Source organism: Fringilla coelebs (assembly GCF_963513975.1).
Source record: "Fringilla coelebs genome assembly, chromosome: 5".
Taxonomy (NCBI): Eukaryota; Metazoa; Chordata; class Aves; order Passeriformes; family Fringillidae; genus Fringilla; species Fringilla coelebs.
Window position 1 is genome coordinate 46669199 of NC_140033.1, and position 261496 is coordinate 46930694.

The 261496-nt window shown below is 43.7% G+C and overlaps 9 protein-coding genes across 15 annotated transcripts; 6 read left to right on the forward strand and 3 right to left on the reverse strand.

Annotated features, from left to right (window-relative positions):
• Nucleotides 1–15003: 15003 nt before the first annotated feature.
• Nucleotides 15004–91611, forward strand: CNOT4 (CCR4-NOT transcription complex subunit 4). Of its 4 annotated transcripts, XM_084206294.1 has the most exons (13): nucleotides 15004–15321; nucleotides 48379–48622; nucleotides 55885–56082; nucleotides 58776–58862; nucleotides 59391–59492; nucleotides 60189–60314; nucleotides 64809–64933; nucleotides 68857–69012; nucleotides 71577–71634; nucleotides 72101–72350; nucleotides 74122–74619; nucleotides 89226–89438; nucleotides 90223–91611. In XM_084206294.1, the coding sequence occupies exons 2-13, from the start codon at nucleotides 48449–48451 to the stop codon at nucleotides 90522–90524; spliced, it is 2289 nt and encodes a 762-aa protein (XP_084062420.1). In that variant the 5' UTR covers nucleotides 15004–15321; nucleotides 48379–48448; the 3' UTR covers nucleotides 90525–91611. The 4 variants fall into 4 exon arrangements, with proteins under 4 accessions (XP_084062420.1, XP_084062422.1, XP_084062421.1 ...); XM_084206296.1 differs by lacking the exon at nucleotides 89226–89438; XM_084206295.1 differs by lacking the exon at nucleotides 68857–69012.
• A 9641-nt stretch (nucleotides 91612–101252) lies between these two features.
• LOC311154148 (solute carrier family 23 member 1-like) lies at nucleotides 101253–133656 on the forward strand. The gene is made up of 12 exons (XM_084206373.1): nucleotides 101253–101285; nucleotides 117141–117290; nucleotides 118570–118727; nucleotides 121699–121858; nucleotides 123121–123302; nucleotides 125063–125183; nucleotides 125518–125674; nucleotides 125866–126119; nucleotides 129001–129165; nucleotides 130029–130137; nucleotides 131105–131200; nucleotides 132313–133656. The coding sequence occupies exons 1-12, from the start codon at nucleotides 101283–101285 to the stop codon at nucleotides 132579–132581; spliced, it is 1824 nt and encodes a 607-aa protein (XP_084062499.1). The 5' UTR covers nucleotides 101253–101282; the 3' UTR covers nucleotides 132582–133656.
• A 790-nt stretch (nucleotides 133657–134446) lies between these two features.
• STRA8 (stimulated by retinoic acid 8) lies at nucleotides 134447–149699 on the reverse strand (the record flags this gene model as incomplete). The annotated part of the gene is made up of 10 exons (XM_084205446.1): nucleotides 134447–135097; nucleotides 138661–138772; nucleotides 139273–139317; nucleotides 140435–140511; nucleotides 141778–142060; nucleotides 144942–145094; nucleotides 145494–145578; nucleotides 147015–147090; nucleotides 149439–149508; nucleotides 149551–149699. 10 exons carry the CDS (start codon nucleotides 149697–149699, stop codon nucleotides 135023–135025), a joined length of 1125 nt encoding a protein of 374 aa, XP_084061572.1. The 3' UTR covers nucleotides 134447–135022.
• Nucleotides 149700–149970: 271 nt separating this feature from the next.
• WDR91 (WD repeat domain 91) lies at nucleotides 149971–168370 on the forward strand. 2 transcript variants are annotated; one of them, XM_084205746.1, is made up of 15 exons: nucleotides 149971–150121; nucleotides 151761–151940; nucleotides 152931–153137; nucleotides 153971–154054; nucleotides 156209–156333; nucleotides 158100–158277; nucleotides 158546–158704; nucleotides 160742–160941; nucleotides 161367–161517; nucleotides 162975–163069; nucleotides 163384–163552; nucleotides 164254–164362; nucleotides 165797–165909; nucleotides 166660–166857; nucleotides 167729–168370. In XM_084205746.1, the coding sequence occupies exons 1-15, from the start codon at nucleotides 149999–150001 to the stop codon at nucleotides 167891–167893; spliced, it is 2256 nt and encodes a 751-aa protein (XP_084061872.1). In that variant the 5' UTR covers nucleotides 149971–149998; the 3' UTR covers nucleotides 167894–168370. The 2 variants fall into 2 exon arrangements, with proteins under 2 accessions (XP_084061872.1, XP_084061873.1); XM_084205747.1 differs by lacking the exon at nucleotides 149971–150121 and adding an exon at nucleotides 151239–151346.
• A 1602-nt stretch (nucleotides 168371–169972) lies between these two features.
• On the forward strand, nucleotides 169973–171228 carry CYREN (cell cycle regulator of NHEJ). The gene is made up of 3 exons (XM_084205635.1): nucleotides 169973–170403; nucleotides 170497–170563; nucleotides 170841–171228. Exons 1-3 carry the CDS (start codon nucleotides 170285–170287, stop codon nucleotides 171084–171086), a joined length of 432 nt encoding a protein of 143 aa, XP_084061761.1. The 5' UTR covers nucleotides 169973–170284; the 3' UTR covers nucleotides 171087–171228.
• Nucleotides 171229–171418: 190 nt separating this feature from the next.
• TMEM140 (transmembrane protein 140) lies at nucleotides 171419–177160 on the reverse strand. 3 transcript variants are annotated; one of them, XM_084205632.1, is made up of 4 exons: nucleotides 177055–177160; nucleotides 174961–176041; nucleotides 174207–174313; nucleotides 171419–173430 (listed from the first exon to the last, which is right to left on the reverse strand). In XM_084205632.1, exons 3-4 carry the CDS (start codon nucleotides 174217–174219, stop codon nucleotides 172793–172795), a joined length of 651 nt encoding a protein of 216 aa, XP_084061758.1. In that variant the 5' UTR covers nucleotides 174220–174313; nucleotides 174961–176041; nucleotides 177055–177160; the 3' UTR covers nucleotides 171419–172792. The 3 variants fall into 3 exon arrangements, with proteins under 3 accessions (XP_084061758.1, XP_084061759.1, XP_084061760.1); XM_084205633.1 differs by having other exon boundaries at nucleotides 174961–175079; nucleotides 177055–177159; XM_084205634.1 differs by lacking the exon at nucleotides 174207–174313 and having other exon boundaries at nucleotides 174961–175079; nucleotides 177055–177159.
• A 31250-nt stretch (nucleotides 177161–208410) lies between these two features.
• PDE6H (phosphodiesterase 6H) lies at nucleotides 208411–209789 on the reverse strand (the record flags this gene model as incomplete). The annotated part of the gene is made up of 3 exons (XM_084206113.1): nucleotides 208411–208487; nucleotides 209357–209397; nucleotides 209650–209789. The coding sequence occupies 3 exons, from the start codon at nucleotides 209787–209789 to the stop codon at nucleotides 208411–208413; spliced, it is 258 nt and encodes an 85-aa protein (XP_084062239.1).
• Nucleotides 209790–225660: 15871 nt separating this feature from the next.
• Nucleotides 225661–234737, forward strand: ARHGDIB (Rho GDP dissociation inhibitor beta). Its single transcript, XM_084205710.1, has 6 exons — nucleotides 225661–226019; nucleotides 229438–229626; nucleotides 230199–230282; nucleotides 231130–231206; nucleotides 233055–233118; nucleotides 234075–234737. Exons 2-6 carry the CDS (start codon nucleotides 229449–229451, stop codon nucleotides 234272–234274), a joined length of 603 nt encoding a protein of 200 aa, XP_084061836.1. The 5' UTR covers nucleotides 225661–226019; nucleotides 229438–229448; the 3' UTR covers nucleotides 234275–234737.
• Nucleotides 234738–235435: 698 nt separating this feature from the next.
• ERP27 (endoplasmic reticulum protein 27) lies at nucleotides 235436–252845 on the forward strand (the record flags this gene model as incomplete). Its single annotated transcript, XM_084205447.1, has 7 exons — nucleotides 235436–235556; nucleotides 235767–235867; nucleotides 238429–238566; nucleotides 241912–242025; nucleotides 244958–245083; nucleotides 251780–251977; nucleotides 252646–252845. The coding sequence occupies 7 exons, from the start codon at nucleotides 235436–235438 to the stop codon at nucleotides 252688–252690; spliced, it is 843 nt and encodes a 280-aa protein (XP_084061573.1). The 3' UTR covers nucleotides 252691–252845.
• Between the last annotated feature and the right edge of the window lie 8651 nt (nucleotides 252846–261496).

The window sequence follows — 261496 nt, forward strand, 5'->3', positions numbered from 1 at the left end:
ACTGAAAAATCAGGATGATTCCAGCTTGTCTGGTTTCTGATTGAAGTCTTAAAAAAATAGAGACAATAATTTTTGCATGTGAACTAGGGTTTGCAATCTTGTATAGGGGAGGAGAAAAAAGCAACAAAAACCAAAAAACCACCAGCTCTGATAGGAGTTAGCCTGTGAAGAAAGCAGCATTTAAACTCAAAGTGTGTGCAAGACAGAAAAAGTACCAGGCACAAAGAAAAGAAAATAAGAAGCACATTTATACACTTATTTATCTGCAGCTGAGGAACAAATAACAAATATCAGTATCTTAGAAGTAAGTCTGTGTCTGAAGTGAATTTACCATTCTCTGTCCCAGTAGTAATCAACATTCTTACAGAAATTCCCTGCTGTATTACCTTTAGAATAAAAACTTCCACCATTTTTAGTTCCAATAGTTTCCCCTCTTGAACTTTATTGAACCAGTATTTCATGGTTGCAAAATCATGTCCAATGAACTAGACCCATGGGAAATTGGCAAAATAACTATCTTTGCTTCTGTAGATCTCCCCTATAATGGGATGGCAGAAGGGGTAATAGAGAGAGAGCAGTGCTCCTGGGGTGAGAGTGAATTGGCAAGGCAGCTGTAAGAAAAAGGAGACCGAGAACAGAGAAACTGTTTCACTTAGTCAGAAGAGGAGAGAGAAATGAATATTTTAGAAAAGAGGGGAATTCTCAGAGTTCAGTAGATGAATGTGTTCTCAATAATTCGGCCTAATTTGTTGATTTAGTCAAAGATCCCATATTTCTTTGAGATTGTCCTTATCCTGGTCTTAGCCATGAACAGACCAGACCAATAATTATAAGAATGACAGTGAATTGTCCATTTCATTCCAGGAAATGAAGAATGCCAGGCAAGAGGTAAAAGTAGGAAATAAGTGAAGTTATTCCCCAAGCAGCTGAACTAAAGCAGCCTTGGTACCTGGGTGGTGCATTCCTGTATCCTCTCCCGTGCATCCTTCCCTGTGAAGCCAGTCCTGCTCCTCTGTTGCCCATGTGCTGCCCCAAGGCCCGTGACTATGAAAGGCAGGTATCAGATAAACTTGGAGATGCATGTGCTGATCACCTGGCCGCAGCAAATGTAATGGATAGCTTGAGGTTTTGCTTCAGTCTTTCTTTCCACAGTGATTCTAATTTTGATCTTTTTTCTTTACACATTCCCTGATTTTCACTGAGTTTATGAGCCCTCTAGGCTTTGATCAGATTAGGTTGGAATTTGAGTCAGAAATTGCAACAGGTTCAAAAGTTACTGAAAAAGTTTGGCTTACAGTGTGATTTCCTAAGCTGTGTTTCCTTAAGAAACATGAAGTTTTAAAGTAGAGAGAAATAAATAATTGATTAAAAAAAAAAAAGCCTTTCCCAGGCATTAAGAGCTGTCATATTTCTTTTGGCATTCAGATACAGCCAGACTGCACCCACTTTTTTTGAACTCTGTTGAAGGAAAAAATCCTTTCTAACCACTGCAGATTTAGTCTTTTAAATTTCCAAATAATTCTTTCTTCTCCTTACCAATTGACCTAGGGTCACGTAGCAACAACAAAAAAAGACAGCCTGAAATACTGGATGGCAAGGGGTAGGTCACTGGGCAGCTGAACTGCAGAAGAAAATATACCCCATTTGGCTCCAGCTGCACAGCATTTATTATATTCTTTCTCTGTCAGCAATGTGATATTTTAATGCAAAATAGTTGTGACAGTTCAGCTCCTAGTATGGATGAAGTAAGAGAGGCATCTAGCTACACCATACCATACATTCTGCACATATTTTTATTGGCACAACTGCATCCATCCATCCATGCTTTAATGAGTAGGGAAGTCCATGAATAGTAATTCTTGCTTATTCTTGCTTTATTTGCTGTCCTTTAATTTAGGTTCCCATTGTTTACCCAGGATCACTGGCTGGTTTGGTAGTCTATTTTTGACAAGTCACTATAGGGAAAGAATACCTCATTCCTCTCCCTAACAATAGCTCTCAGCAAGTTCTGCAACACAGATGGGTTCAAGAAGGGACACCAAGGTCTTTCATCCTTAATTACTAGACAGAAATCTGTGAAGTATCAAAGGTAGGCGGACACTAAATATCTGGGATGGATATTAATTTGCCTGGATTCCAGGGAAAGGAGGATCCAAATTGCCTGTAGGGTAGTGAATTCTGCTTGTGTGGTGAGAGACCCACATTAATTTCTATAGGTGGAAATAACTTTAAGTAATAATTAAAATGAGCTGCACAGTGGGAACCTGCTCTTTGTAACTTGTAAGTGGTTTGTGATGTGCTACAGGTGTAACATTCTTAATTTTGATAGTACTGTATTTGGTGGTTCATAGTCAAATCATACATCAAGATACCAAGATAACAATGATGATATAATTTACTCTCTTTACATGTTTTTATTGCCAGGAAGAATAATTATTAGCCAAAAAAAGAGTATTGTTCAAATGCCTAAGAGGCCCTACTTAATTTCCTACCTTTAATCTTTAGTGTCATTATGATCACATCTTTCACATCTCCATCACACGATGGAGAGAAATGAAAAAAGGCTTTCCAGCATTGCAGCTGAAACTGAAAAAATTGCCTTGTAGAAGTGTACCTACATAAATAGACCGACCAGTCCTTGCATTGTGAAATATGCCTCTTTCCCAAAAAGCCAGAAACATTTCTGGCTACTGATTAGACCATAAGACTTCCTGGAGCTCTTGTTTTGACTGACACTAACTCTGTGCATCTCAGCTTACTGTTCTGTAAAAATGGGTATAGCATCTCACAGCAGGCCTGGAATGCTGATTGAGTAGATCTTCAGCCTGGCCCCATCATCTGAACAGAGGAAAAATAATGTATTTTTGTTTTAAGTTAGTTGGCAGAGTAAAGAATCCTGAATTGTCTTATGTGCTGGCAAAATTTCCTAGAAACTTCATAGCTGGCTGTAATCTTTTCTTTGCTGCAAAAGCATGCTTTGTACATGAAGATAGTTTCCTTGGCATCAAATCTTAGAAAAAGGTCTGAGATCTTTGCCTTTGGCATTTCTCAACAAAATAATTTTGTAATTTCTCTGTCTTCCATCCTAGATATTTCTAGTGTCACCATGGTATCTAAGCTGATCAAAGAAACTGGGTGAGGTTGTCGCTGGCTCATCTAAGTGGTTTATCTAGTCAAAAGCAACAGTGAGCTAAAAGTTCTCAAAGTTACATGAACACCTTCCTTGGGGTCAGGGAGCAGGGGGAGATGAACAACAGCAAGCACTGCCCTTCCTGTGTAGGTGAGGACAATTAGTGACTATAGGCATCTGACCAGAAATGCATGCCTTGATAAGCAATATCCTGCTTGTCAGTTGGGTCTGTATGAGCCTTGCTCAGGCTTCAGAGGTAAAGTGAAAGTACCTTGGCTCTGTGATGTATCGTGAGTTATTTTTTCCCCTAATTCCTGCTTTGGGGCCCTTAAAGCTATCTGTTTTGTTTCTCTTTCTTCTCTATTCTGGAATGAAGAATAGTCTTTCTTTTACTGTAATAATTTCTCCATTCAGCCACTGAGGACATTGAGGCAGCTATTAGCCCAGAAGGTGATCTGATTAATGTAACGATGTAACTGCCAGTAATTGACAACAAGAAGTGCAGAAACCTACAACCAAGGAAATGCTGGAAAAACAAAGCATAAGCAAAGTGAAGATATTTGATATAGTAAATAGAAGTCTTGGCACATGAACTGCCTTATTGATAGTCATTCTGTTCAGGGATTTACATGTCAGATTTAAGGACGGCTGATGTTTTTGCAGGTTGCCAGTTTTGCAGATTCAGGCTTCATCCTATAATTCACTTTGAGCACTTTCTAAAGCATGTTGTATATATTCTGCAGCTGACTTACATACTTCTTTCATTCTTTTGGGTTCCCATCCAAGAATGGGTGGGTTGGAATAAATGCAAAGCTACGAGAGTATAATGAGTTCACTTGGGCAACATGAAGATGTGTAAAATTGCACAAAAATCTCTGTGCTATGAATGTAAAGCAGAGGGTTTCTATAACTAGATATGATGCAAAAAATGGGAGAGGGAGTCAATTTAAACTAAATTGATATAAATCATTACTTTATACTTACAAACTGAGTGAAATTGATATAGGAATCAATGAGCCTCAGGAAAAGGCTACCTTGCAATGCATCTCTACTGCAATGTAAAATTGCTTCACAAACTATGCTACCATTTTGTTAATTATCTTCCCAGCACTGTCCACTTCTTTGGAGTTCTCTGAGCAGAAGACAAGCATCCTGTACCCAAAAGATGTATGCAAAATATAGTTTGTGCACTTCTGACAATTTGTTACTGAAATACTTTCCCTGTCATGGTGGTCTGAGATAACTTATTGAAAAAACTTATTTGAAAAAAAACCCTTTGTAAATAGGTAGCATAAGAAATTATTTGCTTTCTGCTCCAGTCCATTTTTTTGTTTCATGTAAGTTTGCTGAGAATCAGAAAGAATTATGTTCAGGAGCAAGAATTTAAAGGACACGGACTGAACAAATTCAGTTTCTGGAACAAGAAATTGTATTAATCGGCTCTGATGTCAAAATATTTCAGTGGATGTCACATGTCTGTTAAAGTCTTCTGCTGTATTTGCATTACTCAGCTGCATTCCTGGGCATCTGCCTAGTAACAGTATAATTTTGTTTTTCTTATGCATCACTCTGAGTCCTCTTTAATGAGCAGTTTGTCTGCAGAAACAAGTACTTATGGTGAGGTCCAGCCCAGGAGAAGCTTCAGGTACTGACTCATTCTGAAACACTGTGGGAAAAGTTTGCTTGCAGGTATATTTAGACTATAACTACACAAGGACACTAAGCTGTGAGAAACCCCTAAAAATTACGCGGCCATAGTTTTAATGAGGATTTGATTATGCCTTTTGGGTGTCTTAGTTTGACATTGTTTCATATTGGATGATGATAAATGTGCTTCAAAGTGTGTTTTCCCAGAACTCCTCAGAAAGTCTAGGGTCAGTTTTGAGGTGAGATCTGAAGAGCATTATAGAGGAGGCTGATGCCTCCCTTTCACTGGAGGAGTTCAGATTACTTGTTCAGGCTGTGAGAGGCTTGCTAAATTCTTCCCTCCCAGCTTAACATACAACTGCTACCTCTCATGAATGTTGGAAGGATCTTTGGCATTCTATGATCTCAATCTCTTGTTAGTGGCACTTAACTTTGTGAAAATAATTAAACTTCCACCAGATATGCAACTGGAACCTGCCAGGGAATGGGGCAGAGAAATTCCCACCATTCAAAAGGCTAATCTGACCACTAGGTGAAGAATATTTCTCTTGTGATTTGTCTCAGTGATCAAGTCTTTTTGACAAACACATCAGTATGTGTTTGACTCAAATATTAATTCACTTTCTTTTCACAAAAAAAAATAAAACTTCTGTGTTAACTACTTTGGAGAGTTCTTGAAAGCCTAAGCCTTATGTGAAAGTGGACTACCAGCTCTGTCAACCTGACCAGCTGTAATTTTTTTCCTTTACAGATTTTCCAAATCTAGGCAATCTGTACTCATAGAGTGGATTTTTTTTTTCTGATCTGAGCAAGAACAAAATCATGGTTTTATTTTAATTGATCACAGCTATTCTTTCAATACTTTCTGGTTTGTTTGCCTACTCAAATAAATCAGTGAGTCATATAGACCCAGTGCTCTCAATAAACTGATTTCTTGTTTGAAAGTTGTGTCTTTTCTCTCTATTCATGGCTCCATGAAATAATGATCCAACTCCAAGTCTTGCCTCACACAAACTTTCACACGTAACACGAGACAAGGGGCTAGCTTTTTGAGGAGCTAGTATCCCTCTAGAGTTAACAGCCTACTTCATTTCTAGGAATCCCAGTCTGTAAGCAACTTACCTCTTCTTTAAATACTGTGCAAGCACAAACTTGGACAGCATTAAGGGGATAGTTATTAACTGCTGGTATTTAAAATCAAGGGGAAGAATACAATGCAGTACAGTAAGTGCACACTCAGCTCTAGTATCACCCAGGGCAGTGTGTGTTGTTCTCACCATGCTTCTCTGCCCATATCCCACATTTTCTCATCCAAATCATGGCTTACATAGCTTAGTAAGAAGTTCTTCAATTTAAGCATGGCTGCCATTGCTAGAACCAATTGACACAAAGACTGCTGTGGTAGGACAGGAGTAATCACTTCTTTGGTAACATTTTGTCACATGCTGTGACATGACCAAACTGCTGAAGCTCAGCCTTTTCCCAATAGGGCACACCTTGCAAATAATTGTGCTGTCAGACTGCTCCATGGCAGTTCTCAGCCCTCTGCAGACTGAGACATGTAGACCTCCTGTAAGGAGGACATACCATGCTCTAAACTGTAAAACTCTATATAAGATAAAGATGAGCCATAAAAAACTAATTTGATTCTATTCATCATCTTAATTCCACATTTATATGAGAGGAAAGGTAGCAATTAAAGGTGAATGCTGTATCAGAGTTAAGTTTTCTTAAGGAAGTAGACTGCTCAGAATATTAGACAAGCACCTTTTACAGATTTTAGGGTTCAGTCATGTCAACAATTAGGGAGCAATGCCCAATAAAACTCGATTAGGCCACCTGGTCCTTCTTTTTGCAGGAGTACAACAGAACCATTATTCTTTCAGCAGTTTGCATGTTTTGAGACCTGAGTGCTTTTTCTGTGCATCAAAGTAGACCTACCTCAAAAAATAAATAACTTACTTTTTAAACTATTTTTAAAAAATATCCATAGTGGCATTTTCCCTTGAATTATTGAATTTAAATAATCTTGGATTTTAATGAGATTTTGAAGATGAAAAATTAACTCCCTTTACTAAGAGCTCAGCTGAGATAACTCACAGTTTACCTGTCCTGAGGTGAGAATGTATGAGTTCACTTTAGTAGGAAAGGTCTGAGAGTGCTCCCTCTGATTTCTGTGGCTTTGAAGTAGGCCTGAGATGAGTCAAAGTATATACCGCTCAGAAGAATGAGGAAAGGTATATATTACACAGAAGGAAGGAAGTCCAGTTCTAGGTTCCTATCTGCAAAGAGGAGGAGTGAAGAAGCAAGCAACCAGCAACTCCTCTCTTGTCCCTGACTTTGGCCAAGTCTTTTTACACAAATGGGAAGCAGCTGACTACCCACCTAATCTTAATGCTTGTAATATTGTACATAATGTTTTCCACAGTGTAGGTCTAATATTCAACACAGAAATCTTGTGTGGAAACTTGCAGAATGGAACTGTGTTTCAGAGAAGAGGAGTTTTTATTGACCTCAGGAGAAGTTGCAAATGCTCAGTTGTTTTGGAAATCAGGGTATTTTCATGGGATCCCACGCAAATATAAACACCTAAAAGTTTCAAATTCTGTGGCTTTTAGACATTACGTGATTTGTGTACTAGTCAGGAGAAATACTGCTAGGCATGGACTAAAACCACACAAAACACTGAGCATATCCTACCTTCTTCCCATGACAATCTGACAACTGCACAGTACATTTCAAAGCCTAGCATAAAGGTTTGCATAAAACTAATTATAACCACTTCAGGCATGCATGACACAATACACTATCAGTGGAAATGTTTGGGGCACATCTGTTCTGAAGCTTTCCATGCTTCAAAATTTTTCCATGCAAAAATTAATTTTCTCAAGTATGGTAGTAATATAAAGAAAGTAAACAGGAGAAAAAAAATGAAAATGTGAAAGTAGGTTAAAATAAAAATCAGCAACTGATTTATTTGCTTTAGAATACTATGGCACCTACCAGAGCTGACTGGCTTCAGTTTAATATAATCTATTTAAGAAGAGGCAATTTATCATTCCTTAAAACCCCACAAATGCTGGATTATTAAGAGTAAAACAAACTGGGTCTACCCAGGGCTTTAATTCCATGTCTGGCCTGTTAGCAGGTAATTCTCATATTCATACACTGATGTACCAATGATTTTTAAATGTTGCCAAGGAAAAACATAGTACAATTTTAAAATTCATATGGAAGAATAAAAACATGTATATTAAAATAGGAAAGTATCTTTCCATGCTTTAGGTGTCTTGGTTAATCTATAAAATATGGTCAGGATACCAGCTTGGTCCCTGCTCCCCCTGGATATGTTCCCAATCTCTAGTGGTTCTTAGCCTGGTCCTGTCATGGTGCAGAGTGCTAGGGGAAAGATGGAGCAGAGGGGAAAGAGGGCAGAGCAGCACAAGGCACACAGCACAACTTTCCCTCTATTGGCATGTCAAGCACAGGCTAAGAGGAAATATTCTCTATCAGAACATAAGAACCAAATTTCTCTGTACAACAAGCAAATCTCTGTCATAAAAAATCTCAGTTACAGTGCTACCTATTTGCAAAACTGATCTAATTATTCTTGGATTTCTTGTTTGTCCTCATTACAGCTGGTTTCCTGTAGGTCCTTAAGGAAAATATTCATATTTCTGATTAATAAATGTGTTGACTTTCCTACTTCATCTCTTACTTTGCCTATTTAACCTATCTAATATCAGGCTTGTCTCTCTATCGGCATTATTTATATAGCATAATATTACCTGCAGTAGGTCACATTCCTTTTGGCAAAAGGAAATATATCTGTCTGGAAAATTGCAAGGTTGCAGAAGGAGCTTGGCTGGTGCAATATATTTACAAGCGTCAAAGTTCATGCCAACCCTTTAATGCAACGTCATACCTTCTTGACAGGTGATCTCCTGTCACACCTGGCTTATGCAGAACACGAGCTCCAACACAAGAAAAAGTCAGAGAAAGTTCTTGTAATGGACAGTTCCTGTTTATACAGCAGCCATGGAATCAATATGCAGGAGAAAGTATTGCATTTTCTCAAGTCATGCACTTTTTATTTCATCTCAGCAAATCCCATATGGCTGAGGCATTTTTATAAGAATGCGAGCAATTTTGAGCTCTGTGGAAAATGCTGAGTGCTGTTGGATGAAGGCAGAGAAGGGCAGAAAAGGAAAATACATTCCTTTGAATGCACTAATATAGAAGGCAATTAAGGAATATGACAATAATGAGCAATCATTCTGTCTTGTAATGTATGTTTTGCTTTAAAGAGCAGGTGATGACTCCCTGAAAACAATAATAAGTAACATAATGAAGTCCTGTCTACACAGGCATGTTACTTCAAATATTTCAGATGAGTTGGCTTGAGCATATTTGTAACAATTGTTTTAAAGTGGCTGGACTTTCTTTTTTTGCATGAATGAAACCCAGGCTCACTAGCCCTCAGCTATGAGCTGCATCCAGTTTATGAGAGGATTCTGCCCATTTTTGAATAATTTTCCCTCATTGTATAATGTGATAAGGTTTCTTTGGTGTCTGACCCTTGAGTGCTCTCTTCTGTTACAAGATCACCTGGATCAAGTATGTTAATCACTCCTGCTGAATGCTGATGGCTTCCATTGCAATTCCAGTATATGTGTCTTCCTCCAGATGCACACCTTTTTTTTGAGTATCACCTCTTTCCTTCTCTGATATTGTCTCATGGGTTATGTGTATCCAGCACATCCAGCCCAAACTTTATGGCACTGCCTCAAATATTACTATTTGTGACTGTTGGTCAAACTGAATGCAAGAGAAGGACATTCCTGAGAAATGGACTAGTGCTGCCATAAAGCAAAATATGCTGACTTTTCTACAAGAACTGAAGCGATGTGAACAGGACCTCCAGGACTTCTAACGGGCCAGAATAGGATAAGCTGTGAAAGATTTATCCATGAAAAGTCAACTGCTGAACCTCTCTATTGTAAGAGACCCAGGTGACTTACCACAGCTGTCAAATGATGTCACTTCAAATATGGAGTTGTAGGGCTAATATTGTTTTCAAGCCACTGAACTGAAATGCAAAGACTGAGGTTACAAAAAAGCTGTTTGAAATCCAGAAAGGTGGTTAGCCTGAAAATGCTGCTGAGGGAAGTATTCTTATCATGTCCTGTATTATGTCACAGCTCGGCAACTCTAAGCCAGGTGGTATCCAGATGCCATCACTGGCAGAGGAAAATGAGCTGTATGAACCATGAGCCTGTTTCCATCTGCTAAGAGCCACCTTCTCTACTGTGGTCATCATGGTGCTCCACAAACAAGGTCCCAGTCTTGTGTTCCCACCTTGTGATGCCTGCTGCGCATCTGGGCTCACTGCTGCTCTTCCTGCCACTCAAATAACATGGCAGCATCCCATGAGTTAAAAGGAATACAGATTGCAGGGCAGGCATATTTATTGCAACATCAAATGCAGAAAAAAAAAAAAGCAATAGCAAATATACTTTGGCTTATAATTTGTTCAGCATTCTTTAGCTTCCTTTCACATTTTATGTAATGAATTACCAAAATTAAACATTTCAAAATGCTGAGATTATAAAACACTTGTAATCAAACCTTCAGCAATATCAAATTCTTGAATTCAGGCCAATTGCTTTACAGTCTGTTCCTTCTAGTACACATGATGCTGACCTGCATGTGTTACAGGAAATCTTAGGGCAAAGACTGTGTTCCATTTTTATGCACAGAGCAAAGCAGTGCAGCCTTCTTAGTTTCTCATCTGTATAGTCTCTCTCACTTCTGCAGTTGAATATACTTCAGTACCCTTCTATTTAATGTTGCACATCCTTCTGATTTATCCATTGCCTTGCTCCAATTGCTCTAAGACTTTCTCAGCTCTTGGAAACATGTTCAAGGTAACATTGCTACAGAGGTGCACATAAAACTGCAAACTCACGTCCTGTTACTATTCAGTAACAGGAAAGTATCTCTCTCATTAGCCCAGCATCTTCTTCCCTCCTTCCTATTTCAAGATCAGCACAGGATTTCTACAGAAAAGAGATGTAGAGAGAGAAAGGCTTCTTATTTTTTAAACACTATGGGGTTTGCTGAGAACAACCACTTCGTAGGGAAGTCCAAACTGGAAAAACAGATGGGAATGACATTCCAAAATTGATTAAAAAAATGAAGCCTATGATCATTGGCACTGAGTTCAGCGGAGAAATAACAAATAATTGCAATTTATCTTTGACAACAAAAGCCCCATTATGATGAGGAACTTTAGCCTAACAGGTTGCTTAATGAATAAAAAATACTTCAAAAAGGAAGAGGATAGGAAAGAGAAGTTCAAGGATTCTATGCATGCATTTCAGCACAGAAGCCAGAAAGCAAAAAAAGAGCTGGAAGGATGTTTATGAAAACTTGTGTTAACTTGGACACGAGTGTCTAGATTCAGAGGAGTTTGGGATAAGGGAAAAAACCACACAGGAAGATTTGCTGTAAATTGTAAAAAACCCCAGTCCTCTGAAGAATATTAGGATGTTATGCCACTACTTCAAGTGCACTCTGAGGTTAACAAATAGTAGGAGCTTCCTGAGATCCACACTACACCCTTTCTAGAAAACAGGAATGATTTCTGCTTTCTGCAAAGATAGGTGCACTTAGCAGATAAGGTGTGCTGTGCCAGAGTTATGCTGAATAAATAAGGTTGTAATGAAAAAAATTGGCTGTAGCATCCCATTGAGGTTCTCATTTTCCCCTAATAATTCAAAAACATAACAAAGATACATCTCTCTCCTTATCTTTATAATATATTAATTTTCACCACTCTATTTTCTCATTTAAGAAAGAGTAGGACAATCCACTCATCTTGTTTTCCTGAGGAGCATAGAGATCTCCTCCTCTCATGGACTTCCAACAAGACATAGTGAACATCTACCACTTGCAGCAAATATTGATCAGAGTGTTTGCAAGGCTCCTCCACCTACCCTTAACTTCCCAACAAAGCCCTTTATTATTATATTTTACAGTTAGTCAGAACAGTCATGCAGTTCCTTTCTTCAGTGCATTTGCCAAGTAAAAGGCATCATTAGTCAGAGAAGCAGAAAGATGTTTAGACCTTCAAGAGTGTGAAAAGGAGTGGACACATCAATAACATCCCTTGCAGTCTGCAGAGCAATTCTTATTTCTGTTTCAGTAAATAAGGCTGAATTTCTAAAAAACCTGTTATTAACCACTGTATATCATTCTATAATATCTGTGAACTTTCTGTAGCGATCCATGAGGCTTTGTAGAAGCTTGAGAAAAAGAATTTTTTTTTCTATCTATAAAACCCAATTTCAGCCTAAAATATAGGCACACACATTCAGCCACTGCTGCCAGCAGAGCTTGGGGTCATAAACTTCATAAAACAGGAAGTATTTTCTCAGTACCAACACAGTGAAATATATATGTGATAAGTATTTCTAGCACATACTGGTAGACCATTATCAATCCCAGGGAGCAGAAAGTCCACATGCAGAGGTGCTGCTGTATTGTTTCTTTGCTGCTAAATATGCAGACTGCAATCTGTACAGATGCTTTGCAACTTTACTATCCTAAAGTCCCAGCATAATCACTCTCTATCCCAGCCAGGCATGGAATGACTCGATCTCCACCTCCTCCTTTCCTGCCAGTATCAGCACCCCACCATCATGCCTTTCTCTAGTCCATTCTCTGGACTCTCCATTGTTTCCTCCAAACAGGTTGGCAGCCATTTGAAATGGTGGTGGCTTAACACTGGAGGAATCCTGAAAATAGCTTGGCTTCACACCAAACTGCAGAATCCTAGTAGGTTCCTATGTTTGTTCCTCAAGACACTGACTGTGGATCATTGCCCAGGAGAGCAATTTCCCAGTACAAGGTGTGAATCAATGCATGACAGTGTGTGTGCAACAAAAGTCAGGGAACTGGGGGTTGAACCACAATATATAAATCATATGAACAGACATTTTTGCTCTGGTTGGTTATTTCCACGAAAATGTGTTCCAAAAGCTTTTCTTTATGAACATGGAAATGATTTCTTAGAAACAGTCCTGCTGAGTTGTCAGACCCATTCAAAACAAATGAAACCCAAACATTTCCAAAAGTAAATAAGGCGTCAAAATATGGTTAAGTAACCTTATGAAAGCAATTACAATTATTTAAAAGTAATAAAATAATTAATTTAAGGACACCTTAAAACCTTAAAATGGCCACATGATGGCCTAGTGAATTATTCCTACCAGATTAAAGAAGAGTGGAAGCGGGGCTATGGATAACTTTTGGTGACATCAGCCAGAGTAGTCTTCAGCCATGTAGATTTTTTCCTACATTACTATTGGATGCTGCTGCTATCTGTTCGTGCAGGTCCCAGCAATGTGATTTGAACAGACTTTTACTAAGGGAAAGACTCCTTAATTCTGAATTAAAAGAAAGCACAGATTTCACTTAATATTAACAGCCTCAATTCTGATTCAAAATTGCAGCTTTTAGTTATATAATTTTTAACCTTTTTTTCCAAGTCAGACCACCTGCTTTTAATCAACAGGAAATGTTGCTGGGTATTAGGTGTGTCAACGATCACATTACTTATACAAGTTACTTACATAATGGGTACCTCTGGAACCTAATTGTTTATATACCAGCTGATACGAAAATATGAAAGTAATAAAGTTTTTGGTTATATACATACATTCACCTGAATTTGATTAATATATACTAACTAGTTACTTTTACATTGGTATATTAAGTATATGTTACACTCTAAGATATATGCAGAGAAACAGGATTTCTCACAAATATAGGTGTTTACATTCCATTTTACGTTTTGTTTTCTGAATAATATTGCATTTGAGTTCACATGTCAAGACCACTGCTGAGAACAGCATATCTTTTTATGCAGACCTGGGTCTTGCTGACAGCAAGTAGTAAAGTTAATTTGTAGAGCTTTCCTGTAGGGGACATACATATATATCAGTCTAAAATTCAATATGCACAAGGTAACTAACTTGCTTTAGGAAGGAGATAAGCTATGTCAACACAAGTTTCACTGTTACTTAACAGGCATATTGTACAAAGCTGTACGAGTATAATACGAGTAAAAGAGAAAAAAATCCATGTCATTAAACGCAATTGTTGTGCCAGTGCATTCGGGTGAACACCTCTTTGTCCTATCAACTGCTGAAATAAGTAAAATTCTCAGGTGAATATTGTCATAGCAAAAGTATTAATAGTTTGTGCACTGGAAGTAACTGATAATTAAACACCTAGGATGAGGCTGGCTGCCCGGAGAGGTAAGGATGCCAGGCAAGGAAAGTCACAAGAGAGCTGTAAAGGCGATGAGTAAAAGCACTCCGTCAGCTGAGGCGTCTTTCGCGCAGCATCGGGGATCACAGGAAAAAGAGAGGGATACGGGTGCGATTGGAACAGGTCCACGGCACAGGGTGTCTGTGGTAGAGAGAGGGGATAGAAGCAATACGCTTTCTCTGAGTTTCTACAAAATAAAAAGTGAGAATAAAGCGAGAGGAGGGAGGCGGCGGGGGTGGCCCGGCCGGCCGTGGCGGCGGCAGGGCGCAGTCCCGCTCCGCCGGCGGGCGAGGGGCCGGGCGCCGTGAGGCGGAGCTGCCGCGGCGGCTTCGCGGGAGCGGCGGCCAGCCCCGGCCGAGCCGCTGACAGCCGCGCCAGGCGCTCCGGGCACAGCACAGCACGGCACAGCCCCGACGCTGTAGCCAACAACCGGCAAAGTCCGACGAGGAGGTACACGGCATCATCGCCAGGGGGAAAAACCCCAAAGCAACACAAATGTCAGGAAAAAAAAAATAATTTTTAAAGAAATCAACCCACTGCTTGAAAACCGCGCGGTTCAATGTCCAACAACAGGTGGCTGAAGTTGCAGGGAGTTTGCGGACGGGGACTCCCCGGAGCAGGGCGGTGGGACAGCCCTGCCCGGTGGAGAGCTCTGGATGCCCGGCCTGGCAGAAGCGGACCGTGCTCCGGCTGGGGCCGCCACCGCCTCCGCCTCCTCCCGCGCTGCCCGGGCCACCGCCGCCGCCTACAAGTCCCGTCATGCCCCGCGCCGTCGCGAGCGCTGCCGTCGCGCCCCGTCCCCCCTCCCGCGCCGTTCCCCGCCCACTGCCGGCAGCGCACGCGCAGCGGGGGCGGCGTCCGGGGCAAGTCTCCCCAATGTAAGATGGTGGCCGGGCTGGCAGTGGAGCGCCCCGAGCTCGGAGATCGCCTGTCCCTCGCGTAAAGGTCGTCGGAGCAGCCGCCCGAGCGCCCGACCGGCTGCCGCCACACGTCTCGCCCTAGGAGCACCGCTGCGGCTTTCTCCCCTCCGCTTCTCTCCTTCCTCGCCGCCTCTCTCCTTCCCTCCCCACCCTTCTCCTCCTTTTCCCCTCGCCTCCTTTCCCGCACGCTCACTCACCCACCCGCCCGGCCGCCCCCGCCGCGCTGGGCAGCCTGAGAGGGAAAGCCGCGCACACGCACCGCGGGCCGGGCAGGCAGGAGGAAGGCGGGTGAGTGCGAGCTGAAGGCCGGGCCGGGGAGGGAAGGAGGAGGGAAGGAGAGACGAGGAGGAGGCGGGGGGGAGCCGGGCCGCTCTGACTACGAGAGCGCCGAGGCTTCGCTGGGACGGCGCAGGCCGCAGCCCACCCGCCGGTGCAGCCCCGGCGACGGGAGGACGCGCCCGGCCGCTGCCGGGCGCCGAGGGCACCGGGCCGTAAGGGGAAGGCGCGGGGCCGAGCGGGCGGCTCCTCCTCCCCGGGGGCACCGGGGAAGGGGCTCCCTCCGTGTCGCTGCCCGGAGGAGGCTGTATTTATTTCCTTCTCGCCCCCCCCTCCCCCCCTCCGGCGCGGGGAAGCCCTTGGGCCGGGCCCGGCCACCGGCCGGGGTGGCGGAGGGACGGTGGCCCCGGAACCGCTCGCATTTGCCGGGGCAGGCCGGTGCGGCCAGGCGCGGGCATCGCAGCGTGATTCACTTAGAATTTGCGTGGAAATTTCCTCTCTCTCCTTCTTCCTCTTCCATGGAGCCAGGCTCCATTTCTTCTTGTGATAGGCACTTTTTTCCTGAGGGAGAGGCAAACAGATGGTGAATGGCAGCCTCTTAATTTTGGTGTTATTTTGGACAGTCCGTGCAACCTCCTGAGATTTGTCTGTCAGTAAAATAACCGGTATGTAACTTTCTGTCTCTTGCTTGCAAAATCCTAGAAGTTCTTTCCATTTCGTGTATTAGCAGAAGCAAATGACAAGGGTATGTATGGGTGCTCATCCTGCTTCTAGCGACAGCTCTACCTGCCAGTTTAAAATTAAGCAGCCGGTGCCTTTGTATGTACAGTAAAGGGGAGGGAAAATACGCTAGATAATTATCTTAAAATGCTTTGTTACTATACCAGAAAGGATCTAATTGTCCATGGCTTGTATGCTTCTGTTAGTGTGGTAATACTAAGTATGCTGTTCATAGGAGAAGCAATTCTCTCCAGAGCGTATGTTAATGTGAGCAAAATCTACCAGCTGGTTAAAGCTGTGGAAATTCTAGACCTGCAGATGTTGGCTTACCCCTGTCCAAAAGTTTTAGGAGTTAATGTTGGCCAGTCACATGTTTACTGAGCCTGTACAGGTTTCTAACTTGCTGTGTTTTAACTGCCTGTGTTTTGTTTTAGTTTTGAAATGTCTTGACTTGAACATCCCTGTACTTTGACTTCATATTCATGTAAACATGGTGTCTGGCGCTAGCAGAAGAGCACACATACTGAAAGATGAATATGGAGAAGAATGAAACTTTTTCTAGCCCCTTTCGCTGCTTAAAAAGCAAAATGAAAAAAATACAGGCTTATGATGAGCAGGGAATAAAACAGCTGTTTGACTCAAGAGGGTGAATTAGTTTCAGATGGTCTACAAATAGCCAAATGTACTGCTAGTTTCGTAGCACCTCTGTAATAATGTAGTGATCTAACTTGTGGTCTAGGATTCAGCTGTGCAGCACCTTAGGCTTTTGGAATTCTGTGATAGAGTTTCCATTTCATAAACAAGATGAACACATGTTTAGAAATGCTTGGCAGTTGAACTTGGCTGAATTGCAAACTAAGTTCATTTTAGGGGAAAAGATTGTTTTGGAATGGGGGATTACAGTGATAAAATTATGTATTCTTTTAACGTGCATGTTTCTTCAGGTGCCTCTTCGTTAGCTTTTAAATTTAGGGGTGTTGGAGGATCCTAACAGTTTTTCTCTTTACAGAGAAAAGATGATGAGTGTCTGTCAGGAATAGTGCTCTACTAGTTTCTTGGTACCTCAGAAAGTTTAAGAACTTCCTTGGAGTGCCAACTAAATAAAAAACTTGGGTTAAAAAGGCTGGTGAGAGAGTATACACAAGTATGTGGCTTTTTTTATTTAATAAAAAAATCATCTTTGTGTAAAAGTACATGTTTTCCTTTGTGGCAGTTGTTCATAGAAGTTAGGATATTCTTTGTGAGTTTTTTGAAATAGCTCTGACCAAGATCCTGAGTATGGGCCCTGAAGGCTTAACTCTGGCAACTATTGCTCAAAATCTCACCTGCATCTTTGATATAAATGAGATTTTTTCAAATAGACCACTCTGTAAGCACAGGTAACTGTTAAGTGGCTGATCACAGATTGCATCTTGGGCCTTGGTTGCTCTGGTAAGATGAGGCTGATCTATAGGCCTTAACACATGCTGGAAGGAAATTACTTGCTCAGCAAGATTGCTGGGGTCAAGGGTTCTTAAACTTTCACACGGTGAATAGTGCCTTAGGTTGTACAAACCACCTCTTGTCCCACTTGCAGTTATGTTGTATTGCTGAGATAACCTGAGTAAGTGCATATGTGAAAGACTGCATAACTTACCTTGCTTCAATGTCCTGAATGCTTTCTCTCTTTAAAGATCTTCATGCTTTCTTTTTTTATTTTCTTTTTTTTCAGTGTGTATCTTTCTACCTGCTTAGCCCCCTTTTTATTGGATGGTAACAGTGTGAGGAGATAGACTATTCTCCAAGAAACAGAAGAGGGCGGGCCAGAGGGATGGGGACTCCATTTATTCACAAAGTTCTATGAATTTATTCCTTTCAGAAAGTTGGTTAACGTTTGTTAATATTTTAACAACTGTAAATACTTTCCAGACTTGGAAAATTAAGTTTAGCAGCAAATGGTTTGGCATGGCTTGAGCTGCTGCTCAGACCTTCTGGTTCTTCCTGTAAGTAACTTGGGAGGACAGTGCAAGTGTCTAGCCGGAAATATGAATATAGCATACCTAAGTAAAAGCATGTATGCATTTTTACATTAGACTGTTTGGATCAGCTAGGTGCATGTTTTTACCAAAGAGGTTTTTTTTCTGCCTCACCAGAAACTTTGACATGGTTGGTTTTGTCAGATGATGTTTTTCTTGTATGGGTTTGAAAAAGCAATCTTCATCGTCTCCTTATTTCAAAATTGTATTCAAGATTATACAAATTTACTGAGTATTCAGGATACATGGTTTTGGCTTCTGGTTAGCTGTTATTACGCTGGCTCCATCAGCTCAAAGGGAAGAATTAGTGTTTAAACTAGTGATTTCCACATAGTACTAAAATCAAGTAATTTTTGTGGTGATATATTTTATTTTCTTTCCTTCCACTTGGCTGTTCTGGGAAATTGACAACTTCAAGGTATTTCTTGTAGGAGTCTATCATCATTTAAATGGAGCTTGCAAGTGTTTTCTAACCATGGATGTGCAAAATAAGGTATTCATAAATCTCATGCATGTGCTTTAACAACTTGAGGAAGCCTGGATCTGGAGCTATCAAGACAAATACAGGCCAAGGGAATGACACTTCTCATCCTTTTCTCTATATCCTGAAAGCTATGTTTTTATTCTGGAGCAGAGTATGTTAGTGTTGATTTCATAGTGGTTAATCAGTTGTTAGTGTATTTTTATTAAGGTATTTCATCTGTTGCTGGTTTTCAAATTGGGGAAAAATAGGTTGGGATCAGCATAAGGGAGATTTTTTAATCCTTTAGTCACTGAGTTAAAAATAAAGGTGGATGTAGAGATCAAGCAAACATGCTACTGAACTTGGTGGAAAGGGAGCTTGGGTCTTTGCTAAGCTTGTTCTCTGATCAGTGCTATCTAATTTTGATCCAGTTCTGTTCTCTTGCAAGAGAAGAATGGAAAACTTCATCTGTGAGTAGCTTTCTAACATACTGTGGTCCCAGCATCTGTTTCTTCTATCTCACTGTTGTCTTGAGGGCAATAGATGCCTAATATGAAGTGGGTTTCAGTTGACTACAAAATCAGATGTAAAGTAATTGTACTTCTGCATATCTTGGTTGAGAGATGGAGGGTCCCTTGTTGTAGTGCAGGTTCTTGTACTGTCTGATCCCCTTCTGGGCTTTGAGTATTTTACTTTTCTCAGCTTAGCAGCCTTTCATTGCTGAAAGGTGATATTGCAGTATTTTGTATTTGATTGCAAGAATCAATTATTAGCACTAGAAATTTGGGGTGGTGTTTTTGTGTTGTTGGGGTTTGATTTTTTTGTTTTGTTTTGTTTTTTTTTTCAAAACAAATGAAGTGAAAGAAACTGCAAAAATGGCAGCACACTTCTGTCTTCTCTTCTAATGAGTTCTTCAAATTCAAAACAGAATCACATGAGCTTTGTAGGGATGGCCAAAAAATGTGATAGGCATGTGTACTGTGATTTTCAAGTAGTGCTTCATCCCAGGTTTTACTTTGGGCCAATTTTAGGCCTTTTTTGTGGTTGAGTGCTTATGTTTCACACTGCTGAGGCCTAATCTTTTCCTTGCTTAACAGAAGGGGCATTTATTTTTTCCTCGTGTGGATGTTCTTAAATGTTTTCTTCCAGATAAGATTTGATATGCAAAAGTAGTAACTAAAAGGGTAGCGAACTTACTCTTTGTAGAATAAAATACACTGCATGGGTTGACTTGCTAACAATTTTTCAGGGTTTTTTTTTTTCAGTAGCACTGAATTCAACAGATGATATTTATTTGAAAGCAGACTTCATGTTATATTTTGGTTTAGAGTCTCTTTCACCAGTAATATGGATCCTGCTTGAATAGTGTATATTAAAATTGCAAGATAGATGAGCCAAGACACCTTGAGTGTGAAATACTGTACTTGCAGGTGGAGTAGTTTTGTTATTTTTAAACCTGTCTCTTATTACAAGTTACAGTAAGTTGCCATCATAAAAAAAAACAAACAGAATTTGAGTGCAGGACTGGGAGGAAGTAATTATATTTGTATGTGCTTTGGAACTGCCTACCTGAAGAGTTTGTAATAGAAGTTTTGATGAAGGTTATGTCCCAGATAGGTAAGCATGTAGTGGCTGTTGTTCAGAGTTTGTTTTCTACTACAGCCTAGAATTACAGAAAAACAGGATAGGGAAGAAGTCTGTAGCAATAATCACTAGCTGTGGGAATAAAAGTATTCAGCTACTTTTTTGTCTTTTTCTGTCTTCTCTCCAGATATAATGAATGAAGATAGGTATGTGTAGCTATAGCTGTGCCTGTCAGTTAAAGACCTAAAGCTTCTCTGTGATCTGTAGATATTACCTTGGGCTGTTGGACATTCAAAAATAGAAACTATTCCCTGTCTTTGAATAGCTCCTGCTTCATGACATGTGACTTTTTTTTTTATTGAATGAAATCTAGAATTAGTCTCCAGTATCTCATTCATAAAATGTTTCTGTCCCCTGAGAGCTCTTAAACTAGCCTAAAATAAAAGGCCAAAACTTGCTAGGTCAAAATTAGTGTTTATAGGTCAGCATGCCCAGTAGTTAATTTGAATGCATTTCCTTCAATCAGTGTGAACTGTAGGGGCTCCTAAACTCCTGAAGTTCTCTTAAAAACACTGGTCTGAATTGAGAGGAGCCCAGTAGCATTAATCCAATTTGTCTAGTGACTTAATCTTACTGCCATTTATCATGTAACTGCTGCTCCTCTGAACGAGCCTTCTTGCATGTGTTTCTGTTGATCATTTAGCATGCTGAATCTCTTTTCCTAAGAAGGTAATCTTCCCTTTTATGAAACTTCATCCTAGGTTAAGGGTCAAATAATTTATAACTGAGAAACCACGTTGGAGAAGTTAGAGCTTCCTCCCATGTTTGAAAGCTCCTTTGCTAATCCTTTCATTTAGTAAAGCATATATTTAACATATTAATGGTTTCACAGTTAGTGGCAAACTGGTTCTAGAACATAGGTGGTAAGTCTGAAACCAGAAGATGATCACTGGTTTTCCTTTACATAATTGTTAATGTACGTTGAAAACATGGAAGAACAGCTGGGAAGTTTAAGGAAATAGCAGCTCTTATACCAGCCTGTCTTCTGCGCATGGGTAGTGTTATCTGACTGGATTACACTTTCGTTTGAGTCTTGAGTAGATTGAGTAGTAGTTATAATTGTAAGCATGCTTTAAGGTATGTCCGTTCTCATGTTTTCACCAGTGTAACGGCTTCCTCCTTTCACTGAGGCCTTTTAGAGGCATTATTTTCTTAAATTTTTGTGCTCATGCTCTCATTCTGATTTAACTTGATTCTCTGGGGGTGGGGCAGGGGCATACCTTGTATGAGAACTATTCCTCTAGTTACTAGGGTATACATACATAGAACAGTGAAACTTGGTGGGAGCCAAGTGTGTGTGACCACGTGACTCTGACAGTCAGAAGAAAACACTGGGTAGAAACTGCTTGGGTAGAAACTGCTTGGGTAGAAACTGCTTGGGTAGAAACTGCTTAGAATTCATTCTTTAGTATCTTTTTCCAGGAAACTAGCTATTTGCTTTTGACTTCAGTGTCCAAAAAGGGAGCACTCTACAGCCATCTTTATAAGGAAGCCTGCAGTGGCACATGGCTTTTATTCTTAGAGCATAGTTGTATAGAGTATAAGTAAAGTGAAGAGTCAGAAAACAGGCAGTTTTGGAGTAAAATGGTTATTGTGTCTTTTTGTAATACCAGTTACCCCGAGGGTATTTTGTTTTAAATTCATTGCACATATGCATTAAACCATTGACCAGAGGTGCAGCAAAGTTTGTTTTCAAACTTATGTGATTTGGTGTAATGAGGTGAGAGGGAGGGTCAGGTTCCTTTTGGCGTTTGCAGTGCTGTAGTCATCTGCTCTTAACAAATGAGCTACTTAGTACCAGCTGCTGTTTCTGTTGTATTCAGTGTGTGCACCCTCCGAATGCCTGGTGCAGGTAACTTCTACAGAGGTGCAGTGCAGAGCAGCATCTTTTGATTGTACTGTTTTTTCCTGAGACTTCTGACGGACTTAGAAAATACCATAGTATATGAAAGTATAAGGGAGGAGATGGACTCAGTGTCACTCTGTGTTTTATTTGGGTTTTTGTTTTACTTATTTACTAAAAAGAAAATCAGATATCCAAGAGCATATTCTCAAAGCTGACAACAGCATAAATGTTTCTGAGGCATCCTTAATGTCTTCATTTTGTATTTTTTCTTCTGGTTTTAAAGGAACTTAAATCTGTCAACCAGTTCTTTGTTCTCTTAAGGCAGTTGCTTGATTTTCTTATGGGTTTTGGTTAGTTTGTCTCATATGGGCTTAGGCTTCTCCAAAGGAATTGCATTCAGCTGCTCTTGGTTGGTAAAACCTCAGACCTGTCTCTTAATATTAAAACATCACAACATTTAAAGGATATGTTGGGCAAGTGTATTTTCAGTCAGCTGAACTTCTGTGCTTTTTATAACATATATTTGTTGCAGTCTGACAAATTGCTTGGGATTTCATTCAGCACTTCATATGTATCAAATGACTCCTTAAGTTCACCTGCCTGAGTTAACGCAGCTCTAGGTAGTGGAGGTAGCAGTAGAAGGAATTTATATAAATCCAATACTACACTTTCTGCTTAAATTTGTGGAAGCTGATGCTGTTATTTCTCATTGTTTCCCCCTTTTTTTTTCTAAGAAATTTCTTTATATGTGTCTGTCTAAAACTTGTTTACCGCAGCATATAGATTATGTTCAAACAGTTCTCTATGTTCTATTCCTCACTGGGATAAAGGTGCTTCCCTCAATGCAGGTCTTATCTTTCTCAACTTTGTTTTTTAGTAACAAATCTGTATTTCCCTGGAAAGCAGAAGTAGGCAATTGTAGCTCGGGTAGCAAATATGTGGGAATAGGTATTTATGATGTGCGTGAATATTGTACAGAGCAACTACCTTTTTGGATTTCTAGCAGGTATGTGGAGCATGTGTGATAAGAAGGTTCTTCAACTCCAAAGTTTTTCTGTGCTTCTCATTTAATTACTTGTTTGCTTTTTGAAATAAATCTCATTTTTTAAATTGCAGAATGGAAAGTAAAGTAAAATTCTAAGTATTCTGTATAGAAGCCAAAGCAGCTCCAAACTGGAATTGAGTGTGACTGTAACATGGTAGGTGTTTTTACCATTTTCTGCTGACTCCAATGTCAGTACATGTTATTGAAACAGCATCCCGCTCTTGTCTGAAGCAGATGATGTCTTAAGCATAGTATTCTTATTTTCCATACTGAACTCCAAGCTGATCTGTTTCTTCAGCTAATAGAACTGATAGCTCATTGGATTTATTTGCTCTTACCTTTTAATTATATATACCTTTTATGTTATGCAACTGTTTTGTAAATTACTAAAAGAGAAACTTTATTGCCTTGAATTATGTGCTAGAGAATTTCAGATTTTAGAGAAGCTTCGTCCTTTGTAATTTTCAGCATGAAACAAGAAATAGGCCTCATTTCCACCTACTTTCAGATAGTGCCACAAGTTTGAGCCCAGGACATGCTGTATTTGGAATTGACTTCACCTCTCAGATACACATCAAGAAAAAGCTGAAATGGTTCACTCATTTATTTTTTCCATTGGGCTTTGCAATTACTAGCTACAGGGGCTAATGCTTTATTTACTTTCTCACTCTTGAAAAATTCTAAGTGTAGGTATCTTGGTGTAACTGTAGTCTCTTTAAAGTGTAAGTGGGTTTGTATGTATTAAACTTCTGTTGTATCTTTACAGTTCCACTGTGCCTTGTGTATTTACATATTAAGACTGTTATATTGTGTAACAGCAATGCTCAGGGTAGGAAATTGTTATAATAAATTTTACATTTTTGAAGCTAATATTGCAAATGTAGGCAATGTTTCTCTGTTTCAAACATGTTCCCTAACCTCATTATCATCAATAGATCTATTCCATTGGGTAAAGTTTACTACTTAAATGTTTGTAGGATCACAGCCTTAATTTGTAGTATTTTGGTTTTCTGCCTTGAGCACTGCCTAAATGCAATTAGGTTTTAATGCATTCTATATTGACTTAGGTTTAAAGTGGAAAGTATAGGTAAGTTCATAGAATCACAGAATTGTTTGGTTTGGAAAGGACCTTAAAGATCATCTCACTCCATCACCCTTGCTATGGCATGGACACCTTGCATTTGCCCAGGTTGCTTAAAGCTCTGTCCAGCCTGGCCTTGAACACTTCCAGGGATGGGACATCCACAGCATCTCTAGACTGCCTGTTCCAGTGTCTCACCGCCCTCATAGTGATGAATATCTTCCTAACATCTAATTTAAATCTACCCTCTTTCAGTTTAAAACTTTCACCCCTATTCATATCACTTCCTTCTTGACAAGAGTCCCTTCTGTACTTCTTGTAGGCCCCCCATGGGATACTGGAAGGCTGCTATCCAGGTCTCCATGGAGCCTTCCCTTCTGCCAGCTGAAAAACGTCAACATCATAGGAAAGATACTGCTGCCCTCTGCTCATCTGTGGCCCTTCCCTGCACCTGCTGAAACAGTTTCCTCTCTTTATTACGCTGGGGACCCCACTTAGTTACTCAACTAATAATGTTCTGTCTCCCAGTTTTCCAGTGTTCATTTACCTGGGGCTTAAATTGACTTGCCTCTCCTGACTGTAGTGAGGGGCAAACACTGCCACGTTTTGCAGAAGTCAGGTTTGCTTTTTTTCCATTTGTGACTAAAGATACTGAGTGTGAATGGCTGAGAGTGAATCTGGGGGCGGTGGCTGCTGTCTCACAAGTTTTAGGATGAGCCTGAAGAGGCTGACCAAATCCTCCTTGTACCCTGTATTTCTTGGTAGTTTCTCAAGGATTCTGAAGAATGATTTTAAGCCTGTGCCAAGGTTTATTTTATTTGTATAGTTTTGGTTTTTTTAATAGGCTGGATGATGAGTACAGACCTTTTTCTGACATATTTGTTCCCCTTCAGCTGTGAATGAAATACAGAATACAGTTTTCCAGAGAAATATGGAGAAGATTCCTTTTTACTGCTTCTTCCAGTATCTGTAGCCCACCCCCCCCCCCCCCAGCCTTTTCTTTTGAGAAGTGCTGGAACACATCACACTTACTGATAGGAGCTATAAAATAAAGCTTTGGATACATTTCTCCTTCACTCCTTCCCCTGTCTCTGGGATTTCTTGACTGACTAGTCATGATGTGAATTTTCCAGTGATTACTAATTTCTGATGTTATTTGCTTTGTCAAAGAGTGTGGGACTTTTTCTGAAGGTTACTGTCCTGAAATACCTTATTGTTAGTCTGATAAGTAACTTTGGAGGATTGGGAAGACTGATACAGGAACTTCTGTGTGTAATTGTTGGTAGGGTACTCTACCTTACCAGGAATTTGCTCCAAGTGCTGGAGTACTTATGGTGTCCTTGGTAATGTTATTACTTTTTTTGGTGCATGGTTTTGTCTAAACCAACAATGGTTTAGACAGCAGCCCTAATAATGTACTCTTATTCTCCTCCCTGATATATTTCTGATCTTTGAGACTTGGTTGTTGGTTTGGTCTTTTATTTCTCCTTCAGTTCAGAGCATCTTTTTTTCTTCCTCTGTGTGTGTAAATATGAACTCGTAAAACTATAACTCTTCATTCAACTGTATGATGTTTTTCTAGAAGTTCATCCATAACTTTTAATTCTAATTTAGAAACAGAGCTGGAAGCTGAATAGGAGATGTTTTCTTTAGAGTTGATGTACATTATAGAGAGGGGCTATAGTGACCCCAGAAAGACAGTACATATAACTCATTTTAGCTTGTACTAGAGCAGATTTTAATATGAGGTCTTAGTTCCTGCAGTTGTATCTAGGGAAGTGCAAGGATAAAAATAACAGCTGCTTTGAATCAAAACTTTGTGTTGGAAGGATTTAAATCTAGCAGATGTGTATAAGAAGTATCAGTTTGCTGAAATTGTGTCTGCTGCTAGGGATGCATCCTCAGGCTGCAGAAGAGATTTTGGGAAGCAGGAGGGACTAATGGTTGGAGTACCTATGGGCATGCTATTGAAAATACTGAGCCGAGCTTGCTAGAGCGGTGTGTGGAAGGCAGGCAAGAGACAGCAGGCATGCATTAAAATAACTTCATTTAGGATGAACGTGTTTCTCTGTGGGGTGGGACAATTATTGTGACAGGTGAAAGAGGTTCTGCAGTGTTCAGCTTTGAATGTTTTGATGCCCAGCTGGATAAAGCGCAGTGTAATATAGACTTGTTTTACTGATTTTGATTTGAGAAGGAGGTTGAATGGAGAACCCTAGAGATTCTTTCCAACTGGAATTATTCTATGAATCTTTAGCAAAAACTGTAACCATCTTCAACTTCACGAATACAAAATTGTCCACATTAGAGCTTGAAACTAAAAATCAGTGATAAGCCTCTAAACTCACATGAGACTTAACAAGTCTGCACCTGGGTTGGAGCAACTCCAGGTATCAGTGCTGGCTGGGGGATGAACAGGTCAAGAGCAACCCTGCTGAGCAGGATTGGGGTACTGGTGGATGAGGGGCCAACCCTCATGCTGGGACATGACCCAGCAATGGCACTCACAGCCCAGAAAGCATCATGTAGTGACAATCAAACTGAGCGTAGGCTTAGCTTAGATATTAGGAAAAAAAATCATTACTGTGAGACATTGGCACAGGTTGCTCTGGGAAGCTGTGGATGCCCCATGCCTAGAAGTACTCAAGGACAGGAGGGATGGAGCTCTGAGCAACCTGGTCTATTGTAAAAGGTGTTGCTGCTCATGGCAGGGGTGTTGGAGCTAGATGTTTTACAAGGTTCCTTCCAATCCAGGCCATTCTGTGATTCTGTGTTAATAGGCTTAAAGCAGATGTGGCTTCAGTGGAAGTGCAGGAAGGTTTATTTAAACTTAAAGGTACTCCTTGATGTAAATACTGAAGCTTATGGATGTAATGCAGAATGTCTGAGTCTCTTGCACTGACACAGGATGTTCATCTTCCTCAAGTTCAAGGTGGTTGCTTAAAAACTCGGTGATAAAATGCTCAAAAGGGAATGGGAAAATACCAGGCTTGCCAGTGATGTGCAATGGGATGGTGTGCCTAAACTCGAGGAAATGAGCACTGATGGGATCCCTCAATGCCACTAAGTACCACACCTGAAATGTTCTTAGACCAATACAGGCAGCATGAGGAATAAGCAAGACTAGCTCCAAGCTTTGGCCCAGTCCTAGAAATTTGATGTTGGCATAAGCGAAACCTGGTGGGATGAGTCTTGTGATTAGCATGCCCTGTTGGATGGTTGCTCTTTAGGAGGGATAGGCAGGGCAGAAGAGGTGTGGGGAGGATGAGTGGGGTTGGGGGGGCTGAGGGTGGCATTTTTTTTTAATGGAAGGGATAGAATCTGTGGAGTGCATAGTTGTCAATGGCACATTCAGAAAGCATTTGGACAATGCTCTCAGGCACATGGTGTGACTCTTGAGGTGTCCTGCGCTGGGCCAGGAGCTGGACTCAATGATCCTGATGGTTCCCTTCCAACTCAGCTTATTCTATGATTCTATCAACTTTTCCATACACTGTCCATGGTACTGCAGTTGCAGACATTTCCCTGCCACAGCTGTAGTCAGGCTGAGAGTGTGTTGGAATAAAAGTGATTTAGTATTGAAGTTGGACTGGATTGTATGTGTGTGGGGTGGTTGTGGGTTTTTATTCCAGCCTCCCTTGTAAGGTTTTTGTTGTTTGTCCTTCAGGTTAAGTACTTCTGTCCAAAGCCCCAGGAATAGAACAAGGCTGTATTTGGTTAAATGGGTTTTTTTCTGTAGTGTGTCTGTGTAAAAAGCAGCAGAAACATACTTTACTTCTGTTGGCTAAAAAGCATAATTTTGATAATCCAGAGTCATTTCTCCAATTTGTAACTGCAAATGCACTATGATTTATCTTATGGCAGAATTTAGTCTAAGACCTTTAGGTAGCTTCAGTGTGATGATCAGGACTATGAATAGAGCCCCTAATGAAAGATAAAATTAGGTGTTGAACATTGTAATGGTGTTTCATATCTTCTGCAGAGTCTCTTGGGAGAATGAAGGAAAATCTGGTCCTAGCAATTAGCTCCATCTTTGCATTGTACCAATAGATTGTCATTTACACTAGTTATTCTAGATTTTGCAGGTATTCTTTCTCAGGCTTGGGAATTTTGAGTAATTAGAAAAGTGTTTTTAAACTAACTCATTATTTTAGTTTTGCTCTTGGATGAAATCTGAAGGACATGTAATTTTTCAGCGACTTGTATTTAATTTAAAAGAAAAGCACTGGACAGTAATTATCACTCATCACTCTTAAGACTTGTGAGGGTTTAGTGGCACTTGCAAATTACAACTAATTAGGAATTGATAAAGGAATACATGTGTTTATAAACCTTTATAGAATGTTGTAAAGGAAGTGTTTGAGTGAGCTTTTTGTGTATCTAGTACTAATCTTCATTTCTTTGTCAGTCAGGGAAGTTTAGCAGATGTAATCCAAATAATCATACGGTAATTCTGGCCTGGAGGACTGCAAAGGTACTTCATTCTTTATGCTGACCTTTTCTTGGTTTCTCTCCATGGGTGGTAACTAAATTGGTTAAGGGCAGTCTGTGGGTGACTGTGGGTGCTGGATACCTGGGCTGACAGGTATGTAGTGTGTAGTTTACATGGTGCTGTGCTGTAGAAGTGGTGTTCTGCAACTTACTGTTCCACTGAAGTACTCCAAACCATGAGCAGCTTGCTCACTCCTCCCTCCCCCTGCAGCAGGCTGGGGAGGAGAAATTGAGGCAGAAAGGTCAAGACCACGTGTTGAGGTAAGAATTTACTGGAAACAGCAGTGAGATAAGGCATTGAACAGTAATAGTAGCAATACAAATGACGGAGGGTGCAAGAAAGAGATGAATGATGCCCAAGTGATTGCTCATCCCAGGAAACCCCTGACAATACTTGACTTCCCTCTGCCATACTGTCTGACCCAGAAGGGATGGACTCTCCCATCCTGGAAAATGGCCTAGAATAATCTCTGTGTCATAGCAATGCCCCCGTCCTGACTACTGTAAAAACTAACCCTCTACTGACTGGGACCAACTTTGAGTTGGATCCAGGTGCCAGTTGGAAGGTCAAAATTCGGGAACATTCAATGGCTACTGGAGATGTAGTGCTCTGCAAACAAAATTTTGGTGTTCTATTCTAAGAGCAGAGGTGATGAAGGACAAGCTCTTCATCTAAGTATATGATTTTTTTTTAAATCCCTTTTTTTTTCTTGGAACTGTTGAACATAAAAAGGTATTTTCTGTTGTGGGTTGTTTCCCTCCTATATAATTTTAGTGAATTACATCTGTATTTTAACTGCTGCTAGATATATTGAAAATAAAATAATACTGTCTTTGTCTAAAATTGCAAGTGTAACATTTGTAACAAGTGTAAGCTTTTTTTGAAAGGTGGGGGAAGGCTACTTATATTTGTTCAATTCTACATCATAGTCCTTTTATAGATAAGTATAAGAAAACAATTCTGAAAGACAAAATGGCTTTTAAAGGTCCATGAAAGTTGAGAAGCAGATGATGTATGTTTTGTGGAGAACAGTAAACTTTTCAGTTTAAGCTGTTCTAAGTTAATTTTTTTTCTGTGCAGAGTGCATAGTCATAAGGAATTTTAACAATATGCCACTGCATATTGTTTAGTTCTGCCTAAAATACTGGGCATTATTTACATACCTATATGTAATGAATTTTGCCACCTATACCATGAATTTGTGTTGATCTGGGAGAAAAGAGCAAATGTGAGATTTAAATAGGAAGCAGATGCAGTTGAGATGTTCAGCAATGATAATGCTGCCTATTACAGACACTGTGGAATGACTGTTTAATAGATACTTCAGGGATTTTTTGATCCCTTTTAAACTGTTGCAAGATGCTTATTTTACTGCTCAGTTATATGCTGAGGGGTCTTTTATCTTGTCTGAAAAGACTTTGCTATAGTGGATGACTTATGTGTATGTTCCCAGAGTATCCTAAAGAGCTCTTTTACCCCTCCCACCCCCCTAAGTGTAGCTATTGGTTTTCTCTGCCATAATGTAGTTGATTTTGATCTATTTGCTTTCCAAATAGCAATGTTTTTCCTTTTTGTTGTTTACTGAGAATAACAAGGTAAATTACTATTAATTTTAATTCTTATGCACACTCTAAGATAAATTTATCTTTAGTGGTGATAAAAATTTGGGAAGTAGCATTCTATCAAGTGCTGAAAATAAGTTATAAATAGGACCTTTAATATGTCAGTAATTACTGAATTTTTAAAGTGTCAGACTTTGTCATCCTGTTCCCCTGTCCAAAATGAGGGCTGCAGAAGTAGCATCTTGTTGGGTGCAGAGATAGTACCTTGTGTTAGACCAATAAACTAGCTCATTATATGCATTGGTTTAATAAAAGATGCAATCTCAACGTACAAACTCTATGGCTTTTTTAGAGTAGGATGAATGTAGGAGTGTATGCAAGGCACAAGGGTGGCTTCTTCATCTTACGCAGTTTCAGGACTCCGCAGAAGTGTGCAGTGCTAGGAGGAGACAAGTTTTCTTCATGTTCGTGCTCATCTTCTCTTTTGGCTGTCCTTGGTCTCTGTCCTGCTGAAGGAAAACTGCTGTGGGCACATGCTTTGCCTTTGCTACCTCTGTGTTCAGGGTGTAGCAAAGTACTTGTGACTTCATGTCGAAAACCTTAATTCTCCATAGTGATGTTCTATTTTATATGCTGTCTGTGCATTTAATCTAGAGGGAATATTCTGTGTGCTCTAACATTCTTAGGCATGTGCATAGCTGTGTTTTTCAAGGATTTAACCTGTGTGACTATTAATGCCCTTTTAAAAGTGTTCAGAAAAATTTTTAGTCTTTCATAGAAACTGTTTTAGTATGAAAGTTGAAAAAACTAAACCGTGGAGTTTTCATCGAAAGATGGTTACTGGGAATGTAGTTCTTTACCTTGAGATTCCTTGTGGAGGAGAAATAATGTAAATTCTGTGTGTGGTTGGTTTGGAGCTCTTGCCTTACACAGAAGGCAGGTTAGCTGGCAGCTGTTGTAATCTGTTACCCTAAGGAATGGGGCAGTGGGAAGCATGTCCTTGCCACTGACTGATGTCAGCGTGCTTTCCTCTGCCTGGGAGAGGATGTTACTTTTCTATTACTCTATAACTGGATTTCTTCTCTGCACTCCCTACTCCACCCAAGGAGCGTTTCCTTCCACAAGGTCAGGGAATTGAGTTGCTCATGTTCCAACAGTAGCAAGAATATTTCATCCCTTTCCAAAGGCTTGCTGTTTGTATAAGAGGTGGGAATTTATCTGTCTGACGTTCTAGTATGAATTTGGGAACAGTGATGTAGTTGAAACCTGTATACATAACTAGATATTAATAAATGGAAACAAAATGGCTGGAGAGCACTACAAAACCAAAGATGCTTTTATTCACCCTGACTATTCCTTGTTGACTGTCTACAGGCACAGTAATGCTGTATAATAGGCCGTCTCAGCTACCAGCATTTTTCCATGTGTGTTATATTATCAGTCTAAACTCTTGACAGCATCTGATTTACCTATCTGTATGCACAGTACTGATCATGAGCCTTTTCTGTTACAGTAGGTAAGGATGAAACACTAACCTCTTCCAAAGACAAGTGTCCTATCTTAAAAAGTGGATAAAAATCTGTAATTTTATTAAGTCAGAGGAGCAGAAGATGCAGTATGTGATCTTACTGTTTGTACAGATTACTTTAGCCTCTCTTTATTACTGTATGGGTCTGGCCCATCATGCAGATGGGTATTCAAAGAACGAGGAATGTGTAAACTATTCCTTGTCAGGAAGCAGATACCCTGGGTCCCTGAATAATAATATATTCCCCTGCTGTCTCTCTTAAGTCCTCAGAAAAAACGTTGAGAAATATCTTTGTATAACTCAGGGAGTAAATCTAATACTAAGTAAATCTAATGCTTTCATTTTGAAAGTGGACATTGCTATTAGGGACAGTGGCAACCACTCCACTCTGATGTAGGAACAGTAATATGGGTTTTCAGGTTGCTCTTTAAAACACTTAATTACTATTCAGCACCTTGCAGAGGAAGACTAAACCGCACTGTAAAGTTTTTATTATAGGTCTAGAATCACACACACTAGCCACACAAAAGTAGCAGTGCAATATGACCCATTGTTTTATTTTCTTATTTCTGCACACATATTTCAGGTGGAATATCTGTGTCTTTAAGACTAATTTTGAAAGACTTTTTCTGATCAAATTGGGCTCTGTGCTTAACTGTGTTTTCCTAAAGTATATTGCATGTCAGATACAGCCAGTGCCGTCTGTCCTGTACTAAGTATCCCTAGTAAGCATAAAAGTAAAAAGCACACATTTGTATTTCATTCTGGTTCGCTATTCCTTGGCCTCCTGATGCCAAGATCCTAGAAATTCTGAACAGTAAACCAGAGTGTGTAATTTTTCTTGTAGAATGCAACTGCTGGGCTGATTTAGGTTTATTTGCATATTAATTTTTCAAATACCTAGATTAGCAGGGGTTTATGGCTGTTCATAACAGCTATGTAGGTTAGCCATTTTCTCTTTCAAAATGAGATTTGCAAATTATTTTCCTCCAAACTCAGAGTGTGAGTTGCTTTTTTAGAGAATCAGGTTTTAGAATATGTGTGAGTAATGCTGTAGTTATATTCAAGGCTCAAATATCATAAATCCTACTGAGTGTCTTAATGAAAAGAGAATGATATTGTCAGAAGAGTAGTCAGAAATTGTTGAGCTCTGAAAACCAAAGCACAAGAGTCAATAACAACACATCTCAAATGTGGTCATAGCAAGGGAAAAGAATGTTGTTTTGCTGCTCACTGGATTCTGTTCTCAGGGGTCTTGTACGACAGTCTGGATACACTGAACAGATCTGTCCTGACTAGCTGTTGTACTTGGCCTGGGTTGCTGGAAGAATAAGGAGAAGTAAGGGTGCAGACCCCTCTTGGTCCTGATTTGCCACAGTTCAGGAGTTATGGATCCTAAATTAATGTGTGTGATTGATTATATGGATGCTTTTGGTGTTAGGCTTGTTTGTAATCCACTGGTCTTTGGAATTGCTTTTTGGTAATTATGACTTTCTGAATAAAACACCATGTAGATTTTGTTTTTTAAAGAAGTCCCTGCAGCTTGTAACCTTATTTCTTTGTGGTCTCCTTTGATATGTTTTTGTACGGGTTCAACTTCTCTATAGAAAATGCTAGGAAAGCCTTCCTGAGCCTGTAGAGCCTCTTTCATGACCAGTGTCTTTAAAGAGAAAGGATTGTTTTGCTGAAAGACTTACGGTGGATTGCAATACTGATCAGGAAACAAAGATGTTCTTTCTGTATTTAATGTTCTAGACCTACTACCTTGAGACTTCTAGACTCTCTGTTCCTGCCATTTATCTGGAGAGGACTGTAAAGCTTTTGGGACTGTTCAGTCCTGAGAACTTTGGGTGATTATCATGGTGCTGGCCATGCAGAGTCTGGCACTGTAACAGACCACAATAAGCACAGTTTTTCAGTTGTCCCTGAGAGTAATGTGTAGCCAATATAGACGTACCATCCAAAAAACACTTTTTCTGACATCTCACATCTCTGGCCCCAAACAAAAAATGCTTGCACTGTTACTGATGCAAGACTTTCTACTTGTGTTTCTCCCCATAGTGGGAAAAAGGGCCATGATAATCAAGTCAAGGATTTTCAGAGAAAGCTACAGCTTTTCAGGAAGTCATGATGGCATACTAAGTTTTCTTTCCCTCCACTTGTTTTTTTTTTGGTGGTTCCAAGATCTTTTAACCATACTAAGTTGGACGGTGTGAAGTGTTAGTGGGGAAAACTACCTTTCACAAAGGCAAGGATCTCAGCTGCTGTGGGAAGCTGCAAAGCAAATTCATTCAGTTTGTTTTGTAGAAAGGTGAGAAATATTTTACTAGTGCTTTCAGATTTTACTGAGATCTAAAATTCAGCCTCCTAAGTCTATTTTCATTGATCTCTAATGCAATTAAGGAATGAGCTGTAGATTTTCCAGGAATGGAGCAAACTTGCTGATATATTCTGAAAGCTAATCCTGAATATAAGTGATCTGACACTTAACAGTGGTACCAGTTTTCTTGTGTAGTTTCAAATATTGATTGTTTCACTAGCAACCTAATCCATAGATAACACTGTGTTCTAACAGGTTCTCCTTAGCTCTTGAAATCTTGTGTAGTCCTATTTCAGTGAAAATCTGAGTGTTTTCTTGTGAGGTGGTGTTACTACAGCTTTGTTAGCACCAGCCCTCTGAATTCGTCTTCTGCAAGACAGGTTCTGTGCACATAATGTGTGATGTCTAGAGCAATGGTTGAGTATAATGGACCTTGTTTAGAAAGTGATCCTTCTGTAAAACAAACTGTGCAAAGAAGCTTTCAGCTTGGGGTAATATGCTGGACTTTCAAAGTAGAGGTGCCTGGGGGGGAGGGGGGGGGGGGGGGCAAGGAAAAGACCTCGTGTTGATTCAAGATGCCAATTACCTGGGGGGGCTAGCAGTAGCCTCTTAAAACAAAATTCTTCTATATTGCCCTCCTTTGTTAAAATTATTTGATACTGGTCAGTGGGATTATCTTGTAAATCAAAAGTTTTAGAACAAATTGAGTTAATTATTAAAACCATGCCTCTGGGCTGTGATTGGTTTGGAGTTTCTTCTTCCCCAGGAAGTGATTTAGGCTTTTCTCTGGTTCCTTTGATAGGGCCAGATTTATAAAGATGAGTAGATGGTTGTGTACTGGTTGTATGAATGCCTGTGTAGGACTTGTCTCTTGTTCCTGTTTGTTGGTGTTGTAGGTTTGATCATCACCAGAAAAAGTGAAGAGAAACTTGATTGTGATACTGATCTCTCTGGGGTGCTTGCCCTTGCTGAGGAGACTCGGGCTTTCTCTGAACCTGCCCAGGCTACATGTGATGATTTGTTTATGCTCCCTGATGCTGGTTGCAGGATGTTCTCTGTGCTCCTGCCATCCTTCTCATTCCAGAACAACTCTGGCTTTTTGGTCCACTACGGAGTCTCCCCCATGCCTTGGATCCTAAAGATTTAGATAGACTGTTTTAATCCATGACAGCCTGCTTCCTCTATTTTATCCCTATGAGTGCAGAATAAAATGAGAACAAGCTTACTTTGGCAGCTAACTGGAAGAACACTGGGATACAGGCTCATGTGACTTGACTTTGATTTACCTTATCAGAAATATGTCATTAATGTAAAGTTTAGCTCTAAATTATCAGCAGAAGTGGGCTCAAACTCTTAATCTGAACAAATACATGATTAACTAATTTTCTTCCCAGAAACTTTATCCAAGGCAAAGTAAAAATGCATGGATTCAAACTCCTGATTATATTGTCCAGCTAAGAGTATTCAAGCAGAAAAGGATTGAAGATGATCTTTCTCCACCTAGAGGGAATCTTGACATGATAAGCTTTGCTAGCAGGTGATGAATATGCACGCCCGCAAACATTCTCAAACTGGGCTTGTAAAGCCTCTCTGTTTTTTACTTTGTCCTTGCACATTTTATGTGTAGCAGTACCTTAGTTCTGCAGGACTCTGTGCTGTGTGTATTTTGATGCTGCTCTTTTCCAGAATTTACTTCTGTTGCTCTTTAGGTTAGAACTGCCCTCTTGGCCGTTGAATGCCATTTACTAATGAGAACTGACACTACCAGCATGAAAAACATTAGAGGAGAGTCCTCCTAATTAGGCAGTATGAGGCCATGTAATTTACTGACTGTGGATGTGTTGCTTCTTTTTTCTTCAAATGGTTTAGTTTTCAGTTGTGGCTGTCTGTACAGATTATGTATGAAGTTGCAGTATATTGGGAGGTGTTTGGATTTGTTTGAGATACTGTTCTGCCAAGAAGAAAGTTTGTTTATAATAACAAGCAAACCAACACAGAATAGTATGGTCACAAGCAGCTTGTTCCAAGTGATAGTTAGCAGTAGGCAAGTTAGTCTCTTTTGTCAATGCTAAAGCTTTGGAGCTGGGTTATAACTGGGGTTTTTTTGTTGTGATGATCTTCAAGTAATACTACAGAAGCATCTGTCCCTCCCAGTTTACTCTTAGATCAAACTAATCTCAATGTAACTAATGTCTTTATCAAATTTTTATCTGATGCTAGTGACTAGAAAAGCATGCTTCTGGACAGTATCTCAGTGCTATGGGTAAATGTTTCTCCTTAATATCTGGTATTGCTGGACACAGAAATGCTTTTTGCTGTAGATTTGCTCATGATGTCTTTTAAAGTCTTGTAAATGAAAGCACTGCAATACAACAGAATCCTGGGAATGTCAGGTAGCGTGAAAATAAAAGCGATGCAGGTGCAATTCTGTGCGTGTAGTGTGAGTGTGATCACCTGGCTGATTCAGCAGTTTGTAACATTATATTAGCTTCTTGTAGGTTTTGTCAATCAGAAACATAATTCATAATGTTCAACCTAATTTCCTTATGTATTTCTACAAAGAGCTGTGAAATAGCATGGAGTGTATATCTGTTGCCTGACTAACTCCTGGGAACTATCTTCAGGACTTCTAATGAAGTTGTGGTGGGAGAGCTTTTCTTGATTTTAGTTAAACGTGAGAATCTTTATACTTTCCCTATCTTTCTGTGTGAAGTACAGGCTCAGCAGGTAAAAACCAGGCTCCTCCCCAGTTGCCTTATTAACATGGGTCACTGACGAGACTTTGTGAAAGTAAACCTGGATATAAGTTATAAAGTTGCAGAGACAAACCCAGTCAAACTCTTAAGTAAAATGGCTTTTAAAATAAATATAAACTAGAATTTATAGCTCTTTTGCATAAAAAGTTTGTGAAGAGATTTATTCTTTAACCTCATTGAAGTTTGTTTCAAAACAGATCAGGCATTAATTTTGTTTGATTTTATAAATTTTCACTCCTTATTTGTAGCAAGTAGAACTTGTATTGAAAAAGTATTGGATAAAGAATGAATGTGGATGTATGGAGGGAGAAACTTCTGCCAACTTTTCAGGCCATTGGAGCTTCTATAATTATCAGTGGAGGCAAGAAACCCCAGTTCTAGACTATGGGTGGGTTAATATATTCAAGATCTTCATAATATTTAGTGATTGGGAATGTCAATTCACGTGTCAGCATTCTATAACTGCTGATTGTCTTTCTCTTTCCCAAACTGTGTATTTTTCTTGAAAATTCAAAATGCAACTTCATTAACTTTGGCTTGATGCTCCTAAAGAGAAAATTCTGGCATTGTTCTTCGTGTGCTGAATCAGGAACACAGTCAGGAGATCTGTTCTTTTTTTTTTTTCTCCTTTTCTTTCTTTCTTTTCTAAGTGAGCTGTAGACCACAGTATATTCAAAAAACGTGACTTACGTGAAATTACTGCTGAGTTACCTGATTAAAAAAGCCCCAAACTCTTCATCTTGGTTTGACCATATGTAATCAGTGTCACTAAAAGGCAAAATACTTGATTCAGAGTTGGAAATACTTTAAATAGGATAGTACAAAAAAGCTGGTAGTCTGTCAGAAGCTGTTACTGCTCCAGCAGTTTTCCTTGCATTCTGTCCTATGTAGAGGAATGACAGCAGCCAACTATTGCTTCTACACCATATCTCTAGGTCCAGAAATATGAAGTGTTTAATAGTTTTTAAGTAAGTGATTTTACTGTCTCTGCTTCCTCTTGACCTTTTCAAGAACGGCTTGTATGGTGATGACTGGGCAGAGGTTTGATCATTATCTTACTCTATTGTGACTACTTACTCTATTCTGGTCTTCTTCAGTTAAAGCCAGGAGCTCCAGTTAGTCTCCATCTGCTGATGCTGCTGATCCTAGTGCTGACCTAGGTGTGGAAACATTGCCTTGGGACAGAAAAGTGTGCTTCCTGTTAGCTTTCCAGGGGAGCAGTTGCAGCTTCAGAGAGGGATCTCTGGAGTTTTTTGACTCTGATTAAAGAATGTAGATTTCATTATATACATATTAGGCTGCTTTTCCTGTAATTTTTTTCCTTTTGAGGCCTTTTCAGAAACTTTCAGGAGTAAGACGGGCTTGTCATGTATCTGTACTATTCAAACTATTCTGATTATCATGCTTAAAAAGACCTGAGAAGGTTTAATTGCTTCATGGCATCCAGTAGGACACTGAGTTGTGAGGAATAAAGCTACAGTCTGCAGAATCAGATGTTCATTTGGATTCTTTGTAAGTATCCACATGATTTTGGAGTGAAATGAATTTTTTTTTTTACCTAAGTTAATGTTAGACATAAAGTACAAACTTGCGGGGAGGCATTGTCATAGGTGCTTCACAGTTTGTGACCAGGGAAGGGATGCAGTAATAGTTTGTGGTTTACTAGTCTAAGACAGCATTTCCAATCTGGTAGTGTATGGTTTTACTTTATGCCAGTCTTCTAATTTCTGGCATCGGCTGCCAGTGAGTTTCAAGATGGGATTGTGGGCACTGAGAATTGCATGGACTTTGACAAAGAGTTTTTATTCTTCTGAGCTCAATGCTTTGCATTATTACTTGATTAGCAGAAGCACTCAAGCTGGAATCACTACTCATCCAGAACCTATAGATGAGCTGTATAAGGCTTTCTTTCTCTGTCTTGTTTGGGTGCTTTTCTCCCCTTCCAACCCAACTAAAAGTCTTTTTGCTTTCATGGATTATGGAAAAACATGAGAGATTTAATACTGTTGTTGCTAAGAAATCAGTAATTAGGCTGATATTATGTTCATGTTTGCTGTTTAAAATTATTTGAAAGGGGCATAATAACTGCTGCTCTGTAAAGGTCAAGTTATTTGAAAATATTGGACAACTGCATGAGTTGAAGCCTAATAAAAACATTTTAATTGAGAAGGTGGAGAAGAAACAAACATTAAATACCCTATTACTTGTTTCTTGAAGGTTGTTTTAAATAATTTTTTAACACGTGCACAAAGAACTTTGAGAATTACTTAAAATTTCTTCTGTCTTACATTTCTCGGTGTCTTAGTTAGCATCCTTGAAATCAGGAAAGCAATGGAAGGGAGCTGAGGGGTAGTTACTAACCCTAGCTGGATCTCCCATATCCTCATTCTGACGTGTATTCAGCTGTGTTATGAAGCTTCAGAGCGAATAATTCTTAGTTTTATTCATGTCTTGGTAGCAAGGAAGAAAGGTTATCTTGTACATTCATTTGTTCTCTTTTTATTGAAGAGCATCTCAAACAGTCTGTGAAATCGCAATCAATGTTCAAGGGGGCTCTTGGCTAGAGACAAGGCATGTGGGGTGGTCAATCCCCCCACTTATACATAAACAGAAAATTTACTGCTTGCTGTGTGTCTTGTGTAAAGGGTTTTTTGATAATACTAGTATGTGGCTGCTACACTTCCCTGGTTTGTTATCATTTTGTTATCACTTAATATTGCTGTGACAACTTGGCACTTCATAAGGAGAGTTAAAGAATTTTGAAGGTTCCTGATACACTTAGCAGGTTGAGAAAAGAAGCCATAAGCTGTGATCATGCTGGTTTGGGTTTTATAGCTAATTTTCTATTATGGTAATTCTTATTTGCTAAAGGAATATATGTGTGTCTTTATAGTGCATGGTGCTACAAGTAAGAGTGCATATTCCTTCAGGGTGATCAGCTTCTATCCCCTTTTTTGTGCTCGTTCCCCCCCTGCCCCTAGCAGCTCTAACTTGCCAAGTGTTATTCCCAAGATAATTTCAGAATTGTGTGTGTTAGCTACTGGATACTATTCCCCCAAGAATAGTATCCAGTGCTGCCTGTTAACAATTAAAAATCTTAGCATTTTTGTAAAAAATCCAGAGAAAAAAATTGATGTGTGGTGTGCTTTTGCTCTGATGACAAGTTACGTTTCTTTGGTTATGCTTTGTGTGGTACTGTTTCTGTACCTGCTTCTTCAGGGGCAAATAAGAGAATTCTTTTGCTATAGAGAAAGGCAATTATCTAATAGATACTTAAATCTCTGGAGATCTTTTTGCAGGAGTTTTAACTGAATTTTCTTTTTCCTTCATTTGGATAACATAAGTATCCAGGAATGAATAGGAAAACTGCTTACAGGTTTTTTGCACTGCACAGTATAAGTGCTGTAGTTTTAAAGAGTACAGCTGGATAAGCAGGCTAGGACTTCTAAAGATGCTGCAGTGGTCTTGTTCATGCTGCACTGTGAAAATGCAAATCAGGAGTTTTTTATATTGTAAAAGCTGAGCTATCCTTGAATGCAAGTTTAAAAAAAAAATATATGCTTCATTCTGAGCATACTGTGTTGGTGTTCTGTGCCAGATTGTTCTTCAGTGATGGTATGACTTTCAGATCAGACCAGTTGGAATATTAAGTCTGTGTGAACTAATGCAGCTGGAGCAACAGGTCAAAAGTAAATCCTTCTGGAAAATTATCCAGAAGGTGATCGCTGCAGGCGAGTTATGCAAATGGGTTATATTCAAATACAGACTTACAGCCTCAAGTGGGCTGATTTTCCTGTGTGTGTAAGAGTTTCTGGGTCATTGCTCTTTAAAGGATGTGGAGTTCTTCAGACCTGAGCTGTTCTTTCTAATTGGATCTGAGAATATTTGCCATTATTATTAAGAATGCTATCTAGTACAAGCTAACACAAGAAACTTTTGTTATAGAATGGTATGTTCTCACCTGTTCTGTGAAGAAAGAAATGGACTGATAAAAACTCTGATAGCTGGAAGCCTGGAACAAATGCTGGGGTTTTTTTCATCTTTTGGGTGAAGGCATCCTACAGAAATGTGAATAACCTGAATGGTGCCAGGAGATCAAATGAAAATGGGAGATGGTGAGAAGACTACCTAGGAGACAGGCAGAGAGGGCTGAACTGTGTCATGGGAGATGGAAGAGTATCCTGAATGGCAGTGCAGAGGGGAAGGGTGTTGGTGGTGTGGTGACTGGAAGTGACATGTTGAATATTTGTGAATTTAGAGTTTAAGTTCTAAATTGATCTGTAGGTCATGTATGAGTGCATGAAGCACCTTAGTAGGGACTAGATAGAACACAGCATTTTGGAAAAATTGGACTATTGCACAGTGATGTAGACACCCCAAGTGCAAAGTGAGTGTTTCATGCTAGAGTGCTGTGTGAGCACTATAAAGGCACTCCATTCCCCAGACAGCCTGTTTAATAGCCACCTGTGGTTGCTGCATGTTTGGCAAGTTGGTATATCTAGATCATGTTTCTGACGGTGACTGGTAGCAGATGCTCTGAGGAGAAGGCACAAGGAATGGAGTAGTACCCTTTTTCCCAGTAATGAGAGATTTAGGGAATTCAGAATAGTTCAGATGGAACATATTTCATATTTAACAGGAGCAGACAGATTTGGGGATTTTTTTAATATTACATGTTATGGTCTCTGCAACATCCTTTGACAACAGTTTGTGATATATGATTTGCTGTATACAAATATGTAGAGGTATAGCTATTTTGCTTCATTTGTTGCTTGAGCATCTTCTTTGTCAGGAGGAAATAACCATGCTGGAATATGTATACCAATATTACATGGTCTCTGTGTGACAGAGACTTAAAATATATAAACTAATAATTGTATAGTCCATTTCTAATTCATTATCCAATTGCTTTAGAAATATAATATCTATGTATAGTGGTGCTGTAAGTACAGAAGATAAATGGGGGCTTGCAGAAAGTGGAAGAGAAGGAATCTAGAACTGAATGTGAGTGAATGCGGGAAATTAATTTTTGCAATAAGAGGGCAATATTATGTTTTTAATTTCATTGAACGAGATGACCTACATGCTGGGATAGTGTTGTCTTGTATAATTATGCCCAGACCTTTATGAGCTTGTCGATGGGTTTGTCAAAATCTTATTTGGCCTTTTTTTCTGAAAAAATTGTCTTGATTCTGTTCATTACTTGTAAGAAGGTAAGTTATCTGAGTAAATAGTATCTTACTTGGCATCTTGTGTCACTGATAGTATGTAGCCCTTTGTGCAGTCTTCTGCGTGCTCTAACAATAAGCCAGTAGTGACCAATTCTTGGTTCAGTTTAAATGAGAGAAAAGTATCTTTAGTGGTCCATAACTTTTTTCTTTGCCATATGACTGTCTTAAAATAGTTTGTGTTCACTTTGGGTTTATAAAGAATGATTAGTTCCCTTTTCATTTAGCAGGAGTCATCTGACTACTTTTGTTATTAGCTGCCTTGAGGGCATTAGGTGGAAACTTCTCAGGTGCTTTGTTTGGCTGTGTTGCACTGTTGCTGAACATGCTGCTTGAGCAGTTGCTACCTCTAGATGTTTGTTTCTGTGTTTTCACAATACTCGAGCCAGCTTCTGTATGGCTGTGTGATGGAGATGGAGGATTGATTTAGTTAAATATCACCATGCAAAGATAGTTATGTTTTGGTCTTTTGGTTCAAGTGATGGTACAGCTGCTTATGCTGGCAGAATTTGAAGTCTGAGACTATGAGGGTGAGCTCCCTAGGCACCTGTAGGGAGACACAAAGCAGAGGAGTGTCTAGAGGCTTCAGTTTTGATCTCTGAGCTAAATAACTTGGGGATAATCCTAGCCAGTGTAACAGTGTTTTTAGAAGTACTGAGATGACTGCGTGATTCCTGGTCATACTTTCCAAACATTTGAGACTTTGTCAATGTCTTGACTTTTCTTAGATGTTGTTTGTTCTGTGATCGAAATGTAGCTGTAGATTACAAACACAATAATAAACATCCCAGAAAGAGGCCGTGGGGGATAATGGACTTCGTAATTACAGGACATGATTTTACAATCAGTAGTGCATTTTGCTTTAAATATTCAGCACAGTCAGGAAATAGAAGTAGGAAGTGAACTTTTCATTGGTCTCAAATGAAAATTAACTTGGATGAATTCAGGAGCCTGCTTGCTTGCTACTGAAGTGGTCTTTGTTCCCAGTCAGTAACAAAGCCATCAAACTCAGAAAAGCATAGCCTCTTTTCAGTACTCCTGAAAATTTTGGCTGTCTCATATGTCAGTTTTGTTAACCAGGTGATTATAAAATATTACTGTATTTTGATGTGAGTGAAGGGCTGGTGGGAGAAAAGGACCCCTCTTCTTTGGTAGGGCTCAAAAAAAGACAGGCAAATACAGGGTAGCATGTCAAAGAGATGGAAAACTCTGTGGAAGTTTCACAGATTTCTTCTGAATTGTGTAGATGACTTCATGAAAGCAGCTAGTCTTGTGTCTGTTACAAGGATTTGGTATGTGCATATGTTAATGTTCTGCTATATGGATTATCTGATAACTCACCGAATCTCCCTCAGTTCTGTGTGCTTAAATCAGTAAAAAGGGACATTTCTTTGTAGTGTGCCTGTGAAAGGTTTTAATGTGATGCTTCAAGTGGTCACTGCAATGCAATGATGTGATAGCCTTTCTTACTTGCAGTCTGAAGAAGGTGGATGTTGTTTTCCTTCCAGCAGTCACTAGTGGAAGTAGGTTGTCTTAAATGTGCCTCAGCTGATTTAAACGAACCCCCCTAGCAAAGCTGGCCAGAAGGAGAGTGCTGTGCTGACAGAGCTGCTGATTCTCTCCTGATTCAAGGAAGGGATAACCCATTATTGCTGCTGTCGGCAGTCTGCTTGTCTTTCTCCCTCCAGCTTGTGTGTGGATCAACACAGAGGTGAAGCGTAGAAAGGGAAGTGATCCTTCAGCAGAGTGGGAGCAGGGGTTTTGCCAGGGAGAGCTGCCTTCCCAGTAGCATTATATGGGCAAGCATCTACATACACTGAGGTTTTGAGACTTCTCATGGCTGATGAGTTTCAAGAGATGATACAAGGCCATGAAAAAAGCATGGGTTTCTGTTTGCGTAAGTTTATTGAGCCCTTACTAAAGGTTCAGTGCATAGACTCCGACCTGTTTCACTTCAAGTCAGGTATGTTTGAACTTTAAGTGAAACATTAGCTAATGCATGTCTGGATTTTTTTTTTTTTCTTCAAGAGGCCCTAAGTCTCCAAATAGTTTCTGGGATGTGAGTCTACTGAGTTTTTTCATAATTAAGTTTTGAGAACTTTTGTCTGTGACACTTGTTTTCTTAAAGCAAGTAGCAAGGCTGGATTCAGTCCATTGTGTGAATAGAAGAATGTGTCTGTATTCCCTGGAGCTAGCTGCCCTCCTGGAGGAGAACTTAAACTTTAAGGGATGTGTTTACTAAAATTAACTGCTAGCACATGGAGATGTTCTTGTGTCTGCTTTGGAGAGATGAGGAGTGTGTGTCAAATCTTAAACTGTTGAGGAAAAAGAAGGCATAATAAGCTTAATTTTTTTTCCCCTCCTCCCCTCCTTTTTTATGACCCCTTTTGAAATTAAATAGGGAAGATAAACTGCTGGAAGTTAAACTTGCTCACCTCAAGTGCAAAAGAGAAAGGCAACAAGCATCTGCATCCTAAATGGGCTGAAATCACTAGGCATATTAGAAGTTGTGTTTAGGTGAGTACCCTCAAATAGTAGGATCACTTTTTCCTCAACTGCAAAGTCCAGAGGATTTTATCAGGAGTAACAATTGTTTGGTGAAGCTGATTAGACACAGCTGTCATCTGCTAAGTAAGCACTTAAAGTTAATAAAAAATGTCTCCATTTTTTCCATTCCATATGTGTTTGGAAAAGAACTTATTAGTTGGTACAGTACAAGGGATAAAGCACAAAACTTCATATTTCTCTAGTTGGCTATTATGTTTTACAAAATCACTACACCTAAAGCATGCTGCTGGACACTGTCCACTTCTGCTTCATGTCTGTGCGAATGTTTTGGCATAGTGTCCTGTAAACAGGATGGGGAACTGTTGGAGCCATGTTTGACTTCAGTCATTGGAGTTTTGGATATTTATGTACAAATTCTATCTGCTTGTAATGCGTGTGTCGGTGTGCACAATCTTCCTCCTTCTCCTGAGACACGATTAATTTAATCTCTTTGAACTTGATCCCAAAGGCAAAATACTCTGGATCAAGCACAACAAGTAGTACTGCCTTTCGGTTTTTGCTACCGCTGCATTACTTTTCCTGTGCTGTTTATCTGGAATTGTTTGGAATAGTCTTAGAGCTGACTAGTTACTCTGTGTTTCTTGGTAGTGCATGAACTATATGCAGAATACATTTTTGATGCCTTACTCTGCAGTTTGGAAAAGGAACAAGCACTGTTCCAATGCAGATTTCAGACACAAATCCTGGTATATAAACCCTTCTGAAATGGAGACACACTTCAGTGGAGAATCTTTAAATGGGATGCTTGAATGGTCTGTGGCCAAGTAAATAAATATTTCCTCATTTTCAAGGAACATGGCACGCAGCTGCTCCTTACTTCTTGTTGTAAAATAACGGGCCATTTGCTGACTGAAGCAAGCTATTGACATTATTGCTAGCAGCTGCTGAACTCTTGGTGTTAACTTAAACAGCTCATAAATGTTAATTATGTTGCAGTTTTGTTAGAGCTCATCTGCATATCCCAGAGGCACTAGCTAATATGTCATACTTTTTTTTTCCACGTGAACTGATGACATTTCTTAGTGGAGATTCCAAATAATAACTTCCTAGGTCAGTTCAGTGATTTTACTGTACTGGCCAAAGTTTCCTCAAAACTTCTTTTAACTACAGTTTCACTAGTACTAGTATAGCTTTACTTAAATGTGTTTCAATAGGCTCAGAGCTGCTGAGCATGTGGTGGAATGACTATGAAGTATAAGGGAATATACTGAGTGCTTACTGACCTGTTGTTGGGAGATCTGTGACAAAGTTAAATCTAAAGCCAAGCTGAACAAAATCCATTGAGTTTATCCCATGCTTTGTTTTAAAGCCACTTTGATATTGTTACGGTTTTGCTGCTATACAAGTGTGAAAAGCTTACACCAAGTGTTTACAGGCTACTGTAGAAGTGTGTGTTATCTGCCTAATAACCACTTAAATGATGTTTTGGAGCCTTTTAATGCTCCCTCCCATTTTTCAGCCAGTGGGGATGTGTTCTTTAGAACAAAGCTCCCAAACAAACTAATCCTTTTTTCCCTTCAGGTCAGATTCTTCTAGCGTTCTTTGTAGGAAACACTGATAAACTTCTAGAACCTGGTTTGGAGACTGTCAAAATGATTGTGAATATAGTATGAATGAAAGCACAGATAAATGATAATTCAGCAGCTTTCATTTCATTAAGTTTAACTTTTTCATTTCAGTCACTGTGACAGTCAGAAAGAGGACAGTGTTGTTGCTAGTGTGTACTATATAGAGAAGTTGTACTTACAGCATCTAATAGTTGTTCTCTCATCCTTACTTTTTTGTGGTCATCCAGTGGACCTTTTTCTCTTGAGGGCAGTGGTATATGTTTACCAGAAGTACACTTGGTGCTCGGAGGATATACTGCCTACCCAACTAGTTGGAATTGCAGGTAGTCTGGTCTTCTGGTATCAGTCTGTGCTTGCAGGTTTACCTGGTGACAATGCAGCCATTCCCATACAAAGCTATATGCTCCCTGCTGTGTATTTGGATGGTGCTTTGATTGCCTGCATGTGTGGTTTTTCCTCCTCGGGGTTCTTTCCTGGCTGCTTGTAGAGGAATTTCTGTCCCTGAAGTGGTATGCAGACAGGGATGAGTATTGCAGAGTGATGCTAGATGGATCCAATCCCATTTGTTGGGGGGTCCCAACTTGAGCTGGAACCTCTTGGTCTTTAAGATTGACTTCATGCAAGGAAGTCTATCTTCATGATATGGGGTGAGGAAGATCAAAGTACAACCAGTTGTTTGGTTTTCCTTTTTTTGGGGGTGGTCAAAGTATCAAATCAATGTACGGCTAACATCAGACCATACTGAAATCTGTGAGCAAGAGTTTGATCTCACAACAATTCAGTCATCTTATTTCCAGGGACAGAATTAAATGTCACTCTTCTTCAGACAGAGATGTGTGAGAATTGGTTTCTGGATTTGTTCATAAAAGCCTGGAGAAATATTGGATAGTACACAATCCAGTAGCTTTTGGTTAAAAATAAACAGAAAACTTTTTGGGGGAGTAGAGGGGGACTCCAGATTGTGTGTGTGTGGTTCAATTATAATTCAATTACTGATGTTTTGGAAAAAACATGATTGCAAAAAGAATTCTGGATTTTAAAAACTTTAGAGTTCACTTACTTCTTTAGAAGTGGTATAGCTCATTAAAGCTAGTATGACCATCTAGCTATCAATTCTGGTCACATCTTTTCAGTATTTATCAATGGGTTTTCAGGTTTTGTTCATTTTTTCCTTTTATTTTTCTTCCAAAGGTCCACCTAAAAATTCTGCTGTTGCCCTTGATTTCTGCCCCAACTACATGCATGTCTCATGCAGCAGATGTAGACATCTTGTTGAGATTGGATACAATTTCATATATCCAGAGTGTCACTTAAAAGAAATAAGAAGAAAATGCCCCCATTGATTTTTCTCAGTGTCTTGTTTTGAGTCTGAAAGTAAATTTCCTGTGCTGCATCCTTAAACTGAGAATAGAAGCTTACTCAAATGGCTGATTTCAGGAAATTAATTAAGAAATAGTGACTTGAATATTTGCCTTCTTCAAAATTATGGTTCAGAAATATCTTCTTGTGGCTGCACTCCAAATTACAACTTGAGATTTTTAAATTTTGGCTTTCGTGCGTATTGGGCGCTGATGAAAAAGATAGCTGACGTGGATGGAAGTTTGACACATGTAGAAAGATGTGTACCTGAAAAATCATGGCTAATGAAGTAGTCCTAATCTGATCTCAGATCAGCCTCTGTACCAAAACAATGACATAGAGAAAAGAAACAAATTATCCTGAGTAAGAAGCCTTCCTTGGTTTTGTTTGTTAATTCTGTAACCTCAAAAGTCTGAATGGATGACCTAAATGTTACTGCACATCTCCTTGTTCCAAGTCTCTGAGCAAAGGAATAAATTGATCGTAAACATTAAGTCCCGCATTCAAGGATATTTGACTTTGGGTTTGTAAAGGACTTCAAGAAAGTCATAGTTGAAGGAGGTTCATGTACATAGGAGACAACAATGTATGGTATACACTGATTTCTTTGCAATCTACATTTTTAAACCCAAACAGGCCAGTGAACTGCCAAAGTGTTTGTCTGTCCAGGTGGGGAGGGGGCATCACCAGTACCATTTATTATTTGTGAGGTTCGTAAGTAGGAAAAGACAAATTGATTTGGCAGAAACTTGTGTTTTAGTAGGTAACTTGTGTGGGCAGAAGAAAAGTGATAAAAACTGAAATGTTAAAAGGTACAAAAGAAAAGTTGTCAACAGTTTTAATAATATTTTTTCTTTTTATTTCCCTCCTGCAGACCTTCAAGTGCTGACCTTCTTGGTCTATTAAGTTATTATAAACTTTTGCTGCTCTGCGAACATATAAAGATGTCTCGCAGCCCTGACGCTAAGGAAGACCCTGTGGAATGCCCTCTTTGCATGGAGCCTCTGGAAATTGATGACATCAATTTCTTCCCTTGCACCTGTGGGTACCAAATCTGTCGTTTCTGTTGGCATCGTATTCGCACTGATGAGAATGGACTTTGTCCTGCTTGCAGAAAGGTAAATCCCTGCAACAGCGGCTTGTCTTGCATATTTCACAAGGCTTTTGTATTGTGCTGGTACCAAAGACATCCTTATCCTTGAGGGAAACAATCATCTAGTCATGGCCTAGATCAAGGGTGAGGTGTTGGATTCTTCAGTTTGTCTGCATATGTATTGAAGCTGTTAAGAAACAGCTGGTCTTGGTTTATTAAATTCAGAACCAGATTGATAGGGGATGCTTCGGATCAGAAGCAAGGCATGCTGATGCTGTGAGAGCTGCCAAAAAATGAAAATCCTTTAAGTTGAGGTGCTCATGCATTAGCAAAGTTTTTTCAGGAAGAATAGTGAGGATTCCAGCATCAGGTTTGCTGAGAGCTAAGGTTCAGCTAAACTGACAGAGCTGACTGAGAAGCAAGTTTATAGAGCACCTACTTGTTTTGTTTGTGGCACTGGAGCTTTTTAATCCATATTTTAGTGGATACTGTATGTATAAAAAAAACTTTGGAAGGATATCCAGAGGGGTTAAATTTTGAAGCATTTCAAAATATAGACTGTTTGTCTTGTATTCTGATCTTGTTGACAGATGCTTGAAGGTAGTACTTGATATCTCCCTGTGTTTTGATGTCTGGCTGATTTGGTTGGCCACAACTGTAAACGTCAGCTTCACTAAGTTGCCTGTTATTTCCTTTGAATTATTTTATTTCTCCTTCTAGTGTTTTGCTTAAACTTATTATTTCCTTATCTTCAGTGTTGAATAAAATTCCTTTTCAGTATCTTCTTGTCTTTAATGACTTCCCTTGACTGTAACTTTCTTGCCTGGCCTTTCTCTTCTTGTAGTTGCAGCTACTTATGTCTTCTTGTTCTCCTACTATTTAATCATGATCCTGTCCCTAGTTTATGCCTCTCTTGTCTTCCTGTCTCATATTACAGCTTCCTTTTCAGACCCCAAGTAATCTTACTTGGTCTCACTATCTTTATTCACTGCCACAGTATTTTATAAGCACTTCCAGTCATATTTTCTTGCTGCTCTTTTGAGCTTTGGCTACGCTAGAGCCACTACTGTTGATCTGTGTTTGGATGCCACTGCAAGCCTGAAGGCTTTCCCACGGCAACACGTTTGTTTAAAAATTCTGCAAATTTCCTGCAATATTTGAGCTCCATGTTCTGCAAGGAAGATCCACGTTATCAGCCAAATCCTTCTCCACTTGGAATACCTGCTGTAGATGACACGTGCTGTATAGTAATTTCCCACAGTGCAAGGTGATTTCTACTCTTCTGATACAACATGAGACTTTTGGGATTTCCTTGTTTAAGTTGCTTCGTTTTCCTGGATTTGTTCTGCTACTTTTCACCTGCTTGTTATTCAGAGTTTTGAAATGTATTTGAAGAATCACAGAAGCAGTATGCTAGTCGCTGGTTTTGGGTGTCTGAATTCTTTGAAATATGCTCAACTCTTAAATGTGGAATACTCTGCCCTGTGGTTGGATGTGCAAATGTTTTGCCTAATATTGGATACAGTTTGCTTAGAAAAACTGTTTCATGAGGAAACCTCGAGTAAGTGCCATGATTGGAGTGAAACATACTGGCCATTCATGGAGAGAAAGGAGACATCTTTCATTATGTTGATATTTCATCTATGGACTGCAAAATATTCTTGAGTGGATTTGGAGCTGTATCACTGGGATATAAGAGATTGGCCTGAAGAAGGCTGGCTGAGGAGGACATCTCTTCTGTGGCACAGACAAAGACGTGATGCAGAGACCACACCAGCATCTTGGGAATAAATAATCTTGAGCTACAGAGTTACAGCATTAAATAAGTGAAGAAGCCATCTTTTGAAGTATGCTGGACAGAAGGAACCAGGTATGTGTATTTGAGTTCAGTGTGTCTAAGTAATCTCTGTCTGTGCATAGTAAAGCTTCTGGGGAAAGATCTGAGCATTTTTCTATTTGTAGCTATTATGGTGTACATTGATTGTGGCCACTTAAAATGCTGGAGCACAGAACATGGCAAAGCAGCAAAGTTTTAGCAGGAAAGGTTATACTAGGTACAATGGTTTCAACAGGTATGCCATATTGTTATGACAAGTGTACCAGTGCAGGATACTTACTGTGAAATGGACCGTGGATAAACATCGATTAAAACAAGGATGAGTTTGTTATTTGCAATTGCATAATAGAAACCTGCTATTTGTGCCAATGTTATTGAATGCAGTGTGACTTACCCAGTAATTTGAGCACTCCTTCATGGAGAGGAGCAGTGAGCAACCCCCTGTCCATGGGTTTTGGTTGAAGTGTTTGGGGGAGATTTTGGTGAAGTCTGTAATAAAGTAGCTTGGCTAAATGCTGTGGTGGCACAAATGCAATTAGATGTCAACTTGCATTGCATATATACACCATTATCTTCCTGAGCTTCTTTAATTCACTTCTAACTTAAAAGATGTTAGCATGTGGTTTCTTCTGCCCAGGAGAGTGTACTTCTGTGTCTTTGAACTGTTATCTAACTTAATTTCTGCACCTGCAGAATATGTTCATGTGGTTGCAATCAATTGATTTAGTCTGCCTTAAGTTTCCTCCTGTGAATAATAGTAGGACACAAACATTTGCTTTAGTAAGGTGCTAGTGTGAATTAAACTTAAATGCTGGTTGGAAACTGGTACAACTTAGTATTAACATGTTTAAAACTTCCTAAACTTTATTTGAATCTTCTGAAATGGACTTGGAAAATAGTCTTATTTCTAGAGAAATAGAAATTGTTTCTATTTAATTCACTAACTCCAAAAGTACCTATTTCAAAAAAAAAAAAAAATTGAACTGTCTGGCTTTGGGTTCCTGATGCCCTTCAGAATTGTAGGTGTAGCCAGTTGTAAGATACCAAGCAAGGCTTCATGTTTTTTCCAGTTAATTGATTTCTGAACTGTGGGTGAAATAGCTGCTAACTAGACAAAATAGAATGAAAATACGCTGTCTTCAGAAAAGATTTCTGTAGCAGAAGCTGGTTTGCTTGTCAGCAGACTTGCTGGTTCTGATTGTAATGACGGTGATTTTTCTTTGCAGGGATATTTCCATTATCCTTTCTGTAAAATTCAGCAGTCTAGCTCCTGTTTGCCATGTGAATAATACATACTGTCTCAATTGCTTAATTAAACCATGCCACTCTTAGCCCTTTGTCAGTTCCTGCACTTTTTAAATCCAGCAACAAAAAAACCTAGCTTATTCATGTTTCTTAAGTGCTTTGCTCTTCCACCAAATAATATAACTTGATAGACAGTTGTTCCTGTGGTGTGGCTTTGGCTTTTTCTCCAGTTCCTTGACTGAGCGTCCTTTATCTCTCCAATGAGAGATCTAGCACCTTGTGTTATGGAGGGAAATAGCATACTGCTAGATGTATGATCAAGAAATTAACATGCTTTGTCCATGTTTCTCCTGCTACTTCTGTGTAAAAGGAACACTTAGTCTTAATGCACAGTCTCCAAATATCAGTATTTCTTCCTATGCTTTTGATCCCACAACTTAGTCATTTGGTGCAACAATTGATATTTTGAAATAGATAGGAAATTGCTTTTTGAAAAATGTAAGTATAGTGGTGTATATTGTGCATAAACCTTATTGACTTCCTTTGTATTTCTTGTTTCAGGAACCATTTGGTAGCAAGACAGCAAGTGGGAAATGTTGGTGCATCCATTCTGTGGAAGGAATGTGACCTACCTGGAATGACAAAAGCAAAGTGCTTGATAAATCACAGCTCAGCTTTCAACAACTGGGAAATGGGGGAAAAAATGTCTGACAGGAAACAAAACTGAAATAAGACAAAATTAGTCAGGAAGACTGAGAATTCATCAAGGGCCTTCTCGGATTAGAGAAACAAAGACTTCAAGAGACATTCACACTTTTGGTGACGTTCTTGCAGGGACTACCTTGCACTTAGTGTAAAGAAAATTTGGTTGTATTCCATGGTGGCACACTCGTTTGGGGAACCTCAGTGTTTTCTTCTGAAAAGCGTTGGTGTAACTTAAGTTAGAGGTGTCAGCTGAATTTAGTGAATTGGTGATGTTATCTCCTAATGTCTTGAATCTGAAAGTACATCAATGCTGATAATACTAGAGGTAGCTACTTTGTTTGGATCTCAAATCCTTTATCAGCTAAGGCATTAGAGACAGTATGTTAAGTAAGTAGATTGTTTTAAAAAAATAAGCTGTAGGCATGTCAGTAGCATTTCCACTTTAGTTGTTGCAGAACCTGAGAGCCTCTGATGTGTATAGTCCTCTCTCTGCTTCTGATTTGTAGGGTTAGACAGCAAAAACATACCAAATGGTGCTGTGAAGTACACCAGCTGTCACTCCACCTTGCTTGGCTTTCAGAGACTCGTTCCTGCAGTCTGCAGTGCACACACCTGTTTGTAGTTGAACCCTCATCCAAGTTCATTAACTTCATCACTGGGAAACAATGACTCTGAACATGAAATAATTTTGGTCCTTTATTTGAAAGGAAAATGGTTTCTGATACTATTTTTTTTTTTTAGAATTAGTTTCTGAAATGTTGATGCTGTGCTTATTTGCCTTCCACCCTCTTTAAATGTGCAATATCTCCTAATTTGTTATTATGCCACACATGATAGATAGCTAGGAAAATCATCTACCCCTCAGTTGTGTTTGGGTTACTCTTGGGATTCAAGAGATGTGTGCGGATTCATTTCTAGGTCCTGCAAGTCAGCATATCAAAATATTTCTATTCCTTGGGAGCATTAGGAGCCTGTCATATGGGTGATGCACATACAAAACATGTATTTAATACAGCCCTACAGTATCTGAACTTCAGTGAGAACTTCAGAAGATTCTGTTGCTCAGACAAGTGTGGTTATCCATGGTGGCACACCAATTGCTGCTGCTACTTAATGATTGAAGTTCCTATTCTGCTAGTGTCAAGCTTTCTGCTGAGATGGAGACATTTCTCTTTCCCTGATTCTGAAGCTGCTGCCTAGTTGTGTTCTCCTAGGAGTTTTTTATGCTTTCCTGTAGAAATCCGAACTACTGTTTGGACATAAAAATGTTCTGTTCAAGGTTATGCTTGAGCTACCCAGGATGTTTCCTGATTCATGTTCAGGACGTCCAGCAGCAAATAGCTGTACAGAGAAGAAATATCCTGTCTGATTTGCTACTCATCTGATAATATGCTCTGGGTGTGGCTGGACTTGGCAAGAAAGAACCTGATGAATTTTGACACTGTTTGCTGTAGTTTCCTTGGACCTTCAGGAGCCTTACTGAATCTATGGAAAACCATTAATGCATTTCTTGCACAGTATCAGAGAGCAGCACTCTTGCAAGTTTTGCCTTGCATAGTATGGGATGTGGAGTAGGAATTCATCTTTGAAAGATTGGATTGTGGATAGGACAATCACTTGATGTAGGGCAAGCAGTATATTTGGAACTATATCTGTTATACTGGTGCACTTTTCTTCCCATTCCTACCTGAGCTCAGTGATTACTGAGATGACTCACTCTTTGCCCTGAGTAGTCTTTTTTTCCTGTATAAACCCAACATTTTTCTTCTTTCATTTACATGATTGATTAATACAGATTTTGAGATGCTCATTAAGTGTAAAATTATTCTGCAGCTCAAAAGTCCTCATATGTAGATGTGTTAAAACACAAGATAATAATTGGCTATAGCAAATCTCAAGTGACCTTACTAGTTGGTCATTGGTGTCCATCAAGTACATGCTGAAATCTGTATAATGTATTCAGTGTTACCTCTGAGTTAACCGAGTAACTAATCAGAGTAATACTGAATATCTTTGAGAAATGTTCTTCAAGGGTAACTTGAGTCCTTATTGTGTTTTCATGTTAAGGACACCTTTGGCTACTGCTCAAGTATTATAGACTTTTAAATTCCTTTGTGATACTGAAACACGTTCCAGAGGACTTGATGTTTGACTGTGAGATGCCATCTGCTCAAGTCAACTGTAGCATATTTGCAGAAGATATCTCACGTGTAGCATAACAATGCTGAACTTTAAACTGAAGAATGGATTTTGATTTGTTTGGGGATGTACTCAGAAGACTATTAGGTCTGAGCACTTGGTGGCTCTTTGAGTAACATCATGCAACTATGAGGAAGATATGCTTTTAACCTAAACATTTTCATCTGTTGTAGATTTTTTATCAGGTTATTTAGTCTGACAACTAGTTCTGTACTCTTTTCATTAACACAAGACAGTCAGGAAAAAGTTAAATTCATTTTTGTTGGACTTGGACACTGAAAGCTTTGGTTATGGTAGTACAAGCAAAGACCTTAGCTCAACATATTGGTGAGCTTGAGCTTAGCTTCTTTGTCTTAAGTATTTGTCTTAATTCACATCTCCCGTACTCTTCTCTTTTTTACTTCTTGGTGTTTAGAAACTCTCTTTGTTTGAGACACGTTCTGTGCACTTGTTTTTGTGCTTAGCATTGCTTTCTGTGTACAATGTGGAATTGCACTTTTCAGTCTAAAAAAACTGTGGCAGGTAAGGAATGTGGGACTGCTTTGAGGAGTAATCTGGGGCAGAGGACAGTGCACTGTAGTCTGCAAGACCCAGCTAAAATAGTGCTTTTATAGCATGAATACAACAGTCTTTCTAGGTAACTGAGGATACTTGTACTTCTCTGTGTACTTCTGAGATTAAAATATATGGTGTTATATCTGTGAGGAGTTGCAGGGACAGAGAGACTGAGGTTCAAACTTGTACATAAGCATGACAAGAATACTGTCATTAATTGTGTTGAAATCGGTCTCTTCACTAGAAATTAACCATGTAAACTTTGAGTAGTATGATGACTTTACTTAGTGGACCACTGGAACTACATTTGTATTTTAATTTCTTATCTCAGAAATACTTAAAGATACTTAAATGTCTTGAGTACATTTAAGTACCAAGATCTGTATCAGAAATAAATATAAAGTGCATGCTTTCATCCTGCTTACACTAAGCTCTTGTTAGTGAAATTATAACAGGATGTGTTGGCTGTCATGTTGTAGCTGCTTGTAATGTTAACAAATTGACTAGGCAGCTGGGTTAGAATTTGGTTGCCCAAATCAATATTATGTCTATAAATAGAAGAATTCCATGTAAATATGGGGAAGTTTACCTTTCCCAAAGGACTGAGTATGCCTCTATAATGTGGGTGGCCATAATAATCAGATCAGTGTAATAAAGAAATTTTTGCATTAAAACACTATGATTAATGGTTTTCAAAGGTGTTCTTTCTTACATGGGTTGGTTTTAATGCTGTTTGTTATGTTTAGCCATATCCAGAAGATCCAGCAGTGTACAAACCACTCTCCCAGGAAGAGCTGCAGAGGATAAAAAACGAAAAGAAACAGAAACAAAATGAGAGGAAACAGAAGATATCAGAGAATCGCAAACATTTGGCCAGTGTACGGGTTGTACAGAAGAACCTTGTCTTCGTGGTAGGGCTCTCTCAGCGCCTAGCAGATCCAGAGGTGAGCAGTTCACCCTTGCAGATATTGCTCTTAACTTGATGCCATGAAACATTGGAATATTCTTATGTTTCTCTGAAGGATACAAAATTAAGCTGTGTTGAAAAGGTTTGCTGCTATGAGGCCCCCACTTCTTAAGGGAACTTAACTTCCTGCTCCATAATACCCTCTATAAGTGTTTGTCTCTGTTTTAGGGAGTACAGGTGCTCTGTGAATTTTTTATTTTTGTGGGGGAGAGGTTGTTTTTTGTTTAATAATGGGAGCTTGGTTTTAAGCTAAAAATAAGCATAAGGACTTTTCAGGTACTCATTTTCCTAGGTTGGATCTGCTGGCACTGTTCAGCTATGTCGTGAATCACCAATTCTAAAATGGGAGCTTGGTTGGATTACGAAGAACTAATTTACAGTATCACACAAACCTGTAGGGATAGAAGAAAAAAGCTAACACTTATACTAGGAAGAACCATAAGGATTATGTCCTTAAGAAGTTGGGGGGGAAAAGTTAGTAAGAGGAAGACCCCAGAAAAAGTTGGCCTACTACTCTGCATCATCAAAAACTAGGTTTTCATTTGAGAAAACTGATTATATTTAAAACCTTTATTTACTTCCATCATCAGTCATAGGTGCAGGTGGCCAATGGAATAAGTGCTAATGCATAAAATTATCTTGAATTGGAATATGGAGGAAATGTACTACAGGGTAACATAAATGTCTTCAAAATTACATTGCCAGATTAAATTCACTTTTCCAGAGTAAATTATCTGGAGAAGTCTCAAACAGAAGTGGCTGTTTTTGAGGTCTCAGAGTGTGGTCTGTATTTTGCTAGACTGTTAAAGAATAAGTGTAAAAAGCTGCTTTTAGTGAAGGAAGAAAAAAGCAAGGATAAGAAGGGAAGAGAAAAAATCAAGTTAAAACTGATCTGGTGTATAACACTTCAATAAGTACTGAAATATAGCAGCAAGTATTTGCAAGCAACTGTCAGCACTGGCTTGGGGCTATTTTACCATTGAAAAATCCAATATGAATTTATTATTGAAATTTAATTTCTTTGACCAGATGGAGGATTTGTAATTAAGAGAAATAGTAGTGAATACAGTGGGTTTCTTTTTTTTTTTTTTTTTACACCTCAGATAATTTTACACTGAATACTTTAAGTTAGGAATGGGTTTATTTGGGGAGGTGGGGATGTGCTGCACAAGGTGTATTGGTTGCAGTATTCTCAGTGACATACCAGAATGCTGCATATAGCACAAGGTGACTTGATCTTCAGAAACCTAGCCTGAGAGAGAAGCTATAAAAATATACGCTATATTCAAGTTTTCTACTTATGCAGGCAAAAAACTCCTTCATAAATTGAGATTATGTGTAATGGGAGCTTGGCTGCTATGTGCTGTTTCTGGAAGTAGGTCTGTGGGTCACAGTGAAGTACAGGTGGATCCTCTTCTGTTGTTGTGCTCTTAGGAGAATTGTGAAGGCTGTACTATCCTATTGTACCAGGAGTATAATCTGCAATATGCTTAGGTAAAAGGGAAGTTTCTTCAGGATTGTCATTCTCTTCTGGAGTGATGCCTTCAGAGTGGGTGTAGTATGTTTCAACAGGGTGTAGACCAAATGAAGAGCAGTTGGAAGAGACCAATGAATGCCTGGTTATTTATACAACATACCCTGTAGTTCCTTGGGATGTTCCCAGTGTGATGCTGTTAGTTCTTGAAGGCATTGATGCTTGCTTGGGAAGGGAGAGGGGTAGGTTAATTCTTGGATCAGTACAGTTCACCTGCACTATCCAGTGCCAATATGAAGATGGAGCAGAGGAAACAAATCTTCCTTTATAACCTCTCAGGTTATTTTCTAGAACTAGCAATGCCCTTATTTTGTCTAGCTTCAGTCTGAGCAGTCAGTACTTTGTACCTTCTTCCATCACAAAAATGGGAAAAAATGGCTTTTGGTATAAACGTCAAATACATTGGCACACAGATAATGGTTATGCAGCAGAGTTGCTTAATATGCTGGTGATGTTCTTGATTTGCACAGGATCCCTAAATGATGTATTAGTACTAACTGGTTCCTGGAAGGACAAGATGAGTACTTTTTTCCTTTATGGATGTGATAATCACTCATTCATTTCAACATGTTACTGATTCCAAAGTGTTTTGTCTTGTCTCTAGAAATTTTCCTTTGTCTTCCTTTACTTAGTCTGGTCTTTGGAAAGCCTGAGGTTATCTTGAGCTACTTGGTTTACTCCCTTTTTTTTTTTGGAGTGTGGGGCATGGCAGTCAGGATTCAGCATTTTATACCTAGGAATTAATATAGCTGAATGCATCTTTAAGGTGTATGGTTATTTGGAAATGAGAATGAATGTGATTTTTATTTTTTAAATCAAATTATAAAACAGGTGTATACAGGAACTTCTTATGCTGAATGGGATATATTTTGCCAGGGTGGGATTTGGGTAATCAGAGTACTGAAAGCATTTTTAAAAATACAACATGAAATGTGGATATTTGTCATTAAAGTTCTGCAGTGACAACATACTTTGTATGTTTTTATGTGGGAAAACAAATCTAAGTCTTTGTGCTCTTCTTTTAGAAGAGACCTGATTTTTATTAGTTAAGGGGTTTAGCTGCACAGTCTCTCAGAAGAATCAGTACACTTCTGTATGAATTATAAGTTTACCATTTGAACTTTCTTTTCTTGTAGGTTTTGAAACGACCAGAATATTTTGGGAAGTTTGGTAAAATACATAAAGTTGTCATTAATAACAGCACATCATATGCAGGCTCACAGGTAAGTCAGAGGTCTTTGTAATTTTTTTTATTTTAATTCCTTTAGAGAATGCATGTGTGCAGAGTGATTCTAGGGCTCGCTATTTCTGATTAAGCAATAGGTAAGAGTGTAAGAAAAAAAGGCCTTGCAAAAGTCAAACTATCATTAAGTTACTGAGGCATTTTCCAACCAGACTCTTAAAGCTGGATGCAAAATGCAATGTAGAAAGATTGAAAATAGGGAGACAGGATGAGAAACTTTAAAGAAGCAGCAATATAGCATTTAGTCACTAATCTGCATTTTGGGGATAAAAAGTTTTTTAAGAATTTTTAGAATGTTAATGCAATGTCCTCTGATGCAGTTCTTTTCTTCATTCTTTATGCATCGCAAATGAGTTTTTATGGCTTCTACCTTTTTTGTCAGTTTCTTGTTAAAAACATCAAGCCCTGAATATACCAGTTTATTAAGTGATGGGCTAAAAAGGTGACTTAATGATCAGATCTGTCTGGTGAAAGGAAAACAAGTAAATAGTGTGTGTTTTCTTCCTAGGGTCCAAGTGCCAGTGCATATGTAACCTACATCCGGTCAGAAGATGCCCTCAGAGCCATACAGTGCGTCAATAATGTGGTGGTAGACGGCAGAACACTTAAGGTAGTAATATTTATATGTTCTTGCATATATGTTCTAGAACGTTAATGTCGGGGATTGGCATACAATTTTGTTTGTATTGGCATTTGGCTTCTTTTCCTGGTATTAATTTCAAAATGGAAATTCAGTGAGCATCCAGCCAGCACTTTTTTGGTGGGTTAGCAGATAACTTCTTAAAACAAAGTTTGAGGCAAACATATGGACCTCCTCCCCATGCTTATAGTGGCTTTTTGTTGTATAGCATAACAGTACAGTGTGAAAGCCCACAGTTTGCTTTTACAGAACGTTTCTGTAGTCTGTACACCACACCTCTCAAAAGCTCCCTGGGAAATCAAAGGGGTTTTTTTCCTTTTGGTGTCTGTGTAAACAGGTCTTCAGGCTGATTTGACCAAATTGGTGGCTATAGAAAATCTAGTTACTACTCATTTCCTGACCCTGCTACATGTCACCTTATGATTATACAAATATTTACTGAGGCTCTTACTTAGGCATTTATTTAGATTAGGGTGCATTTTTATTTTCATCCAATTATCTCATCTTCAAGAATATATATATTTCTTACAAATGGACTTCTTATTCTGTCTGCATCAAAAATGCATTATGATGGAATTTCAAATCTTGAGGTAATTTTTTAGATATATCTTTATCTTATATGGTTAAAGGCATTCTTAACCTCCAGTACTTTTTTTTTTCCTTCAGGCATCATTAGGTACAACAAAATATTGCAGTTATTTTCTAAAAAATATGCAGTGTCCAAAACCAGACTGCATGTATCTACATGAGCTAGGGGATGAAGCAGCCAGTTTCACAAAAGAAGAAATGCAGGTAAGTGTAGTGAATGAAAAACACATGAAATGTGCCACATATGTCTTACTGTTGATGATTTAGTCTAGTATGTGTCATGTTTGCTGAATGTTATGGCAGTGATGAATTTTGAAATCCAAAAGGTGATTAACCAGTTGGATATTGCAAAGAACAGTTAGCTCAAGTTTTTTCATTACATGCTGCTTTTAAAGTTTGAGAAGTCCAGTGAGTGTTCATGAGGCAAAAAGATGGAGATAAACTCTTAGCCAGGAATTCCAACAACATGAGCTAACTGCTTTTCCTTTTTTCATACTAAAGTGAGGTAGTGTCATTTTAGATCTCTATGAATGAAGTTAGTTCAGATCTGGGTTTTAATTGTAAAATTCGTGTGCAGACAGTTTTCATGAATTGACTCTTGTGCCGTGACTGACCATGCTGTCTGAATCCAAATAACCCTCCTAGCCTAGCATTTAGAAACCATTGGCAAATAAAATGTTGAGGGTTACTATAATAGTAAAAAAAAAATCCCAGCATCGTTATGTGCTATCTCAACATCAAAATTCTTATTGTCTAGGGTAGGGAACCAAGTAGATGGATAGCTTTACTGTCTCAAATGTGGTGCATTCTAAGCAGACCATTTTTGGTCTGTCTCCATCCTTCTACATGAGGTGTGGTAAAGCTGTTAAACTCAAGTATGCCAACCTTGTGTCCATGCTGTCATTTTTGCATGTGGTCTGTCCGTGAAGCAGAGGGTCCCCACCCTTAGAACCAGCACAAATGTTGTTCTAGTAGATTTTTTTTTTTTTGTTAGGCTCATGTAAGCTGGAGAATAAGGAAGAATATCCATATCTATTAAATACTTTCCACAAATCATTTCTGAGGATTTCAGCAGATAATTGCAATAGGAGAAATTCAAGGACCAACCAAGCCCCCTTCCCTGTATGTTTTCCTGTATTTCTCCTATTACCTAGATCTGTTACATATGCATGTTTGAGGGTATGTTCCCATCTAGTCTTTTAGTTTTTTATAGACCTGTCAGCCATGAATTTATTTAATCCATTTGATGCTGTCACAAAAGACTTAAAGGGTTGGCAGTAAGCCCCAGAAATTCACTAGCTGTTTTGTTAAGTGCTTTCTTTTGCCTGTGTGAAACTGTGAACTAGTTAGTTACGTCAAGTGTCCCTTAATCTTAGCTTTGGAGTGCTTGCCTTTGTGATATGGCAAAACTTGATCTAGTCTCTCCCAGCTTTCTCTGCAAATCATAGTTTCTGGTCCTTTCAACTTCTTTTAAAAGCAGTTGCTCCATTTCTGCAGTGTCTGTTGGCCTTCTCTATATTTTCTAGCTGTGTCCTCCTTGAGATGGAGAGCTCAGATGCATGATGTGGAGGAAGCCAAGTTTAATTTGCCAGTTTTCAATGTGTTACATGTAGCATGATACATGCTTTTATTTTGTTTTAGTTTATTTGAAGTGGCCTTCTTGGTCATGCCTAGCACATCTTTTGTGGCTAGTGCATAATCAACTAACAGTTTCAGAGCTCTGTTGGCAGCAATCTCAGCATCTTTTTTCCTGAGCTGTAACAGCCAGTTCACAGATCAGGAGTGGGTTACTATGATCTAGACTGCTTTTCCCTTCTTGTGTCATCTGACATGTCCTTGGTGAAGCTTATTTGCCACCATTTGCTTATTTACCGATTTCTCTGGGATTCCTTTAGAGCTCCTCATTGTAACGTGGCGGTTTATTACCCAAAAGTTTGATATTGTCAGCAAAGAACTTGCTTTTAAGTCCTTTCTCATGCATGCTGATGGTGTTGCATAGAACTGATGCCAGTCATCAGTCCTCATTGCTTGCTTCTGCACTCTAAGAGCTATACTTTGAACCGCCTTCAATTCACACACTCTTCCATGGCAGATTAATAAATAACTGGTGTGAAACCTTATCAAAAATGTCTTCCTTTAAAGTTTTGTGGAGTCTCTCTATTTATGCTTACTGACTCTATGTAGAATTTGTTAGTGAAGCAGGGTTTCCCTTTACAAAAGATATTCAGATTCAATCCCAGTGGCTTGAGTTTTTCCATGAACTTCTATTTTTAAGAATTATTGTTATGGTTATTATTATTACCTTGTAATCTTTGGAAGGATGGAAGTTTACTTAGCAGCCTGTAGTTCACAGAATCTTTTCTACAGCCCTTTTTGTAGAAGCCAGTGGCAAACTGTCAATCATCTGGCCTGACTCTTAGTTAAAATTGATAGGCTGTGTACCTTGGTCAGGATTTAATTTTCATGTGTGAGTTTCTTCAGATGTTGAGTGGATTTTACATTATCTTGGTGACTTACATCAATCTTCCTTCCCTATTCCTTATTATATTGCTTCAACTTTTTTTGAATTTCATATTGCTTTCTTAAAAGTAATTAGAAATTACACACCTACTAAGTACATTGTTCTTTAGGTGTGCCAGCTTTTTTACATTTGTGTGTCAGTGATTTTCCAGATCTGTTTAATGAGATTGAATGTTCATTGCTTCAGACTTTGACTCTGTATTTTTAAAAAACGTTGTCAATGGATGGTTCAATTCTAGGTTAAATAATTAATAGATCTAAACATAGTGGCAAAATAAAAAGAATTGGTAGAACTCCAGGAAATCTAGGAAAGTGAAGATGGGAATTTTAGATGGGTTGGAAATGCCAAGTTTGGCCTCTGGGTTGTCTGCTATAAATTAAACACAATTACTGCAAGCCTCTTTATAGGATTTTAATCTTGTTTCTTTCTTGCGTTGGTGTGGCAAGTAAATGAACTTAAGACTGACCTCTGATGTACCTGACTGTGATAGTCAGTCTTTAGTCACTGAAGCAAGTTGAGAGATTCAGAGAGGTTTCTTCTTACTCAGCTGCTTAATGTTTGCAAATTGTTAATTGTGCAAATCTGTGCATCAGCCTAGTTGTTACAGTCATAGTGGATGGTGAAAGAAGCATTTCCAGGGTGCAGGGTATCTCAGGTTTGCATTTAGTTGAGCCATACTGTAGAATCACACTTTTTCCTACTATAGGTAGCAGCTTGGGTGTGCACACTGACCAAGTGTGTAAGATGATGCATACACCACATATTTAAATCCTCCTTGAGAGGTGTGTAAGTTGACTATATAAGGACACATTCAGGATCAATCAGTAATGGAGAACTGGAGAGTTAAGTAGCAAAAGAATGGACTCATTGATAGGGTTTGACCTGAAGTATTCCAGTGAGATATGCAGTTGGACTTCTACAGCCATCCATAAGGGAATGTAGTTTATCAACAGTACTGGTTTTTTCTATTTTGTCTATTCATGCTTAATTTATTTTTCAAAAAAACCAAGTTATATTTTTCCTTTAGGTTGTAAAATTTTTCTAGGGGTATGTCCACATTACCTGTGCATTAATTCCATTCTTGTTCCAATAAAATAGTAAGGAATTAATGTTACAAAGAGTTAAAATTTATATGTACAAATAGCGTGAGTGCTTCTAAATCAATACTGAAGATGTGATAGATCATAACTTTGGTGTTTCAGACTTAAGATTCAGAAGGCCTGACCATAAATCTTGGCACTTGTTTCCTTTGCTAGGGGACATCTAGTATCTGGAAATGGTAGAGAAAAGCTATTGACAACTTCAAGTTCACTGTTTTATTTTGTATCTTGATTCAACTCATAACAATACTTAACTTGCAAGTAGTAATTCTTAGGTTGGAATGTTGTAACAACCTACAAAACCATGAATGCTGATCTTGAATTTCAGATGTTGCTGTAAGTGTTGGGGGTAGGTGTAGATCTTGCTGGTTTTGTTTTTTTGCATTAAGCCACAGAATGTTATCGGCAAGCTAGACTGAAAAATACTCTCTTCCTCTCTTGCCATATTCTAGTACTCTGGAGTTGAATTGGACCTCCACAATTTCTGAAAGCAAGAAATTGTTCTCAGTTGATTCAATTAGCTGCAAGAATATTTCAGTATTTCAGTTACTGAAAAGAATGATTTATCAGTTATTGCTTAGAATATGCTGTTTGTCGTGTCATACACCTCTGCGATTTTATTAAGCCAATATAAAATTGCTTTCATTTTGGAAGAACTTGTTGTTTCAAAGGAACTCTTTGTTCCTTCCCATCTTCTGAAAAGCTTAGTATGGTTGAAATATGAAATGCAGACTGCATTGGAGATGTCACTGTTTGTGATTTCTATGGTATGTTTGTGAAGCTCTTGATTAGAACTGAGGAGCAAGTTCTAATAAGGTTGTAGGTGCTTTTCTGCTTTAGAAGTCTCAAAAAATTATAAATTGTATAAAGAGGTGATTTTTAGGCAGACTTTAGAGCTGTTGAGATTACATCTGTGCTGAGAATGAGAAGCACTGTTTTGAGTTTGACAGTGAGTGAGCTGGTAAGTTGTAAAGGTTAAACTACTAAGCTTTGGGACATATCTGTGGGCATATTATATATGTTTAAAAATTATAATTATATTTTTTATTCATTCATGGTGAGTTTCTCTTCCCTTAGGCGGGTAAGCACCAGGAATATGAACAGAAACTACTGCAAGAATTATACAAACTAAACCCCAACTTTCTCCAGTTATCTACGGGTACAGTTGACAAGAACAAGAACAAAGTGACAGCACTGCAGAGGTACGATGCGTAAGTACTGATGCTGGACTGCCTGGTTATTCTTTCTGGTTATTCCAAAGAAAACTTTTATTCCTATTTCATCCCCCAAATTGCCTACTGTTTTTAGTACCTACTATATAATAAAATCTGATAGGTTTTCTCTGTGGAGAGACATATTGTTTAGGAGTGATATTCTGCAATTTAGTATGTTCCCTCTGAAGCTGCTCCACATTCCTCCCCTTGCCCGCCCCTGTACCAGGCAGGAGAGGAGAATTGGAGGCACAGAAGGTAAAGATCAGAGCAATTTACTGGAAACAGCAGTGAGATAAGAAAACAGCAACAATACAAAGGACAGAGGGTACAACAAAGAGTCCAATGATTGACAAGTGATTGCTCACCCCACGAAGGCCCCCAGCAGTACTGACCACTTCCTCTGCTGGGCCATGCTGACCAATAAAAGAGCCCCTCCCCAGAAAATTACTTAAGGTGGTATGGAATTGTCCTAGCCATGCCCCTTCTTGGCTACTGCAAAAATTAACCCTGTCCTGGCCAGAACCAGGACACATGCACCACTTTGTTCTTGAACAGAGTGTGTATCTTCAGAAATAAATGTGTTTCTGCATTTGAATCAGTAGCTCAGAACAAGGTATTCTGAAAGATTTTGTATTTTATATTTGCAAAACCAAATGCATTTGTTAAAGACCAGATGTCTACTTTCTTGGCACGGTATCATTATGAATGCAGTCTGTATTTTTATAACTGAGATACCTTATAACCTTAATATGTTTTTTTTACATCATGATTTATAGTGCAGTCCATGTATTTTTTACTATGTTGTAACTGGAGATATAACTTATTATGGCTTGCTAAAATAATGTTCTGTTGATGTAGTTTGTTCAGTAAGTTGTGGAAAGATTTTTGTCTATATGAGTATATAGTCACACAAAGATAAATGAAAGTCTGAGGTTACCAGTCCTTAATTACTCATTCAAATGTCATATGTAAGATAAAGAAATAAAAATTGTTGACAATTTTTTCCACTGCTTTTTGTAGGAGTTTGATAAAGGAGATTGGCAGAGCAGAATATGAAAGGTAGATTGCACTTCAGATGAACCTTGGCCTTGTATGCAGGGTTTGTGTTGTGTGCCAGTTCATGCACTAGGGAATTTTTCAGACAGTAGTTTGCCAGTGGCAGCATCACTGCAGAGCTGTTTAAGCAAGACAGCGGGTACTGTATCTAAAATACTGTTGGTGAGTTTGAATGAGCAGAATGCAGATCTGAGAACTGGTATTCCAGCTGGTATACAGGGACTATTTTCTTTAATTTCTGGAGGCAGTTTTGTATGTACTTTGACTGCAAGTGGTCAGGGCTTCCAGAGGGATCTTTTTTCTTAAGGACAGAGCTGCTTCTTCTTTCTCAGGCACTGGTTCAATATTGACTTGAAAAGTAAAGTATAGCAAGCAAAACAAGTACACCACTTCTTGAACTTGGGTATTGATTATTTTAAGTTTGAAATCTGAACTAATTTCAATTTGAAACCTGATTAGATTCCAGCAAAATAAATTATACCAGTGTGGGAAGAATGCACTATCTGAAACTGCAGCAAACTTTATGCCTTTAGGAAGCAATTAGGAGTTGGAGCTTGGCCAGTCTGTGGTGCTGCTAACATTTAGCACTTACAGAAAAAATGGCATGTTACTCTAAAGGCAGCAAGTGGTAATTTCTGGAGGTAATTTCTCTTGTCAGTTGAACAGCATAATCACAGCTCGGACTCTGTTCTTTGCTAGTGCCTAGGTACCACCTTTAGGGTTGCAAAGTGAATTTCCTGCAGCTGGGATTTGAACATGTTTCATTGTAGCTTTTGCACTGGTGAATGCACATTGTTCTTTCACAATTTCTACCCACTGATGGGTTCTTGTAGGATTGTTTTTGTAGGATTCATTGATAGGATATTCATATTTCTAGCAGTTTGTCACTGCCTCTGACAACTCCAAAGTGGTTCTTGTGTTTCTGGGGTGCAGAATTTTTGTTTCATAACAGAATGGAACAGAAGTTGAGCTCTAAGTAGTAGATACTTAATTATAAATATCCAGTAGTAGAAAAGAGTTTGTTAAACTCTGGTAAATGTTTTTCTGCAATTGTTTTAATTTGAAAGGTCCTGCTTGGAGACCTTTTCTTCTGGCTGAATACAACTGCTAAAATCCCCTAGGGCCATTCTGTGTACTCATCTTCTGTTATGTTACTTGATAGTCATGTGTTCTCTTAAAATTGGAGATATATTCCACATTTAAAACAGATCTAGCTTTTTTTATTTTATTGATGACATTTTTCTGAAGAACTGAAATGAGTGTTTTGGTGTGCTACCAGAAGAACCAATTATTAAGCACATACTGATATTTTAGAGAGCAGCCCTTCAGAGACATGCAGCCTGAACTTAACTAAAACAGAAAAAACCACAAACACAAAACCCCCCACCTCAAAACACACACCAATTTGTTTCTTTTCCTTTTTCCTTGGATACAAAACTGACTTTTAATTGCCATTTTAAAGTTTGTTTTAGTATAGAGATGGCTTTGCACTGTAGTGAACATAAATTTGTATATTTAAAATAAATGGATTGACAATTCTGATAATCCAGATTTCGGTTCATTTTTGTACAATGACACTATTAAATGACAGATATTCTGCTGCTGCTGTCTCTTCATTCCCTGATGTTCTGTATCTGATCAACTCATTAGCTCTAACTTATTCCAAATGTGAGCAAAGCCAAGATGAGATCTGTAGATCAGGTCAAGCTACTCATCTATGTACATATTGTATATGTAGTTGAGAAGAGATGTATACAGAATAGCAAATCTTAAAATACTGAGATTTGAGGGGAGCTACTATTACTAATTTTATCTGAGTAGAAGTAGGAAGCATTTGTGTTGCTATAAAGAGTTACTGAAATTTCCAATTAGTAAATTGACCTAAAGATGTAGAGTAAATGTTGGACCATGTAATAGGAATATGCTAACATAGGGGAGCATCAGGAAGGACATATATGTTAATTTTTTTTTTGGTGAAAGCTGCTTTCTTACAAGAAGACAGGACTTGGACACTAAAACCAGCTTCTAATAGAAGCAAATGAAGAGCTACAGGTAATGTAGAAGAACTTGAGAACACAAAAGATCTTTTATAATAAGATTGCAGGGTTGACAGCACTGTATTTGAATCCATTTGGTTGTAGACTGTATTCCATTTTGCCTTAATTTGTACAGAATGTAACTATTTACAGCAAAAACTTGGGCTTTGAGTCCTCTCTTGAACTTTTTTCAGTTCTAAGGTGCACTCTAAAATGAAATTTATTATTACTTTATAAAAGGGAAGTAATTATGGCTTTAAACTAGAAATGAAGGAAGCAGTAACTTGAACAATGTGTTTGTCTGGCTGGTCTCATGGTCTGTTAATAAAGCTGTGGACTCCTCTGTAGGTGTAAAACACAAAACTTCATCTGCTGTGGCCAGGCTTGATAGGACCTGGAATATGAAACATATATTAAAAAAGTATGACTTATAGAACTTAAAAATAGTTAGGGGCTAAAGCAAGTAATTCTGAATGAGGTGTGCAGAGGTCTGGACACTTGAACTATTGATGGCATTTTAAATTTTTATTTACATTTTTTTTCTTCTTCCTCAAACGGGCAAGTTTGGACTTTAGGATTGGCAAAGCAGCTATCTATTCAGAAAAGAAAACAGAATTCCCTGTGGTTTTCTCTCTACCCTCTCCCACTAATTTTTTATTTCATCACCTTTTAAAATCTGAAAAATAATATCCAGATAAATCTATTCTTATGGATTGTCTGGCACAAAGATTTATTTCCCCAGTGTTTACAATTTTTAAAACACTTTCTTCATAACTTGAACTCTTCTATTTTTTTTATTTTACTCTTGCCTTTTTCCAGACCCAACAGTAATAACAAAGATGCCTGGCCATCATTACAGAGTTCAAGTAAATCGGCCAACGGTTTAACAATGGAACACAGGAAAACGCCTCCTATATTAGAAAATGGCACAGACCCAGAACACATGACTCCAGATGGTGCAGACTCAGATTTCGGGTAATTGTGCTGCCTTTTGTACTTCAGACAGCTTGCTTTCTCTCTCACTGATTGGTGTGGAGGGAATGATTCTTCAGTCTCTCTGGTTGGAGAGCTGGAGACAAATCCTGATTAGGTCACAAAAAGCTGGGCTTAGTGTAGCCCATGTTAAAAGGACTGATTGGCACACTGTGCAGGGGAACCCCTAACATGAAGTTAGTAAGTGACAGTACAGGTAATGCTGAGGGGAGCAGAATAACCAGGAGATCAACAGCTTCTACAGCTGCATGGTCCCAGTCAGGGCTGAGTCCTTCCTTTTTTTCCATACAGAAGCTTCCACAAAAGTAACATGCCATTTGCTGTACATCAGGAGGTTTGTCACTTGGAAAAGCTTCAGTAGAGGGAAGTTAAATGTTAGGGCTAAAATATCTAATTTCCTTCCAGTGATGTGTTCCAGAAACACAACACAGAGGAAAGGGCTCCCCAATTACCACTCAGAGGGACAGCAGAGCAGCAGGGTCAACTGAGGCTTCTTTGTGTAGAGGAAGTAATTCATCTGCTTACAATGATCTCTTACTGCCAGCCAATTTTTTTTTTTCCCTTCTTGAGTAGAACTGGTGTCCTCTTCCACCTTATGCATCACTAGCAGTTACAATCGTAGTCTGTAGTCATGCTGGTTTGTTTTTTGTGGACCCCTTTGGGTAATAAACATTAGGCTCATTCAGAGGTTGGATGGGAAAAAAACAAGGTAAACTGCTATTATTTCAAGCAGTGGTGCTGCTGATTAGGTAGCCAATCTTCATTTTAAATCAATATTGAACCAATGCATTAAAATGGAGGGTGTTGTTGGAAGTGGTACCTTCTTGCTAGGCTGAATAGCAGTCCCATTGAGGAGCAATCAGAGGGCCTGTAAATTGCATCTCAGTAGTGATGTGCAATTATTTTTTTCCTGAAAATAATGTATTTCATGTAAATAAAAATATTGTAGTCAATAGATAATGAGCCTTATTCATTCCTGAGGGCTGGAAGTCTGTCTTGCAAATAAAGGCTCCTTAGGCAGGTTCAAGTATCATAGGCGTTTTCATCTTTTAGATTGTCAGTAAAAGTTGTCTTCCTCATAGCTTTTTAAACTGCAGTATGATGAACGTTAGCTCTGTAGGAAAAGAATTTGACTGGAATATCAGCTCTTCAATCAGAATTGATTGTGTAATGAAGAGTCTACAGCAGGCTTCTGTGCTATAGGAATTTAGAAATTACTAACCAAAAGCACTGTGTTTCAAATGGAAGAGCTTTATTCATGCTGTTGGATCGCTAAGTAGAGTATTTGTTAATCTTCACTGGAATAACACAGTGATTTTTCTTTTTTAGTCATAAGTATTTCAGCTTAACTTACCTGTTTGAGATACTCAATCAGTGCTGTTTTTTTACAAAAAAAGGTACTGATGATTACGCTTACACAGCTTCTTTTAGAATGGAGAATTGTGCTGGGTTTCAATTACTTATTTTGTGATGAGGGGAAAAATTACAAGTGGAAGAAATCTTACAAATAGTTGACCTTACTATATGCCTGTATGCAATAATTAAAGTTTGCAGCACCAAGGGCTGTTTAAAAACAAGATGTATCTAGAATCTGAAGTCTGCACCCAGTTAAAAGAAATGGTTACATATATTTTTCAACATCATGACTGTAATTTGAGTTGTATCACATTGTGGCCTTTTAGTGGAACTAAAATTCGTGTTCTTACTTCTGATGCTTGTTTGTAGAATCTGTCTATTTGCCTGCGGAGCCTGATGCTTGTGCATCTTTTCTCATGGGTAGATGAAAATGAGTACCTTGAAGTTGCAAAGCAAAGATTTTAGTGTGAACTTCAATAATACCATTTCATTAGTATGGTATTTAGCATTATTGAGGCAACTCACAAATGCCCATAAGAATCTTGAGTCCTGAGATGTGCCATTTCAGCTAAGTCACAATAATTTGTGAATGGCTTTCTGAGGTGGTTTTTTGCTGTATCTTATATTACCTTATTTTTGGCAGGTTTTTAAGCTGTGTTTTTTCCCCTTCTGTCATCTCAAACCTCAATCTTAAAGGCTGGTGGAAAGCTTAACCTGCTGCCAAGACGAAAACATTAAATTAATGTTTTATCTCTCCCAGATTTATTTAGGGTTTGTATGGAAACTGAAAACTTGTGTGTTTGGAAAATGGATCTTTTCCAGTTTCTTTACAGTAGTATCGTAGATGGAACTGACTGTTACAAAATGCTATCATAGTATAGACTCCTAGGGTTTTGTATGGCATAGATCTGCTATGAACATGTTAAAAACTTTTACTTTTGTTCCTTAAGGCAGTCCACAAGCAGAATGGAGAGTGGTGGAAAGAAGTATTACAGTATATGACAAATTATTGGAATGCTTATGATTAAAAAAGCAGTCTCATAAAAATAAGTGGACTTTTTTCTTCCTAATCCCTGCTTTTTAATTTTTGTCATAATTTTAAGGCTTTTCTTCCACTACAAAAGCAAATGTTGATTTCTTATGTTAAATACTTGAGTCTCTTACTGTCTTTTTCCTTCCCACTTTTGCAGCCCTATCGATAAACCTTCAGATTCCCTCAGTATAGGAAATGGTGACAGCTCTCAGCAGGTAAGACACAAAGAGAAATGCTCTGAAAGTAACAAGTGGGCTTGAGGACTCAATGCAACTTGCAGTTGGAGAAGCATGTATTTTCTGAAGTGTGTCATAATTGGGCATTGGAATGGGCTGTCCCAGGAGGCAATGGAGTCTGTGTCTCTGGAGGTCTTTAAGAAAAGATGGATGTGGCACTCAGTGCCGTGGTCTAGTTGATGAGGTGGTGTTTAGTCATAGGTTGGACTCAATGAATTCAGAGGTCTTTTTCCGCTCTCATTTATTCAGTGATAATTTTAAACAAAATTTAAAAATGCTATTGCTGAGTTGATTTTTTTTTTTTTTGTTTGACCTTGTGCTGAGCTATATATTAACAAACCTAATTGTAGTCAGGAGTTTTGAGGAAACTTTTCATCTGAGTTAGTGAAGAATATTTTATATATAAACTCATGTCCTAATTTTTCTCTTTCTCTCTTGCTTGTAGATAACAAACAGTGACACACCTTCACCACCACCTGGTTTAACAAAACCCAATCCAGTTATACCCATCAGTTCATCTAATCACAGTGCACGGTCTCCTTTTGAAGGGGCTGTAACAGAATCACAGTCACTCTTCTCTGACAACTTCCGGCACCCTAACCCCATCCCTAGTGGGCTTCCTCCATTCCCCAGCTCTCCACAGACTTCGAGTGACTGGCCCACAGCACCAGAACCACAGAGCCTCTTCACATCAGGTACATCCATGGGTTACATGTCTGGGTGTTGCTTGCTTTAGCAGTTGTTTCAAACTTGTACCGAGTTGTACAGAGCTTAAAATTCTGTAGAACCTAAAACTCTAGGAATTGTCCCATCCTGTGTTTTCCCCCCTTACAAATGGTTAAAATTTGTCACTTAACTGCAGATGAATTGTGGTGACCTAAGGGTTCCTTCTTAAAGAAACTTTGCAGAGCTTTCAAGCTGCATGGCTAAATTAGCAGGGTGCTTATTTTAGTTTTTCTTAGCAACATGCATAGGATGTGACATGTATGCTTTAATATTTAGTGTTACAGGTTTTTATTGAGGGGGGGAAATACATGGTATCAATATATTTTGATGTGATAATCTGTAATTCTAATATTGGAACCTGTTGTGGAGAATTCAGAATTATCTTAGTATCCTGCATAGTTATCTGAAGGTGTCTCATCTTTCTCTTTGATTTGAGATTCTGTCAATTTATACAAGTTATGTTTCATTTCTTCAGCTGAAAGATACCTGTATTTTTCAGCTTCTCTCCTATGAAATACCTTGTCATATGCAGGAAGCATTGTTTTAGTTGTAATTACATTGTCTTGGGAATGGTTAACAGTACTGAAGAACTCACAGATAACTTTGAGGGAATTGTTAGAAAATTAAATGAAACAATATCAGTTAAAAATTGAATGTAAATAATATTATATAGTTGGTTTACTTAGTGATTAGTCATTTTATGAAGTTTATCTTGCTCCTGGATATCATAATTCTGGTGCACCAATTTTGTGAGGATTAAGTAGCAGTGAGAGATAATTTCCAGGTAGTAGAGATCATAGTTAATATAAAGTTCATGGCTGTGGTTTAAATAAGAATGCAAAGGACAAGTTCTTGTTGGTCTAGCAACTCTTTATCATGGATTTTAGAGTGAAAATAGAATTGTCGATTTCTTCTCTGAAGAAAGAGAGGAAACTGAACCTTCTTACAGTGGCACACCAGGTCCCTACCAGCAGAGGGAGTTCATGTTGCGAATGAGGCCACCCTGTACTTAGCAGGTTGCTTGACCGCAATTTTGAGGAAAAATAATATAAAGATAGACCAGAATTCACTGAACCTGAATAGCAAACTCAGCACAATTATAAAAAGAAGTAGTAACTGAAAATGAGGACAAATTCTGGTAACTTTTTTTGCAACACTGCCTCAAAATGTTTAACAATATCTTGTAATGCAGTTCCCTTTTTTTGTTTTATCATTGTGTCTCCTCAAGAATTTGACTTCTCTTCATAATGGTAGACAGTAGGGGATTTTTTGTGGGTTTGAACTACTTCTCTGAGGGTCTTCCTTTTGAGAGGGAACATCCTGCTTATCTTTTTAGCATTAATGGTGGAAGCAAAATGTTGAACTGAGTAAAAACCGTATTTATGCTCTGCTTGTTCACACTTCCATGAAGTAGTATAGGGTATAGAAGGTTCTAAGGAAGTGGTCAGGGGTCTCGTTCTGCTTGGGACTATTCCTGAAAATACTTTCTGGATAAGGTTTTTCCATAGTTCGAAAGAGTGCAGCTGTGCTACTTCTAGCACTTCACCTTTAGTAGAACTCTATGACAGTTTGATGTGAAAATGGCATTCTAAGCTGATGAATGGTGTCTCTTTGGGGACTGTATAAGGTAGAATTACATGGAAGATAAGAGACTGCAGTCAGATACACAGGCTGAAGTTTTTATATGGAAAAAGGATTTTTAGTCCCTGTTCTAAATCCTGTTCCTTTCTTCTCCAACAGAAACTATACCAGTATCCTCTTCCACAGACTGGCAAGCAGCTTTTGGGTTTGGTTCCTCCAAACAGCAAGAGGACGACTTAGGGTTTGATCCCTTTGACATCACCCGCAAAGCCTTAGCAGACCTGATTGAGAAGGAACTGTCAGTCCAAGACCAACCTTCCCTTTCGCCCACATCTCTTCAGAACCCTACCCCACACACTACAACTGCCAAAGGGCCAGGTTCTGGATTCCTGCATCCTGCTGCACCCACAAATGCCAACTCTCTCAGTAGCACCTTTCCAGTCATGCCACAGAGGTTTCCACAGTTTCAACAGCATCGAGCAGTTTACAACTCCTTCAGTTTTCCAGGCCAAGCAGCTCGCTATCCTTGGATGGCCTTCCCACGCAATAGCATCATGCACTTGAACCACACAGCAAATCCCACCTCAAATAGTAATTTCTTGGACTTGAATCTCCCACCACAACACAGCACAGGTCTGGGAGGGATCCCTATATCAGGTAGGTGAATAGGGACAGTGGTGAATATGACTTAATTCATGCTCTCAGCTTCTCTGAGTAAGAACTAGAAAAGGAAATAGCCAGCAATGAGCAGTACTGTTATCTCTTGACTGTTGTACTAGGTTATGAACGGAGGGAGGAATAATGTTTTAAATAGGTCCTTTGTATGAAAAAAAAAAAAAGTAACTGGATATTTAGCCTTGTAAATGTTGAGCTTTATAAGGAAGGTGGAGTATTATGTGCCCTCTTAATTTTGTGCCAAAGCAGATTGCTATTTTGGTTCTTCAGTCTTGCCAGACTGGCTTTACTTGAGAATAGGCCCTGGAGGTGCATTGTGACTTTCACGTTGGCATGCAGGTGTTGACCAGAGTTCTTAAAGCCGTGCAAAAAATTGTAATGATGGTAACTTGTGCCAGATGTCTTGGCTGGGTCGTTCCCTCTTGCGCATAACCGAATGGCTGCACAGTAAAACATTCAGTGCTGTTCATTTCTGTACTTCAGATGGCCTTAATATTATGCTAATCTTCACTGAATGGATGCTTGCAATGTGTGTAAGAGGATTCATCCTGATTCTGAGGGCTGTGATGTTGGAGAAAAATAAATGTGCAGTTAGGCCAGTTTAGGCTGCCCTGAGTGGATTAATGGGCTCTTGCATCAAGCATTGCAACCAAGGAGCTAATTGTAACAATAATTGTCTTGATTAAAAATTTACTTCTGGGGTTTGAAGTTCTTCCATAGTTCCAATTTAGTTTGTCCCAAACAAATTCTTTTCTTGTAACAGGGGAAAAAATTGTATTACATGAATAATGAACTGCAGGTAGAAAATGTCTGTTAGCTCTTTGTAGCCTTGAGGTGCAGAAAACCGCTCCTTGAGATGTTGCCAGCATTATTTTCTTTTCATGGGGTTTAGAAGTACTAGCTTTACTATAAGAAAGTGATCTAGAAAAAAGTTAGTGGGTTTTTTTGGTGCTCTAGCACAAGAACTAATTTTGGCTGTTACTTTGCTGTACTTTATCCTCTTTGAAGGCTTGTTGCAGCTAGTGTACTGTTGTAGGGTCTTTAGGCTGATTCAAGTATAAACATGGACCATACTGCTAGTGCAAGTAATTCAAAACTTTTTGCACTGGCAATAGCCAAGTCTTAAGCTGAAAATGACTGATACTGGTTGCACAAATGAAGTTGTTTCTGGTGTGCAGTAACAAAGTACAGCATCCACAGCTGCGCTGTTGCTCCCTTTCCCCTAAACTACATACAACTTTCAGACAAACAACAGGACATCACTTTTCAACTCTACCACTCAGTTGTAAAAACTTTACTTTGAGGGGTCAGTAACAAGACTATCTTATGACCTGGGGGACCAGAAAAATCCTTTAGGGTTGAAAAAGATCTGTTCAAGTTGATTTCAGGTTTGCAAAAGTATTGCATTATTTTCATCTTGGTTAGCAGTTTGAAAGTGGAACGTTTTCTGTTTGTAGGAGACTTGTAGATCTTTTTTTCCAACTTCTGAAGAGCAGGTTGTGTGGTTCTGGTTAATGCATAGCCCAGGCCATGTGCTTCCCCCATATGTTTTCAGGTAACAGAATTGATATTTAAGTATGTTCTTTCTTTGTATGCAACTGCTACAACCAATTAATCCAAAAATATTTTTGGCAAATATCATGCTAAAACCACAATAAACATCTGCTTTAGTAACCATGGGAAGTTCTTTGTGTTGGTTTTAATCTCTTGTTATAGAAAATATTGTTAGTTGACTGGCTCACAATTAGATAGCAGTTGCTGCAGTGCAAACACTTCTCAGCTGATATAGGTCAGCTTTTATATATCTTGAAAAAAGAATATTTTGCACAAGGATATATTACTCCTTTTTCTTTTTCCTGCTGCCAGAAATCAGCCAAAGTCTCAGTTCTGGTTTGGTTTGCTGGGTTATGAGCTTATATTATTTATATTTATTTTAGTGCTCTAACTGCTTCAGAAGTACAAATAATTTGAAAGCCAGGAGATGACCTCATAGCTCTTTTCTTGCTGACTTAATAGTTTCCAGTTTGGGTTTTTTTTTAAAATCTGCATCTAGAGTACAGGTCTCTCAGTGAATCCCTTTTATTTTCTGTTTGGAAAAAATAATTCCTCCTCTTAGTTTGTTTTTAGTCTATCAGTAGCAAGTATTTAATTACTGAATTTTCCTAGTTTCTTCATGTAATTTACAGATACATGTGTCTGGTGGGGTTGGGGAAAGAAAGTGGTGTCCAAGTACAGAGAACTCATGTGTATAAGACTTTATCATACCCTAGCTGACCTGCTGGAAAGGCAGTGCATATCATAACAGCTGTTTTGCAGTGTGGAACAGTTAGTTGTAGTAGACCTGAAGTTCCTTTCTCTTGGTTTTTTTGTTAGTCCATATTAGGATATTTTAGTCAATGTGAGCAACTTGGCTGGTTCAGATATAACAGGAAAAGAAACCAAATGCAGGTGAAACTTCACATTCTGTCTTGTAGCAGAGACTCTCTACTGCTGTAAAAGCCACATGTTTCTTAAGGTCTTTGATCACAGGTTTTTACAGGATTCTAAATTTCTAAAGTAGCTAATACTCGACTAGTTACTGGTAAAAAAAAAAAAGGGTGGGAACAGGCGCATGAGTCTGTCTGCTTGCTCTATTTAATCAACCCTTTTGAAGATTTTTATTTATGTCAAAACAAGCAGATCAAATAACTTCTATAAATTCATATGTTAGTATAGTGTTTTCTAGGCTTTCTAAATTTGAGTTGGTTTCACTAGGTGTATTTGTGGTATGGAAGCTTGCATTAAGAAAATGGTATCTTTTAAACTGCTGCTTTTTCTACTTTAGACATGATTCACATGAGTTTGAAATGCTCATGTGTGACACGTTAAATGTAATTTGATGAAACTGCCTTTTGTTTATTTGAGCTCTGCTGTATTCATAAACTCACAGCTTCAAGCAGGTCTGTTCTGTGATGTGTACCCAATTTAAATGGAGGAACACAGGCACTACCTACATTTTCTTTTTATTTTAATTAAGCTCTCACTTAAAAATAATTTATATGTGGAATTTGGTTGCTTATTTCTCAGAGGAAGTAGTTAATCATTAACTAATTCTGTGGTTTCCAGTGAAATGACACAATGACACATGGCTGACTTCCTAGATTTATTATGCTTGTACTTGAAATGTGTCATACTCATCAGGCATACATTTGTCCCCCACCCATATTTAAATGAACTTTTTGATTGATTGATTCCCAGAGTAGCTTTTTTTTCCTTCCCTCACTGTATCATCTTTTTTCAAACTGTAGCAGATGTTTCATGTTGTCATTTTCAGGGACAATTTAAGTTTATTGCTGCTCTCTGGAGTGTGATGGATTAGATGGTTTACTGTGAAATTATAAATGTGTAACTGTGCTTCAGGAGAAAAGTCCAGTGACTTCTTCATGGACAGTGTGGTTGTTGCTACAAGCAATCTTACACTAGATTGTATGCAAGCTATCCTGAGAGTATTGGCCAGCAGCTATGCTTTGTTCTGCAGATAATGCCAAGGGAAAGATTGATTTACTGTCAGCAGTATGGGTGGGTGTGTGCCTTTATTTTTATTTTACTATAGGATAACAGGAAGCTTTGTCATTTGATAGCTAGTACACTATCATCTTTGCTACCCTACTGCCTGGTGGTGTGTTCAAAAATAATAGGTATAGTATGGGATCCTAGAATAAGGTAGGATTCAGATTAACAGTGTCTTTTGAGACATGTGCTTATTATATATGCATATTAATTTGAGAATATAAATATATTGTTTTATTTCTTGAATTTACTGAGGGGTTGGTACTCATTGATTTTGTTACATAGAGTACAGTAACAAACTCACAGAGTTAAAAGTATTAGGAAAAAGTTGAAAATGGTTAGTCCACTCTTCCCATCCATTCTAGACAAGATGAAGTATTTAACATTATAAAACACTGGCTATTACTTCATTTAGTAATTTCATAATTACCCTGAATGTAAAACTTAATTGTAAGCTTTCTGTAGATCATAATAATGAGGTAGTTAGAACTCTTGCAAGAGTACTTCTATACAGTATGTATATATTCTTCCCAGAAAAATCATTGAAGCCCCTGAGTTGGAAGGGACCCGCAAGCATCATCAAGTCAAATTTCTGACTCTGCACAGGGCAGCATAAAAGTTCAATCATATGCTCAAAGCTTTCTCCAAATGCTTGTTGAACAGAGGCAATTTATGTATATCATGCATATATGAAAAATCTAAATAGAGGAAAGAGTCAAGTGGACACAGATATGAAGCATAAAGAATTTAACCTTATTTAGGATGGGGAAAAATATTTCATTCATTGTCTGAAGATAACAATTGTAAAGTTCATCAATATATTTTAACCATGCAGCTGACAGATACAGAAGCTGCTGTAGGTTTCTGTGAGCAGTTCCTGATATTTCAAAACATGGCGATTTAATGTAATATGTCTCTGTAATAGAATATAATTAAGAATCAAAATTTCATTCTCTCAAGACTTTTTAGTTTTGATGTTGTGGCTTATATCTGTTGAATATATATATATCCTTTTTGATTGATATTATATATATTTAAAGATGAGACAATAAATGGGTAGACAGCTCTAGTCATTTTGGGTGTCCCCAGCAGTGTCTGTGGTAGCGGTGTTGCATTCCTTATCCAGACACAGATTAGCATGCATGTCTTCATGTCATGGCTGCATTTTGGTTTTTGTGAAGCAGGAGCTGGTAGCAGAGTGAACAAAGCAATGGCAGTTTTATTAGGAAGGTCCAACATCTTCCCACTTAAAGTACTGAGCTCTTCTATTTCTGACCTATTTATGATGATGCATCTTCTGCTGCTTTAAATTTTCTGGCCTCTATGCTCCCCAGCCATTGAATTTGCCTTGAACATCAAATCCTTTCTTGCCTAATGCTGCCTTTAGACAAGATTTTAGTAAAACAAGGGAAGATCCCTATATGTTGGCTGTGGTCATATTGTTTCAAGACTATTTACAGCATGAAAAATAAACCCTTATTTACAGAATAAGGGTTAACATGTTTTCCCTTTAATACTAAGATTCCTTGTCTGACTTGCTATTTTCCTATAACATAACTGCATTTCCATTTGAGAGACGAATTTTTTATTTGGTCTTTGTCTTTTTGTCTCTTCTCCCTGGGTTGTTTCTATTTCCTGAAAACAAGCAAACAAACACGTACTCCAAGCCTTGTTTTATACAGTCTTGGAAGGAAACAGAATTTGTGGCATAGCAGCTGATAGTTTCCTGTGGTCTCAGGATAATAATTTCATACGGGGTTTTGGGTGTGTTCTGCTACTGTGCCTTTTCAAAAGAGGGTTTTGGCCATGTGGTATGGCTGTTGAGGTCAGCATGCTGTAAAAATTCTCCAAGTGCTGTGTAAAAAAGGCATTTGATCCCATACCCTAGCAACAAGAATGTGACTTAAACAGGGGTGCCTCACATCCCTTTATTTGGATGCCACGGTTAAACATTTTCTTATACTTGACCTGACAGTATATGAAAGCTTTAATGCCTGTTTAAAGTATTGGTTTCCTTACTCAGAGCAGTAAGAGAGGTATTAGTCAATTATTTTTCTGTCCTAATCTTTTAAAGAAGACTGCTTGCTCACTTGTTCTTCCTTGATATTTGGCTTTTCAACACCAGCTGGGCAGAAAGCATGGCAGCTGAATGTCATCTTTTCTGTGCCCCCTGGTTAGATCTATGCCTGCCTGAAGTCTTTCTGTGATTAGGAGTAAATATTGAAAATAGGAAATCTGGTGAACATTTTAGCTGATACAGCTAATAGCTGTAGGTCCCACGGATGGCATTTCCAAAGGCTTGTCTCTTTTCCAGAGTGCAGAGCAGCTGCTCTCAGAAGTAGATGTGTTGCTCTCAGAAGTAGATGTGTTGCCCCAATAACAGGTCACTCCTCATTTGAAACTGCTTTGAAATTGTAAAATGAAAAGTGCCTTCTGTAAACAGCCCTAATCTATTTACATTATTGCTTCTACTGATTCTTGCATGTCCTGGTTTCCTCAACAAAGATGACTGTTAGTACAGCCTTTGCTATTGAACATTTTGTTCTTCTCATCAGTCCTTTTGCTCACAGTGCCCTTTTTTTTTCCATGGAGGTTCTTATCCTCCATCCTTCCTCTTAAGGAGATGCTTTGTATCTGTGTGTATCCCCACCTTGAAATTCGTTCTCCTTTTATTTCCCATCATAACTAATTTTCTGTTTCACTGGTGAAGAAGTGTTCAGCGCAATATGGACTTAATCCATTTTGGAAATAAACTTTTGGCTTGCTCATTTCTGTTTATCTGGAGGAGTTTAGTGGGTTTTTTTTAACTTATGCATCCAGGTTTAAACTAAATAAAATGGAAGTGGGATTTCACATTAATTTCCAAAATATTAAATCAGTGTCAAGATGGAAATCTGCTGTGGATATTCCTTTTCTTAGCTCTGGTATCTTGTCCCTCAACTCCCATACACTTCCTTCATTTACTACAAAGGCCTGGCTTCCTTGGTGTAATCTTGTGATGATCTCTGAGAGAACTTCATCCACAGCACATGTCCTTTAAGTCCTGCTACTTCTCCATCTGTTTCAAAATCACATCTTGTACACCCACCCTTCCTTCCAGTGCTTTTTCAGTGCTAATACTGCAAGTGTTTTCTAAATACTCTTGAATTTTTTTTCCTGTGGTTATATAGGTGATACTGTTTCAAATAAGGCTTGATACATAAATATCTGTCTTCATATCTAGCTTGACTTTAAAGTCTTAGAAGTTTTTTAAAATCTTTGATTGCAAGATTTTAGGCATGATGGTGAAAGACGGGCATCCTGCTTTTTTTTGGGTAGCAAGATGCCTATTTTTAAATGTGTAATTTTATTTTGGAAGAGGAATATGTATGTGACAAAGAAAAATTGGGAAAAAAAATCCTCCAATTTGGCTGCAATGTATCAGAGGAGTGACTAATCACGTTAACTCTACTACATTTGAAATAAACATGGGCTTGGCTGAAATAGGTGGCCTGAGTAGCTGACTCAGTCTGCATTCTAGACTGTTAGTCCTGTCAGCTTTTTTGGTAACTGTCCAGAAACAGGGAGAAACAAGCAGACAGGAGGTTTTTCACATCAAATTTCATGACTGTTTTTGTCTGTAGTAGTGTCAGCAAAGGAGCTTCAGCTACACTAGATGTTGGCTTTTGCCTGGGTCTGCATTTATTGTTAATAGAACCTCTTTAGGACTGGTTCACCAAAACATAGTCTGTTTCACAGGTAACTGGTAGGATATTGGGATGGCCTTGCAATAGTGTAAGAAGCAGTTCTGTTGTCTTATGTGTCTCCTTCCTCCAGCAGGCAGATGCTTAGCCTTGGGGAGGCTGTGTTCTCTTAGATGCTTTTCTGAAGTCACTTCAAAATATGCATTAGGTCACTGGCATGAGTTAAAAGGTGCAACTGTCTTAGTGATGTTAAAAACATGGCATTTTCCTTTTAAAGACTGCAAAGTGAGTGCACTTGGCACTGCCACCTCAGTGTCTAATAAAAGGCTGTGCCTTGGCGTAGACCTGAAACTTTGGCTCTTTTCTAAGTCCTTTTAACAAAATACCAGTAATGACGGGTGCATTTCAGCAAAAAGTACGAATAATTCAAAGGCTTTCTGCATAAACTTTTTCTATGTGCTTCAGCTTGAAAAACATCTGAGAGCGCCAATATAATCTTTTTAAAAATTGTATTGGGGGAGGAGCATAAATGAATCCTGAAGGAATAGCAGCAACTGAAGGAGCAGCTTTGCAAATAGTATTTCTCCTCCCAGTACTGCCAAATCACATTTGAGGGCAAAAAAAAAAAAAATTTTCCCGTCCCTTGCCATCTCTTGGTTACTTCTACACAGCCTCATTTGAACTTCATCTTGTCCTCAGAGGAATTACTTTAAAAATCCTATTTAAAAAATAGGTCAGTTCTATTAGAAGATAGCAGCTAGTAATCAGAATGAATTTCATGTCATGGAAGGTGAAAACTTAGCTTTCTTGCAGTTTTTCTAATTTTCCCACAGGATTATTAAAATAATCTACAAATATATATCAGCCTTAATTGTTTGCAGATGTGGGAAGATTAAAAATGAGTTTATCATTTGCCCAGAGTATGCTTTCATTGTGCTAATGCTGGTCTCACAGTCTGAAGGCAGAGGGCTGGTCGATTGGTTGGGTGTTTCTGGAATCCAAACTCTCTGTTAACAGGATAGGCTCTTGATAATTGTTACTATAGCTTTGAAGATCTCATTTTTTTCTTTGCAGTTTCTAGTTACTGCATTGCCCATAGGGCCAATAGTTTAGTTTTATTTATGCATGTATCTATTTGTGTACCCACAAGTATATTTGTACACGTGGGCTTTTCTTTTGAAGGCAAAGTTTGTTCTATTGACAAACAGGTTAACCTGGTGAGATTGAACTCTGATGCATGATGTGAGAAGAAGCAGTTTAGGTTAAAATGAACTTTATTTCTCAGATGAATGGAATTACATGCTTTCTGAGCTTTTTAATCAAGCTGTTCTGTGTGTAGGATTCAAGTATCTATTTCATTTGTTTCACTATCTTAAGTCTTTGTGCGTTTAGTTTAGATTTATGGTAATATTAAAGATTATCAGCACCAAAACCTGCTTTCTTATGGAGTCAGTAATAAAAAATGTGGAATGCTCTGGAAACATTTTGTAGGAAGTCAATCATATTTTTCAAAGCAACCTGGAATCTCAATTTAAAATTTGCTTATAGATGAAAATTGGGTCGCTGGCTGCTATAATTATGGTTTGGTCTTGAGCTGTGGTAAGTGTAAGTCAATCACAAGAACTCTCCAGAATACTTGATGTAACACAGCTTTTCTCAAGCCTAATAAAATTCTGATACTGTACATGCAAGCAAATATGAGTCTTCTTACTGTCCCCTACTAATGTTGTAGAAGGAATTTCCTCTGAAAATAAACAACATTTTCTAACTCATAACATTTACATAGTCACAGAAAGCTTACAAGTTGTACTGTCAGATCATCAAAATCATTTAGAAAATCTTAATTTCCCCCTTTAAGTGTCTACTTTAGAATGAGCATATTCTACTAGATAGTTTGGCTAACTGGCAAGTTAAGTTGCAGTTGGATTTATTTGACACTGAAGAATAGTGTGCTTCTGTTTACGTGGCTGGCTTTTAAATTGAGTGGAATTACTATAACCGTGGAAATCGATATGGAATAGAGGTAAAATGTGCTTTATTTGCAGTATTTTAAAGCTGAGGGTAGACTGGTGTGTCTTGTCTACCAAAGTAAATTTTGTAGGGGTGTGTGTATGTACATAAATTGTACATGTGCATCTTTTGTTTCCCCAGCTCTTAGAACTCATGACTGCAAGACCTTCACTTGAAATTCACACAGTGAAATGACACTTACAAATCTGGGTTTTATGAATTGTTGATTTGTTTCCTGTGTGTAGACAATGTTTGTGAGGCTTTTAAATGTTCACTGCAAACAGCTTTACCTTCTAGTGCTCCTCTCTCGATGTCTCTGTAATATGATGAAGTGGCTACTTGTATTCCTGATGGGCAGCACTGCTATTTAAATGTGGACAGTTTCCATCTTCTCCAGTTTGCCAGTTACATTCTCAGATCTCCGTGAATGGATGAAACTTCATTGTTTGGTTTAAGCATTGTAGGATTTCTAGGACTCATGGATATAGAGAGTCAATGAAGCTGAGAGAGAAATCCTTCAGGTCATAGACGTTTAAATGGGATTTTATTCATGATTTTAAAAATTTCATGAGCAAACAAGCTAATTACTCATACTGAAGTGACACAGATATAGTTCTTATCATAACTGTTTTGTTGATGTTTAAGTATACAACCTTTGAATGAAAACCTTTTGGGTTTATGTAATGTGATGGTCGTAATTTCTTTTTTGGATGTGATAAATTGTCCTGTCTTTCTTGTTCCCCCTCAAAGGGAAGTACTGGATAACTTTTGCAAAACAGAAATACAGCGAAAAATTATTTTGAAATCAAAATAGAGAAGCCCCAGTCACTTCTCAGAATAGGGCAATAGGCTGTTTCAGGGAAAGCACTTACAATCTCTGAACATGGTAGCACAGGCAGAGACTGGGACCAGAGATGTCACTTGAAAAGATATGCTTCTCTGGTGGTCCCATTTATTTCTAATTGAGTTGAAAGACTCTTGGTGGACTCCTGGTAGTCCTTCCTGTTCTTTTTTTTCTTTCTCATTTTTCTTTGGCTTCGAAATTTATTGTACAGTGTCTTTGAAGATTTCCCAAGGCCCTTTTTACAGGCAGGTTGTTGAAATAGCTGTTCTATTACTGAATACACCTTGGTAGTCTCTTTGTTGCTATTCTTTGCAGTCACGTATGTGACATAGGCCAGAAGTTTATTTTTCTCTCATATGACGATTTCCTCTGATTTTATTTTGTTTATTTGACTCTTTTCTGTAGTTGACACACTGCATGTCTTGGTCACACATATGACGTACTGATGGGTTCTTTAAAAGTAAATAATTGCGACCAAGATTTGCAGAACTGTTTGCTTTTCAGTGGGACTAGAATATTTAGGACTTGGAGTGAAGGTATTTAATGTCTTTACTCAATTAGCATGAAAATAGGTTTTTGTTATGGCTTTGAATATAAATTAGGTAGACCAAAGAAATGCTCTTGCTTTACCTGCTATGTAACAGTCTTGTGATCTTTCCTATTGGTTGTATTTACTTAAGCATGTACTGGGTGAATTTGCCTTGGATTTTACCATAGGCTTGTATCAGAATTGGGGCAATGATTTGAAATGGTGTAGTCACTGTAGAATATTTATTTTAGTGGGCTTGTCTGACGCCAAGAAAAGTGGAAGTTCTTCTATCCCATCAATATAAAGATTGAGTGCATCAATGTCATCAAAGTGGCACAGCCAAATTTGAAACACCTTTGAGTCTTCGTTGTGGTGTCATTGTCAGAATTTTGGAAGTCACAGAACAGCCCGTATCAATGCAGCAGACACTTGTGCAAACACCTTCAAAAGTACTGATTATGTGCAACAGAGCAGTATTCTGGCTTGGCCATTAATCCTCTTCATGGCCTCTCCCCCAAATACACACTGCTTTGCCTGATTTGAAGAAAGAGTGTTAAAGCATTGCAGGTAGAGAATGAGGTAAAACTTGACTGTCTGGTAGGATGGGATAATGGGACAATGATTTTATTTAGAAATTCATTAAGTGACTAGTTTTATACAAATTAATGTTCAGGCTTCTTGGAATGTATTATTTTTCTTAAGTTAACTTCAAGTGGTTTTTTATTTAGATTGGATGGACAAGTTGCATTTGTGATGAAGCTTTTTTTTTCCTTTCCTTTTCTCATTCTAAGACAGTGGTTGACTTTGCAAATTTTACATACAAGTGCTTTTATTTCACATAAACATACCACCTCAGACACTCAGGAAAATTTCAGTGCTGGAACTGTGGATCTGTTCACCCCTGTAAACATAAGTTTCCAATAGACCAGACAGGATTATGAAATGTACATTGAGGGAAGATCAGAGTACAGGCTGTGTTTTTGAGAATGTTTTTTATGTAAATAGTTCTGCTTTCAGTGATGCTTCACGAGATTATTCTCTATGTTGGGAGACAAAGGGCATGAGGGAAGGAATCTCATATTTATCTTAGTATATAAAACACTTTCTTTGCAGTCATATGGGTTTTACCTTGTTTCTTCTGTGTTTTCCCACTATCAGTGGGCATGCTACTTTAAGCCTTTTAAGATTAGCCTATGGAAGGAGACAGCATTTTTACCCCTTGAGAGAGGGAAGCTGTTGTATTGGTTCTCACACCCCTAGGTTGTAATGTCCAACTGTAAAGTCTGCTACTAGTCAGAAAATTACTTCTTCCAACCAGTTAACTTTAGAAGTAGGGAAAGATAATATGCAAATGCCCTTTTAAATACATCTGTATTAACTGAGAGCTAGCTTTTTCTCATTTTTAACTATGGTCCTAGCTTCATCATGAAGCATAGACATATCTAACAGGAAGAACAAACCAGCTGATGGATGACTAATGATTTCTGAAGAAATGGTTTTCCTTCAGTTGGTAGAAGTAACTTCCCATCTCTGGGGTGGATTTGCATTTTCACTTAGCCTGTTTAAGACATGCCAGAATTCAGCAAAGAGGTGCTTGGGTTTTTTTGTGTCAGGGGCCAATGTTTTTGTCCTAGCTTGCCTCGCAGCCTCACAAACACACCTGTTTGGAAAAGACAACAAATTTTTTGTAATTCTCTATTTTGTCACTTTTATACCTAGGAGCACAAAATTTTATCAAACTGACTTTCTTATAGCTACACCATTTTGGTAGGTACTGATTCCTTTAGGCCTTTCGTCTCTTGACTTCTGTGAATCCAAGTAGGTTTTGTTCAGACAGTTGAGGTAAAGAACAGTCTTCCTCAGTTATTTCCTGTTGTTTTGTGTTAGAGAGGGTACCCAGCAGTGGTGCACTATGCCTGCCTCAGACAGCACTATTTCCTCACCACAAAGTGCCTGCCTTTTCCATTTCATGAGAGTCTTGTATCTAAACACTTGCTAGCTTTCTTGACCCCTATATGTACTGTTTTATGTCTTTTTTACATGAAGAATAACATGACAAAAACGTACATATTTTCTTAGCCCAAGGAGATCTAATGCCCTATGACATTCATTTTCTTGCACAAGAGCTTTGAGGACGTGTCGGGGGTTAGTAAAGTTGGTGACCGAGACCTTTGCAGATCCCCAACTCAGGAGTGTTGAGATGAGTATGTTTGCTCATGCACGGACCCAGTAAGCATTTTTGTGTGCTTTTTGCATTGCAGTAGAAGTAAATAATTAAACAGAATTGTGTTTCTTTGCGCAAGCTTTTTGAAGCAGCAGTGAGGAAAAAAGAGGGGAAACTAATGGTGTACAATGCAGAATTTGTTGCAGTTATTTCTGTGATCGTGAGCTGGCTACTTTTGTTCCAAAAAGTTAATTTAGAACTTGTCTCAAATGGACTTATTGATGTTCTAGAGGGTTGAGAACAATATCTCTTGAGGACATTTTTCTACTAATACTTTCTAAAGCTTTGATTTATTATTTTTAATCTCAGGATTGTAGGTTTTGATGAAAAGCAATGTGGCACTGAATTCTTTAAAAGCATTTATTTTGTATATTACTATTGCAAAGGAAAAAGGAGGAGCAGTGAAAGGACAGGATTTCAAGTAGTTTTCTTGTTTGGTTTTGGGGTTTTTTCTCCCCCTCTAGTTACAAAAAGGTAATTGCTCAAGACATGACATTTTTCTGAATATTCAGCTTTACAAAAACTGCCATGGCAGGTTTTGATAGCAATTGAGACTGCTTTCTTTACTCTCCAAAGTAAGGTTGTGAGTTAGTGATATCCTCTAATTTTCCAGGAAGACTTATATCTTAGGCAGTATGTTGATGAAGTAGCTGTATTATCCAAGTACTTCTTTATAACAATTCTAATTGAGATCAAGGTCCTTTCTTCAATCAGGACAGGCAGAGATGTTTGAAGAAAAAGGTTGTATTCTAGATATTTGTCAAAAAGACAAGCATGTGCCAACATACTGCCTAACACTTCCTTTCCAAATATAGCTGACCACAAGCTAATTAAGTATGACTTGCTGTATTGGATGATAAATATGGAGTGCTCATATCTGGTTTGTCCTGCTTTGAGATACTTACAGTGAGAGATGGATCACAGAACTAGATAGCCTGTTCTAGATAGCCTGATGTGATTTTTGTGTTGAGGGATCATTTGTTGTGGTGCTAATAGCCACATTATCCTCTTGTCCTTTATCGATACGTCTTGAAACATTCAGGCAAGTAGTTGGGACTTGACTGCTTTGGTGTCCGGCTGGTTTGCTTGTTACCAAAGTCTTGAGGATACTGCTGTGTCGGAAATTATTCTGAAAGGTCTTTAAAGAATTTTCACTACTGTTCTTCAACTGCAAGAGGAAATTTCACTCCCTCCAACTTCATTACCATTTCCTTCGGAAGAACATCTCTAGGGCTGTGAATGAGCAAGCTATAACAAAACAAAAGACATCTGTGATTTTCCTCAGCCTCCCTGGTTTCTCACGTTCCGTTCCTATTGCAAAGCCCTACCTAGCCTTTCTTCATTTTGCTACACATCAGCCTTTTGAGCCTGCTGCCCATCAATAAAGCAGCCAAATTGCAGCAGAGGTACTCTCATCAAGTACCTGATAGATTTTCCCCTGTTAATAATCGAGGGAGAGCCACTGTGTCCTTGATTATTCGAGTCTCTGAATCAAAATGGGGAAACACATTGGGGGAGGAGTTATATCTTTCTCCCATTCCCTTACACTTTGTTTAAAACCTGCCAACCCCTCTGAGTAATTCATCGATCATGGAAACACTGACCCTAGGCTTTGAACAGGGAAAATATTAAATGCTTAGCTTAAAAAGTAAAAGCAAAATCCCATACGCCACCAAAGAAGGACATCTGTTTCTAACTTCAGCTTTTTATTTTTTTATCTTTCATTTTTTTTGTTGGTAAATCTCCCAGACAACAGCAGTTCTGTAGAGAGTTTAAATATGAAGGAATGGCAGGACGGGCTAAGGGCACTTCTACCGAACATTAACATCAACTTTGGTGGACTGCCCAATGCTTCTTCCCCCTCCAACGCCAACCACAGTGTACCAACGTCCAACACTGCCACCACCGACAGCCTGAATTGGGACAGCCCTGGCAGCTGGATGGACCCCGCAATCATCACAGGTAACCGTTTCTCACTCCTTCAGCTCCACTGGCAAACCATCCAATGGGTATTTGGCACAAACTGATTTACATCTGGAAAAAAAAGAAAAAAGAAAAAAAAAGTCAGTATGCGGTGGTCTCTTCCAGCTTCCATCCACAAAACCTCAAGGGTCCAGGAATTTTTGTGGAACCTCTAGGTATAACAGAGCGTCACTTAGGCCTTTGCAATGCATGCCCAGGACCTTTGCAGGCAGTCAGGTGGATCAGTGCTTTCCGATAGGGTCAATCTATAAGGTGTCCCTTCTGCTGGATGGCATGTCCGGTATGTGCGTCGCTGGTCCTGAGGCACTGGAGGCAATCACTGGACTTGGTTATTTAAAAAGGGACATACTCCACTTGTTTATAAAGCTCTCTTTTATAAGGCTGTCTGGTTGTGTCTCCCTGTTAGAGAGGCTGAAGCATGAGTCAAGTAGGCAGAATAAAAGGTGAAGCATGAGTGTACTGGCAGCTTGGTGTGGTGAGGTCATGTTGACAAGGAGGCAGTTCTTGAGCAGAATGTGTGATAGAAAAATGTGTGTTTTATGAAGAAGTGCTCTGAGGGTGAACTTTCTCCTATCTCGATTTAACGTTATATGTTCTTGAGGGCAGGGTAATTATACATAATAATGTAAATTGCATTTTCTGTACAAACTAATCATGTTTTTTCATTGTTGCTTTTTGCTAGGTTAAACTGACCTCCTTCCTGGTCAATTTATTCCTTCTCCTCTGACTTGCCTGTATCCTTGTTTTTTTCTTCTTTTCTTAGGTATCCCAGCTTCCACAGGAAACAGTTTAGACACTCTTCAAGATGACAATCCTCCACATTGGCTAAAATCTCTTCAGGCCCTCACAGAGGTGGACGGCCCCAGTGCAGCACCATCACAGACGCACCACAGTAACCCCTTCGGCACACAGATCCCTCTGCACAGAGCCAGTTGGAATCCCTACTCTCCTCCTTCAAACCCCACCAGCTTCCATTCCCCACCTCCAGGCTTTCAGACAGCCTTCAGACCCCCCAGTAAAACCCCCACAGATCTACTACAGAGCTCAGCGCTGGATCGTCATTAGGAAAGGAAGAAAAAGAAAAAAAAGAAAAATAAGACCCAAAACGTTAGAAATGCAGGAAGTGTCCCACCCTGACTCCTCCCCACGCCCACCTACTGTTCCCTGTCATATCTTTCTTTCTGAAGAATCCAGTTCCTGATCAAACTTCCCCCCCAAATGCAATGCCATCACAGGGTCATGACCATTCTTTTTGTTAAGTTTCTGTAGAAACAGTGTTTGAAATACACTGTTTGAAATACTTTCTAACCATTCTAAGAAAAAAAAAAAAAGAGAGAAAAATCAAAATGCAGTCTCAATGCTTAAGGAGAATATTACTGTCTTACGTCTTTTGCACATGAGTATTTCTGCCTAGTGGAAAAGTGTCAATCTGCAGTAGGGGGAAAAGTGCAATGCAGAATCAAATGCAAGAACATAAAAAAGGTATTTAATTTAAATGAAGTTACTGAACATGTGGGGCAAGCAGTGGCCCAGCATTTATTTTGCATTCAGTGTGGCACTACACAGGGAAATTGCTATGTTGGGGTTGGTTGTTTTTTTGGTTGGTTTTTTTTGTTTTGTTTTTTGTTTTTGTTTTTTTTTTTTAGCGGGGGATTTTATTGCATCAGTCAGAGTTTGACATGAAGTGTGTTGAAAGACAAAACACTTATAGCTATGAGTAACTGGCATGTTGCTAGAGTGGTTTAAAGAGGGGAGAATAAGATTTTTCTTTAATTTTGGCTTTAGATTTCAAGTAAACTTTAATGTTTTTAAAGTATTCACAGATTTAATACCTAGTGTATACGTAATATAATTATAAGCAGCTGAAACACGAGTGATATTTACTTCAGTCTTTCTGTCTCCTCTGTCAGTCTCTCTTTTTTTTTTTTTTTTTTAAAGATTCACCTGATTAGGGCACTCTGGGATAGCACTGCATTGGGGCCACATGATCACCATCAGGAGCAACCTCTGACCTCCTCTGCCTGCAGCTTTTACTTAACCCTGTAGTTTCTGGACGTTTGTGCAGTATTGAAAAGACAGGAAAAAAGAAACAGATAAATAAACATGGTTATAACCTGACGCTAAAACTAAAACCAAGGAAATGTGTACCTCTTTCTTCAGAATTAAAACTAAAATCTTAAATAAAACAGAAAACTTGATGATGATTTCATGTTTGCTTTCTGTTTTTTTAACCTTGGATTTTTAATTACTGCATCTGGTAAAAAGTGTATGCCATTGCATGTTTGGGGTTTTCTTATTCATCTAAACCAGAACTACTTCATCACTGGAAATACTGCTTTGTACAGTAACTTCTGTATTGAAGGGTGGAAAAAGCATAACACTTTAAATCTTTTAAAGGGGTCCTGTTGTCTTTACTCATGGCAATAGCTCGAGGCAGTCAGTCTCTGTTATTGGTGGTATCCTTTTAAATCTGAAGCACAAAAATCTTGTTTATGTTTTCTGAATTAAATGCTGTGGCACTTGGGGTAGGTAGCATACCGTAATATGCCTGAAGATATGGCAGAGAATTTGTTACAACTCCCTGTGTTTGTTAACAGCCTTGCATAAAGGTGTAAAATACTGTTCACTGCACAACAGGGGATGAAGAGCTCTTAATGGACAGAAGGCCTCCAGTAAGCTTTTATACTTGCAAGCAGATGTACTTAAAACCTGCATCCTTGTGGTTGGGCTGCCAATTGATGTAGTTTACGAGGGTAGCAAAGAGCCTGAAATTCTAAAGATACCTGTGCAGAAGGATTTGTCACTTGGTGTGAGCGGTACAGTTCAGGCTGGCAGCCTTCTGAAAATGTTGGCTGCTGGCAGGGGCAAGGAAGGGCATTTCCACTGATGAACTGTGAATCCTAAATGGCATGGAGTGGGGTGAGGAACTGGCCTGTCAGGAAGTGGGAACAAATGCTGAATAAGCCACTGGACAGAGGAGCAAAGTCTTGAATCTGCACAATGGTTTTCTAAGTATCCTGTTACGCAAAGCAGCACTTGGTGATTACATGCTTTTGCTCTTCTGTCACTTGCATTGCCATTTTAGTGCTATATTTATTCGTCTGTATTATGGGCCTGTATGTGCTCCTTCTGAACTGTCAGCATTGCTGCCGATGAGTCATGTACCCTAGTTACTTCGGGGAAGGTGCACACCCTTTGATGCCAGTGCTCCCAAAAAAGTAAACTATGTTTTTGTCACCCAGCCATTTCCTGTAACTGCTGGTGGTGCAAAGAGAAATGCTGCAGGCTGGAATGGCCTCATCTATGGCAGTGCCTACTGGTGCCCCTGAACTGGGGGTGCAGCCCAGCAGGAGCTGTCTGCTGGAGGTATTGGTGAAGACATTAATGATCTTTGGTTTGGATTTTTTTGTGTCTCCTTCCACAGTTGGTAGGAATTTTTCCATCTTTAACATTTTGTTTTAGAAGGGTGCCCTTCCTGACCCTGAAAATTAGCAAGGCTTCCAGAGCAGCTCCAACTGCTTTCTATGTACCACAGCAATTCCTGAAGCTGCTGCCTTCTTCAGTTTTTTACTTGTCCCTTTGTTGCAGTTTAGGAGGTGCTGTGGCAGCCCTGTGCCCATGGTCTGCTGCCACTGGAAACCAGGCTTTAGCTGCTTGGGAGGTGCTTAGTCCCTGCTGCCATGCAGCAGCTGGTGTGGTTGGCCTACCAACAAACCCTTCAGGTAAAGCTTTGCAACTGCAATGACTTCTCCTTATGATGCTGCTTTCCCAAGTAAGACTTTTTGGTGGGTAACGTTGGCATTACAGTAAGGTTTATCAGTGATCACATATGACTGATATGTGCTGGTGGGTGCAGCTTTTGTCACATTTAACTTATTTTTATGTATTGTCTGATGTGGACTCTGCATCCCCTCAGTTGGGAACCAGCCTGGTGTTGCACTCTGTTCAACTCTGTGGAGCTGACCTGTTTTTTTTCTCCTGAAGTTTTGTGTTGACTGGAACGGGGGAGGAAGGTGGGTTTTTGTTTTGTTGGGGGTTTATTTTTGGTATGGTTTTGGTTTGTTTTTTTTTTTTTTTTTGAATAATTGATGGAGTTTTCCTATGACAAGAAATTCTGTACAGGAACATTTATTGAAAAGAGACCATCAGTATGATTGCATTGGTTCATGGCTGTTGTTTCTTATATTGTATGGATACTTGCAGCTCTTTCATGTGTTAAACGAAGAACAGTGTTTGACTGAAAGGCTGGTGATGCAGGACTGGCAGCACATTTGGTAGATAATATCTGGAGAAGGTAAAGGATGGGCCAGACTTCTTTTCCAAAACGCGTATGAGTGTGTGTTGAGGGAGGGAAGGGGATTGTTGTCCATGGATATGTTGGTATAAGAAGCATTTTTAACAAATTTACAATTCAGGTGTGGTAATTTGAGGGTGAGCAGTGCTGGATTGATAGTAAGGGTTCCTGGTTTCCCCCCCACATCTTTTTAATATTGAACAAGGGAATTATGTTTTTTTCTAGACACAGCAAGGAATAAAATGTCACCTAGCTGAGGTGAAGAGCCATTGCATGAATTCTTTTTCCTTTAAAAACTTTCATTGCCTAGTTGGAAATAAAGTGTCAGCAGGTATGCAGCGTTGTAAATGCAGTGTCTTGAAAGACCTGTTTTAATCACAATTAAAATAGAAAATAAAATTTAAAAGGAGAAAGAAAACAGCTAAAAAGGGAAAAAATGTTGAAAAAAGAAAAGTTAAAAAGTATTAAGGAGACTTGCAACTGGCACGTGCTCAGCATGTACTGTGGAGTTCAGTTTTCCTCCTGCTGGGCAAGCTGTTGGCAGTGCCCTGGGCTCCCTGTGCCTGGCACCAGGAGTCGGGTGTCAGCCGGTACCAGGTTTTGACCCAGCCTGGTGACTTGAGCAGCAGCTGCTGGGAATGAGGGAGGGTCTGGTTCTCTGGTGAGCTGATCTCAGGTGAATTCCCCCCCCCGGCATCCCCTGGCTGTTGCAGCTCCTGAAACGCTGTCAGCGGTGCTGGCCGCAACCGACTGGGTCAGGCCACACCTTCCCTGTCCCCGTTTGATGATTTCCTGAACTCAACTTTTGTTTTTCTTTTCCTCCATCACAGAATCTGTTGTCCAGTAAGTTTTTTTTTTCCCTTAGATGCTCCTATAATCATAAACATTGAAGATGTTGGATTTTAGGGAAAATGGGGGATGGTTTTGGCTTTGTGGTTTTGTTGGTCCTGTTTTAGTTTAGAGTTTTTAATAGTTTGGTAGAGTTGTCATGCTGCTGGAGAGATTTCTGGCTTTATTTCCTTCTGGTGGGAGGGAAGAGGTCATGCATCAGTTTCCATCCTTATGCTTGCAAAGGAGTTTAGAAAAATACACTTTAAAAGCTTGTGGTTCCTGGGTGCTTATTGTTCATCCCTCTCCTCAGAACGTGTGGAAGTTGCCTTAGTTGCAAAGGAGCTTGGCACCAGTGTTGGTCTCTAGCACACAGAAATCCAGTGCACAGCAGGTGTAGCATTGCCTGGAACTAATTCCCTCTGGGGAAAGCTCTTGTGCTGGGATAAAAACTCACTGCTCAGAACTGAGGTGTGTCAAGAAGCTGAGAGGTGGCAGGCAGAGTGCTTGAAGCGTTGGGGGACTGGGGTTGTCACCAGGCCACCTTGAAGGGCTTGTAGGTACTTGTAACATCTTGAGGGGGATGACCTCTCCTGCAGTCCAGCTGGAGTTCTCAGTGGGGCCAGAGCACGTAGTGTAAAGTGGTGTTTGGCATGAAGCTGTGCTTTGAGTGGTTGTTGCTTTACATCTCCAGTAGTGTGTGGCTGCATGGCCAGCTGTGGATGTGCTTTCCACTTCACTGGTGTATGGCCACCTGTTCGAGCTGAATGCAGGTGTAAGAGCTTGTTCTCCTTCCTCTTTGCCCAAATCTCAGCATTTTTTTTCCTTCTTTGGGATGTTCAACTGATAGCCATGCCTAAAGATTCTTAGCTTTTTCGTATATTTCTAGCTCTGTATATTTTTAAGATACAGTTGTATGGTTTCCAGTACTTTTCCTGCCCTCATGTTTTAGAACAATAAGCTAAACCTTTCTAACACATTCTTGAAATTCTGTTTAGTCTTGTTCTTAAAAAGAGAATTTCTGACAAGGATGTCTTGTCTTCCATCAGAATTTGAGACATAACAATAAATAGGGTAAAGAAGCCCCTGGACCAGCTCCAAGGGGGTGACCTGAGGGTAGGTTACTGTGGCAACTGATCTCCCATTTGATATACCTGCTAGATATACTGAGTAATTGCACTTATAAAAATGGTAGGAAGCCGTTATCTTGGGTGCATATATAGCCATATCTATGCACCCAAAAGCTTTCATTTAAGAATTTCTTTTTGTCTTACCACTCTTAATATTGTTTGGAGAGTTTTTGTCTTTTGATTCTGGGCAGCAATAGGAAGGAGCTCTTGCGTTCTCTTAATAGTTGAGACCATAAACAAAGCTTCTAAAGACTAAAAAGGTGAAGTGTCATCATAGCTTTGGGTTGTGGTGTAAGAAAAGGCATAGCCTCAGGATGCTGTGCACTTGATGGCATATGGCATGCCTTTGATGGCTTTGCCTTGGGGGAAGATTTTTTTCTTTTTCTTTTTTTTAAGTATCCATGCCATGTCCCTCACATCTTCCCCTCTAAGTTGTGTCTTCCTCCTTAATTTTTTACCTTGCTTTTGCAACATCTGTTAGGTTAGTTTTGGCCTCTTTTGGTCCTTTGCGCTGCAGCTCATTTCCTCACAAATCATTTTTTGAAGGCACTAAATCTCCTGATTTTCTGTTTTATTTTCATTTTTTTTCAATTGCATTTCATTTGATTCTATCTCATTTCCAGAGTGTTTGTAAGCCTTTCTTTTCTGTTTTGCAGGATCCCGTTTCCCTTCCCCAAAGGAAATGAAATTTCCTTTGGGGAAGGGAAGCAAAATCTTCTGATTTCAATGGGGGTCAACTGGGCAAGCTTTGGTGCATGTCCCTGCACTTGATGGCATCCTATGCCTTTTGATGGCTTTCACTATAACAAAGATTTTATTTTTTTTTTTTTTATAGTGCCAGTGCCATGTCCCTCATATCTTCCCCTCCAAGCTGTGACTTCCTCTTTGATTTTTTCCCCTGCTTTTGCAACATCTGTGAGGTTAGTTTTGGCTTCTTTTCGTCCTCTGCACTGCACCTGATGTAATCCTAGTCCATTTTCTTGTAGTCACTAAATTTCCCAATTTTCTTTTTTTTTTAACACTCTGGAAAGGAGATAGAATCAAATGAAATGCAATTGAAAAAAAAAAAAAAACCAAAAAAAAGAAAATCCAGAGGTTTAATGATTACGAGAAAGTGGTCTGGGAGGAGATGAGATGCAGTGCAAAGGACGAAAACATGCCAAAACTCACCTCAGAGATGTTGCAAAAGCAGGGGAAAAAATCAAAGAGGAAGACACAAATTGGAGGGGAAGATATGAGAGACATGGCATTGATACTTAATTAAAAAAAAAAAAAACCACCTTGGTTGTAGTGAAAGCGATAAAAGGCATGGCATGCCATCAAGTGCAGGAAATTTCATTTCCTTTTGGGAAGGAAAACAAAATCTTGTGATTTCAATGGTGATCAATTGGGCAAGCTTTGGTGCATGTCCCTGCACTTGATGGCATGCCATGCAACATCTGTGAGGTTACTTTTGGCCTGTTTTGGTCCTTTGCGCTGCACCTGATGTAATCCTAGTCCATTTTCTTGTAGTCACTAAATTTTCCAATTTTCTTTTTTTTTTTTTCCTTCAATTTTATTTTCTTTGATGTTATCTCCATTCCAGAATGTTTGTAAGTCCTTCTTTTCTGTTTTGGCCTTCAGCAGGGATCAATTTTGGCAAGCTTTGGTGCATGGATCTACATGCAAGAGTATTGTTAATGAGTGTGGTGTTCATCTTCCCTACTTTCTGGGCTACGCCTTTGCCCAGGACATACTGCTGTTCTATTTCTGTGGCAATTTGAGGGCTGTTCAGATGGAAATGGCCATACAAAGTGGTTGCCATACAAGTTCAGGGAGCTGGAGTGACTTGTGGCACTCTGAATTGCTGCTTTGTGAAGGTTTGAGGTGAGTTGGGTGACCTGGCAGCTGCAGATGTGTTACTGGCTTCGCTGATGAAAAATACTGGTCTAGGGTGGTCTGATGCAGTGACTTAGGTGTGGAAGTCATTTGAACAGAGATGATATCACTGCAGAGGAAAACAGTACAGAAAAGTCCTTTTTAATCTAAAATCTGTGGCAAAGTGATCTGCCTGCATCTGATGATCAGGAGGTTCCATCTCCTGCAACGCAGGTGAGTCTTTCAGTGGGATACAGACGTCACATAGTTACTGTTGTTGTCTCCTGTGAAATCTTGCTAGGTTGCTATTTCTTTTTCCCAGTCCCGAGACTTAAAAAATTATATGTGTGTTTGAGGTGCATGGAGAGAGAATGAGACTTGCTCAGCCCTTTCCTCTTCCTACCAGCACTTAAAATGTTACTCTAGAGAGCTTGTACTGCCAGAAGGTGGCCATTGTTTTCAAGCTCACAATGAGTGTGTTTTTAGAATTTCATACCTTTAGTATGTGGATGTTACAGGTCCCAGCATGAATCTTGGCCAGATCTCCAGAGAGTCTGAGGTCTCTTCTGCCAGTGCTAAACAGTCACAGGAGGCTGGTACACCAGCCTTCACTGAGGAATTTAAAGTTGTGACCAAACTTATTTAGCTCTTTTGAGATAAACATGCAGGCTGAGGTTTACAGTGTGGAGTCTGAAGCTTAAAATCCTGTTTAAAAAAAGAACCAGCTGGGAGTGCTTTGTTCAGACACTCAGCAGAAAGCTACTGCTTGTGAGGTTTGCCTGGGACAGAAAGGGCAATGAACTGGCCTTGCAGCTATCTCCATCCCACTTCTGATGGTTTCCTTCAGTTCCAAGGTCCAGTTCTCTGCAGGATATTGAATGCATATAATTTAAATTGGAAAGAAAAGGTGATATATGTGGTTCAGCGGATGCTGGCTCCAACAGAGAGATTGGCTTCTTCCAGTTTACAAATTACTTAAAGCTTCTATATGGTTGCCTTCCTCCTCCCTCCTCATTTGGTAAATAAATACAAACTGTGCTTCCTGTTGCCTCGCTGATGGTGCGAGCTGAAGCTGGGTGTGGCACTTCACACTTTGCCTCAGCTCTTGCTGCTCTGCTCCAGGGAGCTGAGGCAAAGACTAAAGGGAAACTCGTAGAGCTGACCTTCCTGCCCTTAACCCATATTTCTTCTCTTGGTTCTCCTGCTGCTTGAGATGACTTTTGAGGGAAACCTGGCTGTGTGCTCTTCCTTGCTGGAGAAATTTGGCTAAGACAATGATTTGGGATCAAAGAGTTTTGTTAGGAAACTGATCTTGCATACATGCATTAAAAAAAAAAAAGTCAGGAAAATGTTACTCCAAGGAAACTTTTCAATTTTGTCAAGTAAGTAATTTTTAAATACCAATTGTGTAAAATGCTTGATTCAAGTTGACAATTTTCTCTGTACGAAAAACTACTGTGTCAGTTTTTTATTGAAAATGCCAGCTTCTTGTCATGACACTTCATGTGAAGTTGCTGACAAATCAGCAACTTTCTGGACACGTTTGGCAAAAGATTTTTATATCTGCAATGTGCATCATTTCAGTTTATAGTGAAAGCAGGTGTCAATCTCTAATATTATGTAGCAAAAAAAAAAAAAAAAAATCACACTTTTGGTTTTAAAACCTCACTCAGATCCAAGGAAGAACAAACTGAGTCCCAAATGTATTTTTGAACAAAAATCTCTTTGGAGAGAGAGAAGATTGTAGTGGGGGTTTTTTTGATTCAGTAAAACATAATAAAGGAGAGGAACAGAGAAAGAAATAGATGAGGAAAGTCTCATTCCCATCCTATTTTTCTTTTGAACAGTTTACTTTGAAACAGGATTATTCTCCTCCCTTGTGCATTAGACTTGGCTGGAAGAAGAGGGAGGGTTAGGATGTGAGCTGAAGGGAAGCTCAGAGCAGGTCTTGTTTTCCCTGTCCTTTCTAAGACATCAGTTGTCTTAAGAGAAAAAAAAGTTTTTTTTTCTTCCTTCTTGTGCAATTGCTGGTAAGTGGCCACTGTCAGCATCATTTTCCAGTGATCTGTAAAAGTTTTACCACCTGCTTCCAGACTTCCCGTAGCTTGGTAATGTGAAAAAAAAAAAAAAAAAAAAGACATAAGAGGTGAAATTGGAATAGATTCCTTTATTATTGGAAATAGAAAAAACCAGTGTCCCTAGCCCTCATTCCAGGAAAAAGTGGCAGCGGTATCAACACCTACTATCAAACCTCGTCTTATCACAAGGAAGTGCTACCTTGCATCTTTTTAAGGCTTCTTTCCTTGAAATGTGATGCAGATGTTGACAGGAACGAAGTCAGCAGACTAAAACTCCCAGCCTTTGTAGCAGGATTGTATGAGTGTCACATGTTGGACCCTTGAGCCAGCAGGGCGTGCTGGGCTGCTCGTCCTTGTTGCCAGCCCACGCATGCAGCAGTTCTGGGGCTGCCAGCCCCTCTCTAGCACCACAGCGATCCCAGAGCGTCTCTGTGCGGAGCTGATGCCGCGGTACTCGCCGAGCCCCGGTGCCCAGAGCGCTCGGGCACGCTGCAGAGGCACAGCTGAGTCCTGGGTGCGAGCGGGGCTCAGGGGTCCTGAAGCTGCCTGGCCAGGCTCTGCGTGTGCTCCTGGAGCTTCCACCCAGGAGATACCGGACAGAAATACGGCGTCAGTGCTTTCTGAGTGCAACTGATGGTGCTTAGTGCTCTTTGAGTCCTGCTATGGGTCCTGATACATGTGATTAGAATTTCTAATGCTGGGGAGAAGGGATGAAAAACCCCAAAGAGATTTGATGGATTTTGAGTTGGGTTTTGTTTTTTCTTTTTTTTTTTTCTTTTGGAGGGGGTGTTGTTTTGTTTGTTTTCAGATGTGCTAGGTTCTTTATGTTAAACATAAATTCACGTTTTCCCCTTGACTGGCTAGCTTTGCACTCTTGTCAATACATCTTCCAAGTCAAAGAATGTCCGTATAGAAGTGGGAGCGTATGGTGACTTCTGAATGCCAACAAAAATAAAGTCTCTATTTAACCGCAATTAATTGTAAATGCTTCCAGATATCTAATCTCATTCTTTGTTCCTGGTTTACACTTTCAGCCTTTAAAAGAGCTCTAAACAGGAAATCGGACTCATGTTCAAGACCTAGAAGTCTGTACATAGACTTTAGGTTAAGCTGGGGCTGCTCAGACTTGACTTTGATCAATGATCCATTAAGAAGTTTATAACCCGGAAACTCCTCTGAAACGTGCACTGCTGGGCAGCGGAGGGAAATAAAAGAATTATATAAAAAGCTGTCTTTCAGCATGAAGTGTCAGGTTTTCTCCATTTAAAAACCCAGGTGCATTCTGAAATGCTTTCCTGACCTCAAGGAGTTAATAGCGTTAAAAGGGGCGGGGGGGGGGGGGGAGAAAGGAGGCGGGATGGCAGTTTAAACTCTCAAACCGGCTTTCCGAACTTGCTGGAGAGGCTGTGTTCCTGCAGGCCGGGGCAGCCGAGGGGCACCAGGGGCCCGTGCCGGGGCAGCAGGGGGCCGTGCCCGGGGCCGTGCCGGGGCACCGCGGGGCCGTGCCCGTGCCGGGGCAGGCCGCTGGCCGGGGCGGGGCCGGGCCGCAGCAGCGCCGGGGCCTCACAGCGCCATCTTCCCACGGGCGCCTTCAGCTGCTGGGCTGGGCTGCTGCGGAAGGCAAGCGGGACAGGCCATGGTAAGCAGCCTGCAGCTTACCCTGGTGATGCTGAGGCAGGGCAGAGGGAGCGCCGGGCCTCCGGCTTCCCTCCCGCTTGGAAAAGAGCGGGTGCGAGGGTTTCGCTGCTGTCGGGGCCAGCTGGGTGAAGTAGGAGATTGACTCCTTAAGGGACGAGAGCTTTTCTACAGCTTGGTGCTCCTGCCTCCGGGCCGGCTGGGGGCAGCTCGTCCCCGTGTGAGGAGCTTGGGAGGGCAGCGGCAGGGGCTGGTGCTGAACCGTACCTTTGGAAAGCCAGGTTATTGCAGCCTGCGAATGCCCCTGGGAACACGGAGCTGGAGACGGCCGAGAGGTGGTAATCGCGCCGGTGGTAGTGTTTGAGTCTTCCAAAAGCATTCCTGCCCCTCTCGCCGGTGGAGGGGTCACGCTTCCGTCCTCTGACTTTCCTTCTCTGCTGCTGCTGCCTGCCGGGTGGTGAGAGAGATGCTCATGCAGGTGCTTGCTTTGGGCTCTCTGGTCTGGCTTTTATTTGCTCACACCCCTGGAAAGATCTGGCATGTTTGTATCCTAAGGCAAAGCCCAATGATTTTTACCCCCTTTCTTTGTTCCCAGAGGAAATGACTGATGCTGTTTCAGCCCCACAGAAAAGGGTTGCACCAGCTAGGGAAGAGCAGGCCTGTGGGGACAGGTGTGCTTGGTGCCTGTTGAAAGACTGAGATGCCCTCTCTTGCTTGCCGGGTATTTTTTTTCCTTCTTGTGCACTTCTGATAATGAGTTAGGCTCTTGGTTAAGGTGTATTCCTGGGCTGCATGGTCCCTGTTACTGTCATCCTTTGGCCAGGATACAAAAGAGGCCCTGCTGGACTGTGGTGTGTGCCAGGCAAGCTGGGCGGTGCTGCTGCAGAGGTGATTCTCTGTGACTGTGGTCCTGCTACCTCTGTTTGCCCAGTTCTGCTTCCCACCATGACTTTTCTCCCAGCTCTTTCCACAGAAGAGTGCTCCTCCTTTCCCTCCCCAGCCCTGGGCTGTGTGCAGACAGTTGCACTGAACTTAGCCTCAGAAAAGCGATATTCCTATTAACCATCCTCCCCATACTGTCTGTTCCCTTCTTCCTCTGATAATGGGGAGCTTTTTGTAGATCACCAAGCTCACAGAATCATAGAACAATTTAGGTTGGAAGTGACCTCTAGAGTGACCTCACTGCAATGAGCAGGGACACCTTCCACTAGATCAGGTTGCTCAGTGCTCCATCCAATCTGACCTTGAATATTTTCAGGGATGGGGCATCTATAGCCTCTCTGGGCAACTGTTTTACCACCCTCATTATAAAACCCATTTTCCTTATATTCAACCTTAGCCAATCCTCTTTCACTTTAAAATAATTGCCCCTTATCCTATCATAACAGGTCCTGTTAAAAAGCTTTTACCCCTCTTTCTTGTAGGGTCCCATCGAGTACTGCAAGGCTGCTGTAAGATTTTCCTGGAGCTTTTGCTGCTGCCTGAATGCCAACTCTCACAGCCTTTCTCATAGAAGTGCTCCAGCCCTCTGATCATCTTTGTGGCCTCCTCTGGGCCTTACTCACAGGTCCATGTCTTTCTTACTTTAGGGACCCCAGAGCTGGATGCAGCACTGCAGGTGGGGTCCCACCAGAGCAGAGCAGAAGGGTAGAATCTCCTCCCTCAGCCTGCTTTGGATGCAGCCCAGGATGCAATTGGCTTTCTGGGATGTGAGTGCCATTTCTGGGTGATGTCCAGCCCCTCATCCACCTGCACCCCCAAGTCCTTCTCACAGGGCTGCTCTCCATCTGCTCGTCCCCCAGCCTGTGTTGATACCTGGGCTTGCCCTGACCCAGGTGCTGCACCTGGCACTTGGTCTTGTTAAACCTCTTGAGGTTTCCATGGTCTCACTTCTTGAGCTTGTCCAGGCCCCTCTGTAGGGCATCCCCTTCCTCAGGCATGTAACAGGAGCCCCCTCTGCAATTATCAGCAGCAGCAGCATCCCCACTGCTGGATACCCCTTCCACAGTCAAGCGTACCTTGACTTTGGAGCAGTGGTTTAACTTTTTTTATGCTTGATAGTTCCAGATGTGTGAGCAGGAGGGTGGTGAAAGGGCACAAGCAGGTCTCAAGCGTCCCGAGTGGGCGCAACCCGCGTGTCTCAGCAGATGGCAGCAGCGACACTCCTTCAGCTGCTCCTCGCTCCCGCCGAGCCCACCGCACCGCTCCCGCACCGCCTCCATACTCACCCGCCGCGGCTCTTCCTCGCCCTGTCCCGCCAGCAGCACACGGCGAAGGAGACGGACAGTGCCAGGATGACGGCTCCGCTCAGCAGCGAGGCGGCCACCGCCATGCGGGACCCGGTGCCCGAGGGCTGCGCGGCGGCGGCTGCGGGCGAGGGCCGGTGAGCGGGGCCGGGCACAGGGACCCACCCTTGCTCCCGGCCGCCGTCCCCCTTGCAGGTAGCCCCAAAGTGACGTTCCAGAGAATATTTATTAATAGCTATTATAAACCTCATGGTGAACGTGGGTGATGCCACGCCGGCTCAATACACCAGAAAGTTGATGGGAAAAAGATCCCATATTAACATATTTTCGTATTTTTTCAGATAATTAATATAAAATGATCACACGGGGCAGAAAATATAAAGCATTTGATGTGGCTTGCATAAAGCCTAAGGGTAGTAGACATTAAGCCCTAAAAATAGAAAGGAAAAAATTAAACAGGAAAACTAGAAAAAAATAAAGTTAAAAAGGGGGAGAGGTTTTAAAGGGAGCAAAATTAAAAAAGAAAAAAGGTTAAAAAATGTAAAAAATTAAAAGGGCAAAAGAAAACAGCCGAAAAGGGAAAAAATGTTGAAAAAAGAAAAGTTAAAAAGTGTCAAGGAGGGTTACTTGCAACTGGCACGTGCTCAGCATGTACTGTGGAGTTCAGTTTTCCTCCTGCTGGGCAAGCTTTTGGCCGTGCCCTGGGCTCCCTGTGCCTGGCACCAGGAGTCGGGTGTCAGCCGGTACCAGGTTTTGACCCAGCCTGGTGACTTGAGCAGCAGCTGCTGGGAACGAGGGAGGGTCTGGTTCTCTGCTGAGCTGATCTCAGGTGAATTCCCCCCCCGGCATCCCCTGGCTGTTGCAGCTCCTGAAACGCTGTCAGCGGTGCTGGCCGCAACCGACTGGGTCAGGCCACACCTTCCCTGTCCCCATTCAGGGCGGCCGGGTCACCCCACCTCCTGCTGCCCTCGCTGCCCTGATCAGAGCCAGGAAGGCCCCGTGTGCGGGCCGGGGGCTGCCCCTCCCCACCCGAGTTAGCGCCCCCCGAGCCCCCGGGAGCGGGCGCAGGGGCTGGGTGCCGCCCGAGGGCTCCTTACCCTGGCACTGGGGCGGGGGGTGGCTCCAGGATGAGGTGCTCTCCTGGCGGAGGCAGGCGAGCCTCTCGCTGCCCACCAGCTGGTATCCCTCCTGGCACCAGTACACCAGCACCGAGCCCAGGGAGACGCCTGAGCCTCTGTCCACGTAGTAGTACCCGTAGCGTGGCGGGGGGAGAGCTGTGCATGGCACTGGGGGAGAAGGGGACATGTTAAGCTCAGGTGGTGACAAACGTCCCCCGTAGTGATGCTGTCAAAAGGGCTGCCAGGCCCCCGTGTCACTCCTGCAGGACCTGCAAGCCTCTGGGACATTTTTGTTGTTTGTTTGTTTTTGTTTGGTTTTTGGGGTTTTTTTGTGTGTGGGGGTGGTTTTTTGCATAGCCCAAAGGAAATACATTAGAAAGTCTAGCAGCTTTATCTGGAAAAAAAGTTTTTCAGTTGCAGATCTCCAGTGTGAGCAGCTCCTGAACAGCAGAAGTGAGACTGGAAAGGTGCAGGCTGGGGAGAGTATGCAGAAAGGGGGAAGGAGGGAAAGGAAGAGAATGTTTTTTAATAACACAATATTCTGGGAGAATATTGTTGGCTGGAACTCAAAACAAAGAAATATTACTCTCTGATAGAGAGAGAGGGTTTTTTTTCATCCCAGCCTTTAATTTTTTAACTAGTTTGTAACTCACAGCTATTCAGAGCTACTTAATTGTCCTGCTTAGACCATCTCTTCTGCATTGCACCAATACCTAGGGAGAGCCAAAAGTTAGGTAAACTCTAAAAAGAATGGTAGTCTGACCACATGCTTGCCAACCCCCTCAGCTGGATATTCTACCACAAGGCCAAGAAGGTGTGGTAGCAGGTGTCATCGTGGTAGCAGGTGTCAATATCCTAAATTAAAGGAAAATACTCTGATCAACTCTAATTTAACCAAGCTTAAAACCTGCAGGCAAAAGTGTGTTTTATCTAGCTTAGGGGTAACTTCTATGGGGAATTCCAAGTGGAATAGTAAAGCTAATGTGAGAGAAAGGTCTGGTTTCCCTCTGCTTTTACTGAGATGGTTTCTATTCCAGTGGAGCTGATAAGAAACAAATCAGGCTGAGTAAGATCAGACTTTCTCTAATTTCAGCAGTGCTGTTAACAGATGTCTGTATGAGTTAATTCAGCAGTGCCAGGGAAACTGCTGAGTGCTTGGACTGGATCTCTTGTATGATTACGTTGTCCAGCACTGGTTGTTATGGCCTTTGCCAATAGTCACCATGGTTTGGAGCATGACATGGCTCTCTGAGCTTCTGCCAGCCCCAGGTGGGTGGTCACGCCACAGCAGTCCTGATGCCATATCTCACTCGTTGGGGAATGGTACGTGCTTTGCCCTGGTAAGTGGATTAAAGAAAAATAATCACTCTCAGCAGCTGGAGATTATTTGTGGTTTTTTTTAAAAAAAGTCTCCATTTCTTCCCAAGGGTCGCAGCTCAGCCTCTAGGGATAGAGATGTGTTCAGTGCACTCATACCTGAGCAGACAGCTGGTCCATCGTGATATGCATAGATGTTATTGTGGAGGAGGACTTTACTCTCAAAAAAAAAACCCATTAACTGTCAAGTTTCCTCCCTGTGCCTCCTAACTGCTTCAGGTGCGACACATCTCTCCCATATCACAGAAGCTGCTGTGTCCACCACACAAAGCCTTGTGGCCCCTGTGCATGCCCTGGGAGTGCCGCTGTGTCCGATGAGAGAAGCACCATCATGCCTTCATCACCGCGACCCCGCGCCCTTCCCCTGTGTGCCTGCACCGAGGGGCCCCAGGCAGCCCGCAGAGGGAGAGGTGGGAGATCGCTCAGTTCAGTACCTGAGATGTTGCTCTGCACATCGGTCCCGTTGGCAGCATCTCTGGGCAGCTCCTTTCTGATGTGTCCTGTACCGAGCGAGGCGGTCCCGGGCCCAGCAGCATCACTCCAGGCAGAGCTCAGGCAGCTCCAGGGCAGCAGGCAAAGGACGATGCATTTCCCGAGCCTTTGTCCCGTCATGGTTTGGGGAAACACGACACCATTGGGTGCCTGGCCGCCCCGAGCGCCTGCGGTTTCCCTTTGTGCCTGGGCAGGAATCAGCTGGGCTCTTAGTGCATTAAGCCCTGAGCAGCAAAGCTAGCAGCCGCTCTTTCCCCGGCGCTTGCCTCTCCTCCGCGTCGGCACAAGCCCTGCGTCCCTGCTCCTAGCACTGCCAGCCCTGCTCTGGCCACTCGCCTCCAGAGCCCCACGGGGAAGGAAAACAGGTGTGGGGAGTGAGAAAGAGCAAACCCTTAGGATCTATCCCTTACGCCCCCTGTTTGCAGACACTGGCTGTTAACATCTCTCCAGGTGCTGGAGTTGCACATCAGGAGCCCTCCTCCTTCTCCTCCTCCTCCACCTGCCGAAATCCACGGTCGAGCTCACTGCTGAGACTCTTATGCTGCAGACCCTGTGCTTGTCTTTTCTTGCCTGCCAGAACCTAGGGCTGATTTTCTGTCAGCAGCAGTGGAGTGTGATATGAGCCACGGGAATCAAAAGGGTTTCGTAGCAGCAATTCCGCTGGCTTTGCCACTATGGGAGCTGCAGAGAAATCTGTTTTTCCTTTTCTCTGCTTGGCATCTCTCTGCCTGTCATTTCAGGCTGTGATGTTTTATAGGTGGAGGGGCTGTAGTAGCAATCAGCTCTTGCCTCCTGGAATGTATGTTGCTCTTACCTACCCCACCTGCCAGGTAACTTGTGTACACCCATGAAGGGAAAAGATGCTCCATGTTGCCTGGGTGCTTGGGAGCCAGATGTTTTGGAGCAGGCAATGCCTTTGTGCCAGGGCTCTCCCCAGCAGCCAGTACAGCGGCTGTGAGACCAGCAGGACTTTGGGGTGACTTTTGGAGCATCCCCTGCTGTGGCTGTCTTCCCTCCTTGCACTCCCTGGAGCTCCCCTGGCTCTGTGGATCTCCTTTGCCCCTCCTGTACTGCATCCTTGCTTGTCCTGGGACTTACTGCAGGTATAAGGGTTAGAGGCTGTTATTCACTAATAGCATTGGCACAAATATAGCTTTACATGGAGATGGGTCAGTTTTTGTTAATTTTCTCTTTTTATATCTGTGGCCTTTAGCTGTAGCCAATGTGCTGGGCTGCCTGTGGCTGCCCCAGTGGCTTCTGAGGGGGGGAATGTTGCCTTAGACATGTGAGCAGCTTCTATTTCTAAAACCCAGCAGTGGCCTTACCATCTTAGTGTGATTTACTGTAGTGCATAAAGGAGAAATAAAAATATCAGACAGGATCAAGCTCTTGTCACATCCCATCCAACACAGGGATGTAGATGAGGGCGTCTGCTGAGTGGAAGGAAGTTGTGGGGCCAGGCAATGGCTTGCCTTCCTCCCCAGGTGGGACCTGCTCTTGCTCCCACCTGGAGTAGTTCAGCAGTACTCTGGCCCTCCTTGCACTTTTAGAGAGGTTTCTTGTCACCTCCATGAGATTTTGATGAGATTTTGGATGTGGAAACACCTTAATCCTGCTCTTTTTGCCCATCCATCTCTCAGTCCTTTTTTTTTTTTTTTTTTTTTTTGGCCGGCCTGGTATTTCTGGGTTTCTCTCCAAGGGATTTATTTGATTTCTTAGGAAAACCTGTTTCAACCTCCCATGACTCATAATGATCTTGCTTTAGAAACTACTTTCATTTCTTCACTTTTCTGGTTAATTCTTCTTAAACAGTAACCTTTCCTTGGCTCCCCCTGGAGAGTAGACCAAGGAGGTATGTTCCTCCCTGTCTCAGTAAATATTGCTGGTTTCTAGGGAGTTTTTTTAATTTTTTTTTTTTTCCACCTTTTCTCTATCTGACTGCAGGGACTTTGCTGTTTGCTCGTGCAGTAACGGTGAAAGTTTTGGGGCAGGCTGGACTGTGTGACAGTGTAACGCTGTCACAGAGGAGCCTGCCTTGGGGCATGCCCTGGGTCAAACCCCGTGGTCTCCTGGCCGCTGGAAGCTGGAGCGCAGGCAGCCCCCTGGGTTCTGGGAATACATCAGCCTGGCCAGGACCGACTCTGAAGCGCTCCCTCTATTGAGCCAGAGCCTGGAATCTGCGCACCTTCTCCCGCCGGGGCGTACGAGCCGGTCCCTCCGCTGCCGCTGGCTGGCGGACAGCGGGAAGAGCCCGAGGCAGGGCCCCTCCCAGCTGCTGGATGGTCCCGATGCGCTCCAGCTGCGGGCCGAGCACATGCCAAAAGCCTTCGGCCCGGGTGGGCAGCAGTACGGCTTGTCACGCGTGCCAGGGAATGACCAGGCTCAGCAAAACCCCCGTGACACGATAACCACGCTTGTGCTCAAAATGCTGAGTAGGTGACATGGATTAACCTTTTGCTAATGCTCTTAAGAGCTAGCCTGCGGCTGAGGGAGATAAAGGGCCTTATTATTACAAAATCAATATCCTGCTGGAGTGGGATTTCAGTGCTGTTCCCAGTTCCTGCTTTCCAGAGGCAGACATCTGCATCGAGCTGGGCACCAGAGCAGGGCAACAGGCTGTTCCTGCAGGCAGTGACCCTGGGCTCAGGAGAGGAGCGTGTCCATGCCCCAGGTCAGTCCTTGGCTCGTGAGGAAGGCTAAGAGAAAGGAGGAGCTAGTGGGGAAGCTGTCATGGCCACGAGGCTACAGCTCTCCTAGCTCCACAGTCTTGGCTGGGGTTGTCCACCTTTGCTGTATATTCCGCGTGGGTGATCTCCTTCCAGGGCTGCTTCTCCGTCACAGCAGCCTGCAAGGCAATGCTCAGCTGATGGTTTTCAATGCTGGCTCAAGTGTTTCTTGTGTTTGCACTCAGATCTCCCTGCTGGCTGGTGGGGATGCACTGAGGGGTAAAGCTTTCCTGAACCAGAGGCATTTCTCTCTACCTTCTCTTGTACCCCTTTGAACCTTTTAAATCTTCCCTCTGCAAAAGTGTCCCACTTCCACACTCCCACTACTGAATTCTGAACTACAGAGGAGTTGTGGATGCTCAGAGAAATTGTGAATACTCTGTCCCAGAAAGCATTCAAGGCATGGGGTTTGAAGCAGCCTGATCTAGTGAAAGGCATCCCTGTCCATGGCAGGGGGCTTGGAACTAGGTGAGACTTAAGGTCCCTTCCAACTCAGACTACTCTGTGATTCAATGAACACACAGGTACTAATTTCGAGTCAGTGACCATGAGTAATCCTCTTTGCTTGCAGAAGGTTTTGGAGACAGGACAGAGGTGTTTTGTAACTAAATTAGTAATTGTAAGTCACTTCCTTCATTCTCTTGCTAGTCCATCTTTCATGCAAACCAACCAGGGCTAGAGCTGTAGAAGAACAAACTGTTCTTTCTTCATAACGATGATTGCAGTATTTGGTGTTTTGTTGGTTTTTTTAGCACAAAGTCTCTATGACATGCCTCTTCTATACTGCACCACTTTTATTTCATAGCCCTGAGTTCCCTTTAGACACTCCTTTGTTCAACCCCAGGAGCTGGGATTCAGTGCCACAGGTTCATGAGAGCACTGTGGATGAACCTGCTCTCTCAGCAAGGGGCTTGGCACACCTCAGCAAGTCTGCACCTCCCTGGGTTAGATGTGCACAGCCCTACATGGAGGGATGCCTCTCATTCAGCTTTAGACGTCTTCACCTGTGCCAGTCACTCTTGGTTGGTTGGTTCATCATTTGGGAAAGAATATGGTGCTAATAACACCAAGGCTGTGGGCTCAATCCCTGTATGGGCCATTTACTTAAGAGTTGGACTCGATGATGCTTGTGGGTCCCTTCCCTTCTAATTCAGAATATTCTGTGAATCTGTCCCACTTGGCACCCCAATTTTAAGGTGCACTGGAAGTTTTGGAGGCACTCACTGAAAGCAAAGGGAGCTCCTGTATCAGTGCATGCATTGCAGAGGCATAACGTTTGAGTTATGCCCCCCTCAGGGCCATAAACTGAGCCAGCCTTTACTGTCATGAGCAGCTGGCCAGGTCAGCAAGAGATATCCTCACACACAAGTCTGAAGCAATATGTATTATATTTTTTTGTTCTCTTTCCTAAAACATTATTAATAACTTGAAAAGGTGTGTACCTGCCTGATTTATACTTAAAAGTCATTTGTATAATTGACTGTCATCAATAATCAGTAATTCACAACATTGCTGTTCAAACATGCATTTTTGCTAATTGAATAATACTTTGTTCTGAAAAAACCTCACAATTTAGTAATTTATTGATAATCTTGTTATATCTGTACCTAAATATGCACATAAATGTGCATGTATACATTGAGTATACAAATATTTGCATCTATGCAGAGAATTCCTACTTTTCTTGCTTATTTCCAAAAGCAGGATATTCCAGGCTGGGGCATTTCACATGGACCCCATAAATTTCTGCTTTGACATGTACATTGGGCTATTTCATAACCTTCATCTAGTTTCCAGATTATTAACCTTCTGTTGGCCAGAGGTTGGTATTGTTAAACTCTTCATTCCTAACAGGCTGAATGTGCAGGCTTTTGGACTTCCTTCTTGTGTTTTTTATTAAAATCTGCAGTCTCTTGGTACTCTAAAAAGGGCATTTTTTGCACTGCAGGATTTCTCAGGGGGGAAACTGGTTTTCTGCCCAGCTTTTTTTGAGGAAAAGGATTGATTTTGTTATTATAATTTTGTTCTTCTCATCCTGTTCACTTAATATTCTTTTGTGTGGGCAGTTTCACATGCTAGTCTAGGTGACACAGGTGTTATGCACCCATACCTTCTGGATGTTAAACAAGTTTAAATTGTTTAAGAAGCCGTGGTTACTGAATGCCTGGGTCTCATCTGAAAAGAAGGTAATGGCAGGACTGAGGAGTCATTGAACAGATGCTGGGCTAAAATTAGCAGGTATTTTTATAAAAATAAAAACTTACTGAGAAGATAGACTAGCCCCAGAGGAATATTGTGGCATTCTAGTCTAGAACTAGATGATCTTTAAGGTCTCTTCCAACCAATACCATTCTGAGTCTATGATTCTATGTTCTTCCAGGTCTTTTCTAACACAAACCATCCTATAATTCAGTGATTTGGATGTCTTAGAATTTATCTGTCCAGCAGGATGTAACTTCACTAATAGTGTTTAGGGCAATGTTGTCCTATCCTGTAATGCAGTCCTGGTCTCAAGAGAAGATCTGAGAATGCCAAAGCTCTACAGAAGGAATAGGGACTGGAGTTTAGTTCAGTTCCATGGCATCCTTCAAGGAAACCAGGAGATATTGCCAATGGCTGGTCACTAAGTGTAGGTGATAACATGCCCCTCTCTGAAGGAGTTCTTTGCAATTGAAGCTCACTGCCTTAGGAAGCCATTAAATTAATCTAGGAAGGGTGGGGTGGCTGGAATGGTTTGTTGGAGCATTAACACCATTAGCTACTTGGATAACTATGCTTTGGGCCATCTGATGGTTGTGAGCTAGCTCTATGGGGATAGTCAAATGACCTGAAGTCATCTTTTTTCAATCTCATGTTTTCTATACCTCTTTGGTGTCATGTTCTGATGACTTGTGTGAAAGGAGAAGCCGCTGCCTTGGTGTTCCAGGGGTCAGTCACACCCACACATCCCCCCCAGACTACCCCAGCAGAGACCAAAATCCCTCACAGTAAGCAGCTCCATCAGCCAGTGAGTGTCCTTTCCTCACTCTCACACACACACATGCTCTCAGGTGTACTTCCTCCTCATTTGGACTCAACCACAGGTTTCCTACAAAAGAGTCTCAGGCATCAGAATTTATAAAAATAAAGAATTTAATAGAGTGGTACAGCAGCACGTCAGCTTGAGCTGGATGCCTTCAGAGAGGGACCATGAACAAAGAAATCCCCAGGCAATTATATGCTTAAGCCTACACACCTGCCCTTCATGGGCTCTTAATGCAGTTTTTTAGTCCAATGGTGATTTTTGGTCTGGGTTCTCTAATATCTTATTGAGCTCTTTCTCTGTCTTCATGCAGGCAGGCCATTGCCTTATTTTATTGAGTCGATGGTTGTAGCATCCTTATCTTCTGTTTTGCACTTCTTGTGTACCTGTTCACTAGAACAGAACATGGGAAACTAAATAGGTGTTAGACTCAGGATAAATATTACAACTAAATAAGCAGTGTATTATCAATATTCTTCTCACCCTAAAGACAAAACACAGCTCTGTACCAGTTACTAGGAAAATTAACTGTGTTTCAGCCAAAAGCATATCTCTATGAAAGTCCACAGCTTGTGGCTCAAGGCTTCAGGAAATCCAGCTGCTCATGCTAAGCAATTAAAGCTAAGCAAACAGTATTCTAAATCACACAATATTACAACTATGACTCATTCTATTTCAAATTTATTTAAGCTAAACAACAAATATATGTCAACACTTGGTCCTTGGTTGCTGCCATAAATGAATCCACAGAAAAAGTTTCATTCTTTTCAGGCTGTAATAGGAGTATCCTACAAGATGACAATGTTTGTACAGTAGTTTTTATATGAAATAAATGAAACTGTCTAGTTATTGAATGTCCCAAAGATGATGACAAAGATCTTCAAACAGGCCTAACCCACACAAAACATGCAAGCTGCTGTTGAAACAGTAATGAAGCAACAATTTCCAGGGCTGTGTGGGATGCCTCTCTGATATCCTCCAGCATCCTTACCTTCTGTCAGGAGTTACTGATTCTCTCATTCCAGGGAAGGGCTGCTTTCCAGATTGATTTGAATGCCAGTCCTCTAATCAGCTGGAGGAAAGGAGTCACTTATATAAGCCAAAGAAAAGGAAATACTTCTGCAATACAGCTCACATGAATAGCAAGCCTGAGCGCTGTTTGGCTCCTGAAATCCAGCTTCTCCATCTTCTCACCCCATTTCTTTGGGGCTGTTTTGACTGAAAGGAGTGGGAATTCGGGAGGCTTTGCTCTTGTGACTGGTTCTTTTTCAAGGCAGTCAGTGAGGGCGAACGGAAGGCATGACACGCTCTTCAGACAAAGATATCAATGGGCTAGGTAACCCCAGCTGTGAGGTGAGTCTGCTCTCTGAAGGGTAATTCTTGCATAAAGGGGTGCAAACCCTGTGGATGGAGGAGAAGGGGAAAGCCAGGGGCTCAGGCTGCTGCAATGATTCTGGTGGGTGCTAAACTTCTGTCTCGGTTCTTATTGACAAGAATCTGAGGAATGATTTCTTCACTACAGCCCTTGCTGCTGTTGCAGCTCAGCATACTTTCTATTCTCTGGCACACTTTTAATTTCTTTTCCCTCCACTATTTCTAAAAGGATAATGTAGATGAATGGCAGTGCATGTGTATCTGTACTGAAAAACAGGTGAGCTTGTGGCTGTGTTCCTGGGTAAAGCATTTTATGTATGCATTAGAAAAATTACAACAGAATTTTAGCCCAGTAAAGACTGTGTTTCTTTGTCTTTTGAACCTATTTCCAGTGAGATGAATTGTTAGAAATGTGGGTGAAGAAGGGATTTGGGTGTCAGCTGAGGAGGGCATCCTGTAGAATTATAGACGTGCAGTAAAAGCTGTAAATGATGTGCTAGTGCAGGGGTGTGTGGTACACTGAGAATGCTGCTAGCTATAACAGCCATGGGCAAGGTCCTGGGATATGACAGCCCTCTTCCTATCCCAAAGCAGGGGTCACCTCCATTAGAAACTAAAAACTTTGCTTATTTGCTGTCAGCAGGTGTGAAGGAGTGGGGTCCTGCAAACTCTTACTACCTTGATACAGACCACCTGTCTGTGCTACCTTGGAGGAAGCATTTAACCTCCTACTGTACAAGTCCCGCATTTCTTGGGTAGCTCTGGGTGAGCTTGCTATGTGCAGTGGAGGTGCTGTGCCAGCTGTGGACAGAGTCTCAGGGAAGCACTCAGAGTCAGTCAGTTTTCTTTCACTATTTTTAAGAGGCTCTCCATTTTAACCTGTTCTGCCATAACACATATCAGACTTGTGAATTTTTATGGTTTGAATCACCCTAAAGAAGGGAGAAGACAAAGGTCTTTTACCTGTGGTTCAAGCAGTTCAGTTCCTGACTCCCTTCCCAATACATTTATTTAAGCATGACTGAGGACCCTCGTGCTGTGTCTGGACCCTGAGGCACATGGAAGGTGTACTGGTCCCCTGGATTCATGGGAGCTGCTGGGCTGAGAACCCTGCTCCAGACTGCTCCTGCATTGTCCTCCTACCAGCATCTCAGCCTCACAGGCTGGCTGAGGTTAGAATGCAACTCTGGAGATCACCATCTCCAAACCCGTGCTCAAGCAGGGCTGTCCAAAGCCAGCTGCCTAGGGCTGTGTCTAGACAGCTTTTTAATATCTCTAAGGATGGAGAATCCACAACTTCTCTAGGCAACCTGTGCAGTGCTTGCTCACTCTCACAGCAAAAAATATTTTCAGATATTACCATTCAGAGATGGTACCTCTTGCATTTCAGTTTGAGTCCAGTGCCTTTGCTCCTTTCTCATCCTGATAGCTCCACTCCATCCTTTTCCTGATGAGCCCTGCTCACTCTCCTCCAGCTCCTGGGGAGGGTCAGGCACTCATGTGATGATCATGCGGGGCTGTTACTGGCACAGGCTCTGCCTGCCTGGAATATGCCTCCTGGTTAATGCAGGGGAAATTGCAATGAAAAGAAAGGAGCTTACTGCTGTCTGCCTAGCTTAGCATTTGTCTACCCGTGGTGTTATTCAGGAGTAATTGTCTCCAAATAATTCCATGCATGGGCAGTCTTAAGTACCGTGCTGTACATTTGTTTATCCATGGCTCAGGCTCTCTTGTTCTGAAATGCAAATGTCTGCACAGGGAGTTATTAAGGGACACCTTTTGCTCTTGAAGTTCATGCCCGAGTCAGTTTGAATTGTCTGCCTTCACCTATCTATTTTGAAGTATCTGTAATGCTCCCAGTTTGCCCAGGCTGGATAAATACGCTCTGTTTAAAGAGGCTTCTCCAGCATAGGAATCCCAGAGCAGAGTCTCGGGCTTTAACTTGATTAAGGTCTTTTATTTGAGTGGTACTGCAGTAGGAACAGCTCAAGCTGCTGAGGAGGGCCCTTGAACAAAGAAATTAATAATTAATTCAATTATACCCTTATAACCTGAGTTCCCCACCTCTCACACAACAGTTCAGATCACTACCAATATTAGGGTCTGAGGTCTTAGGGATTACATGGCCTGTTTTCAACAGCGTGACCTAAAATGGAACTCTGGAGACTCAACCAAGAGAATACAAACCTGGAGGTTTCAGGCAAATGATTTTGGTAATAATCTGCCACACCTGCAAAATTTTCAACAGAATGTAACATTAATTTTATATCTATGTTCCTGACCACAGCACTACCTGTTTGCCTCCACATGTAGGCAGGCCAGGAGTGTTACTGCAAACACTTTGCTACTGTGATGGGTATTTTGGTGTCTTCAGGTTCCTGCAGGACTTAGAGGATAAAAAAAAAAAAACAAAACAAAAAGAAGTTTGGTGCAGACCAACTGATTAAGCCTCTCCAGACAGCAGGTTTCTGTCCCTGCCTGATAGAGCAAGGCATCTTAGCCCAGAAAAGCCCTCTGCTGCCAGGATGCTGAGGACTTGCTGGTTGGAGATGGGCCAATGAAACAAATGCTTTGGGATCTTAATTAACTTTTGCATCTGGCTCTAAGTGTTGTGGTTTCCCAGGCAGCCTCCTTCCACCCTATGTGTATGTGTGTGTGTGCACAGGGGTCAGAGTGGGCTGGAAGGAGGCATGGACAACCAGGAGAATTTGCTCAACTTAAAAGCTGTGGCAAGTGAAGCAAAGCACTACTTTGCTTTCCTTGGCAAAATGCATCTTTATATAAATAAACACTGTAAGGCATAGAGCTCCCTGGGAAACCCTGGGAGGAGATTCAAGCCTTCCTGGGTAGCAGTTTCAGCCAGCTCCTTGGCATGGATGCTGGGATTTCCCACCTACTGGTGTCCCTGTGTTTCACCCAGTTCCTCTGGAGGAGCAGGGTTTTCTAGTAGGACAAAAGGCAGGAGTCTTTATCAAGGCAGAACACTGGTAAAGGTAAGCAAAAGGAGATTGAAAGAGAACACCCAGGAAATGAAGTATAAAATGTGCTTCTACTCAGTAATTAGTGGCAGCCAGGGGTTTTAGCATGTTTTATAAAAAATGCTGTTTGGGTGGAATTGCCAGGAGATACAGAGACTAGAGGACAGTGCAGCTTTCCCTGCTAAGCCCACTGCACACTCTTCCTTGCTTCTAGTTGCAGTTTCTTCATCCTGAACTAGATTTTAATGATATTAACACACTTTGTCTGGATATCCCTTTGAGATGGAGACACCCTCCATCTCAACACCTGCAGTGTTTCTTCAGGCCAAGACACACCAGCACATACAAAGATTTTCCACATATGTTTTGTGCATCTGTTTTAATTTCTCCTCCTTTTAATAATGTGGCATTGTTGAAAGCTACACAGGAGGTATTCCTGCCAGATCTGGAGCATGGCTGCAAGAGGCAGCTGTGGGCGTCTGCAGGGCCAGGCTCTGGCTAACAAAGTGTCTCTCCTGTTGTCCAGGGTAAACGTGGGAGCCATGGCCATTTCTCACCAGTTCCTGCTGCCTGGGGCCCAGAGGAGGATGGAGGCACTAGCCACAGTGGGACCAAGATTGGCTACACTGTCACAGAGGTGCCCCCCTGGTATCTGTGCATCCTGCTGGGCATTCAGGTGAGATGGGAAAGCAGATGGAGGCTGGGAGTAGGTGAAAGCTACATGGCTGTTCAGCCAGTTAATTGGGGTGAAACCTGAATTTGGGAGTGCTTTACTTTCACAGGGCTTGAATGGAGCCCTGAGGCTGGATCATAGAGAGCTCAAGTCCTCTGGTCCACACCCTGAGCACTGATTATTATCATCATGCCCACAGCTACATTGCACCCTTTGAAGTGCAAATGGTCAGGCAGAGTCCTGGGGCTGGGGTCAAGCAGTTAATAAGAACATATGGGATACCTTGGCTGGAGGTAGCCAAATGTGTAAGGGCTTTCTGAACTTCTGCCTTCACATGGCAACAAAAACTGAGGCCACATGCTGTTTTGGCTGGTGTCTGTGCCCACGTGTGTTAAATGACCCAGTGCCACCAATGCCATGCTGGGTTGGGAGCCTGTGGGAAAAGAAACCTCAGAGTCATTAAGATCATGATGGACTGTGCTTGGAGGTTGGTGGAATTTTGTACTTTGTTTTCTTAAATGGAAATCTAGAGTGTATCAACCCAACCCATCTGCATCATAATTTTCATAAAACGTGCCTGTAGTGAATGAAGTGTGTTTCTGAGTGCCACCAGTTCCATCACTGCAGTGTGAGTGAGAGCGAACAACATAGGTTAATAATAAAAATAAAAAGAGGTTTTAAAAATTGTTTTCAGATTTAGTCATTAGCAACAGGTCATTGTAGAAATAAGTCTGTGACTCTTCTGACAAACACAATGCCTAATTCTTCCATTCTTTGGCACTCACTTTTTATGGTTATCCATAAATGTGCTCTGTGAGAAAAGCTACTGATGGCAAAAAACGTGTAGCTCCAATTTGCCAACATTTTATGTGATCCTTTGTGGTGCAAATAAGATGGACTGAAATATTGGCATTCACTTTGCCTGATTGCTCTCTCCCTGTACCTCCGGAGGTCCCCAGCTTCCTGGAAAAGTATGTCCAACAGCTTTGGCTGCAGATGCTGGGGATAAACTGGTTGTGTCTGACGGTGGTCTAGGAATTCCACAGTACTACAAAAGGTCTTTTTTGGACATGTAAAGGAGGACACATTTCAGTGGGTGCATTGCAATTCTTGTAGGTGCTTTGGAACAGCCCATTGCAGAGCATTAAAGCTGCCAAAAAAAAAAAGAGAGAGAATGGGTGATGTTAGTATCACCCAAGCACAAATCTATGAGTTCTCAACAACATGGTAATAACAGAGAGCCAGTTCTGTGTCCTTCACCCAGTCTTTCTCTGGCTCCTAGCACTTCTTGACAGCCATAGGAGGTCTTGTAGCCGTCCCGCTGATGCTCTCCAAAGGCCTTTGCCTCCAGCATGACCTACTGACCCAGAGCCACCTGATCAGCACCATCATCTTTGTCTCAGGAATTTGCACCCTGCTGCAAGTCCTCTTTGGAGTGAGGTAGGCCAAATGCAAGAACTGAGAACATGAGGAATTACTGTGTACTAGGCCACCACCCTGTTGGAGAGTTTATCCATGAGTCATTTGTTACCCTTGGGCAATCCCAAAGTTGGCAGGGTCCGTGCCAAAGCACCCTGAAGCTGCTGAGAGCTTTGCAGAGTTACCTTGCTGTTCCAAATTTTGCATCTTCTGATACTTCATATACCTTTTGTTTGGCTTATAAGGAATCTGTCCTCAAAATAATAGAGCATTGCAACATGCAGTAAAAAGTACCTGCTTTTTCCTTACTCCAGGGATCTTCCAGCTGAGGCAGGAGCCTTCTGATTTGGGCCCAGGGTCAAGAGAAAACAAATTCTACAGGAAACTCCAGGGGTGAAGTCCATCTGCCACCACTTAGGGACTCAGGGAAGAGTTCAGCAGCACATGTGGTGCCACTTCACGTGCTCAGGGATTTGTGGCATAAAACGTAAATCCTCTGCTGATGAGCAGCTAGCAGTGAGATGAGCACGGAGTTGCTAGTCAGTACCCAAAAAAAGAAGTATTTAATGACAGAGATGACTGCAAGTACTCCCCTTTTCCAGAAAGACCCTGTATCTTTGCTGACCTTGAAAAATTTCTTCTATTCCCGTTGTCATAACTCTGGGCTGTCTCTCTCTTTCCACAGTCTGTTTTTTCCTCCAGTATGGTGGGAACCTGTGTTTTTTGCTTCAAAGACAAAAGCTATACATTCTTTGCCTTCTGAATCTGAGGGACTGTGATTAATCACTGGTCAACTGCCAGCTCCGCAAAATGTTTTTCCTCCTCCTGCTTCATTCACTACTGAAACTCTTCTGTCTCTCTTAGTCTTAGGAAGTGTCTGTAGACAACTTCCTGAGGCATGCTCTCCTTCTCCTACATTGTTACAGGATTAGTGGAGGAAGGAGGAGCACCTTGACCACAAAAAACAGAGAAACTGGGTTTTCAGCTAAATTCAGGCTGGAGTCTGTGAACGTCACTGCTGGTGCAATTCAGGCATTCTGAGTTCTCCCAGGCACCCTCCAAACGCCTCGGTGCATTCCTGGGAGCTGTAATGTCCCTGCTCTCTGTTAACTGGGGATTAAAGAGTAGCAGAGAGCCTCTCTCTCCCATGGATGAATAGCTAATTGAGGTACAACAGATCAAATTAATTGGTAAGGAGCTGTTCCCATGAGATAAACTTGAATGGCTTTTGCTGTGCCTTGTTGCTGGCCCCAACTCTAAGGCATGAGGACATTCATGAAGCAATAACCAAGGGAAAAGCTGATCCACTGCAACCTGCAGCTCAGTCATGTTACACAGCATGAAAAAGCAGCAGTGGGTCCCAGACAGTTGCTGGAGACACTGTCAGAGCCTCCTGAGGGCAGACACAGGTCATTTGCTGTTATGGTGAGTCCTGCTTAGTAAATGTTTGGACATCATATACTGATTATCAAAACATGGCATTGCTTTCCCTATTTCTGCACTTTCCCTCTTGCAAACCCCACAGGAAAGAGTTCAGTGTACCCCATAAGCATCACCTTGGCACCCCATTTTCCTCTGAGCCTACCCATGGCAACACCCAGCCCACCCATGCCAACACTGGCTGTGAAATATCTTAGGGACCAACACAACAGGAACTGTAAATCTGTTGTTAGATTCCAAGTCATGGCCCTGGGCCTTCTCTGTTTCTTTTTGTTTGTTTTTTGTGTCTTGCCCAGCAAAATTGTTTCAAAGCTTTGACAGTGCTTCAGTTGTGCAGGACTAGTATAAATATTTGGTTTAGGTGACAGAGACATGGTCTGTCACAGCTACACCATCTCTTATTTCAAGAATGCTAGAAAATCCTCTGTTCCAGGGAAAGCTGTGCCCTGCAAAAGCAGTCACCTGAATTGCTGTCCCTTGGCTTTTCTGAACAGGTGCATGAGAGCTCCTGGCACAAGGAGAGGTTGCTTTGGGGGGTTCCTCCTAGGGGTGCTCCCTAAAGGAAGGAAAACAGAGGCACCTTGGAGATTTCCCTTGGCTGTTTCAGGGATGTTGTGCTACCTTCAGGCAGCTTAAGATTTTTCAAGCACACTAGAGAAACGCTTTAAAAAACTTGCACTGCAATGGGGGCTTATATGGGGCTTTGAGGAGTCAGTCAGGCCTTTTAGGTCTTTGTCTCCATTTCTTCATGCATGGAAAAAGAGGCTGGTGCAGCTCAAAGGAGCATTGCTCTGCTGTATAAATCTCTGCATGAAGCCAGTGCTGAACCCCTCTGGAGATGCAAGCTCCTTGCTACTCTGAGGGATTCCCAGAGGGAGAGATACTCTAAGCCAGGAGACGTGTGGTCTCCCCAGTCACCCAGTCAGTGCCCACAGACCCCTCCATGCAGGTTTCCTTTCTAGTTTCAGTGGAAATGCAGAAGAGGAATTGGCATTAAAACCCAGTGTACTAAAAGCCAAGTCACATTTTCTATCGTGCTCAGACTGAGGATTGTTGTGACATGGAGAGTAGTTAGTGCATGCCCTTGTGTGCATGAGCACATTGTGAAGAAAACCAAAGGAGCCAAAGGAGAGAGAGGAAGCAAATGGATATTGGCAAGATTGACGGAACTTTTCTTCAGCATTTCACCGTCTTTCTTCCTTGGTCTTCTTCCCTCCACCAGATTTTTCCCACTCTGTGCAGGTCTGTGGTCTCGGAAGCAGTACTTTTTCCTTAACAGGGTGTAGCAGGGTTGGACTGTAGCACTGATGTGCCCCTCCATTGCTGGTATTTGAACCTCAGCTCTTACCCCATGTCAGTGCTCTTGCATGCAATGGGCATCAATTCCTCCCCATGGTCAGTGACAGTGACCTGCCACAGCAACTCAAAGTATACTGTCAGAGGCCACGGGCAGACTGATTTTTAAATTTATTTTGCCTTCCTTTCTCTCACCCTTATAGATCAGAGTTTCTAGTACTCTCACTTGTCAGTTTTCCCTCTGCTTTCCTTCCAGGCTGCCTATTATTCAAGGAGGGACTTTAACATTCCTGACTCCCACCTTGGCAATGCTGTCTCTCCCCAACTGGAAGTGCCCTGCCTGGACAAACAACGCCACCCTGGTGAATGCCTCTTCACCAGAATTCATCCAAGTCTGGCAGACACGGATGCGAGAGGTATATCACATTTTCAGTGGCACCTGCCCTGTATCAGGGCTGTTTGCTTTCAGTAAAGTGCCTGACCATATCATGGCCATCGCAGCTGGAAAAACTTCTATTCCCAATGAACCTTGGTCCTCAAGCTGTTGCAGCTTTCTAAGCATCTATTCTCTATCAAAAAAGTAGGTGCTACACTGCTGCTGAACAGGGGACATGCAGACCTCCTCATGTGATTTATGGTCCCTGTAAAGCATGGTTAGCTTAGAAGAAGAAAGGGAGGGAAAATATTGTCAAGGAAACAACCCTGTCTAAGCACTAGTAAAAAATGCAAGGCAAAACTTACTGTAAATATTAAGGAGAAGGACATTCTTAGGTAATCAGAAGGGAGGAGGAAAAGTCAGGGGTCTCACTGCCTTATTCTACATCAATTGCCTTTATCAGAGCAAGTGACTTAATTTGCCTCTGTGGATCCATTGGTTGGTGTGTTTTCCAAACCTCTTGGGAAGTGTTGAAAGCTCACCAGGGGTTTGCTGTGCAGCACAGGTTACTCTCTGCTGATACACATAAATCTATCACAAGGGCATTGCTGATGTCTAGTTTCAGCCTGGGTCATTCACCCAGCCCCCGGAGCTGGGGGAGGGAAGGTGCTCAGCACCACAGAGGTTGTTACCAAATCTGAGAGGGAAGAGAGCAGCCTTGCCCCTGCATGAAGCTGACACTGAGGTGAGCAGCATTTCAGAATGTAATTGCTGGCTCCTTGGCAGTGATTGTCAAACACTGGGAAGTTCAGGGTGATAAATGGGCTCCAGGAGTGAAACTGATACGCAGGAAAAAAAGAGTGATGAGTCACTTACCTCAGCAGTGTGCTGAAGAGACCCAAGCCCTTCCCAAAAGGAAGATCAGTGGAGACCATGGCCCTGCTCCTGTTTTTGGGGCAACAGCTTTTCCCCTGTCTTGGGGGAGCAGGCAGGAGAACGCAGGGCAGGTGATGCATGCTTGGGTGGCCCAAGAGGACAGGGAGGAGCTGATCTCTGGAACAAAATTAGCCCTGGTGAGGACTAAATCCATCAGCCAAGGGGGGAGTTGCTGTGCTACTGCTTTGGTGGTCCTTCCCACATGTAATTCTCAGCCAGGTTTTACTGTTGTCAGCAGGAGGCCTCTATGCCAGTTTGTCGCTAGAGACTGAGCCTGGCTCTCATGCTGGATTTGCACTGACATGACGAAAAGGCTCAACAGCTGGAGTTCTTTCCAACCTCTGTTTTCATCCTCCATTTTTGCAGGTGCAAGGAACTATCATTGTAACTTCTTGCTTTCAAATCTTTGTTGGATTTTCTGGCCTGATTGGATTTCTGATGAGGTTCATCGGCCCCCTGACAATTGCCCCCACTATCACCTTGGTTGCACTACCTCTGTTTGAGGCGGCTGGAGATATGGCTGGGCAGCACTGGGGCATAGCATTCCTGTAAGTCTCACATTTCTGGGAAAGATGAGAGTGCACAAATCACCTGCCTCTAATATGAAACCAAGTGTCACAGTCCGCAGCAGAGTTCCCCTGGGTTCAAGGTTTATTTGTTGAGCACCAACATGTGACAGGCCTGTGCAAGGCAGCCATGTGACATAGTCATTCTCCTCCAACCCCCAGGAGGCTAAGCCCTCAGCAACAAAGCAAACCCAAAAATGAGTTAAAAAACCACTGACTTTTGTAAAAATACAAAGTCCATAGGTCAGCAGAGATACAAGCCTTCCCCATGTGTGTGCAGTCTCCGTCACAGTTGTCTACACACACAGTCTTACACACCCATTATTTAAGTTTAAAAGACATTCCTAAAATGACCAAGTTGAGCATTCAGGTATTCTCTGTTAAAATAGCTGGTGCTTTAGGTATTGTCTTCACATGTGTAGGAGGAATTGTTCTCTCCAGAGTTGTAAGGCTGATGAGCACCTTTGTTTATGCAAATGGATGAAGTGTGCACTCAGAGAGTCTGTCTGGACACTTAGAAACCACAAATGGAAAGCATTAGAAACCACAAATGGAAAGCAGTTCCTCCTCAGACTTTCTCCCTCCAGTCATCCAGTGCTTTGAATTGTGTATGTCACAGAGTGTCTTTGCAGAGGAACGAGGACAGAATTTTCTTTTTGCTGTTGGAATTCTGCCTGTCCCTGACTACTGCACCTACAGTTTGTCACCTTTTCACATGGGGAAAACTACCAGTTTTCCAGTGAAGTCAGTGCACTTCAGCTGGTGCAATTGATTTCTCACCAAATCCTCTCCAGATTAATTCACTCAATGTACAAAATTTAGATTTGTTGTAAAATAAAGATGAAGCCTTCAGAGGCCTGGCTAACCCAGGAAATGTCCATGGTCTTCTACCAGCTCAGCAGTCGAAGTGAGATGCCCAGTCCCTGCCCTCTCTCCACAGGTGGTAGCCTCCAGCTTCACCTGGTTGGCCTCTCTGGGCAAAAGGCACATGGGGGGCAGGCTGTGAGTGCACCCAGGTGTGCTGCTGTTCCCAGATGTGTCCTACACAAGGGGTGGGAGAGGAGCTGCAGCTGCAGTTAGTTCCATCAGCGTGAGCCCCGGGTGCTGCCAGGGACACACGGGAACACCCCGGCCATGGAGGGCCCCTCCATAGCTCAGCCCTCGCTGACAGAGAGCCATGCTCTCCCCTTCTTGGCTGGCTGGGAGGGCTCTGAGGGCACCATGTGCAGCCCCACAGTCCCACCATGGTTTTTTCTTTCAAAACAGGGATTTGCACGGCCAAACCAAATCCTCTTCTTTTACTCTGTGTTACAGGAGCTTTTTGCCCCTGAAGAGCAGCATAGGTAAATCTGAAATCAGGAAACAATAAATCCTGTATATCTGAATCACACAGGCAGAACCTGAACCTTGCATGTCTGTCAGGTCTTTCTTTTACTTATGAGGCATTTTTAACCTTTCTGCAACTGTGTCATACTCACAGATGCACTGCCTGGGGTGTCAGTCTTGAAACAATAAGGGTAAAAGAGTTATTTGCAAATATGCGGAGCTATCAGTAGATTATGATGGAAAGCTTGTTCCACGTCTGGCTTGGTGGAGTGGGAGCCACCCTCTGCTGCTGAGGGCCTGTTTTCATGGGTCCTCTGGACTCCTGGCTTCTTGGGAAGCAGGTCTTCACTTAATGTGGGGACAGGTGGGCAGCTGGGCACCCCCTTTGTTTATGGTCTCATTTCTCGCCCTTCTAGGACTACTTTTTTCATAGTTCTGTTCTCTCAGTACTTGAAACACATTGCTGTGCCACTTCCATCTCACCAGAGAGGCAAGAAGTCCCACTTCTCTCCAGTCTACCTCTTCCAGATCTTCCCGGTACGTTGGGGCTCCTGGATACCAGGGAATTGTGACAGGGACTGGCCTCACCCACCCGGGCTGCCTGGGCTCTTTCCACTCGTGTCCAGATGAGCGAGTGCTTCCCAGCTGAGCCTGTGTGGTAAGGGGCAGAGAGGAAAAAGCTCCCCATGGCCCTGATTATTGGGAGGGAGGGAGGGAGAGAAGAAGAGAGGGCCACCAGGAGCTCCTGCTGCCTCTTTGCCTCCCTTCGGTGGGCAGGAAAGAGGGTTGGGCGGGGACACATTGTCCACCCGAGCCGTGCTGAAGAGCAGCCGTACCCTAACCAGACCCCACTGCTGTTTGTGATGGGCAGGTGCTGCTGGGGCTCTCCCTGAGCTGGCTGCTCTGCTACGTGCTGACAGTGACCAGCGTCCTCCCTGCGGCCCCCACTGCCTACGGCCACCTGGCCCGGACAGACAGCCGTGGGGACGTTCTGTCACAGGCTCCCTGGTTTCGGCTGCCTTACCCAGGTACCACTGCCTCCCCTTCCCCACCCTGCCTACGACTGCTTGCACCTCCACTTACGGCTACCAGGAGGAGAGGAAATGTCAAAAATCAGGCGAACACCCACAGGCATTCCTGTTGTTCCTCCTCCCCCGGGGCAGATTTCCGGGCAAATGAAACCCTGAAATTCCACCTGACCCGAGCTCTTTACTTGCAGGCCAGTGGGGAACGCCAACGGTGAGCCTGGCCGGGATCTTTGGCATCCTAGCCGGGGTGATTTCCTCCATGCTGGAGTCCGTGGGGGATTACTACGCCTGTGCCCGCCTGTGCGGGGCGCCGCCGCCGCCCAAGCACGCCATCAGCCGCGGCATCGGCATGGAGGGCATCGGCTGCCTCCTGGCCGGGGCCTGGGGCACGGGCAGCGGCACCACGTCCTACAGCGAGAATGTGGGCGTCCTGGGCATCACCAAGGTGAGCCTCGCCGCGGCTGTGCCGCCTCCCGGAGGGCTCCCCGCGGGCGTGTGTGCGGGAGAGCGGTGCGCACGGCTGTGTGCGGGACCTGGGGAGGGATCTCGGGCCACCTCCCGAAAGGTTTATAACTTATATATAACTTAGAACGCGGGGAAATTGCGCCTTGGCGCATTGGTGACCGGCTCAGCAGCACTACAAATGACTTAACAGGTGGGGTGTGCTTCCCTGGCTCTGGTCTGCATAGGGAATTAGTGCACTCACTCAGACACCTGGCCTGGGTAAGGCTGGAGAGACAATGCTACATCTGAGCTAACCCATATGGGCATGGAGAGGGAGAGGAGAGAAAGGGAAAGGGTGAGTATTTAATAGGGCTTCAAATTCCATAACTTCTGTAACCCAAGGATGGCAATCATGTGAAAGGAAGACTATTTCTTCAGGGTTACAAAGTGTGATTGCAAAGGTTTGTGTGTGAGGCTGACAGACATCTAGCTGCTAACTGGACAACATTTACAAATCATTCCAAATAAGCAATGTCATGCCAGAAGAGCTGTGAGTCAGTAAATAAATGCAGCTTCCTTACAGCTTCCACTCTATGATATTGCTTATTTCCCTGGATTTTATAAACCTCACTCACAATAACCATTTTTCACACATTGCAGTGTTAGTGTTTGAGTGAGGTGGCTGCCTCGAGCACCAAGGGCTGGCTGGATGTCTGCATGGAGTTCAGTTTAGCCTATCACCCCGTGTGCATTGTCACTAGGAAGTCTGCATACTGACCATCAACTCAGCCAGCTTTTTCCTGATGTGCAGTTTGCTGCATGCCTTGTATGTATGGGATGCTGCCCAGATTCATAATTACCAAGTTATAGGACATGTATTCTCACAATGTTTGCTAAGTCCTCCAGGAGGACATGCCATCCTTGCTGATTCAGGAGAGATATTTCCCTTGGATCCCACCTCTGCTCACTCTGTCCACACTTGAAAGAGCTGAAAATAGGGCGTCATCTCAGTCAATTTAAATCAGTGTAAACACTCTGGCTGGGACAGATGGGGGTGCTGAGAGCACAAGGCAGATTTCATTTCTTTTTTTACGTGGGAAACACATTTTTCTATAACAAATGGGAACACAAGGGACTTGTTTCCTCTCTTAAGCACAGATGTCCAGCACCACTGGAGAAGTCTTTGGAGATCTCAGATACATGCAGGGCTGACAGATAAGGCAAGGAGAAGTTGCTAGAAGCTGCCAACATGCAACATCTTACATGGTATCAGATACCAATATTTAAACTGCTTGATCAGACCTGGTATGCCAGTACTGAGAACTCCTTTCCAAGAAAAGGAGGATTTTAAAGAGAGATAAAGGCCTCAGAGTCACCACATATTGTGGGGAACCCTGCAGTTTCTTCAGCCTTAAGAAAGAGAACTGATTTTATGTTTTTCCTGACATAATTGAAGCAAACTCCAAACTAATGGCTTTAGCAGAATATGGTCACAGTACTATCACTGGATTAGGTCTTTTGTCTTTAAGTTCAACTCCATATACATGGTAATTCAACATTTTAGCAAATTGAGACTTTGAATCTTTGTTCTAGTCCTGGAACAAATAGATCTGTTGACTTTTATTAATTAACATTTAGATGGTATTAGTGTCCTAAGGTTTTAAGCCAGAGTATAAAAAGCAATGAAGCACCTGAAGGCAATGCATGATTTTATTTTGAAACTCCACACAAAATCTTTTTTATTTTTCTTTCACAATCAAGAAAGACTTAAAATATTTTAAATTGACATGTTTAAGAAATACTTTAAAAGAGACACTATTAGTTACTGAGAATGTTTTTGTTGAAAGCATTCACAAAAAGCCTGTCTTGTAATTAGACATTCTTCAGATATTTGAAGGGAGGGATTAAAATATTTAATTCAATTATCAAATGTTTGCAGAGGATTACAGAACTGCCCTGACACAAATACTGTAAGTTTAGCATGATTCTTTGGCAGTCCAAGTTTTGGTGTGGGCAAGGCTTATCTTGACTTGGAAGTTTAACGAATATTGCTCCTTTCTTTTCCACTTTCTGTATAAGTGTCTCTTTCAACCCTTTGTTTGGCAGATACTCTTTTTCCTTCCTATTCATATGCTCTAACAGGTCTGAATAAAGGGCATGGCTTGGTCCTTCATCCCATCTTTTTTGTAGTGCTTAACCAAGAAAAGGCCTTGAGGGAAAAATGAGAAAAAAATGGTTTTACTGAAGATAGATGGGTGATGAGAGATAGGGACAGAGCAAAAGACTTCCTCATTTCTTATTTCTTGACCATGGAAAGGATATATCAGATCCCAGAGCTTAGGATGGAGCAGCCAGCCAGCTCTGGTCTCTGAAATCTTGGTCTCCACGGAATGGAGGGATCATTGTGGGATACCTCATTGAAAGCCACTTCTGGATGTGAATCCAAGCCCTGGTGGAAGGATTGTCCAGTGAACTGGCTGGGGTGTTGCAGTGCCAGGCATGTATCTATGCCAAGATATTTCTAGGCTAAAGCAAGAAAAAGTGGGTATTACTGTGCTCTTAATTATTTTATTTTTTTTTAAATTTCAGTTTAATAGCAAAGTGTTGAAGTTCTGTGAGTAGTAGGAGAGAGGATAACACTGAGTAGATAGGTGTAGTGCTTTCAGAGTGATAAATATCTATGGTGCACAAACACTGATGGTTCCCACTCAGTGTCAGCATCCCAGCTCACCAGCAGCTGTATCCAGACCTGTCCCTGAACGTGCCCATGCAGTGCTAGGGCCAGAGCTGCAGCACCTACCTGACAGGCTGCCCTGGAGCCCGCCCCCCTCGCCCTTCTCTGCAGGTCAGTGCGTGACTGCCTCCTCTTCCTCTTGGCGCAGGTGGGGAGCCGAGTGGTGATCATTGCTGCTGCCTGTGCCATGCTCCTGAGCGGCACCTTCGGGAAGGTTGGGGCCATGCTGGCCAGCATTCCCATCCCTGTGGTCGGAGGCATGTTCCTTGTCATGTTCGGAGTGATCGCGGCCGTGGGCATTTCCAGTCTGCAGGTAACGGCTGTGTGAGCACTGCTGCCTCCCCGGTGGAGGGGACTTCATTTCATTGAAACAGAGAATCATAGAATAAGCTGACTTGGAAGGGACCCATCAAGACCATTGAGTCCAACTGCTGGCCCTGAGCAGGACACCCCAAGAGTTGCACCATGTCCCTGAGAACACTGTTCAAACACTTGAGCTCTTTTGGGCTGGTGCTCTGGCCACTTCCCTGGGGAGCCCGTTCCAGAGCCCAGCCACCCTCTGGGTGAAAAGCTTTTTCCTGACATCCAACCTAAACCTCCCCTGACTCAGCTTCATGCCATTTGCTGTCATAGGTCATGAGATTTGAGAGATCAGTACTTGCCCCTCTTTTTCCCTTCATGTGGAAGTTGCAGACTGCAGTGCGGCCTCCCCTCAGTCTCCTTTTCCCCAGGCTGAACAGGCCAAGTGACCTCAGCTGCTCCTTATACAGCTTCCCCTCCAGACCCTTCACCATCCTTGTGGTCCTCCTTTGGACACTCACTAATAATAGTTTTATATCTTATATTGTGGTCCCCAAAACTGCACACAGCGCCCTCAGTTTCAAGTCAGTTTCTTACAGGCTGTGTCAGCTATAACCACACTGCAGCAAATGCAAACATTTGTGTTGGCAATTCCTCAGGTAAAGAGAAGGGGCTGTACCCAGAGGGGCTGAATCACAGAGGGCTCCCTGGTATGGGCAAGGCTGGCTGGCACTGGGGACTGCAGGATCACAAATGCCCCAGCAGCACCAGGGCTGGCTCCATTCCTGATCCCAGTGTTTGCATCCCACCATGTCTGAGGAACACAACAGTAATCCAGAGTTTTGTCCATGTAATGTATGAAATTTCTCTGTGCAGTATACAGATATGAACTCCTCAAGAAACATCTTTATCTTTGGATTTTCTCTATTTGCTGGCCTCACAATTCCCAACTGGGCAAGCAAAAATAGTGCTCTGCTGGAAACAGGTAAGAAGTGACATCAGAGGCATTTTCTGTAGCATGAAATGGAAGGAAAGGCTGACCAGAGAAATCTTTTAAAATAGTTTTTCCTGATAAAATGCTGAAACCTGTGCTTTGACTGTTGCCTGTTTCTTTCTGTGAGGGCTATTTTTGCCTTTTGCCCTGATGCATGGCTCTGGTGCAGAAATCTCTGCTTTTGGTCAGTGACTGGGTTCTCAATGAAGGAGGCTTTCTTATGTGCTCATAAACAATAAAATCCCGTGCTTTCAAAATGCAAGAGCATACTCCTCTACTAAATTCCATCAAGTTCACTTTATCGAAATTTCAGTTCTCCAGCAGCTGGCCTTTCACTGTGTCTTTTGTGACTGATGTCTTCATCACAAATGCCAGTGTCCTCTCTTACAGCATATATGGTGTACTGGGTGGGCTGATTCAAGAGCTGGGCCCACAAACCACATGCTCTATAGATGCCCTGTCAGATGCTCAGTGCCACTGGGCTTTGCTCATGGCCATCAGCCCTCAAGGGGAAACATCACACCTGATGAGCTTGTGCTGAAATCCCATGCTAAATATACTCACATTTCTTTGGGAACTGAGGCTCGTGCTCTGTAGGGAGCTGTTGGGTGTTATGCACATGCTGAATGTGTTTGGAGCAGAAGGTGGCTTTTTCTCAGATAGTGCTGGGGTCTGCACTGTTAATAAGCTCTTAATATATTTATGAGCCATTTCCTGCCCACTGTGAGTCTGTGAATAATCATGTAAAGTAAAACTGTAGGTCTGAAACTGGCTGTGAGATCATTCTCCCTTCCACTCCCAAATCTTACACTCTGCTTTGGATTTGCAAGTCTCATCCAAGCAAGCCTAGTCCAAGCAAGCATGCAGCTTGCAGCCTCTTGGCACCAGAAATGTTGCTGGTAAAACAGGTAAAATGCTCTTCCTACACCACGATCTAAAGCTTTTCTTTTTTTGCTAGGAATCATCCAGCTTGACCAAGTGATCCTGGTGCTTCTCACCACTGGCATGTTTGTGGGTGGACTTCTGGGATTTATCCTGGATAACACCATTCCAGGTAGGATTTGCTGAAATGAGCTGCTAGTTTGTGCCTGCCAAAGGGTTTGTTCCCTGGTACTTTTTGTTTTCACGACTCCTGTTCTATGGATAGGAGTTGTGCTGGCAACCATGAAACACCGTGTGACTGCACTCTTCCCAGAGAGGGATGAGGAACAGGAGACATCACTGAAATGTTCTCTGTCCAGAAAACAGCAGCTTATCAAAAATAAAATAATTTGTCAGGAACAGCTCAGGCTGAGGAAAAGGTTTATTTGGCAAATATGTCTTTCAGGGAAAATGCTGGCCATATTGCTAGTTAAAAGGAGAGAGGAAAGCCGCTGTAGGAAGTGGAAGGAGCCAACGTGTGCCAGTATGGGAGCTGCTAAAAGTGAAGCTGAACTAAAGCCACAGCAGTGGAAAGCAGTAGGAAAGGCTGGTGCTGGCCCTCACAGGCACCAAAGAGCCTTGGACTTTCATCTAGCATGGGGAGGGAGGGCGTAAGAGTAGGAGGGGAAGCCCTCTTTTCTGCTGCAGGAAAAGAACGAACGCTCTGTTAACCAGATTCTTTTACTGTCTGCGGCTCCTCAGAAAGCCAGTCTCCTTTTGGCTCATTAATTTTCCTGCAGCCTTCAATCATCAGCTCCTCTGGGCAGAATTTACAGGTAGGATCACTCCCTTTCCCAAGAGGTTCTTTGCTGCCACAGCAGTTACAGGCACTTAGGAATTCCTTTGGTTAGGGTAAATACCTGTGACTGACTACTAACAGCTAAATCTGCTCTGAAGTGTCTGGGCAGGTATCATCCAGCCTTGCTTTCCCAGCACTGCATGAACCTCCCCTTTGAACAATTCTTGGATCTCCTGTGGCTGGTGAAAACTTCTTGGTATATGTGATTCCCATGGAAAGCAGTGGAGAAGGCTGCTTATCTGGAAGCTGTTGTAGGAAAAGGGGTATTGTCTGGAAGCTCATTAGTGAATATTTGTAGGGCTCTTTGGAGCTGGAATGGTTTAAGAAGGGATTTGTATTTTGTGCTGGGTCTGCTGGGATTTGAGCAGTGGGTGTGAGGCACACAAAGCAGCCCTATGCTTGAACACTGCTGTTTTAAACACAACAACCTCACTTTGCTGTTGCAGGAACACAGGAGGAGCGGGGGCTCCTGGCATGGAAGCAAAGCCACAAGGGAGGGATGGAAAGCTCTCAGCTCGTCTCCAAGGTCTATGATCTTCCCTTTGGCATCGGCACCAGATACTGCAATGTCTCTTGGTTTCGCTATCTCCCTACTTGCCCCACAAAACTGTCTTGTGACAAGAGAGTGGATGAACTGAAGGCTGCTAGGCAGAAAACCAGTGTTGAAGCAAGCTTAGAAAGAAACTCAGAGATTGGTGCTGATACAAGGATATAAGCACCTCGCCTGCAAGTGAACTCATGTTAGAAACAGAGGTCTGAAAGTACCTCTGCAGCCCCTATCATCTGAGCATGAGCTGGCAGCTGGTAGAGGGGGGAAGCAGGAAAAGGATAATGTCTTCCTCTTCCCAGTTCTGCTGATTGCACCACTAATGGCCTTGAGAAAATAATTTTTTCCTTTTCTCTTCCTGCTGGCTCACTTCCTAGGAAGACCCTGATCCCTCCTTGGGGAACACCAAAGCCCAAGAAATGCCTAGGAAAGATTTTCTGTTTCCTTCTTGCACTGACCCTTGGGCACCTTAAGGGGCAGCTGTTCAGCTCAAGCAGAAGGGCTTCCTGTCCCCTGATCTGGCAGCTGAAGGAGCTTCCCTGACATGGGCCCTGTAGCACTCTCAGGCATCCCTTGGGTTAGGGTTAATCCCCAGCACCTTAAAGCAACACCCACCTCTCACCTTGTGTTGTATACCTCATCCTGGCCAAGGGGAAGGAGCAAGTGCCTCTAGGTCATGATTCATCTCATTCCAAATTCTCATCATTTAGCCAGTCAAATGAATGTTGTCGTAAGAGAGGCATCTAAAGTTAATGGGATGGATTGTCTTCTGAACCGTCTCTTCTGCCTCAGACCACAGAGGGACTCTAGAGGCCTTTGTTATGTTCTTGACCTAACAGAAAAAAACAGCCTTACTGAAATGCATCCCACCTTTGGAGTGTTGGGAGGAGTCTCAGGAGAACCACGATGGGTACTCAACCCTACAAAGATGAAGGAATTCTCATCAAATATAATGGAGAATACAATCTGCTGACAATCTTACACATCCCTATGCTGCTGCTGTGTCCTGTGTACCCTTGCTGTACCTGTTTGGTCTAGCGTGGTGATTGTGTGGTGATAAGCACTTCTCTGGAAAACAGGTGTGCAGGTTACTGCTCCTGTTCTCTATTAGCTTCAACCTGTAGGGCCACATGCACATGTGGTCCTGTGGTTCCTGGTGCTGTGTAATAAAATTATTGCTGTAGCATAAGTTTGTGTTTCATTCACTGAGATTTATACTTGTTTTTTGTAAGTATAATAAATAATAACATGTACACTGTAATGGTATTTCTCAGGGTGGTTGCTGGAGTCAGTGGCAGGTGGTATTCAGAGAATCATTTGGAGGCCTCCACTCCTGTGAACTATGATCATGCAAGAGGAGGGACAAAATTAACATGTTCTTCATCTTCCCCTTAATGTCATCACAATGCTTCTAGCCTCAAAGCAATGCCAGCATGTATAAATGAAGCACACTGGGAAGGCCAGGGAATAGCAAGGCTGCACCCTGGAGAACTCTGTTCTCCAAACAGGACCCCTGCAACCCCACTTTCAAACACAGCAGTGTGGCAAACATTCATCTGGGGGTGCTACCACAGCCTCAGCTGCAGGGACAGAAAGGGCTCTGTAGTGTTTATTCTTCCCTTGTACTTCAGTACTCAGCTCCACGTGTTTTTGCCTGAATGTATCATGCTTTTATGCACCAAGGCAATGCTGGGCCACAGTCCAGGCTGCTTGGACTCAGTCTAAAAGCTGGCTGCTGAAGTTGGATAGCTAGGCACACCAGCTTCAGTTTAGGTTTTAAAATAAAACTTCCATCCTTTCTGTTTGTGATGGCTGGTAGCATGACCCCAACATAACCATTATCAGAATACAGTTTGTTCAAGTTTGCAGAGAGCCTTTAATGATAACTCAGAGACTTGAAGGACTTTATTCAATTTCACAGCACTTTTAATTCCAAGACAGTATCTGAGCAGCACTACTCATCCAAGAATTAGATGTGGAAGAAGAGCACAGGGCTGATCACTCAGCTTTACACACTTCACAAAAGTAAATAATCCAAAGTGTATTACTGTGCCTGCACTTTTTTGGGTGACTCGGGAGTGGGTGCTTACTGCTGCTGTCTTCATAAAGAGACAGACGAGCCTCATTCCACTCTCCGTGAGGAAATCCCTCTTTCCTTGTGAGCCCAAGATGAAAAATTGCACCAGAAAAATAATCATTGCGAGGAGGTGACTTTTGCAGGTTGCAGTTTGAGACCTCCATCCTGTGGGAGTGTGCAGACTGCCACTGATCTGGCCTCCCTGCTGCTCTTCCCACACCTTATGCTAGGCAAGGTCACTTAACTGTACATGCCTCCCTTTCTTTGTGAAGCAAGGCTAAACATTAAATAGCAATGGGTAAAAACATTTATTAATAAATAGCTAAGACCTTTAAAACCTTTAAAAAGTATAAATTACTCAACTGATGTATCAAGAATTACTAATGAGGGAAGGAGAAGCCAATGGTAACAAACCACTTCAACACAGTGTCTCCACACTCTGCTTAGAGAGGCAGCTCACTGAGAGAGGTGAGGCTCCTCCCGTGCCCGGTGTACCTGGCAGTGCTGGGCAAAACATTGCTGGAGACACTGCTTAGAAATCTTCATCATCGAAGGTCTCCGTGCACCGCAGCATCACGGTCTCATGATCATAGTGAAGCTCTTCTTCCTGAAAGCCCCCCCAAAGTCAAGCAGGATTAAAAACCAGAGGAGTTCATTGAATTTCAAATCTACAGTGAGTTGGTCAAGAGCTGATGTACCAGAAAATGCAGCATGAGCCCTCCCTCCTCTCTGAATCAGCCACCAGCACTTGATGAGTTCCTGAGGTGTCTGATGAAGAAAGGCTCAAATTTTCTGTCAATTTCCTTCTAAAATCACAGGCCTCCACCCTGTGTCTATTTACATCATCTAGACAGCTGTTACTGTGGTAGTAAGTTTGTCACACAACAGGCTCTGAAGGTGTGAGAGCTTCCTTGAAGCCTTAACTTCTACCAACTTCAGGCTTTGCTCCACTTTTAGCAACAGAAGGAAAAGGTCTTCTCTTTCACCACAGTTTACAGAGAACAAGTGGCTCTTGAGAAATCAAAGTCTGAAAGATAAAAGTATTCATGCCTGCAGTCCATCTAGTCCACCTTCTGCATTGATGCAAGACTCTTCAGTGAAATACTGGTTTTAAAAATAGGTGCTGTTTGAAAATGTATAGCTTAAGAAGCACTAAATACCACTTGCTTGTCAAGTGACTCATCTAAAATCCATAATTTTAAAAGAAAGTGTGCCTTTGAAGACACAAAGGTGCTCAGTACTATTTAGAAAAAAAGCCCCACTGAGTTTCATTTAGGTAAAACTTTTGGCTCTCAGTTTAAATTAACTCTTTACTGTCTTTGCTGCTAAGCTTCTCTTATGATGTGACCTTGAGACAACAGCTCTTGAAAAATTACAAGATTGCTTAACTAATCTCATGCTCAGAAATATTTCTCTATCATATGCTTCTGTTCTCATTTTGGGGTCCCTGCCCTTTTAAGAGCTCTCCCTTTCCTTGTCCAAATTATTTCCCCTCTCCTCTTGTGTGAGTCTTTCTGCAGCTGTTTATTCCAGTGGGGTGCAAGCCCCTGGCAGCCTTGAGAGCCAGGGCAGCAGCTCAAGAGGAGCAGTGCTCAGTAGCTGTGACTCTGAAACAGTGAGCATCCACAGTCCAACAGCAGTAGTAGCAGTTTGTACCTGCACAGTTAACTAGAAATGACAGAGCATGGCAGTGGCATGAATGACCAGCAATAAAATCCATCACCTCATCAGCTCTGCAGATGAAAGGAAAGGAGCCATGGGCAGCCTTTTGTATTTCAGTGGGGTCACATCACATGCCTTACCTTGGTACTTACTGTACTTGCTACCCACCTCTGCATCTCCTACAAGGTGTGTGCACAGCGTACTGGGACACTGCTTTATCCTTGAGATAATTTGTGCCAGCACTGCCCAAACTCCTGTGCTAGCACGGCACCAGCACAGGTACCACAGCAAGGGAAGGGGGATGGTCTGCAGAGGTTCAGTCATACCCATAAGGTAAGCAGGACGGGTTCCTTTCCCTGTAAGTCCAGGAGTCTCTGATGCTCTGAGCAGCCCAATTTCTGGGGTAAGCTGAGTAGCCTATACTGATCTCTCTGCTGCTGCCTGAGTTGGTGTGTTTCAAGCTAGCTGGAACATCTTCTATCCCTGCTCTGCAACCACTTTCATAACTGTCTCAATCTGTTTGCTTTGAGATGGATCCGAATTTCTGCTCTCAAAACAAAAAATAGCTTGTCAGTCATATTTTCCTTTTTCTACTCTTTTGCCTCTTGGCAGCACTATCTAGATGTGATGTTCTGTGCTCTAAATCAAAACAGATTGTGACCTTCATATTATCTAGCCTGGGTGATTTCTGCTCAAATTCCCTTTTTATTGTCTCATCACAGATAAGTGATAAAAGTTCCCGTGTAAAAGAACCCTTTGCAGCTTTTTATTTCCTTTTGGATCTACATACTACAGTCAATTGCCAATTTGCAGTACTTTGGGCTCTTTTGCTGCTTATCTTCTCATCACTCCCAGTCTTATTTTAAATCTACCTCTTTAAACCTTGAAAGAGGCACTACCTCTTCCCATACCACCTCATCTGGGAGCTGTGAGATAGACTGGGGCTCACACATAACGAGGCAGCCCCGAGCAGAAGGACAAGATGAGACCATGCCAGGCATGACACTCACAAAAGAAATTTAAAACCACAAAATGCCATATCTTGCCTAAAGCTTTTCTTTCTTTTGTAGGCTTGCTGAGTTCATAGTCATTTACTTAAACACAAGAAGAGCTCTGCTCTTGCACAGAGCACAGCTAGTCACAGACCAAAGGGCTGTGGAGATCAGTGCCTGGTCTCTGACAACAGCCAGCAGGAGAAGTTTAGAAAAAAGTGCAAGAATTGGTCACACAGTGTGCTTTGTTTTACAATAAATGCTTGTACATTATAGCAAACAGTGCTGTGAGGCCCTCCTGCACTGGATATTGAACCTGGACCTTCAGATTTAGTAATTGCCCATGGATTGATGACCCTGGAGTCTAAATGTGGTAATTTGTATGTACAAATATTTTTAATATGTTGTTTGTTCATTTTATTTAGTTCTTTCTAGTTCTTCTAGTGTTAGACACAATCAGTAATCATTCTGTATACTGAATCCACACCATGTACAAATAAAATGGTCTGGCAATACCCCTCAGGTTTTTGTTTTTCTTTTTTTTGGTAGAAAAGTCCTACTCCTAACAGTATTCAATGCCTTTTCCTGTGCTTGCTGCCATTCTCTGCACCTTCTCTAGTGCTACTATCTCCAGGATGGGGAGACCAAATGGCACACAGCAGTCTCTCTGTGACAGATTCAGGTAGTGGTGCAACACCAGTTTCTGCTTTGTTTTCTGTCTCAACTACCCCTCATCACAAACATTCTATTTTCCTTCAAAGGAGCATCTGCTCAAGTACCAAAGGCCAGGTGGGAACTAGGCAATAGAAACAGCAAACCAATGCCTTCTGTGAGGCTATCACTGACACTGAACCAAAACAAGCACACTCTGCCTGAGGGGCATCTCCCTTTCAGTTCTTTACCCATGTGTAAGCTCTGAGCCACCTCCATGGCAGGGAGACAAGAAGGGAGGAAGAACAATGCAAACACAAAGACTTCTGGCTCAACAAACCTGCAGCAGTAGGCTGAAGTTAAGGAGAAGCTCAGGTGCTTTTCATCAGCTCTTTCAAGAACACGAATATCCTGCTTCTAGGGCCTGCCAGTGGAGGGCTCAGGGCAGGGAACCTGGCTCCCAGACAAGCAGAAGGTGGTTCTGCTGAGCTCAGAATGAAGCAGCTGGGGGTTGATGGAGAGCTAGAAAGTGAGCTTTACCTGCTCAGAGGAGATCACTCAAGCTTTTCCACAAGGAACTTTCATGCAAACAATAATAAAAAGAAAAAATTTACAATTCCCCATGTCATTTGCCAATGAAAAATACTCAAAGTGTTCACTCACACTTAACCTCTTACAAAGGCAATCCTACTGGCCTTTTGGAATGACACATCTAAAATTATGAACCCCAAGTTCTTATTTTTAATCATTCTGGACAATATGATCAGAAGCATTGAATAAAAAAACCCTTTCTGACATTGCTCCTGGAATACATTGCTCTGAAATGCACTGCTCCTTCTATAAGGAATCCTTTGGCAAGGCTTACCTGGCAAAACTGTGTATTAGTGAAGAAGAGGTGTTTTAGGAAGTCAGTGACCTGCAGATAGAGTCTCTGGTGATCCTCTGGATTTTCAGAAGTGCAGCTTGCAAATGCTGAACTGAAAATGAAATCAGATACTGTATTTAATTTTCTGTTCTCCTTACTTTCTCTCCTCCATATTTTACTTATAAAAAAAAAAACAAAAACAAAAAACAAGCTGTTTTCAAGATGGTTCTGATATTAAAGAAAATAGCCAAGCAAGACAGGGAGGAGTTGTGATGGATGCATTGATGAGATACTGTTTGCCCAGTGCAAGGCAGATATGTAAGAACAGAGAACAGAAATACAAGAAACGGGTGTCACAACAAAGAGATCTGCTGCCACATTACAGCATAGTGACACTGTTGGGGAAAGTAAATATCCATTTAAACCAGACAGCAACAATGGTTATTTGGGAGTGTATTTGGTAGGGTTGTTCAGAGGAACAGCTTTGACTTCTGTAAAGTTTTAGAGTGAATGCAGTAACCTGTGATCATGAAATGACGTGTTGGCTATAACTGGCAGGTGTGTTCTCAGGTAACTGTGGCACAAAGCTAAGCTTTTCATTCTAGACCTCACCTCTGTATTCTTCCTGGGATTTTACAAAGTTCTGCCATCACAGCTCTGTCCAGAATTACAAGGTGCAGAACAACAGGCAAGAAAGAGAAAACAATAAATGTTGACTATTGAAATACTAAAATGATTTGGGACCTAAAACAGACTTTATAGTAATACTTTGCAGTATTAAGGAATACTTAATCTTATTTTAAAAGCAAATGGAAATTGTGACCTAATAAATGCTATTTAATAAATAAATAAATATTTGTTAAGCTTTTTCATCCCTTCAAGTATATTTTGATAATCAGCCAAAACAACCTTATTTTAACTTATTCCCTTCTTGAAGTGCAGCCTGGAATGGTGGTGAAAGGAAGAGATTCACATTAAAGATCACTCTAAATGTTGAAAAATAAGTAGAAAATGGGATTAAACCCCCACAGATTAAAAACACTACTTGCAAAGAGAAACAATCTTAACAAAGACTAAGTAGCAAGAATACATAAAGGATGAATCATAATGTGATTTTCCTCTTGAGGAAAACAATGCTTTTCTTTCTTTGGTCTACTGGGAAAAATCAAGGGCAGTGCCAGCTTTGTATCTGACATGTTCTCTTCTAGGTCACTCATCTGAACTGAAGAAGAAAGAGATGTTATTATTTAAAAGGTCCTATGTTTCTTTGGTGTTACTGTTCAGGTCAACCATACTTTAACCTGATCACCTCCATATGACTGAATTAGGGTAAGACAAGGGAGAAAATGTTGAAAAGTTATCATTTTTGTTTCATTAAATAAGAATATGGCTTATGATTAGCTGATTTATTAGGGAATGCTTCTTGGTCCTCACAGGCCTGGTAAGTGAAAAAGAAAACATTATAAGTATTGTAAATTGAAAAGACAGAAAGCTGTGCAGAATGGCAAAGAAAATCAGAAGGACCCCAGTTATCCTGAAGTGATGGGGCTGTTAATAAGTAATTCTTACTGATTCTTCTGTAAATGACCATTAATTGTTTCACTTTTTCCCCTTAGAAGGAGGTATTATTGTGAGCACAGTTGCTGGAGGCTGCTATTCTGACCATTTATTCAAAAAGAGAGCTGTTGTCTTACTCCACAGAGCACTTGCTGTGGACTGCTGACAGTGGGCTATGAATGTAGTGTGTCTACCAAAAGGGGTGTTTGTAATTTACCTCTGGCTGGACAATCCCTGAGCCTTGCTTCTGTCAAGGAAACCAGCAGCAACATCAAATGCATCTTCAAACATCACCTAGCAGAGAAATCACTTCAGATGTCAGCATATCCAGCCACTTAAAAAGTTTTACCTAGGGCATAATTTTTAATGATGAAGTCTTTAAAAGCATGATATTCTTTCTTTACATTTAACAGGTATGGTTACAGCTAGAGTAAACCAAAAGATTTTGTGGAGGCAGGAATAATGTGGAATAACTGTATTTCATGGCTAGGAACACAAGGTCAGTCCACTCCCTTTAGTGTGCTTCAACCTCTAGGAATTAGACTTCACATTACATCTCCAAAAAAATCAGTAAAAATCATTAATTGTATCAGTGCTTTAGAGACTCGACTGTGGACTGCTGCTTATGGCTGGAGATCTCAGTTGTACCAGCCAGTCTCTCCAAAGCTGACTCCAGTTAGACAAAGGAGTTTGGATGCTCCTTGTGCCAGACCACTAAACTCATTAGTTCACTCTGCCATAATGCAGCTCACACACTTTCTGTGCCAGAAATACCTACAGGGAACATTGCCATGACATTTCCTAAGGCAACGAGCAGTATCAGTTGTGTCCTGTGACTCAAAAAGAACATGTCAATGCCATTTACTTACATGCTAAATGCAAACATCTGTCCCCTTCCTTGCAGCTAATGAAATTACACATACCTCTTCGAGCAGCTAGTTACTTCAGCAATCACTGCTCCAGGAACCATTGATAGAACTGGCTGTTATTTACTCAATCTCCTATTAATAAATGCTCTGGTCTACTCAGTCACTGACTTCTTGGCTCTGCAGAGGTGCATGGTACAGGCAGTCATTGGCCCTGTACCACTGGGACCGGTCTAAAAATACTTTCTCTTTGCTACCAAGTGCTTTGATGAAAAAAAACAACCCACCCCAAAATACAGCAGGCTTCAAACTAGGTATCCCTTCTGGATTTAGATCATCTGTGCTCTTTGGAGAGTGTGAAGAGCACAGTAACTGTGTAATTCTTGTTCTTGCTCCCTGTCCCTGGACCAAGGTAGGGGCAAATTGAACTGTTACTTAGCACAGAAACTCCACAAGTCAGTGGAGACTAGCAGGATTACTACCACTGCACTTCTGTAGCTCACTAGGCATCTTACCAAGAGAAAATCTGGTGCAGACATTTACTCAAAGACTGCTTATTGTCTCCATGTATTCAATGATCTTGAGAAAATGTAGTTACAACTACTGTATGTTTGCAATTAAAAGCTGCAGAGCCAATTAGCATCTGAAGACTTGGAGTTTCAGAGGCAGACTACGAATGTTGCTGAGCACTTACTTCCTCTGGTGTGGAGACTGAGGAACCACTGGCTTCCTCACTGTTACCTCCGCTGTCCCTCACACTACCTTCAGTGCAAGCAGGCTCTGGGCAAGCACCCTTGGGATCCATGAGGAAATCTCTCTGGCTACAGTACTGCAAGATGCTGTCCCTGCTCTCTTCAGAAAGCTCTTGCCAGAGATGGGAAATAGCTGTGGAGACCTCAGGAAGAGGCACCTCTCCAGTGCAAACAATTCCATGCTCTACCAGCAGGTCCACTGTGTGCTTATAAAAATACAGGTATCTGGAAGGAAAGGAAAGGGAGTATCTCTTAAGAGCAGGCTATAAGGCAGCCATCTACTGAAAATCAGCAGGACACTGGGGAGTAGCTGTGATCCATAACTACTTCACTGACTCTGCCTCCCAGACTTCATACAATTACTGAATGGTGCCCAACAGTGACAATTTCACCTGCAAAAAGCAGGCTCCAGCTTCAGCCTCAGCAGGATTGCCTCACAACAGAAGCTCCAGGCACTGCAGGTTGTACAGGTTGCATGGGCAAACCTCATTCTGGAATTTAATACATTTTCAGTTACTTGCCTTTGAATCCTGAACCTTTTGCACTGCAAGTGACTTTTTATACATTTACTGGCATTGCACTGCACTTCAAAGCCCTGGCTGAGGTCGTATCCTGATGCATTAGGTACTGTACATATGGACAGAATGACTGCCCCAGGTCTGGATGCTCTGACTTATGCATGGGAGCTCCATTTCCTCCATTTAACATCTAAGGAAACACATCCCTAACACTGACTTCTATGCAGTTTGTAGTGAAACTGGTGGTGGAACACAGGGGTCATAACTTCAACCCAGTGACTAAATCTCAGAACAAGCCTGCTTCTTCTGTTAGCACTGTGTGGCACAGGATAATAATATCTACTTCAGAAAGCATCACTGAAGGTTATTTTACATTAATTAAATGATTAGAGAGTCTCAGACAAAAATAAAAAGATCAAAAGAGTATAAACCAAGAGCTCTACAAACAGCAGTCATTGGTACTATGTTTGGGCTCAAAATGATTTCTTGGAAGATGTCCCACATGAACACATTTCCTGATTAACTGAACAGAATTGTATGAGAAAGTAACTCAAAAGAAATCATTCTTTTCTATGTGTAAATATTTGTTCCAGCAAACCAATATTGAAAATATAATTTTGTAGGCAAACATAAACCTGTTTAAACCCAAGTTTCCACACTTTGGAGTATTTTCCACCACTGCTGGAGACAAAATACCAGAAGGGGAATAAGTGTTCTCATGTAAGGTATTGCACTCACTAAGGTTTCCGGATGTCCAGCTCCAAACAAAGGACCTGGAATTTCTCAAGCAGAAGAACATGAACCATCATTAAACTGCTCTGCTAAAGAAATTAAGTTTGAAGCATGAGTCAACTATTTCCTTCCCAGCTGGAAGGAGACAACCACATTTTGTACTGGACAAAGTACTGTGAAGTCCTACTAATGTATCTCCTGCTGCTGAACGTGGGAAAAAACCCAGTCAGTTGAAGCTCAAAGCATTTCTGATGCTTCCCAAATAATCTGATTAAAGGATCACCAAAAGGTGTTACTTTCTTTGCTGAAAAGTCCTTGTCGTTTTATGCCTGTTATAAAAGATCATTTTTTTACAAGAATTAGCTACAAACCAAATGCAATCTGCCCTAGGACTACAGGGTAAGTGCCAGAGTTTACACAGTACAGACCCTGGTCTACCTGGTCTGTAAAGAACATGAAAGGCAGGTGTTCATGACTCTGTTGTGCAGAGTCTTTGATGAAGCAGATTTTTCTAATCCTGAAAATCTTGATTCAGCACATTTCAAGGTCCTCTGAACGATACCTTAATTACAGCCGCCTCAAATTCTAACAGGAGCAAAAGCAGGAGCAGGAGTGGGAAGCTGGTGCCATCTGCTGGTCCAGCTGCAGTCTCCTTTTGAGAAAAAACCCGGTGACCCAAGGGGTTTTTAGAAATACTCAGCAGTTCAAAGCAAAAGAGAAGAAGGAACTGCAGAAGTTTTTGGTTGTGGTGGTGATGCCATGGAAGAGGATGCCAGCTGCAGCTCTGGGTTCTCCTGCACTGCATGCTGTTAACTGTGGAATGGTTAGGGTGAAATTCACTGCTTGATGGTGTAGGATAGATTACACATGCATCTATTTCTCATATCTTGGCAACCAATAATCGTTTATCCTGTTGGAAATACAGGATAAAACCTCTAAGTACCTCCTAGTGTTGTCTGAAAGGAAGGGGAAGAACATGGAGTACAATATTTGGTTTTAAGATATCACTAACTTTGTAAAAAACCAGTAGTTTTACCATTATGACTTCCAAATAAAATACATGGACAACTGACATGAGAACAGTAGTCTTTGACTTTTAGGTCTTGCATCAGGCATTTAGGAGCTTGAAGGGTTTACAGACTCACATCCACTAGCTCTAAGTGTAACACAGGAGTGTTCAGGTTCCCCCCTTCCCCAGTGTTGCAGATAATTTTGCATTGTTGCAGAATGCATTCTGGAAACTTCCAGACAACCACTACTCTGCAGCCCAGAGGCTGAGGACTATAAGATCTTGGTTGAATCCAGCCTTACCCTACTCTGATCCCGCTAAAAAAAGTACTCCAAGCTGCCAGGAGCTAAGGGTCTGCTTCTGGAACAGTGTTCAAGCTCCTCATAACAATGCCATTAGAGGAAGGATGTGCATCACTATGAGGAAAAGAATGTGCTTATCTCTGGTTCCTGCACCTCCCTGGAACACATACAGCTAGACTCCTGCAAATTCATCTGGTGCAGCAATTCTTACCCTCCTAAAATCTAGCCCCATGCAGGGATGCAGTGGGAAAGCGTGGCAACACAGGGACTGACACACTTGAAAGAAATTTTCTTCTTTTTCTTAAAGGGTGAAAAATCCTCAGGTATTTACCAAAGCCTGAAAAGCTCTAAGAATCCATCCATGTGCAAGTTGCAGGGACTTCAGAAGTGATCAGCTTCATCACCAGCAGGACCAAAGTTGCTGGCACAAGGCTTCTCTGAGGCAGACACAGGCTCCAGCAGGGCTGCATGAATGGCAGTGCCTGGATGCACAGTGATAATTGCAAACAAATGAAAAACCTGAAGGCAATGTGGGGTGCACCTACCGTTCAAATTCCACTAGATCTGGGGATAAAGTGTCTGAAAACTGGATCAATTCTGGCTTCTCATATTCTTCCAGGGTTTGTTTTTCACATTCTTGAAGCAAATACCAGATAGCAGAGTCACTTTCACTCATATCTTCTGAGGCTGATGTAGTGCTGGAAAGAACACAAGGGAAAAAAAGCCACATTAATAACTTCTCAACTGGATTAATAATGCCCTTGTCATGGTGACTCCAGAGCCTAGGGGCATTCTTCCCAAGCCAGCTTTTTCCTCCTTCTTTTGCTTTTAAGGCAATGAGACATCTTTGCCAGAGATAGCTACATAGAAGGGAAAAAAAATACAAGCAGTGACTGGAAATGAGACCAACAATATGCTTAGAATGTTTGTGAACTCTATGGGATTACAGCAGTCCAGGTGAAACCTCCTTGTCCTTTCCTCATGAGGAAAAACCTCTGCTTGGAAATACAATAGCAACAACAAAGAGTTTCAGATATGCTGGGATGGAAGCAAGTGCAAAATATTATCATCTTTTCTTGACTGGTACAAGCCCTTACCTCTGACTGCCAAATTGCCTCCTGACATATTCCTCCCTGACTTCCTCCAAGCTGGACGGGCTCCCATCCTCCAGACTGCAGCTCGCTGTTGTCAGCAGAAAGGTCATTGTCACATCAATGGCACTTTTGGCTTCTCTCTCACCCTCAGTCCCAACCAAGCAGAACACTGTCAACAACTGGTTCTTCACAAGCCAGAGCTTTTCATTAGGCAAAACTGATGTGAAAGAAGAACCATCAGTCTCTCCTAGATCATAACTAGCACTACTAGGAGTTTACGAACACTGAGGAACTTAGAATCAATGCCTTCTTCCTAACATTGATTTTACAGAACTGATGGTGAAAACAACCTGCAAATCAAACTTGGGGCACACACTGGGCAATACAGTATTTTTTGATTACCTTATAATGAACAAATTGCATGTGAAAAACCCTGACATCCACCCTGTGATTCACATGCACTATGGATTTTACATATATGCAAGTACAAACAAGGGGAAGCTTGCCTCAAACTCCCCTCAACCAGCCTCCCTGCTTGTTATCCTTTCAATTTTGCTCTGTCAAATTATTCTTTCTACCTGTGACTCACTTTTATGGGTTATCCAAGGATGTGGGTTCAGATGAGGTTATTCATTTTAAGCACTGAGACTTCTAATTGGATCAAATTATTGGAGGTGTAAGTCACATGAATAGCAGGCTTTTTTCTAGCTGACAGGAATTTGGACACTTGAAAGGACAAAAAAACATGTCCAAAGCCTCGATGCTATCAGCCCCTAGTCCTGCTTGCTGCTAGCAGAGGCAGTGGCCAGCAGCATTAAACAGAAGGCACGTTGTTGGGGGCGTGAGGCCCCCGCCAGGAGCTGCCACAAGTGCAGACGGTACCTGCTGGCCAGTGTGACCAAGGCGTCACAGGCTGTAAGAGAGCAGGGCATGGGGATGGCCCGCCAAGCTGAAAGAAAAAACTTTAGCATCTCTCTTAACCATTTATATCAGAGTACACTCTTAACCAGGGGTTTCCATTTCCCACCCTAGGAAATCCTTTTACCTCACACCACAGTGTGCTGTTGTGCAGTCTAAGCTCTGGCAGGCCTGGGTGCTGGTGACAGCTGTGACTGGCACTGTGCCACACTGCTGTGACCAGGAGGAGCACACGGCTCCTGCAGGCTCCGGGTGGGAGCCTAAGGATCCAGCCTGGGGACCCATGCCAGCCCCACACCTGCTGGGGTAAAGCTGCCAAGGGTACTCAGGCTGAATGGCCTGCTGCCACAGATAGCAGGAATTGCTCGTTTCCTCTCTTCACCTAGGCTGGGGAGGGGTAGGAAAGGCTGAGTCAGAGGGGGATTTCTGAGACAGACACAGTGCATTGACAGAACTTCTCACTGTCCCTTACTTATTGCCACGACTAAAGCCACAGCTGGCTGCAACGCTTTAATGGGCCCAGCTGTGTACCTCTGTCTCTATTTAACAAATACATAAAAACCAAGTGCAGGCTCTTTGTCCAAGCAAATACTTGCATACAGTTACCTTTCATCTTCAGCAAAGAACACAAGGTTTGCTCCAGCTTCTGGATAGATGTCTTAGCCTTACGCAAAACCTGATACTAAACATAAGAAGAAAACAGAACTGATTGCTCTCTGCTCTAACTAGATTCATGTTTTAACATGCCTTTGTTGCTTTGCTTCTCCTTCATGTTTACCTTCAGTAATTTCCATGTCTCTGTGAAAATATATTGTGAAAATAGTGTTGTTTCACTAGCTACCCTTATACATATGAAAAGGGGAAAGAACTAATAAAAGAGTAAACTTCAATAGAGAATATAAATATTTGGATATCTATTATGCAATACATACACATAACACCCAGTCACACAAACATTTGCTACTTAACTCAGATCTTTTTTCATCAGCAAATGGTCTTGTTTGGATGGTTCTCTTCTTGGAGCATGTCCAGAAATACTATGCTGTGAAGTCTTGTTGGATGCCTACCAACTTAAGGCATAAGATTTTACTGATGATTTCCCATGAGACTTTTGCTAAGAGAAGTCTTTGCCATGTTCTACATTGCTGTAACCTGGATTACAGCAGTATAAAACATGGCAAGGGCTTCTCCAGCAAAAGTCTGGATTAACAGGACTAACATCATTCCTCCATCATCTATACCAAGTACAACTGAAAACATCTGGCCAGTGCATTTAAACATACACATCTCCAAAATATTTCAGGAATTTTGTGCATGGTGAGACCATCCATATCTACCTTGCAGAGCTTTCATGCTAGATATTGTAGCCAGGCACCAAGCACTAGGACTACAAGCAACCTTCTGTATTAAGACTTTTTAAGGTATTAAACTTCCTCAGCCCCCAAGAGTCACACAAGGGGCACAAGACACTGTGAAAAGGCAATTTCAAGAACTGGCATGTGAACACAGTCCCCTTAGACCAGGCAAAGGAAGCAGTTGTTTAGTCTTGACATCTGAGATCCTGCTGACTTCAGGTTAGCTTGTATCTTGCTGAGAACACAGCAAACTGAACTCTTGCCTCAACCTACAGGAGGGCTGAGGGACTCAGCAGGCACAAGCCACATATAGTGCTATTTAGTAGATTCAGGGGACAATTCTTCTCCTAAACAATCATTACTCCATCTACTTTACAAACTGGAAAGCTGAAGGTAACCAATGGAACGAAACAAATCAGTTGCAGAGTTGAGTTGATACTCCTGAGGTTTACTCCTCTGTCTCCAGCATGGTAATTTTAGCCTTTTCAGTAGTATTTTGAGTAAACTTCATCTTTATAAACAACTTTGCTAAAATAGTTTCTTCCTTTAGTTGAGACCAAGAAACAGTACTGGTGCTTGTTTTTATTCCTGAACTTATTTTTCCACTGTCTTGAAGACAAAGTGCACCTCATAAAGCTGAATGAATTATTCCTTTCCCCCTAACTCCTTCTGTCCCTAAACTCACTGTTCTGATTTCAGAACAAAATGCTGTGACATCAGCTTCATCATGGGATCCCTTGGCTTATTTCCCAAATACTATGAAAGAAAATGCAAAGCTATAAAAATGCTGCAAAAAGCCTGTAAGAAAAGTACAGATAAGGCACAGGATAAACTCATGACCCAGCAACTACAAACTGGACAACTCGCTTAGGCTGAGTTGGCAGCTTTAAAGAAATCCAGGAAAGGTGCATACGGTGAAATTACACACATACTGGCACCCATAAAGACACAGCGATCATCCTTATAGATTAAGCCTAAGCCTGGCTCAGTTTGAACATGCTCATGTATGACAATGATGCAGAGAGAAACAGTCACTGTTCGCACCTTTGAGGCACAGCTGTCTGACTGGGATAAAACTCTTCCCCGCAAGCTGCTGAAGAGTCTTGCCAGAGGAACCCAGTGGTGTGCCTGTGGCAAGTGCTGCTTTGCCATGCAGTGTTCTACCTCTTGCAGGTGTCTCAGGGGATTGAGACTCACTTTGGCATGTGTCTTCCTACAGTCTCCAGCTGTGCCTGTTGAAAGCTGCAATGCAACATTTATTTATACTGAATAAATATCTAAGTGAAGGGAAAGAAATCTTACAGCCTGCACAGTGGATAGACAAAAAGAAAAAAAAATCTGGCTGACTGACAAGAGCTATCTTTCTGTATAAAATCATGGAGTTTGAAATATTTTTTTTGCCTGAGAGATACCTGCCTGTTAAGTACTTTCTAAAACCTAATTCACCACTAGCAATTAACAGCAACCCAGCTGAAGCCAGCCTCCCATCTCCTGCACCCTTCCCTACAATGATTTATGTTTCATTTCCATGGAAAATCCAGGGCTTGGCTTCACAAAGCACTAAGACTCCTCTGCTCCCACCAATGTTGCTAAATGACAGACTTCTTTACAACATAGATTTTTTTTTTCCCAATAAACTGTGACACATTGGTGTGGGCAGTGCTACCAGACATACTCTTGCACGAGAGGGCCAGATCCAGGCCCAGCCGGGCCTGACACAGCCTGAGGCGCCCGCCTGGAAAGCCCTTCCCGGCTTTCCACTGGATTAATGCCCCCTGCCTCGCTACCGACCGCAAGCACAGCCCAGAGGTAAGAGTGCCCGCCCCTGCTGCTCCTTCTGAGGTCGGGAGGCACGGGCCGGCCGTGGGAAGCCCGTGAGGGGCCGCGCCGGGAGCCTGTGGAATGGCCCGCTCGCTCCGTCTGTCAATCCACCCATCCAGCCGTCAATCACCGCGCCCCGCCCCCGCCGCCGCCGCGCCTCCGCCGCCCGCGCCGAGCGACACCAGCCGCACGTGGCGGGCGGCCAATCGGCACGCAGCCGGCGCCCGGCGTCGACCAATCAGAAGGCGGGAAAAACGCGGGCTGGACGCTCCAGCGGGGTGGAGCGTGGGGCATGGCAGAGGCGCGCAAGGCACACTGGGAGTTGTAGTCGCGTTTGGGACCGGTCTGGGCCGGGTCATCCCTTCCCCGCCCCGCGCCGTGGGCGGGCGGTGCTGGCGGCGCCGCGGGGCCCCCATGGCGGCGGCAGCGGAACGCACGGACGAGCTGGTGCGGGAGTATCTGCTCTTCCGCGGCTTCACCGCCGCCCTGAAGCAGCTGGACGCTGAAATCAAGGCGGACCGGGAGAAGGGTTTCCGGGTAAGTGGCGACCGCATCCCCGCTGCCGGCGGGGCGCTGGGCGCGGGTGCACCCCTAGGAGGACGCGCTCCCCGGGCGGGCCGCGGGCGCCTCTTCGCACTCCAGGGGCTGGGTGAGGGGAGCGGGCCTGGCGGCGGAGGGAGCCCTCGGAGCCTCCGCCCTTCCCCGAGAGAGTGGCTGCCCCGGCCCCGCTGGCCTGGGCTGGGCGCCAGGGCCCGGCCGGCCCACAGGCGGGATCCCGCATCCCGGAGCCGCCCGGCCCGCCCTGCCGCCGCTCAGGGACGCGCAGCCTCCTGGCGGGGGCTGTAGCCGGCTGAAGGTTCCCCTCCCGCTCGGCTCCAGGGCCCGTCAGCTCAGGACGGGGGCTCCATCCCGGGGGCTGCAGCTCCCGGCAGCCGCCCCGCGCCGCTGGCCGGCCCGGCCGGCTGGGGACCCTGCGCCCGACCTGTGACCCTCCCGCTTCGAGAAGAACGGAGGAGACCCGCGGACCGAGAGGGCGGGAAGACATTCCTTTGCCTGCATCTTTTCTCGGCCATGAGATTTTTATCCAGCGGCTTTACGGCTCCGCTCGTTAGTTTGTATGTCTTGAGTCCCAGCTGCCTTGACTAACGCGTGGAAATTGGCACAGAATTTGCCAGTCTCAAAAATCCAGTGTCAGTCCATTATGTGAGCTTCATATTCCTGTAGCAACAGTTTTGGGCATCAAATGTAGTGCGTTGAACAGTCAGATTTTTCTTTGACCAGGAATATAAGCACTACTTTTATCTTTATTAAAGCATGTTGCTTTTATTTTTTAAAACACCCTCAACTTTGCTGGTGAATTGTTGCCCAAGAAGGGTTTGCTGGAGTCACAAGCTTCAGTTTTCTATATCTGTAGGATGCAACAGAGATAAAAGTTAGGTATGTCCTAAGATACTAAGTGGTGAGGGAAGAGCAAACCACATACTAAACAACCTTAGTTTAATTTTATACAGGATGCAGTTTTTTCTTTTTCTGATGCCTGTCTTGGCCATCAGAAACCACTGAATAAAAAATCTATTTCCACACTACCATTCTGTCTTATTCGTATTGCAGAAATGATTTTCAAAGAGACATAATGACAAAAAAAATCCTTCTGCAAAATTTTATGCTTGCCTTGTTAGTAGATGATGTTACTAAAGATAAAGGTACTTCAAAAATTGCAGTGGAGCAGAACTGACTTCCTCTTTCTGTGGGCTAAATGCAGGTAGTTTTCCTTTTATTCTTAAATTAATACTTTTCTTTCAGGTGCTGCACTTGAGTTTTAAACATTTAATCACAGTATTTTATTTGTATTATTATTATCAACAGGCTTTTAAAGGAGGTAGAAAGTTTTGCTTACTTGCAAAAAAATCCATCAGTCGAGTTCAACAAAATGTGATATTCCTGTCAAAATCTCTTTGGCTATGCTCTGTCATATTTCTTTTTCCTTGATTTTCAAAGTGCTGCGGAGTGGAAGAATGCTAATGCAAAATTCATAGTGTTTCCAGGATTAGAAAATGGCTAATGCATAAGGATTGTACAGTTAAAGCAGTTAAAGCTTCTCAGCACTAAGTTACAGAAAGTCTTGTGCCTCAGGAGCCCTCCCATGAGTGAAGTGCTCCTGTTTTGCCCTCTTTAGGTGGATAAGATAGTGGAGCAGCTGCAGCAGTTTGTGCAGAGCTACGACCTGGCTGCCCTGCGGGATTACTGGAGTTATCTGGACCGACGCCTTTTCAGCCGTCTGGAAGACGTGTACCGGCCAACGGTGAACAAGCTGAAAACCAGCTTGTTCCGATACTACCTGGTCCATGCTGTCCAGGTAGGGTTTCATTTTTAGGCTGCTTTATAAAGGTCCTGGTCTCTGAAACCAAAGCAATAAACTACCTCTGTGAGCCTCTGCCAGGCCTGCTGGATTAGGAGCAAACAGTTCATGTGTCATGATCAGGAGTGTAGTACGAGTTTGATGCAGACTCACATGACAAGCTTGTGTGCAGGATAGGGAAGCTCGGGCAACAGGGAAACGTGGTGTGCTGGGTGCAAGATATTCACACTCACATGAAGACAGGTTTCTCTGAGAAGGGATGACAGCTAGCTAGCTCAGCCCTGCTCAGTTAACTTGGATACTGGCAGAGAACACGAGATTCAAACTGGAACAAGGAAATGTGGGAGAGAAAATGAATGTCTTTTTGCTTGCTATGAATAGAACAAAAAATAATAAGCTTAAAATGAAACAGAGATTTTTTCTGTTCAAACCCTGGAAGGTCAATGGAATATATTCTCCCCTTGATTCTTCTTGGTTTCATTCCCTGACTGAAGATCCAGGTGTTAGTGGAGGAGTCAAAATCTAATACATCTTTCCAGAAGTGTGCTTTTTTTTTTTTTTTTTCTGCTGTGTGCTTACCCTGAAGTGTGACAGTCCTGTCTGCATAATGTGTCAGCTGGAAACCTTTTCAAGCTGCATGTGCTGTAGACTTTAGTAATTTGAATTATACTTTGGTCCTGTACATGAATGCTCATGTCAGTGCACTGTGCCCTGGTTTAACTGAAATCAGTGTGTTTGGTTCGATTGGTCTCAGCCTTTATACAGGATTGTCGTGGCTGGAAAGAAGGTTGGATTAAGTGCATTTCTGAGCTTCTCCTACCGTGTTTGGGATTCTTTTGTTTCCTGGTGAATCTGTAACTAACCACTTGTTGTGTCAGGGTGGTGAAAATAGTTGTTGTTGTGTTTGTAACAAAAAGCTAATGTTCCTCGACCTAATCTGGTGGCATTAACGGAAGTGTGAGCCCTATTCTTCTTGCTGTGTTTCAGAATGGCCGCAATGACAAGGCACAGGAGTTTTTCCTCAAGCAGGCCTCCGAGCTCCAGAACCAGGCAGAGTGGAAGGATTGGTTTGTCCTGCCCTTCCTGCCTGCTCCAGACTCCAACCCCACCTTTGCTACCTATTTCTCGCGCCAGTGGGCAGATACGTTCATCGTGTCTCTGCACAACTTCCTGAGCGTCTTATTTCAGTGCATGCATATCCTTCTTTGCAACTAATAGTTAAATCTCCCTTGCCCTGGTGGTATACTTTCAGCAGTTATGCCAAGGATATAGTACTATGGAACTTCCTGCTTTCAGGTGATTTTTTATAGCCAAGACTTTATAGAAAATTGGTGTTTACCAGAGGATGTTGGAGTAGTTACTCAGTTAATCTGATGGTATGTTGTATTCCCTGGGCAAGACAATTGTCTTTGCTGCTGATGCTGAATCATCCTCATGCTAGGGACTAGAAATCTTGTGCACATCTTGTTCTGAAATGGTTTTACTCTTTGCTTGACATAGTACAAAACAGTCATACAACTTTGGGTCATAATCCATAACTGAACTGGCATCTGCTGTTAGATCCTTCTTTGAGTACATTATGTTCACAACATTGCCTAGTGACAGCTCATTATAATAGAACAGTTGATTTTTGGCAAGAATAAGTTTTTAGCCCCACACTACAGAGTTCTGTCTTCTTTGGTGATGGCTAGGCTTATGCTGCAGCTGGAATACAGCTCATCTTGAACTGTTCAGTGTACAGTAAAGCAGTAATAGAACCTGTCTTGCCCTCCACTTCTGACTCTAAAAAGAAATAATCTAAAAATCCTTGCAAAGTCCACATGAAATAGTTTGTGCAACAGCAAAGTGAAAAGTTCACTTAATTACTTAAGCTGTTGCTAATCTTCTGGTCGTGCGCATACTTTTTGCAAATTGTATGGACTGGGCAGCTTTGTTTTTACAGAGAAATGGCAGGTATGGAGTGCTGGCTTTTAGAATTAAGCCAGGTGCACATGAGTTATCACCTCGATTTTCTTTAACATTGCTTACCAGTTCCAGTCATACTGAACTTTGAAGCTGAATGTCTCAGGACCAGTCTCATACAAGAAGAAAATGAATCGTTGCGGCATAAGGTCAGAACTGAGATCACTCTTTAGCTGCTGACTGTGTGATGTGAGTTGTGTAAAATTGATTCCATCCATTTGAGAACATTGTAACTGTTTTGTTTGGTGCAGTTATTCTAAGGCAGATTCTTTAAGTCTTTTGTTTTATTTTGATTTATCTTTCAATATTTCCAGCAAACTTAGGGTTGTGATCATATTGTGAAATGTGTGTTTAGGATATTCCTGTCTCTCTGCTGTCTCCCCTCCCTGTGCTGTCTGACAGGTGATTGATTACTAAACAAACTCATTTTCTGTTATACTGCAAAGTCAAAACAAGGTGAAACTGGTAGCAGGTTAGGGATGTGTGTCGTAGAGTTATAGAATGGCTTGGAAAGGAAGTATGGCTGATTTTGTGCATAGTGTTCAGTCATTTCCAAATTTTAGCTGATAGAGAAATAGAAGCAATAGAAATGGGTGGTAAATTCTGGCAAAGAGACAGAAACTGTTACTTCTGAAATGGCCCCTTCACCATATTTGATACGTACTTAAAGCAATTTAGACCAGCTAATGGAGATGTTGTGAGTGTCTGTTTCCCTACTCTAGATCTTACAGTATACCATAAGAAGGGCCCATTAGTTTAGACAAAATGCTCCATGTCTTGTGTTTGACAGTATCATCAGCAGATACTTAGGGAAGGGGTGTAACATGGGTCAGTCATTTCTGCATAGAACTTCTGTTAGAGAAATTTGTGAAATCTGCAGTTTAAGAACTTTCTAAACTATAGTTCACATGTGGATGTGATCATACAAGTAGGAAGGCTTATTCATGTAAGCAGAACTTTAATTTCGCTTCCTCAAACATACCAAGAAAAGCTCTTTCTGTATAAATACTTCAGTAAAGTTTGTGCTTTACCTCTGGTGTTACAAAACATTGTTGTATGTTATGTTTCCTGTTTGTACTGTTTTAATAGCTGTTCAACACTTTCCTAGAAATAGAAGTTAAATAGAATAAGATATAGAAGTTAAATAGAATAATTGATTTCAAGAAGGAGGCAGTTTTTGGGAAAAAACCAAGATTTGTGACTGTGTACTGTATGAAGTTAGAAGGTCAGTCAAACATTGACAAGAGGGTTCTGCAAAGATGGTCAGTGAGTAGGGACAGAGGATGAGGTATGTTTTGCAATAGAGCTCCTTTATTTCCTCAAAATTTGTGTTCTTTACTTTTAGTCAGAATAAACCTATGGTTTGTTTTTTGCATGTGGGCTGATATCATTTGCAGTCTGGATAAAAGTTTTCTGACAAATTGACAGAAGTAAAACTGGACTTTCCCTTTTAGTCAACTCAGGTCAGGGGGGCAACCAACTGCCTCTAGAATACAGGTTTTATAAAAGGATGTCAATAAATATTGAATTTTATGCTAGCTGAAATTAAGTAGTGATTCTCTTTTATGCTGCTGAAACAATGCAAATACAGAAATAGCAAGCCAGATTTCTAAAGCTCATTTTTCTTCCTGTCTTTTATTTCCTTAAATAGTGTGTTAAAAAGAAAAAGAAATATATGTGAAAAACAGACGTTCAGAAACAGAAAAGCCTGAGGAACTCTTTGTGTAAGAGTCACAGGCATAAACCACATCTGTTCCAGAAAGCTGCATCCTGAGGTTCCTCTCTACTAAAGGGAAAAAGAGATGTTTTTCTTTCTCTGTAATGTGGAGATAAATCTCACTATCATGCTTGGGAAGGAGTTGCACAGGGTATGGAGCTGGATTTCAGGGTGACCTGGTTTCACTGACCTAGGTGCACCCTGCCAGTTCAGCAAGCCCTTGTCTGTGAGAAGAAGATTACCTTCTAGGCTCCATGCCTGCATTGCCCTGGCCTCAAACTGCCTGCAGGGAGAGGGACTGGTGAGCTCTGCCCTGCCCAGCTCTTGTTTCCCAGCACCACTAATGTCCCCACAGCCAGCCCGAGGAGAGGCATGAAGGGTTTTAAGTAGGCTTCAGTTTCATGTGCCTAAAGTACTGATTGTTTTGACTAATTGGACTAATGTGGTGCTCAGCCAGTCAGAGCAACTTTTTCCTTCCCCGCCCTTCTAGAGCTGTTGAAATAAAAGGAGTAAACAACTTCAGTGAGTGGGAAGGAGGTGAATTTCAGTGACCCTGTGTTTACTTGGCTCTTTTCTCCTGTCCTAGCTGTTTGCTCTGCAGGCTGAATCCTCCCGCATGAAGAAAGAGGAACTGGAGGTGGAACAAACAGTTCTGCATCACAAGTTGCCTGCATATGTGGCCAACATGGATCGACTAGGGGACTCTGAGCTGTGAGTGCCTGCAGGAGAAGAGCTGGAGACAGGCTCTGCTGCTTTTGTTGGGTCAGGGAGGTTCCTGGAGGGTCATTTCCATGTCCCCTGCCTTAGGATTCAATGCAGAAAGACATCCAGTCAGATATTATGGTGACCTAAGTAGGTTTAGTGGAATTCATGACAGGTGTCTCTGCCATCTTTTGGGAGGTTCTTGCAAACCAGTGAGAGCCCAAGCGCACATGGAAGTGATTCTGCTCTGCTGTCAGCAGTGCACTGAGGTGTTCTGGGCATCTAGGGCACTGGCAGCAGTGCAGTACCTGCACTATTGCTCAAGTGAAGTGGGTTGGCTCGTGATTCCAATTTACTTGAGTGCCTGCAGTGCCATAGGTGAATGCCCTGTGTTGTTTTGTCAATATTGTTACTGTATGAGCCAAAGGGATTCTTGTTACACAGGGATGTTCTCTTGCTTTTTGCAAAGTCAAGGGAGAAAGAGCTTCCCTTCTGTGAGGCTCAGTTATGCACAGATTTCCCCATGAACTTGCTGCAGTTAAAAGTGTGTTTTATGGCTACATCTATTTTGTGCCTGTCTCTGGAAATTAGGCAACATACACAGTGATGCAGCTTCTTTAACTGTTATTTATTGCCCTAGTACAGGACAGAAATAGGATTGATTAAATTAACCTGTTGCTACTGGCAGATAGAAGTTGTAGCAGGTACTTCACACAAAATGTTTTAATCTAAAATTTGTCTTATTAAATAGACTTAAGTGTTTATTGACCTGTCTTGGTGACAGCTCTGCAGTCTTTGCACAGTACAAACTACAGAGTTTAGTTTGTGATATGTTTTTTTTAACTATGTGGAAAGCCCTGATGCTATCTGCATGTATGGAGGAATGTGACATGAGGGATGGCGTAATTTATTCCTGTATTTATTTTTGTCCATTTGAATTAGAAAAACTTGCCTAAGAAGTGGCATTTCTTGCATGTGCAGCTTATCTCTTAGTCTGGGGACCAGTTCAGTTGCTTATTGTCATGTCTTTGTTTAACCCAAAGCCCAGCTTTGGTAGAATAGTTCCACCCCTGCTGAGGGGATAGACAGTGAAGATTATTGTTTTCCCCTTGCTCTTGCTGCCACTCTGCTCTCAGAGGAAGCTGTAGCAGAGTGAGGTCAGACAGTTATGTTCTGGGAAGCAGCTGCTGCTCTTGGCATTGTGGACTGAGAAGGGAGGTGTCTATAATCCTACAAATGGTCTATAGCTCTCTTATTTTCTTTGGGTCTGCATTTTGAGATATTGAAGGCTTGTGCCATAAAATTGTTGAACATAACTTGCTGTTTATCAAAGGGTGTTCAGTGAAATACTGGATGCTGAAAGTCTCTCAGAGTAGGTCTGTTTTATGCTATGAATTGGGAATCCCATCTGAATAAGTCCTACAGAAATCTGAATTCCCCTGCCTTTCCCTTAGGGTCTTTCTAAACAAACCAGATGGAGTGGAAGGAGTTTTAGGTGGCTCTAAAGGTGATTCATCAACAGTTTGAGCTCACTGTCTCAGTGGCATCTCTGAGAAGTGAGCTTTTGGTTACAGTAACTGTAATGACCTGCTCCAGGCACTAACAGGATATTTTCAAATAGGGTTTTAGTGCATAGTGGTGCACTGGCTTGTAAATGAACCTGTGTCTTGCAGTGGTTCAAACAGCTGCCACTTCACTCAACTGGGTTGTCTTTGGGCAGGTTGCCTTGCTACACTTTCATACTCTGTTTGACGGTGTTTTGTGTTTTTCATTAGTGATATGACCTGCAATCAGAGAAGTACAGCACATTCTCTTCAGTCCCGGGGAGGCTTTCTGTCCTCCTTTCTCTCCCAAAGTAAAAAGGGCCCTTCTAGACCAATCCATTCAACTGGGGCTTCTCCAATGCAGACTAGCAGTATGCTGCTAGCGAAGAAAGAACCAACAAATCACCAGGTAATTCGGAATTGAAAGTTGCTCAGTCTCCAAGAAATTAACTTGCAGCGTGGCACTGCTCCAAGCTTCTGCTTCCACCTGAAAAATTAAATGTCCTTTCCTGCCTTGCAAATGTGTGCTGGGCCTGAATGCAGCACAAGAACAGCTATTGTTATCTAAGAGCTTGTGGAGCCCTTACAGGTGCTCGGTTGCTTTGCTGCTTCTTTTGCCCTTTGTTCTGCAGCCTACTAGAAGCATAACTTTGCCCAGTCACTTCTCTGCTTTCCAGAGTGCCAAAGGAAAAGAAGGAGCAGTGAGCTCTAAGGATGGGAAGAGCCACTTCAGTGGTTTAGTGGCAGGCGAGTCCAGTTCCCTGCAGCAGCGGCAGAAGCGCTTGCAAGAGCATGGGAAAGAAAGGAAGGAACTGTTGTCAAAAGGGACCTTCCAGGTACTGGTCAGCACTGCAGGGAGGCAGAAGGCTTGTATTTCTGTAAAACTAGGTGGTAAAACAAGTGCAAGTGTTTCCTTTAAGCTTTGGAATTGGTAGTCAAGAATAACTGTACCTAAGGTTAATGTCTGTAGTTAATCAACTCTTTCTGCACTTGGCTTATTTCTGTGTCAGTATTGGCATTTCAGGTGGAAGAAGAATTGTCTTTTGTCTCTATGTTTTTCAACAGCTTGGTCCTGAGGCTTCATTAAGGTTTGATTCACTTTCATTGGTTGTGTTCAAATACCTTGTTAAAATCCCCATTCCTCAGTGGTAATGAACTTGGCTCACTCATCCAGCCAAAGTGAGTTTTCTTCCTGTAGATTCTTATGCTGATTTATACAGGCTCTCTGTAAGACATTAAAAACTAATATAAAAATTTCCTGGATAGGAATGGAACTTGCTTTCCTAGCAATATTTGCTTTTTGGAGTTTTTTGTACTTTACTGGTGCAGTTTTACCTGGGGGGTGTGCCCTGCTTTAAAATCTAATGAAATGATAAAACCGTGTCCTGGATTTTAACTGCTGAAGCTCAGCACACTGCTTCTGTTCACCTGTGTGTTTTCTGGCTTTCAGCAGCCATCTTGCCAAAAAGTACAGAGCACAGGCAGCATCTCAGCCCTTGCTATTTTCTCTGTATGAGACATTCTGCCTTGTGGAGAGACAGTGCTGAGAGACTGTTCCCTGTTGGCCAGTGTGTGGCTGTTCTGTGTGTGGGAGTGCTGGTTAAAGAGATTTTACTCTATCACTCAGCATTCAAGGCCTTGAGAGAACTTTTTTGTCCGTGGTTCATCTAAAACACTTTGCAATTTTCCAACCAATGCTGAAAGCCTAATTTCCCGAGAAGTTTCCTTTCACCTTCCTTATTCTAGAATGTTCCATGTTGAGGCAGTGATTTTTTCTTTTTGGGCTGTGTAAAGATTGGTCTTTGTGCTCTTGGGGAAGCTTGATACTCTTTAACTTTCTCTTGTACTCAAAGCATGTGAGCAAAAAGGAAACTGAAAGGTGGGACTGTTTTCTTTCACATGAATGTCATTAACTGGTTGTTACCTCCCCACATTAACTAGCAGAATAATTCTTGGATTTATTTCCCAGTCTATTCCAGCTCTGTGATTTCAGATGATTTGATTATGTAGTGCTTGATCCATTGGTCCTGATGAGAGGCTACTGTAAATTAGGCAAGTATGTGTTACAGAACAGGAATTCATAGCCATCAATACCAATACCATTTTGGGAACACTTAACTTTCAGAGGATGGTTTATCAAAAGAATGCTAGCAAATGTTTACCACCTTATGTGCTGTATCTGCTTCTTGTTCAACTTCTGGTGGCAAGGGAAGACCAAGCTGCTTCCAAATATTTCTGCAGTGCAGATCTTGTCTCATTTAGATACTGTCACTTCCTAAAACTCCATTTGTTCTGTCTGTCCTGTCAAATTGGGTTTTAAGCTTTTGGACTCATGTGTCAGCTCTACTGTTGTCATCAGTCAGTTGGCTGCAGTGGTAACTCCAGTGTGCACAATCTAAATCTCTGGCAGATGAGGATAATCCATCCACTGGAGCTTGAGAGCCAAGTTTTTGTGCAGGTTTGCTGAACTGCATATTATATGGACTTTAACTTACATTGCTGAATGCAAGAATTCCTTGAAATATGTTGATTTTCTTGTGAATCTGTGCTCTAATGGCATGTAAATGGGCCTCTGATATTGGCTGAGGTATGCTAGAAATGCTGCAGTTCTTTTCATTCTTACAGGAAAGTATATAGTTGGGCATGTACGGGGATATAAGGGACTCAACAATTAAGCAGGTCTTATTAAATAGTGCAGTTGTGCAACACATGGTCCTTGTACTCAGCAAGGTCCCTGGCAGAAGGAGTGTTGGACTGACAATGCTTCTGTTTTGTTGCAGCTTCTTTTTTTTTTTCTCCCAGCAGGCTGGGGTAGCTGAGGAGCTTGATATGGAGCTGCTTCCTTGTATTTCACACAGGATTTCTTCCTTCAGGGCCAAAGTGCTGAGAAGAAAACTGATACTAACATAGCTGAGGCAGAACCATGCTCAGAGCTGCATGCTGAGCAAACAGAGACTTCAGCCAGAATGCCTGGCAGCAGTGCAGAGGCTGTGGGGGCTCGGCAGGAGCAGCCTTTCATCGTCCTGAGCCAGGAGGAGTATGGGGAGCACCATTCATCCATCATGTACTGCAGGTAATGCACTGGCCGGAGAGGGCTGTGTTGTAGAAGCCTCTGCAGAAGGATCAGCTGTGTCTGCCCTTTCTCCCAGCCCCTGTTCTGTCCAGCATGTCGGACATGTACTCTCAGTTTTTGGGCCTTCAAAGTGGTGTGACTGAAAGTAGCATGTAGCTTGTGCTACATGTGAGAAAGGACAGAGATATTTGTGATTGGGTAATGATAGTCTTGGAAAGCAGGTATTGTTTAAGGGCATTATGCTTTATGCCTGGAGCTTAGTGTGCTTTGTTGTGCCAGTTACTGTGAAGTGAGCAGGAAGTAGTGCAAAGAAGTTCTAATTCCTGCAAAAGGAACTGGTGCGTGGCCAGGAAAGGAAGGATTAGTGGGTTACATCTAAGAATTTGAGGGAGAAGAATATCCCATCAGTTTCGTTCTACACACAGGGTTGATTGTTCTGGACGGAGGGTGGCCAGCTTGGATGTGGATGGGGTCATCAAAGTCTGGTCTTTTAACCCCATAATGCAAACAAAAGCTTCATCCATTTCCAAATCTCCATTGCTGTCCCTGGAATGGGCCACCAAACGTGATCGGCTGGTGAGTAGTCTGTGTGTGGAAGTGTAGCAGATCTGGGGCCGTGTTGCATGTTCACTTCTAGACAGCTGCACTGTGGATAAGATTGGGGCAGCAGTTAATTTCCACTTTTAGGGGGACACAGGGAACCAAAGCCTCTAGGGTCTAAAAAGAACTAGAGTGGGGAGTGTATGCTTTGTATTGAGCAAGGAGTTCACCACTGCTTGCCCTGAAACAGAAATTCTGAAGTGGTACAGCTGCGGATAGAAGTAGTGCCCTTGAGAGAAATGCCTGTCTTCACACAGATCACACAGCAACTTGTAAAGACAGGCAGAGGCAACAGAGTACAACAGCTTGTGGGAGGCCTGCAGCAGAGAGCTGTGGACCTTTACTCATATCCTGAGCCAGCAGCAGAGAAGGGGAAACAGGGTTGTGGGGGTGGCATTTTACTTATGCGTAAAAGGGTGTGAAAAAAGCTCCATGGCCAGTTCTAGACTGGTGTCTTAAGAGCTGAGGGTTTGTGCATGCATGAGGAGCTTGGATCTTGTTTAAATAACATGGAAGTTTAAATGTTTCCTATATCCCTTTTTCTCTAGTTCTGTTACTAGAGAGGAGCCTTAAATGATATGCATTCCTTTGAGTCCTTGAACTGTTGCTAGTGTTTCATGCCCTCCCTTGGCAGATACAGGGCTGTATGTGAAGGCTGGCCTGCAAATGAGGCAGTATTTTTTTGCATTTTGGCACTGACAGTGTGTGGCTTGCTAACCCCACAATGCCACCAGTGAAGAGCTGGTGCTACAGCTTGTCTCTTCTTTGGCTTTTAGAAAGCAAGCTGTCAATGCAGTTGTTGCACTTTGTTTGTTGCGATGATGTTTCTTCTACTTTGTGGAATTAATTTCCTTGCTAACGGAAAGATTCTTCATTCTGAAATATGTGTAGGATTCACCAGCAAATTAGGGACTAAAGCAACAAAGATTTGGCTTGCTCAATTTTCTTTTATAATGCATCTCTTCGTGACTTAAATTTTAATTGAAATTGTAACACCACTGATAAAGCATATTTGAGCTCTTCTGGATGATTTTATCTTCCCATGGGTGAAAGGAGTTGGCTTCTGCTTGAATTTCTCTTTAGCACACAATTAACAATCTTAAGCTTCTTTTTACTTGGACCCCTAGATATTGAGACTCCATACATGTTTTGCATCCCATAGGGTTGAGCCATGATCTAGAAAGTGGTGTTTATGCCACCTTGGTGCCTATTAGATCTTTTCCTAACTGGGATGCAGGGTTTTTACTCTGACTTCTGTGGCTTTGGGGTAGTCCCACTCTGATTGCACAGGAAGACAGGATGTACCATAATGGACTAATATTTAGTCTGAATGCATAAATAGAAAAAAAATTACTAAGTCTTGGTGGTTGTTGGCCAGCATCATTGTGCTGTTCACTCACACTTTTTCCATCTACTTCTTTGCTGTTTTCAAGCTATTGCTTGGCAGTGGGGTCGGGACAGTTCGTCTTTATGACACAGAAGCAAAGAAGAATCTCTGTGAAATCAGCATTGATGAAGACATGCCCAGGTAACTCTGGAATACTGATTTTTGTATATAAATATAAATAAATGGTGTTGGTTTTAATAGCAAACATCTTAATGTTCCTGCTGCTTTTCTGCAACTGCAGGACTATCCAGCCTTCATCTAGAGGGCAGTCCCTGTCTGAGCAGTGTAAAACTGTTCAGGTAAATGGGAGATGCTCAAAAACTAAGCAGATGAATCTGCCCTCCTTTACAGTGCACCCTGCCTTGCAGACTCTTAATGGGAGAGCTCGTAGGTGAGTGTTTTGCTTGAGGCAGCTGTAGGAGAGAGGTGATTCAGACCATGTGCCTGTGTTTCAGGATCCTCTCGCTCGCCTGCAGCCCAAGTGGTGCCTCCTTCGTCTGCTCTGCAGCAGCCCAGAGCCCCATCTCCCATATTGACTTCTCAGTAATCAACTCTGGGGGCAAAAGCATGAACCAAGTTCCTGGGAAGCTGCTACTGTGGGACACTAAGACGATGAAACAGCAGGTACTTGCTGGGTTTCTTTACTTTCTCAGTCTGCTTGCTGAGAGTGAGTGTCTTCTGTTTCAATGTCTAGGAGCCCTCTTTCTAATTTATGCTGACTTTCTTTTCAACACCCTTCTTTTTCCTTCTTCCTCCTTTCCCCTCTGTCACATTCAGGATAAAAATAAATAATGTAAGTAGCTGCTGGATTGGGTGAAATGTTTTTGTTTTATTGGTGTGTTGGGATTTTTCTGAGGAATTCTTCAGAATAGTCCATGGCCTTGTTTCTATCCTGGCTGCACAGTTTGTGACTGGAAATATCCCAAGTGGATTGAATGATGCTTTGCTGAGGCTTTCTCCACTTGAGCTGTACTGAAAGGTTTTTGTTGCTGCTGTTTCCCTTGCCTTCCCTGTTTTTAAGTGAAGTGCTGTCCCTGACATGTAGGAGAAAGCAACATACTCAAGCTAATGCCTGCCAGAAGCTGGTTCTGCAACCTTGAGGCCATGGCCAAGAAAGCTGTGGCTTGGCTGAGGTGAATTGCTGGTTTAGTGTCACAGTAAAATGCCGCTGCCAGACCTTGAAGTCTGTAGTCATTAGAGGTGTAGGGCTCCAAACCAGAGTTCTTGTTACTAAATACCATCTTTCTTTCTTCCTTCCCCTGGAGTTCAGCTCTTCAGCACCCCCAGCTCAATTTCTCAGCATTAATGCAGATTTTCCCTTCCAGCTGCAGTTCTCCCTGGAGCCTGAGCCCATTGCTATTAACTGCACTGCCTTCAACCACAATGGCAACCTTCTGGTCACCGGGGCTGCAGATGGCATTGTTCGTCTCTTTGGTACAGTGGAAAGGGACCCGGGGCTGTTGGTTGGTAGCCAGCTCTGAGGCCAGGGGGCCAAGACTGGCATCTGGGCTTGTATCACAAATAGTGTGGCCAGCAGGATGAAGGAAGGGATTGTCCCCCGCTCCTGACACTGCTGAGGTTGCATCTCAAACAGCATGCTGGGTTTTGGGCCCCTCACTACATGAAAGACATTCTGGGGCTGGAGCATGTCCAAAGAACAAAACCAAAGCTGGTAAAGGGTGTGGAGCACATGAGGAGGGCTGCAGGAGCTGGGGTTCTTCGGCTTAGGGAAAAGGAGACTGAGGGGACACGCTACTGCTTTCTACAAGAACCTGAAAGGAGATTGTAGCCAGGTGTTGGTCAGTCTCTTCTCCCAGGTAGCAAGGGATCAGACAGGAGGAAACAGTGTCAAGCAGCATCAAGGGAGGTTTAGATTGCGTATTAGGGAAACTTCTGTCACCAAAGGGGTTGTCAAGCACTGGAGCAGGCTGCCCAGGAAAGTGCTGGAGTCACCATCCCTGGAAGTATTTAAAAGATGTTGCAGATGTGGCACTTAGTTTAGTGGTGCAGTTGGCAGTGTTAAAGTAACAGTTCGGCTTGATTATTTTGGAGGTCTTTTCTAACTTAAATGTTTCTGTGAAACTGAGTAGTGAGGTGGTCCCTAGTCCTCAGCTGGCTGCCCATAGCCCGCAGGCAGCTATAGGATATGCTTGGAGACCAAGGTGGAAGATATTGTCTCCATAGGAGCTCTCAGGAGTGAATTGACATAGACTTTTTTCTGGAGAACATTGGCTGGAGACCCTGGTAGTGCTGCTGGATTTGTTGTTTCTCTCCTGCTGAAGAGGAGAGTGAATTTGCTCTTAAGCCATGTGGTCTTGTGCTGTGCCAGATAGCAGTACCACTAGAGGCTGAGTTGTGAGGAAAGCAATTAATGTGAGACCTTCCATTTAAATGCAAGGGCTTCTCATCAATCCTCCTTTTGGGAGCAATATGTGTTTCTCAGGTTTTGGTTCTCTTCAGCCTGTCCTTGCAATAAAGGCAGCTCAGGCCTCCTACCTTTGAATGGGGAATCTGCTTCTGGCTCAGGTAGAGGCTGCAGTCCCAGGTCTTTGGGAGGACAGAGCTGTCAGCAGGTGGGAGGATGGGCAGGATAATGGAGAGGAGGAGGGCCAGTGATGCTTGGATGCAGAATGCCTGCAGTTGACAGTGAGTGTATGAGCAGCCCTGTAAAGTCCAGTAGTTATAGACAATAATTTTTGTGGCCAAAGTGAGAGCAGGAGTATAGGCACAGGGTGCTGGGACTGGATTGTGCTCCCCCAGGCTGGTTTGGAGGGCTGGCACAGAGACCTCAGGAACATAAAAGGCCTCCCTCTCTTCACCTCAGCTCTGTGTGTGTAGGAGGAGTGTTCAGTGCTGTTCTCCCCTCAGATATGCAGCAGCACGAATGCGCCATGAGCTGGAAGGCACACGATGGGGAAGTCTACTCCGTGGAGTTCAGCTATGATGAGAACACAGTCTACAGCATAGGAGAGGATGGCAAGGTAGGCTGGGAATGACCTCCTGCTGCTCAGCTGGCAGAGAGGTCACTTCTGGAGTCTTCTCCATATGGTGGGGACAATCATAAAAATATGCTCAGATTCTGGATGAAATGTGGGCTGCTAACTGCAATCTTAGGTGTGCAGTACCTCCCTGCAGAGAGAGTGGCCAAAAAATGTGTTCATAGTTGGAGCTGTCTTTGACCTTGTGTGCAAATACTACTGTTGGTGAAATCCTTTTCCTAGACAGTCCATGTGAGGATGACCTTTCTCTGCCCCTGAGATGACCACATTTGAGATCTGGGGTACACAGATCCTTGAACACTTTGCATAAATCTTGTCAGCAACTCCCTTTATAATTGTTATTGTAATTTTTATTATTGTTTATAATAAACACTTCAATTTCTGCAGTTCCTCAGTCTTCAGCAGTAGAGAGAGGTGTGGCTCAGGGAGGGACCTTGGCTGAGGAGTTAAGCAAGTTCTCACCAGAGTACTGCATGCAGTGTGGAAAGACACATAGGCAGTAGTGCTTGAGGAAGGCAGAGAATATCTTTATCTGGATAGAAGGCACTCTCACAGCCTTTGCAGTCTATGTTCTATTAATATAGTCACTTAGGTATAGATGTCAAAATGCCATCTTCTGTTTGTGAGGAATACCCTAAACACTATTTTGCTAAAAAGCAAAAAAAAGCCAACTGCACTTGCATCCCAGTTAATTTCATTATAGGCTTTTCTCATCTCTTTTTTTCATTCTAGTTTATTCAGTGGAACATCCATAAAACTGGTTCAAAGGTGTCTGAGTATGACCTTCCCAGGGAAGCTACAGGTCCTTTTATTCTGTCTGGGTACAGTGGCTACAAGCAAGTCCAGTTCCCACGAGGACGGCTTTTTGCTTTTGACTCTGAGGGCAATTACATGTTGACATGTTCTTCTACTGGGGGAGTAATTTTTAAGGTAAGTCTGAGAAGTGATGGAGAGTACTCTTAAGTATCCATACAAACTTCTGTTACTTACAAGGGTGCAACACCAGCCACTGGAAGTTCTTAAGCAGCACATACCCATCCTGGCTCTGTCAAAGCTGCTGCTCAGTTTCACACAGTGTGCATTTTAGCAGCATGTAGTGAGTGTACAGCAAGTGTTTGGGTCCTGCAACTGGAGTATTTGTGCTCTTTTTTAAAGCCTAGCTGTTAGTGTCCAAGTGACTAGGACAAAGTTTTAATTACTTTTTTAATGTATAGATACATGCCAGTTCAATGCAAAATGTATGATTGTTGACTGGTGCTCATGTTCAATCTGCCTTCTGTGCCTGCTGATTCTATGTTAGACTCAGCCTGATCCTTGTCCCTTTCCATGTACTAAAATTAAACAAAGGGTAAGGCTGAATGGTTCCCAGTGCCCACATCTCTGTGCTTCATTAACAAGCATTACTTATCACATGCCCATGCTCTTGCAGGGCAGATTAGATGGAATTTTTACTTTGCATCTGAGGCACTCAGAGCACCTGAACTAACATAAGCTATAGCTTAAGCTTATGTGCTTCTCATCAGTGTATGCTCTTGGCCTGCTTCATTCTATTACTTCAGTTTAGTTGATGTCAAAAGTTGAGCTGCTTGAGAGCACATGCTTCTGTAGCGAGACTGGAAGCTTCCTTTCCTGTGTGTGCTACACACATCTCAGTATCTCTCTGATTTTCTGCTTACTTAGCATGCTTTCTGCATGCTCTTAGAGATACAGAGTCTGTCAGGCTTTGGCTTGTCTTGTTGGGTGCATTGCCCCCACTGCAGAAACGTATCTCCTTAAAATCTTATGCTTTCCTTCTTTTTAGTTAAATGGTGAGGAAAAGGTTCTGGAGAGCTGCCTTTCCCTGGGAGGACACCGAGCTCCTGTTGTCACAGTGGATTGGAGCACAGCCATGGACTGCGGGACCTGCCTCACTGCTTCTATGGATGGGAAAATTAAATTAACAACCTTACTGGCTCAAAAGTCTTAACCTGGACAGTACTGAAGGGGGAAAGAGCAATAGAGCTGACAAACCCAGTGTTAACTCACAGGAACAAACTGCATGGGAGAGAAGGCAAAGCAAAGTCCCTCTTCTCATTGTAGCTTTTGCCTCTTGATAAATACATTTGCCAGACCACTGTGCAACAGAATGCCGGTATGGGACTGGATCAGTGGCAGCACTGAAAAATAAGTCTCCACTAATCCATTGTGGCAGCTGGACTTCCCTCTGTTAGGGAGTCTTGAGTAGCACGTGGCTAAAAGGCTGTGGTCACGTCAGGGTTCTGCAGAAGAAGGTGAGGCTGTGGAGGAAGCAAGCATGAGGCAGCATAGTGCATGACAATAAGATGACTCAAACTGGAAAGGCTGATGAGAGACCAGAGTATTCTTGGTATAACATTTGTTGTTATGATTTTGTTACTTTGTTTTTATTTGGTTTTTTTCTGTAAAAAGAAAATATTCCCTTGCATTTGAACTCTATGCTTTGTTTAGCAGTTGCTGCAAAACATGGAGGGTGGTGAGGACAGTGATGTGCCAAGTCTCCTGCATGCAAAAAAGCTCTTGTGTTTTCACCAGGTGCTTCCAGCACCACACCTGCACACCATGGTGAACCAGACATCCAGGAACAAAAACAACTGTGTTTCCTTGGATGTATTGTGTTACCTTGCCATAGGTATCTGCTGTGATACCAGAGCAGAAATTTGAGTCAGACTTTGAAATACTTGTGTTGGAGTTCAGAAGCTACATAATGCCCAGTAGGTACCTGATGGTGGATAGGGGGAGGGAGGCCAGGACCAGTCTGGCCCTGTATAGGGCTCTCTGTCACTGGAGCTGTCTCTCCCCCTAAGGCCCCAACATCAGGGCAAGTGCTGTGCTCAGGTATTGCATAGCTAGCCTTTGAATGGACTCAGCAGATACGTTTCATCTGCTTACACATTGCCATGGAGCTTTCTGCTGCTTATGTCCTTGGCCTGTATTGGGAGTTGGTGGTACTGTTGTTCCTTGGCAGAGCATACACCCTGCTGGAAAATGAACAGCCAGCCATTCATGAGCCATATGGGTAGCCATTCTCACAGACAGCTGTTCAAGGATAACACTGCTGGATACTGAAATCCTCACTACAGGCATATTCATGCTACAGGTACCTGTTGTCCATGGAGTAACTTGCTCCTGCTGACTACACTCATTTTATAACCCCACCTTCCGTTCTCCAAGACTAACATGTCCCCTGCCAGACTGACATCTAAGTACAGGGTTTCCACCTCAGTGGGATGTGATGTTAATGGTGCAACTGCTCTTCATGCCAGTCTGAGCTAATGTCTCCTCAAATCCAGTGGTGTATTCGAACTGGCTTCAGGAATTCCCAGAGTTAGTCTGAGAGTTTAGAGAGCTCTCAAATGGGAGCCTTAGCCTCTCAAAAGGCCAAGAAAGATTGTGGCTGTATTCCAAGCCCTGCAGTGCTGCCTACATTGCATAGGGGTTTTCGAATTTAGAATTACAAAATTATAAAATTTGGAAGGGACCTAAAGCTCTTCTAGTTCCAACTCTGCCATGAGCACAGGCACCTTCCACTAGACCACGTTGTCCAAAGCCCCATTTAATCTGGTCCTGAACGCTACCACAAATGTTACTTTCTTCCAGATGTTATCTTCCAGCCCTCGCAGAGAGTCAGTTGAGGTTTTGGGAGGGAGACTACTTTCAGATTTGCTTCATAAGTAGGACTATGAGCAAAACAAAACCCTCCAAACAGGGAAAAGACAGTATAAAAATCATGCCCCAGTCCAAGGCTGCTATGCAAAATGATTGTGCATTAGCACAACGTTGATACTGTGCCAGAAGCCTGGAGGGAAGGGATGAACATGTTTTGCTAGAACAATGCTCAGCACTCTGTATTCCCAGAGGAGCTTTTACCATCCTTGGCCCAGGCTCCCTGTCTCCTCGAGTCCCGGCACGAGTCCCCGCCGCTCCGGCGGAGCGCCGCCGCCGGGCCCCCGCGGCTGCCCTGCGCGCCCGGGCCTGCAGAGGGCGCTCCGGCAGCGGCGGGCGCGCTCGGAGCGGCACGGCGGCGCCGTAACCGAGCGCTCGGGAGCGGCGCCGGGCCCGGCCCGCCAGGCTGCCCCGGGGCTCCAAGGCTGACACGCGTCGTTCCCAACGCGCCGTCTGCTCCGCAGCTGGCCCGGAGCCATGTGTGCTCCTTGACGGAATATCGAGGGACGCGGGCCCTCACTGCCTGCCTGCCTGATCAAGGACGGGGCTCTGTCGTGACTTGGGTTTTAGGGCGGCCTGGGGCTGCTTTTCCAGCTCCCCTGCGCTCCCGGTCGGGCGAGGAAGCGTCCTCGGTGTGACGGGCGGAAGGCGCCCCGCCGGCACCGCCCCACTGGGCATGGCGGCGGGCGAGCGGCGGCGGCAGCTCCCGGCCTGGATGGGGGCGGAGGGGGACGGCCGGGCGGCGGCGGCCCCGTCCCCCAGCGCCGGGCGGCGGCGGGCGGCGGCGGGGCGCAGGTAGCGCCGCTGGGGCGGGGGAGCGGCCGGGGCGGCGGGCGGGAGGGTGAGCCCGGGTACTGACGCGCTGAGCGACCCCTGTGCTCTGCCCAGGCCGGCGGCGCTGTACTGCATGAACGAGGCGGAGCTGCTGGAGGTGGCCCTGGCGGTCCTGGCCGAGGTGAGCCGGGACCTCCGGGGGTGGGGGCGGCAGGGCTCCGGGGGACGGGCAGGAGGGCTGCTGCCCGCGGCTCCCCGGCGGCCCCTCTCTGGGCGGGTCGGCGGGCGCTGCCGGTGCCGCATGGCTTTCCCGGCCCCCTCCTCTCTGTCCCTGCGGCGCTGCGGGCCGCGGGCCTGGCGAGGCGCGGCTCACGGGCATGGTGGGCTGCCCTCCTGCTCCCTGGGGTGCCCCCGGCGTGAAGTCATGCACGGCCGGCACTTGTTTTCTATCTGGTCAGAATCTACAGTGCGAGGAAGGTGAAGAGCAGGCCTGGTCCAGCAGCGAAGAGCAGCGGGAGATGCCGCCAACACCAAAGGAGGTTCCTGGAAGCACGGCCAACACGGATGGAGGCGGTGACCACGGTCGGGCACGTCCATCCCCTCCTGGTGCTGGTGCTGGTGCTGGCGCTGACGCAGAGGGGACAGGCAGGGACAACTCTGAGGACGATGTTCTGAAATACGTCAGGGAGATCTTTTTCAGCTAACATCTCTGACTTCCCAGAAGAAGAGAGCACAATGGGGAGGGTGTCTCCTCCCGCGGCCCTAGGAACGGAGGGAGGAGGGCCTGGAGGGGGCTGTGCATCCATCTGCTGTGTAGGATGCCCAGGAAGGCCAGAGGGGGAAAGGAAGGAGGTACTCAATTCTCCCACTCAGTTCTCCCACTCTATACTCAGTGGGATTTGGCTCCAGATTAGGAGGTGTCTGTCTCTGTTTCGCATTTCAGAGCGTGGACAGATAAAAGAGGTCATTCGGGTTTCTGTGAGTATCCCTTTGCTGGGTTGGTGTTGGGCATGGAGGGGAGCAGGGAGCTGCTGACCTGGAAGACCTTTGCTGGCAGAGCTGCATGGTCATGGTTCAGCCTTGGGGGCTCCCCGTCCTCGTGGTCCCTCTGTCACAGCTGCAGCGGGGCCTGGCAGGCTGTTCCCATTGGGCCTGTTGCTGAGTTTGCCTCCAGACTCCAGCAGTCTTCCCAATGCTGAGGAACACGTGTGGGAGCAGACTGGCAGGGGGTACGACTGCCCTGAGGGGGCTGACCCCGTGGCAGCGTGCATGGGGGTCTAGGAAGGGATGAAGATGGCTCAGTATCCTCTTCCCAATCACAAAAAAGGACAAACAAACAACATGAGGCCAGCTGTGAGAGCATGTGTTGAAATGAAGAATCGGTCAAATCAGCATCACCAGCCTCATCCCCACCAAGGCTGAAGCAAGAGGAAACAGACCCTCATGTCCCTTGAAACAAATTCACTCAACTGCAAAGAATATCACTGTTAATCAGGCATTCTTTATTTACATAAGTTCTCCCAGCCACTAGGTAAATTTAATGCAGCACGTACTTACAAGGCTGTTACATATTCACTAGACAGAAAAATCAATAACATAAAACTCCGGTTTTGAAAAATTATTATATGAATGGGAGTTAACCGTTTCAGTCTTTTCTGCCACCTAGTGTCTTTTAGGGGTTGTTACTACCCTCTGTAGGGGTATTTCTGGTAGTTTAATCCTCCTTTTATTGCACTTTCTTAGTTGCTGCATGCTCAGTCTGTTATCTTGTTTTCAGACTACAAACCTGCTTCTTTCTGGTGTTACTTCTGTATCGTCCTAGATGGCTTTCTTCACAGTCTTGAAGGTTGTTGATTGGCTGTTTATTTATTTTAAATTCTATGTATCCTGTCTACTTATGAAGAAATTACCTATTTGGTTACATTTTCCTGAACATTTGTTAGTTCCTAGTTAAACATAACCTACCTATCCTGTTTTTAAACTCCCTTTATCTTTGTTATATGGTAGGGCAAAATGTATTAAAAGCATTTTGTTAGTTAATTACAAATTTAATCACATACTATGAGATACTAGCAACTTTTTTTACTTTGACTATGTATGAGCAGAAGGCTGTGCCCACTGTATGCTGGTTCTGCTACCTCTACTGCTCTTTGGGGTCACGAGTGCTGTGGCACTTTGATGTCGTGCCCCAAACTGAGGGATGTCACATGCTGTTGTACCTGGGAAGCTTCTGTGCTGTGGCTGCTGTCTGCTGCCAGCTTGATGCAGGAATGCTGCACACAGCAATATGGCAGAGCATGGCTGAACACGAGCCTTTGGACTGAGAATCAGATTTTTGCTAGGGAGTAAAGCTGTATTTGGGTTACAATTTTAAATCACGTTACTGATAGCTCTTGCATCTCCTTCACTGTCAAATCTTAGTGGGCAGGGCCTCCTCAGTTTGATGGTTTTGACGCATATGTGAGTGCTTGGCCCAGCTGAGGTACAGAGTGACAGTGAGAATCTGGAGCAGCAGCAGAGCCTGAGTCCCAAGCAGTGCCAGGAAGCCTCCAGTGAAATCAGAGGGATGAATCCACTGCGAGGTTTGTAAAAGAAACATACCCAGGCCTCCAGACAGGATAATCATCTTGATGAAGAGTACGATGCGAATCATCTTCCATCCCTCTCCCTGCTCCGTGCAATTCACATTTAAAACAAAAGGGAGGTGGAAGAGGACGAAGACCAGGCAGGTATACACACAAACCCTGGCCAGTCCCAGCTGTAGCGGACTGATGCCCATTGCCTGCAGCTGCTTGCTGTCCAGGCACTGCAGCTCCCCAGCTGCATCATCCCACAGGCAGAAGTTGTAAAAGCCAATGCGTTTGTCAGGGAGGTTCACCAGGTTTCCGGCTTCGTACAGCAGGGCGTAGGACATCAAGGCCAAGGTCCCAACAGTCTCCAGTAAAACCAGCAGGGGCAGCAGGTTCTTGGCACACCTCTGTGGCAGCAGACCCGTCCTGGTGCCTGCATGCTTTTTTGCTACCATGGTAAAAGCTGCTGTGGGGATGCCTGTTGCAAAACACGAAGGGGGGACCCCTCAGTTGTTGCCACTTATGGCCCCCTTCCCAGGATGGGCTCTGAGCCCTATGGCTGGGGTCTAGGGACTGCCCTTGCAAATAGGACAGGAGTGTCTCAGTCCTGCCTGGGACTGTGCTGCACATGTGTTACTCGGTTCAGGGGGGTGCATTTGGTGCACTTCTGGTCACAGCAAAGGTGGCTTAATGGTGTCCCATGCATGGACCAGTACTGGGAGGAGTGTATGACTCAGCTCCACACATGCCCTTTGCATCATGGTCTCACTGGAAAAGATGCATTTGTCAGCAAACTGCAGGGATGGGAGAAGAGAAAAACTGCTGTCTGGTAATAAGCATGATAAGAGCTGTTCTGGGATAATGCCTTTCAGCTTTTATCAGACAAGCACATCCCTTGTGATCTTTGGACTACTGAGTGAAGTGCAGATATGACAGGATCTGAACTGCAGGGCTCCCCTTGCCTCCCTGTCTTTGTCCTATAGCTCTGGAACACGCAGTGCCATTCATATGGGTGTGAAATGGGTAGCCATTTCCAGCATCTAAGCTTCACATGCAGTTCATTGCATGCCTGTAGATTTCTGAGCAGAGCAGGACTGAATACCTGGAGCTCTGCTACCCACTGAGTGGTAGACATGGTGCTCTGTCTTGGTTGCCTGGGGAGCAGTGCCCTGCACAGAGAGGCAGGTGCCAAGCTCAGAGAGGTACCCTGGATCCTCCTGCAGCCACTGGGACATAGGTGCTACTGAGACACACCTGTGATTGCCATCCACCTTGCTCCTCTCTCAGACTGGCTGGCAAACCCGACTGCTCCTCTCCCCGGAATGTGTACTGTCCTCTAGTGCTGTCCTGCAGGCTTCACGCTGAAAAACAGGGAAGTGGCATCAGGAAAGGCTATCAGTGCCTGCAGAGCCACATGGCATTGAAGCACTGTCCACCCTGCTCTGCAGAGAGCCATAAACACAGCACTCAAGAGACCTTGGCTTCAAGCCCAGCTTCAGGCTTGAGGCTTTGCAATTAACTCTTCCTCCCTCTGGCAAGCTTAATCTGCTGAGAATCATTTACCCCTTTCCTTCAAGAAGTTCACATTGTCCCTACTGTCCCCTTCCACTGCCTATTACCCAGTGGTATATCATTTACTTAAGAACTGGACTCTGGGTCCAGTTCAGAATAGTCTGTGAATCTGTGATAACCTGGATGTCCTCCTAGACCATCACCCAGAGCTGATTGTGAATTTGGTACAGCCCCTTGGAGTGGCAGAAGAGACTCCACTCAATCTGTACTCAGTCTGGTGGTGGTGCTGCTGACTAGAGACCTTTCAGCATTCCCCTCCCACTCCTCATCTCTCCCTGGAAACTTGGAACTTGGAAGTGGGGCACCTCTGTTTAATGAGCATAAAGATGGAGTTTCTCAGTCCAAAACTTCTCCGCATGCCCAAGAGACACACACACAGAGCATGGAAGGGTGGGGGGGGGGGGGGGGGAAGGGTGTCACAGCATCAGACACCAACCTGTCCACTTCCCCTGGTTGTTTTTCCCTCACTTCTTGTAGCCCCCCTTGGAGGGCTTCTTCTCAAAAGGCTTCTGGAGAGACTGGAAGCTCACATGGAGGACGCCCATTGTTCTGAATCTGCAACGAAGACAAAAGCAACCAGGAAAATATCTATGCTTGGGCACAGGATGTGCTGCAAAATGAGACCTCTGGTGAAATGTAATTTCCCCACGGTTTCTCTTTCCCCTAGTGTTGTCACTTGGTTTGTCTGTCTCACACGTGGTCTCCTGCACCCAGGCATTGCTGCTCTTCCTCTCCCTCACACCACTCATCGTTCTTCCTGCTGTCCTGCCTTACCTTCAGAGGAAGAACAAGCAGTGCTTGGAGGGAGCTCTTGGCTGGCTGACCAGGTCCCCAGGGATTTCTGTTAGACCCCAGGGCTGGGACCACTACAGCCCAGCTGACTTGTGGCCCTGCCCACCCACCAACCCTTGCTGTTGTATTTCTTTAGACCAGTTTCCTAGGGAAGGCAGCCTCGTAGAAAGGTGGCTTTTTGTTCAGTCATCTCATGCTCGCTCCCTCGGCATCCATAAAATGTAAAAGCTATTAAAATTGTCCCAGTTGCACATGTTTACTAGAGAGGGGGCAGAGAATTAAATTCCTATCAGGTATTATGGTAGTATGGTAACATGTGGCAGGGCTGGAGGACAGCCACCTGAGAGACCCTGTGCTGCTGTGTGATCTCTGCGTGTATGGGGACCTGAGGAAAGCCCATGGTATCTCTGCCCTCTCCTCTGCTTTGGGGCTCATGTGTGTGAGGACATATTCTCCCAGCAATGTCCCTCTCTTCATGGTTAAATTACTGGCATCTTTGCCTCCTGCTGCCTCCCCTGCCCAGCCCAGCCCAGCCCAACCCAGTCAGTAAATCCCCGTCCCTATGTGTGACTGATAGGCCCAGAAACATGCCTGGGATGGCCCTGTGCCAGCTGGATAGAGAACCGGCCTGGAGGCAGCGAAGGCTGAGACCTGGCATCCTGCTGCAGCACAGCTACAGGTGAGCTCTGCAGCTCATCACTGAGGCAGGTTTAGCAGCAGCCTGGCTGAGAAGCAAGAGACAAACAGAAAAGAGCTCTCACCCAGTGAACAGCTTGGGTTTTTCCCAGACAGAGGCAGTCTCGCTGCCTCTAAGGAGGTGTCTCTGCCTTTGGATGGGAGGCTCTGTGGCTCTTTCTCAAAGGTGCAAGAAAGGGGAACCTGAACATGGCACAGCGAGCCCCAGCCTGGAGTCAGCCTCCTTGTTCCTGGGCTGGCATTGATGGAAACACTGGGTTTCACCATAGGAGAGCTCTGTGTGTCAGTCTCCCCGGCAGAGAGAGGCCCCATGTGAATGGCTCAGGAGCTCCCTGAGGTCTCTGTGTGGGAGATAAGGCTCCTAGGCACCCTCTGTGCTTTTGGGACTGCACAGCCCTTTGCTCTGCTGCTCACAGGCAGGGGGGCACCCTTGCCAGGCTGGGGCTGTGCCTTCCTCCGGCAGGCAGCTGGCGGAGCGCCTGGGCGAGGGGACAGGAAGGCACACACGGCTCCGGCACAGGACCTGTGCAGGGACGAGCGTCTCTGTGAGCCACTGGGTGCCGCTGCAGTGGGGCTGAGTGCGAGGAGACCAGGGAATGGGCATTTCCTTTTGCACTGAAGAGCCCCCCAGACAGGTTGACTTTCCTGTCTCCCCTCTCCCTGGCTGCTGAAGGGACAAATGCTGTACAAGAGTTGTGGGAAAGTGTCATGCTTTGGACATGACACTCTTCCTTCAAGACATCTGTCCTGTCCCTTCCCCACGTCCCCATCCCACCTATCCGGATCGTCTTTCCATCTCAGGCAGGATTAACTGCAGAGAAGCCATGGGTGAAGAAAAGCCACTGACAAGCTAAGGACTGCTGGTAAACACAAACCAACCAGCAGCAAATGGAACAGACTGTGGGGGAACTGCCCTTAAAGCGTCTTAAAGCAGGGGAAGGACCCTCCGAGACATCTGCACCCTGCAACACCACTTCTCCTGGCAGTTCTGCCCAATGCCAGTGACAAGAAAAAAGCGGGGGTCTCAGTGGAGGGTACTTACGGGCTGCCCATTTGGGTGGGTGCGGAGCTGAAAGGCTGGAGAGGGCTGTGGTGCCGGTCTAGGACACAAGCGGCTCTGCGGCTGCTGCCGGCGCTGTGGCTGTCCCCACAGCCTGTTTTTGTCACGTGCAGATCGTTATCTCCGCTTTCTCTTTCGGTTCTTTCGGCAGGGCTCTTTCCCGATAGAGTCAGCTGCCTATGACCAAGAAAACAAGCCAAGCCCAGCTCCACAGCCTGAGCTGGACTCAGGCTTGCGTTTCCTTTCCTTCTCCTTGCTGCGCTAACCAGCACCAAACCTGCCCGGGCTAAGCTCACCCAGATTGTTGTGCTCTTAGAGTAGCTTGGGTGTCCATGAGGGCTTAGATTAACTTGTTTAGTTTTGTTTGGACAGTTCTTTAGAGGTGACTGACCGTCTCAGCACGGATGTCAGTACCTCAGCACTGCCAGCATGGCCCTTCTTGCACTTTGGACACGGATCCCTCCCTCCCTCCCGCCGCTTCTCAGGCACAGCGCGGCCCCAGCTCCCCCGCCTGCAGCCGGCACGGCGCAAGGTGCCAAGGTGCCCGCTGCTACAGGGAACCGCTGACACCTCCCGTTCTGTAGGGGACAAAACTCTCCTGCCTTTAGTCCTCCTGGGCCGGTCTGGAACGGTTTGTCCTACTAGCAGTCTGTGGTGGGGTTAGCCCTCCTCTGTTAGGGGGGCTGTGTGCTGGGGGTTGATGCATGTGGGACCCCTAGCCGTGAAGCTGTTCACAGATTTTCACCCCATAACTCCATGCTTAGGCGTGGTCTGGAAATGTCCATGTGGTACACATGTTGTGAGCCTGTAATACTGGCACTCACATCCAAGAGCACAAAGTAAGTGGAAAGAAATACGGGAGGAAGGCCTAAGAGAAGCTCAGTGGATGGAGACATGCAAGGGGTGATGCTTTTCTATGTGCCTCTGTGTGTGGAATAACCTCAGCATGGAGAGGGACAAGGGTCTGCATCAAGGAGTTCAGATCATGGGTGGCTTAGGCAGGAGTTCTGGTGGGTGGGGACAGAAATCTCACAGCAAATGAAGTCCAGCAGTCCAGAGCTGCTGAACTGAAAGGGGAGAAGGAAGCCTTGGGGCTGAACATGGCCATCTTCTAGCATTGGGGCTGATGGCTGGGAAACTGAGGAATAAGAGACTTCTGAGGCAAGACTCTGCTCCAGTGAAGTAACATGCTTTGGCACGGGCATGTTTGTGCTCCCAAGAGGGAGGGGTCTTGCAATTTGGGAACATGTTGTTCATTTTTCTGTCATTCAGAGAGAAAAAGGGTATATAATTTTGATCTGGTGATCAACCAGCTCCTTAGCTGATCTCAGCACCACAAATGAAGCTGCTGTTTCACTGCCATGGGCAGAAAGCACAAGCAGCTACTTCAAAAATATCCTTGCTTTCCCACTGGGGTCCTGTTTGCTGGGGTAATCAGGATGACTGCCACACTGGGTCTGCTCTGCCATGCCACTGCACTTCTCCCTGGAGCCACTGTCCCCCTAGAGAGGTGGCTGTTCCAACACCAGCACGCCATGTAACCAGGTGTTTCTCCTGCCTTCTCCTTCCAGGTGTTTGGGCAGGGAAGAGTGTGCCCAAAGGCTGGGCAGGATGCAGTATGCCTTTCCATTCCCCTTCCTGGGGACATTTTACAGGCATGCTCTGACTGCCTCTTGGGCTTCCAATGCCCAAGTCTGATGATGGAGTGGTTGGGAAGGACAAGTCTCATGGGGATGAGGTGAGCAGGGGAACGACCATCAACAGGTCTCATGGAGAAAGAATGGGAAGGGGGAGGAGAAAGAGGGCTTCTACCTGTGTGTGCCTGGAGGTAGGAGAGGCTGGATGGAGTGTTTGGGCTGCTGGGTCCTGTTTTCTGTGGGTGGGAAAGGAGAGCACGTTCCAGGAGCCAGCTTCTGCTAAATTCCTGTGTGAGCGTTGCTTCCTGGAATTCTTTCCTGAAATGGATATCATTTTTGCCTGCATTAAGAAGGTTTATGTGGTTTTAAAGTGGAATTAACTGCTCTGAAGTCTTGATTTCTCATTGTGCAGTTAAAGCAAACACTCAGCAGTTTAGTAATATTACTGTTAAGGACAGCATGAGAGGAATTGGGACTTTGCAAAATTTTTTGCTGATTTTACCCTCCTGTTTTAAAAGTAAACTACTACACCTTATCCCACATATGATTCTGTGAGATAATACTCCAGTCTGGCTATGAAACAGAGAAACAAAATATTAGGAGTTGGGATATTTATTTATTTGTTTGTTAAACTTCCTCTAAGCAATGCCCATTCCGGGAAAGCCTAGAAGAATGTGATCTGTTACATTTCTCCCCTCGGTTACGGTACACAATATCTAGGAATGAAATCTGAAGCTGGGGGAGGAACTGCCAAGCCTGCAAAAACATTTAAAGAGACATTCTTTAATAATCTCCTCTTGGCAGGCAAGCTCCTAGTGATCATAAGACTGCAGGATACTCAACTGTACCGTGCTTAAACTGTACTTGAACTCTACTTACCTGGACTGCCTGTCCCACAGAAGCCAAGTACAGCTGTAATGGTCTGTGCCCACACTTAGAGGCAGGGAGAAGGGGACTCCCTTTTAACTGCATCTCTCCCTGCATACTGTGGGTGGCTGGTACGTTTTTTCTCAGGAGCTGCATGTCCAGTGCCTGGGCTGGTGTGACAGGCACAGTCCCCGCACTGATGGCAGGTGAGCGTGTCCTCGAGTGCCCAAGTGAGAGCTGCAGGCCAGGCCCCTGGGCTCTCTGTCCCAGCACCAGCTGACCCAGCAGATGTGGCTCACAGCTGGACACGGGCCAGGTCAGCTGCAGCTGGCTTTAGAGCTGCACTGCAAGCACCTCCCCTCACAGAACCGCTGGCTGAGGTCCGTGATCAGCAGGCGAGGTGAACCAGGTCTGACAGTGTGTGGGGGGGGTTTGTCCCTTGAGAAACAAAGGATATTTACAACATTTTTTAAAACCTTTTATTCTAAGCAAAGAGGTGCCTTTACAGTTGATATTGAATTTCATTAATGATATTTAGCCCAATGAGCACACTATTACAAATGCATGTACCCTACTGCCAATAGGAGAAAATATTTTTTAACCTCTCTGGAATTTGCCTTGGGTTTATTTTTTCTTCAGTGAGGTTGTTGTCAATCAGTAAATCATAGTGGAGTAATGTGATGAAGGCAGTTTAAATTATAGAAAAAGGAGCTCTTCCAAATGCTGAGATTGAAGGAAATCCAGCCAAAGAACTCCATACTTCTCTTTGTGGAACATACTCTTTACTGAGGTTTGAGGCTATAGAAAAAAAATGGCTTATTGGTATTTAAAGAATTAAAAAACTTGTAATGTTTACTCTTTTTTTACTGGCTCAGGTACTTGAAATATCTTAGGTTGAGTATCAGTGCCTTGTGTCTGTGAAACAGAGTAGTGCCTTGAGTTTCTGAAAAGAGAATAGCAACAGGAATGAATTATTATGACTAACAAGTTCCAAAAGACTGGTTGACAAAAAGGTGTTATCTATCAGTCAGTTACGTTAGGGGCTGTTCAGGGAGCGTACACCAGGCTGGGACAGGGGAATCTTGGTAAGAGTTCAATAACTAATGGGAAAACATTTACCATGTAAAGGCTGGTACTTTTCTTTTGGTGACAAATTTTTTTGTTTGCGTAAAGTTACAGTGATTAAATTCAATTTTCATATATCTCTCTCTGGTCAGGAAAAAAACCCAAACAGCCACAGCATGTTCGTCCTGGGATGAAAAATGCGGGTATTTTTGCTTTTATGACTTTTGTTCTTAGCCATGCTGTGAAAATGTTCTCCTGATATTTTAGGGTTTTTTTCTGGTGTCTTGGTAACCATTTTGATTCATGGGGGAATATTACAGTTGCAAATTAAAAAAACCCAAATTAAAAAAACCCAAACCAACAATTGCAAAGAAAGATGATAATCACAATGCCAGAAAGAGTACATGTAAGAAAGCTGCTCAAGGCTGAATCCCTTATGCTGTTCTTTTTAGCAAATATTTATGAACCTGGATACAAACAGATCATATTGACAAGGGAGCTCACTTCCTACTCAATATGGCTTGTTTATTTTTAGTCTGGGAACTGGACAGTTATGCTTTCTCAGTAGTATTAATTGCCCCTGCTCTGTTTTTCATATGTTTGGGCTTCTGAAAAGAAGAATTGGCATAAATGCAAAAAGTTGAGAAATGCTGGTCTACCTCTTGAAGCAATGAAAGCATTAACAAAGCAGTCAGCATTATAAAATGTATGTACATAAAAAGAATATTACCCATTGAAATATCAATATCTTTCCAAATAACAGTTTGCTTTCTCTAGGCAACAATAACAGTGCTCCTATTTTACATCTTGAGGCCATACAGTTTTCTAGGTTGAAAATCAGCAAAGTGTCATTGAGGGCTACGTAAAGCTCCAGAAAGAATTTCTGTCAAAAATTCTACTGCAGCTGTGATATTCCTTGCTGTTCACCTTTTTTCAAATGCATTTAACAACTTTCATCAAGATCAATAACAGAAATTTTGTGAAGTCTTTGGATCTAATAAACTTACTTAGTCACTGGAGTGGATCCATGTGGGGAAATGCACATACATAATCATGAGAAGAAGAGGTTTCTTGAAGGGATCATGATCGATTTGATAAACTAATATTTAATTTACATATCTTGCTTGCTTTACACAGTAATGGCATTACCCTGACATGTTTTGCTTCTGGTACACATCCAGCAAAAGAACTTTATTCATTGTTAGCTGTATGAATGCAATCCATACAATTTCATTGCATGAAATGTCTTTGCTTGTATTTTAGCACCAAAATGACAGAACAGGACCTAGTGAAGCTCGACCTGACAAATAGTTTTGCAATGTATACTGGTGTTATTAGGTCTTGGCAAGCCTAGCCTTACATAGCCTCAGGCTCTTAGGTGGCTAAAGTGGTGTTCAGTCCTGAACATCTCCTCCTCTGCTAAGTTTCCCTTTTTTTCTGTTGTTTATTTACAGTATTTATGTCACAAACAGGAAGCAACAATTTACAGGAACTATTATTGTTGGCTAAATTTCATCCCTAAGCTTTCTAAAAGTCATTTACTCTAAGGAGTTTGCTTTGCATATCTGTGGGAAACCTCTTGAGTAATAGTATGTCAATCACCAGCACGAAAGAACAAACACCAAGTAAACAAGGAGAAAAACATCCTTCCACCCTTTTTATCTCAGCAAAACAAGTCAATATAGGTTACAGAAAAATAAAATGTCTCCTTGTCCTCCTGTGAAATCACTCTTTTAAATCTGAGGCTACATTTGTCTATGAGCTTAGATGTAGGCAATGGGTCCTCGGTGACACTGTGATGGCTCTTCTGTGTGTGTGAGAGGAGGACACAGCTCCTGAGCACCCTGAACCGGTGTTGCAAACTGACTGACACCAAAGTACAGAGCACGATACTTCTTGTGCTTAATGCCTGTGCCCTCCCCATCCTGACCCTGGCACTGCTTACTCAGCTGTATGCAGAAGCTGACAGGTGAAGGCCACCTTCCTTGGAACGAAAAAGGCCTTCTGGATGGATGATCAGGGTTAAGCTGCAGGGAAAATGGATACTTCTGGTCTGCGCTGCTCATCTGACTTGTTCGCTGACGATGCATCAAGATCACAGAACCACCACAGAATCACAGAGTGGTCTGGTTGGAAGAGACCTGAAAGATCACCTAGTTCCACTGGCAGGGATACCTTCCACTAGACCAGGTTGCTCCAAGTCCCACCCAACCTACCTTTAACACTTCCAGGGATAAAGCATCAACAGCTTCTCTGGCCAACCTGCTCTGGTGAGTCTTCACCCTTGGAGTGAAGATTTTTTCCTTATATTTAATCTCAATTTATGCACATGTCTGTTTATTTCTTTGCATTTCAGCACCAGTTGTGTGGCTCAGATCTTGATTTTTATACTATGGATATCTTAAATTTGATGGGCTAGATCCAACCTATTAATGTTTTCCCAAAAGAGAAGTGTACAAAGGTTTTGTTCCCTAATAAATGACTGTGTTAGGGCCTCAGCTCTTCATAACACACAATGCTCACCTCTCTAAAATCACCTGCACCTCTGTTCTCACAGTCTACACAGAAGGAGTGTTGGAACCTAGATGCTGAGAATTTTAAACTTCTGTGCACAGACCCACAAGAGAACACTACGTTTAACCTGAGCTGTGGAGAAGGCTTCCAAAATTGATTGATAACACTAGAACTGTAGGTGTGTAGTTAGTTAGAGGTGTGTAATATCGCAGAATAGAAAACTTAGAGTTTAAGGTTTTAAAATGTAGTAATAAATATGAAATGACATGAAGTTTTAAGGCAGAAACAGGTTGTTCTTTACTTTCTTCTTCCTTCTTCTTCATAAGTTTAGGTGATATTTTGTAACTTAACGGAAAAGCCCACATTGCAGGCTTCAAAGGATTAGTTATTGAGTTAAAAAGGAAAATAATCTGGGTATCATTTCTTAATTGGAGAGTTTAACCTTTAAAGACCTTATAACAAAAGATAGTTAACCATTTTGTACCTTACTAATGAAAGACTACAGAGCTCACAGCTGTGAGGCTGTAACACTAATAAGAAACAATAAACACCTAAGTCTGAACACGAACTATGGTCTCAAGTCCCTTCAATCCCAGTCCCAGAGGAGCTGATCATGTTTAATAGGTGTACCATTTGGTCAGCATACAGATCCTTGCTCTGCTGTCAGTTACCCTGAACTTCACCACTTCGGCTAAAAGCAATCAGAATAGAGTCTTCCATGGTTAATGAAATAAGGTTTACACAAAACCAAATAATACACCTTTCACTGTGCCTAGATTGATCTGCAAAATGTAAGGCTGCAGGAAAAACAGCATATTGATTTGAGTGCTGCAATAGACCAAGCTCTGTATCACCACAGTTTTTTTCTCCTCAGAAAGGCCACCCGTATAGATGCAGTGCTTTGCTTCTTCCAGTGAGCTGCCTATTAAGGTTTGATTATATGGTTTGTATGCAATCTTTTAAAAAGTGTTAAATTGAATAGTGTGACTCTTGAAAGTCTAGTTTAGTAACGCTTCTAACATTTACTCTGGCATTCTTTAGGGGATACAGAGAAGATACAATAACTTGTAGCATACCTGAATAGTTCTAAGTTACCTGGAATTCCAGTTTAACACATCAAAATCCAGGACCTTGGAATTTACCCTCGCTTGCTCCTGTTTCACTGCCTTCTCATGTTCCTTCAGGCATAGATAATGGTAAGAAATACCACAAATTTAGTTTATTGCTTAGAGAAAGCACTTATCAAATTTATTATTGCTATAAACCTCCAGACTATTATGTTTTTTACAGCTGGACCAATGAGGCAGGAGAAAGGGTGTAGGGGAAAGTTCCTTTACCTGCTTGTTATTTACACAGCAGTCCAAGAATACATTGTGGAAATACTGTCCTATGGACTCCAAGTCTTTCATAAGGAAAGGGGTGTTTTGTCTGCAGCCTGAAGCATCAGTCTCCTGTAAGTTAGGGATCTACAGGCCAAAGCATCCATTCAAATGAACACAAAACTTTATTTAAAACAGGCTGTAACAAGGTGAAAAACATTAAATGTACCAATTCTGATGCTGGCTTTTTGCCCAAGAATCTTTTTTGTGTTAGTTTGTTATGGAAGTTAAACTGGAGAGATTTAGCTTACTGGTTTAGGGTTTAGTTTAATACCAGAAGGTTTAATTTTATATCCATCAATGTCTTTGTGAGTGGAAGTCTGCACAAGAAATCAAAGCCATTTGTAGCAAAACATGAAGCAAACTTGGCAATCTTTGCTATCAAAAGGACATCTGGGATCTATTCTAAACCTAACTCCATTCTCAAAAGCGGTTGTATGCCAGAAAAGAAGAAAATGAAAGAAATGAGGAATTTGATAAGTACATTTTTGCAGAGGACATGGTGAGAAATACATTGAAAATGTCTTGAAGAGCAAGACATTATTCTTTTCTACTCTTTTACTCTGAAGATATTACCCAAAAAAGAGAAAATATATTAAAAGAAAGCCTTCACAATACTGAAGAAAAAATAACCCATTTTGAAAAGAAGCTTAACCTAAAAAAAGCAATCAGAAAGACTTGGGTGCAGTGCAAAGATGTAAACAATACCAAAACAGTAAGGGACACAGAGACATCAAACTAACAAAGATGTAGTGGAAAGGAGAATAGGGTATTCTAAAGGGAAAGAAAAGAAGATTACATTTTGACCATGCTTTAGTTATACCAGATGGAAGGGGAACATTTCTTTCCAACAGATCTCTATTTGAAGTACAGCTCCTGGCCTGTTAAAATGCAGTGGTGATTTCCCACAATCAAAGCACCCAGATTAAATATAGGTACTGCTTTCAAGACAAAATTGTCCAGCAGGAGTTGAGCTTTACTTGAGTCACCAAGTATGAAATCCATAAAGCCCTTCGTTATCCAGGAATTCTTACTTTCTCCTGGATGCCCCCTCACTGTCAGTATTGCAGCCTTCTGCTCAGTGCCCTTGCCACTTTTGGAGGGCTGTTTACTTGCTAAAATTGTCAGCAGTGAAGCACTAAAGCATCCCTGCCTGCACATTGCTTGCTTGGAAGTGGAACCACTCTGTGTGTGCGTGTGTGTGCTGGTGTGGAGGTCAGTGTGGGGTCAGCCAGTACTCAAGCACAGAATTAGTAGGCAGAGAGCAGACAAACAGTGTGATGCTGGCTAGCACTGTAGCATGAGGTAGTGTCAAATAATGTGTAAGGCCATGAAAAAGCACCCTGCAGTGAGCCAGGTGCTAATCTGATTCACAGTGTTAGAAATCAAAATCTAAGCAGCTGCTGGGAGAGGATGCCTAATCTCACCAAGCACGGCAGTAATGCAACTGGTGTCTTGATTAGAACTCTTGGTAAAAAGCAGAGCTCCTTAGAACATTCTCCACACTATGCTTTAAAAGGAGGTGCTTAAGAAATGTGTTGAGTTTGTGTGTATGGTGACCACCTAGAGAACACGTTCAGTGCCAAGCAAGCAGCTTGATGCTTGCTGTCCCAGGAGTTACTAACTGCTTGTAGCTGCCTGCACGTTGTTCCTCAGGAGCAGGAGGGACAGCTGGCCACACTTCAAGGCAGCAGTTTTCTGCTTCTTGGTTGGAAAGTTTCATTAATGAAGGCTGAGAATCACAACACCCACTTTGCTGGAGAGCTGTATGGGCTGGAATTAGATTCACTTCCAGTTGCTTGTGCACCAAGTTCAAGTCAGTAATTAGTTCATGGAAAGTTACATTTTAAAGAACAGCAACTAAAAGACTGCAAGAGAAATCCCTGTCCTTGTTGGCAAAAAGGCAGGGAGCTGAGATTCAGAGTGTCCCTCCACATCTTATCCCTTGCAGTAGATTAGCAGGTCCAGCTGCAAAGGACAGAGGTTCCTTCCTGCACAGCACTCACCAGTTCTCCTGGCCACCAAGTGTAGCAACCTACTCATGACAGGTAATATGCCCATCCTGCAGAAGCAGCTAATTTCTAAATAACTAATCTCAAAGAGTACCAGTGCTTTTCTGTGTATTGCAAGCCTTTACTGACTGTCTTTGCCTCAAGAAAGGTACCAAATCCCTTTCAGTTTTGTGCTTCTGAACATTTTGTGGCCACAACTAGTTATCCTAGGATTGCAAAACTATTATAATCCTTTCTTATCCATGTTAAAGTATCCCAGGACCAAAATCAACAAGTGCCAGAAGTTCCAAGTTCATCCAAGGCAACTGGATCAACTTAGCAAACACAGGAAAGAAGAAGTAAATCTGATACTCAAACCAGTGACAGTGGAATAAGGCAACTAATGCCTTCAGCTCTGTCCAATGAATCCTTGCCAGACAGAGAAGCCCGTATTCAAGAACTGATCCAATCTGACAAGGTTTTGTTTATAAATTTTGGCAAAAACAAAATATTCTTCCAACACAGACTTCAGTGTTGATGTTGCAGTTACACAGCTCTCATATTTTTCACTTTCTCTTTTGGCTCTTTTCTTTCTTTGCTCATATTTTCTCAACAAACTCATTTTAAGCTGGTTTCATATTGTTTTTCACTGAGAACAATGGCTTGAACTGAGCTGGACTTCTGGGTAAGTAACAGGACAAGCAGAACTTAAAGAAGATGAAGCAGATGTGTGACTGTGACTAGTCTGCTTCCCCATCTACAGCAAAATAATTTATTCCCAAGTGCTTTAAAATTACATGGAAAATTACATTGATTTTGGATTTTTACAGGTTTTGAATTACATTTGAAAAGGAGATCAAAGCAAGTTCTTCATCTGCCTACATCTGACAGAAGGTTTCTTAGGCTGTTCACATCTTCTCCTAAATAAACCATTTCTAGATAAAACCTCCTTTGTCAGGAGTTTGCTATGGCAGCATTGTGTCCAAACCTGTTGTAGTGTACAATGCTCAGGGGTACCGAGTATCCACTCTGAAAAAGGCAGCAGAATAAGGTCACAGGTGTCTCAATACCATCTCTATGGATTTCCAAAATTTTTGTTATTTCTGAATTGCAATTTGTTGTATCTATAAAGCACACATACTGCCTTAGTCTTCACTATCTCAAAATAAGCTTGCACTAGGACTTCTGTACAGACTGCATAAAATCAGTTTTTAGCTGAGATTGACATTTAACCCCGTAACCCTGAAATGCAGTACTGACACTGCTAATAACTGGGAGTGAGATTTGTACTAAGTCTGTTGGACCTCAGGACTAAAGTCTGAACTTTATCTGCCTGCAGCTTTGTTTCACTTAATTTACCTGTGACAGCAATTTCTCTAATTGACATGTATGGCTAACTTGTTTTATTTTGTTTGCCTCTGTGTGGTGCAAACACAGGCTTATACAGGCAGCAGTAACAAGGAGGAGTTCTGGGTGGAAATGCAGGCCTGGACAAACTGCATTTTAGGGGTAACAAGGAGACATCTGAAGTCAGTGGGGGGTTACTTGCTTGCCAGCAAGGAATTTTTGGAAGTTGGGAAAGGCCACTCGAATGAAAACATGACAGGCAGAGAAAAGGCTTTGAGAAAAAAATCGATTAATTGGATGGTTGGGACTGCTGATACTGTGCACTGACTGCAGCGCTGCTCAGAGCTAATTACTTGCCATAGGTTCATAGATAGGAAAGGATCCCTTTCCACAGCATTCCCTATCCTTCCTACTATCTCCATTTATCAGGCCAAAAGACAGGAGTTTGGTTTCATGTGGCTTTGTATTTGCTTTGGGTCTGAATCAGACACCAGCACCAGTAGTACTAATTTTTTACTAGGAAAAAAATTCTCATTGCCATTGGTCTGGTTTCTAGATTGAATTCTCTTCACAACAGACAAAACCCCATAATAAACAAAAGATTTTCATCTGAAGGATCTGGTTTCAAGTGTAGATGACATCATATATGAGAAGTGAAGGAATTAAAGACAAAACTGATGAACCCATTTTGAACCTGTAGTGGATACCTAACTGTAAGGGAGGCCTGGCTCATACACTGTGGTTAAGGGTGAGCTGCAAGGTGAGACTGAGATAAATGCTCACCTAGGTCAAGAACCACTAAGTATGAGTAGATCAATTCCCAATTTTGTTTACAGCTTCACAGTAATGTGATCACTAATATGTTTTCCCTCTCCTTATCTACCATCTTGAGGTTTTACAGGGAAAATTCAGGGGAATAATTGAAAGGGTCTTAATATGTAAGAACAGTGCTGACTATCTTCTGTCACAAATTAGCTGGGGGGGAGTCTTCATCCTAAACCAATTAAATTTTTAAATACTAAAATAAAATTGAAAGCCCATAGGAGGCTAGTTTGATTTTGTTTCTTTCCAGAGAAGAGCTGCCTCTTTTGATTTGTTTTATGGCCTGCAGAAGAACCAGACCCAGTGTCTGCAATCCATGTACTGCAGCACTGCCCCATGCCTGATGACACTCCTGGCCCTGTGTGACTGAGGCAGGGTGCTGCTCAGCTCTCTGAGGAGGCATGAGCAGCAAGGTCTGGTGGGCTATACATGATGGAAGCCCAACAGAAAGGTCAATTTGCACAGGACTTCAGGGATAACTGCGGTGTTGGAGGTCACAGCCACCTAAACAAACTGGCTGGACTCCTCCAGCTTCCTCTGCTGTCCATGAAGGTGTGTACACAAGCTACAGTTTAGAGCACTGAATTTTGGATCTGCTTGGGTTTGCTCTCTGGAAGACCTGCTTTTCCTCCACTGGTCATAGAGGCACCAGTGGTTCCTTGGCTGACACAGGAGTCCAAGTAGGTTATGTGTGAAAATGCATCCCCGGGATTTCTCTGAATTGCAGGTTGGCATGGCTGTCCAGCCCCCTGGACCTTGCCCAAACCAAACAAAGGGGATATGTGGCCCCAGAGGGGCTGTGGGTGATGTGTTCTTTACTGAGCAGAAAAGGGAGAATCCAAACCTTCTTCTTAGAGTACTCAACATGTTACTGTGTGCTCTCGACCACGGATGTAACAGAAAACCCATGAGCTCCACAAACATTCTCCAGGGCTGAACACTCATGGGAGTTCTGCTGCTTGCTGCCACAAGACAAATGCCACGACCTCTGTATCAGGAGTTATATTTGTTGTGTTTGTGGCAGTTTGTACATGACAGGAGGGACTGACCAGTGCTCCTTCGTACACCCAGGAGAGTTTCCTCCTCCCTGTCACAGGCACACTCCATGTATGGTTATACAACCCCCTCTAGAGTCAGACTCTGCACCTTCAGCGCTGGAAAGCAATGGATGAGTTTCTCTCTCTGTAGGAAAGACGGTCCTGAGAGGCAAGCAGCTGTGATTTCCAGAATTGCTTTTTTCTTTTCCCAAAACGCCAGTTGAATGATCAGATTTACTTCCCTTGTACAAACAATAATTTATGTCATCTAATCATAAACCAAATAAACGCAGTCATATGCTCTTATTTCAATTATCCAATTTTATTTCTATCATCATAATACTAAAAAAACCCATCATTTCAATCAGAATTGTGTGTAAGCTGCAGTGTTTTGAAAAGAGCCCATCCTTTGTTTAGAGAAGAGGACAGGAGAAGCAGAGGGCAGGGGCAGGAGGCAGGAGTGACTGCTCAGAGTTTGGAGTGGAAGAACTGCCAGTGAAAACGATGTCATGAATCTGTCTTGTCCACTGGGCAGCATTATCCCTTACAGGAGCTCTAAAGTTTGCTGCTGACAGGGGGAACTTCACAGCCTCAACTTTAGCCTGGGATCCCCAGGAAATTTGGGTGCCTCTGGTGAGAATTTTTGTATTCTTTCTTGGGAAAAAAATGTTTGTGTTGGTAGCAGCTTGATGTAAAATGTTTTCTTGAAGCTTTATATTGCAAACTGTTTTTCTCTCTAAGTCTTTGTTTCTGATGGGATCAAAGATGACAGGAATTCAGGATGAGTGCACTAAAGCTTTGCTTGCTATTGAAGAAATTGTTCTTCACAAATTATTAATTTTTTAAAGGATCTGTATTATATTTCCTTAAAATAATTTTATTTAGTTTTGCAAAACCAAATGATAGGTGCTATTTTCAGATTCTTGTGTAAACTTTAGGAAAAATGTTTTGGACAGGTTTTTCTTTAATCTTATTCTTTCGACACTATCACAGAACATCTAAAGTGCTTTGGGTTTGCTACTTCTTTTCCAAAGAATTGTTTATTTCTAGTGGAACAGGTAAGAGGACAGGGGAGACCAGAATCAGCTTTTAAAGAGGTCGGGTGCTGTTGCCAACAGAGAGAACAAGAATGGCCACGAGATGGTAGCAGTCTGTCAGGGAAGGCCAGGAGATGGATCTCAGCTTCTCTTCTTGGTCCAGGGAGGCAAATGCACCCTGCGAGCCTTGTACCTTACAGCGGGACATTGGCAGTGTCCGAGCAGAGCTATTTTGGAGCGATTTTTTGGAATTATTTCCCTCTGAGGTGAAGGTATGAGGTAAAGCAATGAAGAGCGGCACCATGGGCTGCCGTGCCACGCTCAGGCAAGGATGCCAAGTGCAAACCTGCCAGCGTGAGCCGGCATCTGGGATTGTGTCCTGCTGTGAGAGCTTGGCTGGCTGGCTCAGTCCTCCCTCCTTCCTGGGCTGTCCTCACGGCATCCAGGCTGGCACACACCCCTTAGGAGGAGCACAAGGGGTTAACTTCATCCTGCCGCGCCTTGTGAGAGATCAGGCGTCACCCGCTCCCCCCGGCTGACATAAACTTCATGCTCACAGCAAAGGACGGTGAAGACTCCATCATGTGCCCTGCGTGGTGTGACAGCGATGCAGTCATATGCACACATGTGATGGAGATTAAACCTGTGCTGCAGAGTGACCTGGCAGCGTGCAAACCCCTGTTAATGTGCACAAACACACGGATCTGGGGGGAAAAACAAGAGAAAGTTTTTACTTCTGCTGCTTCTGCTGTAAGATAAAAGAGAAAGGGGAGCTTCTAACAGACTGCCGAGGCAGAGAACTGTGGGGATCATTTTGGTCTGGGTTGCAATTACCAGAAAAGGAGATTTTTCTGTAAACCACTTCGCTGTGAATTCTGGCAGAATTTCATCCTTTTTTCATGCATGGAATTTATGGGAAGGTATGTGAAGGCTGGCAACACTTATCTATCTTTTATCTGTTCTACAGCATGCTTGAGTGAGGTTATTGTGTGTCAGCAGCACTTCATATAAAGGCAACATTCAACTTACAACATCGCAAAGTTAATTTGGCTCTGCAGTGAAGACCAGCCCTGCCCTTCTTGTTGCATTTCTCTGTACAAATGCGAATGGTGCTGAAATTAGCAGCAGTTTCATTTAGGCATTCAAACACCTTCCAGCACGCAGTTTAAATATCTAAAAGCCAGCAGAACGGTATCAGTGTTTGTATTGAACCAATTTCCATGAGCATTTGCCTACTGAGGGCTGTAACCAACAGGCTGAGCAGCCTTTTCCTCCATGAAGCCCAGGTTTCCTGTAAGTTTTTCTCCTTGGTGCTAATGATTTAAATTCCTATTCATTACTCAGTAAGACTCAGTCCCTGGAGGCAAGGAGGAGCCTAAATGTCACTTCATGTCCCAAAAATGAAGACTTGGTTTGTCTGAGGTGCCTTAACCCAGTGCAAACATGCACACATGCTTTAGATTTCTCCCAGTCTCCATAGGACTATTCTTAGCAGCACAGTGAAATGTGGTTGTGTTAAACATGCTACAGAGAAGGTTCAAAAAAAAATCATGTCTCAAATTGACCTGGTTCTCTTCTTTGCTGCTTTCTTTTGGCTATAATAGAGCTCACAAAGGGATAAAATGCTGTACTGAAAGTAACAGTTTAGTTTGTTTCTCTCTGATGCAACTTTTTCTATTTCTGACTTAATTTCCATGCTTTCCTTTGACTGCACAATTCTCAAAGGTGCATCCTCCATTTTACAGAAAGCAAAGTGTTTTAAGAACATGTATATTCCAGATACTTGTAGCTAAATAAAAATAATCTACTCTCTGGATACTTACACAGCTGGCTCACTTGAGGGATTTGGTAAATCTCTATGAATTTTTACAGGTATTTGAGGAGCTCTGAGTCAAGCAAGCTCCTTTAAATCCAGTTATTTTTGCTTTGTTCTTTTCTATTCTTTGCAGACATTTTGTTTTCTCAGGCCATGTCACAGCGTCACAGCCCTAGCAGCCAATACTGATTCTTGTGTCCATGCTTAGGGTTGGGTTTTTTTGGTGGTTTTTTCTTGTCTTTTCTTTTTTTTTTTTTCCCAGTTCTATCTTTAATAAGGCTCCTGGGCTTTCTTTGAAGATTTCATTTGCAACTGCAAAGAAACACTGGTGTATTCCAAGTCTTCTATGTGGATTAAAAATGTTTTAAAATACTTTATTTTAAAGACTGGACTTAAGAGTTCTTGAAGATTCGTGGAGCTGGGTACTTGACACACACCTGAACTCAAGCCTGGTACACAGAAAAAGTAAAAATGTGTGAAGTATTTTTGTGCTTTCTTTAACGCGTAGCTTTGAGCCTGTAGTAATGTTTAAATTCCTTCCTGTGTTCACAGAGATTTAAAGGAGGTCTGTAAATATGTTTCTTTCCTATTTTCCTCCAAATGTTCTGGCTCTTGTATATAAACAGAAGTTTCTTCATGTACTTGGGGAATAATTAGAATATTTTTCTTTGTCACTTCAATCTGTTTTAAAGTCTTGGCTGAAGTTCTTGAAACAACCTGAGATCACCTGAAAGGAAATCTGAAATGTCACGGTACAAACCTGGCCTTGCAATGTCAGAAAGTTTGCAAGAAACAATATAAGCCTTTTTCTGAGGCAATGCTGTTTTAACTCAAATGCTTACCCAAATCACGTTACTGTGTTCCAGCACAATCCCTTGAGAGAAATGGGCAATGCTGAGAAACTTTTGGAAATGGTTGGGGAAAAAAAGAGTCACAGAAAATGGGTGATGACCACACATGGATCTTACTGCTCCTGCACATGATCTCAAGAGGTCAGGAGGGTCTTTTAATTATATGGTTGAGCAGCACTTAGCACAGCAAAGTTCTGAACCCTGCTAAGGGTTTTTGGATGTTATGGGAATGCCAGTAAATACTGTGCTATTTAACCAATGGTTATTGTAGTGCTTTCAGAATTTGTTTTGTTCCCACAGGTTTTATTTTTATCCACATTCCTCAGCTGTGTGTTGGTGTGACTATCACTGCCATTGTTTTGCCAGGGTTGGTCCTCACTGCATTCTAGTCTACTTTATTTTTGGGTTCTGAGTATGGCACTGACCTCTAAGCAAAAGCAAGTGTCCCTGCCTGAGCTAGGCACCTTAGGGCTTTCCCTTGTTTGTGAGGAGTTATTCAGTGTAGCTGAGACCAGAGCACAGCTCATGTCGTGCTGAAGCAGATGCCTGTGCTTGGTTAGATGAATCCATCCTTCAGCTCCAGCAGTTTTATTGACTTGATGCCCTTTGGCAGTCCTGCTACAGACACCTAAAGCCAGGAGAGGTGAAACCATCCTTGGGCACCGGCACCATGCTGCCTGTGTAGCCAAGCATGGGAGCATGATGTGTGGAGGGTGCTTAACCCAGTCCCCACCAGAGGGCTGGGGGCTGCAGGGGCTGTCCCCCACCCAGCAAAGGGGCTCCTCTCAATTTTCCCTGCCCTGTGAATCTGTCATAGCCATGTCCACAGGGCTGGCCACATCTAAGGCAGAACATGAGCCCCAGATAAGTTTCTCTCCCTTTTTCCCTCTGCCACACCTTCCCTCCCTGCCCTGTCCTCCCCTTTGGCCAATCCCTGCTGCTGTTCCCAGTGCTGTCCTGGTGCCCATTGCCACCTGGGGTGATTAGGGCCTGGTGGAACACCAGTGGCAGCAGGGCTGGTGGATTTCAGTGTTGGTACACTGAGTGTGCGACTTGCAGTAAGGATTGCCTCTGATTTAATTACTCAGCCATGCAGGATGTGGATGCCCTGGGATAACCAGGCTGGGAAGGGTCTTGTGTCTTAGAAAGACCTCTGTAAGATGCAGTGCAGCCAAAAGCCTTCTTTAGCTCAGAGATTGCACCCAAAACTCTAGAATGCAGGCTGATTGTGAGCAGCAAAGTGACACCAGTGCTGGGAGGAACAGTGGCCAGCTTTCCAGAATGGCACAGAAATGAGGGGGGAGTGAGAAAGCTGGTGGGGAAGAGGCTTTAGGGTGTGAAAAGTTTTGTTTCACAAAAGAGAAGGTGAGCAGACAGTATGTGCCTACCCATGGCAAGCTCTGGCCCTATGGCTCTGCATCAATAAGCAGGAGCATTTGGAGACCAGCTGTCCTAATTGTGTAGCCTGTTAAACACCCTGAACTTGGATTAACAATCCCACAGCACAAGAGATGGGAAAATATTTTGTGATTTTCTCATTCACTTCTTTGTGGAAAGGCGTTGTCTAGAGCTGAGGTGGTCTGTGTGAAATACTCCACGTGCCTCCAGTGATTTCTGGGCTGGGACAAGGGGGTCCTGTCTGCACTCACAGCTCAGAGGTACTGGGCTAGCTCCAGTCAGAGCTGCCACACCTGAGCAGTGCTGTGCTGAGACAGCAGCCTGAACCTAGAGACCAGCACAGCAGTTCTGCTGGTGATCCATTTCTCTGCAGGAGAATTAGCTGAGCAGGCTGCTGTGCTGAGGTGTTAGGCTGCTCCCCAAGGCAGAGCTATTTTGCTGGGCAGTAACTCTGCAAGCTTTGCAGCAGGCTCTGCTGCCTGTTTCTGCAGCAGACAGAGCTGTGATATAACAGAGAACACGACAAATACTAACACAGCTGAGGTTATTTCAGTCTCTCTGTTGCAAGATAGCTGTACCCAGAGTAGGACAATATGGAGTAGATCTGGGGATGCTCAATAAGTCAAGAAGACCTGGGGCTGGCTGTGTAAATCAGCATAGCAGATCTATAATGCAAAAACCCCAAAAATTCAATAATGTTCCTACTTTTAAGATAAGAGCAAAGCCTCTTGGCTCGCTGAAATGACAACAGCTCAAATAAAGTAGCACTGAAAAGGTAATGAAACCACTGCACTAGCTTTAAGCTATCTGGCATGGATGCTGCTGAGAAAATTGGTGCAGCAGCAAGAATTCTGCATAGACTGCAAAATGCTGCTGAGAAGCTATAAAAATTCACCATAGCTTCACGTTTCAGCTAGTTGAAACACAATCCAGAAACTAGTATATATGAAACAAGCTCCTGCTCTTCTTGGACTTTTCTGGACTGCCTCCAGCCTTGGATGATTTCTTCTATCTTTTCCCTAAACATTTAAAAATATTTTTTCTAATGGACTGACCAGGAAATCAAAGCATAGTGACAAGCATCTTGCTTGCTTTGATTGTTTGTCCTGGATTCTTTAGAAATAGCTCATGAAGTCCCTGCAGACTGTAGACCACAGACTGAAAATCATTTAATAATTCTCTTTGCATGTGCCTTGCAGTTTCCTGGGACACAGCCTGCCCTTCAGCAGAAAAATCAGGGTGATGCCTCACAAATGCTTTAATAGGTTATTTGAGACAGAAGGCGTGGTTTTTAGGTCAAGACAGAGGAGTATGTATGGCAAAAAGAACCTGACAGACAACAAAAGGGCTAAGTGACATTTAGAGTATGATAATGAATTATGTTCTTAATTTCTTTTTGCATTCAAAAATTTTCTTTATGAGGTGAGAGGTAAGCGAGTTTGTGGAGTAGAAAACGCTGGTTAGAGTTCCTCTGCTGTGGCTGTGTTGGGGGTTTTTAATGTTAAATTTGGGTTAGGAACAGTGTGTGGCTGTTACTTTCTTCTTCAGTTGTATTTTTAACTTTTGGCAAAGTCCCATAATCTTGAAGATGTTTATTTTTATAGATTTCAGAAAACAAAGTAAATAAAAACAAGCTATTTGGATCTCTGTGCTTGTAAAATTCAATGTCACAACTATGACTTTATCTGGTCAAAACCAGGACCCAGCAGCTGTTTTCTTCTGCAGCTGTGGAGAACTCAAATAATACTTGATAGTGTTAAAGGTACAAAATATTTTAAAAAAACCCCACAACCATTTTCTTTGCTTCCAGTAAGAGAAAGTTATTTATGCAACAGCTGCCAAAAGATGAAACTCATATTAAAACACTGTGTTTTTCCAAGCAAGCCCATCCCAGCAGCTGGGGAGGGGCTTACCACTCATTTTCCTACTCTAGGAAATACTTCCATGTAGGGAGAATTTTTCCTGAGACACAAAGACATCACTGGGCATCCTGGACCCCTCTGTGCTGCTCCTGGCCCCAGGTACTACGGTATTCCCTCCCCTCCTGCATGACAGGGTGGTTGTGGGAAGCAGCTGGACACCTTAAACGCTGCAGGTGCTACTGATCCTAAGATTCCCCCTCCATCAGCCTTGGAAAAGCTTGTAAATGTTTCTATGGATGGGGAACTTCCATTTGTTTGAGACAGAAATGGGAAGCTCAGAAGGGTCTTCACTTGGCACAGCCTCGCTCAGAATGATTTTGCCTCAAGGTCTGAGAAGCATGAGCTAGTAGGGCAGAGGTTTTAGGGCTCAGTTTTTGCAGAGACTTTTAAAGAATGCCATTGTCATTAAAGGAGCTTTCTGATATTTCTGGCTCTAAAAATTCCAATAAAAATTTAAATGGGAAAACATACCAGAGTCGCCCTTATTTTCTGTATTTATAGCTCCAGTTCTCACAATACACCGCAGACATTGCTAACCATACAAGGCTGCATCCTCAGTGAGGACATCTGTGCTGCCATCTCCTGAAGTCTGGCATGGCCAGGAGCTGAGTGCCCAGCACTGTGTGCAGAGGGGATGCCAGGCACAGGAGCCCTTGGAGGAGCAGCAGGCAGAGCCAGTACAAGCACCCCAGGAGCCCCACGAGAGCAGGACCTGTCGGGCAGCCACTGCCACCATCCTCCAAAGGGAGCTCAAAGGAGGCAGGGAGTACAGGGAGGAGGACTGGGGAGTGTGCCCACACCTGCAGCCTTGCCAACTCTAGCACTGGAACAGGAGCTCAGTCTGTGCATCTGCACTGCAAATCCAAGACATGGCCTGGCTTCTGCAGCTGGACTTGGCTCTGAGGCAGTGGGGGTGTCCTGGATACCCTCTTGGCAATGAAACCTTGTTTGCTATGAATGAATCAGCAGCATCTCCCTGTTTTGAATCCCTTGGGAATCTGCAGTACTCCCTCTGCTTCTGCTATATCCAGCGTGGACCCCACCTGCTGGGCACAGCACCTGCTGGGTTAATCCCCCAGTTTCTGTCCTAGGTGTGTCCTGCCAGCTTTCCTGAGGCAATAATTCCCCACCTTAGCTTTGCTTTGAGTAACCCCAAAAATGGAATATGCTCAGTTAAGATATTAGTGAGCACGAGGCAGTCTCCTCTGGTTTGCCATAGATGGCTGAAATATTAAACCAACAGCTTCCTCATCTTCTCTAAAATGTTCCTTCTTGCTAATTATTTAATGAAGGCTAAGAACTTTATATCTTTTTCCACAGAGAAGCCCTCAGCCCCATTGCTGCAATGAGCCTAGATGGGTTTTAGTGCTGGGATCAGCTGCCAGCCCTCTGGAGAAGCTGGAGGTTGACACTTGGACTGGTGATGATTCAGAAACAAAATGTGGAAAGAGACTACTTGCTGGAAGAAAACACAGTTCCTTGAAACAGTGTACCCAAGACCACCTGAGCTTCTCGCAAGGAGCCAGAAAGCCAGTCTTGTGACCAGCTGCAGTAAATGTATGGTGAACAAGGTCACTTGTTAGGGGTGACATTATTCCCATAATTATAAATTATGGGAACAAGGTCAATTTTCAGCCACTGTGGTTCTGATCCTGTGTGTAGAGAATGGCTGTGAAGTGTATTTTTTAAATCTTGAAACTGCTGCTAGAATACAGCAACTGTAAAGATTATTTTATCTGCCCACAGGAAATGTACTTAACCAACTTCCAGTAACTTCTACTTATCTTCACCATGTTCTATATGAATTGTTTAAATGCTGCTCCTAAGTAACACTGACTTAAAAGAAAAAACACCCTCCCCCTGTATTTAAATACAGGTGGTGTCCTAACCTCTCTAGGTAAGAAATAACATAGAGTTTAAATAGTTTTCAAGTAACAATATTTTAAATTGGAAACTAGCAATTTCAGCTGATTACCATTGGACAAAAAAGGAATGACCACAATATCCTCTTCCCAGGAGCACCAAAATTAATAGGAATAGGTTACTTTTGCCAATATAGTTCTCTTGTCTCTTCCAAGGGAAGCACTGGGGAAACTTGCAGGTAGCATCAAGTAAAACAAGCCGGGGGTTTTTATGCATTCTGAGAGAAGAAGGCCACAGATCTATTAATTTCTTTTTTTTAGGTATGAGGGTTTATTGTGTGAGCTCCTTAACTAAGGGTGCCATAGATAGTAAATGTTTCTATAAGTTCAGAAAGTGTCTCTACTGCATCGTGAAGGAAAAATGTACCAAGTGCTACTGTACACAAAGGCATCCTCTCTGGCTCAGGATGCCCTTGAGTGCAAACCACTGGAAGCTACCAGATATGTTAGTGACATCCTGTTATATATGTAATTTGTATCTTGCCCTTTGCTACAGCTGGAGACAAAGTACTGGGTCTGAAGGGCTTTTTTCTGATTTGGTAGAGACGTTTGATTTCTGTGCTTTTCTTCACATTTCTTATTTAAATTAGACACACAGCAGGCAGCAATGAACACCTATTTTGCTTGTTCTATAGCAATAGGCTAGAAAATTTGCAGTGCCTGTGCCAGGCTCAGTGGCATTAGTTTAACATACATGCCAATCTCCATTCTTCCAAGTGCTTTTGTAGGAGCATACAGGTTATTGCCCTCAAACCCAGCTCTTGCTCATGGAATCCCACCTGTGCACCAGGGGGTAAGCATGGGTACCAGGCTGTCAAACACAGCTGGCATCATCCTAATGACATCCTGTACAGCTCTGCCTTGAAAGCTTCTCCAGTGGTTCTGCACAAGAGCTCTGAAATGCTTGGCCCACAGATGTTACCCGCAGTATATCTATCCCCCTTCCTGTCACACACTTTTGGTTTGAAGATCTACAGGGCACAGAACATGTGGAAAATTGTTTCTGAGTTTCATTATTGCCTCTGTGAGAAATTAGCAATGTGGTTCTTATCTCAATTTGCCAAACCAGCCACCAGATATGATTTTACTTTTCTGCTGCATGTAAAAAAGACTCATCTCCTATCAGAAATACGTTCCCATGAAAACATCTCTGGGTCTGATCAAATGGCCTTTTGACCATCTCTTTAGTAAACTAAAGAGGAGTTAAGGACCTCTGATGAAAAACATCAAAATTGTTTTGGGTCAGTGAGTACTGTTCAGCAGCTGAGCTGCAGCAGTGGGTTGCTCTCGTGCTCTGAGTTTGCTGCATGCAGAGATGTGTGCGAGCCTAAGTCACCGTGAACTGTGTGTTATTTGACAATTGGAGCAGCCAAAGAGGTCACCTTCTCTAACCCAGTCAGCGAGCAGCAACCCCCTTGATTTGGATTTGTGTCCAAGCTTTGGACTGATTTATCCTCTCTGTGTACATTCAGTGCCTTGTCACAAAGCTCAAGGGACTGGTGTGGCTACGATACAGATTTTTAAGGAAAGTCAAAGTGAAGACATGGGAAGGGCAGAGAATGGATTTTGCGCTGTTATGTAGCTCCCAGCCACAATTACAGTTTGAAAACAAGCCAGAGGATTTGTACTATTGGGAATACTTGGGACATTTATTTGAGCTTCAGAGAGAAATTCCAGGTGGTTCCCACAGTATGATTTTTCTCAGACCTTTGAAAGAGGTGATTTAAAATTTCCTCTGTAACTAAATAATTATAAGTAGCAATAACTTCCTCCTGTTTGCAATTTAGTTATATTGAATTTGTCTCTATCATTCTTGTCTGAAGGAACTTGGGAATCCACTTCATTACTGGCTCATTTAGAGAGATCAAGAAATAATGTTCTTCTGAGAGTAGGCACCCAAAGGCTTCAGGCTTCTCATGTTCTATCACTGTATCAGCCCTGGGCCAGGGTGGGGAGGGTAAGGAAATATTTCTTCCTGAAGAGTTTATCAATAGCATCTTGTCATCAGGGTAGCGAATTATTTTGGTTAAATGCTGCTTGAAGTTCTGGAATTCTTATGAGTGTAGATTTTATGTACATAGAAAAGCTATTGTAAGAGAATATAAAACCATCAAGCCTTTTCAAACAGGTAGTTCACTGGTTTGCAGCAGGCTGGGGTTTTTTTTTTTGGAGGCTGACCTGATCCAAAGCTTATAGAAGACAGTGCAAAACTCCAAAGAGAACCCCGGCTTTAATTCAAGGAATTAAGTTGTATGCCTTAATGCCATAAGATATTATTGCACTAAAGAGCTTATTAAGATTAAAATGGGATTAGGCATTACTATGAATGACTGCAAAAAGTTTACATGGCTGGGATAAAGCTTCAAAGCTTTATTCCACATTTCAGGGAAATGGTTCCAGACTGAAGCAAAGAAAAATATCTTGTGTATCATAGCATTACACACAATGTGGTGCATGTTGTGCCTCCCAAAGGGAGAAACCTGTCACTGATGATTGGATGTGGAATGAAAATCTTACTGTATTTTCCAAAGAAGCAGTTCTCACTGAAGATTGAAATGAAAATGTCTTGTGTGCTTCCATGTTCTTGGTTTTGAGCTTGAGACTTTTGCTGTTTTTTTTATATTTATTTTTCAGCAGCTGGGAACCCAAGATCTTGCTTTGTCTTGTTATCAGAAGCTTACAGATGGCTGCTAAACAGAGCTTCCTGTGTATTGACTTTGATATTGTAATGGCTGAGGAAGAATTTCATATGAAAAGCAAACTTTCTGTACATCACCAGTGTACAGCTTGAGAGACAGCAGCAATGGAGGTGGCCCGGCGTGACTGCCCTGGCTCCAGCAGGAACTACACCTCTTCTGTGCCAGATGTTCTCTGCAGGGGATTCTTGGATGCTTTCTCCAACACAGTCACAAATGTACTGACTGTCAGAGCCTTCCCAATTCCCAAGGGGACCATGTTTTCCCAAGGAAGGTATTTGTCAGGATTTCTTGATAACGGCTACTTAATATTTTGATGTTATTTTCAGGCAGTTCTTCCTTGTTTCATCCTCACTAATATTTATCCTCCTTTGTTATCTATACCCTACGGCTACCTCCAGGTGGGAATCATAACTCCACTTGACTCTTTCAGGGGGCTGTGCACGCTGGAGCAACTTCCCTGATGCCTGTGGAGTCCTCCTTGTTTACTCTTTATTCCCCTTCTGTTTGAGTTCAAAATACAGAACAGTTTATCAGCTTCTGTCCTCAAAATCCTACAACTGAATGGAGACTTGTTGATGGGGATGCAATGGTGTTAAGACACTCTCAGATTTATCATAATATAGCTTCTTGTGGTGCTCTTTCTGAACAGGCAGCTTTAGTTCAGAATTGCCTCCTTTGCTGACAATATTTCATTCCAATGTAATTGTTGACCTGCTTTCCCTTTGCTCTTGTCTGAGACTGGTGCTTACCAGATCATCTAACTTAAGGTTTGAGTTTGAAAGGACTTTCCCCAGTGCCTCCCTCTGTGTGTTCCTCATCCCAGCTGTCTGTAGGGGACCTGGCCATGTACTGACATTTTCAAGACTGTCTGTGCTGCATCTTTGCAGTGGCCCCTTATTAGTGAAGTTCAGCATCCTCAGGCTGGAGTAATAGCCTTGCTTGGAGACCAGGGTTATAACTAATTCATTAGTGATGTACTTACAAAGTGCTAGCATGGAAAGACCTTGGTCCCAGTGAATGTTTCTGGTAAAACTGCAGTTGCTACAGCCAGATCTAATACAACTTGTTGTTTTCCACATGGTTGTCCTTCTGTTATTTTTCTTCCCTTACTTTCAGACCTGCAGCCAGTTCCCTGGTGCAGACAGATGCAAGATTGCCATGCCCATGCCAGCAGCTGTCTGAATGATACAGATTCGAGCTGGCTTGAATCCAGACAGCTCTTGTGAGATGAGCAAATGCATTTGCCTTCTCCCTGTGTCTAGAGAAAGCAGTGTGGTGTTTTGATCAAGCAATGGGAGTTTGTGCCTCAGGTCACTGGAGGGGCAGAAACCTCTGTATGGCCGAGGAATTGGCCTTGCCTTCCATCTGCCTGTGCTTGCCCCTCTACAGCCCCTGTAAACCTGCCTAGGTCACACTTCCAAGAGATGTGTTCCAGTAGCCCCCAGCGGTGGGGGTTTTAATGATCCTGGGATTTGTATCTGTTGCTCCTTTTGGTGTCCTGTCCAGAGGTGAGGAGAAGTAAAACACGGGTTTACCGAGTTCTCCTAAGAGCACAAGACACAGATTTCCCACTGGTGTTATTCCTGCTCACCTACTCTGTCACCCATGATCACAGGGTCGGTGTAGTGGCAGTCTGGAGCTCCCACACTTTGATGTGTTTTTCTCCAAGCTCTCTTCCTTCCTGGCTGGTTGTGCAGCCACTGCCTCCCAGAGAGAGCAAGGGACCAAGTTCAGCTTGCTCAGTGCTTTATGAATTATTTGTGCCTTGTGTGGATGCTCTTCTTCAGTATCATAACAGGCTCAGAATTCCTGCAAATGCTCCTTTACCCTCCCTGTGTGGCTCAGAGCACAGGGCAAAGCCCAGCGTACAGCTTTGGCAGGCGGCTTCACCACATTCCTTCTCGGTGTTCTCCATGTTCTTGAAGGTGTCATTCCTTCCTGTGGACTTTTCCTGTGCTGACCACTGTCCTGCCCAAGGTCTCAGGGTACCAAAAGCAGTCCTCATTCCCAGTGCCCCCCTGTCTAAAGTCCTACTCTTCACAGGGTAGTGTAGTTCATCTATTTCTGTCACATCCCTGGTCTGCTCTGACATCTGGACAGTCTGTTGTATGCTGAGTATGTGCTGGTGATTGCTGTGCTCAGCCACTTCATTTACAGCCTCAGGAATGTGAGAGGCCCTCAGAGAAATGCCAGGGGCCAGAATGTGTTTGAAAATTTCTGAAGGCTTTGATAGAGAAGGTATTCTTTTCACCCAGCAGGAGCAGCAACACCAAAATTCTCACCATCGTTACGCTAAACTTCAAGAGGAACAACATAAAATGTGGGAGCACATGATAAGTGAATTGAGGTAAGTTGAAAGTTGCAAGTGACAGAATTCAATTGTTATGTACCCCCAGCACAGAGGCTTCAGCCATCCCACTCCCTCCAGGTGGATCACAGTTGGTGTGGAAAAGGCTCAGAGCCATAAATGCTCCCTGCTGGGGCTGTCAGGACAAACTTTGGAGGTGCAGGTGCCTAACATTAGGGTACTGAGCTGATCCCAGCTTCAACAACCCCAGCAGCCCTATGGGGGCTGGGAATCAGACTTCAAAGTTAGGCAGCCTGGTATGAGGAAATTCCAGAGTTGAGCACATTTATAAGCATGTGATACAATCTTTTATTTTAATTGCATAATCTTATGTTATTTTTCTTTTTTTTTTCAAATCTGTCTAGATTTGCATCACAGTGGTGTGATGATGCTGAAACAGACTGCTGGCTGGAATAACCTGCCCACCCTATGGAGCATTACATAAATGCTCTCAAAAATAGACTTCTTGTTCCTCAGATCTCCAAGCTGAGGCCCTGGATCTTACTGTCTGAGTGAGATCTGACTCAGAGAGAATAAGGCTCACTAATGAGTACTTACAGCTGCAACCACAACTAATGACAGCTGCATTTTTAATTTCAAGATAAAATGTTAAGTACTCTGAAAAATCAAGTATTGAAGACCTAAAGGTGGTGGGTATTCTCAATTTGCCTAGCTCTCAAAATCTCATTTATAAAATAGAAAAGTGCCCCACAAAACACAGAGTGATATTGCCAGGGCACATTTTTTAGCCTACACCTTATTGATCAATACCATAGGAAAAATGTGACGGTGGCTTGATACTGAGTGGGGTGCTGATTTGAAAACTGTTAGAGGATGGTAATTTTGCACTAACACTCTTCAGTTCTCCTGAAGAATCTAACTTACACTGAGGGTTTGGTGGTTTTTTTTTGTTTTGGTGTGTTTTTTTTTTTTTCTAATTAAAAAAAAATATTTTAAACTGAGGTGATTTAGATTGGGAGGAGGGGGTGGTGAGGAAGGGGACAGGGAAGCAAGACAAGTGCTTCTCACTTCTCCCAAGGTTCATTCTTCTTTTCTTGCAGAGATTTGGGTTTAAGTAACTTTTTCACTAGAGTCAGAAACTGGGGTCAGTGAAGATGGGACTCAAAATTTGGTTAGACATAAATACGTGAGAAGATGTTTTTCTGGCTTTCAAAATGGGGTTGGGAAGGGTTTTATAAGAAGCTCTCAAAAAGGGAGTCCTGGACAACTCATATTTGTATCTCACAGGATAGAGAACATTCAAAGACAAAAGACCTTTAATTGGACACCCAGTAACGAGTTGAAAGGAAAAAGCTCCAAAGATGGCATGAAAGAAAACGCTTCCAAGGCTGAGATTGGACAGCATAACACAAGAAGGCAATTGCACTTGACCAACTTGAAACCCCTGTGGACACCTAGAAAGTTCAGAAAGAAGCAAGAGGAGATGAGTGCTCGCAGCTCTGTCTGACAGTCATGGCAATGAGAAGGAGCTAAGTGGCATTCACATCTCAGCAATTTTTTGCTATAGGGTAGAAAACATGCTGACATTCATTTGCACTCATTTGCATTCATTTGTAGAAGATGTAGCTGGCCAAAAGATTTCAGCCTGAAGGAAACCATGTGCAACACTTTTGGGAGAATATACCAGTCATCACTCAGGAACAAACTGCTTCTCAGATGATATCACAGTCAGTCTTTATTGCCTATTGTTTGGAGATAAATAGCTGTTTTTCTCTACTGAGGAGTGATAAGTGACTTTCAGGGCTTTCCCCAGGAAAGGAAAGGATTTCAGAAGGAAAAGCTAAGTCATCTGCCTTTCCCCGGCTATATTTTGTAAGCAACTCAGACTACATTCTTAAGATTTTTAAAATATTTTTTATTAATTTTTATTCCTTTTGACATGTTTTTATAGTAAAAGAACAGAGAATAACATATTACAATGCATACAGGCTGAAGTCCTTCAACAAGCTGCTTTAACACATTTACTTTCTTGCACCATAGCCATCTCTCACTGAAAAATGGAAGTTTCAGGAATTATGGCTCATTAGAAAAAACTCAGAACCCCAGAAAAAACAACCATGAGTGTGTTTTAAGACTCTTCTTCTAAGCCTCAAAATTCCTTACAAGTAAAGGAATTAATGTGATTCCTATTAATGAATAGAAATTATTTTTAAAATAACTAACAAACTGTGTTGGCTCAAAACATCCATCTTCTGATACAGCTCATCAGCCAGGTATGAGAGCTGGGTTATGTGTGCATTCCTGTTGGACTCCTCTAGGAAGGACAATGGGGAAGTTCTCTGATGGGAACTGGGGCTATGGCAATCAGATGGGGAACTACACCAGGACCTTCTGATTTGCTAAAACTTCAGTCCCTGGACTAAGGAAAATTTTGCTTTTACCCCAGTATTTTCTGACAAAGTATCTCACTGTCTGTGGACTGTTTTCCCAAGGTCTGGGATGAAAAGGGAGAAAAATGATGAATTAAAATTTCCTTCTTGCTTTTGTCGTGCTTAAAAAAGAGAAAACTCAACTAAAATAGAGGCAGCCAGCTTGATGGATTCAAAACTGGATCTAATGGGTCTTTTCCCAGAGAGAAGAGGACAGACTGAGAAGGAGGAATAAGGATCATGTGTAACAGGATGGCATAATGGGAGGGAGAGCATGAGAGTATTGCCATACAAACATTCACATTTAACTGCAGAAGGAGAGGGCTAGTACATGAGCTTGAAAAAAAAAAAGAAATCAGTTTCCTATAGTAAAAGCTAAATAAAAGGTCATTTATATAAAGAACACTTAGGGAAAGAAGAACAGCACTAAAAGGTGAGAAAGGCAGGAGAAGCTGGAAGTAAGTGGAAAGGACAGAGTGCCTCTGGCCAGGGAAATAGCTGTGGGCTGCAATTAGCTAAATGGTACACGGCTTCTGCGCTGTGATGGTGCTGCGGTTCTGAACCTCTCCAGGCTCACTGCTGCAGCAGTCTAATGGCAGCAGTGCTGAATAATAAAAGCTGTACTCTGGACTGCCAACAGGAATTAATTCCCTTTAGCTTTTGGTGCCCAAGCTATATTTTAACTGCAAACTGCGAGCTTTTATTTCTGGAATAACAGTAGCAGACAACTGTGGCACCGCCGTGGATTTATAGCAATGCTTTTTGCGTGGGGATCAATTGTTTAGACAGGATTTGCTTTCCTCTCCACAATCACTCCTTGCTCCCATGAACATGTTCAGCCTAGGAAAGATAAGATTGGGGGGGGGGGGGGAAGTTCCTATGCAATGAGGCTTCTTAAGCTAAAGCAATAACTAAAAATTCCACCTCCTCTTATGAATATTATGGGGCTACAACAAACTTGCTCCTTGCCTGCAAACAAGCCAAAAGCCCCTCCCATATGCCAGGGAATCTCAGCGCCTTCCCTGAACATTTAAGTGCTGCAGGTGCCTCACCACTCGCAGCACTGGGGCTGCCAGAGAGCAGCAGACACAGATCTATGGGGTTAAGTGGATTTGCTCTGTGCTTTCCTGCCTGGGCACATCCTGCCCTTCCCCTGCCTCCCCACTTGCTCTGCTGTTACTTCTCTCTGGGGACACCATTTGCCTGCTTGGCCAAACAAGCTCCAGAGGTTGAAATTGCCAGGGAGTGAAGTGAGAAAAGCCTTCCCACTTACAAAGGGCAGGGTGAAGGGAGACTTGTCCTATGCTAAATACAGGGAAGAGGGAGCAATTACTGCAACATCATTTTCTGCTGCGTGTGGCAGGACTGCTGGCACAGTCTGGTGACAGATCATAAGGATTCTCTGTCTTAATAAGCAGCAAGCATGTCCTGGGGAGCAAAAGTCTCATGTAAATACGTATTGGCATGGTGACAGGTGTCACACAGGGGCTTCCCATCAAAGGAGAGGAAATGCAGCATCATTTGGAGGGCTGCTTCTTTGGAACTGCAGCCACAAAGGAATGAATAATAGGATTAATTCACTTAGCTATTGATCTCAGACGCACACATTTTCATTTAACATGAGGAGAACAGCCAGACTCTCGTGGTTCATAGCCTGTGGGCAGTACAGCAGAGACAGCATTTGCAAGCCCTTTTCCCCATTTGCTGATGAGGTAAATCTTAGCAGCACGTTCCTTATGGTGAGCCGCTGGGGAAGGATCTCCTATGGAAAACAGCCTAATGTCTGGGCTGGTGACTCTAATGCTGCTCTCTACAGATGTACTCTTGAGCAAATAATTGGTGGCCCAAATAACACGGGGGCCTACCCGTGGAAATTCTATACAGAAAGCTGAAGAAAGGCAGGGAAGGAAGAAAACAGAATAGGCTGATTTAATTAGGTCTGGACATACATGCACACAATATCTCAGCTAATCAGGGGAAAAGTTCAGATACAGCCTCCCCGTATCGCCATAAACATTGAAGATCTATGACAGCGAGAGAAGAAAGAATGTGGTGCAGGGAGACATTAAGACATTTTTCAGTAGTTTCATCACACGGAACATGAGGTCTGCTCAGGGTCCCAAATAACTTCTTTGCCAAATTAATCTGCAAAGTTAAGTTTCTCATAACTAGCTCTTACAAAACCGCCCTGCCCATAAGCAAGTGGATGCAAGGGCCAAAAGTAAGTGTCAAAGGTGGTAAAGACCATGCTGGGATGTGTGGAGTCACCAGGTGACACCAGTAGAGATGCTGACACCTTAGATGATCCCAAACTGGGCCAGCTCGTGCAGTTCCAGATGGCTGAAAGCTTCCCATGGGCAAATCACGGTGATATCTGCAAAAGAGGGAAAATGACAAATGTGTTCTCGTAGCCCAATGCACTCCTTGGATTCATTTTTTATTAATGGAAAGGCTGATCTACTCAGGAGATGTTAACAAGAATGAGATTCTGTTTGAGGTTAAATGGGCAGATGAGCATTTCCAATCTGGTACTACCTGTCAGACCAAACCAGATCAGTGTACTTTCTCTCTGTGAGCAAAAGCAAGCCAGCAGTTCCTAGTCTCTTCAGTGACTATGTAAACTGGTGTAAAAGTTAATTCCAGTGATGTGGTTTCTCCTGTTCTTGTAAATTACCTGCAGCCAAACCGCGATCTCCTCGAAGATGTGTGCAGTTTAAGATCAGACGCTGAATAATTTGGCCTACAATATTCAGGATCTGTAACTCTCTCTTCATCAATACTTCAAAGTTCTGATTGGCTACAGCTCATCCAATGCATGTTTCTCAATCCCAGATGGGAACATAAAATTCTTAAAATTAGGATTCTGGTGACAACACAAATACTTGGCCATCTGGGATTTTGTTTCTGTGATTTTTTGGTATTAATAGCTTAGCATTTAGCATTTATTTGAGAATCTCATGCTGCTGAAATTCTTATCCAGAGTATTAGCAGAAAACAAACAAGCACTTCTGCAGCCCAATGTAGGTAGGCTGAAGCTGCAGCATACATTAATGGCCTTTTCTTCACGTAGAGTATAAGCATGAACGTGGCAGCTTGAGGAGGCAGAACTAGTCTTCTCTGGCGACCCTGAGAGCTGCAGACAGGCCAGGGAAACAGAGGCCACCCCAGAATCCTCTCCCACGATCAAGTTTGTCTATGCTAGTGCTAAAGCAGGGCACGACAACAACATCCTGCAGAGCTTACCTGTGCCCAGCCCCTCCATGCCTGGGATGTCATCTCCAAACCTAGGAGAGAAAAGAGCGGGAAAGGAGTGAGTTTGGGGCAGCAGCAAGGAAAGGGGAGATGCCCTGAGCCCCCAGCCAAGGAAGAACAACTGTGGGTAGGGAGCAGAAGAGGAGCAGCTCCAGGCTGGAGGGCTGAGGGGACAGGGGGAAGCCTTCCGGCTCCTTGCCCAAGGGAAGATGCGTGGAAGCACAAAGTAGCAGTGGGGAGCTACTCAACTAGCACGGTTTCTTTCATTTCCAAAATTCCCTTACCCTCTTACTCCTTTTTTGGGGGGCTTGCTCTTGAACTGCCTTGTCTGTCTCTGCTTGAACTTGGGAGGGCCCTTGCGTGGTGTGGTGGGGCCGGTGGGAGCATCCCCGGTGTTGAGGTTGGCGGCTGGGGTCTCGCTCATGGCTGGGCTGGGCGCAGCAGGCACGGGCCTCTCTCAGATCCCTCTGTCTGCAAGATAACAGCAAGGACTGACACAACGCTCTGCCTATCTCCTCTAGGTATCAGTAGTCAGATGACAGAACTATGGAAAATAGAACTGTGACAGGGTTAAAGATAATGGTATTAAAGATAAAGAAAGATTGTAATGAGTACAAATTAAGCAGGGTAGTGCTGCCTTTCATCTGGCATGCTAGAATTAAGATGCCAAACAAAGAGCACTTGAGCTAAGGCCAAAAAGACATTTACCCCGTGGTGCAATGTCTTGCAGAGCCATGGAGACTAACACCTCCAGCTGCACTCTTGGAGACAGGCTGCTGCAGAAGCTTGCCCCACAATTTAGGTAAAACAGGAAGTTTAATGCCAATGCTGGGGTTTTTTCCTAGCTAGCCTTGGAGTAGTGCTGCTGAGGTTTTTGCTTACTGCTTCAGGACCTGACTGCTACAGGAGCCATGAATACACATGTAGAGCTCAGAGAAATATCCTGTCCTTGGGAATCACCATGATATACTTCAGCTGCTCTCATATTTGTGCCCAAGCATTACCTTTAGAACACTGATGGACAGGGGACGCTGGGCTGGATGGGTCCTTTGCCTGGGTGGAGCTGCAATTAGGGCCCAACGTTTGTCAGAACCAAACTCATGGGAAATAGCACAAGATGGTTGCAAGATTGTACAGAAGGCTAAGGCAGCACACTGGAGACTATCTTGTAGTCAGAAGTTTATTTCACAAATTTCTCAGGATTTAGAGGAGTAAAGCCTGTAACTTCCTCCAGGATGTGCCCACTTTGGTATTCTTGAGCGTTATATTACATGTGCTGACCCCTCTTCACCACACCATACATGAGCCAAACTCCACAGGGGATTAATAGTTATCAGGGAGCAATTTCCGTTCAGGAGACACGTCTCCTGTCTCAGACAGCAGAAGTGCTGCACTCTGAGCCTTTTGCTTCCTTCCCAGAGAGGACAGCTATAACTCTCTCCAGTGTCCAAAGGGAAGCAACCAGGCCTTCATCAAATTTTGTACTAATTAGTATGCCTTTAGTAATATAATGGTCTGAATAAGTGCATTTATGGATAAAAATAAATGCAACTTCTTCCCTTCTTCCTTGAAGTCACGTTTTTCATGACTGTTATATATCTCCTGTCTCCAGGTGTTCATCCCCCTGCATCCAGGCTGATGTAATCGCTGATGGAATTAACTTCAGGATTTGGTTCTAAGGACTAATCTCATTAGGTCACCATAGTACTCTGGCTTAATCCCCAACATCACCTGCTGTGACACTCTGGACTTCTAAGCTCAGAACTATAAATGTCATCCAAGATTTCTTTCCTTAGTCTAAAGAGAGTTCATTCCTTTATCCTGAAATAGCCAGAGCATTGGAAAGCAAATCCTTATATACAAGGAGAAAGATCATCTGAGCAATCCTCCTGTGTCACTTCCACATCCATGCAAGGTGAAGAGCCATATTTCTGTATCTGTGGCAGTCTGGAAATACTTCATCCAGAGCATCTTTCCATCTGTGGTGGCAGTAGGATGGTTCCAAATGGTAGCACGAAGAGGCAGGCTAGTTCTTCCGTCGCTTGTGGTCAGGCTTCTGTCTCAGCTGTGATATCCCAAGCAGGAGACTGGACAGGTTCCAGCAGCCCCAAATGGAGCAGCAGATGGTTGTGTCTGAAGCTGCAGAAGGCACAGATGCTATTCCCCCGCGTGTAACACAACGCTTCCTAAGCACACTCTGTGCCCACAAACACAAGGATCAGCTCAAACCCTGGAAGTTACTTATTTGGCTGCCATCTCTGCAGTGCCTGAACAGTTGCCCAGTATTTACAGCTCTTTCTTTTTTCTCACAGCATGGTGGCAGGACAGGCAAACGCTGTCACCTTCTTCTTTAACAGAATGAGAATGGAAGTGCAGTGATAGGTATGACCTGGACTGCACTGCTGGGGGGAGAGACAAAATCTTTTGACTCATAGATTTTTAGGGCCAAACTGAGAGATGAAGGTATTTTGCCTCCAAAACAAAGACAGAATTTTGTCCCTCTCTGTTACTCGGGATGGGAGGAATTCAGGTGATACTGCCCTACAACAAAATGCTTTGTATCAGCAAGCTGCTCCATAGCATGTCTGCCAGTGTGCCAAATTCTATTATTATGTCTCTGTCTCAGGTGCAATCTTATCAGTAGGTTTGTCTGTCTCAGTGCTAGACCCCCCACTTCTGAACTGAGACATGCATCCACTTTTAAGCACCATGTTACTTAGCACCCTTCTCAAGGGCTACTCCCAAAAGTACAACAGAAAAAACAAACCAGCCAACAGATTTCCATCCCTTAGGACTGACATCCAAAACTTGAAAGTTGCATTTGAGCTCCATCTCCAGCTGAATTTCTGCCCTGCTTCAATAACCTCTGCTGTGCACTGGCATGTTACCTTAACCACAAATACGTCTTTGAGGGTCAAAACCTCTTAAATCCTTGAGTCCACATTTTGTCCCCAACTTCACTCATCAGAGGAGTAGCTAATGGAAAGATTCAGCCCTTGAAGTTTCTTTTTGCCCCAATCTGAAGTCGTTGTATCCATTTACCAGATATTAAATAACCCAGGATTTGGTAGGAAAAAGGATCTGCCCAAATCACACTTCATCCTCTCTCACCTGCATGAATTCAATAAAGAGCATTCAATGAAACTTTTAGCTAGGGACGTTTCCAACATTAGGACAATTCTAACTTCTTCCTTCTTCCTATTAATCTCCCTCTCCTTCTATTCTCTCCATGCATCACTAAAAAAATGACAGAGGACGGAAAGCAACCTTAAATGCCACATAACAACTTTTCTCTTGCCACTGACATCAAGCTGCCTTCCCACCATGGAGCTGGTGGGACTTGCTTCCCATCATTAGAGTCAAAGGATTCTCCATTCATGCTGGAGTGGGCCCTGCCCCACTGCATGGAAACTGCCCCAGTTCCCACACCTTGGGAACAAACTGCTCCTACACACAGCCAGACAAGCACCCCAGGATCACAGACACGAAAGAAATGCCAATAGCAGCTTCTTCCCATGGGAATTTCCCAGCCTTCTGTCTTACCATACCTGGTTACTTGGACAGTCCTTGGTACAGATCGAACAGGTGGCTTGACAAATGTTCTGAATCTCCTCTAGATCTCTGCAAGTGCTGTGCTGCCTTCTCCCAGTGTTTCCTGGTCTGCAGAGCTCCTTTGCTCCTGCCAGCACCAGCACACAGCTCCTGGGCAAGAGCTGGTGGCTGTGGATGCAAAGACTGTCGAGGCACAAGATCCTCTGCCATGCACTTCCTCTGCTCCCTCCTCTGACGAGGTGTTACCTAATTGCCCCTGACAGCATTTCTGCTCAGTCAAGGGCTTAATCCTTTAGGTAAGAGCTTTGCTTGCATCTGAATGCTAATTATACCTAATACACATTAATGGGCTTATCTCAGTTGCGTCAGAAATCCCACCTCGGGGTTGTTGGCCAGGTTAATCTTCCTTCTTTTAGTTTTATTTAAATTTAAAGGGGCTTGAATACTACTGGCAAATGCTGACTCTTTAATCTGTTCCATCCTTGATCTCTGACTCTCTGTGGAAAATGTCCCTGGCAGATAATGTAGACCCTCACTTGATCTTCTTTACAGACCTTTTTGGTGTAGGAACTTATCTTCCCTTGTCCAAAGGTTTCAAAAATACAGACTCCTCCATGTGCACTTGTCTTACACTGCCTCAGGGTGTCAGACACAGAACCTCCACAAGCTGTGGCCCTCCATGCAGATTCTCTTCTGTGAGTAGAGAGGAACCAGGGGGAAACATCCTTGTGCTCAGTTCTCTTTCTGGGTTTCTTGCATGCTCAGATCTTGGCCTCGGGAGAGCCACTGGCATCATCCTTTCAGACTTTTGTCAGGGAGTATCGAATCCAGGCCCTTTGAGCCAGGGAATATTGAATGCAGGGCCTTTGAGCCAGGGAATATCGAATCCAGTCTCAATTGCTTGAGGTGGCTAATCATAGTGATGGGAAAAAGTCCATGCAGGTTCAGCCCTTTCTGCTCCTGTGTCTTACACAGGATTTCAAATCCTTCATTCTGGCAGCAGTTTTAAGACCAAGAGCAGGTGAAAGAGGATGCACTCTAAGAGACAGAAACTCATTTCCAGTAGAGCTATATTCCCAAGTGGGGATCACTGGAAAGACTATCCCAACTGAAAGAAGGGATTCAGTAGCAGCAGAGGTGCAGCACCATGTTCTGAACTCCTCATTGATGTGCCCTGCAGGTCTGGCTGGGTGCTGGGGCAGGAAACACCAGCTGCCTGTCCCAGCTGCTCCTCAGCAGCCCCCCAGTGCTGCTCTCGTGCAGGCTCAGCCAGCTGAGGACACAAGCCAAGGGGTTCCAGGGAGCACCAACAGAGGGGTGCCCAGCCCAGGGGTTCCTCAGCCTGAGGAACTGAGCATCCCCTGCTCGTACAGCCAGGGAGCTTTGAGACAAACCACTGCAGCAGCACCTGCCCTAATGATAGAGATAGAAACAAAGCAACCATGCAAGAATCACAACTCCTCCTCCCAGCTACTGGATCTGTTCACGCCCTCCAAGCACAAACACCCAAATTTTCCCCCCGTGGAGTTCTACCTGGACTTTTCTCTCCCCTGGGTTTTTCAGCCAGTTCCTTTTCCACCCCCCTGCCCCCCTTCGCTATTGCTTTGAGCTCCTGGGGAACACTTACAGTGCCAAGGGCTCCTCTTGCAAATCATTCAACTCCTGCCCTCCAGCCTGCGCAGAAGGAGCCTCGAGGTGTCCTTTGTCCTCCAGATATACCCTGCCACCAGGTGACATCAGGCCATCCGCCGTGGGCGGGCGTCTGCACGGCAGGGCTGAAATGGGGGGAGCACTGTGAGCGCAGAGCTGGGCAGGCACGGCTCCAGCGAGGTCTGGAGGAGCAGCAGAGCCTTGGCACACTCCTGAGAGGTGATGTACCCCTTCCTGCAAGGAGGGGGTGCTTCTGGGGGGACATCTCTGGAGAAGCAGAGAAATAAAGAAATAACCTGCCCTTTGAGGGGTGCTGCTTCTTGGAAACACACATGTCTGCACACGCCAGGCAAGGGAGGATTCCCCATCCCTCTCCTGTGCTGGTGAATGCCTGGAGGGGTTTCCAGGGAACTCCTCAGAGGTGCTGCTGTGTGAAGACACACCTTCCAGAGCCATGCACGCAGCTAGCCCAGCGCCAGCAGGGCTGAGTGCGCTCAGGAGTCCTAGGGAACGCTGCCGAGATGCTCCAGGGCTCTAGGGAAGCAGATGGGAAGGCAGGGGGAAAATGGGAACCTTTGTGCTGCACCTGGGTGGCCAACCAGTCCCTCCTGAGACCCAAGGGGTTGGGCTGAGGTAACAGCCAGGTCTCATCTGGGTACCGACACCATGGCAGAGCCCAGCCCATCAAAACTCCACGTGTGGCAATGCACGCTGCTTTATAGCCAGTCCTTGGTGTCTCCCATGTGTTTGAACAGCCTGTTGTAACTGCCTGGAAGGTCAGTGTCAGAGATGGGGAAAGAGTTGGTGGAGTCTCAGGATGGAAAGAGAAGGTCCAGAGTCCTGCCAAGAGGTGCTGGAAGATCATCCTCAGCTGCAGCAGTGCCTCAGCCATGGCCTGTACCTGTCTGGCCGGGGGTAAAACCACAGGGTTAACAACCCTCAGGGCTCTTGTGCCTGCTGAAGCACCTCACACTCACCCTTGCTGAGCATCCTCCTCACTGCACAAGATCAGGCCTGGCAGGACTGAAAATACTCCCAGTAAGTGAAGTAGCAGCAGGAGAATCAGAACAACACACGGGCAGAAGGAAACCAAAGCGTGGGTTTGTTCATGATGGAGGGGATTTGTCCCTGGGTGAGGCTGGAGGAGGGGATTTTGGAGCAGCCAAGCCAGCCAGGGGTGTGACTGTGTGTGACCAAGAAGGGACAGTCTCTCACTGACGGGACAGACCCTGGCAGGGTCAGCACTGCACTGGTGCTGAGCAAGAGTCCCATGGCTGAGGGCTCTGACCCTTCAGATGCTGAAGTTAGATGAGACAAATCCTTCAGTGAGACTCTTAGCTCACATGAGAAGAATCAATAGGGTCCTAGCCCTCGAGTGGGCACTGAGAAGCCGGGAAGTGAATCCTAGATGTAGCTGAGAGGCTTTCAATCTAGCAGAGAAGGAGCAAACACACATTCCCACACATCTGAGACAATCACACAGCTTTCAGAGGCTTGTGCAGTAATTTCTGGGCGCAGGAAAGAGAACGGGGGCAGCATCTCATTGGCATCCTCTCTTTCCCTGTGATGACTAGAGCTTGTACACAAATGTGTGGAGATTGATTGCACCCATCCTCTTCTGACAGCAGAAGTGATTACTGTGGGCAGGGACCTGCTTGTGTGGATATAAAGAGGTGCAGCCTGCTGGCAGCAGACTCCCTCCCATCCCTGCTGCTCATTCCCATGCCTCCATCTGCTGCAGACAGGTTTCCAGGGGCTCCCCCTCCCCTTCTGCCTTCTCCTATGTAGGTAAAGTTGCTGGGGAAATCAGCTGTACAGCCCTCTACTGCTCTTTCCCGAGGCTTAAAAATTTGCATCTGTTCAGGCTGTTTGTTTTCAAAATGTTCCCTTTGTTTTCCTGTTTTCCCAATGAAATCTGTCTTGTTTCCCTTTAACAAAAAGTGGACTGTGGGAAAAATAAATTTCCACAAAGTCACATGGAGATATTTTTTTACCACTGACAAAACATGACAGAAACTCCCTAAAGGGCCTCACTTCTCATGTTCTTTCTTATCTCCCAGGATAATCAGTCCTCTCTCTCCATCCATGCTCCCTCTCTCCCTTCCCCTCACAAAGTGGGTGGCATTTACTTTGCAGAGTGGTGGGTGAGCAGCTTCCTTTCAGAGCAAGAGGCACCTGCTTCATGTTTGTGCCTGGCTGCTGCACCAGATGGATGACAAGTCCTGCCCAGGGCCTGAGAACCCAATCCCTCTCCCTCCCTGCCCAGGCTTTTCTTCCCCAGGAAGGCCACTGCCAACTTTTCTGGTCCCAACAGTTGCCATTGGATCCAGAGCAGAGCTGCAGCAGAAACCCTGGTGTCCAGGTGGTAGCAGGAGTGCAGTCCTCATGGCCTCAAAGGAAAACTCAGGAGCTTCATCACCTCCAGCCAGATGATATCCTGTTCCAAGGAATCACTTAGAAAACATCTCCAAGGTTTCTGACCCTATTTATGAGCTGGTGTAGCCATGGAAACAGTAGTTATGCCAGAAATAGCAGCTCACTTGAATGACAAAGAAAACACAAGTTTACAAGACAGTGATTTTTCCAGAGGCTGACTGAGCTCATGGGACTGTGGGAGGAAATCCCAGCTGAGGCACAGACTCAGGGACGCAGCTGATAAGGGCTGTGGTTGGTGTGGGCCACAATAACTTCTGAAATGTATCTCTACAAGCTTGTGCCACATACCTGGGAGAGTTTATTGACAGAGATTTATCACTTGCCACAAAGATACACCTAACTGGAAGGGAGCAGAGAATTAACCAGGCAATAAAACATTGGTTTCCCCCCTGAGGACAGGCAGCCTACCAAGTGCCCCTGGATCCCAGGAGAGGGAACCATGGCAGGACCTGGATCTAGAAGGGGACTGTCTCATAGAAGATCAGTGAGGTTGTCATGTCAGCAGTGTTTTGGTGAGAAACACAGTGCAGTAAGGTGCCTGCAAACGAGGACTCACGGGCTGTAATCCTCCTCCTGCAGCGCTGACCATGTTCCTAAGCCTCGTGTCATTTGTGCTAGCGTAGAAAAGAGGAGCAGACACAGGGGACTGGGCTTTCCCTGGCACAGATACTTGCTTGTTTGACTGCATGCAAATCAGTCCATTAAAAATGCAGAGAAGAAGGCATGCTCATGGGGAGTTTCATCATTTTTCCTTCGGGAAATCTCGCGCAGTTATTTTGGTGTGGGGATGAAACATCTATAACAGCCTGCAATAAACAGGGCGTGCTGACTTTGGGAATGTGTGCCTGCTGCTGGATACAAAAGTTATGTTCAGTGCCACTGAGCTCAGCTTGCAGAAGAGCCTGATCTTGATACTCCCACTCAGACCCTGGAGGCTTCTCTGGCAATAGGGCAGAGAGGAAAGAGGCTGAGGTCTGTTTTTCCACTAGCAGGGCTCGAGAGGGAGATTTCCATGACCAACCTGTAGAAAAAGGTCCTTTGAGGAAATATAAGGTGATAAGGTTTTGCTGAACTATCAGCAATGGCCCTGCCTGTGCTACAAACTGGGTATTGGGGACATTACTAAGTCCCCAAGCCAAATGGCCATTGCAAAAGCTTCCCCAGGAAAAATGAAGTCCCTGCTTTTCTTATTTGGTCAAGGGTGCTCTACTTGCACATGTTAGAACACCATTACAGGCCCCAAGCTTCCAGGCACAAATGCTTTAGGACATTCTGGGGCTTTTTATAGCAGATGATATAAAACCATGTAGTCTGTCCTACACCTCATTAGTTACCAGAGTGATATTTTCTTCTCAGCAGTGAGTCTGGCCTTTCTTGGAACAGATAACCGAGTCTCAGCATCTCACACTCACAAGACTGCTGTTAGTAGAAACTTTTCCCTGATGGGCATAAATAAAAGGAAAACCAAAAGAAATCCCCCCTCTCTCTCTCTCTTTTATTTTTTTTTTGATACCCCTTTTTACCATCAGAGCTCAGGAGGGAGAACTACATTTTCATTGTTCTTATTTGTAAATATGGAAGAGATGGTGGAGAGAAAGCTCACAGACCTGCAGACGAGACTCAGCCATGCAGGCATCTGCTGAGGAGACTGATGTTCTTGGCCAGGCAGCACAAAAAGCTCAGTGTTTCTAACTGCTTTGTGATTCATTGTTTAAGAGCATCCCCATGCTCACTGCAAAGCTGTCCCAAGAGAAAGCAATATCATTAGTGAGCATCCTTTCTGTGCACTCACTTTGCTTAATGCCTGCATCCAGGCTGTTGGTAATGACACAATAAGACTGACTTTGTTATATTGTTTTAAAAAGCATCCTTTCTTTCTTGTTTTCACTCTGCCCACAATTAAAATATCAGCTTTTTTCTTTTATAAGATTATTTTTCTCCTGAATGACATGTACAGAACAAGCTCAACATTAATATATTGAACAAAAACTTAGCATTTTTCCTTTTTTTTAATCAAGCCCAGGTAATTAATCTGGTTATCTATGTGACTGTTGTAAATCAGAGCTTGTGGTTGCCCTTAAAAAAATCACAGTTTCCACACTATTGTCTCAAGAGTCTTATTCAGATTTTTCTTTTCTCATAATTGATTCCTTCTGTATGAATTACATGCCATGTACCTGTGAACAGTGATTAAATGGTACACTAGCACTCTATAAAATCATGCATTGAACCAAAGAAAGAAGTGATGCTGCCTTGTTAAAAAAAAAAGAAGTGTGATTTTATTTAAATAGAAATCAGAAAATCAGATTGTTCCAGAGCTTTGTTCAGTTTAAAACAGTGTAGCAAATGATTCAGTGTCACTGGGCTAAGAAGCAGAAACTGTACACAAGTCAGCTTCAGATGTCTCCTTTCCTGACAGCTCCTTTTCTCATCTTTTATTTTTTTTCCTTCTTTTTGAATGATTGATTCTTTCTCCTTGGAAACCAGCAGCCCAGTAAAGGAAGGCTTTCCTAAACATTTTGGTAAAATGTTTCTTTCTTCCTCTTAAGGGGGCACACGTCTTCCCATGGCTTTCACACCATGCAAGTGGCATTCTTCCTTCCTCCTCCTCCACAAAAAAGCACTGCTGTGCAATCTCATTCAGTTCAGCCCTTTGCCACCATTATTATGATTTTCTTCATGTAGCAGTTGAGGCTTTCAGAAAGAAATGATTGCTTCTGGGGAGCATCTCACACTCTCCTTGGGAACATTTGGCTAATGGGCAGAGCAGGCAGCTCTTCTGCTCCATTATCTCGTCTCTTGAGGTGCTGCTCACCTCCCAGACACATGGATGCTAAATGCTCTAGCTGCCATGTGATAGCAGATCCCTAGTGGATATAACTGTGGGAGGGAAAAAGCCAGGGGATCAAAATCTGAATAAATTAAAAAAAAAAATTATTTCTCCTTTTATTGCTTAGGTGTACTGCTAGTACAAAGCCTTCTGTTTTCCCCTCAGGATCTTGCACAACTGCAGAGCTTAAATGTTGTAATGTTTGTTTGTTCATTTGTTTTTGGTTTTGATGGCCTTTCACTGTCAGATTCCAGCCTTTTTTTTGTTTTTGTAATTTAGGTCTCTACACTCTTGTTTCCCACTGGAGGCACACACCTACAAATTGCTTTGAAGCTTCATACTGGGAGGCTGCTAAGGATATTTCTGTGCCAAGGACCTGGAATTGCAGCTTGCTTTCTGGTCCAGTCAAGCCTCATAAACACAGCATAGAAAAAGTGAATTGTTCAGTGGTCATCATTGCATGTGGAGCATGCACAAGTTGCACCAAGGATGTTCTGACAGTTTTGTATGCATGAAGATTTATTTGTGGGACACTGACAGCTGGTGGTGTACTTTGACTGGAATGCTGACAGTTATTTCTGGAAAGAAAAAGACAATAAAGGAAAAGAAGAGAGGGAAAAGGTGGAATTTTTCCCCACTGGCCAGCTGGGAAGGACAATTATTGGGTCCCATAGGAACATCCTCCTCTGAGGACTCTCTCCAATGCTGCAGATGATGGCAGTGAAAATGACCAGTAGGATGATTTCTTGCCATGCTTTCCCTTGGTACGACACAATTTTCATCAAGACCCACTTAAAATCCCTATGGATTATTTCTGAATCTGTTTCTGTTAAATCTGGGAGGAGAACGCTCATCATGTGCAAATGTTGCACATTCATTGCTTGTTAATCTTCTGTGAATATATAAAACTGGATAATATTTACTGAGAACTTCAATAGCCACTGGCTCCTCTGTTGAACACCACGTTTGTTTTTCTCCTTTATACACTGAAGTCTGCAATATAAAAGAAAAAGAAGGAGTGGGAGGAACAGCAATTCTCACAGCAGTTCTTGCACGAGAATCCACCATAATAACACTGTGGGGGTTTGTGGAGGCAGGGCTGCGAGAGCAATAATATGTGAACAGCACAAGTGCAATAAAGGAAAAACATTGCCACAGAGAGGCCGGTAATTATTGTCTCATGGCTTTGAGAGATGCTATACAGCTGCAAGCAGCATGCCCTGAGCTGCAGGGTATGTAAGGAACCTAAGAGCTAGCCAGAGGCTGGACACAACCTGACTAGAGGCCATAAATTCTGGCATGCCATCAAGTTCCTTGTTGAGAGTACTGTTTAGCACAGGAATGTCAGGGTGCAGCTGGCAAGGGAGATTTCCCAAGGTCAGCAGAGGAGGAGAGGATGCCACAGCTCTCCTAATTTAGTCCCAGCTTCAGCTCTGGCTGTTTCAGAAGAAAGTCACAACACAGGGAGGAATGCTTGAATAAATAACTCCTAACACCCTGCTTGGTGATCAGCTTAGAACTGAGATTTGATTACACTTGCTGAGATTTGACCTTACATAACCACCTGTTTTCTGAGAGGTCCTAAAATAATCCAGTCCCCTTTTAAATCCAGCTCTGGTGGGTGACTTCTTCACCTGCAGAACACTGACTTCTGCCAGGGCACCAAGTGAGGGATGCAGAGCAAAAGCTGCTTTCCTGCATGCTAGGCTCTGGCGTGCAGGGGATGCAGAGAAGACACCCCCACTTCCCCATGACAAGCACCATCTTCCCTTCACCAACCCTCATCCTCTCACTCACCCCCTCCCACCAACTTGGCTCTCCCTCTCTCTCCTCACTGAGCAGCTCTGTCCATCCTCAGCCTTCCTCAGGCTAGACTCTGAATGAAACTGGCTCTGTTTTGCCCCTACCCTCTCATACCCCACAAAATCCTTTTCCTTCCTCTGTCTTCCTGTTTCCCTTGCTTCCTCAGGGGATTGTGAAGTGACATGTGAAATCTTTGCACACCTTCAGGCTTGTGACGGGGGTTATGGGATTAGCACTTTAACAAGCCTGAAAGCTGCTTAGACAAGCATTAAATCTCCAATCTCTCCATCTTTCAAAGATCACTTCTGGAGGAGCTGGAGAGATGGAGCACACACTCATGTCTTCAGGGGTCAGCTCTTCATCTGGCTGAGAGCCCTCAAGTCCAGTGGCTAGGTGGTTTGAAAGGTTTCTCATGGGACTTGGGGCTGGAAAACCCAGTTAAACCCTTACCAGGGGCTTTGTGCCGGCATCCCAAAGCCCCTTCTCTCTCCTTGCTCTCCATGCTGAATACTGGCTCCCTTGCCTGGCATTTTATCTAGCCTCCACCCCTTTCTTCCCTTCCCACCCCAAGGCCTGCAGCACTTCAGAAGGGGTGAGTAGCACCAGTTAAGAAGAAAGTAGGCACCACCTCTCCTAGGCACAGCAGGATCAACCTGACCATGCTGACTTCTAAAGCCCATCCTGGGGCAATTTGTGCCTGTGTTTTATTCAGAGGAGATGAATTCATGCTTGATTGGCTGTATCACCCTGTTTATCCCACTTAACTGAGAGTCAGAAAAGGCAGTGCTGGGATTACCAGAGTTGGGTGGCACCTCGTGGGCAGTGGGTGCTCCCCCACAAGGCAGGGAAAGCTCATGTCTGAGCTCCTGGACCTGTCACCTTGCCCGTTCCCATCCCCTCGTGACTGCCTCAGGACTGGATTACCTCCTCCCATCCCTGCAGGGAAGAGGATTTCTGCATGTAGAGAGGGACACCACCTGGGGACACCATCTAGGGGACACCCACGGCCAAAACTGACACCTCGCTGCACCTGCTGACGGGAATTTGCTGAACTGTGAGGTTGTCTTCCCAGCATGTCACCTGCAGCCTTCCTGGGACTGTAAAAAGCTTGAGGAGGAGGCAAAACTCATGACAGTGACAGCATTCAGCAATATTATTCACTAGAGAGAAATCAAAGTTAGTAACTATGGACTGACTTCAGTGAAAATGCAAATTAGTAGTTCCAAAACAAATCACTTTACAAGAGCAGTATTAAAGATATTGCTCTGTTGAAGCTCTTAAAATTACAAACATGGATTCCCTACCTGGACTAAAATTTCTCTTTATTTTTCCCCTCAGAGCTTCCAGCCTGGGAAATTTCAGCTCCAAATTAGACAGTTTTGGGAATTACAAGTAGGTGAAAATAAGAGATTCTAACAGGTGAAATTTTTCTGGATTAGTCACTTCTAAAGGTCATAAAGTAGTTCTGCCCCTCAAATGCAGCAAGCAACCTGTTCCACAGAAGATGGAGATGACATTTAGCAGCACAAAGCTGCAATACACCACCACTGCAAAAAGTTCAAATGTAGAAATACTGGATACTTAATGGCAGCAATCCAAATTCAAACAGGAAAAAAAAAAAAGCCTAATTTTTTTAACCTTACTGTTTTTAAAAAAATCAAGGTTTATTGTTTCCAATAGGGTGCTACAGACATATATGCCTGTTGGGAGTACAGGCTGTGTAGTTGAAGGATATGCATTTAAAATTTTGCATAAACTTTTGGAAATAAACTTAGACACTAGAGGTTGATCATACCTATTATTGTGGTGTACTAATTATACAATCGGCTGTTATCAGTGGGGTAAAATTGAATAAGACCTAATCATAATATTTTAAGTAAAAAAATATTATTTTCCAGCTAAAAACATATTTGAAATTTTACCATGTTTTTTGCAATAAAGCAGGTACACTTTAGCTGCTGTCCCTGCCTCCTTCTGTCACAGACAAAAGAACTGGCTGGGGTTGGGCAATGTCTGCCAACAGACGATCTTCATGGCATGGCATCAGTTTGTCAAAGATGAAATACTTGGTGGCAGAGATTTGCTTTCAGTGGTGTCCTGCTCCACTGTGGTTCAAACCTTTCCTTCCTTCCAGCAGAGCAGTGACGTGGTTCCCCAGCAGGATGCTGGAGATGCTGACCCAAAGGATCATGCCTAAGTTCCCATCTGCTTGGCATGGTGTGATTCCAATGTCTACAGCTCCTTCTCACACTGCTTATGAACAGGAAGAGGAGGCACAGAGCAATTACATGATGTCCCCATGATTGCATGCTGACTAATTTCTAATTTAGGAGTAAAATCTGTTTCCCCTGCATGCTAGGCAGATGAAGCCATGTAGGTTGAATGCACATCCATATGGTGGCACACAGCTACACATCCCTATACCTTTATGCATATTTGTGGAGAAACTGATCTTAATTTATGCACACATGTGTTTAGAAATAGCGTGTAAATAGCTACGCAGAGGCAAGTGCAGTCTGGTGTTTAACTCAAAAGAAGCCCACAAAGGAGACCAAGCTAATCTCAACTATTCTTCAGCAAGAATGATTGCAATAACACTACTTACAGTTGCACTGTGCATAGTGGCTAAAACCAAGGCAATTTCAAACCAAGCCACGAGTGAACAGTAACCTCAACCCACACCTCCTCCCAGCTAAACTGCATTCAGTTTCTAAACTGAAATCAGAGACTTAGACAGCAAAGAAACCAAGACAAGAAGCTGTTGTGAAAGACAAAGAGGCTTCCCCAAATCCTTCCATAGTTAACACATCCAACTCTCCACAGCTTTCCCAGGCCAGGACTGCTTACATGAGCTGCCATAAAGTGGCACTGTAGTTGAAAGAATTTGCTCTGTTCTTTCCTCATTCTCATCCCACTCAGCCACGGGTGCTTGCATAAGGGTTTAGTCCCATTTGTTCATTTTAAACAAGGATGGAGAAACCTATCTGGGTTGAAAACTCAGCAATGTATACTTACACATTTGCTTACATGTTTTTCCCTGGTACCATTTGAACTCATCTAACTACTGTATTCAAGTCAGGTCCCTTGTGTTGGCCCAAGGGAAGGCTTAGTGTTGCAGTGAAAAGGAGTGGCAGAGAATAAAATATTTTTTCTTGACGGTAAAACTAATTAATGGAAGCTTGAAATGTTTCTGAGGCTATAGCCCCTGATAAATGGGAATCCATTGTCAGACAGATATATGCTCTGTTTTTCCCTTGAAATTCATGAGGTAAGGATCATTGTGCCACCCATAACCTAAATGACAGCAATATCTGGCTGGAAAAATCAATCCCCCCTCTTCTGAGATCTGTTAATCCCTGAAGAAGATCCCTTTCCCTCAGTTGTTTACAGCCTTTAAAAATTTGTGTACAATAAACACTTTTAATGGATATGTGGATCTGGGACAGTGAAAGTAAGCCCATTGGCAATAGATATGCTTGGCTTATTTTGCTGCTGTAAATGCATTAAGAGCAGTCTATCAGTCATTGCAGGCCCAGATTTGTTGTTTGCAAACCAATGATCTAATTTGTTGGGCACTGAGCACTATGTACATGAAGGATTTATGTGAGTGATGAACTAAGTGGGCACTCCATGAGGGGCAAAGAAAGAGGAAATCTGCTGATACTTCACAAAGTAAGGGGTGTAAAATCTTTTCAATCATTTAAGCAACCATGGTAAATGAGAGCTTTTTCTTCCTGAGGTAGCTGATCTTGGAAACTGCTTCTGTTAGAAGGGCTGGGAGTTGGGAACAATAAGCTGATTAAGTGCAGCAGGTAGCAGGAAAAATGAGGTTCATAAGAACCTCCATTTGCAATACTGCTTATCTTCCCACGTACGCAGGAATACACAACCCGATTCTCCGCATATTTTAATCGGTATAAATCAGCGCCACTTTTTGAAATCGACCATAATTACACCAGGAAAATAAACAAAATAAAAGCCTGGGGTGAAACCCAAAGCCATCGCCCCCTCGCTCCCGGGCACAGCAGCCCGAAGCCGCGCACGGCGAGCACTCCCGCGCTCCCGGCCGGGCTCAGCTCCGCAGACAAAGCCCCGAGCACCTCTGCGCAAAAGGAGCGCAGCGCGGCGCCGGGCGGGCGCAGACAAAGCGGGGCAGGCGGCGGAGCGCCGCAGCATGCGGGGCCGCGCAGGGCTTCCTCTGCGGGTGGGCTGCTGCCGCCGCGGCTCTCTCTCTCTTTTTTTTTTTTTTTTCGCTGCGTGTGAGTGTTATTTTTTTTTTTTTTTTCCCCTCTCTTCACCAACTTCCTTCCTGCTCCAACTGCCAAAGCTGAGGCTGAGCGCTGACAGCAGAGGAGGACCCCGGCCGCCGGCGCCGCTCCGCCGGTGAGTGCGAGGGGCGGGCGGGGGCAGCGGGGCACGGACGGCGCGGCGGGCGCACCCCGCTCGCTCCCCGCCGCCGCCGCGCAGCTCCGCGCCTTGGCTCCGGGGGCTGGCGCCGCTCCTGCCCGGGGAGGCAGGCAGAGCCCCGGCTGCGCTAAGGGGGAAGCCAGGCTCCGCGCTGCGATGGGGCGGAGGAGCAGGGAGAGGAAGGGAAGAAGCCCCGGAGGTCGCGGGCTGGCGGCGGGTGCAGCCCTGCGGCCGGTGCCCGGTGCTCCCCCGGCAATGGGCTCCCTTCTGTCCCCGCACCCCGGGGCTTGGGATGGGGAGGCCGGGGCTGGGGGCGCTGCTGAGTGCGGTGTGTTTCTCCCCCATCGCGAAAATTACTTCCTCCCTGCTAAACCCGCTTCCTGGAGTTAAGCCCTCGGCCAGAGGGTGGTTTGGAGAAGTGATGAGCAGACGGAGGGCAAGTAAAATGCTGTCCCTCTGACAGCCCTTTTTGTGCCCCGTGGAGGCATGGGGGGGGCGAGGAGGTGCCTATCCTCCCCCTTGTCACTGCCCCCTCCTGCTGCAGGTGCGAGGGCAGCTGTCTGTCCACGGCACAGGCAGAGCCAGCTGCGAGACTCTCGCACCTCTGGGCAAGGCGTGATTCCGTCTTTGCCTCCTGCAGCCATCTCTCTCCCTAAGCCTGCCCTTGCTCCCTCCCTGCTGTTTCATGGGTGCTCAGGGGTGCAGGTGACGCAGGACTGTGGGCTGGAGCTGCAGAAAGGCAAGAAGAATGTGGCAGGGCAAGACACCAAGCACACAGATTTCTCCTTGCATATAACAATGTAGGGTTAATTTTCGCAATTTAGTGAGGCTCTCGGTCTGAATGGAGGGCTCCATATTAGCCCTTGGCCTGGGCAGTGGCACAGAAACTCAGGAACCCCGACAGCAACATGATGTCTCTGGGGAAGCAGTGGTGCCTGAGCTCAGGAATGTGTCTCAGCTTGCAGAGGGCACCAGCAAGTAAGGGCAGGAGCTGCTGAGATGGGAGCTTTCCTCTTGGTCACAGCCTGCCCTGGAGTTTGGCAGGAAGGCAGCGTCAGGTCCATGGCTTGGGGAAAAATGCCAGAACTTGGTCTGATCCGTGCCATCCTGAGGCGCCTGGGAGCCAGAGGTTGTTCATCCCGGACAGTCTGGCTGGTCCTGTTCCCTGCAGGATCTTGCTGTTGGCATGGCAGATTGTCTGTCCACCTTTCTGGGAGGTTTTCAGGACCTAACAGCATTCCCCCTCAATTGAGCCCCCCCCTTGGGCTGGCAGGGACGGTCTCTGTGGCATGTGTGGTGCAAAGGGAAGGTCTGAGGGATGAGGAGCAGCCAGCTGGTCCAGTCCTGACTCTGCCTTTTCTCTGCATGAGGGCAGAGATGCCTCTTTCCATCTCCTGTGATAAACTACAGGAGGTGGACATGGGAGGATGGGGACGGGCAGGCACCCGTGGTCTGTGCTTGTATTGGTGGCAGATGCAGCCTGGTGTTGTGAGAGAGCTTGGGTCAGTGCTCAGACCTGCAGCTGGAGCCCAAGTGGAAGGCAAGACTTGGCACTGGCTGCCGTGGCTAATCACAGCCTCCTCCTGTGCTGAGCGTGGAATGGCACTGAGGGGATTGTGAGGCTTTCTAAGGTGACTCTGCTGGGGCCACAGAGTGCTGGGGCATGTGTATTGCTGCTTTCAGGAGGGAGCTTTTGGTTTCCTTTCTCCTGAGGACAAGCTCAAGGGCCTTTCCTATGGTATTTGAGTATTTCACACTCCTAGGTCTGGGCATGAACTGAGCCAGGGTGATTCAGCTGCTGGGACTTGGTTTTTTTCCTGTTTGTTTGGGTTGAGATTCCTTTTTATTTCCCATGTGCCCATTCTGTACTAGTTCCTCATTCACCACAAAATTGCAAAGTTGTCATGCAATGGCCATTTCCAATTAAAATACCTGACTGAATCTTCTTGTTTGTGTGCTGGTCAGTTCTCTTCGGTCCCTTTGCAACGTGCCAATGTACCACTCCTTGATTATTTTTCTTCCCTGCACTGGAATTGCTCTGAGAGGTCTGCATACTACTCAGAATTGCCTGGCACCACTTGATGATTCACCTTAAATAGTTGTTTTTTCTTTTTTTATTCTTTTTTTTTTTGGGTGTTTCTTTTATATTTTAATAAATGAAAAAACTGTCCCATTAGCTCCCAGTTTAACTTTTGGGAGCAGGGGCAAATGCTAAGGCCACAGTTGCAGAGAAAGACAAATGATTTGTTTGGAAAATTGCAAATAAGGAAGCAAAAGGGGACTTTTTAGTAGGGACAGTCTCAAAGAAGCCTAAGTGGAAGTGAACTGAATGCTCTGTGTAGCTTGACCAAATCCTCTTGCTGCCCAAGAACAAGGAATGGCTTGGCCATTTGTGACAGCTGCCGCTGTACCAGGGCACTGATCTGTTTTTCAGCCTTTCTCAGGAGAGTGGGAAGGTGGCTAGGACCATGTGGCTGGCTCCTGGAGGCAGACAGCTGACTAAGGGGCACCTGGCACAGCATTGCTTACCTCTCCTGCCTGTCTCCTGTTCCCTCATCCCATGCTCTGCCCATTGGTTGCTGTTTCCCTGCTCTGGCTCCCATTTGGGATGCCAGCCCAGCAGTCTGGCTGCCCTTGTGCCATTCCGTGGTGCGAGACCCAGCCCTGCTGACTGCGGCTCAGCTCTCCTGCCTCTCCCTCCCAGGGGCACCCCTGGAGCACGGCTGTGCCTGCCTCTTCTGGGCTCCCCATCACGCTTCCCTCCTCAGTGGGAAGGAGTCCTGGTGGGTGCCTGGAGTGAGCTGTTAGTGGGAGCACACGGAATGCCAGCCGATAGACTATGAGCTTCCTTGGGAGCCTCAGCTGACTTGTGGCTGTCAGGTATTCCATCTTTCTGTGAAATGTGGCTTTTAACCCATCATGGGAGGGTGAACGAAACATCTGTCCTTGGCTTTATTCGTGTTTCTCTGTGCTCCAGTGTGTGGCAGCGGCTCTTTGTGCGAGGTAGCCAGCGAGCCTCCTAGGATGGTTTGTAATTGCAGGGTAGCCGGCCACAGCTGTGCTGCAGAGTGGCTGTAAATCACTCTGGTCTCAGCCTCTGCTCCTGCACCTCCTCCCTGGGAGCGAATAATGGTGTGGGGCTGCGTGTGCGCGTGGTGCCTGCAGGGAGAGAGGAGCGGGGGTAGGGGGGGATTGTGTTGGAGCCAGAATATCAGCACGGCAGTGTCTGGATTGCAGCCGATCGCCGTCGCCATTTGCCTGTAGGAATCCGCTGCCTTCGGCGCTGGGTGGGTGTCTGCCTGTCAGGGGCACCGAGCCACGCTGTGCCCACGGTGAGTGCCCACGCTGCCAGTCCACAGCAATCTCACTGCCTGCCCCCTCCTCTGTCACCCAGACCAAGTGACCATGACTGAGAAGACGCAAGAGCCTCATGTGGAGGATGATGATGATGAGCTGGATGGGAAACTCAATTACAAACCGCCTCCCCAGAAAACACTGCAGGAGCTGCAGGAGTTGGACAAGGATGATGAAAGCCTCGCTAAGTACAAGAAGTCCCTGCTGGGAGATGGACCCGTGGTAGTAGGTAGGCTGGGGCACACTGATAGGGAGGGACTGGGGAGATGCACTGCAGCAATGTGCTGTTGCTTCAAAGAAGAGAGACCTTGTTTGACCAGGGACATGCACTGCTTGTGCTGGAGGACTGGGGATGGGCAGGTGGAAAGTTGCACATAAAGGAAGCACGGAAGATGCTCTGAGTGTTAGGAGTTAGGGGAAGATTACTGGGGAGTGCTGGCATCGGAAAAGGACTTGTGGTGGGAGACGTGTGGGTCTCAGAGGACTTTTGGGGGTTTTGGAGGGGTCTGCCTGTGCTGAAAGGTGGTATTGGGGCTCAGAATGGTCCTAAGAAGGAACTTTTCTGTGGTGGAAAGACCACCTCTAGGTATTGTGATGGAGGCCGGAGGGATCCATGTGGAAGGACTGGATAGACATGTAGACATGTGGTCCTATTGTGCTAAAGAAGCCTGGCATTACTGGGTGTTTCATGAAATGCAATTTCTATGTGGCAAGGCATCCCCGTTTCTTCAGTGTCATCCCCCCCTGATTGCATTTAATCTTGCAAGCTGACAGCTTCCCCCTGACTTTTCCTACCTGCAGACCCAACAGCTCCCAATGTGGTGGTGACCCGACTCACTCTGGTATGTGACTCTGCTCCAGGACCCATCACCATGGACCTTACAGGTAGGCACTGGCTCTGCCTATGGGAACAAGCAAAGAGGGGAACAAGCAAAGGCCCTGGCATGCTCCAAGTTAAAAGAGAGTTTGTCCTTGGGATGCTACAGTGGGTTTTAGATGAGCTCTGAAGTCATCTTAGCCTTGTTTCTTATTTTGAGATATACATATATGAATAAAAAAGAAGGAGATGTAACAGAGGAAAATCTTGACGGTCTTTTCCTTCATCTAGACTGCTCTAGGAGCTTCTGGGTTTCTCTTGCCATCTCTTCTTGCTGCCTTTCAATGGCACTTCATGAGCACAAGAGATGTGCATGCTTTTGGGTAGCAGGCTGTATTGAAACTTCAGAATCGAGCAATACTGCAGTTCCGGCTCCTGGGGGCATGGGGAGAGAGCCTTATATGGCCTTTTCTGCAGAGAGAGGAAGCTGGGCCCGGAGAGGCAGAGGCTTCCTGTTCACCCAAAGCCACACAGAGCCCTGTGGGGCCCAGGCAGCCTTCCAAGCTGGGCAGGAGCTGTGGAACGTGCTCCTCTCACCCAGCCAGGCCTGGGCATGGATGGAGCACACACACACTCCTGCATCTGCTCCGCAACTAGAGTCTGTGCATAAACATCTTTGTGTACATGTGCTCAGACCTGTGTGTGTTTAGGCATTATCTTCTGTGAGCACATGAATTTCTGAGTATTTGGTCACACAGCACAATCTCACACGGACGTCTGCGCACCATTCTGTAGGCGTCATCCTTTGAAGGGATGCTCACCTCTGACAGCAGCCCCACCCCAGTCATCCCCCCCTGTGCCTGGTCTCTCCTCACCCTGACATCTCTGGCTGACAGCTTGATTCTCTTCTTGCAGGTGACCTCGAAGCACTCAAGAAAGAGACCTTCGTATTAAAGGAAGGGGTGGAATACAGAGTTAAGATCCATTTCAGAGTGAGTTGTTTTCCTTCCAGTTGCTTCTCATAGTTTCTAAGGCCGGTCAGTGGCAGTCTGTCAAATAACCAGAGCCAGGCAGAATGCCTGCCCAAAAGCTGAACACTTGCAAAGTTCCCCTAGCTTCAGGTGTTGTTCTACCCAACAAGGGATGAGGTATTTCCAGGAAATCACTTCTGCTTGCTCACCCCTTGGAGGAAGTTGGTTTCTGTTTGCTCACACTGATAAATGAGTGGTTTAAAAGCCAGATGGGTAGTTTTGGCTGAGTTTGGTTTTGCTTTTTAGCCACTGGAAAATCTTTACTTCACACTAAGTGGAAATGAACACGGAGGAGAAGAGAAGAGAGAGAGAAGAGAAGAGAAGAGAAGAGAAGAGAAGAGAAGAGAAGAGAAGAGAAGAGAAGAGAAGAGAAGAGAAGAGAAGAGAAGAGAAGAGAAGAGAAGAGAAGAGAAGAGAAGAGAAGAGAAGAGAAGAGAAGAGAAGAGAAGAGAAGAGAAGAGAAGAGAGAGAGAGAGAAGAGAAGAGAAGAGAAGAGAAGAGAAGAGAAGAGAAGAGAAGAGAAGAGAAGAGAAGAGAAGAGAAGAGAGAAGAGAAGAGAAGAGAGAAGAGAGAAGAGAAGAGAAGAGAAGAGAAGAGAAGAGAAGAGAAGAGAAGAGAAGAGAAGAGAAGAGAAGAGAAGAGAAGAGAAGAGAAGAGAAGAGAAGAGAAGAGAAGAGAAGAGAAGAGAAGAGAAGAGAGAATGGCTATTCATGAAGTACTAATTCAGTCAGTATTACTCGGCTTCATGTACACATTAAAAAGATGGAATATTGTAGTATTTGGCTGAAGATACCTGAATTCTTTAGGCTGTGATGTACCGAAGGGGCTAATTTCTCCCTCACTCCCAATAATCAGTGTGTCAGCCATTTCTTCTGCTTACAGCTGAAAATGAAGCTTGGCCATGCTGCAGTGTGGCATCCAGCACTGCAAGTTCTTGCTTCAAAACTGGGCTTGGAAGAGAAGGCAAAAGGGAAGAAAGATAATTCTCCTGAGACAGATGAAGGAAGGTGTTAATATTGTGGGTTCTGTAGGGCAGGTTTCCCTTTTTCTCTGAGGCTTGCTGTCTCTGAGAATAATGTCCCTCATTGCTCCCCTGAGACACCTCCAGCTCTCTTTTGTGCTGTGAAATATTTCCACCTGTATCTGTGCCTTGTTGACTGGAGACACCTGAAGCCAGACAGGTTATTCTAATCCCTCAGTTCCATGGCTGGTAAGGGCTCATACTGTGTGAATTCTGTCCTGGAATGTAAAAGGATCTGTCCATCTTGTTTTCAGATTGAATAGTGTACACCGTGGGAAGGCAGTGTATGCTGGAGGGGAACAGCAGTGGATACATCCAAGCTATCCATGGGAGATTTGAGAAAAGATTATGAGAACTGTCCTTCTGTCTTCTGAAAAGAAACTTGCCAGCTCCCCATGGAGCTTAGAGGGCACCTGGAAGCTGCCCACCCATTGGGGCTGAAGGGATGACTGTAGTTATCCATGGATGGTTTCCAGTATGGAAGTTATTAAGTGGGAACTCCCTGCTTTGCTTTTCTTTGTCCTCATCAGCATGTCTTGAGAACCTTACTGATGTGCTCCAGTCAGCTTCAAAGTTGGGCAAGGGATAGGGAAGTACAGGAGATGCACAAAGGATGCTAAAGGTCTCCAGGTACCTATGGAGAAGTTGTTTTAGGGACCTGTTCAGTGTGCCCTGTGCTGAGCCTCCCTCCTGTAGGGAGCCAAGATGGGTCTGTCCCTAAGGAGGGGGAAAATCATCAGGTACAGAACCAAAACTCTTCTCTTGACACTTCTGGTTACTTCCTGCAGGTAAACAGGGACATTGTGTCGGGACTGAAATATGTGCAGCACACCTACCGGACAGGGGTGAAGGGTGAGTAAGAGCCCTGCATGCCCTGCACAGCACTGCTGCTACCTGTGCGTTCCCTCTTCTGGAACAAGGGTTCCTGCAGCTCTGGGCTGGGACAGAGCCTCTCTTGGTCCCAAGTCCCAGCCTCTGCTGACACTCGGGAGGTGACTTCTTAGCAGAGTGCCTGCTTCACCCAGGACAGCGGTTCCTTGTTTCGTGCACACTCAGTATGAGCCAGCTCTGGGATCTGTGTGCTACACCCCTCTCTGCAGCAGCAGAGCCCACAGAGACTGCTTGGACAGTGCTTGCCAGAGGTTACCTCTCCATACAGAGCTCTTCTCCTCCCCTCCACCCCTTGTGCAGTGGCTCAGCCTGTGTGGAGCTTCCCACCCTCTGAAAGCTCTTCAGAAGCCCTTGGTAAAATTCAGACCTGCTCTGTGAAACTTCCCATTGTGTGCAGGGCCCTGTATTTGGCCATGGGTTCTGCTCAGTGCTGCTCTGCTTGGACAAGGCAGAGGAAAGCCCCATTTTGCACACACACACCCCCCACATGCCTTTTTGTGCAACCCCCTCTTAGGCTTCAGCATCCTGTCCAGCACACCTGACTGGTGTCTCCTCACCGGTAGAGAGAAGTAGTGGGAAATCAAGGTGGATCTTGAGCCCTATGCTGGGTGTACTCGCACCCTTCTAGCAGCCAGAATGTTCAGTTTTCTCCCAAATTTGTCTCAAACCAGGACAAGTACATACATGTGAGAGTGCACAAACTGAGTTGCCTGTTCACCTGCCCATCCATCCGTGTTATCCTTCCAGCTGTCCTTATGCTTCACTAACCCACTTTTCCCACTGATTTTGCTCTCCTTTGATGACATGGGCTGTTCCTTTCCCCTCCATCTCCTTTCTGCTCTTTTGCTCATGGCTTCCTCTCTCCCTCATCATTCCCCATGTGAGGGGCTTATTCCCTGTGGATTGTTTTCTCCTAGTGGACAAAGCCACGTTCATGGTTGGCAGCTATGGGCCACGGCCAGAGGAGTACGAGTTCCTGACACCTATTGAAGAGGCTCCTAAGGGTATGCTGGCTCGAGGCACCTACCACAACAAATCCTTCTTCACGGATGATGACAAGCACGACCATCTCACCTGGGAGTGGAACCTGTCCATCAAGAAGGAATGGACAGAATGAGTTCACCCAGTTTGCCTTCCCCCTTCCCATCCCCTTGCCTCCTGCACCAGTCTCCAGGCCTTTGCTGCTTCTTCTGATACACTGAAAACAACCCAACCACCCCCCCATCATGACCATAATGGGTTAAATTGGGAAGCATCTCCCTCCCTCTCCCCCAGTACATTCTCATGTTGTCCCCATCTCTCCCATACCAACTCCAGTCCTGGAAGTGCCTTTTCGAGGAAACAAGATCACCTGGCAGGGGTGGACTGGTCCCTGGAAAATCCCTATCTTGAGTTACACTTGCCATGTGCTCTGACTCATTGTAAAGGGTTACTTACCTCCCGTGATGGTCTCCTGGTCTGTGTCTGGTGCCCTACCCTGTTAAAATCCATCCTTGTGCAGGCAAAGCCAGTCAGGGGGAATGCAGCTAGATGCCGTAACAAGACTTCAGTGTCTGAGAATAAAACCAGTTTCTTTCTTCTTTTCTGCATGAGCGTCACATTCTTTTCTAGAGCATGTTTCTCAGTGATGTGTGTGTGAAGAATGCAGTAGAGGAAGACTTCAGAGCATATTTCAGCAGGGAAATAGCCCTCCTCCTTCAAAGCAGCAACCTTACTCCATAAGCAAATTATTTCAGAACAGTTTCCTTCAGGGATTTCATTAATTCTTTGAAGCCCAAAGTCTGGGCTGTGATGGGGGTAGACTCCAGGGGTGGACAGCCCCCACCTCTCATCCCAGATGGCTGCTGAATGAGCCAGGGAGCTATAACATACCCTTCTCATGTTTAGCACTTACCCTAGCAGCTGTTCCCCAGAGCTAATGCAAGAGTTGCGTGTCCTCGTGGCTAGCCTGCTGGCCAAGCACAAGGGAACATCAGCCTCTGGGATCCAGCACCTGGAGAGGGCTGTTCTTAACCCAGCTGGGCTGTCTGCTCACAAAGGTGCAGGGCAGCTGCCAAGTCCAGTGCTGTGGGTGAGGGCACACCACGGCGGTGTTGGTGCAGCTCTCCAAGGCCGATTCCTGCCCTGCAGGGAGGGGCTTTCTCCAGCCAGGCAGTTATCTCTGGAGCTGGAGGCTTTGCCCGGGGCCAGCTGCTCCCTTCCCAGCGGCCCAGGAAGGCTGTGGGTCCCCACGGCAGCTGACGTGTCTCTCACCGAGGAGAGGACCGGAGCAGGGTGCATGGCGAGGAGAAGGCGAGCTGGTACCATGGGCACATCCATCTTCCCGAGCCTCTTTGTCATCCTGCTTACCAGGTGCTCCCCAGCAGGGTGTGCTGGAGGGAGAGACTCTGCATCCCACAGTAAGTGAGCTTTCTTCCGGCCTTGGGGAAAGTCTGGGTCTGCTTCAGGGAGTCCTCCTTGTCCAAGGTATGCTGCACAAACATGTTGAGCTTGCAAGAGAGGTGTGTGGGTGAGCTTATAAAGTTGGGATGCCTGTGTGTGTGTTGGGGGGATCCTCTTTGAGGTACTCCTTGTGTACACTCTGCCCAACCCTGGCCTTTGCTCTGCAGGCACAGCCAGCACCACAGACAAACCTGTCCTGTTAAACAATGTCCCAGATGCCGAAGCCTTCATCAGTGGTGCAGAGGTGGCAGTCATTGGATTCTTCCAGGTGTGTTCACAGCACGTCCCCTCTGCCAGTTGTGAGCTCTGTCCCACCCTGATTAGAGCACGAGGGTGGATGTGGTGTAAACACCTGCCAAAGCAGCTGTTGTCCCAAAAGGTGCTGGGGCTGTGACAGGCATGGGGAGGGATTCGGTGATGGGTCACAGAGAGAGCACAGGGAATTTGGTCTGTGCATGGAAAAGGAGATGGAGCAAGGGAAGAAGATGAAGGAGGTTGTAGGAGCCCTGGAGCAGGAGAGAGGGAAATGCTGCAGGGGAAGGAACAAAGAAATGTACATGGTAGGGAAACTGTTGGTGAGGGGTGAATGGGAACGTCAGTTATTTGCTGTTGTCAGCAAAGACGGAGTGAAGCACTGCCTGTGTGATCGGGATGAGGAAGCCAAGTCTCAGGGAGAAGTGATAGTGCAGGGCCACTGAAGTCTGAGAGGCTTTGGGCTCAGGCTGCAGCCTCTTTGTAGGGAGGATGTAGGCATGGTCTCTGTTTCACTTCTTTGTTCCTCAGAGCAGATACCCTTGAGATCTGTCTCTTTTTATCTAAATTCCACTCAATTCAAAGGTGATTGACAGCTATGAGTCCCTTGCCCCCCCAAATGGCATGAGAATTTTTCCTCAGAAAATAAAAGGAAAGCATTTATTGAGCTACAGCACTGTAAAACAGAGGCCTCTTTAACAGGATCCTTATTACTTTTAAGTCCCTGAGTTGCACCTTCTTCCGTGTTTTCTTTGAGCTCTGTTCTGCTCTTCTGCTGTCCACACACTGCCTCATGCCAGAGAAGGCTTCAGCCTTTCAAAACCAGGTCCTGCTGCAAGCACCTTCCTCCTTCTGCCCTGTGCCTGGGGCTGGAGGGCAATCTAGGGAGGGCATCGTGCTCTCGGTCCGGGCCAGTGGCATCTCCCAGCCCAGCCCAGAGTGAGGACCGACGTGCTGCCTGTGCAGTGCGGCAGCAACAAGTCTGTGAGCGCAGGAGCCTTATGCCCCGGGGGCCTTGTAAGCACTGATCACAGAGCACCAGCCGCCTCCACTTCGGTGCCTGCAGGCAATTGGAGCTCCTTGGGGGTTGCTCTTGCAGCGCTGAAGCTGCGGCGCAGAGCAGCCGGGCAATCTGCACACGCAGAGCGAAAGTGCCGAGCCGCCTCCTTCCCCGGGGCTGGCTGGGCTTGCGGCAGAGCTGTACCCAGAGCCTCCTCCTGAGCTGAGCAGGGACACGGCTCCTTCTGTCCTGTGCCACAGTGACCTCCCCCTGCAGGGCTGCATTCTTCCGAGGCAGACAGGAGGCTGCTGCCGTGCAGCCCCGGTGCCAGGAGCAGGAGGCAGCAGCCAGCCGCATCTCGGGCATTCAGCGCCTGAAGCGCGGCCGGGCTGCGTTTGAACAGGAGATAAAGACGTCTGTGTGCCGTGAAGGCTTGGATCTGGGCCTGAAAGCATCTTCATCCAAATAAAGCCCATGTTCTCTGCTTCACCATAAATTACTTCTCTGCTGCAGCCTTTCAGCTCACTGCAGTATGTGGCTCGGCAAGCTTCCCGTGTATCGAGCGCGGCCTCCCTGACTGGGAGCAGCATGCCGCGATGGAAACACAGCGCGCTGCTCCAGAAACGCCGCGTGTCTCTGAGAAAGGGCCGGGCTCGGCCTGATTAAACCCCAGGTTTCCCAGGAATGCGCCAAAACTCAGCGAGATTATTCCCACCCTCGGCTTTAGCGCTCTCACCAGAGCAGTGTTGATGCATTGGCATTTCCAAAACAGGTCATGAGAGATGTTTTTCTTTGGAACGAACAAAGAATTTTGTTTTCCATTCTCTCTGGGCTCACAAACAGCTGAGCTGACAGTTCAAACTAAAAAGAAAAACAAACCAATTTCCGAGCAGAGACCATGTCTTGAGAATTTATATCCAATAAATAGAAGTATCAAAAATACATGACTAAAAAGTTGGGAATGGGAGCAGCAAGGAAGGCTTTAACACAGGCAAAGGATTGCAGTAGTTAATGCTCTCCGCAAGAAAGAGAATGGACCTCAAAATACTGAGAAATTGCACATTTCTATCCTTTGATGTACCTGAATTAGATACTTTTTACAGGATGTACCTAAGACACCCTTTTAAAAGGAGCCATGGTACTGATAACTCAAGGTGTTCAAAACTGTAACGGCCTGACTCTAGACTCAAGGTCAGCATAAAAATGGCGACGTTTATAGATATGTATATATTTTAGAAACACACACATATATACATGCATATATTTGGATTTTTTTTTTTTTTAACGAGCTATACCTATGTTCTGGTGAGTCCCCAAGGGCTCAGCACCATGCTGGCGGGCTCCTAGGTCGCGGAGCATCCCGCCCGCGCAGGAGGCGGCGGCAGTGGCCGCTCCCGCGGGGACCGAGCGGCCGGCAGGTGTCGCGCTCGGTCCGCCCGCGGCCGGTGCCGGTGCCGGTGCCGGTGCCGGTGCCGGTGCCGGTGCCGGTGCCCGGTGTCGGTGCCGGTGTCGGTGCCGGTGTCGGTGCCGGTGCCCGCTGGTGCTCGGCCCCTCACCGTCCCTGCTGTGCCCCGCAGGACCCGCAGAGCCCCGACGCGGAGCAGTTTCGCCGGGCGGCCGGACAGATCGCGGAGGTGCCCTTCGGCCTCAGCAGCAGCGCCGCCGTCCTGTCGCACTACGGCGCCTCGGAGAACACTGTGGTGCTGTTCCGCACGGTGCGTGGGCCCCCGGCCGGGCCCGGGGGCATCGTGAGCCGCCCCCTCCCGGGAACACGCTTCTGCCCCGCAAAAACCTGCATCTCCAGCATAAGGGTCTGGTTCCGGGTCTCCCAGCGCGCTGGTGTGGGTGGGAGAGGGTCTTGGATGAGTGCATACAGAAAAAGCATAAAAGTCATCTCTCCTTAGGGCAAGCCAAAACCAGGGTTGTCATTGGCAGTCATGCTGCCTGCCCACCTCAAAGTACATCCCTCTTCTTACCCCAAAGAGGGCTTTTGCTTTTCAGTTGCAGAGAGCCTGTCACTGAGACATGGAACATTAATTACACCTGGTAAGATTCTCCTATTTAGGTGTTTGCCCTACGGATCTGGTTCAGCACCCAGAGCTCTGCAAAGAGCAGTGCCTGTGTTTCTACCTGACCTGCCTGGAGCTTGGCATTAACTTGGATGGGGTTTCTGTGGTTTTGGAAAGGGTCCTGAGGCACATGAAAAGCGTCTAGAGTCCGTGTCACAATGGATCAGCACAGCAGGCTCGATACCAAAGCTTGGCAAGTGTCACTTCAGGCAGGCAAAGCTGTCTCCTAGGGTACAAAACTTTTCCAATAAGACAGAAAACACATCCAGACTAGGTGTCTGCAGTTAAGAGATGCTGTGCCACCCTACACTGTGGTTTGCAGACTCTTGTCCTAAATACACTTTAGGCATTAGAAATCTTGCTTTGGAGTTTCTTAGGGATGGATGCTGTCCTAGATCATATCTCTGTTGACTCCAGCTCTAAATGCAGATAGCTCAGTGTAGCCTCAATGTAGCTGTATTTGCTGAAATTTAAGGAGATGATACTGGGAAGAGCCACGTGCTTGCTGCAAAAGCACCAAGAAAAGCTAAGAGCAAGTATTCTGCTAGTTACATCAATTTCCCCACGTTGCTCCTTCTTGCACAAGCATGGCAATTGAAAAGTGCAGAGGTAGATGTGTCTGAGGAGGAAGGGGGCCCCAGGCAGCACAAGATGTCCTAAAAGCCAGTGAAGTGTTGTGACAACAGACCTCTAAGTGCTTGAGGTGGGGAGAAATGGGTACACACCACATGTTCTAGGGAAACTAAATATGGCAGCTTGGCCAAGTTCTAGATCCAGTCTGTACAAAGACTGGACAAAAACAGTTTGTTCCCTTTTTTCCCCTCATCATTTCCTGCACCATGTTTACCACTGATATTATCCAAATAATTAAAGAAGAATGATCTAAGAGTGAGCAATAGTTAGGCAGGCCCTTTTATTTAACCTTTTACTTGCTAGATGTTGCAATTTTCAGCAACACCCATTTCAATTTTGGTTCTTAGTCATTGTGGTTTTCTTCCAAAAATATTGAAAAGATCCTTTGTTTTCACACTGTGCAGATAGTGAGGATGGCTGCACTGGGAGAGAGTTTGATAACATAAATTGTTTGGATTTTTGGAATTTGTATTATAATGAATATTCTTTGTTCGGAGTCAAGTTTTTGCAACTGAACTCTTCTTTACTATGGAAAAAAAAAACAGCCAAGAAAATAATACACTAGTCAGGTTCAAATATGGTTGACAATTCACTTGTCTGATTGGCAGCTTTTCTTAAATTATCAGACGCGTTATTTTTGCTTTTATCCTGTGATGAATAATGTGTAGGAGTAAGAGGTCAGAGATAAAAAGGAATTTTAAAAGAACGGATACAGGAACTTGGAATCAAATACTCATTTGAAGGATACAAAGATGCGTCACCAGGATAGAAGTGAATCAGAAGCATAAATTATTTTTTTCTTTGCCTTTGCAGTGTATGAAACACTTACAATGCTTAGAAGTTTAAACCATAATTACAGTAGTAGGAGGGACTGTGTCAACTGGTGAGAGTTCTTTGTATATAGGGGAAAGAAACAGATTTATTCTAGTAAGAAATCCTGATAGACCTAAAAAGAACATAGTTAACAGATGCTAACAACCTAATTATGTGGAGTGATAAAGACATTTTGACTAGAGCTTCAACTATTAAATGCAGGCTATTTTCCAGCCTTATTTTCTTAAAAACATAAATGTTGAGTGCTGATTCAAGATGTTGTTATCCCCAAATGGAAGTCAGAAGTTTCCAGAAGCCCATGAAAGCCAAGAGAAGACTTTCTGTAGAGTCCAGGCTGCTTTAGATTGGTTCTCAAGGCCTGTCTGATCTCACCAGCCCAGGTGTTGCACTGTCCTGGTCTTATTTACTTGAGCAGAGCTGCCCTTTCATGTTATGCAGAAGGAAAATCTGTGAGAGGAATCAGGCCACACAGTCTGAAAATCACCAGCTTGTGTTGTCAGACAGGGCGGGTGACTGGTATCAAAGACCTTGCCAATGACCACAGAACAGCAAAAATTACTTTAGATGTCTGCACACCGCTGGAAAAACTAACACAAGAACTTTCAGAGGTTGTCCACATGCAGAGAATAAAACCTTGGGTGTGCATGTGGACTGCTCCTCAGCCCCAAGAACCTCATTCAACATGTGTGTCAATGGCTTTCAAATCCCAAACTTTGATCCTACTTCATGGCAGAGACCACTGCCCCCATGGCTTAGTACCATCACATCCTCTGGTGGTACTACACAGGATCTCTGCCCTTAAACTCCAGTGTATTGCTATCATTCAGTGGTTGCCTGCTTTTTTCCTGTTTATCAGGTCATGAAAATCTCAATAAAATCACATCATTTTGAGGGGATGAAGTGTGGGGAGATGTGTGGCAGGATGAATTTTCCTCTAAAGCTGAAATATGCTGGGCTTAATTTTTTTTTTTTCTTTCCTGCTGTACTGGAAGAAAAATCCTCTTTTTATTGGAGCGATTTCCTGCTTGCACAATGTTTCCAAGAATTCCATACCGGGTGATGCCAATGTTTATTACTTGTAGAAGAAACAGAACGAGCAGATGAAGATGTTTAAAAGGGATGTAAAGCCAGTGTTGATGTGAGGAGTTAGACTATTTAATGACCTCTCTCCACAATGCCTAGAATAGTTTGTCAGCTAATTCTCCCTGTCTCCAGTGCGAGAGCTGCTAGTGTAGGGATGTCTGGAGTCCTGAGTTTTCTGCTCTACCATGAGTTTGCCTTGTCTTTGGGAGGCTGGAGAAGGCTGGGAGATCCTTATCTCCAAGTGCAGGTTCATACCTGTAGGTTCTAGACCTCCAGAGGCGGAGATGGGAAGAGGTGGGGATTGTGCAGTGGGGAAGAGAGGATGGTGGTGTCCCCCAGGGGTGGGTGTCTCTGTGAGTGAGCGAGTGCAATCCCTGCCTCTGGAGGAGGTCCTGGGAGGAGAGGACAGCTGTGACTGTGGGTGTCTGTGCCTGTCTGCAGGTAGACAATGACCGGCGGGACCTGGCCATGAGCGGCAGAGAGGTTGATGCCGAGAAGCTGACGCGCTTCGTTCGGACCAACGAGCTCCGCCTGGTGACAGAGTACAACCCTGTGGTAAACACCAGCTCCCTGCACCCTCACCCTCGCGCTTGGCCTTCTCCTCACGGCGTCCTCTGGCCCCAGTTTGCATATCCAGATGGATCTGAGGGTCAGAGCAGCAGTGTAGGTGGGACTGGGGAGGCCACCCAGCTCTTCACTGCTGCTCCACATGGGGACTGGAAGCAGATTTGCTGGGGCATGAGTGTGGTGGGAGAGGAAGGGGCTCATCGCAGTTCCTTTGGCTTTCCAGTAAAGTTGGGATGTTGAGGGGCAGAGAACTCCATTTCTTACTACTCTGCAGACAGTGCTGCTTCCTCCCATGGACATCTGCAGTGTTGTGCCCTGCCTGCAGAGCCAGCTCAGCCAGAATGCCCTCTCTTTGACAAGCCTTGGGAAACATGGAAGCTCAAATGACCTGCCCTCAGAAGCAGGATTTCTGCATCACTCAGCACATAGGGCCTGATGTAAGCCCAGATATTTGAATGCATATTCAAGAGCAGTTTGGGAACTTGCCAAGCAAAATCTTTCCCATCCCTTCCATTGTTCCTCCAGAATTCATCACTTCAACAACAACTACCACCACCAAAACTAACAAACAAGCAAACAAACCACACACAAAATCAGGCTTAGAATGCTTCCATGTTGGCCACCTTCACTGGCTCACCCATCTGATGGCAGTGGCAGGGTCCCAGCACCCCTCCCTGCTGTAGAGGCTGACCAAGGATTGAGGTCCTTCTGAAATCTTAGCGGTTCCTTGTCTCATTGCTGTGGAAGCCCCAGCTGCTGCAAGGCTGAGACTTTATCATTGCTGATGGGGTGTTGTGTGGCCTTCTGGATAGCTATAACAATGCTGACCAGGCTTATATCAGAGAAGAATGGCCCAACCTGTTGCAGAGCTAAACCTTTCCAAGATAAACTCAAGGATCATCCAAGAGAACCTGATGCATTCAGTCAGTTCAGTTGCAACCTACCAATAAGAGAGTATTTTGTTTTGAAAAGTAATATTTTTTCTCCACTGTGAAATTTGGGGTTTTTTTCTATAACAAAAAAAAAAAAAAAAAAAAAAAAAAAGAAAAAAATTGTTTTTTCGTCTTCAAAAGGGAAAATTTTGAAATCACAAAATACATCTGGGGACTGCTATATCCTGCTCCACTGGCCTCACAGCCCTTTAAGAATACCCAAGTCACATCAGCAGTGATGATGTTCTCATCTTTGTAATTTCCCAGACCTTCTGAAATTTTGGAGGCCCTATTAGATCCTTTTGCAATTCATGGGACAATCTCTCTTTCTCGCTGCATGGTGTCCTGTTTGGCACCCAGGCTGTCTCCCTGACTGAGAATTCCTCAGCTGTTCAGCTGGTCCCCTCCACCCTGATTGTCAGTACAGATGTTACAGGCTTTTTCCCAGACGCTCTGGAGCTCTATCAAGGTGCTGCAATTAACAGTGCCTCCCTGGCCCAAAGCCCTCCTTAAGCTTCCCTAAGGTAGCTTGGTTTTTCATAAATATTTATTCCCAGTGCATGTGCTGTTTGCATCCAAAAATGCTGCAGGACAGCAGATAATGGGGTCACATGGCTCTCACCGAGTGCTGCCAAGAGTTTCTCTCCCCATCCTGGGGCCCTTACTGTTTCTCCCACATACTTTAGGAATTTTTAGGCAATGTTTACCCTGTGGGCTTTTCAGGAGAGGCAGATGTGATCCAGCCCTGCCGATGAGCTCTGCTGATTGCTCTCACTCAAGGCTGTGTGGACAAGCACACCTTTGTGCGGAGCTGCTGCAGGAGCTGCTGCTCCCGCCTCGTCCGCTCTCACCCCAGCCCTGCCCAGGGGCTTGCTCCTGGCTGGCTTCACCCTCACTTCAGCCTCATCCTCTCCCATGAGGTCCTCTAACCTTTCCCAGTTTAGCTTGCAACCCCTCTACTGTTCCCCGCCTCAGCTGCACGCCATCAGAGAAGTGAAGGGGTACAAAATACCTGATAAACATTGAGCAGAGTGAAGGGGTACAAAATACCTGATAAACATTGAGCTGACAGCAGAGTCCCATCTGGCAGAGTCTAGATGCTCTGTTATTCACGGCCCTTGCCAGCATGCACTCCCTGACCCCTTCCCTGTTACTCCTGCAGCATGTGGAAACTTTCTGCTCCCGCTGGCGGGGAGCTGCACAGGCTGTGCCTCTGTGGTTTCGGTGGCACTAGGGAGGCAGCAGGTCTGGCCCCACTCCTGTTTAATTTGAGGGAGAGGCTGCAGGCCTGCAGGAAGCAGACAGAAGAGGTGAGATGAGGAGTGAGAGAGTGCGTGGAGATGGTGCCGTGGCTTATTGGGCAGTGCCAACCCTGGTTCCTCACAGAGGGCCAGTGTGGAGTGCCCACTCAGCCCTTGCCCAGGGTCTTCTCTCACCGTGGGACTGCAGAGACAATTTTAACCCTCAGCACTCAGGAGTGTCCAGGCCATGGGGCTGCTGAAACTGTGAACTCATCCCCATCCTGCATACAGTGTAACGCTAAAGAAAGAAAATAAGGAAAAACACCAACCCTGACACCACAAATCCTTCCCACTTTCTTGCTCATATTTCAGACAGGTGCTGGACCTCAGTGATTTAGGACACCCTTATATTCAGTGTTTGCTGGCCTTGCTCCTCACGTCTTTAGTCTTCAGCTTCCTCTACTCTGCGCTACTCCTACTCCTCCTGCCTAGTCACTAACTATCTTAAGGTCAGTGACAGATCTTTGGGGTCTTCAGACTCTTGTCTGGAGAATAAGCAAAGCCAGGAGGTTCTGCAAAGAACACAGACTGGATGCCCCCTGCTTTACAGAAATCTGTCCTGCTTTTGATGCTGATTTGCAAAGAAGCCACAGCTGAGCCACGTCCCACTGACACTGCATCCCACTGGCAATGCCAGCTGAGTGTTCTCAATCTGCTTGCCCGTGTTTCTCTCTCTGTGCTGGGCAGACAGCAGTAGGTGTGATGCAGAGCTCCCTGCAGTTTAACCTCCTCCTGATCACAGACAAGATGTCTCCAAAGCACCCTGAGCGAATGCGCAAGTTCCGGGCGGCGGCGGAGCTCTACAAGGGCAAGGTGAGTCCAAAGAGAGAGAAAGAGGGGCTGCTGGGGAGGAAAAAACCCTGTGATTTCTGCCATGAATGGGGAGGGTGTAATCTCCTCTGTGAGTTATGAGAGCAAAGGTCAAGGAGCAGGAAAAGAGGATTATTTGGATAATTAAATGGACAGGTTGGTTCTGTTCACCTTTTCCCGGTTTGCCACCTCACGGGGAAAGTACCCTCTGTCTCCTGCTCTCTGCTCTCCTGGTGAAACATCCTGGACTTTGTTGCTTTTAGTCCAGTTCTGTTCCCCTGTACCGGGAGAGGACACACAGCTGCTGCTCTTCGGTCTGGCAACAGTTGTGCTCTACTGATGTGAGAGGTGAATTTTTATCTACAGCCTGCAGGACGCCAAGGCAGCTTATATAAGTGACCAGATAGCAAATAATGTCAGTGCTTCTTAACCCTTTATCTTCTGGAAATGGCTGTTTTAAAGGAGCTGCAAATTGATTGCTTAGATTCACCCACACCAAGGTGATGAGATAGATGAGGTGTTTCAGAGAAATTTTGCCTGAATCTCATCCCTCTGGGAACAGAGCTCCCCAAATAGTAAATCATCTGATGTCTGCATCTTTGCCAGCAGCTGGATTACAGTGGAATTTGTGTCCAAGGAACAGAGGAATGAACTTGCAAGCAGATGAGGATTGGGAGCAACAGGAAGGCTTTTGTGGCAAGGGAGAACAGCAGATGGGAGGGGACAGAATATCACAGGAGTGGGGAAGGATGAGCTGAGAGGCACCAAGAAGTCTTCCTCTGAGAAGTGTGGAGCCAGAAAGATTTAGGATCTGATCACTAGAATATCTGTATGCATCTGGTTTTGGTATTGAAGGAACAGATTATACATCAAGTATACCCTCACCTTCAAATTCAGGGACCAGCTCAGAACCATGCAACCTCAGGAGTCTTGAGACTTGCTAATGGCAGGACTACGTTGTCACCTTTACATCTTTCCTAACCATTTGCAAGAGACTAGGCAGAAACCATACATCAAAATCAAAAGGTCTCTTCAAAAATGTTTTGCTTTGATGAATATGTAGTTATAAAAGAAAACTCATTTATCTGTAAAATTCCATTTATCTATTGTGAGATGTGTGTTAAAGTGACACAGTTAACACTGTTCTCCATGAGAAGCAGAGTCTGACACAGGTCTCCACCTAGCAGCTATTTCTTCCAACACAATGCTGTTTAGCATCACTGTCTTTTGCTGATGCAGCTGCATCTAGTTTTCATGTGACTTGCCTAGATCTGAGTAAATAGCTAGAATTTTCCTAGAAACACTTCACAAAACATTGGATAAAATGTTGTACTGAAGTTCAGACAATTTATGAATCCTCAGCAAGCCAAATCTAGGCTTTTTTCATTTGTTCAGGCACATTTCCAACCAAATCAGTCAACAAGTTTGCCAGAGTAAAGTACAAACATTAAAGATGTGGGGATTTGACTAATTATTTCCACTTTATTGCTGTGGTACTTGAGGACACAGAGATGAAGTGACCTAGAGTCTAATAAGTTATTTTTCCCTGAAGGAGAGGCACTCTGAGGAGTAAATTGTGTTTTGGACTGCCCTCCTAGAAAGCAGTGAGAGAGAGCTAAGATCCCTCTGCTTGGGTTTTAGGTCTGGACAGTAAGGAGTAAGCAGAGTGATATGCCCACTTAGGTTTGTCCCATTGCTCTGTCCCATAGAAAGACCTGAACTAATTTGGGTGTCAGTGGCAGCCACTGCACAATACCATGAAGATCCCTGCTGGCAATTTTCCTTTGTGAAGTTATGTGTTGTTGGAACTACCAGGTTAATTGAGGTTGGCTTCAAAGTAAGTATTGATCAGATTTCGCCTTTCAGCGGCTTGCAGGTTGTCTGAGAATAAATGCAATATTCTTGACTTGAATTTTGTTCAGGATTACCAGTGAATAATTCCTGTCCTGTGGGATAGTGGTGAAAGGTTTGTTTGTGCTGAGGGGTCGGTGCTACCAGTGGTTTGAGCAAGGAATCATTGCAGGGCAGTGGAGAGATGTCCAGGCTCCCTGTGAGCACGTTCCGCTGCATCCAGCACTGCTCCACAGTGACTGCAGAGTGCCAGAACAGACTGGGGGCACTTGGTGAGCGTTGCAGCATTTCTACAAGCCAGTGCAGAACACAAACAGGGCCTCAAAAAGGACCCTAAGCAGGAGAAGGGGTGCTGATCCTGCCACACATCTCTGCTGATGGAAGAGCAGTCCTTGTCATTGCCATCACCAGTGGGAGGGAAAAGAGAAACTTGTTGCTTGGACAGAGAGGTGAAAAGGAGCTGCTGCTGCTGAGTGACTGACCCCAAAGAGTGAAGAAAAAACATAGAATGGTGAAATAACTGAGGTTGGAAAACATCTCTAAGAGGATGGAATCCAACCGTTAATGGATCACGAGGAAGTGATTCACCTGCCTGTTTGTGGATTATGGCTATTTCACTTCTGGTTTATGATATTTTCACTTCTGCCTGAGGGACAGCTGACATTTTCAGCTGGAAGATCCATGAGGCAGGATGGTGAGGACTTTTATTTGAAAACAGTCTGAACTGCACCTGGAGCAACAGTGGAGGCAGTCTAAATTTTCTAGATTTTATTGTGGAACCTGAGCCCCGTAAAATGTTGCAGACAAAAATGCAAGTGATAGATGATGTTAAACCAGCAGAAGCTGACCACAGTAAGATGAAATATGGTACTTTTCTAGCACTTTTTGAGGAACAGTTGTGGGTGGATAACAGCAAACAGAGTTCAGAGCACTGCAGCTGTGGGAATAAATCCACCAGCCTTCTTGGATCTTCAATCAAATATGTGCTTATTTGAGAAAGTACTGCCAAGAGTCCAGGCAAGGAAAGGAAATGCACTTGAAAGGAGATGTCAGGGTTTGCATGGCTGAGCCAAACTAGAATACTTATATTCAGTTTTCTTTCCACAGTATCAGAGTAAAACATGATAATTACAGCTGGTGTAACTCATGGGTGTTTGCAGAAGCCTCAATAAGGTGGTGTTGGGAATAACAAAAGCAGCTTTTGTTGCAGCTGACATAATTGGTTTCCAATGTCAAAATGATTTGGGTAGAGATGTTTGTAAAGTCCCTTTTAATTTAGATGTAGGACCATTCACAAATGAATTCTGAGAAACTCCTGCTTTCCTTCAGGAGTTCTTCCATGGAAATGAAAAGATGATGCCCTTTCTCTTGCAGACAGTAGTTTGTACGATTTTTATTCTTCTTGTCAGACACTGATGGCCCCAGAGCTGAGAGAGATAATATTTAGAGATGCCTCTTTTAGCCATAAACACAGAAGCTTATGGAGTTAATAGATATCTGCAATAAAGTTGTTTTTATAGCTTTTTTTTAAAATTCATGACTGATGTTTTTGTTTTGCTTTGATGCAGTGTGATGTAAGAAATTACTCAGACGTCAGAATTTGATCTTTTTGCTTATACAAAACAGTGAACTTCAGCTCCCTGAAGTTCAAAGTCAAACACTGGGTATGAGGCTTGACCATCATTTCTGTTTGTCTTTGTTGGAGGAAAAACTAAGCAATGGCAAATTGGTTTCTATCATTGCAGTGCTATTTTCAATTATCTTTAATTCCTTGGGAAATAACATCATTCCATATCTTAGTATCTACCACCAACTTGATGTTCTAAAATCACTGGGCTAGGAATCAAGTTGTCAAGACAGCAAGACAGCACCAGTGTACAAAATTTATGAAAGGTGTTTTATTGCAAGTGACAGTGCACAGAAAATATCATGTGTGAAGGGGACATTTTGTATGAAGGAGTTTCTCATTAATGCAAGGTATCCTTTACTGCCTGAAGAAGCAGATCTCTGAACACAGGCAGGAAGATTGCTACGAAGTGAAAAAATTCATGGAAATAATCTCAGAAATTAATCCTGTACAACCAGCTGTTGTACAGGATGGTATGAAATGGAAAGTGAACTTTCTGTTTGGGATGGAACTAACTAATCTCTAGCAGTGACATTAGACTTGCCATTACAAGTTGGATTTGGTTTTGGTGAATTCTAGCTTTGGTAGGTCATCTGAGTAAAGGTTTTAGGCTCTTTTCAGCACGGAGAGAGAAGGACAGGCATATGCTTCCTTCCCTTCTAAAATAGGTGGAATAAAGTGCCTGTCACTGTTTATTGTAGAGGTAACATAGATTACCTGAGACAAGAGCAGGATCTGGATGGCAGAGGTCAGGCAATGTGAATCCTGCCTCACGGTCAATGTAATTTTCCATGGTTACTGTGTTCATTCTTTATGATTGCAGCTGACTGGGAATCTCAGCACGAAATTCCTCATGAGAAAACACCAGTTCCATGAGATGGCATCTTGTCATGGAAATGTGACAACTGAGAAATTTTCTTGGTTTTCAGCAGCTGTGGAGATCAGGCTTCCAGTGCTTGTGGCCTCTGGGCCGGCACATCCTACCTTCTGCCCCACGGGTGTGACCCTGAGACCACACAGGTCCTGGCAGGACTCCTGGAGCACAACCAACATAGGCTGGCCCTTCTCCTGAAGGAGGACCCATCCCATGTCACATACCTCCCAGGAATGCACATTTCCCACAGGCATTAAGGTGTCTTCTTCTGAGCTACAGTGGCCAAATGCAATTGTTCTCTTTCCTGTATTCTTTGAGTGTAGGCAGAGAAGGAAACTTTGCTGTGCTTTGGCACACTGTAGCCCTGTGAGCCAAATGGGAGTTATTAGGGAGATCCAAGTCAGCAATCTGAATGACTTGATGGTATCTCAGCCTTTCTAGCTGAGGGGCTAGAAAGGCTTTGTGTGTTTCTGGTTGTTGCCTTGAGGAAGAAGGCATTCGGAGTTCTAAACCTCAACCTTTTTGCCCTTTTATTCTTATTCTATTCTGGATATTCATGGATAAAGTATGCACATATTTTTAGTTTTGGGTGTTCTAGCAAAGTCTGGAAGCTTGATGAAGTGAAGAATATTGACTAAAATTTATTCATGCTACTATTTTAAAATACTATTCATCTGTTTTAAAGGTGGTGGAGATTCTGTATAGGAAGTGATGCAACAATACTTTTTTTATTTTAATTGCTTCTTCTTTAACATTTGATTAAAAAATATATTGTTGTCTAGTCAATCTCTTATAGAGAAACCCAAAAACTGTTGAATGCACCATGAAAATCCAGTACCATTTACTGTATTGACACTCTGAAAGTGTTTTCCTCCAACACTGGCCTCTGTTTCCAGCTTTCTAGTTGAAAAGAGAGCCCTAAAACATTGCATGCTGCTGTTCCATCTGAAAGCCTCTTAGATCATGTCCCTAGACCTGTGAACTTTAAATATGTGACCCTTTTCTAGCTTGGTGTTTTATCCTGCAAAAAGATGAATTAAGTGCTCTGGGAGAAGTACCCCACCACCTGTCTGCTCACTAGCTTTTTGCTCTTGGGGCAAAGTTTACTTTTGGAAAAAAAATTACAAATGGTGAATATCACATATCCAGTGAAAGTGCTGTTCCTGTTTCTGTATTTCACTAAAAAACTGAAGTCAAACCTTACAGCAGCCTAAATATCCCTCCTTCCCAATAGGCTGTTGCCAAGGAAAGTTTTCAGATATATTTGGTTTTTATAGAACATAAATTTAATAAGTAAAGAATTTAGTATTTATGAAGTTTATTTTTAGAGAAGAAAACAAGTTTGGAACTAACTTGAGTGTTCTTCATTGAAAAGAAAGAAAAACATGAGTCACAGCCTGGGAACTGGGCACGTAATCTTCACATTACAAGAGTTTTTTTAAACTCTTCTTTTCTTGTGTAAGTGGAGCCATAGCCTTGTCCATAGGTACACTGAATATGCTAGGCCCAGTAGATTGAACAGGGTAAAAAGAAGATCAAATTACACATGCTAGCTGGGTGTTTTTTTCATTGACTTGGATCTCATCTGCTGAGGGATTCTATTTAATCAGGTCACTGATTAAATTGTTTAACTGCTATATTTACTTTCTTTTATAAATTTTATGATAATGGCTGAAAGTCATTCTTATCCTGGCTTATTCATGTTGAGCTTCTCTCCTCAGGTCTGAATGCTCCACTGAGCTGGGCTGTACAGACATTGGTGTCTTGACAAAAACTTCTGTTTCTCAAATCCTTGCATCCTCATTTCTGCTCACTTCAATATATCCTTTGGTTTTGGTACTCTCATGTTCTTATCCTTGCAGGTTCCTGATGCCCTGTACTTCATTCTCACTTTCTTGAAACTGAATTTGATTCTTCCCACACCAAACCCCCTTTTTACACTGGGTCTTGCAAGGATGTGAGCATCTTATCCAAATAACATGCAAATAAAGGATTCAGCTTCTTTGACATTTGCTGTTAAGATAAAAGACATCTTGTTTCCTTGTCTATTAGGAGAATAGAACTGGAGACTGCCTTCTTGTCGTTCTGTAGATATATTTTTAAAGAAGGTGAAAGGAGACATTTTCTTTGGTAGTGTAAGTCTGGACTTGATAAAATACAGACAAATATACTGCATGGAGCTGCTAGATAGAGGCCAAGGAAAGCATTGTCCTAACAGAGTATGGATGGTTTTCTCAAACTCTTCATAAGAATATCGCTGTTAATCTTCATATGATCACTGTCTGGGGATCTGTTCTCCCTCTCAGCTTCTGTTTTCCTCACGTTTTCTTTCCTATTTCCGTCCCAGATTCTCTTTATCCTGTTAGACAGCAATTTGAAGAGCAATGAACGAGTACTGTCGTACTTCCAGCTGAAGAAGTCCCAGCTGCCAGCTCTGGCTATCTTCCACACGCCAGATGATCAGCACGAAGTGGTGGCTGTGGATGACATCTCCATTGAGCATGTAAAGGACTTCTGTAATCATTTCCTACAAAGAATGACAAAGGTAAAGGGGCTCCTGATGCTATTGTTTACCAGGCTCTTGAAGAAGACAGCTTTAGTTCCTTGAACTCCTCCCCATCCCTGTCACTTTCTCTTCCATGTACATTTCCACCTGAATATCAGAGAAACGTTAGTTTTAGGGCAGAGCAGAGGTGGATGTCTTTGCAGAGCCTCTTTCTTCATTGACCTTTGCCTTCTAATGTACAACAAGAAGAATTCACTGATCTCAGCAGCCGTATGAAGGTCTCTGTGAAGCATCCATCTTTTGGGAACAGTTAGGGAGACAAAGTGCAGGGTGCTTTTGGGTGCTGAGAAGGGAGGTGGTGGATGGCAGCATATGACAGCAGGTCAGAGAGATCATGGCATGGATAGCAATTAAATCCATCAGGAAGACAACAGAACAGAGTGTACAGACAGGGCCTTAGGACTCTACCAGTGGTCTCTGCTGGGAGAGGCACAATTAAATCTTCATGTTTATGCAGTGTTATAAGTTCTCTCACTGTCATAATTCATCCTCCTGTAGCACAGGGTCTTTGTGTTGTGTGACAGAAATGTGATAGGGCAGTGGCATAGACAGCAGAGGGAGGCATTTGAGTTGTTTTGTTTTCTTTATGCCTATACTGAGAAACCAAGTAATGTCAAAACTGATTTCACACCCCTAATGTGTTTTAGAAAGAAGACAAATCTGAGGAGAAGCCCCTCAATGAAGAACTCTGATTCTTCCTCAGCCAAGAGGATGACTGTAGCCAGAGTCTGTTTCTGGTGCATGAAGAGTTCACTCTGCCCTACAGCTCAGCAACTCCTGAGCCAAGTCAGTCATGGATTCCCATCATCATTCCATGTACATACATGCTGTCTGTCCTCTCCAGAAATCTCTTCTCTCTTATCTCTTCTCATTTGTTGGCTCCAGAGTTCTTTTCAGTACTTTAGGACTTCTGGTATTGCCCCATTGTCTTTCTGTGCCACTGTTGGAGCAAAGGGTGGCACAGTGAAATGACAATATCAGAAGTAAAGCTAGTATTTCCAGGGATCTGTTTCCCTCAGTCTTTTGGGTTTTGGTGCCATGCTGGGATCCACTGTCAGCCTTTCCTCATACTACAAACAGGTTTGTTGCTTGATATCACATGAAAATTTTCATTTATTTTACTAAATAAAGCAATAAGTGAATGGCCTGAATTTTTATGCAAATGTTATTTCCCACTCCCCTCTTCTTTCACTTAAGGACAAAGTCTCTATTTATGAGTGAATAAGCTCAAAAAACCTCTTTTCTCTGAGTTTGATGCAATGCCTAACCAGTCAGGTTGGTTGCTAAGAATCATTCCCTATGGAAGTGGACCCATTGTCAATAGATATTTCCACCAGGATAGGAGATACCTGTGAAGCTTTGGTTCCAGAACAGCACTAGGTAAGCAGGTCTGAGATGGTGCAGCAAAAATGAATGAGCCTAAGATGTTGCAGTCAGTAATCTTAGAGAGTCTGTTGTGGATCAGAGCAAGGCATGCTCTCACCATCTGTATGGCCAGGGCAGAGAACTGTCTGCACCAGGTGACCTTTTGAATGAGGGTGTGTACAGGGGTAAAATATAAAAATATATGTCTAAATTCTGCTGGATGCCCTTGTGGCTTTTGTGCACTGAAAAAACACTATTGAAGAACAGTATAGATGTAAGAGCTGAAGGCTGTGCCCCAGAGAGGGGGAAGGGTCTAAGGTGTCAGAATACCTTGCTGCTTTTGCCCTGGGAATGGGCAGAGATTGGGCTGGGATGACTTGTGAATGAAGCAGCTTTGGTACTGATCTGTGTGAAGGTGTGAGCACAGGGACCAGCCCCTCTGAAGCACTGGGGAGCCAGAGGGTCCCATCCCAGACCCTGTCACACTACAGCCCTGAGGATAAGCGCTGGCTCACCTCCCACTGGCCCAGAACCCATAGAGCAAACTCACACCTGCCTTCCAGAATCCTCAAGTCAGTGATGTGTGATGGGTCTGAACGCCTGGTTTTATGCCAGCCCTCGAATGTGCAGGGCAGTATCTCCTGCCAAGAGCCTTGCTCACTTTCCCTCAGCTGGAAAACTGCTCCTTTTTACAGCAAAAGCTTGCTCCTCCCTAGGAAGGGTTTATTCCTTTGTCTGCAGTATGGTAGAGAGGGAAGGTCTTCTGGGGAGACATCTGTGAGGAGTCTTAGGTGCTTCTAGTGCCATGCACATCTGTCTGTGGTCCAGATCAAAGAGTGTGGGGGCCCTGACCTGCTGCACGAGTACCTGAAGCCCGTGTCTTGGCCAGCTGCAGAAACTGGGCACGGCGACGTGACTCTTTCTTGGTGCTGCAGGGAAACAAAACAGGACATGAATGGAGTTCTGGCTCTGCAAACAAGCCTGAGAGGAGCAGCAGTGTCCCCAGTGACTGTGCTCGCTGTGTACACAGCTAATTATAGGGATAACTTTTCAGGAGCTTATGTACACTGGGGAGTTTAATTCCCTCTGCGCCTTACAGGGCTCTGCATCTAACCAACAAATTTGGGAGCCGCAAGCAAGGCACGGGAAAAGCCTCCTCCTCCTCCTCCTCCTCCTCCTCCTCCTCCTCCTCCAGCAGTTCTGCAGTGCTTTTTAGCACTTAGCACAGACAGCCCTGGGGTGCTGCACACAGGATGCCCTGTGCACAGATGTGGTGGCAGTGGAATAAGGGGGTCTGCCTTAGTCCCTGTGCTCAAAGTCTTGTGCAGTGCAGCTTTGGTGGGCTTAACCACTGCAATAGGGCTTTGGAGGTAGGAACCAGGGGCAGAATCATGTGCATGGGTCAGCCTCTTGTTTGTTTTATTTTTGGGTCTTGTGCCCTGTTGTGTGATCTCTGCCCTGAACTTGTGATGGATGTGGCCCAGATGTTTTGAGCTGTCTGGGGAGGCTGGTTTGGTCTGCAGATGGAGGAAGTGCTAGATGCAAATTGACAGAGGGCAGGATAAAGGGGTTCCCTTTCACCTCAGCACTACAGACACACTGTGGCATGAGAACTCCTGCTCTGCAGCAGCATCTGAACCCAAAGGACATTAAAAATATCCAAGATGAAAGCTCAATTTGCCTACCAGGAAAGTGAGGCTGCAGAGGCGTGTCAGAGCTGCTGTCTTTACCCCAGGGAATGGGGAATTGGGTTGTGTTGGATAAGATGCAATTTCATATCCATCTTTGGTGGGAAAGGATTTGAACATCTCCAGAAAGCAGAATGTTACAGAGACCTGGAGGTCCAGCAAGGGGACTAACACTTTCTTATTTTACTCCCCTGAATTGTTGTGTGTGACATTCAACAGTGACGCGCTGCTTAGAGGTGAACTAGCCCCCATTGGCTCCAGGTTGAACCAAGATTTTGCATATGAAAATCTGTGCCTCAGCTTTGTCACTGCAGTCCCACTGCACACAGAGTTATGGATCTGGCTGTGGGGCACTGCAGAGAATCTGACTGCAGAAGGACTGAAGAACCTTTGCACCTACCCCGAAGGAGAGGAGCAGGCACTGCATGTGAGCCTGCCTCGTCAGCATTGCTCCTGCTCTTGGCAGTGCTGGGAGGTGCTGGGAGGCCTCTGACAGCCAGCACAAAGGGAAGGGACATCTCCCAGGCCATGCAGCCCCGGTGCCTTGTGCATGGAGAGGTCAACCACCAGCACAGCAAGGCAGGACTGAACTTCTTCCTTTCTTCTAAGGATCCTGCCAGCTTTGAATAATTTTTTTTTAAAAATCTCTCAGCTATTTCCCAGAATAGCTGTCACAGGATGAACTTTATGGTGCCTAAATCAGATCCCATCTCATGCACAGAAGTCCAGCACTGAGCTGGGCCTGAGTTCCCAGGACAGGGAGGAGACAGTGATGATTTAGAATGACATATGGTAGAAACAATTGTCCTCCTTATCATAAAAGGATGAAGGGCATGGCTGTCTGACACCTCTGTTCACAGAATCACAGAATGGGTCTGGTGGCAGGGACCACAGTGGGATCATCTGGTCCAAGCTCCCTGCAGGGTCATCCCAGAGCACATGGTACAGGATTGTGTCCAGATGGCTCTTGAATATCTCCAGTGAGGGAGACTCCACAGCCTCCCTGGGCAATCTGCTCCAGTGCTCAGTCACCCACACCATAAAGAAGTTCTTCCTTATATTCAGATAAAACTGCCTGTGCATGAGTTTCTGCCCATTGCCTCTTGACCTGTTGCTTGGCACCCCTGAGAAGAGCCTGAATCCATCCTCTTGACACATCCCTTTCAGATTACAAACATTGCTGAGGTCCATCTCTTCTCATGCCTGAACAGGCCCTGCTCCCTCAGCCTTTCCTCATGAGAGAGATGCTCCAGTCCCTTCATCCTTTTTGTTGTCCTCTGCTGGGCTCACTCCAGGAACTCCACGTCTCTCTTGTGCTGAGGGCCCAAGTTCATCTGGAAGGAGGCTAAACCAATAAATCTGGGCAGAAATATTAGAAACAAGCTCTCTCTTGCTGGTGGACAGATCACAGGACTTGGCCACTCTTAATCACCTCCACACAGGATGGCTTCCTCTCGTACCACAAGTGGCAGCCCACGGGACGGCAAAGACATGGGGACAGCTGGCACAGGAGGAGGAAATATTGTCTGAAGGATACAGCTGGAACAGTGGTTTGCAGCACCATGAAAGGGGAGGGCAAGGAAGAGCCAAAGGCTGTTTTCAGAGGAGAGGACTTGCCCAAGGAGTGATGTGGCCAGCGATGGGTAAGGGTCAGTGAGGGAAGGTGCTGGGGGGATACCACAGAGAGCTGATAATGGTGGAGAAGAGAACACAGAAGTGTTTTTTCTAAGGCTGTGAATCAAATACCTCTTTGATCCATTTTGGCTTAGTCACTAAGGAAACTTCAGAGGAATATTTTCAGTGGAAAAACCTGCAAAACCACAAGATGCACATTGAATAAGAGCGTACTTGTTCTCTCATTTGAATTTCTCCCTTCTCTGCTGAAGTACCTGCAAATCCATACAGGCAGGCAGGCTAGTTGCATGATCTGTAGAGCAGTAATTTTGTCTGGGTTAGAGGAAAGGCCCATGGATAACAGCATCCCTGCCTGTGCCAGGCCTCCATGAATGGCAGCTGTGCCGAGCTGCCCTCTTCATCCCAGCTGCAAACAGCGCTGTGTCCTCCTCCCCACACGCTCACCAGGGCTCAAGCCATTGAATATCCATGATCACAACAGCCCCTGGAGAGCCCCACATGGTGTCCACATACAGGCTGAACTGCCAGCCCCATCCAGTCTCCAGCCTGAACACGTGGGCTGGGTGAGCACTCCAGGTTTCTCCCTACCCCTGTGTTAGGAGTATTAGATATTCTTTGTGTCCTCCACCTTCCTCTCTTCCTAGGCCAGAGCCCACATCCCATAATCTTGTTAGGGATTAGTGTAATTCTATGCCACCCATGTCATGTGTTTGCTCTGTATGTCTACATCACCAGCATTATTTCTTGCCTTTTACCTAGTAGATGAGGCATTGGTGGTATTGCTACCTGTGACTTTTTCAGTCCAGCTTAGTACAGCACAACATTACTTCCATAGGTGCCAGAAGACACAGCATGGGTGCAGTCCAATTCTAGTTCCTTTGTTTGTGTGGGCAGCTGCAGACAAATGTTAAGTCCTTGGGTATTCTAATCAGCTGTTGGAAGAGCAGGATGGGAACTTGCAGTTTTCCTCTTTTCTTGCTCTGTTAGTTGCTGGAAGGAATAGAATAACCACCTCAAGAAAAAATGTTCAGCTGTTTTCTTCTCCACTAAAGGAGAGGGACATAGAGGAAGAAGAGAGGGCTGTATGCCTGAAAGATTGCATTTTAAAATACAGGGGCGATGTTTTCAACATAAATCTGTTGTGCTCAGAGTATTCTTTGGCATCTTGGAATTCAATGTGGGTGTTGATCCTGGATATATCATGACTTCCCATTGCAATCAAGACTTTATTTTCCTTGGCCAATTTTTCCTGCTCTTTGGCTGAGAAACAGAAAAGACAGACAGTAACTTACTCCTGGCTGTTGATGAAGCCTGTAGGCAGAGCTGGAGACAGACCCCAGATCTTCTGCATGCAGATCTCCTGAGTGCCAACCATATGGCCACACTTTTCTCTTCACCTTCCCTCTCCCTGTGACTCCCAATGGCCATTTGTTTAGGTTGAAATGGCAGTACTTCACCATGACTAAAAGGCTGTCTTGTTTGGTTGTCTGTTTGGCACAGCTGAAGCCGAACAGATCCGGATTGTTGTTTTCCCTCCATCTCCCACTCCTTGCCTTTTCTCCTGGATGAATTTCTTTATTCTTTTGGGGTCTGGTGGTGAATGGACTTCCTTGCTGCATTGCTTTCTCCAAGCAGTTGCCATGCCTTCTTGGATCCCTGGGCATCCTGGCTTTCAGACCCCATCTCATAGCAATGTTTTCAGGTTTTTTGCTCTGTTGAGACACCAGCAGTAGAGAAAACATTATGTTAAGCAGATATTAAGAAGACATATTTGTGTCATCAATGTTTTAACGTTATTTTGTATAACTAACAAATGTTTGAATTGTATTGTGTTTAAAATATTTTATTACAAAGATATTAAGAAGGCATATTTGCATAATCAAGACGTGCAGGTGGCAGGTGAGAATAAAATGTGAATGAACCCTTGCTTGGTACATTTTAGTCATGGCAAGACAGTAGCAGAAAGGAAGGTATTGATAAAGTGAGAGGCAGTCTCTCATGCTATAACTGAGGTAGTAATGCTTATATCAAATGATCAACAGTCTTTAAGTGTTCATCAGTCTTCTTTCCACAGACCTGTTCTGTCATCCAGGAGTCGGGATGCTGCCATGCTTAATGGGGCTTCCAGGTGCTTCCATCTTGCAGGTCTCTAGCATGGGAACAGCACATCTTTGGTGTCTCTGCTGTGACCAGGCTGCTCACTGCCCCAGAGACACAAACCACTCTGGAGAGATGCACAGCTCCCACAGGCCTGCAGGCAGGAGCAGGGTGTCCTGAGAATCACCCTGTTAAGGTTGTTCTCAGGATCCCAAACCAGGGTCTCTTCCTTCTCTCCTTTCTGCCTTGCTATCTGCAGGCAGTGTGGAGACTTGAGCATACAAGGCACTCCACAGGCTCCTTCTGTCTCCAGGACAGGGCTGGCTCTCACTGCACCCTCCTCCTCCCTGCTGGCCCCCTGTCTCTGTGTGAGTGACAGGTCCTCTGACCCTGGTGCGATTTTATTTCTCTTTTTGCCTTTTTTACCATGGGTATTTTGCCCTAGAGGCAGCTCTGCCTCAAGCACAACACTGCTGCTCCCAGGGAAAAGTGCCTGCCTTATCGCTTGTGCCCCAGGCACTCCCTTTTAAAAGAGCAAATATCCTATGCAAAAGGAGAACAGAGAGAACCCACCAGGCACCCTCTGTCAGAGTGGTGATGAAGAAAGACTTAAGCAACACAAGCAAATGGATTAGCACTTTGCCTGGGGCCCTGTTCAAAGGTTTCTGTTTGGTCTCTGAGTCCTGAGAGTGGTATTTCAGTGCACTCCTTCTTGGCAAGTCTGGCTTTGTGATTTAGGACAATAAAACCCTTCTTCTTTTAACAGTAAAGATAACTGCATCCAGAACATTTCAAACTCAAGAAGCTGCTTTACCAGCATTTTACAAATAGGGTGGGACTCTTTCTTTGGCTATTCCTATGTAATGAGGTGATCTGTGTGTCTGCTTGTCCCATCCCCACTTTCAAATCATCAGACACTTGACAGTAGGGCAGTGGTCCGTCCCTGAGGTATTATGGTGCTACTGGTTTTGTGAGACTATGTCTTGGGCAGAAGTGGAAAGTCCCAGAACTGCATGATTAGCATTTCTGTGTCAGGGGCACTGTAGTCTGGCTCATGACATGCCCTCACATCCTTGCTGGGACCCTCAGTCCCCCAGGATGAGCTGCCTGGGAGCTGCTCCTTGCTCCTTGCCTTCAATGGTACTGATGCTCTCTGACTCACTCAGTGCCACCTTCCTGAAAATTCATACAGGATTGTTTACTTCAGTTTGGGCTGGTTTATCTGAATGTCTGTCCTTATGCTGGGAATCCATCAAACATGAAAACCCAAAGCTCCTGAAGTAGTTGGCTTCTATTTCTAGCCATGACAATCAGCCAAAGACTTGGCACTGCTTTATTTATGTTTGTTTTATTAAATCTGTCTCTGTGAATTGCTCTGTGACAGACAGAGACGTCACAGACAGGCAACATGTGTGGGAGGGGACTCTGTTTCTGGACAAGCACCATCCTCCTCTGCTTCTCCCCAAGCTCCACCACCCACTTAGAGAAATCCCAGGGAGCCCATTCCCCAGATCACTGACAAAAGCAGCAAAAGCTCCCACTAAGAGCAAGAACAATGGATGTTCCAGGGGCCCAGGGGCTTTTCAGGGAGCTCACACAATTTGGCAGAATGAAGGACAGCCCCAGGCAGGCAGGGATAGGCAGGAGAAAGCTTCATCAGAAAGACATCAGGAGTCTTTTTCTCGAGAGCAGCTTAAGGTAAACTTTGTGCCTCAGTGCTGAGTTTTGCATGGAGGAGGCAGAAACCTGATCTGAGATTTCAGGTGCTTGCTGACAGGGAGGGGAGAAGGAGCTAAAGCCAAGCTCTCAGCTGTCATGCCAGCCTTGCAGATGTCTCTTCAGAGCCAGTACAGAGCTCCTCATAGCACTCCTGCTGCTGTTTTACTGATGGTGTCCCTTTCAGGGAGTGCAAACTCAGTGTGATAAATTATTTTCTTATGTTCCTGCTTACTCAGGATCTTCCCAGATAAGGTAAGGACAGAGATTTCTATTTAGCAATCCAGGGCTGCAATAGAGGATTGGGGCAGTAACAGATCATTGTTAGAGTGATAGCACAGAGAGCCCAGAGAGATCAGGCAATGCAGAAGAGCTTCAGGGGCTGAAAAAGAGAGTGAACTTGGGATGCCTGTGTGTCATTTGTCATCACCATGCTTGGGAAGGCCAGGCAGTGATAAGAGAGCCCTTGGCTGAGGGAGGTGCTCCTGCCAGACCTCTTCTCCTGTGGAGGGCTGAGGACAGGCACACAACCACACGTGTCTCCCTCCTGCAGCGTGTGCAGCACTTGGCACAAACAGGACCTTAACCCCAATGAGATCCCTGGGCAGCTCTAGTGAAATGCCTGTGCTGACTGCAGCCCTTACTGCTCATTTCAGTTCTACACTCAGGTCTCAAAATAGACAAGGGTCTCTATAGGAGATAGAGAGTATGTCTTATTTATTGTGTAGTGCTGCTATTTCATTTAATGGATCCTCCAGCAGGGTTGTTGGTTCCTCCTCCAGTTCACTAGTGAAATGACCATCAAGAAAGACAATCACCTGCCTCAGAGAGATGAAGTGACAGACAGATGCTTGGCCAAGTAACAAGGGGGAAGCTGTGTTCTACAGATGTGTACAGATGTTTGGTATATAATATATGCGCAGCAGAGATTCTCATTCAGTGTCTGATGTATGAAAATGCATGGTAGTAAACAACATTGTCACCAATCTTAGGCTTG

Bases quoted from the DNA above. Each gene is read 5' to 3' on its own strand.
- ARHGDIB (XM_084205710.1), top strand. From the start codon at position 229,449: ATGACTGAGAAGACGCAAGAGCCTCATGTGGAGGATGATGATGATGAG. The intron at 229,627-230,198 runs GTAGGCTGGGGC...TCCTACCTGCAG, and splicing joins AGATGGACCCGTGGTAGTAG to ACCCAACAGCTCCCAATGTG. The intron at 230,283-231,129 runs GTAGGCACTGGC...CTCTTCTTGCAG, and splicing joins CATCACCATGGACCTTACAG to GTGACCTCGAAGCACTCAAG.
- WDR91 (XM_084205746.1), top strand. From the start codon at position 149,999: ATGGCGGCGGCAGCGGAACGCACGGACGAGCTGGTGCGGGAGTATCTG. The intron at 154,055-156,208 runs GTCAGAACTGAG...CTCCTGTCCTAG, and splicing joins ATGAATCGTTGCGGCATAAG to CTGTTTGCTCTGCAGGCTGA. The intron at 163,070-163,383 runs GTAACTCTGGAA...CCTGTGTTTCAG, and splicing joins ATTGATGAAGACATGCCCAG to GATCCTCTCGCTCGCCTGCA.
- CNOT4 (XM_084206294.1), top strand. From the start codon at position 48,449: ATGTCTCGCAGCCCTGACGCTAAGGAAGACCCTGTGGAATGCCCTCTT. The intron at 58,863-59,390 runs GTAAGTCAGAGG...TTTTCTTCCTAG, and splicing joins CATCATATGCAGGCTCACAG to GGTCCAAGTGCCAGTGCATA. The intron at 72,351-74,121 runs GTACATCCATGG...CTTCTCCAACAG, and splicing joins ACAGAGCCTCTTCACATCAG to AAACTATACCAGTATCCTCT.
- LOC311154148 (XM_084206373.1), top strand. The intron at 130,138-131,104 runs GTAAGAAGTGAC...TTTTTTTGCTAG, and splicing joins TAGTGCTCTGCTGGAAACAG to GAATCATCCAGCTTGACCAA. The intron at 131,201-132,312 runs GTAGGATTTGCT...TTGCTGTTGCAG, and splicing joins CCTGGATAACACCATTCCAG to GAACACAGGAGGAGCGGGGG.
- CYREN (XM_084205635.1), top strand. From the start codon at position 170,285: ATGGCGGCGGGCGAGCGGCGGCGGCAGCTCCCGGCCTGGATGGGGGCG. The intron at 170,404-170,496 runs GTAGCGCCGCTG...TGCTCTGCCCAG, and splicing joins CGGGCGGCGGCGGGGCGCAG to GCCGGCGGCGCTGTACTGCA. The intron at 170,564-170,840 runs GTGAGCCGGGAC...CTATCTGGTCAG, and splicing joins CCCTGGCGGTCCTGGCCGAG to AATCTACAGTGCGAGGAAGG.